At 35.9% G+C, this 288358-nt stretch overlaps 1 protein-coding gene across 3 annotated transcripts; it reads right to left on the reverse strand.

Annotated features, from left to right (window-relative positions):
- Positions 1-43803: 43803 nt before the first annotated feature.
- Positions 43804-225588, reverse strand: LOC131040678 (MADS-box transcription factor 23). Of its 3 annotated transcripts, none has more exons than XM_059213623.1 (8): positions 225448-225583; positions 225170-225362; positions 140550-140622; positions 67343-67404; positions 67147-67246; positions 44743-44784; positions 44482-44651; positions 43804-44387 (listed from the first exon to the last, which is right to left on the reverse strand). In XM_059213623.1, the coding sequence occupies exons 2-8, from the start codon at positions 225340-225342 to the stop codon at positions 44375-44377; spliced, it is 633 nt and encodes a 210-aa protein (XP_059069606.1). In that variant the 5' UTR covers positions 225343-225362; positions 225448-225583; the 3' UTR covers positions 43804-44374. The 3 variants fall into 3 exon arrangements, with proteins under 3 accessions (XP_059069606.1, XP_059069605.1, XP_057829612.2); XM_059213622.1 differs by having other exon boundaries at positions 43805-44387; positions 225441-225588; XM_057973629.2 differs by lacking the exon at positions 225448-225583 and having other exon boundaries at positions 43806-44387; positions 225170-225434.
- Positions 225589-288358: the final 62770 nt, after the last annotated feature.

Consider the following 288358-nt stretch of genomic DNA (forward strand, 5'->3'; position numbering starts at 1 on the left):
GGGTACCTCAGAGTATTATTTGTGTTAGCATGGTAATTCAATTGGAGACGTGATTTCCCTTGATATTCATGGTTATGTGGATTTAGATTAGGTAGGTGATATTGATAGCGGAAGATCCACTAATGCTTATGTGTTTACTTTATTTGGTGGTGCAATTAGCTGGATGAGTAAGCGGTAGGCTGTGGTTGTTTTGTCCACTACTAAAGCAGAGTATATGGCAGCTATTCATGCTTGTAAAGAGGCCATTTGGCTTAAGAGATTGTGTTCAAACATTGGAATAAAACAAGGAGTCGTGACAATTTGTTGTGATAGTTAGAGTGCAATCTGCCTAGCTAAGAACCCAAAATTTCATGCCCGGACCAAGCACATTAATGTTCAGTATCATTTTGTCAGAGATATGGTCGAAGCTGGCAGGGTGAATCTAGTTAAGGTAGAAACTTTGATGTATGTTGCAGATTCTTTAACTAAGGTTATGAGCACAGAGAAGTTTAGATGGTGCTCGGAGTCTATGGGCCTCATGGCCCCTAGCAATTGATTTATTGTGTTGATACTCCCTTTTCTCTTTCAAGGTGTTCGACAAGTGGGAGATTTATTGGGAAAATGGTGTCTCAACCTTGCATTTACATGAGGTTACTATTTATAGTAAATTTTCATTTGAGCATGAAATGATGTGAAATTCTCCCTGAAGCTTTTGGTTGGCTAGATAAGAATTATGGTAAAGTTATGTCGCAAGATCACAACTAGTTTTGAAAATATTAAATTTTTCGTTTCGAGGGGTCTGATGAAATGTTGAAATTTGATTTTGAGGACTTTAGAGGCCCCAAAACACCCTAAAAAGTGGGTGTAAAGGGCATAGATATTTTTGAGGTAATAGAGAACTTCGCAAGCTTTCTGACGCTTCAAATGGTTCGTCAATAGGACACACGGTTCTCAAGTTATGGCCTCTGAAAGTTTGTACTCCTGAAATAGAAAATATAAAATACATCAGATACATAAATGAGCTGTAAAAACAGAGGGACACGTCATAGGGCATCTAGAATGGAGACAAGGTTGGCTACACCTTATTGGGTGGTTTTAGCCCATGGTTTTATAATATCGTTTGACGATTTCTTGTAATGTATCTCCTATATATGAGGTGCGTGAGATAGAGGTTGTGTGTAAGAGTCTTATAGCTATTGAGTTACCTTTGAATCTCTGATTAGTGGTACTCCTACGAAGAGCTTGCTCTACAAGTATATTGTAATCCGTTTTTATTGGGGAATAATATATTGGGCGGTTTTTGGAGTGTAGGTTTTTTCTCCCGAAATGGTTTTCCCCATGTCAATCACTGTGTTATGGTTTGAATGTTATCATATCTATTTCTATTTTCTGTAACTGTTGTGATGATCTGTAAAAGTTTTTGCATTACCTACCTCTCAAGGTTAGTGTAGGAAGTTGTTCTGCTACTTAACTTCCTTACATTTAATATAGGTATCGGGATCAGTTTGGATTAAGTCTCCTCCCATCTTAGTTGGAGAAAACCGAGAGACAGGAGCCAAGGTAGTTCTAGAGAAACCAAGATATAAAAAATCCTTTTCAGAAGCGATAAAAGAAAAATTACTTTCCTTACCATTAATAATATTTGTTCATCTTGAGATATGATAGAAGTACACCATGGAGAGGAAACCAAACAAAAAGGAGATTTTCAAATCCTTAGGCTCCATAGATTTAGTTGTCCTCATTTAACATGGCATGTATTTTGTTAAGAAAATCGTGTAGATCCATTCATACTTTAATGCCCTCAGAGAAGGGGCCCCGGTTGGCAAGCTTGTCAACAATCCTATTACCTTCTCTAAAATTGTTTTGAGACACTACGTGGTCAAGTGTGGAGGTGACATATAGACAATTTGAAGTGATATTCACCCCCTGCCACTTAGATATGGCTATGCCTTGTAACATCATGATTACATTCTTTGAGTCCCTTTCTATGATTAACCTTTTGCTTTTATTCCTGGTAATGAAAATTCCAATAAGATCGCCATCATCTGGGCCATGCTGGAAGTTTGAGTACCTAGATTTTCCTCATAGGCACCACCAATTTACTCTCTCATCCAATTCGGGTTCCCCTTTGATGATCCATCAAAATTTAAACTTTAAACATCCCGGGTCACAGGGGGACCATTTGATACTATTCTTAAACCCAACTGGTGGGTAGGAAATTTTTGAAAGGATGTCCATCCCAATTCTTCGCCACCATACATTCAAAATGCGAGGGGGGATGTGAGTGTCTTGATTTGATGAAGGCTTTCATATTCTCCTTGACTTTATTGATAATAACATTAGTTAGGACTTGCCAAGGTGACTTTTGATCCCTGAAGATTTTGTTATTATGTTCCTTCCATAAACACCATCCTATATGAAGGAAGGTCTACCACCGGAGCTCTCGAGTAAGGGGATGGGAAGAGGGAGGAGACCAAGCCAAAGAGGCCACTCTAGGGCACCTGTGCCACACCCAGGAGGTAAGAAATGAGATGGAAATCTTTTGTCTAACCTTCCATGCATATATACAATGGAATATAAGGTGTTCAATACTTCCTCAACTTCTTCACATAATGCACATCTATTCACCTCATAGAACCCTCTCTTTTAAATATTATCAAGAGTTAAATTTTTTTTATGGCAAACTATCTACCAAAAGAAGCAAATCTTTGGAATAGTTTTGGAGCTCCATAGCAATGACTAGTTAAAAGACGGCCTAGGGATAGGAGATAAGAGCTCGAAATCGAATTTGAAAGAAGAATTCCTATCCATAGAAGGAACTCAGACAATGTTATCAACAACCTCAAGATTGAGGAATCTCAACAATTTGAGACTCCTAAGTAGTTCAATAGGAGCATCTCTTAAGGGGGGAGCAAACTCCTTTGCAGTGAATCTCCAAGTTGGAGGAAAGGAACCAAGAACCCAATAGTCAACCAAGAAAACACCTAGTTTATTCACCAGAGCTAGCTTCAAAGATGAGTAAACAAGGTGGCACCTCAGAGGGGAAGTCAAAATCCAAGGGTTTATCCAAAACCTAATGTTTTTTCCATCACCAACTTACCATAACAAACCTTTCTAAATCAGAGTTTTTGATTTAACCACATTGTTCTAGATATGAGAACCTCTCGGGAGATCATCACAATAAAGGAATAAAAAACAATTGCCACCATTAAGATATTTGCTTGAAATCACCTTAGTCCAGTTCAAGACACCTTTGGCAATTTTCCAATCAATCTTAGCCATTACACTAAGATTAAGGGATTTAGAATCTTTGATACCAAGGCCACCATTCAACTTACTAGAGAAAATAGTGTTCCAATCCATTAAGGAGATTTTGCTTTTGAGTTACAGTCCCGACCATAGAAATTTACATTGTATTTGATGTAGCTTTTTTGCCTAGGCCACTGGGATATGAAACAAAGACAAGAGGTACATTGCAAATCTTTGAAGAGAGGCCTTAAGAAGTTGAAGCTTGTGAGAATTACTAAGAAATGCCTCCTTCCAACCAGCTAGCTTTTTCTGGATTTTTTCAAGAAGGTTTGAAAAAATAGATTTCTCCGCTTTACCAAAAGTGAGGGGTAAAACCAAAGTATTTATCAAGATGGGAGGCAATTTAACAATCCAAAACAAAGGCTATACTATTCTGAATTGGAGGGGGAATATTCATAAAGAAAAGGGCACTCTTACCAAGGTCAATAACTTGCCCTAAAGTAGACGCAGTCTGAAAGAATAGAGGACCAGACTTTGGCCTCGACTACTAAAGCATTTCTGAGCAAAAGGGTGTCATCAATGATCTGTTGATGAGAAATGAATAGTGGGGAGGAGGATGGCTTAATGCCTTTAAGTGACCCCTAGAAATTTCCTTATCAAAGTTTCTACCTAGCACATCCGTCATGAGGATGAAGAGATAGGGGGATAAAGGGTCCCCCTATCTCAAACCACCTGAGGAAGCAAAGTAGCCCTAAGGGGAACCATTAACTAGAATAGAGAACATAGGGTGGTGAAGTAGGTCTTGATCAATTTTAGAATCTTAACTTCAAAATAAAATTCGTTAAGAACTTTCACAAGGGCGGGCCAAGACACCTTATCATATGCTTTGGAAATGTGTAATTTTAGGGGCATACAATCCATTTTACTATTCTCCATAGAGTGAAGGGCTTCATGAACCAAGAGAACAAAACCAAAAGTTTAGTGGCTGGGAACAAAATAATTTTGATAGTTATGAATCAGTTTATCTAGTAGGGGCTTCAATCTATTCACCATTTTTTTTGAGAAAATCTTATAGAGTATTACAAATGCTAATAGGTCTAAATTCAGACAAAGAATTAGCACCCACTTTCTTCGCGATTAGCACAATTTGTGTTTGATTAATCTCTGAGAATACATGCAAAAGAGAAGAATTCACGAGTCGCCAAAGTGACATCCTTTCCCACAATATCCCAAAATTCTTGAAAGAAGAAAGGGGGAAGCCATCAGGTCTCAAAGATTTTAACAAACCCAAAAAGGAAAACCACCACCCTGACTTCCTGCTTAGAAACCTTATGTTCCAAAGACAACATGTCCTCATTGGTAATAAGTATAGGGATGACCCTCAGAAGTCTTTCTGCAATATCATCTTCATGATAGGCTTGACAATGAGGGTTAAGTAAGGTGGAGAAGTAAGACACTGCCTTGCTATGAATATCTTCCTCCTTTGAAATACATGCACCATTTGATCTTACTAACATTTCGACACAAGGGCTTCACTGGCTAGTCAATATTATACCATGTGCATTCATATTGGGGGTTTTAATATCTCAAAAATGAGGGTACAATATATTGTCTATCTGTGAAAATAGGGGAGTTTTAATTCGAGCTATGAAAAAATACAATATCTGGTGAAAACAAGGGGGTTTTTAATTCAAGCTATGTACTGGGAGGGGGTGAAAAAAAAGGAGTTTAGGGCAATATTTTTTGAAAAATAGGGGAATTCTTTAGTATGCCATGAACACACGTGATATAACCTAGGTTCACTAAGTAAATCCCCGTGCATTTTGATTTTGTTTCTACTCAGATGTCAAGAAGAAGATTGATGGAAGAACTTGGTATTTATATCACCCTCCTTAATCCATTGGATGGAAGATCTCTACTTCCAATACAACTCTTCTTTTTAAACAAGGTTGTGAAGGTGAAGGTCCACCAACAAAGACTTCTCCTCACATGCTCTATCATGCAAAGCACCCAGATGTTTTATTTCTAGCTAAAGAGATTGAAGTTTAGCTTTTAGCTCCTTCTTTTGAGATAATATTACCAGAGGAGGACTTACTCCAGCTCCTAAGGTTCATTCTCAATAATTTATGTTTACTATGTATCCGGAACATAGTAGTGCCCATGTCCTTAAGATTCAGGTCACGAATCCATATATATTAAAAACGAAAAGGAAAGAACCTGAAGGGCTTAAAGGAATCCCATTTGAGAATGATAGGATAATGATTAGATCCTAACCGAATTTCAGAAGAGAGGTAGCAGCAGCTAGAAATGTCCCGCAAGGTAGAGAGAAAACATTTGTCTAGTCTGACTTAGATTAATCCCACACTAGAATGGAGGTTAGACCAAGTAAACTTACATCCTAACATCTCCAAGTCAGCCAAACCCCCATCTGATAGGAAGACATGGAGATCCAACATCTATCAGAAAATTCTGAAGAATCCCCTGATTTTTTGGAGGGAAAAAAGGGGAGTTAAAGTCTCCCATCAGCAACCAACGATCCTTATCGAGGGATCTGAAACTCGTAAGAAGGGAAGACTAGAAAATCCTCCTAGAGACCAAATTATTAGGCGCATAGATGTTGGATAAGATCCAATCGACTTTAGCAGTGTCTTCAGAAAAGGAGATAATATGTGAGTTTTTATCTTGGCTCTTAAGGATCTCAATAAGATTGTTTGGTTCCTACATAGTTGCTAGACCACCTGAAGCTCCATCAACGCTCATAGCAATAGAGTTGGGAAAGGATCAAATGAAATTACTAATATTTAAAAAAGCATCAGAATTCTTTTTTGTCTCTTGAAGCAACAAGATACTCGGCTTTAGCTCTTTCACCAAAATTTTCACCAAAATCTGTTTGTGGGAATCATTTAGTCCTCAAATATTCCAGAATTTTTTTTTCCGGGTTTAGGAGTAGATCTTCTCCAAGGTACTTTGGCTTCCATTAGCCACACCTCTAGCCACTTTAAGCTGCCTCACATCTCTAGCAGAATTTTTGCCCACCTTCGAATCTTTTCCCACATCTGCTGATTTCCTTGGAGTCTTAGAAAGAGAGTCAAACCAGGAACCAACCACTAAGGGGGTACATGGCGAGACAACCAACTTATCCGCCACAGGCGTAGAGAAGTAAAAATGAGCACAATCTCTCAAAGGAGTAATCGATTTGGGAGTGACCAAAGGGGCATCCAACAATGATGTAAGCCCTTTGAGAAAGTTTGGTTTCACATAAGGAACAATTTTGAGAATCAGGGAGGACAATTCTGAAGCCAAGGGCCCATAAGAGGGCGGAGGGCCAACGTCCACTAGAGAATCCTATAAAGAGAGCACTGCCTCCAACGAAAATTCAGGAGGAGTGTTCATAACCCTAGGCAAGCAGTCATGAATCTTCCTGTGAACCAAAGGGAGAGAGGAACCACCATCCTTCTGAGGCGCAGAAACCACAGAACGGTTTGCCACATTTTTCCACGAACAACTAGGAGCTCCAAAGCTAGAACCAACACCATCCCTCGAGGAAGGGTGTACTGGGTATTGACCTTTTTCCTTCGATTTATCCCCTTTGTGTTCCACCTTCTGGCAATGGATACTGAGATGCATTGCAGAAGAACATAACTGGAAAAAGGGGGTAGAGTTCTCATACTCAATCGGATGTAGCCAAGAGCCCAGACGTGACTTCAACTTGATAGACACCGGAAGAGGCGATCCCGAGACAAGACTAACACAAAATCGAGAAAACACCAACCTGGAACGAAGCTTAGTGACAGAATCTAGGGAATTAAATTGGCCAAAAAAAATGTTACCTAGTAATGATGTATGTGATTTTATGCATGTTAATTTGTTACTTTTCTTCGATTAGGAACTCTTAATGATAGACTAATGCTTGAAATTGAGTGTGCGGGTACCCATGGTCAATAGGAATAGTGAGACAATATGGTGACCTATTTTGTTAATCCAATTAAGATGACTTGGCCTATTTGGAGAGGCTAAGGTCTTCTATTTCATATCTATATTTTTTTGATGTAACAAGTTATATGTAATGTAAAATAGTCTTTTGATGTTAAGTATGAAGTTGTGTTGTAAAGTATGCTAATGTGATTTATTAGGTGAGACAAATAGTAAAAATTAACATTAAGGGTTTTGTGCAAAACTAATATTTATCTCAAAGTTCAAATGAGTTTTTCGAGTCGTTTTCAATTTTTATGTGTTTCCTAGTACCGTAGGTCGTGGGGCTATGAGTTAGGACTTATTTGGAGGCCTTAGAGTTAGTCATATGTGAGTTTTGACTCTTTTTCTATTGCGATATTCATATATAAGTTTTAACCATATAGGCAAGATAGAAGTAAAGCATGAAGGAGTGGGTCACATGAATGCATCTTGTGAAAGGAATCCTCTCCACTACCCATGCTCACACATCTAAGAAAATTAACTTGTTAAAGTGTGGTCTCATGGATGAATTGCTCACACATATGTGAGGAAAGTGGTTAGTATTCCTAAATGATCAAGTGTGATAGCGACAAGTGGCACTTTCAGAATGAGAAATGAAAAGATGAGGTTTCTACATAGTTTAAAAAACATTTTAGAGGCATAGCATTATTCAGTGGTAAGAATTGTTGAGTTCCTTGGTCTTGTGGTTCATGCTTGAGGGTTGTGAAAAAGAAAGGAGAGGAGGCAAAACAAAATTGGGTGTAAAGAGTTGGGAGAAGAGTGTATGTTGAACTGCACAAATTTTCTTCAAATAAACTCTTATTCTATCCCCTCATATGTTTTGTAGATGTTAATGCATTTATTATTGTTTTGAATTTGATGTAGTGGTTATGGAATTGTTGATGCAATATTTTCTTGTGAATTGATGTTATTTTTTAGGTTGGAAAATAGTTAGAATAGATCTCCCTTAATAAGGAGAGAAGTCCATGTGTTGGGGTTTGAGTGAGTTTGAGACATTGTGGGAGAAATTTTTGTTGGGTATGAGTACCCTTCTGTCTATTTCGGAGGAATTTTCTGCAAGGTGTGCGTACTGTTATGTCTACTTGGGAGTAAAATGTGTGACTTTGGTTGGGAGAGTTGCAAATTTAGGTAATTTAGGTGTTATAATTATGATGGTGGAAATGGTGAATTATGGAGTTATTGTTACTTTGTTTTCAGTTGTATAAGAGTTTTGTTTGCACTCCAACAAGTGTGTTCCTCACTTCCCCTCTTGTGATTCGAGTAAGAACCTTTGTATGAGATTTCCCTTCGGTTAATTGTGGTTGTATAGATGAATTTTGTGCTGTCCCTTCTTGTATTGTATGGTAGAAACTTGTTCTTATGTTGTTCTTCAATCACTTTGTTACCATGGTTAACTCTGTAAGCTTGGGTGAGTTTTAATTGCAATCCTAAGGTTGGGAGGAAAAGTCCCCTTAACTTTGAAAGATGTTTTTCTCAATATTTTTTTTTTTTCTGCCGGAATCGATACGTTAAGGAAGAAAATAACAGTGAAGATTATTTCTAACACTCCAAGTTGAGGGGAACTAAGCTAAGACAACCACTCCTTGATGGAGATTTTCACTACCACAATACTGGTTTAAAGGGCAATCGAACCCTTGACATGTTTTATGTAAACTATTTCTGCTTTGGATTATGGTGTCGTGAAATGACGTAGTTATGTCAGCAAAAGCTTGTCATAACCTTGCTATTATCAAGTAGTAGCCTTAGTCCAGATATAAGTTTACATGAATGGGATTTGGTTGGACAACTTGCATGACTGTATATCTTATTCTCCTACTTGTAGTTTGATATTATGAGTAATTTGGTATTCAAGAATTTATGTTTTGCATGGTGGCTACTAAATGTACATTAACAAGTAAATAGAAGCATTAAAAGAATGGATTTCTGCATTCTTTTGTATGATATCCTTTCTGTTGTTTTCTTATGTGCTATGAAAGTAAAGGAACGGAACGGAACGGAACTATAGAAAAGAATAATAATAGTTCCTTTTTTTCTTTTCGTAGGTACAAATGTAAAGATATCTTAGCCATAAATTTATGACTGCGAAAATTGCTGCAAGTTCTATTTATTCATACCTATTATTTTTGTATAGTAGAACCTTAGGAAATTAGCTTGAAGAAACATTTAAAGGGTAAATACGTGCATTATGGACCTGTTGTCAACTCATTGAGAACAATAAAGTGTTGCATCTCTCGATATCCTTTACGTGCATTTGAGGAATATCATTGACCTCTCTCACTTCACATACGGCCTCTTTTCGAGAAACTAAGTTCTAGATGCATTACTTTGAGATACCTCACCCTAGATACCTAACCCTATACTAGACCAAACATTATATCAAGGTGTGCATAATAAGTTGCGATGGCAGGACAAATATCAGTAACAGAGCCGATTCAGGCTATTGCATTTGGTCTGCGCTATAAAAATAGACCTCTAGCTGATTATAGGAGTTATATCTCATCTTGAGAATTGTATATAATTGTATTGTAATTGACATAGCATAACATAGAATAGATATGGATATCTCGAAGATGTAGTTAAGAGAATAGATAATATAGGATGATATAATAATGTTGGCAGTACTAAGGATTGGCAAGAGAGCTGATTCAGGGTGCCGCATTTAGTCTGCCTTATAGAAATAGACCTCTAATTGACTAAGTTAGATCCCATCTTAGGTATTGTATATTAATGCCAGAGAATCTGGTTTGACTAGTGATCTGTATCAAAAATAAAAATAAAAAATTTGTTGTGTTTTTTGGATTGTCAATTTTGGTTTTTGTTTTTCACTCTCAAGTTTTGTTGATGTAGCGTCCTAAAATTGCACCCTTTGCAATTTTTGATCACATGTGGGTTTTTGCATTAGTGTTTGTGCCCCTCAGCCTGATCAGAGCCCTGATTATGCTCACATATTTCAAAAACACCATTCAGCTTAAAGGTGCACCACATTGCCACCTTGATCTTGCCCCAAAATAGGGTAGGACCATGGTTTGGCGCCCTGGTCCTCACCAGGACTAGGGCGTGGCACCATGGTCCTCCCTAAAGGGGACCAAAATTGGACCCCTTGACCCATATCAAATTTGAGCGGGAAACACCCCTATATGTCGCATTATGTCGAAAAATTAATTAATTCATCCTACTGGCAAGTATATAAGAGGGATTTCCCCTCTCATTTGAGAGAAAAAAAGAAGAGAAAAATTCGAGAGGTACCTTCAAGCATTCAAGAGATCAAACATTTAAGCATTCAAGAGCAACTGAGCATTTTCAGTCTTCCTCAAGCTTTGGAGCAGCAATAGAATCAAGATATCAAACATTGAAGAGGGAGATCATCATTCTAATTCATGAAGTCATAATTCCATGTGGACGCAAGCAAAACTTCACAATAAGGTATAAGCATTTCATTTTCAGTCAATTCAACATCCCCTCAAAGAGAAGGATTTCTACTTTTAGTCATTTCAATTACATTATTTCAACCACTTGGTTAATTCCAAAACTGGGATAGGCAAACCCCTATTCCCAACACATTTACCTCTCCTTTTATATATAGGAAGCAGGTGCGTAGATGCACCTCTGGAATTAAGCTTTATTTGCAGAGATGGAAGAACCCTTTTCGACGTGCAAAAAGTTCGAAGGACCAAGAGGGTGGTGGTCCTGGTCTGGACACACGGTCCCTACTATTTTTAGCAAATTTAGCAAAGCAACTCCAAATCATCTCAAACTTCTTAGATCCAAGTGCATGACAAAATCCCGAATTTGTATCTCACTGTTGTCTCATATTTGTCTTCATTTCTAGTACTTAGTTTTAATTCAACTAGTCAACTTACAAAAGAGGGTCAAACATTCCATTTCAATCAAACTACTTAGTATTCAGTCCTAATCTAATTAGTGACTTGATCTAGTGGATTTACCCCCTCTTTTGAATGTAAAGGCATTATCCCCCCCAAGCGAAAATAGGTGATTTGGTGATTTGTCCTTCATTGTTGCAAATTGCCAAGTCACCTAATTTTCCCCTTTATAGTTGATATTTCTACTATCAAGAACAATGAATCAATTTTTTTTTAAATGTTCATGCATTCAAAGTAAAATATATTCACAAGGTACGCAGTTGGATTGAAAGGAGAGAAAAGAGATAGGAAAAAAATCAATTTATTAACCTTGGATTGCTTAGTTGAAGTTGAAAAGGCTCAGGGGAGAGGTGAAAACAAAACATCAAGGAAGATAGAAGGGATGCCGACAGCTGCATAGGGATTAGGAAGAGAAAGAGGGTGTGACAAATCAATGGGGGGTGCCAATATCAAATAAATAAGTTTGTTGCTGTGAAATGGGTTACTGCGCAAGGGGAGGTGGTGAGAACATAGCATGGGAGAACAAAGGTAAAATAAAAATAGAGACTTGGGTTTGGCTGTGTAGGAAAGATTGAAACAGTGTAATTGGTGGAGAGGATGAAAGTTGCGTAGGGAAGATAAGGAGGAGATAAGCAATGCAAATAATATATACAAATTGGAAATTGAACATAGTAGTGTGTGTGAGAATCTGCAAATAGATATTTGCAATTCATTTGAAACAGAGACAGAAGATGAGAAATAAGTAGTTGTATAGGAACGAAGGTAGAAAATGAGTTTGGAATTAAACAATGACATTTTCAAGTAGAAGTAATAGAGGGAAAGAGAATTAGGGTACAAAGCTACAAATAAATTTTTGAATTGTAAAGTCCTCCTAGCAAAGTGGTTCAATAACTGATTCTATTTTTTTGGTTCAATCTGAATTTCCAATTGTAAGTGTAACTATATAAATTGAAATTGGAGTTTTGTTGCATTGTTCCTAGTCTAGTTAGACTTTGGAATTCTACCCTACATAATATATATTTATATTGTAGTTGATATAGCATAACATTGAGTAGAGATTGATATTCCAAAGATATAGTTGAGAGCATAGATGGTATATGATGATATAGATGAGATACTTATTGTGAATTGTAAAGAAAAGATTGAGACGAAGATCGGTGATCTAATATAATGATGTTGTTGTTGGTCCACTTGTGCATGTTATGATTATTTCTTTATGAATGTTGATAGTTGAATGTTTATTATTTTTTAACATTACTTTAGCATCTGTTGAATTCCTTTACCTTGTCCTTTGGGGTATAAAGACTACAATAAGATATCTTTATGGTACACATATTTGAACTGTAGTTTCCCCATTCCCCTTGATAACAAGTTGCTTGTGTGATGCTAGGTATTGTATGTTGATGTTGATGTAAGTAATACCACCTAATAACCACCTTAGTCACCAACTAAATCATGGATGTATCTCAAGATGTTACTATTGGAAGTATGCATTGTTGTGTTGCTATGGTTGTCATTGATGTCAAACTTGTTGTTCTGAATTGGTCTGAAATATCTGTAGTACAGAGTTATCTTGTTGTGTTGATGTTGTAGTTGTTCTATTGGTGGTTCTGGAAGTGTTTGGGTTCAAAATCTGTTGTTGATGTTGAGCGTTATTGTAATTTTCATTGGATATATTTTTTATATTATAGATATGATGGTTCTGTGGTTCAGAAACATCTTTGTGTTCTTCGGGTGTTGTGGCATTTATCGTTGTTGGTTGAGATATTTTATACATTAGACCTATCCTTTGGTCTAGATATGATTTATGGAAGCGTGTTTTATATGTTATGGGTCTCACTGTAGCGTGTGGAGATTTGGATTTGAGTTATTTGTATTGGAGAGTATGTCTTGACCGTTAATTGTTTATATGAATGCGTCACATGGATATGTTGTTGGTTATGTTTCGGTGATTACGGATTGGTAAATTGATCTTTGGAAGTTGCCTTTTGGTCCTCTTTTTCTCCTGGAGTGTATTAGTGTGTGTCTTTTTTGTTTAGAAACTGTATTTTGATTCATGCCAACTTGTGTCAAGCTTTGGTGATCTATCTTGTATATAAGGATGTGTATGATTGACTTGTGAAGAGGCAAGGAAGGAAAGTGTGATAAATATAGATGTGAGGATAATCAGTGAGGTTCGGTGAAGAGAAGAAAAAGAGTTGTGTTCGAATGATATGCAAGTTGTGCTGAGATTGTGATAGAGGTTTGCAATAGAGTGTTGGTAGTTGAGGTCAGAGTTGTGTGTTGATGTTGGTTGCTTGATGCAGAGTTCAAGGACAACTTCATAATCAAAAGATCTTTCTTTTCATATCATTTTTGTATCTTTCCCCGAGTACAATTAGCTTTGCAAGTCCTCTTTTTATCTCACCCCATGAGCACTTAGCCTTGGTGTGCAAGTCTGGAGTAGTGAGCTCTTTTCTTTGTAATATGATATACATAGTGGATATGTATTTTGTGGGCAAGTGCTCACCATGGTTTTTCCCTGTTTGGGTTTTCTATGTAGAAAATTTTGGCATTCATGTGTTGGATGTGTGTTGTTAATTAATTATTTATGTGCTACATTTAATTTTTTTTTGGATTGATTCACCCCCTTGTCTCAGTCCTACCTTGGGTTCAACAGTTATATTTTATAGAAATGGTTTTTGAATTGTTAACATATTGAAAGTTTAGGGCATTACAAAGCAAAGCATGAGAATGTAAGTGCAAGATAATTATTGTAGAAGTCCAATCAATACCCTTCGGTTAATTGCAATAACTTAGTGCTTTCAATATAGGTTGCACATTGACCCATTATGATTGATGCAATAAGTCTTTACATTGCTACAAAAAATCTAGTTCAAGAAGATAAATGGTAGAAGTCCTTCAAGTGGATGTTCAAGTCCATCTTCTACCACATAGAAGTCCTACTTCTCTAACCTAATAAAGAATTCCCATAGGTGTCGATGAAAAATTATGCCATTAGTTCAGAGGAAAGCCAGGTCATCATGGCATTAATAGTAATAAACAAAGCCATCAACTAGTTAATGGATATATGATATTTATGATCCATGAGGTCTTTTCTAATTCATAACCAACTTCAAATGGTTCTATCAAGCACATGAGACATAGAATGTTAACATGAATGGAATAGGAGCTCATTATGGCCCTTGTTTTTATTAAGGTTAAAAAAGGTTTTGAAGGCATTAAGCCAAAAAGAGACCACAAAAGACCATTCTGGCCCATAAGATATACAATAAGACTCAAAATAGAGAGGGGGCAAACAAAAAGACAGACCAAAACAACAAAAACTAGAACACAACAGAGAAAACCAGACAACAAAAACGCCAGCAACAATAGACCTAACGAAGAGGCAGCAGAGCACCAACACTAGTCCAGCAGATTCATTGACTATGCCATCTCCTTTTCAATATCAATTATTGTATTGGTGATCTTCTTTAACTTCTGGAAATCAGGAGGAGGGCTCACTGCCTTTCCCTTCAAGGTGACTCTCATTCTTTTGTTGGGGCCCAAGGAGACGTCCTAATCATTGTTGGTGTCCACATTCACAATATCTTTCAACTGGAACTGGTATTCAAGACTGCTAATCACATTCTTAAAGCCATCAATCGTGGCACCAATCACACCATGACTAGCATTGACAACAACTCTAATAGAGTCCTTTATTTTAGAAATTTGTTCTTCTTGGATCGCCATCCTAGCTTCCTAGTGTTTTTAAATTTTTTAAAAGGCCTCCATAGTAGTCTTTGGGCAATTGATAACAAAATCCTTCTCTTTCTCAAACCAAGGTTTGTTCTCATCAGAAACATGCACATTATTCATATTCTTAACTTTTTCTTTAATTACCTCCAAATTACTGTTAGCGGCTCTCTATTTTAGTTGGATATCTTTGATCTCGTGGAATACCCACTTGAATATTTTGAAAGTGTCCACTGGCCCATGTCTGGCTAAGGCAAGGACATCAGATATAGACTCTTTCTTAGCACTGAGCAAAGGTGAAGTAGGGTCAAGATTTTTTGGAAAATGTGGTTGACTCTCGGTGTTATGTTGGTGCAGGGGCACTAGGACATGTGTCTACATTTTAATTCATGTTTATGTTAGGAATAAAATGTGCAATGTGTGTGTTTGAAGGCCTATTGATTAGGTCTAGACAGTGTAATAAGCTCTGAGGCTCCCAGGTGTGTCAACTTGGTCAAAGGCCTTGTATGGGCATTTTATATGTATTTTTTGATGTTTAGGGGTCTGCAATATGTGGTATGTTCATTCTTCACCTTTGGTGTGAAGGCAAGACCAAATTGTAGAAAATTGTCAAAAGTTGCAAAGTTGCATTGTTGTCTTAAGCAACTTTTCTTGCAAGATTTTGAAATATGGTTATCCCAACGGTTAGTTGGTTGATTGTATGCGTTGGAGGTAGTTGGAGGAGTTTGTTGGCATTATATAAGCCTCGAGGAACACTGCCTATTGGTTGGAGATGATTTTGAATAAATTTCTTGTCTTCAAAGTAAACAGTTATTGTGAATTTCCTGCATTCTTCTTGAGTTTTCTGTTCTTGCATAATTCCTTGTGAATGGTGAGCATGAATTAAACATTTGGAAAGTTGTAATAGAGGTTCGTCGTCCATTTGGAGTTGATCTGAGGTCTTGAGGCCTTCGGGGTTGGGAGAAATTGAATTTTCTATCTCACTGGCCTGACAAAACCCTCAAAACCAGGGTTTGGATGCAAACAGTGGCACAAATCAACATCTCTCTATGGGATTGATCTGAAGCCTGGGAGGATGTTGATTTGTCATGTATACTAGATATTCTTGGTGGTTTTGGAGACATGAAGTTTCATTTGTCTTTCCTAAGATGATACCATAGACTTGACATCGCTTATGTGGCAAGCCTGTGCAGTAGGAAAAGAGGGCGGAAACCTTGAACAACAGATTGAAGGATGGTCAAAATTGACATGAGAAGGACCCTTGAACAAGTACAGACCCTTGGCAAGTGTTATCCTTTCATTCCTTTGTGACTGGTGGAGCTTTTGAGAGCTTACACCCCACTAGGTCGGCTAGAAGAGGCTAAATAGGGTCAGTAGGGTTTGACCATCCGAACTCAAAACCTAGATGCAAAAGTTTGGAATCTTGTAGAATGCCCAAAAGGGTGTTCGAATATCAAGTTTATTCAGGGGGTTGTTTAGGTAGGTTGTGAGACAAATCAAGAAAAGTTCAAATGGAGGGCTAATTGCTTGTAGCCCTATTTCCTAGGTCCAAAAGGGGAAAAGATACAAAGGGCTAGTAAACTCCCATCTAAGGGGTCAAGATCAGTGCAAAAGCCATATAACACATGTGTAAACATTCACATAGGTTAGTTTCCACTTTTGTGTATAGATCCCGTTGCTTGGGGTTTGGGGTTGTTAGGCGTCCTTGGTTGAAGGGTTGCAACCTTAGGGGTAGGAGACTCCTTGTCAATTGTGAGTTGTCCTGAGTAAAGAGATCCTTGGGAAGGATCTAGGGCAAGTTCTAGAAACCCTGAGAAGGTTAAAGACATTGGTCCATTAGGTGATACCAAGTCGAGACCGTTTTTTGGTAAAAACCGAGAAAGTGATATAATGTTCCAAACCCTTTGCATCATATTGGTATCAGAGATATACCAAGGGTGGAATAGTGTATGTCAGACTCAGAATATGGAGTAGAGGCTGCTACAATGCCTCCTAAGGCAAAGAACCCAAAGGCCATCAAGAATATGGTAGAGGAATTGCTTGAAGAGAAACTCAAAGAGACCGGGCAATCCAAGGGAAATGACAGAACTTGTGATGATAAATCAGAAGAGGAGAATGAGGACTAGGAGGCCATCCCTCAGAATATGGCACCTAATCAAAAGATGTTCTTGGACTCCCTAAAATCAGTAAACAGGGATAATGTGGAAATTCTACCTATGTATAGCGGTAGCCTGAATGGAGAAGAGGTGCTTGAATGGATAGAAGCACTCAATAACCACTTTGAGTACAAAGAGGTCCCAAAGGAGAAAAGAGTGAGTTTGGTAGAGTCTAGACTCAAGGGGTCTACCTTGTTGTGGTGGACAGTGCTGCAGGAAGAAAGGGTGAACATAGGGAAGAAGAAGATATCCTCTTGGGAGAGGATGAAGAACAAAATCAAAGGCCAATTCCTACCAGTAGACTATGAGGTTCAGATGTATAAGAAGATGCAAAATCTTAGACAGAGGGAGTTCGATGTGAATGCATATACGAAAGAATTTCACAAGCTAAGTCTTAGGTCCAAGAAGCATGAAGAAGAGGTGGAGAAGGTGACTAGGTACTTGAATGGATTAAGGCAAAATATCCTAGATGAGATCAGAATCATGGCTCCAGACACTATGCACAAATGCTTCCAATTGGCATTGAGGGTGGAAGATAAGATAAAGAGGAGAGGACAACAAAATAATAGAGGAAGAGGTGGCAAAAATTTGAGAGGTAGAGGTGGCTTTGGAGGAAGGAATCCTTCTTTTAAAAATGGCGATTCTAACCAGCAAGAGTCGAATGGAGAGTTCAATAATAAGAATGGAGGCTTTAGAGGAGGAAGATGACCTTTTGGTAGGGGTGGGCAAGGAAACCAAGGCAGAGGACCTAGTGTTTTCACTAGTAAATATTACAGTTGCAACCAAGTGGGTCACACTATGAGTAGATGCCCGGAGAAAGCTTCTAGCTTACATGGACTGGAAAGAAGGACTCAACTTGTGCAAGAAGATGATGGAAAAAGTGTCAATTCACCCATGGGAAGTGAAGGTCCTACCTTGGATGGAGAAATCCTTATGCTAAGGATAACATTGCTGAAGGTAACCCAATGCAAAGAGCCCCCACAAAGAAAGTCACTTTTCAAAACTACTTGTAAGTCTCATGGTAAGGTTTGCAAAGTGATTGTTGATTCTGGATCCACAAAGAATATTGTTGCTTTAGAAATGGTAGAGAAGTTAAAATTGAAAAGGTTACCACATGTGAGTCCTTATAGAGTATCCTGTCTTAACAAGGGGCAACATGTAGTAGTAGATGAACAAACAGGTAGATTTTGAAATGGGGGACTATAAGGATAGGATCTTGTGTGATATCCTTCCTATGGATGCTTGTCACCTATTGTTAGGTCGCCGTTGGGAGTATGATGTCAAAGCACAACATGATGGTGAGAAAAATGTGTATGTCATTGCCAAGAATGGTAGACAATTTAAGATGGATCCTTTATCGGATCAAGGGGAAGAGAAGATTGTTAGTCCACAATTCATGTTGCTTAGTGGAAAGGAGTTTTTGGAAGTTCTCAAACAAGAAGAGACCCAAGGCTATGCTTTAGTTTTACACCCAAAAGATGAGTCCAAGCAAGGAAATGGTGAGAAAGGAGAGATTCCTAGGGAAGTGCAAGCTATGTTGGATAGATATAAGGGAGTTGTGACTAAAGACATGCCTGATAACTTGCCTCCCATTAGAGAAATCAGTCATCATGTAATGCCCTGCCAGGAAACCCCGAAGGGATAAAGCTAAAACACACAATTGGAGTGCAATAATTTTTTTTTTTTTTTAAAGATAAACACAACATTAAGATACAACAAGATATAAAAGATTCAGATTACATAGCGGAAGACATCAACTAACACCTAAAGAGTTTCCCAATGTGATTACTTAATTACACATTTCACTTAACACACTAGTAAACCCAATAAGCTGATTATCTTAAAAACGAGATCATTCTTAAACAAGGATAATTTCTTTTAGAAGATGGAAATATAAATCACAAGACAAGATTCATCCATTAAGATCTATTCATAATCCTCATTCAAGCTTTTCATTAAAATATAAGCCATGCATTTAATATTCTAACACACTAGAATTTCATCATAAACATATGAGATCTTCCATACACACTTAATTTCCTTAATAATGATTGAATATAATCCATTATCCTAAGCTACATTCTTTCATATTTCAATTTACTGTATTCAAGAAAGGACTGCATATAAGCATTTAAAGTTAATTCCATCTTATCCGCTTATACATTCTAACATAAGCTATTCATACATGATAAAGTCGAATAAGGGAAACATAAGAGAATAACATCACATAACACCATAATGATCTTGGAGTTCACCCCTAAAGGGCTACATCTTCGGGTCTGCTCAACTGCAAGACCCCTCTGATAATTAATAAAGTTAAGAATACATGAGGTTCTCATAATTTACAATCCTGCCATCAAGGCGAAACATAAACAATATACAAGCGACCGCATCGGTCAATAAATATATAAATGATCCTTGAAAAGGAAAGGATCCAGCTGATCAACAATCGAAGCTAATACCAAGGTCCATTAGAGCATCCACAAAATTGAGTCATCACCACCCAAGGTCTAACATGCAACTAGGTACTCACAAGGGGATAAGCAACAGGACGACTCCACAAAAGTGCTCCTATCAAGACCATACATCAACACACATTAGCGAACATAGGGACAAGTGTCATCACACAACCTGGTATGGCTACCCTGGTAGGTCTTCATAGGTTCCGGGTCCATACACTGGGTTACCCTGGCAACCTAATCCGAGCCTCCGGCCCATCCAAGCCTCATGTGGACCCACACATCCTTTCGTGAAGACAAGGAGGATGGTTTACCATTTCAGGCCTTCTCACAGCATGTCGAGTCTGTGTTAGCACTCGTCCCATGTGTGAGGCATAATTATCTTACTTAAAGATTAACATTCTAATCTACTGTTAGGTTATCACTTATTAGACTCACTTTTGATGGGTTACCCAGCAGCCACTTTGGGCGCAGCCCCCAATTGAAAGCCATTTTCCCATATGACACTAGACTATACTCAAATGAACTCAAAACCAAGACATACACATGGTCAGACGAACGAAATTCAAAATGGAGGGAACAACCATTTGGTCAAACATGACTCAAATGAGGTTCACTTACTGACGGTACTTTAACCAGAGACCTGACCAACTATGGTCAACCACGAATCATCATTCGACACCCCAAAAAGGATATGACCAGTACAACACCACAACAAAGTAACAGTCAACTCAAAACCGAGGACAAAAACAGGTACCCAAATCAACCATGCGACAGGGTCCAATCAAACAAGTCAAAGCTTGCCATTACATAAGCAAAAGCGAATATAGAAATTAAACAATCTTTTCTGAAATGATTTAAACATTAAAAGTCGATCAAGTTTTCTAAATGATCTAAGTCGGATTGCAGTTATCTACCTCATCTAGGTACAGGTTGTCCTTGGTTTTCTAACTCACTGATGTTCATTTGCATCGAACATACATAATTACGCCACTAAGAGTTATTAATCCAGTTCCACATGAATATCATTAAACAACCATTTAACCAACTAAATATGATATTTAATCTTCAATTAAAACATCATTGACATACTGGTTCAAAATAAATCCTACAATTTTGTCTTTTCAGAACCAAGTTAAGCTATACGAATCAAGGAAATATATATTTATCTATGGAAACCAAATATAGAAAATTCCATCCTCAAATTAATAGATTATCTCCTTGTGCATATAGAAAAATACCAAATTAACTATTAATTAATATATGTATTTATTAATCCATGATTAATAAAACATATATACAATTTAATAACAACAAAATACAAATTAAGTATCTAATTAAAAAAAATATGCATTATTAATAAAATATCATTTGAAAATTAATTAACGTATATTACCATGTATACAATTAATTAATTGCAAATAATCATAGTTCATTAATTAAATGCCATATTTAAGTTTAATTAAAAAAATTAATTTAAAATATACATTTAATAATATTAAAATATCATTATATATAAAAAAAAATATTAAAAAAAAAAAACATTATTGCACTCCAATTGTGTGTTTTAGCTTTATCCCTTCGGGGTTTCTTGGCAGGGCATAAGAAAACTCATTTTTCTTGTAAGGATTCAAGCAATAAGCCATTATCAACTAATTTCCACAATGATTCATAATCTTGAGGGCAATCAATGGAGAAATTAAAACCAAATAGCATGAAAAACATCCAATGCCCACTTTTTTAAAATTTAAACATAACTAATTAATAACCAGAATTCCTACCTCAATAAGCATTCCTGGAAAGGATCTGATGAAGAGCCCCAACCTGCAGCTCAAGAAATCCTTCTCCTTCCAAAATCCCTAAATCTTTCATCCAAAATATTTTCCAAAAATATCTTTTTTTCTCCAAAAAATTCAATCCCCAATATTTTTCAAAAGTCTAGCTTATATGGAAAAGTTTGACCAAAAATCTCATTTTTGGATTTAGAATTTTTATTTAAAATAATTCACAAAAATAATTCTTTTAAACTATATCAACAAATTAAACTTGCCTTTCAAATTTAAAATTGATTTTTCCAAATAACTGAATTTAACGTTTCTATTTCCAAAATGCCATGAAGATAAAAATTAATTCTATTTCAATTAAATTTAAATCTTTCTTTTCATAGGCATAAACATAATACATTTAATATTAAAATTAACCATCTAATTGAACTCCCAATTTAAAATCGAGCAATTCAAATTAACGACAATCGCATAAAGAAACCATGTTTAATCTAGTCCATTAATCTTTAATGCACAAACACATATTTAATCAAATTAAATACTAGGGACTAAATTACTCAATTTAACCATACACACCAAACCCACAAATCAAGAAGGTCAACCAGACAGACGATTCGCAAACCCAACCAAAGGGAATACCGACGACGACTGACGATGCTCACTTGAGCACGACTATGGTCAACTAGGGTCTTACGACCACCTAATCCAACTCTAAGGATTAAAGAGGTACACTCAAACCTGCAAATCCAGGTGAAGACGAACCTCGCACTCATGTGGCGTGGTACCTGAAATCTCCTGCAACCAAGAGTTATACATGCATACATATATAAACTTAATGAAAGCGTTAGCCTGAGATAATAACACGAAATAGGAACACTAAACAACTTGCATACAACTGGTGCGAAAACCACATTAACAGATATGCACTAAATCAACACATCTGACTATAATCATTATATTATGATAAACTAACCAAGATTAAACCGAGATTAGAAATTGATTAGGGCAGGGGTACTACACATCAAATTGATCTAATCCCTGGAGTGACCTTGCCTAATAAAGTTGCCTACAAGATGAATCCTAGTCAGAATGAGGAGATAGCAAGACAAGTGCAAGACCTTTTGGATAAGGGGTTGATTAGGAAGAGTTTGAGCCCATGTGTTGTACCCACTGTGTTGGCACCAAAAAAAGGATGGAACATGGAGGATGTGCACTCATTCTAGAGCCATCAAAAAGATCACAATTAGGTACCGGTTTCCTATGCCTAGGATTGAAGACCTAATGGACTATCTTGGAGGGTCATGCTACTTTTCAAAGATTGATTTGAAGTCAGCTTATCATCAGATCAGAGTCATACCTAGTGATGAGTGGAAGACAACTTTTAAAACCAATGAGGGCTTATATGAGTGGATGGTGATGCCATTTGGCCTCACAAATACACCTAGTACCTTTATGCGCCTCATGAATGAGGGATTAGTAGAATTTATTGGAAAATTTGTTATTGTTTATCTTGATGACATCTTGATGTTTAGCAAGTCCAAGGATGAGCATTTGGATCAGGTTTTGAGGAAGCTTCATGAGAAGAAATTGGTAATCAGTCTAGAGAAGTGTGAATTCATGAAAACTGAGTTGGTGTATCTAGGATTTGTAGTTTCAAATGTTTGAAAATGGATCTCTCTAAGGTTGATTCTATTGTAAATTGGCCTACACCTAGGACAGTAGGTGATGTTAGGAGCTTTCATGGATTGGATACTTTTTATAGAAAGTTCATCAAGGGCTTTAGTCATATTTCTGCTCCCATCCTTAACACTATAAAAGGAGGAATCAAATGCAGGTTTGAGTGGACAGAGCAAGCAACTCAAAGCTTTGAGATTTTGAAGAGGAAGGTAGCAGAAATTCCCACCTTGAGACTCCCTAGTTTTGATCAACTTTTTACAATTGAATGTGATGCAAGCAAGCAGGCAATTGGTGCAGTCCTTAGTCAATGAGGACATCCGGTGGCATTCTTTTCAGAGAAGTTGAATGAGGATAAACAGAGGTATTCAACCTATAATTTGGAGCTTTATGCCAAGGTGCAAGCACTCAAAAAGTGGTGCCATTACCTTCTTCCAAAGGAGTTTATTGTTTATACTGATAACCATGCATTGAGTTTTCTTAATGGGCAAGATAAGTTGAACCAAAGGCACATCAAGTGGGTTGAACAACTCCAACCTTACACCTTTACTATCAAGCACAAGAAGGGTGTTACTAATAAGGTTACAAATGCTTTGAGCAGGAGAACCCTCACTGTTCAAGAAATTCAGTTGCAAAGTGTTGGTGTTGATTCTCTCAAGGCCATGTACAAGGAGGATCATGATTTCAAGGATGCATATGATGTATGTACTAAGTTTGCTGACTCTTTTCATGTTGAGTTTTATGATTTTATGTTGCAGGATGGATTTCTCTTCAAGGGGCATCAATTATATATTCCCCAATGTTCTATGAGGGAGAATATCAGTAGAGAGAAACACAATGGTAGTCTTGGAGGTCATTTTGGTTTGGGCAAAACCTTAGAGCAGGTATCAAGGTTTTATTTTTGGCCCAAAATGCAGGCAGAGGTAAGAATATTTGTGGAGCATTGTCCTATTTGTCAGAGGGCAAAAGGTGTTTCAACCAATGCTGGTTTGTATCAGCCTTTACCGATTCCTACTAGGCCTTGGGAAAGCCTTAGTATGGATTTTGTACTTGGATTGCCCAAATCTCCTAGGGGGTTTGATAGTGTCTTTGTAATTATTGATAGGTTCAACAAGATGGCTCATTTTGTGCCATGTAAATGCACAAATGATGCATCTCATATTGCAGGTATGTTTTTTCAAAGAAGTTGTAAGGATACATGGATTATCTCTCAATATTGTCACTGATAGAGAATCCAATCTGTCATTTTCGTCAGCATACCACCCTCAGATTGATGGACAAACAGAGGTGGTTAATAGATCCCTTGGCAATCTCCTTAGATGCCTTACCAAGCAGAATGGACAAAGTTGGGATTTAGTGATTGGACAAGTTGAATATGCATACAATGATTCAGTCAATAGGAGCACATGGAGAAGTCCATTTGAGGTTGTGTATGGCCTACATCTTAGAGGGATACTTGAACATTGAGATCTTGGAGGCATGGATAAAAGGAGTTCCCAAGGAGAAGACTTTGTTGTCACCATGAAGGAGATTCATGAACAAGTTAAGGCTTCACTTCAACAAAGTACTGATAAATATAAACTCAGAGCAGATATTAAGAGGAGAGATGTTCAGTTCAAAGTAGGGGATTTGGTGATGGCTTACCTAAGGAAAGAAAGGTTACGTAAAGGCCAACCCTCTAAAATGCTCATGAAGAAGATAGGTCCCCTTCGGGTGGTTCATAAGTTTGGCAACAATGCATATGAAGTTGAACTTCCAGCAAACCTGGGCATATCTCCCATCTTCAATGTATGTGATTTGACTACCTTCAAAGGATCCTTGATAGATGCAACACCTGATTCATCTCTTGAGGAAGAGGATGTAGAATGGATGAAGAATCTACCGCCTAAAAAGCCATTGGAATTGGAGTGCATTATTGATTCCAAGGTGATCAAACAAACAAGGAAAGGTGTGTAAAAAGACTATTTGGTCAAATGGAAGGGGCTTCCTGAGTCTGAAGCTACTTGGATGAGTGAAAGTGATATCCTCAAGCATGGAACTACAATCAACTAGTTGGCAACTCAAGGGACTTGAGTTTTTTTTGTCCAAGGGAGTATGGTGTAGGGGCACTAGGACATGTGTCTACATCATTTTAATTCATGGTTATGTTAGGAATAGAATGTGCAATGCGTGTGTTTGAAGGCCTATTGATTAGGTCTAGACAGTGTAATAAGCCCTGAGGCTCCCAGGTGTGTCAACTTGGTCAAAGGCCTTGTATGGGAATTTTATATGTATTTTTTTATGTTTAGGGGTCTTCAATGTGTTGTATGTTCATTCTTGACCTTTGGTGTGAAGGCAGGACCGAATTGTAGAAAGTTGTCAAAAGTTGCAAAGTTGCATTGTTGTCTTAAGCAACTTTTCTTGGAAGATTTTGAAATATAGTTATCCCAACAGTTAGCTGGTTGGTTGTATGCGTTGGAGGTAGTTGGAGTAGTTCCTTGGCGTTATATAATCCTAGAGGAATGATGCCTACTGTTTGTAGGTGATTTTGAATGAATTTCTTGTCTTCAAAGTAAATGGTTATTGTGATTTCTTGCATTCTTCTTGAGTTTTCTGTTCTTGCATAATTCCCTGTGAATGGTGGGAATGAATTAAAAATTTGGCAAGTTGTAATAGAGGTTCACCATCCATTTGGAGTTGATCTGAGGTCTTGAAGCCTTGGGGGTTGGGAGAAACTGAATTTTCTATCCCATTGGCCTGACAACACCCTCAAAACCAGGGTTTGGATGCAAATAGTTGCACAAATCAACATCTCTCTATGGGATCGATCTGAAGCCTAGGAGGATGTTGATTTTTCATGTATACTAGATGTTCTTGGTGGTTTTGGAGACATTAAGTGTCATTTGTCTTTCCTAAGATGATACCCTAGGCTTGACATCGCTCATGTGGCAAGCCTGTGCAGTAGGAAAAGAGGGTGGAAACCTTGAACAACAGATTGAAGGATGCTCAAAATTGGCATAAGAAGGACCCTTGAAAAAGTGCAGACCCTTGGCAAGTGTTATCCTTTCATTCCTTTGTGACTGGTGAAGCTTTTGAGAGATTAAACCTCAATACCGGCTAGAAGAGGCTAAATAGGGTCAGTAGGGTTTGACCATCCGTTCTCAAAACCCAGATGCAGAAGTTTGGAATATTGAAGAATGCCCAAAAGGGTGTTCAAATATCAAATTTATTTAGGGGCTTGTTCAGGTAGGTTGTGAGACAAATCAAGAAAATTCCAAATGGAGGGCTAATTGCTTGTAGCCCTATTTCCTAGGTCCGAAAGGGGAAAAGATACAAAGGGCTAGTAAACTCCCATCAGAGGGGTAAAGATCAGTGCAAAATCCATATAACACATGTGTAAACACTTACATAGGTTAGTTTCCACTTTTGTGTAAAGATCCTGTTGCTTGGGGTTTGGGGTTGTTAGGTGTCCTTGCTTGAAGGGTTGCAACCTTAGGGGTAGGAGACTCCTTGTCAATTGTGAGTTGTGTTGAGTGAAGAGATGCTTGGGAAGGATCTAGGGCAAGCTCTAGAAACCTTGAGAATGTTAAACACATTGGTCCATTGGGTGATACCAAGTGGAGACCCTTTTTGAGTAGAAACCAAGAAAGTGATATAACATCCCTATCCCTCTGCATCATATGGTCAGGAAGAGACTCAAAGAAAATTGAAGGAGAGAGATGCTATCCCTATCCCAAGGGTGTATCAACCAAAACACCAACAATCTTAGACTCCAAGTGAAGTTTTCGGACGGGGGGAGGGGAGTTGGAACCACAAGGGTTTTTGGATTTGGGGCATTTCACGGTAAGGGCTTTACCCTTGATCTTAGGGAGGGAAGCTCTGGGGGGAGAAATCATCATCATCAATATTAGTATGGTAGTCATCCCTCAAAGACTGAGTATCATTCGAATCAAGATCAACCTCAGTAGGGGAGGAAGACATGGGTTGTAAAGATTTAACATGTTAACAAATTAGAAGAATTAAACCCTTACGTAGAACAAGGTTTTTAACTAGATCTTTCTTGTGTTCAACAATGTTGGCATTCAACGAGGACACAAGGAAGAAGGGGAAAAAGATCCTAAACTTACGTCGAAAGTGATTGAGGAGTGCAAAATGGTAACCAAAAGCTCTAGTGAACCGCCCATCAAGGGTAATGTACTCCATGAGCACTTTCAAGACATCACCCCAGATAGTCTTTATCTTTGTTGTGTTGTAGTTTGTAGTCCCATCTCTTACCAAATCTTTCATCTCCTTCTCCTCTTTTGGGAAGAGCTTGACCGCCTTTTCAGAAAATTATTTATCTTTATAAAACTTCGCCCCATCATTGGAAAGACTAGTAACTTCTGCAGTAGGGTCCTAATTAATAGAAATTTCCCTTCCAAAAAGGGTAACCGACCCCTTCTTGTAGTTTTTGACAAACTATTTCAGGGAAAACTTTAAGAAACCCCTCCCTTGGACAAGATGTAAAAACTTGGCGAAAGTTGTATATTTCCAAAGAAAATTTTAATTTTACTCGCAAATTTTTGCGGTTTACGGAGAAAAATAATAATCTCCATTCGCGAATTAGCCGTGATCGCTCAAATTTTGTGAAAAATCCTGGTGAATTGTACTATTTTTAAAACCCAAAAAATAATTGCATGGGTGAATTGTAATGTTTTTAAAACTAGAAAAATATTTGCATTGGCGATTTCAACCTATTTTCAAACCATTAAAAAAAAATATTAATGATTTCAAGCTATTTTCAAACCATAAAATTAAAATATTAGCGATTTCAAGCTATTGTCAAACCATAAAAAAATTATTGGCAATTTCAAGATATTAACTTTAAGTAATTAAAACACGTGGCACACAGTCAACTCTCTGCCTGGAAAACTACCCATTAGAAAATCTCGCGACCTAGCGACAAGCCCTTACGACTCTCTCTATCTCCAACTCGCGAGCTGAAAATGCTAAGCCTTCGTAACCTCAAGATTTAGCGACTGAGGGAAACTGAACTGGCACTCACCAATTCTCGACCACAAATGTTAAGTCCTCGTCACTGCAGCGACTTGGAGATAGTGGTAACTTTAACTCTTGTCGCGTACTCGCCAACATAAAACTATTTATCTCTTAACCGCTAGCACTTCACTCGCAAGCTCGCGGCTTGATTAGGTCTTCAGACATTCAACTTCGCGAGCTTGCGATAACCATTAAACCTAACCACAAACTGTCTAGTCGGTATCTTGTGACCTAAAAATGCTAACATTAAACAAACATGAGAGCTAGCGACAACTGTATGAAATGAGTTACTCGCTAACTCTCGTGGCTATAATGTATGGCATAAGACCAACTCGAGACCTCGCGACCAAAGCAATTTCACTAGCAATCTCCATCTCGGTAACATAAAATGCTAACACCCAAAAAGCTAGAGACCTTGCGATGTAAACCGAAACCAACTTGTCGCCAGCTTGCGGCTTGATCACGTCTTCAAACATTTTACCTCGCGAGCTGGCGATAACCATAAAACTTAACCACAAACTATCTGGTTGCTAACTCGCAACTTAAAATTTTTAAGGCTTGGATGCTGACTCGTTCCTGAGGGACTAGTTTGGAGGTTTCTCTTGAGTCGAAGTTGATTAGACAAGCGAGGACAACGATTTCAGAGGCATAAAAGGATTTGATAGCTTTTGAGTTAGAGATGGGAGATCACGAATTTCTCTGAGAAATAAGAGCTCAGGTTGCTTTTTGTCAGAGATTCTGAAGCAGAATTTGTCCAATCAAGGAGGAATAAAATCAGAACAAAATCGTTCACAATAGATGAGCCTTAGCAGGATGCAGTGGATTTGATAGGCGTGACTTCTAGAGTCTACAGTCATGTTGAAAAACACCAAAATGATGATTTTTCACGTGAATGAGCATCACCAAATGAAGTGTGAAAATGTTATAAATACAATGGAGTGGTGACTTAATTAGTAGAAGAGAAACTCAGAAAAGAAACCTTTTTCATTTTCTGAGAGTGGTTTTTTCCTCAGAAAGGAAGATGATGTTTGAGCAGGATCGTGCATGGAGTAGTTGTGTGTTCTGTGATACCGGATGGGTGTTTTTTTGTTTTCTTCTGTGTGAGTTTGTTTATTATCAGAGGGGTTGTGAAAGTGAGAAGGATTGCCAGAGGGGGTGTGAAAGCCTTTTCTTGTCAAGAAAGGCCAAGCATGGCACATCCTCTACTTCTACTCTGCCATAGGGTGGCCAGGGGTTTGAAGAAGGAGCCCGCAGAGGAATGAAAGAAGGATTTGTTTCGGTGGGGAGTGGTAGCCAGTCATCTTTGTGATGACATGGAAGCTGCAACCCCTCTCCAACATATTACATTTACCCTAAAGCTCCTGTTTCCACTTTCTCTGATCGTGGGCATGAAGGCTCGAGCTCCTCTTTCCATTGTCTCTATTTCTGGGCATGAAGACTTCCTCGTCTATTTGGAAACGATCTGTTGGACAGAATGTAACATCTCACATTCCATCTGAAGGCATCAGGGTGATAATGGCATGGCTCAAGTAGTTTTGCAAGTTGTATAGTCATTGGGGTTCCTTTTCTGGTTCCAGTAGTGATTCTAGACTCTAGGTGAAGGGAGCAAGTTGTATACTGTATAGTCATTTATAGAGTAAATGAAAAGCATTTAGTGTCAAGCTTTGTGCAGGTTCTTGAAGGAGTTATATATAAATTTATTTTGTGTATAATTCTATCTCTTTCAAATGATCAGAATCATGAGATTTAACTTTTTTCATTTGTTGCATTGTTATGGTGTATGTAATTTTTCATTTAATGCTTCCTAATCCTATTATGCCTAGGAATGCAAAATTTCTGTTAGTCTGGAATCATATTAAGGATTCACCTCATTGTAATTGGTGGGCGGATTATAGACATAGTCATAGAACACCTCCATATATATTACATAAACATCCATAGCATATAAAATCATAAGAGTATTAAGAATGAAAGTATTAAACACCACAATAGATAGGAATACAACATAATTAGTAAAACATCAAGACAACAGACCAGTGCCTTATCTTAGGGCATAGAGTCACTTACAATTCAAAGACAACTTGATAATAAACTTCAATAAGATTCATTTGCAGATAAATAGGAATGAAATTATGAATAATGCCATTACATACACAACCTAGATTCATATGTAAACTGAAAAACCCTTGACCATTCAATTCACAGTGAAAACATAAATTCAACACAGACAATTATGTGAAGATCTCAAACTGCAAATGATATTGATATTATATTCATAATGATATCAGAAAGTAAATTCACAATGCGATTCAACTATGCACTTATCAAATTCTTGAACAGTTGAGCTATTATAACTATATAAGAGTTTTCAAGTTCAACATCAATAAAAGTGGCCAACTGGCCATCCCTCTCTACCGATCAAAAAGAAAAAGTGGCCATCCCTCTCAAATTAATCTTGGAATCCTTTTATAAGATGAGGATTCAACAAGCTTAGGATTACTGTGAGGAATCTTGGGTAGCAACCTCAACCTGAGATTTCTTCTTTGGCTTTAGCATGGCTTGCCACTTGTCCACCTCTTTGTCTGTTGGCCAACTGAATGCCTTTACCTCTTCCAACTTTGCAACTGAATCTGTCCATCTGGCATCTGTAACTGCCCTAGACTCAACAATAAACTTTGCATGGTCAACCTCAACCTTGAACAATGAATCAAGCATACCGTTAAGGAAATCAACATCAACCTGTTCATTTACATGCTTGATTATTTCTTCTTGCTCTAGAATCAAATCAAATTCGCTGGTCCAATCAGAAACTGATTTCAAGTCTCCATTACTACCATAAATTGAAGGCACCAATTTACTATAACCTTCCCCAAATGTCTGCAATTTTTCATTTATAAGCACACCCTTCCCTGTGAAAAATGCATAAGCTGCATTCAATACCTCCACCATGTTTTTAGTGTCACTGATCTTGGGAGGGAACTCGTCACTATACATCATTGCAGTATCTAGCTTATCGATTAATCTGCTTCTTCCTGACCAAACATTGAACAAAGGTCCAAGAAAAGCGACAACCTCAGAGGATGTTTTACTTGCCTCTTTCAAAGAAATGTGCAAATCATGCACTACCATCAATTTTCCTTTCAATACATTAATCCTGTGTTTCATAATTCCTAACACAACAGAGATAGCCTTGACATTTTGTTCCTTTTCAAGCTTTTCAATTTTCCCTGTGTATTCCTCCATTTTTGCTGTCACATCAGTTGGTATTTCTTGTACTTGTTCTGTAATTTGTATTGGAGGGGGCTCATTTGCAATTTTTTCTTTGAACTCCACTAACTCTTCCTCCAGAGCGCCCTTCTTCATCAATGTCTCTTCATATTTTTTAGACAACGCAATCAATTGGGTATATGTTTCTGTGTATCTTCTTGACAAATCCTTTGTTTTTGATAAATTCATGAAAGAAACTTGAGTAAAAAATGAGGCAATCTCTGTGTTAGTTGTGTTCTGCAAGTTCCAGATCATTCTGTCAGCTTTCTTTTCTACTTGGATATTTAGATGGGTCTTTTGAGTGGAAGGGGCCAAAGACCAAGCAACAAGTGTCTTTGACTTAGGATTAAATCCTGATCTTCTTATTACATCTCCAATTTCAAATTCAGTTTTAAACATTGGGTCCTCTTGCTTCCTAATCTGATCAATAATAAAAGTAGACTGGATATCCTAGTCAGGCATCATAATCATACCAGTACTCTTAATCAATTATCTTGCCTGTTCCACAGATGTTTGCTCCCTGTCAGGATAATATTCCTGCAGTGTGTTGATGATCTCATGTTTCTTTTCTTCATTTGCTTCCTCTATGATCAGATTTTGTCTTAATTGTTCTTGTTTCAACCTTGTCAAAAAACTTTTAAATTCATCTGACTTAATAAAGTCACCATCTTTCATGAATTCATCTGACAACATCACATGCTCATCAAAGCCTTGAGCAAGGGCTTCGTTTGTTTCTCCCCGTTCTTCATTTTGCCCTGCTTCTTTGAGATGTGTCCTTATTTGATGAAAGTATTGTCCTTGTTCTGTAAAAATTGCTCTAGCAAGGTCTCTCCTCACAATTGTACTGACCTCATTGGTTTTTGGTTTCTTTGCAGCTGGCACTCGGGTAGATTGAACTTCATCCCTACTCTCTACATCTTCAGCATACACACTAAGTGGCCTCTTGCCATGTGAAGAATGTCCATCTTGGGGGTCTTGCTGCTAAGCAACCACTTCTGGAATTTGAGGCATTTGTTCCATCAGAGTTTCATATAAACTCAACATTTTGTTAATCCTCTCCAGGTACGGGCTATCAGGGCAAAAACCTGAGAAACTAGGGTCAGCAGCCTTCAATTCTGCTTCAACTCTCATCAAATTTTTCCATTTTCTTCTCCTTTCTTGTACTTCATCTTTTCTCAACAAATTTCTAACCACATCTTCATCATCGAATGGTTCATGGTCCTTTATTGTGGCCCAAGGTGTCATTTTTGGCAATGCAACTTTAATAAATTGTTCAGGATCATTAAATCTAGACACAACATTAACCAACCTATACTGTTTAAGGAAATTGTTTACTTCATCGAAGGAACTCCTACCAATGGTAAAATTTGATGCAACCCAAAGCCTAGGAAGAAGAGAACCCTTCCTGTGTTTTTCAAGGTATTCTTTTTCAACTAGGGTCAATTGCCAGATAAACTCCATAAAAGCAATCCTAATTGGAACAAAATTTGGTAAAATATGGGGAGGCTGAGGACATCCATAGACTCTAATCACAGTAAAGTTATCAAAAAAATAAAAGTCCCCCCAGTTATGTGAAATAGACCAGTTTGGAACATACTGGTAAGGTCTCAAAAATCTCCTAACATTAATTGACAATCGTTCCCTATTTATTCCTAGCATTTTCATAATTGGCGAAACAATCCAATTTTCAAAGAAAAGGAAAGAAGAATGGGGAGAACTACTGTCGCAAACCTGGGTCCATCTTTGTATTGGCATTAAGACACCCAATTCTTCTTTGAAAAGCTCCAATTCTTTATCCATGAACTCAACATTATAGAACAAGATTAAATGCATCAACAATGAATAATGCTTGAATGTAGGGCTAGGTGCACCACTCTGAATTTCAACTAGAGCATTATGAATGGGTTCAACCACATAGCCCACATAATCATAATCTTTGTTAACATCTGGGTGTTGAATGTTCATAGCCATCGTCAATAATTCAGCTGACACTGTTGAATCTCCATCAAAACCCAACACTCTGCATAATCCATAGATTGTATAATGCATATAATGGTGGAAAGGTGCGATGTCAAATGGTGGTTCGATACTCTCTGGAATTATAACCAGCTTCCTATTCACCCTAGGCATGTATTTGGGCATTGCATGCTTCTTGATAACACCTTTGTATTTGTCATAATCCTTTGCAATTCGCTCCAAATCTATATCTATACATGCAACACCAGTAATCTGGAAAGCTTCAACAAAGCTAGCTCTGTTAATTGAAACTAGGGCAGACTGGTTCTTTCTTCTTATTACCCTAGATACTGGGCAATAGCGTTTCCAACTCTTTGATCAAATCCACATCAACATACACATCTGGCACAATTAACTTTGTCATATTTAAATCCCAATGGTTTGACATCGGGACAGCCTTAACCCTATTATTCCAAAAATAACGAAACCAAGCAGAACCAGTCATATTAAGCATGGTAGGGTTTCTGCATTGGCTCCATAAATCTCTCCATGCCAAATCATTTATATTCAAAGCAATGGAAGTCCCTGGCATCAAATCTACAAATTCTTCTTTGTATTTCTTAACCATCTTTTCCTTAGTGGCACTGGCCTTGGAAACTCTAGGTCCTCCTGCTGCACTTGTCGTGGCTTTGGGCTTGGGCTTGGGCTTGGGAGCTCCAGTTCCACTCGTCGCCTGGCTCATTTTAGCTGCAGGAGAAAAACTTAACCAATTTTCTGAAATTTTCCCACACCCAACATTCCGAATTCTCCAACGTTGTTGCAGAGCTCAATTCACTGGATTACCTCGAAGATAGAATGCATTAATGCTATTATACAAAATCTCGGCTCGATCATGCAATTTATGGTATTTGGGCGCCGTCACTTCTCTCAAGTCTCAAGTCTCATTAATTGCCACACTTGCATGAACTAGCTACTGTGGCATTAATTCAAATTTCAAACTTCAAAGCTAAAGTACAAGCGAAATTTGAATTCATGCCCTTCTATTTGATTGGCGATTGCCATTCAAAACTTTTACAGAACCCAGCAAACAAGTCCACGTGTTAGCGAGTTAGCGACAATGCTACCAAATCCTCTTATTCGCAAGCTCGCAACCCCTTTTACAAATCCTCAAAGAATCTCGCGAGTGAGCAACAATCGTTGATCTTCATCAAGCTCTTCAGTCGCAACCTCGCAACAACATTTGTAATATTCTTTCTTTACCTGCGAGTTGGCGACCACTACAAATCTAACAAAACAACTTATTTCATTGCAAGTTAGCAACTATAAACTTAGCTTGACTTAAACCCTTGCGATCCCGCGACAACAAGACACTTAACCACCGTCGCATGCTCACAACACTTTTTGACTTAAGACTTGCAAACCCGCGAGCATGCGATGACCACAAAATCAGACCAAAACTTACCTGTCGCCAGATCGCAACTTAAAATGCTATACAACTTCAAAACTTGCGAGTAAGCGATGAAACCAACTAAGCTATGAAACCAACCACATTGCATGATCGCAAATTAAATTGACTTAACTGCGAACACCTCGCGACCTTGCGATAACATAAAATCACACCCAGTCGCAACCTCGCAACATAAAATGGTATTTGGGCGCCATCAGTGTCACTTCTCTCAAGTCTCATTAATTGCCATTTGCCACACTTGCATGAACTAGCTAGTGTGGCATTAATGTAATTATACAAATGCCAAAATCTCGGCTCGATCATGCAATTTATGGTATTTGGGCACCATCACTTCTCTCAAGTCTCATTAATATTAATTGCCACACTTGCATGAACTAGCAGTAGCTACTATGGCATTTGATTGGCGATTGCCATTCAAAACTTTTACATAACCTGGCAAACAAGTCCACGTGTCAATCCCCATCTTTAATCGCACACTCGCAACTATTTATAACAATTTGGAAAGGAACCGACGACTTAACGACAATGCTACCAAATCCTCTTCATCGCAAGCTCACAACACCTTTTATAAATCCTCAAAGAAGCTCGCGAATGAGCGACAACTGTTAATCTTCATCAAACCCTTTAGTCGCAACCTTGCAACAACATTTGTAATATTTTTTCTTTACCTGCGAGCTGGCGACCACTGCAAATCTAAAAAAATAACTTATTTCATCACAAGCTCGCAACTAGAAACTTAACTTGACTTAAACCCTTGCGATCCCACAACAACAAGGCACTTAACCGCCATCGCATGCTCGCAACACTTTTTGACTTAAGACTTACAAACCTGCGAGCATGCGATGACCACAAAATTAGACCAAAACTTACCTGTCGCCAGATCACAACTTAAAATGCTAAAAAACTTCAAAACCTGCAAGCAAGCGATGAAACCAACTAAGCTGCGATACCAACCACATCGCATGATCGCAAATTAAAATGACTTAACCACGAACACCTCATGACCTTGCGACAACATAAAATCACACCCAGTCGCAACCTCGCAACATAAAATGGTCAAGTGCAAAACATCTTGCGAGGTAGCGACAACTAAAATCTCCCAGACCTCACAATCTCGCGACTTAAACTGACTTGATGATAAAGGACCTGCGAGCTAGCGATAACCATAAAATCTCAAAACTTTTTATCTCTTGACCGCAGCGACCCAGCAAGTACCAACAAAAATCGATGTTTTATGTTAATTTACCGTCATAAACAAGAGCGAGCAGTGGCACACAAATCATTAATGACTTAGTACTTACTTGCTAACTCTCACGGCTATAATGCATGGTATCAAACCAATTCGAGACCTCGTGACCAAAGGAATTTCATTAACAATCTCCAGCTCGCTAACATAAAATGCTAACACTCAAAAAACTAGAGACCTCGCGATTTAAACCCAAACCAACACTGGCTAAGTCACCACTTAAATTGTTAAACATGAAATTTATCTGCGAGTTAGAGATGAAACATTAAACATGTCTGACCAACCATTTGACCACACTTGATGTTGACATGGACAAATAAAGAGAGGACAACTTAGATTTTTAATGCACGACAACTTCGGTTTACTAGCCAACTAAGACAAAAAGCATTTAATATAGAACAGTAGAAAGGTTCTAGCACTAACAGTTATGCAATATGAATAATTTTATGGATCTTGTGACACAAATTGTTGCATTTCATGTTCAACGTAATGTGGAAACTGGAACCAAATACCAATTTACTAATAATTCAATTGTTTACTAATAATTCAAATTCACAATTAAAAATATGAAATAAGTATCCGTTCTGATTGAAATACAATATAAAAAATCATCAATGACAACTATAGTATTGCAATTTTGCAAATTGAAATTGTAATATGACTCAACAACTGTAGTATAATTATAAATACCTATAAATTGACCGCTAATTCACTTCGGTGACTCCGAGGCTTCTATATCCCAAATGGACTCAAGATCCGGAAATTGACTAGTACTAACAGGTTCATCTTCATTTCGAGTCGGGTATTCAAAAATGTGTTCATCTTCATGTTGACTGCGAGTCTGCGATCCATCATATTCATTTGTCCTAGCACTAGCACTAGCAGTAGCACCACCAACTTTTAAAGAGTTACACAGCCTTCGTCTTTCACGCATGGAATTCCAGATTGCTAGTGCCCTATCATATGGAAAATCTCTAACATTATACTGGGTTACAAACAATCTCAAGCAAGTTTCCAAATTCTTGTCTAATTTGTTTCTGATCTTTGATTTCAAAAGCCCTAATGCACTGAAAACTCTCTCATCTTCCACCGACCCCTATATCATTGTTTGACATAAATCGACAAGTTTCAAATATTCTGGTATTGCAATACGCAATGCTTCACTTTGATCTATCTTTTTTCAAAGCCTTGTGATTGATCCAGGTTCAAATAGATTCTCCAAGTTAACCAACTGTTGTTTCATAACCAATGCAAACTGTTTACATTGTTTTGTAAGATGATCTGAATTTAAAATTCCTTCTATTGGCTGTCCATTGTAATATGCATCTTTTGAAAATGTCAATATCAATTCCAATTGAATGCCAAAATTGAGGATACACACAACCCATGGCTTCAAGTATTTCTTCTTGAGGGAATCTTTCACGAATCTCAGTTGAAAGTTCATATGCAATAGACTTTAAATTATCACTAACAGATTTAACAATGCTGTCAAAATCTTCCTTTTTAACTGGTAGTGCTCTGATTCGCTTGCCCGTCTTAGATTGGTGCATTGGTATCTGAAATCCTTTTACAAAGACACATAACTCATTTTTTGTATTGAAATGTAAAAAATTTCAACATGATTCAAATCTGTAATTATCTGCCACCTAAAAAAATTTGGTCTTCGCCCTATTAGATCTGAATATAGACCATCCAGGCTCAAGCATGTCATTTTACGTAGAGTGCTCTACTCATTGATATATATAGTTCTGTCTTGGGCTTTCTTAACAAGTTTGCTCATTGAATCCAGCATGGGGAGAAGACTAGCTAAAGTTAACAGAGTCTCAATATCACTTAACTTATGTAAGAGATCAAGAGCTTTGTCTACTATGAGGCGTTGGTCCGATCAAGGATTGATATTTTGTTACAACTCATTCCACTGGTCTATGCAAGGAGATCCATCTGGTCTCAACATCTTTGAGAAGCTTGCTTCCTCCTGTTACTCCCTCAGCAAAAATCTGAAATTCTGCAAAACGTTTAGGACTTTGGCAGAAGTATGAGTGGAGCTCGTGGACTAGATCTTCAACTTTTGACACTGGAGGGAAATTTCTTACAGTTCTATATGCTAAATTCATTCGATGGGCCATGCAGTGAATGCCAACCATGTATGGTGCAATACTAGTTTGTAATCCTGCGCAAAGACCGGTCCTTTGACCTTGCATTACTGCAGCTCCATCAGTTCCAACACACACCAACTTCTTGGCAATTGTCAAGTCATCCATACCAGCAATTTCATTCAAAGCTTTCTTAACTTCCAAATATAAATTTTCTGATGTTGAATTGCCCCTCATTTTATGAACACAGAGTAGATGAGCTCGGTGGACGTGTTCTTTTACGGTATACACATGCATACAAACCCAAGTAGTGTTATCTACCGCAGTAACTTCATCTATGGATAATGAAATGAAATTTGACTCTTTTACACTCTCTTGTAAATTTTGCTTTTCCACCTCAGCGAGACAGTTTGCCATTTCCAATCTAGCGTTTATTGACCAATGTGACATAAGATAGTGAAGAACATTCAAAAAAGATAATAAATTACTAAATTCTGGGAAATCTTTCATAAGACGCCCTCTCAACATAATATGAAAAATAACACTCATCTAAACAGTCTTTGTCAGGTTTGCATCTTTCCCTGCATGTTCAAGCCCAACCTTGATTGTATTTCCAAATCCACTATTACCAATCAGTGTTGTTTTGTGGTTATGCTCTTCATATTCCGCAACATACTTAACATGAAGACATTCTTCCTTTGATTTCCATCTTACTACTCGTGTTTCCTTTTCGTCTATGATCTATTTTTCGTAAACCTTACCAATATGCTTTTCTATGGTGTCAAGCTTTAGCTGCATCTTCTTCTCTCTTTTAGTTTTCCAACTACAAATCTCACACTTGCATTCTATTGGTTGTTCATCATTGTTTGGGACTGGTTCAATGAATGGGTACTTTTCTACCCAATCAATCTTAAAACTCCTTGTCATCTCCCACTCTCGCCCCAATTTTACTTTCCTTCTTCTTTTCTTCCTACCAACATCATCTTCAGTACTAGCATTTGCATCCGAGTGAATTATCTCATTGTGTGTATCCCTTACAACATCTTCTTTCGTGTCGGTATTGTCATCCTCATTTGATGCATTTAACTCAATGACAATCCCACCTTGTGGTGGTGGTGAGCTACTGTGAATGGCTTATGCAACTGCAGAAGTTGATGGACCAGAAACTTTGCCAATTCCAAAGAAAGACTTTCTGGTAGTATCTTTAAGTTTAAGTTTTGGGCGTTTTGATTGCCTCTCAATCCCTTCAGTTTCATCGCCCTAAGGAGTCTTAACCTTGTTTGACATCCCAATCCCTTCACCACCCTGAGGAGTCTCAGTCTCACCCTTGTGTGACATCTCAATCCCTTCACCACCCTAAGGAGTCTCACCCATGTCTGATTGTGACATCTTGAGTCTTGACGTCTCACTACAAATTAAAAGTTAAAACTAATACTATCAAGTATGAAGAAATGATTACTCACCTTTATGCCTTCTAAATTCTCTGAATCAGGAATCAGGAATGCGTGGGCCTGTGTTGTAGGATTGTAACTCTGGCCCTCTGCCCTACAATGTGAATGAACTTCAACTTTCTAACTCAATCTGCAGAATGCGAATCGAGACTCGAGAGCTCCCAATTTACTAATCAGACACGAACAAATTATAAGAAAGAGTGTAAGAAAGAGTGTATTTATAGCAATCGATGATTGCATTTTTGGTGAATTGCGCAATGCCCGGGCATCGCAATTGCCAATAAACATTTAATTTAATTTAATTTAATTTTTGGCGAATTGCGCGGGCGTGCAATGAACATTTAATTTAAGCGAGGCGAAATGGGTCCTCTAATGCTTATAATGTTTTAATTGATATTGGCGAATTTGGCCAGTGCGTGCAATGAACATGTAATTTACCATTTGCGAATTAGGTCTTGGGTACGTGGTCGTTTTACTATTGCTGACGAATAACAGAGGTGATCTAATATCGACGTCCGAGTGATTCCAGGTGAATATTACGGGCATGCATGTTGACGGTGTGTGGTCAATGGCGAAGCCAAATTCTATAGTGCACGTTAACCCCAAAATTTTGGGCAAATTGACCATGATTTTGCCCCCGACTATTTGCACGGAATTCGCCAATTGGCAAAGATTCGCCACTAAAAAATTCTCTGAACTATTTCATCACCTTGGCTTTGATGCCATGCAATTTTTCAATATAGATGGTAAAACCACCCTTCTCCAAAATGCACCAGATGGTTTTGTTGTTTTTCAACTTAGTGCAGTCAATTGGCTCCACATGTTTCAATTCCCCGCCCATTTTGTGATAATCACTGTGCTCAGAGAGGGAAAATTCTGTAATTGATAGAAACTTTGGAATTCGTCGAACCTAAAACAACCCCAAACTGGAAGAGAGCACAAATGAACTCCAAGCGCACATAGAATATGTGCGAAGAGAAGCCTCTCGAATGAAAATAAATGTGGGGTGTCCGTGACATGTCCATAACACAACAAGCCCCAAAAACACTCATGGCAAAATCAATCACATTGGCAAAATAACTTCCCTACTGGTTAGGCTATGCAACCTTAATAACCCCCTCACTTCATCATCCAAACGGTCCCCTTTTCACCATATAATTTTATCATAAGCTTGAACTCCGAAGTTGGCGAAGTAGTTTGCAACTTTATTACTTTCCCTATATATGTGGGACATGTGACAACTTTGAAGAGAGTCAGTTATATTATGGGATAAGCCAATCCAGCTAGCAATATTCCATGAGGGATTAACTTCTTTTTTGAGACACTAAGTAATGTATTTAGAATCCCCTTCAATCCACACCTTAGTACAAGTTTCCTGTTTAGCAAGCAAGAGACCCTGGTAGGCGCCAATGGCTTCGGCAACGTGGCTTGATTGGCTACCCAAGGGGAGCGCCACTGCCAAAATACAAGTGCCATTATAATCCCTAATCACTCACCCACACCCATCATTATGGCCCTTGTTATTTGTGATTATGTCAATTAGTTTATAAGTGTAATGGAGGAAATGTGACTCTGCCAAAAGGAAAACTATGTTCCTTTGAGAGCCAATTTTACCACATACACTTAGATAGGATTAGTTGACTAAAGTGCTTAAATAAAAACAAATTTTTGAATGTATACGAAGACAAATAAATAAAATAAACCTTATGACTACATGAATGAGAACTAAAGACAATAGGGTGTCTTCAATTCAAATTTGAACATCTCATCAAAGGACACCAAAGTGACACATATGCATCTATGTGTAGTGTTGTTCTATAATACAATCAAGAAAAGGGAAAGTCTAGAAAAGAATGAAAAACCAACCTCTATGATTTCACCAACCTACATAAATCGTAAGTGAGAAATGCAATAACAAATGATAGATAATATAAATATAAAGGAATTAAACTAAATAAGATATAAATTATTAAATTAAAGAAATGTACAATAAATAGGCACGAGAAAACCTTCATATGGTTGAATGTCTTGAAGATACCCACACACAGAAATAAGAGGAAAATATTTGTTGGTTGTTTGGGAACTTGCCCTAGTCAAGTGCCTGTTTGGTGTTTCTACCTCCATAGCAATCAGATATATAGATAAAAGATAAATAGATTGATAAAAAGATAAATGATTTGATAGATAAGGGATGCAATAAATCACAAGACAAGTTCAAAGATATAAGATAAATAGGATATTACCGGATAGGCTTAAGAAAGGTAGGAGAGCAAGATAGATATGTGAGATTTTGTGAGAGTGTTGTGGCAAGATGTAGAGAGAGCTATGAATGAGCAAGAGAGAGCAAGATATCCCAAAGAGCTAAGAGATATTTCTAGATTGAAATATTATGTTTAAAAATGTGAAGATGAAAAAAAAGAAAATATGGATGAGCTGGTACAAGTCATTTTGAGTCATTACCACTAATCTAATCAAGTGGCAAGTGGTCAAATATTTAGAAACATCTTTTGAATGATAAATTATCATGACATTGACATTATATGTACAAATATCTCCACAAGACATTAGTGCCTTGACAAACATGCTGAAAAATGATGGGAGACGAAATAAACATAAGGTTAATACAAAATGATGCAAAAAGGTAGTTGAGAAGGGGAATTTTGAGCATCTCGAAAGGGGAAAGGGCTCATTCAAGAGTCAAAATGAGCCTACACAAATTCTAAGGGAATGTGCACTAAATTGAATAAAAAATAAGTAAAATTGGAAGGGTATGCAATTTTCAACACTGCATTAGGCCATTCAAAAAAAAGCGTATAATATTAGTTTCACAAAAAATATCAAAAATTTAGATTCAATTTGGCTTTTTCCCAAATATATGTTTTCTTACATCTAAAGTCTCACTACTAGCTAGAAACTATAGGTAGCATGAAGTAGAGGTCACATAAATATCATTTATATCTAATAAATTAAAAGACACTTACTTAAATTTTATCGAGCATCTTGAAATAAATTATCAATGATAGTATAAATTAGTTAAGGCGTGAAAGTATGAGTTCTCTCATTAATTAAATATAACTCCCAATTAAAAATTATTGGCTTTGGCAGTCAATTAGTTAACAACTAACTCTATCCCTTAATAATTATATGCCATCTAAAGACTTCATGTAGGATTTTATACAAGTATCTTATGAAATGACACTCATTCTTTTTAGAATAATACCTTATGTAGCCTTATAAACTTTATAAACTCAAAATTTTAAGATAGTTTGCTAACAACTTCCTTGATCTTTATCAAGAATATGAAGACCATCCATCCTCCTTCCTAGGACTCACAATTTTTCTTTCCTTAAAGAAAAATGGGATAGTCTCAAGTTTTCCTTCAAAATTAATCCTACATACTCAAAATTAAATACATTTAAGCATTGGATTAATATCAGAGATTTACCTTTTCTTACAATTATATCTGCAAGAAAGGGATCAAAATAACAAATATCTATCACTAAAATACAACCTTCTTGAACTAAGGTACTAACCCAAATACGAAGCTTTGATTTCTACCTAGCTGCCCTTATAACAAGGGTATTCATGTTTATAGGGGCATTGGTGAGGTTCATGGTAGATAGCAATTTTCGCAACCTATCTAATAATGAAGCTTCCTTTTTATACCCTCACAAATCATAGTGACCTCTACTATACTATTTCAAGATCCATCCTCACTAAATGTAACCATCACATATTCAGGCATACATGCAAATATATATATATATATATATATATATATATAGATTATAATCATGACTTAATCTAGGAAGGCTAGATAGCCACTTTGAAATGGGCCTAAGCACAAACGAACAAGGAAACATGTCTATAACAAGACAACACCTCACTATGGAAAGGAACCACTATCCAATTTTTAACTGAGATAACCATCATCCTTGAAATACCTTGATAATCAAGGTAACACATCATTATCACAAGACAATACCATTTATCTTTTAATAAAGATAGCTATGATCCTATCTCTTCACATATGACTATCATCTAGCTTCTAGATTGAACAAGACAACTATTGTCTAACTCACACATAATAACAAGTTCATATATTATTATATTTACATTCCAATCCAGAAATAATTTCATACAATTCAACACAAGACTTGGGCTCAAATACATATCTTAACAATCATTACCCAAATTTCTTATAAAACAATATTCTCCTTCTCACCTACCCACAACCCTCCCTCTACTATATCAATAGTTCAGATCTTTAGACATGGAATATAAAATCAGATATATGAAAACCCTTGTCAACGAAATACATGTCATGAAATCAGAATTAAGATCGCAGCTTTCAAGTCGAAGCCAACTACTTGAATCCATGATTTTATTCTAATCTTAATATTCGTGACATATAAAATTACCGTTCTCTGTCAAAAACTATTTAATATCATGATCATTACATAAAACGGTCCTTATCATAATTCAGGTCATAAGGCCCTTAAAATGCACTCCGATTGCTAAGCTTTCTACAAAAGTCGCGAACCACTGATTATTACTATTGAGAACAATTAAAAGATGCATAGGGAATATTTATTAACTAATTTTATAATTATAGTTTATATGATTCAATAGTTGATGGTTTCAGAAAATCACGTTGTTTGAAAGGTTGATTTAGCATGATTCTCAATTTGAACGTAAGCTTGTTTAAAATTAGAAATAATACGAATTAATAAAATCTCTTCAAGATTCTAACTGTGTTGGTACAAGCTAGGAATCTATCATCATTTTCCAGCCAAGAATATGAGTTGAATCACATGCCTCCGTCTTCTAAGGAATCTACCAATTATTAATCAGCAAAGGATATGATTGAATCAGAAGCGTTGATATACTCTTCTATAATGAATACATGTTTTTGATGAAAAGATAATAAGTTGAAACTTTCAAATACTCTCAATTTTCTTTCGTGACTGGATACTAAACAGGTATCAAATCGACAACCTGAAACAGCAAACGGATTCTTATAGTTATCTTATCAATCAACGAATAATGCCCAATAAATCCAATCAAGTAGAATAAAAACTGAGTAGCCTACCCCAAATGTAGGTTAGTGTCTGAAAGCTCGTTGTCTTGAATGCTTTCTTTGTGTTGGCTCATTGGTAGGTGAGAATCATGTATAACTTCAGATGATTGAGGATGATCACTAGTTTCCAAGGGCTCTATCAACACGAATTCTTTTGTAGTATTATTCTTAAATTTGGAAATCTGTTTCAACACGCAGACAAACCTTTGTTTAATCAATCAGAAGAAATACAGTGAAAAGAAACATAAATGTCAATTTGAGAAAAATAGGTACCTCTAGGTGAAGTCTGGTATTCTCCTCTTCAATTTGGTTTCCCTGCTTACAACGCAAATGAGCCAAGGAAACATTCAATGTATGTATCAGTAAATTAAATAATTTTATTTGAGTAAAAAGAACCTCTTTCATATCTTTATCTATAAGATTCAACTGGCAATATTCTATATCGATCAAATAAATCACCATTGAAGGAAAATGTGTTAAAACAATATTCTTTTGTCTATTTTAATTTTCAAACGATTTTTCGTATTACTTGTGTTTAATGTGTAGATTAACGTTGAAAATAGCATTTAACCTCCATTCTCTATATCTAGGGTCAATTGATAGGTCTGGTGGAATACAATTTTGGCTTAGTTTCATTGCAATAGATATCTAGCTTGGGTTAAAATTTCTGTATCAAAATCACAAAAGATTAAAAGTGTCCTCTTCTTATGGCTAAAACATAATGGAGATCTCAGCGCAGATTTCTCGAAGCTAAAACATATTAGAAATCTATGGTATGTTTAATTACAATTAAGAAGTAACATTATCGATATGTTGAATTTTTTTAATAAAATTGTATGATAAATGTCTCTTTTTTGAATAAGAAAGGTAGAGATATATGCAATTTAAGTTTAATGATATTAGATATCCTAGAATTTATTTAAAGAAAATGTTTAAATTTAATTGTAAATCACCATGAAATTTTATTTTGAAAGAGATGTATTTGTAAGTAATAGTTCCTTGGAATTAGATAAACATCTAGAGAAGATAACGTAAAATTAAAGTTTAAAAAATATGTGCATAATATTTTTTTAAGTTGACATTAAATCAATAGATAATTATAATATTTATATATGCTAATAATTATAATTATATAGTTCTCACTTATATCTGCAAGTTGTTAAAGGTATTACTAATCCAAAGCTAAAATAAGAGAAGAAAGAGATTCACCTTTAAAGTTCACAACCCCTAGATTTGATGATGTTGTTCAAGTCAGCCTTCATGCATAAGGTCTTAAGGCTTGGAGATATATTTTTTGAGTACTTACAAGTTGTTTCATATTTTGTTCAGTTGACTTTTTAATTAAATATTTAGTAGTAAATGTGACTTTTTATTAGTTTTTAATTGTTATAACATATAATTTGAAATCTTATGTGTTAAAACTATTTTGCTATTATTTAATGGTAAATGTTTTTTCATATCCTTGTAAATATATCTTTCTTTCTTCTCTATACAATTTTTTGACAATTTTTTTTTACAGATATCAGTTTCTTAAATTATATGATAAAAAATAAAAGTTAGAAAACAATTAATTCTAAAATAAATGCTTCTAAAATTAAAGAAATAACTGCTGAAAGGTAGCCAAGCAACAGTTCTATTACTTAACTCCTAGAGGCTAGAACTATTGGTAGTCTCTAATGAATTAAATAAATATACTGATTCAATTTTAAGACATTAAATAATAGTAATATACAAGTTTGTGTATTTCACATAAAATTTCAAATGACCATATCTTAATTGCCACAAATTATTTACCATCCCAAGTATATAGATCCAACTCTGCATCTAGTAATTTGTCATCCTACTTCAGATCCACATATGTGGAATTTACCCATACCATTTCCTAGGTACAAAATAAGGCCCTTTTCATGCATTCAGACCTAAGACTTAGAATTTTGAATTTAATTTACTTAAAAGAAACACATGTTTGATATTATGTTTCATATTTTTACTGCTTCTTATGAGCTGACTTAAGCACAAATTATTTCAAATTGCATTCTAGATTATTTTTCCTATTCACTATTACCAGAGATGAAATACCAATGAAATTCAAATTAGAATATCATAGAAGGGTTAGACCATCATAGTAGGATCAAATGGTATCTTACTTATATCATCATCCTAGGATATTATCTAGGAACATCCAAGTAGACAAGCTGTTCGCATCAACAGAAAATAATAATTTATTTTCTTCTTATTTGTATGAATAGTTTTGATTTTTATTTTCATGTGAACCATTATCAACTCATTTTTAAAATTTGAATTGAGTATCGTAATACATTTGATCTATAAGTAGAAGACTATGAAAAAGTTAAGAGGTACATGAAATTAAATCATTTAAATGATATGAGGCTGCTCAACTAATTGAGAAAGTAAGACAAGTGAATGGAATCTGGGAAGTAGCGCTAAGTAGAAGATGGAGAATTGTAAAAGAGTGGAACGAATAGACCAAAAATAAAAATTAAAAATCTTGTTGCTGTAGTGTCAAAAAAAGAAGAAGAGTTAAGGTGCGTTAAAAACATAGAGCATATTTTAAGCAAGAAAAGGTTATAATCTTGCTGTTAATCTAACACAAGGGAAGAAGATAGCGTTGGAAGAACAAGGAAACAGGGTGCCAGTATAGACATGAGTTGGCAGCTTTAACAAAGGTTGTTGCGCAGGAAGGGATGATTGAGAGTTTCGCATAAGAGATAGGTTGAAAGATTTGAAAATAGACAGAGTGATTCAGTCAGAAACCAAGAGAAAACCAGATGAGGAAAGACATTGGCTGCACAATAAGAGGAAATGTATGTGAAGAAATTTGAAGGGCACTGTGAACAAAGAAATATGTAATGTTATGATTCCTGGCAAAAATTTAAATTGAAATAAGTTGAATTTATTTCTATTGAAATTTGAAATAAGAGTTCTGCAGCAGCAAATTTACTTAGTTTGATAAGACTTGCGTCAATTGGTATCAAAGCAGGTTTGTTTGTGTTAAGAAGATCTATAGGTAGCCAATATGGCGTACATAGGGCAGGACTCAGAGGCGTGAAGCCTGAACTTGCAGAGGCAATTAGGGTTCTGGTAGCTCAAATAGATGCAATGGAGATGGCCTAGAGAAGAGGGGCTATATAGAGGATATCAGTGAAGATGAGGAAGAGCAGACATTGGGTTAGGTTCAAAGCTATGAAAAGAGATAGAGCAGTTCAGTAAGAAAACAAGAGAACCAGATAAGGAATGACATTGGTTGCACAATAAAAGAAAATGTAAGTGAAGAAATTTCAAGGGCACCGTGAACAAAGAAATATGTAATGTTATGATTCCTTGAAAACTTTTAAATTGAAATGACTTGAACTGTATATTGAACTGTGTAAATTTGAAATTTGAAGCAAGAGTTCTGCAGCTGCAAATTTACTCAGTCTGATAAGACTCAGTAATTTGTCTTGCATCAACATATTGCATGCTTGCGTACTCTACTTCTATCACTTCTTTTGTGCATTAGCATCTACTTTCATGAAATATTTTTATCATTGCCATATTGAGGCTAAGACCAACTATTATAAGCAAGAGCATTAAAATCAGGAAAGCGTTTCCAAACTTCTTAGAAAATTTGATTATCATATCTCTCAATACTTCGTATGTCTATGGGCAATAGCACATCTAGTGTTTTTGATTAAGATAAACAGGTTTTACAGGAACTCCAAATCCATCCAAAAAATAAACACAGTAATCAAAGTCTAATCAACCATTAAACAACAGAAGAAATAAGGGACTAACCCCAAAGCAGAAAACCACAAAAAAACAGACTTAAACAAGACGCACGAGCAAAACAAACTAAGAAAGAGCTTTCATAAGCTCAGCATTCTTCTGGATCGCTTTATTATTAATCTCCTGGAATTCCTCCATAGCACACCTAATGTTATAGCATGTAGTTGAATTTTAAATTATAATTTAACTAAAATCCAAGTTATGATTCAATTAATGACTATTATTTCCTCCAATCATTCATTGTATCCTAACATTCCTTCTGAATGCAAGGATAGCATAATTTAGTATCTCCACCTTCTTTCTACGCAAGAATTGCAGAAAGTACTACTATAAGTCATTAAAGTAAAAATTAAAGATCTAAAGCACATTAAATTATAGGTAAAATCATCATCCTTCATTGTAGTCTTCTTCCTTTTGGTTAGGTCTTGGTTTATTTCCCTGTTTTCTCATTCTTTAAATCTAAATAATCTTAAATTCCTTTTCTAATTATCTAAAATTGTTACTATAAAATCTACCTCAAATCTAAAAATTTGTTTCATATACCCCTTGTTTACATCCCTTTCGTGATCCTTATCATATCATATTTGACTTGTTCTCTATGTTTTACTATTTTTTAATCCATTTGAAACCAATTTCCTCTCCTACAACCCTCATAAAATTGCATACACTTTCCATTATTATTATTGGCATGAAAACAATGTCTTACTTAGCTAGTTCGTTACCTATGTCCTATTCACACTTATTACATAATTTTACTCAGGGTACACACAGGATAGTTATCACTTTATGTCTCAAGTCATAAGATTAAGACACATCATAATCTTATGTAGTTAAATGCTCACCTTGGCCCATTTGAGCAAGGGGTTCCTTTGCTAATCATGATCCATTGTAAACTTCATTTGCATCCTTTGGTAAAATAACATTTTTCTCTCATAGCTGATCTCTTTCGTGCTTTTATAGAAATTTGTATCTTGTTAGTAGCAACCAAGAAGGAAGATTGAGGGGTGGGGGGGGAATCAGTCTTCACTGGATCAACAAATTTAACTACAAAAATAGATTTGATAAATTGCAGTAATAAGACAGATAAGCAAATTGAAAGCATAACACATAACACCAAGATTTTTGACATGGAAAACCTGGTTAAGGGAAAAACCACGGTGGGAACCTACCCACAGTAAGATGATAATGTGCAGTAGTATGTGAAAATATTACAATGGGGAATGCACAGGTATTTAGGCACGCTGCCTAGAGCTCACTACTCGAATATAATGGCCCAGAAGGCTACAACCCTCAGGGAAGTCTCACTGACTTACAACAATATTTAGACTACAATCCGAAAGAAAAGAACTGAAAGAATAACATCTCCAAATGTTTGATTACAGTCCTGGTTAAGCATAGTTGTCTGCCCTGGAACACCAATCTCTCTACAATCTCAACACCAAAGGATAAATCTCTTATTTGCACATACACCACTCTCTGATAATGTAGACACAACATCGACACCTAAATTACATGAATATACCACCTATATATACAATCCATCAACCTTAATAGCAAGGTCAACTAAACCCTCAACCCTCAATTACAAAATTACATCACACATACAACGATCGACCACCGGACCAATATAATGATTTACATAACATAACATGGACCTAATTCAAATTTCCAAATGCACAACTCCACCAGAAATCATGCCAAGATCAACCAGAACATGCTACACCACCAGGAAAACTGTGTAACATGAAAATCGTCACTGGTTCATAGAAACCACCAAATAATCGCACAACGATCAATACGGATCGACAAAGCAAATAGGAAACGACTAGGAAACACCAACATGCATGTTAGAATCATAAGTAATAGCTGCACCAATATCACTTATCAAATCTTCATTTGTCAACATCTAAAAGCTTAAGAACATAGCCAATTAGCAACTATCACGAAGAAAGATAACTTGCAGAGCACCAAATCATGATGCATCTGAAATGAAGATACACAAGACCATCCCAAGCAATATCCAAAAATCTCAGCATAAGATTTGATCACACCAGAATATACCGGAAAAAATACCGAACTCTGCAAAATAGTGATCAGCAAAGCAACACTGCAAACCGGATCAATACACATGAATATGTTGATATCAATAACAACATATTATCCTAGCAACAACAATGACCAACAATATCCAACAATCTCCCCCTTTGGCATTGATGACAACATATGAATGTGAAAAACAATCAATGCAAAGCAAGAAGATATCTCCAACAAACTCCCCTTAAGATCGGGACATATAAAGTAATTTTTCACACGATCTCTCTCTCCCTTTGACAACAATGCCAAACATCTCAAAGCAAATAATCAAACTTACTCTCTCCTAAAATACATAACCAAACTACTCCACTTGAGGAGTAATACCAACTCATCAATCTGGAAAAAAGGATAAGACTGTGAAGTCGACTGAATTGATGCAACTCAATGCATATAATTCTCAATAGGAGAGGTGTATACCTCTTACTTATCTCTCAAATAGACAAATGTATCTGCAGGCAAAGGCTTAGTGAAAATATCAACTATTTTTTCCTTTGTAGATACATACTCCAGCTTCACTTTCTCTTCACTGACTTTCTCTCTCAAGTAATGATATTTGATTGACACATGCTTAGTCTTTGAATGTTGCACCAGATTCTTTGATATGTTAATAACACTAGAATTATCACAGTATATAAGAGTAGGTTCATCATAAATAACTCTAATATCCTTCAACATTTGCTTCATCCAAACTACCCGTGTGCAGTTACTAGCAGCAACAATGTACTCAACTTCAACAATAGATAAGGACACTGAATCTTGTTTCTTACTAGCCCATGAAACCAATTTTTTACCCAAAAAGAATGCTCCACCGGTAGTGGTCTTCTGGTCATTAACATCACTAGCCCAATCTGCATCAGTGTAAGCACATAGAATGAAATCATCATTCCTTGGATACCACAAACCATAATCCACAGTTCCCTTCAAGTATGTGGATATCCTCTTCACAAGAGTGACGTGACTTTCTTTCGGATCAACTTGATATCTAGTAGCCATGCACACATCATGCATAATGTTTGACCTAGTCTGAGTAAGATGTAGCAGTCCACAAACCATAGATCTGTACAAACTCTGATTATCTTTAAGAGATTCATCATTCTTAGACAATTTACAACTAGTCACCATAGGAGTTCCAACCGGTTTGGAGTCATCTAAGCCAAACTTTTTTAGCAATTCCTTCACATACTTAGTTTGAGATATGAATATACCTTTTTCAGTCTGTGAAATCTGCAAACCTAAGAAAAATTTCATCTCACTAATCATAAACATCTCAAATTCTTTCTGCATATCACCGACAAACTTCATACTCGAGTCATCATCACCTCCAAAGATAATATCATCAACAAAGACTTAAACAATCAGGATGTTATCATTTTCTATCTTAAAGTACAAATTATTGTCAACAACACCTTTACTAAATCCCAATTTCAATAAATACTTATCTAATATAGCATACCAGGCTCTAGGGGCTTGCTTTAATCCATAAAGATCTTTTTTCAGTTTACATACCATGTTTCCATCATCTAATAATCCATTAGGTTGCTCAATGTAGACTTCTTCCTCTAGCTCACCATTCAAAAAGGTAGATTTGACATCCATCTGATATACCTTGAAATCTTTATAAGCAACATAAGCAAGCAACAATATAACAACTTCAAGTCTGGCCACTAGATAAAAAGCCTCCTCATAATCAATTTCTTCTTTCTGAGAATATCCTTTCCAAACCAGTTTAGCTTTATTTCTGACAACTTCACCGGCTTCATTCAATTTGTTTTTGAATACCCATTTAGTACCAACAAAATTTTTATCCTTAGGTCTAGGGACAAGTTCCCATGTGTTATTTTTTTCAATCTGATCTAATTCTTCTTCTATAGCTCTCATCCAACTTTCATTTTTACAAGCTTCAACAACATCTTTAGGTTCAACTTTAGAAATCAAACATACGTCTTCAACAACTAATCTTTTTCTAGTCATCACACCTTTATTCTTATCACCAATAATTTGATTTTCAGAATGGTTCAGTCTTACATACCTCAGAGTCTTCTGATTGTTCTAATTATCAAGTTTTTGCACCTCTTCACCAGTAGCAGCAACATCCGGGCTAATTGTCTCTACTAGATTATTCTGCTTAGGTTCATCAATCTGAATAGGAGCTAAAACATTATGTTGTCCATCATCATAACCACATACTCTGATACCAATTGTTAGGAGCAACCAAGAAGGAAGACTGAGAGGGGGGGGGGAGGGGGTGGAATCATTAGAAGGGGGGGGGGAATCAATCTTCACTGGATCAACAAATTTAACTACAAAAACAAATTTGATAAACTGCAGTAATAAAATAGATAAGCAAATTGAAAGCACAACACACAACACCAAGATTTTTGACGTGGAAAACCCGGTTAAGGGAAAAACCATGGTGGGAACCTACCCACAGTAAGATGATACTTTGCAATAGGATGTAAAAATATTACAATGGGGAATGCACAAGCATTCAGGCACACTGCCTAGAGCTCACTGCTCAAATATAATGGCCCAGAAGGCAACAACCCTCAGGGAAGTCTCACTGACTTACAACAAGATTCAGACTACAATCTGGAAGAAATGAACTGAAAGAATAACATTTACAAATGCCTAATTATATTTCCGATTAAGAACAATTGTCTGCCTTGCAACACCAATCTCTCTACAATCTCAAAACCGGAGGATAAATCTCTTGTTCGCACATACACCACTCTTTGATAATGCAGACAACATCGACACCTAAATTACATGAATAAATTATCTATATATACAATCCATCAACCCTGATAACAAGGTCGACTAAACCCTCAACCCTCAATTACAAAATTACATCACATGATACAAAGATCGACCATTGGACCAATATAATTATTTACATGACATAACATGGACCTAATTCAAATTCCCAAACCCACAACTCCACCAAAAATAACGCCAAGATCAACTGCAACACGCTACACCAGGAAAATCGCATAACACAAAAAATCGTCACCGGTTCATAGAAACCACCAAAAAATCACACAACGATCAATACAGATCAACAAAGAAAATAGAACACGACTAGGAAACACCAGCAAGCACGTTAGAATAATCAGTAACATTTGTACCAACACCACTTATCAAATCTTCATCTGTTAATGTCTTAAAGTTTAAGAACATAACCAATCAGCAACTGTCACGAAGAAAGATAACTTGCAAAGCACCAAATCACGATCCATCTGAAATGAAGATACACAAGACCATCCCAAGCAATATCCAAAAATATCAGCACAAGATCTGATCACACCGGAATATACCAGAGGAAATACCGAACTCTGCAAAATAGTGATCAACAAAACAACACTGCAATCCGAATCAATACACATGAATATATTGACATCAATGACAACAACATATCCTAGCAGGAGCAATGACCAACAATATCCAACAGATCCTAGGTGGCTACAATATTCATCCAAATCTTGCATGGTATATAGAATCGTATACCAACTTTTTCATGGTATGAATGTTTGTGGGGTTGTTTTTTGATAGTTTAAATTGAGAGATCAAGGTTGCAAATTATGGTAGATCTTGAAAAGTTGTGTATGGTCTTCTACTGCATCGACTAATGATTTGGAGAATAAAAAAGGCTTGATAAAAATACTAGATCTCGGGGAGGGGGTTAATTCTCTTTGTAGCTTTGTATTCTAGGTGAAAATTAGAGCTTCCTGGCATAGATCTAAACTCAACATTATGTTCATGGAGGAAAGTGATTTTTTTTTTTTGGTCTAAACCCGATATTTAAGGCCAAACCTATGATGATTTGAAGATAGGAGTTAGTTGCTAGATCCAAGAGGTAACTAAAATTCTGGAGAATTTTGGGGAAACATTGACTTTTTCGTCACTTCCAAAAGGCCAAACAACACTAACATTAATTATCAATTGGTCAAATTCGAAGCACTTGATCCAAGCCCTCTAAAAAAAATTCTCATCTTTGGTTGTCTATACAACTATACATTATCATTATTGTGCTTATGCAGCATTGGTGCAAGCACAATATGATTGGTTAAAAAATAAAAGAAAATTTTATTTTATTTTTAGAATAATAAAAGAATTGAATATTTCTATGTAACCCATGGATACACATTGAAAGAAAGAAAGAACGAAAGATTCTTTTTAGTCTATGATGTTGACCGGTTTGTATATGGGTCTACAAATGGCTTGTAGCAATAGGTCCTATACTCCTTGCGGGAGGCACCTGACTATGCTACAAATGTGGCATACGTATCTTATTCCTTGTTGGATTTGAACTTTAGATCACTCTTTCAAGAGTGCAAATTGTCCACCATTAGGCCAAGTTAGGCTGTATAGGAAGTAGCAAACCGTAGTCACCCAACTTGCGTCATGTGACATGCCTTGATAGGTGATGGTAACCCCAAAATGACCCACAGTATTGCCATACCACTAGTAGAGAGAAAAAATATTCTAGCACACCTTTAAAATTTTATTGTTGATGTAAGCAAGATTACTAGAATATTTTAAAAAGATTCCATCGCAAAGGGACTACTATGTTCGACTAATAAAATTTTGTTTTACGACATATTTCAACAACATATTTTATTCTAATTAATATTCTATTAGTACGAAAGTACTTTATCGACTATGATTGTTGATGTTAATGCTATGTTAGTGGGGCGAAAAAATTTGGTTGCCTCCTCTCATTTGCATTTTTATTTTGGAATTGAAACTTCAAATAGTCATAACTTAGTCATCTGGCCTTTTTAAGTATTATTATTTTTTATTTGGGGTAGAATTGTGTGCTCTTCATAGAGGTACAATTGATTTTGGTTCCTATTTTTAAAAAATTACATATTCTCACAAGTTTTCCTAAATGGTTGTTCTCATTTTTTAAACTTTTGAGGCTTCAATTTTACTCCAATAATATTTTTTTTGGTGTTATTTTCTTAAGTGCATTATTTTTCTTATACTTTCTGATGATATGATCAGATTGATCTCATTTTGTACATAAAATATATACTTTACGCTTGTGGCCAAATTTCGTAATGTATGACCTAGGATCAAGTTTAGTTTGTTGTTTTTTACAACAAGCACTTGTAATCACAGTGAGCATAAAGTGTCAAATCAAACTTTTTGGGGTATTGTTGATTTAGTAGATTAGGCGTTAATCTTGTGGTGGTTGATTGTATTCTTTTGCTTGTTGTGTGTTCATACCATGAGGAAATATCTAATTGAACTCCTCACTCAAAATAATTATACTTTATGGAGAAAATTGGTATAAAATTATCTCAAGGAAAAGGGTTACCTTGACTATCTAAAAATAATAATTTTTCAACCTATTAATCTAAAGAATTGACAATATGGAAGATGAAAATGCATATGTTCATTTGTCTCATCTAATTTATAATTTTATACGGAATCATGTAAAACACCTAAAAAGACTCAAGGGACTTTTGAAAAATTGGATGTTAAAATTGATAAGATTAGGAGATATCATATTGACAATGATTTGATGAATCTTGATCCAAAATGTTTAGATCGCATACAACACTATGACCCCAAAATTAAGCATCTAAGAACACAACTAAAATATTACGTTATTGTTAAATAAGATTTACAATTGATTCCTAACATGTACTCAAAGCTTAATCTTGAGTATTCAATGTTTATTTCTTAGCTTTCATACCCATTGAATTTCTAAAGGAGCACCATATGTTAATCCTAAGTTTGATGATTTTGTGAATCTTCTAATCCAAGTGGAAGAAAAATTAATTAAAATGGGTCCAACCAAATATTATATACCACAAGAAGTGGTGGCAGGTGATTAAATTGTACAAAAGGAATAGAAGAATCTTAAAACAAAAAAGAAAAAGAAGAAAAAGAAGAAAAAGAAGAAAAAGAAGAAGCTACATAAAGAATCTAATTCCTCTCCCTCTCAAGAGGAATCCTCTAAGAAGGAGAATCCTAAGTGTGCATATTGTAAGAAAACAAGACATGATGAACATCAATATTATTTAGAATGGATTGATATGTTAGAGCATTTTCTTATGAATAATCAAATCAATTTGTCTTCAACAATGTTAGTTTCTTCTTCTTCATCATCATCAAAGTTAGAGAGACATAATTGGTAAGCAAATGTTTGAGTTGGAGATTTTAATTGAGAGAGGTGGATACTTGATTTTGGAGCTTCTCATCATATAAATTCATCACAAAGTATGTTCGCTTCATTTGATTCTTGTTCATCAATACACATCGAGATGACTCACAACACATATATGCATGTTTATGGAAAGGGATCTATTGACATGGATGTTAAATAATTTAATGTGCTTTGTGTTCCTTCATTATCAACCAATATCAATTCTATCTATTATCTATCACACATTGTGGAGTAGGAAAGAGTATTGAGTACGTACAAGATTTTGATTGTTTGATATTTCCATAACAAATATATAATTGTAGTTGGTGAGGGAGATCATGAATCTTAAGTCTACAACACCTCACATTTTTCTCCTATTATTCCTTCTACTCATATACACACTATGACATCTAGTGTGCATACCATTGAGGAGGTTCAACATGCTTATTTATTCCTTGGAGTTCTTTCATCTTCACAGGTTCTAGAGACATGAATTGATATTTCATCTCCAATTAGTATTGTATTTGTTGATGCTTGTGCTACTATAGGTTTGGCTACTTATAGTTGGACATTTTATCTTTCACAGATGGCTACATGGAATTATCATTGACATACATTGTAGGTTTATATGTGGAGTTTGACATTTTATACTAAGGAGACACCATTGATTGCATTCGTCTTCCCTTTGATGAAGATATGCCTTCTTTAGTTGTTGTAAGGGAAGAATCTATCCCTCTTGTTTATTCTAGATACATTATCATTCCTCATAGATTTACATGAGTGTGGATAATTTTAAGTAGTATTTGGAGGTATCTTTATCTTTAGAGGAGATATTTTTGTCTTTGGATTGTTCCTACAATTTCTAGACTATTCTAGATTGTCACATTCATCAGTGAACTATAGAACACCCGATTTGATGGTGTCATCTTTTGGGATTCATATGGAGACACTAGAGAAATATTCAAAGAAATCACACTTTGTCCTTCTTACCTCATATTTCTTTCAAGGATGAGGAGATATTTAGCACACAATATTGGTTTTATTTCTTCCTTAGGGAAATAATATTGTTTGCCAGTATTGGATCATCTTAAGTAATTTAGTATTGAGCATTTAACATTATTGTACACGACTCTACATTGACAGTGGGAGTGGAGGGTCTGCATGCTCTCTCTTCTTCTCTCTTATGGGGGAAGATTTTCCTTGCATGGGGTTTTGTCCATCTCATTCTTCATTAAGATTATTTTATTTTTATATCTTTTGGAGAGGTGGTTTATCCCACTAGGTTTTCTCCCTTTCTCTATTTTTGAGACTTTTCATTGTATTTGTACATGGGTACTTAATATGGACTTATAGTTGGGACCCATTTTTGCATCATTTTCATCAATGTAAAACATTCTCCCTAAGTTGCACTTAAGGGGTTCTTAGTGTGAAATGGATGTTTACTTAGGTAGTTTATTCTTTTGGTTTTATTCACACTTGTTACGTAAGTTTGTTATAGGTACACACGCAAGGTAGTTATCACTTTTACGTATCAAGTCATGTAAGGTTAAGCCAAATGTCATAATCCTATGCAATTCTATGTTCACCTTGGCTTATATGACCAAGGGGTTCCTTTTTTAATTTTAATCCATTGTCATCTATCGTTTTCGTCCTTTGATAGTGTTAGTGTAAATAGTGCCATTACCTAACTAGTTAGTTGTTAACACTTTCTAGATTGACCTATTCATACATAACTTAAATGTGCTTAGGAATTTTAGTCTTTTGTCTCGCTTCATCTAGTTGAGACATGTGTACTCACTTAGCAAGATACCTATTGCATGTACATTAGCCAATTGCTCACACACTTGTCAAGTGTGCTTACAAGTGTCCCATCTTTGAGGGCGAGTCAGTTGTTGTATCCATCTTGTCTACCTCATCTAGCTTGTCTAAATATGCAAACCTCTATTTTCTTTTTTACTTAAATCTTTGATATTATTCATTTGATTTTTGGTGCTTATGAGTTGTGGTTTGGTCTTTACTTTCTAATTCTAGCTAATCCCTACATTTTACTAGAGCCATCCTAGCAAAACCGTTGCCAAATTTTTACACCAAGTTTCGTAAGATTTCCTCACAAAGTTATTTTGCAGTTTCCCTTTGTATGCATGATTTATTCTCTTTTGCATGAGCTATTGTTTTATGTTGCATGTGGTGAAGCAACTGAAAAGGTGAATTCATATTCCTACGCGGCTTCACCTATTTGGCTTCAAGGCATCAAGAGAAAAAATCAACATTGTTGGTTCACATTATTTGCTACACCTTATTTGGGCGTTTTGTTATTGCATTTTTAGAGAAAAGGCTTTGTTAAGCTAGTGCCCATGCTTTTTTGCAGTGTCATCGTAGCTTGAACCCATTGATGCTTCTTGTATGGCAAGGATGTATTGAGCTGGAGTTAAGGTTCTTGCATGCATCAGTATTTGAATATGTCAACACGCTTCCATAGCGCCACATTGATCACCTCAGGTGCCTCCTTAATTTCTCTTTTCGACATGCCAGTTTCCTTCACTGGTTGGTCAAAGCTTTTGGGAAATTGGAAGGAGCATTAATGCAAGGAATTCTTAATCTTAGTAGAGAGAGAGAAGAATTAAACAGAAAACAGATGGTTGAATGCTACAACATACAGAGAAACAATTAATATTTATTATTATTGAACATATTACATTGCCTCTATTTATTGAGGACTTTACATTTTCCAGACTAGGAGACAAAACAAAACTGACTCTCTAAGTTACAAAGTTTTCATACACGGACCACAGATAAGGAAACTGGAGAAACAGTCAACCATATTATCAGCCACCGTGGGAAACATAAACTTAACTACTAGCCTATTTAAAGGAAATGTGTCATAACATCAAACAATCAAGAGAATATGCGCACTTCAGATTTAACTGACTGCACACATGGAGGGAAGAAATTACTACTCTAACATTCCTCCTTAAGCTCTTCTACTTACAACTTCAGTATCAATTACACCTAGATTTTGTTTTAGATGCAAAATTCTTCGTAGGTAATGGCTTTGTAAAAATGTCTCCTAACTGATCTTCACATCTGCAAAATTTAAGATAGATTTCTTCCTTGCTAACTAATTCTTTTATGAAGTGGTATCTTGTATCAATATGCTTGCCCTGTTTGTGCAAAACATGATTTTTTATCAGTGCAATTGCTGATTTGTTGTCACAAAAGACTGATGTTGGCTCCTTTTGTGCTTACAATAGGTCAGTCAATATCCTTCTTAGCCATACTACTTGGCATGTTGCTGATGTTGGCTGCTACATACTCAGCTTAGCCATACTACTTGGCATGTTGTTGATGTTGGGTGCTACATACTCAGCTTCAATTGATGAGAGTGTCACTATGGCTTGCTCAGCTTCAATTGATGAGAGTGTCACTATGGCTTGCTTCTTTGATGCCCATGAGATTGGGCTTGTGAATATAACCAATCAAATCAAATTCATTAGATTTGAAATATAGAATTCCAAATTCTCTTACTCCTACAACATATCTTAGTATTCTTTTCCCAACTTGTCAATATCCTTCTTAGCCATATTACTTGGCATGTTGCTGATGTTGGCTGCTACATACTCAGCTTAGCCATATTACTTGGCATGTTGCTGATGTTGGGTGCTACATACTCAGCTTCAATTGATGTTGAGAGTGTCACTATGGCCTTCTTAGCCATATTACTTGGCATACTCAGCTTCAATTGATGTTGAGAGTGTCACTATGGCCTTCTTAGCCATATTACTTGGCATGTTGCTGATGTTGGGTGCGGGTGCTACATACTCAGCCACTATGGCCTTCTTAGCCATATTACTTGGCATGTTGCTGATGTTGGGTGCGGGTGCTACATACTCAGCTTCAATTGATGAGTGTCACTATGGCTTGCTTTTTTGATGTATTTCCAAATTCTCTTATTCCTACAACATATCTTAGTATTCTTTTCCCAACTTACCAGTGATAATCTTGAGGTGAATCCATAAAACTTGAAATTAAGCTAACACCATACATGATGTCTAACCTTGTAGAAGTAAGATACATTAGACTTCTCTTGAACAATGTGGGATCAAATTTTGACCCCTTAAACTCTTTTCTTAGTTTTGTTCCTATTACAACTGAAGTTGGTGCTGGTTTTGTACAACTATTGCTAAAATTGTTTAACTGTATCAAGTCTAGCAACTATCTCAGCAACTTGCTACACCAACGATTCTTCTTTGCTGTAGCAACTCCTTGCAGCGACTCCCCAGTAACTTCTTTTCTTCTCACAGTATGCTAACTTCAGTATGATGGTTTAAGCCTCAAATCTGCATAAATACCAAACTCTTGCTCAAATTTAAATTTCTCTAGCAGCCGGTTCTCTCCATGCTTGTCTACAGACTGCAAACTCATTATTACTCAACAATCTGATTGGCACTGACTAATAGTTTCTGAAGAATGCAAACTCATTATTACTCAACAATATTCTTTCGAAAGAAGAAATCTTTTGGAAGCAAAAATCAAGAGAGAACTGGCTCAGAATGGGGGACAAAAACACTAAGTTTTTCCATAATGTAACAAAAATCAGAAGAAGCAAGAATTGGATATCCAAATTACAAATAAAAAATAACCAAATCTCAGAGGATCCGGAGGTAATAAAGGAAGAGATTATTTCCTTCTATTCCAATCTCCTAAACAACAAAGAAGGATCTCACCTACTGGACCAAAAAAAGCTGTTGTCTGGGATCCCCAAAATTATATCAAGAGGAACAAAATTAGATGTTAAATGGGAAAATAAAAATGGAAGAATTATTCCAAGCTCTAAACTAGCTCCCTTCTGGTAAGGCACCAGGGCCGGATGGCTTCCCTGCCGATTTCTATAAGAAATGTTGGCATATCTTTGGTCAGGAACTCTCAGAAGCTCTAGAGTGCTCAAGAAGATCAGGGAAAATTCTTAAGAGGTAAATAATACCTTCTTAGCTCTCATTCCAAAGAAGGAGAAGGCAGAAAATCTTGGAGATTATAGGCCTATCTCCCTATGCAACACAGTCTATAAAATCCTCTCAAAAGTGATGACTAATAGATTGAAGCCTCTCATGAGTAGCATCATCTCAGAAGAACAGACAGGGTTTGTACCAGGCCGTTCAATTCTTGATGGAGTGATCATAGCGCAAGAAGCAATCCACACCCTCCAAAGCACAAATAGGCCAGGTATGATAATAAAGTTAGACATCACAAAAGCTTATGATAGTGTAGATTGGCGTTTTCTTTGTAAAACCATGCAATCTTTTGGCTTTGATAATCAATGGATAAATTGGGTATTTGAGTGCATCTCAACGCCCAAATTCTCAATACTGGTTAATGGAAAACCAACAGGTTTCTTTTCATCCTCAAGGGGCATTAGGCAAGGGGACCCCCTTTCTCCTTTCCTGTACATAATAATGGGGGAGGCTCTTGGACGGGCCATCAAAGCTAGCCATGCCAACCATAAGTTAGAGGGAATCAAAATAACTAAAGATTTTGTAGTTACCCATCAACAGTTCGCAGATGACAATCTTCTCTTGGGGACATCAAATGTAAAGGAAGCCACTCATCTCAATCAGATTTTAGAGATGTATGGCAGGGCTTCAGGCCAATTAAGAAATAAGGAAGACTAAAGCCTTCTTCTTCACAACTCCAATCTCATTACAGACCAGAATTCTCAGAATTCTAAATTGCAAAGAAGGATGTCTTCCATGCACTTATTTGGGCATTCCAATAGATAGAGGCCTAAGGAACTCTAAATTCTGGGACCCCTTAAAACTCAAAGTTGAAAGAAGTGCAAACTCCTGGAAGGGCAAATGGTTACCTTGGGCGGGAAGACTAGTGATGATCCAAGCAGTGATCTCGACCCTTCCAATTTACCTATTATCTATATTATCCTTAACATCTAGTGCCAATTCCTTCATAATCAAGAAGATGAGAAATTTCTTTTGGCAAAACACCGAAGAGAAGCATAAGATTGCTCTAATAGCTTGGGACAAAATTATTAAGCCCAGACCAATGGGCGGTCTAGGCATCAAGGACTTTAAATTGCAAAATTTAGCCTTAGGGGCTAAACAAGTCTAGAAATTCATCAAAAACCCTAGTGCTTCTTGGGTCAGAATGTTGGCAACAAAGTATCTCCCAGATCAGAATCATCTTAACATCCTCAGATCAGGCAATTTCCCTAAGGGGTCCAGAACATGGAACTTCATCATATCGTGTAGAAATCTGGTCTCAAATTCGATTTCTTGGGATATTCATGAGGGCTTATCTAGCCTATTTTGGGAGGACTCTTGGGGCGGTTATCCACCTCTGAAAAATCTAATCCATATCCCTGCTACAGAACACTGGTTCAAACAGAATTGGGTCTCCAGAGTTAGAGACTATCTGAAGATGGCTGACATGTCGAATCCACAAAGTTGGAAATGGAAATCAATGGAGGGCTTGCCAATTCCAAGGGATGATCTAGAAGAACTCTTAGGTCACCTAGAAGCAAGAAACATCAGCCCCAGAAGAGGAGAAGACTCTCTTATTTGGGCACTTTCCAAAACAGGACAGTATAACTCAAAAGATGGATACAAAATGCTTGTCAGCCCTGTAGAGCAGAGCAATCACAAAATCCCTCTGAAAATGTTTTGGAGTTCCAAAGTCATATCGAAAGCGGGCATCTTTGCATGGTTGGCAATCCGGAAAAAAATTCTAATTGCAAATAAGTTCACAAGAATGGGCTATGAAGGTCCTTCAAGATGCATTTTGTGTAAAGCTCAATCAGAGTCAGTGGACCATCTCCTCTTGAATTGCCCCTTTGCTTCCAATTGCTGGAGATGGCTCTATGCTAAATTGGAGCTGATCGAGCTGACCATAGCCTTGCCGAATGAAATCAACTCTCTATTCCAAAGTTGGCCCCTTCACACAAAGGAGAGCTCTTTGAGCCAAATTATGGAAGTGGCTCCATCATGCTTAATTTGGGAAATATGGAAAGAAAGGAACCGCAGGCTATTTGAAGGTAAAGCTAGGAGACATAAATCAATTCTGAAGTCAATTGAATCGGCAATAGTGGACTCAGTTAACAACAGAACAACCTTCTCTTTGGACCAGCCCAAAGTTTTTTCTTCATGGGATGAGAATATCAGTCTAAACTTACAAGGCATTATTATCCCCCCATCTTCTTGCCAAAAAATCAATGAAAGAAAAGATACAATCTGGTCCCCCCCAAAGCCGGATTGGGTAAAATTGAATTTTTATGGGGCCTCCAGAGGCAATCTTGGCCCTTCTGGAATAGGCTATGTTATCAGAGATCAAACAGGAGCAATTATTGGGAAAATGGCAAAGCCAATCCCTCTAGACACCAATAACATCGCAGAGTTCATTGCCCTGCTACTTGGCCTAAAGGACTGCATCAACCATGGCCTAAAAAATGTTTTAGTGGAAGGAGACTCGAAGATAGCAATAAATGCTATAAGGAAAAAGAAAACCCCCAACTGGAGGCTCCAGGCTTTATTGGAAAGAATCCTAGAAAATTTGAACAGTCTTGAACACTTTGAGGCAAAACATATCTATAGAGAAGCAAATGAGGTGGCGGATGCCTTATCAAAAATAGCAGCTCAAGGCACTTTCATTCACTGGTGGTCTCAGGGCATTTAACCTACTGGTAAAGCAGAACGGGCAAGTTAATAAGTTTTGCTCATACAAGGTTTGGGGCTGCTGTTTGCCAGCAAACTGGTGGTTCGTAGAATTTAAATTTGAACGCTTATTACCCGCCCTCCTTCTTGGCGGTTGATCGCAACGGCTATTTCCTTTCTCCAAATTTAAGCGTTCAGTTAAACTCGGGGCTCATGGTGGGCCTGGGCTAACTTAGCTAGCAAATTGCTAAATCAAAATTTGCCTCCACAAAAACGGGATTCTTGAAGCTCCAGCTGGAGAGCACCGTCATTCAGTCCTTTGCATGCGCTGTCCGTAGGTTAATACTTTCATCTGCACTTGAGTAGATTTGGCTCACTCTGGGCATTTACTCTTTGCCACCTTCGCGTGAGCCTTTATTGCCCCTCCAATCCTCATTATGACTAGTTGAGATGTGCGCCCGTTTTTCTAGCCGAAGCATCCTCTTCTCGCTTCCTTCTTTCCTTCCTGCATTCTCTGGTTTTCTCTCTAGTTACCCTTCTCGATAGTTTTTCCCTCGGCCACCATGTCCTTTGAGCCTCCGTTTGGTTTTATCATGAGCATTTATCTGAGGCCTACCTCTTGCTTCGGCACAGACACTCCTATATCACTCAATGCATCTACTCGTCAGGTCTCTTTCAGAAGGATAACGGATTTGAGACTTAAACGTCTCCTTATCCATGCGGACCCTTCAGTTTTACTCGCAGTCAAATTGATTCTGGGTAGTGCTCATTTGAGTAGGGATGAATATCCACGAGACAACACCAGTATCTCCTCTAGATTTGTGGCTTCCTTGCTGGACCAGAAGCTACCCAAGCAATCAGTTTGGAATATCACCAGGGAGCTCTTCCCAGTGGAAATTCTTCAAGAATTCCAAGAAGTCTTGAATAAGGCCCTCCATGACTCTGGTGCACCCCGACCAAGCGACCAGATTCTCTTCAATGCCCACAGAGAGCTCATTAAATACTACCCATTCCTACTTGACCTGAAGGGTAAAGAACTGGATAGACACAGAGTCTTTGCCAGCATAGGTCTGAGCTACCTCAAGTGGAGATTCCTAGGAGATGACCCACAGGCTCAAGGAAAAGAGGAGGATCTCTTCCGGTTTGCAAGGTTGAATGGAATCCTGCCTATGAATGTTGCAGAAGCAGAAACAAAACCAGAACAGAACTGTGGAGGTGGCTCGAGCAGAGGCCGAAGGAGCACGGGTCATGGCCGGGGTATCTCAGTAGGCAGAGGTCGTGGTCGTCCAAGAATGCAGCTGCCGCAACCCGACTTCCCCACTTCAAGCTAGGCCCTTTTCTGTTAATACTTCATTTTGCCTACTGGATACTTAATTATATTTGTATATGTTAATTTAGCTTTAAACTTTTATGCTTGAATACTCTGGTTCTAGGCAGTTGGAAATCTGCCATTATTGTTAATAGTCCTTTTTTTTTTCTAGACTATTAAATTTTCGAAGGCTCTGATAAAATGGCTAAACCATAAGCCTAAAAGTTTCCAACCCTAGGAGGGAACTATGTTTTGTTGAGCTCTCTGAGAACAGAGGTTTTTAGAATGGTATAGAACTCAGAGAATAATCTATGTATTTAACCAAAATTAATATAAATTTGACTCTGCCTTTACCGATCAAAAAAACAATATTCTTGAGACTGACTAATAGTTTCTGATATTTTAATATGCACTGGCTTCGATACCATTTTGAGAGAGAGAAAAGAATTAAACAGAAAACAGATGGCTGAATGCTACAGCATACAGAGAAACAATTATTATTTATTACTATTGAACAGATTACATTGCCTCTATTTATTGGGGACTTTACGTTTTCCAGACTAGGATACAAAAAAAAAAAAAGAACTGGCTCTCTAAGTTAACAAACTCTTCTTGTGTCCAGCAGATAAGGGAACGGGAGAAACAGTCAACCATATTATCAACCAACGTGGGAAACATAATCTTAATATTTAAAGAAAATGTGACATAGCATGAACCAATCCAGAGAATATGTGCAGTTCACATTTAACTGACTGCACACGTGGAGGGAAGAAATTACTACTCTTACACTAGTGCACCATCCAAGCAGGTATTCAACCTCAAATAAGTGGAAAATCTGCAGATGTACAGAAATTCTTCCTGTTTTGTATTTAGCATTATTTGAAGGTAATCCACGGGATTTTATCTCCAGCAGCATGCCACACCATCATCAATAGAAACCAATTCAGTGACCAACATCAGAAAATACCCTCAAGCTAGCGCTAAATTCTTCCCAAGGTAAAACTGTAGTCAGAGAGGGGTAGGAAATAGTTAAAGACCGGCAGATATCCTCCAGCGCACTCCTATTCACAATACAATTAGGAATCTATTCCAGTTGTTTAGATCTGTGCGCACTCAGTACCAAGGCGTCTTAATCACCAGGAAGTTTGGGATATACGTGGAGAATAGGCCAATCATAGCACCTTCACACAATAGCTTTGGCTTGGCCAACACTACAGCAATGCATGCACAAAATCAAGTGGCAAAGTTTACATCCACACAAAAGGTTTCAATCCATAGAGGAGGTCAATTTTATAGCCATAAAGGTGAATCATAGCAACATACATAAATTAGCTAAATATTATTATTTTCTTACTTTTTTAAATTCTAAATGTTCTTTTTTATAATATAATTAATCTTCATTTGTTTGTATTGTCTTAGTATGACAGTTAAGTTGTGATTTTGATCTTCTCATCAAGAAATGTTATTGTTGAATTTTTATATTCTAGATGAAGCCAGTTTGTAATCCCATTGCTTCATAACTTTAGATCAAAAAAGTATACTCATTTATAAATAAAAAGTAAACTTCAACTTTTTATCTATTATTTGTAACATCTTATTTACACTTAAGATTATATATGATACTATCATGCCTTTGTTGTTTGATACTATCATATCTTTGTTGTTTAATACTATCATACCTTTGTTGTTTGAATTCTACGTAATCCAACTTCTAACATTCGTTCAAGTTTTTGTAATTCATTTATTGTTATCCCTTTAAGATCATCTCCATGCATATACCTACAAAAAAATAAAGAACAAATCCTTAGTTAAAAACCTATTTGGTCATATATAATATAGCTTCCTATTTTTAAATAACATTGACTTATTGTTTACCTCAAAGTATTGTTGATGTTTTCCATTTCTTCTTGTATCTTTCTCAAATCTTGATTTTCAGGCTGAAAAGTATGTTAAAAAAATGTTAGCAAAACATTTAAAGTTAATATTCATTTGATTTTTTATAAAATGTTATTTTTTACAATATATTATTATAAAAAACATTTAACTTAAAGTCAAATTGATAAATACATAATAATATAAATTTAAATTATGGATTAAAAACAGTAGTCAAAAAATTATTTTTTTAATAAAAATAATTACATTGAAATTGATAATTAAAATAAACTATTATTTTTGCTATAAATTATTATAATGTGTGTTGAGTATTTTTTATTGATCTTATTATAATGATTCATAAAAATATGGCACTATATAAAGAAAAATGACAGCTCAAAATACATATAGTAAGATACATGTGTATTATTAATTTTAGCAAATCTTGTTATTGGTAGAGATAGAACTTAGTTACAAAAGTTCTTATTTAGCAATTTTTTTTCTAGTTCAATAATGTTGGGAAGCGAGAGGTTTATGTTGTGTCTCATGATCCAGAGTCTGTAAGGTTTTTTACAAGTAAGGATAAGACAGTAGCTCACCAAAATATTGTTGTTTCGGGGGGCAACAATGTAGATGATCTACTTCCAAATCTCACTACCTCGAATTCCTTGGATAAGTCACTAAATGATGGTGGTGGGAATCTTGTCTGTCCTGTGAAGTTAAAAGAATACTTAGAAAGTTGATTTTTGCGAAGAATGATGGGGTTGTTTCAGAGTCTAATGTTGGGGTTTCTTCTCTGGGGTGTCTTGATGATGCTATCCTTGCCCAACAAGTCAAAGAATTGGTGTCTAATTCTTTGCAGCATGTTGATGTGGATGTGGATAATAACGCCACCTTAGGAAATAATATTCAGTTGGGGGACATTCCTGTTATTGTGCCAGATGAAAATTTGGTTCACCAAGTAAATGATCTTTTTAAAGATCATGAGCATCAGATGGATGAGGACATTACGAATAGGGTTATCTGTTCCATTGAGAATGACTTGGGGGGAATTAAATCGATCCTTCCTATTTCTGCATCTGCTAACCCTTTTGAGATTTTGGCCTCATTAGAAGTGGGCACCATAGATAATTTAGCCATGACTTCTCCTAAGTCAAGTAAGAGTTTACCAATTGTTCAAACTACTCTAATTAGGGCTTCATCTGTGGTTTCTCCTGGTAGGGGTAGGCCTCCAAAGAATCGGAAGACTCAATTGGAAATTGATGTTGGGATTCAGCACACTTTGTCTCTTTCTCCTGGTGTTGGGAAAGGGAAGCATTCGGTTTCTCTTGGTGATGCTATGAAAGGAAGTGGTACTCCTAAGGGCAAGAGGAGTAAGAGGTCTATTATCAGTCCTCCTGTGACTAGGTCGGGGGTTGTAAAGCGTAATCTTCAAAGTAGTTTTGGAGAAGGAAAGTCTTCTCCGTCTAAAGGAAAGAGGGGGGCCTCGGTCTCCCCTCGAGAGCAATGAGAATTATATCTTGGAATATTAGGGGCTTAAATGCCTCTAACAAGAGGCGCTTAATTAAGTCCCAGATGGACTTAGTTAAGTGTGATATTTTAATGTTGCAAGAGACAAAATTGTCAAAGGAGTTTGCTGATTTGGTTTTTTCTTCTTGGAGAAAGTGGGAATTCCTCTCCTCTCCAGCTTGTGGTGCATCAGGGGGTTTGACATTGCTTTGGAATAACTATAACATTGAGGTTGAGTTAGTTGCTTCTACTGTAAACTGGATGTTGGCCTTAGTTAAAAGCAAGCTTTCGAAGGTTAAGTTTTGGCTTTTTAATATTTATGCTCCTTCTGGTATTCAAAGGAAGACTAAATTATGGGGAGAACTTAAGAGGATGTCCTCCCCTTTAAGGCATGGTCCCTTACTAATCTTTGGGGGGGATTTTAATGCTATCACTGACTTGGGAGAAAAGAAAGGAGGTATTCTTCCTAATAAAAAAATTATGGAAGACTTTGGGATGTTCATTAAGGACATGCGTCTTTTTGATTGTCAGTTTCAGAATGGGATTTTCACATGGACAAATATGCAAAGAGATTTTTCTCAGAATGCGGAAAGGTTAGACTGGTTTTTGTTATCAGATGTTTGGATTGATTCAAAGTTTGAATTTTTTTCCTCTATTCTTCCAGTTTCGGGGTCAGATCATTTTCCAATTTCTCTATCAATTCTGGAAGATAAAGCTCCTTTTAAGTCACCTTTTAAATTTGAACCTATGTGGTTTAGAGATTCTTCCTTTTTGCCTTTGCTCAAAAAATGGTGGATTTTTGCTCCTTATTGCTCTTGATCCCGAATGTTTCAGATTGCTAAGAAGTTGAGATTTTTGAAATTTAATATTTGAGAATGGAATATATTGCATTTTAAGAACATCTTCCAGGAAAAATAGAGGATTCAAGATATGATTGAATGTCTTAATTCACATGTGATTCAACATGGTATGGTGCCTCTTGTTTTTGATGAACTAAAATTGCTAAAAGCAAAGCTTGAAGAAGTTTTGTCCAGAGAAGAAATCTATTGGAGACAGAAATCGAGGGAGATCTGGCTTTCAGATGGTGATAGAAATACAAAATTTTTTCACTCTTCAACAAAAATTAAGAGAAGTAGAAATAGGATATCTTGTATTGAGTGTCCAAATGGCAGACTTTTAACAGAATAGGAGGATATTGCTTCAGAGGCAATTACGTTTTTTAAGTCACTATTGTCTTCGGAGCATGGAGATCTTCATAATAATATTTCTTCTAATATTCCTTCTTTGGTATCTTTGGAAGATAATAAAATTTTGATGTCTCCTTTTTCTTTGGATGAAGTTAAGAATGTTGTTTTTGCAATGAACCCTGATAAGGCTCCGGGACCGGATGGATTTACTCCTTTATTTTTTCAGAAATGCTGGGATTTTGTGGGGAATGATGTTTTATTGGCCCTTGAGGAAGCTAGAAGGAATAGGTCCATTTTGAAAGAGCTTAATACTACAATGATTGCAATTATTCCTAAAAAAGAGGTTACCAAGACATTTGCTGATTTTCGCCCTATTGCTTTATGTAATACTTTGTACAAGATTTTTACCAAGGCTATTTCTTTAAGGTTGGCTAAAATTCTGCCTAGGATTATTTCTTTAGAACAAGGTGGTTTTGTTCCAGGAAGGGAGACGACAGAGGGAGCTATAGTGGCGCATGAGGTTCTGCATTCTATTTCTACTCAGAGAATCTCGACCATGATCCTCAAATTAGATATGATGAAAGCATATGATAGAGTAGAATGGGGGGAGTTGTGTATTGTTCTACTTAAATTGGGCTTTTCCAAGGCATGGGTGAAATGGATTCGTGCTTGTATTTCTTTTGCAAGGTTCTCGGTTCTAATTAATGGCTCCCCTTGTGGTTTTTTCTCCTCTTCTAGGGGTTTGAGGCAGGGTGATCACCTGTCTCCTTTCTTCTTCATTCTTTTAGCTGAAGCGTTCAGTTGGGCTATTAGAGCTGCTAAGCTGGGAGGGCTTTGGAAGGGAATTTGGATTCATAATGTTCCACAAAGCATTTCGCATTGCTTGTTTGTAGATGATACCTTGTTATTTGGTCAGGCTTCTTTAGGTGAGGCAAGAGTGATAAAGGGGATAATATAGAATTATGCATCCTTTTCTGGTCAGAGAGTCAATGTTGATAAGTCAAAGATTTTTTTCCTTCATGCTTCACAATTCGTTCAGGATAGATTGAAGATTTTTTGGGGATTTGCATCTGGAAATTTTCCTTGTTCTTATCTTGGTATACCTTTCTTCATTAAGAAGGATACAGTTGAGTTTTGGGATAAGATCATTTCAGTTATCTCTAGAAGGATCCTATCCTGGAATCATAGATGGTTATCTTTGGCTGGTAAGATTGTTCTTATTAAGTCTGTCCTAAATGTTGTTCCTATTTATCTCATGTCTGTTTTGCAGTCTCCGAAAGCGGTTCTTGTTAGTTTGCAAGATACTCTTAGGTCCTTCCTTTGGAGTAATAATAAAGAACGTACGAAGAAACTCCCTCTGGTAGCATGGGATAAAGTTTGTTTGCCTAAAAGCTTTGGGGGCACAGGCATTAGGAGTCTGGAAAGTCAAAATTTAGCCTTAGGTGCTAATTTGGTTTGGAAATTGTATGAGAGACCATTCTCCTTTTGGGCACAAATTATGTTTGCTAAATATTTAAATAACGGACCAAGAGAGTATGTTTTTCAAGTTTCTAATTTACCATCTGGTTCAGCTATTTGAAATTTTCTATGTAAATGTAGATCAGTGATTTTGCCTCATCTCTCATGGATTGTTCATAATGGTAGAAAGGTTAGGTTTTGGGAGGAAGTTTGGAATGGACATCCCCTTTTGGTGAACTCGAGGGATTGGTCTGCTTTAATTTCCACTCTTTCTTCCCTTTGGGGTGTCTTTGTGGCTGATTATTTTGAAATTGAGTATAGTGGGAATCTTAAGGTGGCAAAATGGAAATCAATCGAGTTTTTAGATATTGATCAAAATGTGAAATTGGAATATGAAAAGATGTTGGGGGAGAGAGTAATAATTTTTTCTGATGCCGACGATGGGCTTATCTGGACAAGGAATATCTCTGGTAAGTACACAATTAAGGATGGCTATAATTCTCTCTTGGTTGCTAAAGATTTATCTACTTGGCCATACAAGCTATTTTGGCATATGGCTTGCCTCCTAAAGGTTGGTGCTTTTGCTTGGTTAGCAGTGCAGGACAGGGTCCTTACAGGAATGAGGTTGGACAGGTTGGGTATTACTACAGTATTTTCTTGTGTCTTTTGTAATAAAAATTTAGAATCCTCTGCACACTTGTTTCTTCACTGTGATTTTGCCTATGCTTGCTGGCAGTGGTTGTTTGAAAAGCTAAATCTATCATTTGTTATTGGTAAGGATCTCCTTTCCCACTTTAGATCTTGGCCTCTCCTGTTTGCCTCATCTTTCTATGCATGTCTTTGGATTATTTCTCCATCTATTGTGATTTGGAATATTTGGTTAGAGCGTAATAATAGGATTTTTAAACAAACAAGTTCTTCCTTGGATGAGGTTTTATTGAGGATTGAATCTTCCATCTCTGAAGTTGCTTTGTCTTTTATCTATAAGAATTTGGAAACCCTTACCTCTTTTTCTCATTGGGATGGTAGGGTAACTCGAGTTTGGAGAATGTTATCAGTCTTAACTTCTCATGGATCTATTTTAAATAAGACTAATGCTATAAGTAAAAGAAATTTTGCTTGCTGGAAACCTCCTCCACAAGGGCACTTTAAATTGAATTTTGATGGTGCTTCTCGTGGGAACCCTGGCCTGGCAGGGGCAGGTATGGTAATTTATGATCATAAGTTAAGATTTGTTCAGGCTCGTTGTCATACGATTGGTTTCAAGTCTAACAATTGTGCATAATTCTTTGCTTTGTCCTTTGGTTTGGATATGGCTATATCTTTGGGAATTAAGGATTTGATAATTGAGGGTGATTCTATAGTTATTATTCAAAGTGTCATGAAAAAGAAGTCGAATTGTTGGCAATTACAATATATACTTGATCATATTTTGCAAAAATTAGATTTTTTTGATTCCTTTTTGATTTCCCACTGTTATAGGGAAGTGAATAAGATTGCAGATTTCTTGGCTAACTTAGCCATTGACAGTGAAGCTAATATGCGGGAGGTAAGTGTGGATGAGATCCGTTCCTCGGTTTTGGAATATTTGAAGTAAAGAAGGGCATAGTTGTATTCTTCATCAACCTCCTTATTTGGTGTGGTTTTTCTTTGGTGTGGGTTCTGCTATGCTTGGTCACAATGTTTATTTTGATAGGGTCTCTGATTATGGTTTCATTTCTGCTATGTGGTATCATTCTAACCAGTGGTTTGGAGAATTGTGTTTCATAGACAGGGGTGGTTCAGACTGATGTTTTTTGGCAGCAATGGATATGCATCCTTTGGTGATCATACTTTAATCTTCCTTCTGTATGCTTCTGTTGGCGGCTTCCTTTATATCTAATGCGGCTTATGTAATTGGGATGGGTTTTTTGATGTACTATGCCAATGGGCATTTGGTATTGGGTAGAATAGGCTTGTGTTACTTAAGCAATACTAAAGGGTTTTCTTACTGGTTCTTTCCCTTCAGTGCTTTTTGAACCAGACACTATTTTTAAAATTTAATATAGTTCAATGGTTCTATCCACTTTTATCAAAAAAATAAAATAAATATTTATCTAGTTATATTATCTAAAAAACTTTTTATAGTAGTCTTCTTTAATAATTTGGTACACAAATTTTTCTTAATCTTGTAGCATACATTCTAAAATTACTTTTTTCTATCTAAAATCTAAATCTACTTCAATTCCCATTATTTTGACCACTTTAGATGTCATTACATTTGCACTAATGTCTCCTAAATATGACTATGCATGATAATGTCTACAATATTCAGAATCTCATTTTTTCCATTTTAATACTCTTTCTATGTATTTCTATCCTTTCCCTCATCCAAATCACCATAAACCGTGATTAAACCACTTATTGAAAAAGAAATTTTGTATGGATGCACACAACAGTATACAATAATAGAACGTTCATAAAGAAATAAGAATACACAAAATAGGAACCGTTAGTAAAACCACATAACAAATATCATTTTATCATTTCCTTAACTATACATAAACTCACTCTTAGCATTTTCAATTTTGCATAATTTCTAAGGACTCAATATCCACAGAGGACATGGTCGCAACTATCATTTAGACAATACTAGACCAAATCAAACAACACTATAGATAGACTCAGTTCCCGAACATAGAGACCAAAAAATAAATGCACCATAGAACCAAAACAAGAAAGTGGCATCAACAATTAAAAAAAAGTGTTGGATTCTCTAGTCTTCTTCAATAATTGGATTCTATGTTTTCTACTTTGGAATTCACAATATTTAAATTCTACAGAAGAATCCTCCTTTCGGGCAAGCTCCTTTTTCCTCCACATATTGTGATTTTTCTTTCTGCTGCAATAAGAAGCAGACGTATGTCCCACTTTGTCACAAAGGATTGGAGAATCTTTGTCCCGCTTTGTCACAAAGAATTTGCTCCATATTTAGAGGATGAAGAAATCTGAGTAAATAGCACTTGATTTTTTTTCACACACAAATTATAGCTTATAGCAAAAAATTATAGCTTATAGCAGCCCAATTCTTAGATTTAGTCATCTTAATTATGACACCATAATGCCCAAATAAGTTGGCTATAATCATAATCGTAAGATTCTTTTCACTCCAAAATTCTAAAGATAGTCCAAACAGACAAACCCACCCAAACTAAAAAATTGAAATTAAGAAAGACGCAAACCATTCTGTCCCATAAACCAAGGCACAGCTGATATTGTCAGTTTGCCAGTTTTTCATTTCTACGAGGACGGCCATTTGTTGCACGCTAACATATTGCCATTACTGAGTGTACCTCTATAAAAAATTGTTCGAAAACTCGTAAGGCAAATGCAATTGGCATGTGTGAAGCCAGACGTCACAATATTTGTCCACATAATTGTACTCTATGGCGAAATTGAACCAACTTTGTTTGTGTTTTGGTATAGGTATCAATTGTTCTCAATTGAAATATAAATATTTACCCAAAAAGGAATTTAAAACAGTTCCTGAGTGTTCTTAGTTTTGACTATGGTGTGATGTATGTCCACACCCTATTCCAAAGCCCCACACATACCAAAGATTAAAACATGCTCCATAAAACTATGGAGATTGACTTAGACTCTTGCCAATTGCAATTGGCCGAATGTGATCAAATTTGTACAGGACAGACATTAGTAGAAAGGCTAACACATTGCTCTTGCTGAATGTAAAGGCTATCGAATCAGTAGTCAACCTATTGCTGAGTGTAAAGGCTTTCGAATCAATAGTCTATCTCTGTACTTTTGTATTGATGAATGCAACTACTACCACAAAGAATGGTAGTAACAAGACCCAAAAGATTTTATCCAAACACATTGCATGCGACTTTTCAGTTTTCCTGTTACTAGTGAAAAAATACCACTTTCAACAAAATAAACATCACAAATGGTGAAATGAAATCTAACACCGGAACATAAAATAGATGAAATAAGATAACCAAAAAGGAACCACTTATCGCAACTTTTAAAATCAACTTTTGCAATGAATTGTGAGACAGTTTTCCTCTTAAACTAAAAAAATACTATAATCATGATACAGTACCATTTTGCATGTCTGGTTTCTTGAGCCTTTCTGCTTTTCATGATTATCAAATGTAGAGTTCAGCATCCTTCCAGTAGTCAATACAAAGATACATGGGAGACTGTGGAACTACTTAGAATTTTGAGAGAATTCTTCACAAGTAGAAAAATAAATTATGAATTATTTTTTGTTTACTTTAGTGGCCAGTGGAGAGTGGAGTGGACCTAGCTCACTTGAACTGAGATATTACTAAGATGTCTTGATTGGTGCTTTTGAATACCGATATTATGTTCCAATCTGAAAAAGTTACTTTTACCTTAGCTTAAATATATTAAAGATACACAACTCTGCAAAAAATTTCCCTAATCTGTTAGAAACTATGCAGATTATTTTGTGAATACTTCTCTATTTTAATATTTATTTTCAGCATTTCATAGCAAGAGATGTTATCCTGTTAGAAACTTATATATCATGATTATAATAGTTTTGTAAGTACAACGTATGATTCCAACAATTGTGAAAAGCAGTGGCAATATCTTGGATGAACGGAGTAAACTGAGCAGAGGCAATAGGTTGGACGAAAAGAGAAAACTAAGCAACTCACGGGTGTATGCAAAATGCAGAGGAATGGAGATGTTTTTCAGATACTTATAGTTGGAAATGCTTTGGTAGACATGTATGCAAAATGTGGTAGCATAGAAAAAGCAGTGAGCCGTTTGATAAAATGACTCAAAGAAATGTGGTCTCATGGAATGCCATGACAAGCAAATGAAATTGGCAGCTGTTGAAAACATGCATCTACAGGAAGACATGCACCTACATATAGTGATGGCTTCACAACGGTGGCATGGCTATTTTTTAAGAGTTTCATAGTTTTTGGAATCTTGCGGCAGAACTAGTAGTTTCGTTTTTATTTTTCGCTTTTAGCTGTTTTAGCATGCAATAAAACTACAGTGCCACCTCAAAGTATACAGCACAACTATTTTTAGTTTAGTTTAGTTTAGTTTTTTAAGCTTTTTATCGTGCTTGTAAATCTGCATGCATGCAGAACTCCATTCATAGCTTTTTTTACTTTTTAGAATAGTTTTGTAATGAGCATTCCATGCATTCGAAATTCGAATGCATTCAGATACTCATCTAAGTTTAGAACATTTTTTTGCATCGGTGAAGACTGATTAAACTCCTATATATGTATGCTATTTACGCAGTTGTTTTAAATAAAAATTGAGATTACTTTATTTTCTTTCTCTGAGTTTTATCTTCAGTATAGTGTAAAAGCTCTTTGTTCTTAAAAATCTTCAATTGGTATCAAAGCTTGGGTTGCAGATTTTTTATTTATCCAGATAATAGTTTGTGTTGAAAAGTTTTCAATGGCAAATAGCAGCAGCATATCCTTGTAACTCCGCAGTTTATCGGAAAAAATTATGAATCTTGGAGCATAAGGTGTTGGATATTGCTGCCGTTAGGATATGTTGTTGTCATTGATGTCAACATATTTCTGTGTTTTGATGTTGCAGAAAATTGTTTTGGTGATCTAGTGGTTGCAGTGAATTGATCTGGTTTGTTTATCTGTTTGGGATGCTGAATCAACTAGAGATACTTCTTTCTTTATTGATTCCATGATGCTATGTGATAATTTGGTCGAGTTGTGGATTCTGGTATGAAGACCGCTTTCTTGTGTTCAGTGTTGCAGTGTTGTGATGTTTGATTCGTTGTGCTCCGGTATGATCATATCTTGTGTTGCGGATTTGGGAGAGTGTTTGGGATGTTTGTGTGTATCTTCATTTCATATGGTTCATGATTTGATGCTTCACAATCTATCTTTCTTGTCCGAGTTGCTGTTGTTAAATGTTTTTGTGTGTTAGCGTGTTGATCGATGAGATTTGAATAAGTGTTGTTGGTGCAACTATTGCGGATGATTCTAATGTGCTTGTTGGTGTTTCCTAATTATGTCCTATTTGTTTTGATGGTCCGTATTGATCATTGTGCATGTTCTTAATGATCCTATTGGTCTGGTGATATTTTTCGTGTTATACGGTATTTTGGTGGTGTAAAGTGTTGCGATTGATCTTGACGAGATTTCCGGTGGTGGTGCGTGTTTGAGCAGTTGATTTAGGTCCATGCTATGTTGTCTATGACATTGTATTGGTCATGTGGTTGATTTATGTATCGTGTGATGTAATCTTGTAATTAGGTGTTATGGGTTTGGCCGACCTTGTAGTCAACGTTGATGATCTGTATAAATGGGTGCAATATTCATGTAATTTGGTGGTTGTTGTTGAGTCTGCATTATCAGAGAGTGGTGTATGTGTGATCAAGTGAATTTAGCTTTCGGTTTGGTGTGCTGAGCTGAGATTGGTGAAGGGCAGACATTTGAGCTTAACCAAAACTATCATCAGACATTAGGAGATGCTATTTTTGCAGTTCATTCTTTCCGGATTGTAGTTCGATCATCTTTGTAAGGTAGTGACCCTTCCCCGAGGGTTGTAGCATTCTGGGTCACTGTAATTGAGCAGTGAAATCTAGGTAGTGTGCCTGAATGCATGTGTATTTCCCATTGTAATATTTACACATACTATTGGAGAGTATCATCTCATTGTGGGTAGGTTTCCATCGTGGTTTTTCTTTTAACTAGGGTTTTCATGTCAAAATATCAGTGTTATGTGTGTTGTTGTTATTGCTGTTATCTTTCTTTTTGCTACAGTTGATCAAATCTAAGATTGTGTTTAATTTGTTTGATCTGGTGAAAACTGATTCACCCCCCCTCTCTGTTTTCCTTCCTTGTTGCCAACATAAGGATAAAGACTCTTCTAAAGTCTCAAGATCTTTGGGAAATAGTAAAAGTTGTACACATGGAGCCTATAGATCAGACTACTTATAATGCATTGAATCAAAATCAGCGTAATCAGCTAAGAGAAGATAGGAAGAAGGACAATCGTGCTCTCTTCAACATCCATTCTGCATTGGATATTTCAATTTTTCCTCGAATTGCAGGCATGACGAAGTCAAAAGAAGCATGGGAGGCTTTACAAACTGCATACCAAGGATTTGATAAAGTAAGATTGGTAAGGCTCCAAATCTTTCGAAGGGATTTTGAGAATCTCACGATGAAAGAAGTTGAGTCTATTCAAGAATACATTACCAGGATTCAATATTTTGTTAATCAACTTAGAACTCCAGGAGAAACTATCACAAAACAGAAAATTGTAGAGAAAATTTTAAGATCTCTTCTACCAAAGTTTGATCCAGTTGTGATTGTTATAGAAGAATGTAAAGATCTAACTACCTTTCAAGTTACAGAATTGGTTGGTTCATTGCAGTCACATGAAGAGCGTATGAAACGTTCTACAGAGAGTCTTACACAAGCTTTCTAGTCTACTGTAAGAATCAAAGAAAAGTCTTTGAATCCTCCCTCTCACTCCAATAAATTTCAAGGAGAGTCTTCTTCAAATAGAGGACGTGGTAGAGGAAGAGGAAGAGGCAACAACAAAGGAAGAGGAAGAGGTTATGTGGATTGTGGAAACATCCAATGTTGGTATTATGACCGATATGGGCACTATGAATTTGAATGCAAGAAGAAGAAATCTGATTTGAAAAAATCAAGAGCCAAGTATGTGGAAGAGTCCTTTGAAGAAGCCAAACACTCCACATTCTTTGCATGCAACTTTTCTAAGCAACCTCAATTAGATGTATGGTTCTTAGATAGTGGTTGCTCCAATCATCTGACAGATAAATTTGATCTTTTTGTCAAGTTGGATGACTCTGTGAAAAGTCAAGTTAAATTTGGCGATGATCAAGAGGTTGTTGTGATGGGAAGAGGTACCCTAGTATTAACAACTAAGAAAGGTGATACTACTTTAATTCATGATGCTTTGCATGTGCCAAAGTTAGAGCATAATCTCTTAAGTATTGGGCAGCTCCTAGAAAATGATTATAAGGTTATTCTTGAAGATAAGTGCTACAAAATATTTGATAAATTTGTTAACCATCATCTTGTAGAAAAGGCTTATATGACAGAGAATAGGATTTTTCCTCTCACATTGGGTTCATGGTTATGGCACCAAAGATATGGACATCTAAATTTTCAAGGACTTAGGTTGGCTTTAGAAGAAGAATATGGTGAGAGGGCTTCCTGCAATTCAGGCAAAAGAAGAAGTATGCTCAGGGTGTGCACTTGGCAAGCAGCATCGAAATAGCTTCCCGATGAACAAAACATGGCGGGCACAAACTCCACTAGAGCCTGTGCATGCTGACATTTGTGGTGACATGCAAGAGGAATCTTTTTGTAAGAATCTCTATTTTTTGACATTTATTGATGATTTCTCACGCTACACCTGGGTTTATTTTATCAAGCAAAAATCAGAGGCTTTTGCATGATTGAAGGACTTTAAGGCTTTGGCGGAGAAATAAAGTGGGTATTCTTTGAAAATACTCAGAATTGATAGAGGGGGAGAATTTAATTCTAAAGAATTTTCTGAGTTTTGTAGCTCTAATGGGATTAAAAGACAACTTACCATAGCCTATACCCCCCAACAAAATGGAGTTGCCGAAAGGAAGAATCGTACCATAATGGAGATGGTGTGAAGCATATTATAGTCCAAAAATATTCCTAATCGCTATTGGGGAGTAGCAGTAGCCACCACAATATATATCTTGAATAGAAGGCCTACAAAGTTGGTTAAGAATATGACTCCAAAGGAAGCTTGGAGTGGTCACAAACCTTCAGTAGCTCACTTTCGTGTATTTGGTTGTCCAACCTATGTTCATGTCCCAAATCAGACATGGAAGAAGTTGGATGCAAAATTTTAGCTTTGCATATTTATGGGTTATTTTGATGTCACAAGAGGGTACAAATTCTACAATCATGATACAAAGAAATGGATCATCAACTGAGATGTGATTTTTGATGAAGGGGAAGTTTGGCAATGGAAGAAAGGTGATCAACAAGCCACACCACTCATCATTGGTTTTGAAGATGATCGTGCTCCTCCTCTCCCCAAAAGTTCAAGTGAAAGTGATAGCTCAAGCATGAGCCCTCGAATTTTAGTCCACCGGATTCTCTAGATAGTTCATCCTTAATTAATAGCTCAAGTTCAGAATCCAATCCAAGCCCTTTTTGAAAGGTACAAAGTTTGAATGAAATTTATATTTTAGGAGCTCTAATACTGATATCACTGTCAATTTTTCTTTGTTTAGTTAAATTCAGGTTGAGCCTTCTGTGTATGAAGAAGTAATTAAAGAAAAAGTTTGGATTGATGCAATGAATGAAGAGATCCATGCAATTGAAAAAAATAATACATGGGAGTTAGTGCTATTTCCTAAGGCAAAAAAGCCATTGGTGTGAAATGGATCTACAAGGTTAAGTATGATGCAGATGGTTCTGTGAAATGACATAAGGCAAGATTGGTTGCACAAGGATTTCCCGAAACACCTGGAGAAGATTATTCAGAAACCTTTGCTCCTGCAGCAATATTTGATACAATCAAGATTATCTTGGCTATAGTTGCACAACACAAGTGGCCAGTTTATCAGATGGATTTGAAATCAACCTTCTTGAATGTTTACATTGATGAGGACGTCTGTGTGGACCAACCTATTGGCTATGAAATTTCAGGTAAAGAAAAGTTGGTTTACAAGTTCAAGAAAGCACTTTATGGATTGAAGCAAGCTCCAAGTGCATGGTATGCAAGGATTGACAGTTATTTCTTGAAAAAAGGCTTCCATTGCAGCTCCTTTGAGCCAACCCTCTATATCCAACAGTTGGGTGGTGAAATTCTCATTATTTGTCTTTATGTGGATGATCTTATTTATACAAGTAACACCGCATCTTTCATGGAGAAATTTCAAGTTGAAATGAAGAAGGAATTTGAGATGTCAGATTTGGGACTCATACATTACTTTCTTGGTGTGGAGGTGCAACGAAATTCTGAAGGTATATCAATCTCTCAATCCAAATATGTAGCTGACTTATTGAAGAAATTTAGAATGCAATAATACACTTCAGTTGCCACTCTTGTAGCCAAATATGTAGCTGACTTATTGAAGTAGTTTCATAATGTCAAATACTAACTCTTTACCAATCTTAGAATTCAATGGTAGTGATTATGATTATTGGTGTATAAAAATGATGACATTTATGATTGGAAAAGAGTTATGGAAAATTGTAGAAGTAGGGTATGAAGAGCTAGTTGATTGGAATGCATTTGCAGCCAATGATAAGATGGCTAAGAAGGAGGCGAAGAAGAAGAATGCACAGGTGTTGTTTCACATTTAGATTGCTCTCAAAAAAAGCTTGTTTCCTAGAATTGTTGATGCAAAGACAACAAAGAATGCCTTGAAGACTCTAAAGGAAGCTTACCAAGGCAATGATTAGATCAAGGTTGTCAAGCTACAAACCTTGAAAAGGGAGTTGAAAATTTAAAGATGAAGGAAACATAGAATGTGAGTGATTATTGAGTAAGGATCAAAGATGTGGTCAATAAAATACCCACTTTGGGTGAAGTTATGAGCAAAGAAGTTGTGATTAAAAAAGTGTTGAGGTCTCTAACATCGAGATGGAATAATGTTGCCATCATCATTGAAGAGAGAAACTTTTTGTCCACTCTTGAGTATGATCACCTTGTTGGATCTCTTATGTTTGTCATAGCTCCAAGAAACCATGTTAATACTTTTGCATGACCCTAGCCCCGATGTAATTTGGACTAGGAATGGAGGTTTGGATTTTGTTAAATGGACAATATGTGTATGTGTGTGTGTGTGCTAGTTGTGAACCTTGATGCTAATATTATCGAATATAATTATTGTCTTTATTATGTTATTTTTAATCTAATCCATTTATTTTGTTTAGACTAAATCAAACTTATAAATGATTGTAGGCACCACGGTGCAATATGAAGCGGATTTTGAGGTTCTATTGGTAAGAGACAAGTAGTTCATGCCATCCTTGTGTCAAGACCTTCCGTTAGCTCTTAGCATAGTTAGCCGAGTCTACATAGATGGGTTCAAATATTCACACGTAAACCTAAGAATTTGAACACCTCATGTCTTATCTCTATAAGATATTGATAAAATTTTAATTTAGTAAAATACTCAACATTGAATAATAAAAATGACAGTAGAATCATTAAGAATTGATATATAAATATAAATCAATAATAACTAAAATAAATAAAATATATGAATTGTACATGAATACAATTCGATAGAAAAATAATTGACAAAAATAAAATAAAATATATTCTAAAAACAATATGAGAATTATTGTATACTTAATAAACTAAACTATGTCCATTCCCCATTAAAATTAAATAAATAAAAGAAAACAAAATCAAAAGTAGTGAATGCATGATAAGTAAAAAAAGAAATCAAGCAAACTATAGACTAGTAAAAAGAAAAATTCAGGAGAAAGCATCTATGAGAGAGGGAGGGCTAGATGGAAAGGACAAGAGAGACCGGGAAAATTAATGGGAATGGTTGTTGGAGGAAGGCCATGCCTCACCATGCCTTGTCGTAGTTTCTTGCAAAATGTTGGATGCCCTTGCATTACTCTCCATGATGATTTTGGTTGAGAAAGGAGAAGATAAATGGGGGTTTCGTGGGTAAAATGAAGAAAAAAAAATCTGGAGCTAAGGCAGTGGGCATAAGGAGGTAAATTTGGGGTTTTCAAGTGTTGTAATACTCTCAAATTTCACTTTTCTAGGTTCTTATTGTCTTAGGGCATGTTTTCAAATATTTTAACTTATTAATAGTATTAATACTAATTTGTGCACTTAAAATTTGAAAAACAAAATAGAAATAAAATCTTCAAAAAAGACGGAGATCAAATTGTGGAGCCACATGGCACTTTTGTTAATAAGCAGTCACTACTTATTTCGAGCCCCCCCTTTTCTTTCATGGCTTATTTTTAATTCCTAAACAATAGCTGCTCCACCAAAATAGGGAAAGATTCTAAATTATCCTTTTTTTTTCACAATTTTAAAGTTGCATGGGAACACTTAATTGCGTAAATTTAAGCAGAAAATAGAGTTAAGCAGGCACATGACAACATAAGGTTACAGTAGTTTGTTGTGATGCCCTATTCCTTTAAGAATAAAAAAAAACTTAGATGAAGTAAGGTTGAAATAAGGTTAAATACTCATGCTAGCCATTCTATAATCTTGTAAATGTTTTCTTTGTGTATCTAGGAGCTTGCTATTAGAAATTGCTTGCTAAAACTTGTATTCATTGATGTCTCTAAAATGGAATTGTTGTTGTAGTATATGTTGGTTGCTAACACTTGTTATAATTAAACTATGTAGGCTTGAAATCCTCTATCCATCAAGGCTGCAACTTTCTAAATAATATTGATGCTCTCCTTAATGATTTCAGCCTTCACAAAAGAAACCATTCAATATAAATCTCTTAGTTTCCTCTCCTATTAAAACTTTGGTTAGGTGAGTTAAAAGACAAACTAGCACTCAAACTAAGTCATATTGGTTTGTGTGGATGTTGGAGGTAGTAATTTTAGAGTCAATTCATATTTTAACTCCAAGTAGTCAAACTCCACTACAACTACAAACATAGGGTAATACAAACAAAAAAAAAATGAAAATATACGAACACTAACAGCAACACCAATGCATCATGCCTTGCCTAAATTACTAGATTCCTAGTAAAGTATTTTTTTAACTATACAAACTTTACTAATTAACTAAATGGAGGATCTTCCCATGTTAGTGTTTAAATTTTTACTAATCGAACTTTGTATAATTAAAGAGAATAAGAGCACATATGGAAGTAAGAAAATAATGAGATTGAAGTCCTTTGGAATGGAATTGTACCTTAAGGTTAAGTGAGTAGCTAGTTGCTAAAGCAACCATGATTAGTTAAAATGATATTTTAATCATGAAATGGCTAATTTATTATATTTATGAAATTGTTGTGAGCTTACTACATTATAAGTTTGAAAAGTAAGTAATTTGTCAATAAAATCTAAAATTGGAGGATACAATTATTATTACCATCAATCGAGGGTCTATAGGCAAGAACATCCTTTCTTCAAACACATTTTGGAGCTCGTTCGTGGCTGTAATATAAACCTAGAACAACTACAATACCTTTAAGCTGGGAAGCAGTAGTAGCAACCATCATAGTTATGATGCAGGTTGGCTACCTTATTGGCTTTGTCAAAAGTGAAGGGTTATGTTCTCCTAGTTTAATAACAACCAAACAACTAGGGATTTACCAAATTATGAAACCCTCATGTTAGACAACACCAAAAAGGGTGGTTAAACCTTAGAGATGGCTGGGTTGGAACTTATTCTAATTTAGGAATCGGTCTTCGAAGGAGTGCCAAGAAAGGTATAGTTACTATCTTGTACATCTACGAGTGGAGTAAGGACCCTATAAGGGCATAGGCAGAGTTTTAATACCTCAATGTATAGCCTACTATTCTCCATCTAAGGTGATCACCGATGGAAATCCTCTGACTGATATAGTGATAAGCTTGTCCATGCTCAAGATTGACAATAGGCAAGGAGCATATGATGCTGGAAGATTGCTATCCTTACCGCATAGATAGAATGAAAGATTTTGCCAAGTGCATGTGGGCCCTGGGGAAAATAGAATGCCAGTGATGGATGTCTGTAGATGCTTAGTCGTCTAATGGATTGCATGAAGAAAAATTTCTAATGAAGCATAAGTGGGTAACATACCAAGCTTCACTATGAAGTAGAGGTATGGAGTTGTTACCTTATTTTACTAATGGTAAGAACACCTTGTCTAGCTGGTCTTTAGGAGGTTACCCTCCTTTGCTCTATGTTATCTGTGTCTTGTTTTATTCCTTTATCTTTTGTATTTAGATTTGCATATAATTGTTAGTTCATATTTGTTTCGGATCTGCTTGAAACCCTAACAGAATCTACATGACTAGATAAGAAATTACAATATGTTTCATGTTACTTTTGTTAGGATTCCCACAGACACTGAGAGGGGGGGGGGGTGAATCAATATCTAACTAGTAATTAGAAATTCTCAACTTAAAACATGTAGAGCATAATATAACTATGTACTGGTATGCAAGAAATAATGCAATAAACAGAAATGAAAACAACCACATGAAAATCACACCATAACACAATGATTTAACAAGGAAACCCGGTGTCGGAAAAACCTCGGTGGGATTTGTGACCCACAATATTTTCTTACTGGCCAATAAGAGAATATTACTTACAATAGGGGGCCTGCACATGCAGGAAGGCCAAGTGCCTAGAGCTCACTACTCAATGGAAGTCTCATTGACTTACAATGTGGATCATACAAATCCAATAACTTGTACTGCTTTACAATAGCATCTTCAACGCTAGATTCAGTACCGGTTGCTACTCTGTTCTTTACATATACCCCTTAACTTATATTTCGCATAATAGGTCTGCCTAATAATATACCATACCATACATCTTCTTACAAAATGTCCTACAATGACTTCTTATATATACAAGTCATTTTGCAATGATATCAAGTTGGCTTACAAGGTTTTTCAATAATAAACAAAATATATTATATCAAAAAATCCTGTCGGCCTCTGTGCCGGTATACTTGTTTTCTTTGTGCCGGTGCCGGTGTTCTGAGTGCCGGTGTAGAGTGTGTTCTGTTGATGCCGGTGAAGTGCCTTGCCGGTGCTATAGGATTGTAAGGTTGCCATCAATGACAAAACCTTCAATCACCTTCAATGTCTCATTGAGTGTTCATATGCCAACAATCTCCCCCTTTGGCATTGATGGCAACACTCATGAGAAATTTCAAAAGTGTTTATTCAAAAAAAATGGAGTCCAAAAATGTGTGCTCCCCTTGAGCATGTGATCCCTATGATATTTGAATTTTCTCCTTCCTCTACTCCCCCTTTGGCATCAATGACAAAGGTTGTCAAGATGTTAGTAGAGTTTTGTAGTTTCAACCTTGTAACTGGGAAGTTACAATTTGAAATAGATCTCCCAAAATTAAGTTTATGCTCTCCATAAACTTTTTATTATCTCTGATAGCTTCTCTATCCTCTGGACTGTACCGGTGAGTTGCTGCAAGTGTTCTGCCGGTGTCCTCTGACCCTGTACAAGTGCCTCAGATATCTCCTTCTGCATAAATATTAGATAGTCCAATCTTGGACTTAATCTTAGCCTTAAACTTTTTGCTTTATACACTATTCTCTCTTTTTCTCTTCCCAACTTTAGTATCTCATCCTCAAAATTTGTTATCTGCTTTTCAAAAACTGATAGTGTATCAGGTGAGTTCACAAAACTGTCTGCAAGTCTATTTATTTGGTCCTGTGCCTTGCTTATCTATTTATCTATATCAGCTGTTGGTAGATTTGTCTTACATACTTCACTATACAAGGTTTTGAACCCTTTTAGTAGATTACATAATTCAGGTAGAAGTGTGTCAAATTTACTTGTACACTTCTTTATTTGATCTTCAAAGAATTTTTGTCTTTGAATTTCTATTTTATCCTTTAATGCCTCTTCCTCAACTGTCACTATGTTTTCATTGATATACTTCGACAAAATTTCAATTTGACTTAGTGAATCCTTATTGTCTATATTACAATTAGGAGCTAATCTCTTCAAAATTGGAATAGTATCATCTATAGTCTTATAGGCTTGAGAGCTGCAGTATGTTATCCTCTTGATTGAATCTAAAAGTACTTCAGTCACATTAGTTGCTTTAAAACCTGCTGATGAGGATCCAACATTCTGAATACCGCCGGTGGTGGAGGTAACCAAGCTTGTATTGACCTCTGGTAGGTCTGTTTGTGTTTGCATTTCCTTAAGCAATGGTTTATCTACTTCTCCAATTGCCAGTTTCTTTGTTTCCACATGACTCTCTTCCTGTTTCTTTTCGAAGCCTATTGCTTAGTTTGTGTCTTTGATGGTGTTCCAGTTTGTTGCTCTATCCCTGTTTGAGTTTCTACTGGTTCCCCTGTGTTATCATCTGTCGGTTTCTTTTGAGTGTTCTCAGTCTGCTCTGCTACCGGTGGCTCACTAGCCATTTCAGTCTTACTAGTTGAATCTTGGTCTACCACAATGTTGATCTTTTGTGTATCAACATTTACTGTATATAAAACTTCAGTATTAGGATTGACATCCTCTATATCCATACTTTCAGCTGTCGGTTGATCTTCTGTAGTTGTTGTGGTTGTTGTTATTTGCGGTGGAGTAATAAAAGGAGGTGGGGGTAAGTTGTCTTTCACTTTGATACTAGGTGGTCCACCAACTTTACCTTTACCCTTGTCTCTTTCCTTCTGATATACTTTTATAGGTTTGGGGCTGATGTATTCTTCCTGTTTTTTCTTTTTCCACTAGGAAGATATCCCATCCATTCTTTGTTTCCTCAGTCACCTCATTGACTCTTCCAACCATTAATGCAATGTGCCGGTGTCTACTGGAAAAGACTGACCCGTTGGCTTCAACAATTAAATCATCAATTTCCTTGGGTGAGTTCACTAGGTATATAGCAAGTAGCTTTTCTACCTTGATTTTCTTGTCAAGTTCCACTACTGCTTATCTCCTTTCTTCTAACCTGTTAAATAATTTTTCAGGTAGTTCATCTACCACTTCCAACAAAAATTTCTTATACATATCCATATGCAAAATAACAATGTTTTCTATTTGTTCCTTTTCATCTGCAGTAAAGGTTTCATACATTTTCTTTACATTCTTTAGTTTGCCTTCCTCTATGATTTCATTTAGTAGTTTGTCTAGAGGGGCCATGTCCTGATTTGTTTTCTTCTTCTTCTTAGGTGTTAAATTTTTCTTTCCTGTAGTTTTCTTTACCGGAGATCTTACTGCTTGTTGCTTCTGTCTTGTCCTCCTAGGTGAGGGTGTGGTTGTCGGTGAGGGGTCTCTTTTCCTTACAACTCTCTTGAAGGTTACAGGCATGTCATTCTCTGAAGATGTGCCTACCGGTGATAGGTGAGTTTCAGGTTCAAGTGTTTCTAACTCAGCCTCAGTGATGCCGGTTTTCTTAAGTACATCTTCTTTTATTGCCCTTGCTTTTCTACAACCTCTACTCACAATAGCTTCAACCTTTTTGACATTTTTCTTAGATTGAATTTGACTCTCTATGCTCTCAGCATTACCGAAGACTTTTTCTTCAGGTTCTCTGTGTGCTTCCAGAAGTGCTTTAGCATATGTTTCAATGATTAGGTCATCTGTCTCATAACCCATTTCTGTTACCCAAACTGTTCAAGGGATGACTACTTCCATCCAGATCTCATCTTTCTTAATTACAAAACAAATTTCTTTCTTGTATTTGTCAACAATCTTTTGTGACAATCTGATTCTTTTCTTCATTTTGGCCTTAAGTGCTTGGAAATAGTCTTGGATATTCTGATCCTTATCTTCTCCCATATTGTTGAATAGTTCAGTTAGCTGTTTACCTATCGATATATCATATCCAAGTTCCTTGTAGCCTATACTGGGAACCTGTTTGGTTATATGTAGCATCAGACATACTAGCAGATTTCCAAACCTAAAAGTTCCTTTCTTGTCCTTCTTAATCTTGCCTAAGTTGTCAATTAATTTGTCCTTCAACCACTCACATATATCAATCTTTGCATTATCAGTGATCATGTCATAAGCACTTTTAATGCACAAACTTGAAACTGAGTTGAGTCTGTTTGCATGAGTTGCCTTATAACCTAATATCATGCTGACAAACCTTACATTTGTGTCGGTTACATCATTTACTCTTAAGGACCTCTTATCAGATGTAGCACTAGTTAAACTAATAACTAAGTCATTTGAGACCTTCTTGGTTTTGTTTGGCCTTTTACTGGTTGAGGGTAAGCCTGTTACTGCTTTGACAACTTCTTTGGTAGTTTTGTGGATTGCATCTAACCAGAAAAATTCTCGATGAACCCTGCTTAAGACTATCCTAAACACATCCTTGGGAAATTCAGGAATGCTAAGGATCTCTGTAAATCCTATGGTTTCAACAATTTTGTGTTCATCTTTTACATTACCAGAAGCATCACATATGTCAGTTTTAAACATGGTTTTAATCTCTTCATCACCTAATTCCTCTATGTTGCAATGGATGTAGATTCGGGGGTCTTCAACATAAACAACTCCTTTAGGGATTTTGGAAAAAGCACCTGCAGTATCATCCTTCTTTGCTATTTCGGGAACTAGTTGAAAAACGGGCCTAGGGCGTTTTATAACCTCAACCACAATAGGGTTTGCTATGTATTCAAGTGCAAAAGTGGATGCCATGATGATAAATACCTCTTTCTGCCTTAGGGTGGATGAGTGCTTGAAATCCTTTACTTTTTCGCTGTGAAATGCCTTTGCTCTGGAGATTTCGCGCTCTTCGGGTGTTTGAATTTGCAGTGAAGTGAAATGGAGCTAAAACCTTATATTTATAATGTTGTTTCACCATCTACCACATTTAATGTATGCCGGTTAAGTAGTCACTTAACATTGTCTGCCGGTATAGAAGTAATTTTAACTTCTCACTTTGATCGAGGGAAAAATAGCACGTGTCATTAGATTGCTAAACCCTTTGAGAAACTTTCTTCAATTTGATGAAGAGCTTCTTCTCGGTGGAGTACTGCTTTGTCCTGCCAATGAAGCATCACTCTGTCCTACCGGTGGGGTGTTGATTGGTTCTACCAGTGGAGGAGTATTCCCAACATTTAGATCTGCTTTCCTAATCCATTGTTTAGAGAATTCTTGCTTGACTTCATCAACCTTTTCTTTCCCTTTCAGGCTAGCACTTTTATTGTTTGCCAGTGATCCTTTGCTTCTACAAAATTTTGCAATATGCCCAATGTTGTTACATGCATAACAAGTTACATTATTCTTCTGAATAGCTTTTCCATAGCCTATGCCAGTTTGAGTTCTGCATTGATTAGATAGATGTCCAAATCTTCCACAATATAACATCTTACATTCATTCTGCAATTTTCAGAGTCATGACCAACTTTGTTGCATTTTGAACATTGATCGGTGGGTGTGTTGCTATTCTGATAATTCCTAGATCTACATTGATTTGTTTTATGACCATACTTGTTACAATTAAAGCATTAGGTTGACTTACTGGTTTGCCGTGATCCTGAGTGTTTGCAACACCGGAGCTTTCACCAACTTCAAAGCCAAGTCCATTTGTGTCACCATTAGGTTTCTGATTTTTCAATAAGTCACCAAGTTCTTCTGAGCTTTTTTTGAATTTGTCTTTATGTTGATTTGCAGTTGCCAGTTCTCTTTCCAAGATTTCTTTCTGTCTCATGAGTTTATTTGAATCATTCTGTGTATGTAGCAAATCTGTCTTCAATAAGTCATTTTCATAGCTAAGTCTTGTGTTCTCATTTGCTGCATCACTTAGTCTTTTGGTCAATTCTTCTCCATTCTTTTTTCCTATCTTCAGTTTCTTTGTAGAATCTCATGGTCATATCTTGCATCTCATTCTTCATTGTTATGTTTTCCAGTTTCAGTTTGCTTATCTCATCATTAAGTGATTCCTTTTCATCATTCTCATTTTGCAATTTTTCACATAATTCTCTTCTCTTGTTTCTTGCAATGGTGAGATTCTCTTGAAGTGCTTGGATTATATCCTGAGCTGCTTTTAGATCATCTTCAAGTTTTATGTTTTTTAATTTTTCTGAATCATAGTCTGAGAGAGCTGCTTCAAGTTGCTTCATCAGATTTTCCATCTCTACCGGTGTCAAGATCTTCCTCAAGTTGTTAGGCTTCTGAAAATAGAGGACCAGGCTCTGATACCAATTGTTAGGATTCCCACAGATATGGAGAGGGGGGGGTGAATCAGTATCTAACTGGTAATTAGAAATTCTCAACTTAAAACATGTAGAGAATAATATAGCTGTGTACCGGTATGCAAGAAATAATGCAATAAACAGAAATGAAAACAACCACATGAAAATCACACCATAACACAATGATTTAACGAGGAAACCTGGTGTGGGAAAAACCTCGGTGGGATTTGTGACCCACAATATTTTCTTACTGGCCAATAAGAGAATATTACTTACAATAGGGGGCCTGCACATGCAGGAAGGCCAAGTGCCTAGAGCTCACTGCTCTATGGAAGTCTCACTGACTTACAATGTGGATTATACAAATGCAATAACTTGTATTGCTTTACAATAGCATCTTCAATGCCAGATTCAGTACCCGTTGCTGCTTTGTTCTTTACATATACCCCTTAACCTATATTTCGCATAATAGGTCTGCCTAATAATATACCATACCATACATCTTCTTACAAAATGTCTTATATATACAAGTCATTTTACAATGATATCAAGTCGGTTTACAAAGTTTTTCAATAATAAACAAAATATATTATATCAAAAAATCCTGTCGGCCTCTGTGCCGGTATACTTGTTTTCTTTGTGCCGGTGTTGGTGTTTTGAGTGCCCGTGTAGAGTGTGTTCTGCTGATGCCGGTGAAGTGCCTTGCCAGTGCCATAGGATTGTAAGGTTGCCATCAATGACAAAACCTTCAATCACCTTTAATGTCTCATTGAGTGTTCATATGCCAACAAGTTCAATTGTTAGCCTACCATTGATATTATGATGTAGTCAATATGAAAACTATTGATTAAACATGGTGCATAAATAGCTTATAATCTAGAAGAATTGCATTGCTAAAAAAAATATTAAGTATTGATGCCATTGAAATTACTTACACTTTTGTTCTCATGTGCTTTAAAAATAAAATGTACAGATTTTCGATCCTATTTAGGTTTGTTATTACTTAGGTATCAAAGCATAGATATCAACCTTAGGACCTAGGTTCTCTCACCTTTGTGCTAATATGGCTTCTTGGTGTTGGCAGCCATAGGATGCAAAAGGAAAGTAAACAAGAAAGTTGCGAGAATACCAAACCCTCAGCAAATGGACCTAGAAGGATCCAAGGTAGTTGTTACCGCATTGTAAAAAATGGAAAAGTAGCAACGTCTGACACTGATCCGTTAGTTGAAGCCACAAAACAACTCAAAATCAAGAAGGGAAAGAACTTTGCCCAACCTTTCCGGAGTCTAGAGCCACAAACAAGAAAATTCATATTGAAACTTGAAGATAAAAGCTTCAGCAATTAGAGACTTTCCTTTTGGTTGTAGATGCAATGTTCCTATCCTTTCCAAGGAAGCAATTTAAAAGTTGGAAATAAAATGTTGACTTAATGAATTTGGCTGCAAATTTATAATTGATAATTAACAAGATTTAAGTAATTGAAAAAAGAATTAAAAAAAATAAATTATCACAATAATTTTAATAATATGTCTCCTTATCTCACGGAATTAATTCATCATAATGAAGAAAACCTTAAGGAGGGGAGCTAAACCTGGCCTTGCTAAAGTCCTATGAGCAAGTAAGGGTGAAACATTAGTGCTTCTTACTATACCAGAAGAGTTGCGGGCAGTGTTAAATGCCCTTTAGTAAAGGATAGCTTCTCAAGACCAATGAATTGAAGATTTGACAAGACAAAGCAAGGTACCAACCATAACACGAGCATTGGTACTAAAGAGTTAGATAGCTCGGTTCTAATGAGTAGACAGATCCAGATTATTAAATTAGCTCTACAATTCCAGCTTATAGTCACTCTCTTACTGGGCAACCTAGAGGCATGAGAAAGGACCCATTGATTTGAGAGCTAAAGAAAATGCAAGTGTGTAAGTTTGACGATACAGGGGGTGGGGATGTTGCTGAAGCGTGCCTAATTGGGATGAATAAATATTTTGGGTTGCTAGATTTTAACTCTAATACTAAGGCTAGAATCACTATCTACCAACTAGAATGTGAAATCTCATTGTGGTACGATCACTTGGCAATAATAAAAAGTTATGATATAAGTCAATTAAATTTGGACAAGTTCACCAAACTATTTTTAAAGGAGTATCTTTCTACCCATAATCGAGATCAAAAGATGACATAATTCCACTCACTTCGCTAAGGAGGAATGTTAGTGGCAGAATATAGGGCCAAGTTCATGAACCTACTCCATCATGTGCACTATAAGAGCGAGGAATAGAATTGGATGAACAAGTTTTCTTTGGGACTAAATATAAGTGTTTTGTATGCAACCAAGCTCACTTGACCTAAAAATTTGAACCAAGTTGTGGAGGTGGCCCTGGTTGCTAAAGAGAAACAAAAAAGCAAGAAAGAATGTCAATAAAAGGGCCATTCCTCCCACCACTCATATAATAATAGGAAATATTTTCATGAAGCTAAGTTTAAGGGAAAGGATTCACAACAATTTAGAGGATTCTAAACTATATAGAGAATTGTGGGTCAAACTATCAGATGGATAAGGAAGAGAAAAGACAGAAAATATCCAAGCAAGGGTCACACTTCAATTCCACAAGAGACAAGGAAGCCAAAATATGACCAATGGGTGGATGTTGGACATGTGGAGGTTACCATTATATGAGCAATTGTACCAAGAATCCAAACAAAACCTCCAATCCTACTACCTATATTTATGGAGCTGTAGATAATCGTCAAGTAGACCAATAGGCTTCAATTATAGAAGTTCAAGGTACACTTTTTGGCCAACCTATTTCTATTTTTGTAGATTTAGGAGCCATAGACAGTTTTATATCTCCTAATGTAATACCAAAATATAAAATTGATCCTAAAAGTTTGAGTTGAGAGGAGATGGAGGTTGAGTTTGGGCCAGGTAAGATACAAAAGATTAAGTTCTACCTACAGAGAGTCGATATTGACTTGGGAAATATTAAAAATCAATGTAAACCTATGGGTCAACCAATTAGGATCGTATGACCTAATCGTTGGAATGGATTGGTTCCAAGAGCACCAAGCTACATTAGATTGCTACAATAAGAATATTGAATAAATGGATGACGAAGGAAGATTAGTGGTTGCTAGTGGTGAGGATGATTTTAGCCATGCAAATTAAGAGGGCATCGAGAAAAGGGAGAAAAATCTATCTTGTGAAGGTAGAGGAGGGCAATGAGGATCCAAATCGTAGTATTGAAGATCATGAAATTATCCATAAATACTAAGATGTCTTTCCCAAAGAGTTTCCAGGATTGTCTCCTAACTAGTGGATGGATTTGACCATAGACCTATTCTAGGGGTTGAGTCTATCTCAAAAGTCTCATATAGAGTGAACACTGCTGAATTACAAAATCTTAAAATACAATTGAAAGATCTAATGGATAAAGGATTATTTTCCCTAGTGTGTCCCCTTGGGGAGCTCTAGTGATATTTTTTAAGAAGGATGGAACTTTAAAGTTCTGCATATATTATTAGATGCTAAACAAGGTGACCATTAGAAATAGGTATCCCCTACCTAGAAATGATGACTTGTTTGATTAAATGACGGGACTTGCAATCTTTTCCAAAATAGATTTAAGGTCAGGTTATCACCAGTTAAGGATTAAGGAAGAGGATATTCGCAAAACAACTTTCCAAACCAGGCACAACCATTATGAGTTCCTAGTTGTAACTTTTGGATTAATAAATTCTCCCTACAGTTTTATGAGCCTCATGAAACATGTATTTAATGACTACTTGGACAAATTTGTGTTAGTATTTCTAGATGACACTTTGATCTACTCCAAAAATATTAAAGAGCACGAGGAGAATTTGAGAATTTTTCTTCAAAGATTGAGAGACCATAAATTGTATGGTAAACTATCCAAGTGTTCCTTTTTCTAACCCAAGGTACATTTTCTTGGGCATATTATATGAACCTAGGGAATTGCAGTGGATCCAACCAAGATACAAGCAATCATGGAGTGGCCGATTCCTAAGAATGTGGCCAAAGTAAGAATCTTTATGGGATTGGCAGGGTATTATAAAAAATTTGTAGAGAACTTCTCCAAGGTAGCTTACCCCGCAACCTCTCTTCAATGAAAAGGGAATAAGTTTGAATGGATGGATAAATACCAAATTACCTTCCAATAGTTAAAGGAAGCTCTTACCTTAGCACCCTTCTTGCAAATTCTTGCACAGAAAAATAATTTGTAGTTTAGATGGATACTTGTTTGGATGGACCGGGAGGAGTTTTGACGCAAAACAGGCATGTGATTACCTTCAAGTCTAGAAAGTTTAAGGATCGTGAAATTAATTACCCCACCCATGACTTAGAGATAGTTGCAATCGTGCATACCTTGAAGGTATAGAAACACTATTTTGTAGGGAGACCCTTCAAGTTGAACATCGACCATAAAGGACTCCAATATCTATTCACACAACCTTATTTGAATGCACGACAGAGGAGGTGATTAGTGTTGGTATTTTGGACATGTTGATATGGGTTTGTCATTGATGTCAACACCTGTCATCACTTGTCAACACTTATCAACACTTGGAGATTTTGGTTATGTTCACCGGCAAGTTAGAGACTTATGCACAGTCACCGGTATTTGGTTCATTGACAAATTATATTGTTCACAGACACTTGGAATGACTTGGAGACTACTTGGTTATGTCGAAGACATTATTCGATCACTTGGATTTGGCGATTTGGTTATTTGTTTATCCAAGTTTGCATATTTGCTATTACCGACAAATAGGTCCAGGATATGCACCGATAGGCATATCTATTTCAGATCAGCACGACATGTTATGGAGATGATTTATTATTATTATAAATGCATTTGAGCCAACATCATGTATCGGATATTGATTTATTTATAATTGATTTTATTGTAATATCTTTTAGTGAGCCGACCTATTCAATTGGTCTTAGGTTATGCTATAAATGTAAGATCTCATTTGTGAGATTAATATGTGATTAGGAAAAGGAATTATAATAAGGTATATGCGAAAATAAGTAGAGCTATACACGCATACATCATTTGAAGGTTGAAGGAAGGTTTTGTGAAGGCAATTAGAACTAAATCGGTATTGAATCCAACATATGAAGATGTTATTTTATGCAGTACATTATCATTGGATTTAACCATCCAATTGTAGTCAGTGTGACTCTCATTTTGTAATTGAGCGATGAGCTCTAGGTAGCTAAACTTTCTGCATGTGCAGAATCCATATTGTACACACATACTATCTACAGTAGTATCATTTGATTGTGGGTAAGGCTTCCCATCGTGGGTTTTCCCCTTACATGGTTTCTACGTATAAATATTTGTGTTGTGTTGTGGATGTTGCTGTCTTTCTGTTTCATGTATTAATCTTTAGTGATACTGCAATTAACTGATAAAATTATCTACCGACAAAAAGTTTGGTTTACCGGTCTTAAGCATTAAGTTTTGGTTAAGTTAATTTTTATTGAATTTATTGGACAACTGATTCACCCCCCCCCTCTTAGTTGTCTCCGGGACCTAACAGTTAGAATTCTTAAGAAACTATGAAATAAATATTTCTTATGTTAAGGGAGAGGAAAATCGAGTCGATGATGCCTTAAGTCAAAGGGCTAAATTAGTTGCAATCACACAATTAAGGGTTGAATTTCCAGAAAAGACCAAGAAAAATGCAGGCTCCGAATCCCTTTTGTCAAAAAAAAATGTTGGAAATGTAGCATGGGATTAATCTTGTCAGGCTCCATGTGGGGAATGATGATATCCTTTGTTTGTTGGAAGTATGTGTTGTTGTGGTTCTCATTGATGTCAAACTTCTTGTTTCAAATAGTTGTTGGTCTAGAATGTCTGTGGTGCAGAGATATCTTGTTGTGTTGGTGTTGCAGTTGTTCTATTGGTTGTTCAGGAAGTGTCGGGGTCCAGAAAGTGTTGCTCGCATTGTTTGATGTTATTAGCTTCTTTGGTTATGATTTAGATATCATGTATATGTTGGTTTTGTGGTTTGGAAATACCTTTGTGTTCTCATGAAGTTATGGTATATTTCATAGCAAGTTGTGATATTCTATGATAGACCTATCTTTGTGTCTGGATATGATTTATGGAAGGTAATTTGATATGTTATGGGTCTCACCATATTATGTGGAGATCCGAATTATAGCTATTTGCATTAGAGGATATATTTTGATCATTAATTTTTCATATGGATGTGTAGCGTGTTGTTGGTTATGTTTTAGTGATTGCAAATTAGTGAAGTAAACTTTCGAAGATGTGTTTTGATCCCCTCTTTCTCCTGGAGTGGATTAGTGTGTGTGTTTTTCGTCCTGAAGGTATAATTTGGTTGAGGTTGACTTAGTTGAAGCTTTGATGATCTATTTTGTATATAAAGAATGAATGTAATTGAATTATGTAAGCCATGAGGTGTTGAGTATAGAGAGAGTGGGAAGAACAATGTAGAGAATGTGAAAGAAAGTGTGCAACATTTAGTGAAGAGCAGAGAGAAATAGTTGTGTTTGAATGATATGCAAATTGTTTTGAGACTGGCAGATGTATAAGATAGAGTGTTGATAGTTGAGGTTTGAGCTCTATATGTTGGTGTTGGTCACTTGATGCAGAGTTCAAGGATAGCTTCACGATTAGAAGATCCTTATTTTCAAATTATTTTTGAATCTTGCCCTGTTGCAGTTAACTTCAAGTTTCGCAAACCTTGTTTACATCTTGCCCCAAGAGTAGTTAGTGTTGTGTGTGTGAAGTAGGGTATCTGCAGCTACAACACAAACACTCAATAGATCATTACAAGCATGGTTAGAAAATTATAATCAAATGAAAGGTAAACTATGACAAAGCGACCTATCGCCTCCTAATAGATACGAGTGTGGATTTTCTCTCAGATTTGGATAAGAAATCCCAATGACTTGACTACACCTAGATGGAGGATTTAAAATGATATGATATGCAAGCTAGATGAGATTGGTTATGCTATATTTGATCCAAGAGGCTAATTAACCTAATGATATGCATGATTAATCTATGATGATGATGCAATTAAGCTAGAATAGAGATTGATTAAGCTACATGATTCAACAATTATTCTAGAAAATGATCAAATTAAGCTAGATCTAAGATGCAATTGCCTATAATAACAATGCTCAAATGATATGCTAGAATGGATATGCCTATAGTAACAATGCCTAAATTGATATGAGGTAGGATCTTTTGTGCTAAAAAATGGGGGATATTTATAGGAATTCCAAAGCTTGAGGTGAGGTGGCAGGAATCAACAGTCAAGATTGAGTCTGAAGATATCAAGGGTGAAATTGAAGGTTGGAAAAGAGGTTGGAGGGAGGGACACTTGCCATCTCTATGGTGACAAGTGTCAAGGAATCTTGCTCACAAGAGGGCAAGTGTCCAAGGGAGGAGATATGTGGCATAAGTGCCATGTGTCTCAAGGGGAGGATATCCAACCCATAGGAAGTTAGGATATGGAGGTTAGGATGTGCAAGATAGGATAGGGTTAGTTAAACCCAGGATTAGATGGAATGGGTTAGGTTAGGGGGTGGTTAGGTTAGGTGGTTATAAGTTAGGATGCATGTGCTCATTTGAATTTAGAAATTCAAATAATAAGAAAAGGCTAATTAACTTTCAACAACAAATAAATTGATTTGTTTTAATTAATTAGGGGATTAGAAGAAATGAATTAAATGGGGGGGAGGATTAATTAATTTGGATTAATTAATCAAAGGGGACTATTGAGATGAACCTATTAAATAAATCCTTAGATTTATTAATAAGTAGATGAAATGGATTTAATCAAATTGCTAATGAATTCAATTAAATTAGGAAGGGGGATTAATTAAATAACTGCTTATTTAATTAATTATCTTCAGACCATTTTTAGGTGTATACAGTTAACCTTGGTTTGCAAGTCTGGAGTAGTAATCTCTTTTCATTGTAATCTGATATACATAGTGGATATATTTTGTGGTCAGTTGCCCTCCATGGTTTTGCCTTGTTTGGGTTTTCTACGTAGAAAGTCTTGGTATTCATGTGTTGTATATGTGTTATTGATTAATTGTTTGTGTTGCATTAAATTTCTATTTGGATTGATTCAACCCACTCTCATTCCTTCCTTGGGTTCAACATCGTTATCTATGCCAAATTTATGTACTCAAATAAGGAGGTTTAAGATTGAAAATTCTTGCAGAAGGTCATAATGTGCCCTATCAAGCACATTACATGGTGACTAAAATGTATGTAAATTTAAAAACACATTACTTTTTGCCAAAAATGAAGAAGGAAATAGCTAGTTATCTTGCTAAATGTCATGAATGTCAGTGAGTTAAAGAAAAACATTGTCATCCTGGAGAAACTCTCTATCCTCACAATTTTCCTTGGCACAAATGGTCAATAATTTTCATGGATTTCTGGTAGGTTTGCCCAAAACTTAGAACCAACATAATAGTATTCTGGTAGTGGTTGATAAACTAACCAAGGTAGCATATTTTATACCATGCAATGTGAAGGATGATGCCCCAATTTTGGCTAGAAGGTTCATAAAGGAAGATGTTAGACTACATGGAATGCCTAAGGTGATTATTTTTTATAGAGGTAAGTTGTATACTTCCAAATTATAGACCTCTCTTATGACCACCTTGGATAGTAAACTTAAATTTAGCATGAATTACCACTCTGAAATAAATTGTTAAATAGAAAGAGAATCAAATTATGGAAGATATGCTTAGGATGTATGCCACAAATCTGTTAGAATTGTGTGAGTATTATTGTCCTTGATGTCAAACCAGTTATTCGATTTGGACTAGACAACATATGCAGTTTATTGTTGTCAATCTTGTTATCTGGTTTGGTTTTAGATGTTGTATGAAGTCGTATGTGCAATTTTTGTTATGAGTAGGTGTTGTGCCTTCTGGTATTGCTGTGAGATGTGATGCAATAAGATGGAGTTGATATAATGGAGTGACTTCCAGAAGATCACTATCTTTGGAATTTTGAGTTGTGCCTACATTAGTCTCAGTAATAGTTACACGTCCCAATATCATCTATTTTAGTGTATCTCTTCATGTCTTGTGGATTGGTATCTTTGGTACATGTGGAGGCTTTATTTTGGAGTTTTGGAGAAGTCATGTTTGTGTTTTCTGATAATGGGTTAGTATCTATGGGTCTGGATGACCCTGTCCCCTTTTGGTAATTATAGTATATGCATCAATAAAATAATTATGGAAAAGGAAGTGTGTAAAGATCTTGTGGAGGCCGACTTAGTTGTCATGTTTGTGTTTAAGGATTTCTTGAGTAATGTGTTGTGCTAGGCCAATACATTATCCCAATGCACGAGTCCTCCAATATATATATATAGAGAGAAGCATGTGGTGTGTGTTGGATTATGTTGGTGTGTGTATGAAAAATGTATGTGTGTGTGAGTGGGTAGCATTGAATATTGCAGATAAGCAAGTGTGAAGTGTGAGTTGTGGATAACGAAGACAATTGGTGCAAAGTCAAAGTGCAGATTGTATTGCGGTATTGTGGCAGTCCTTTACCAGACTTGCTACAAGTACTTAAGGGAATTAGTATAGAGTTCTTTAACCGTATTTGTGATAAGGTTTGTGTATTATGATTTGAGCTTAATCTTGGACCTAATCTCATGCATTCAGAGATGCAATCCTTTTCAATTCATTCTTACTTGTTGTAGTGAGCATTTTGACAGTAAGTCGATTTTATATTTTTGCTGTGAGCATTTCGGCAGTGAGTCGTTCTTGTAATCTGGCAATGAGCCACCCGGTAGTGAGCCACCCGTTTGTATAAAATTATATAGCTAGTTATATTCTCTTAAGAGTTAACACTCTCCGTGGTTTTTCCCATTTGAGTTTTCTACGTATAAATTCCAGTGTTTCTCTTGTGGTTGTGTTTTTATGTTTATTCTATATTTGTTATTTCATGTCTGTCAGGTTGTTGGATATTGTTGGTCATTGCTACTGCTAGGATATGTTGTTATCATTGATGTCAACATATTGTCGTGATTTGATATAGTGTGATTTGGAAGATCTTATGATTTAGTTTGTAGTGTTGGTTTGTTGATCATTATTTCATGGAGATTGATATATCCTCTGGTATATTTCGGTGTGATCAGAATGTGTACTGAGCTTTTGGGATATTTCTTGGGATGGTCTTGTGTATCTTCATTTTAGATGGATCGTGATTTGGTTCTCTGCATCATGACAGTTGTTGATTGGTTGTGTTCTTCAGCTTTCAGATGTTGACCAATGAAGATTTTAAAAGTGTTGGTGCAATTGTTCTTGATGATTATAACGTGCTTGCTCATTTTTCTTAGTCACGTCCTATTTGTTTTGGTGATCTGCATTGACCATTGTGCAAGTTTTTGCTGGTTTCTATCAACCGGTGATGATTTTCGTGTTATGCGGTTTTCCTGGTGGTGTAACATGTTGCGGTTGATCTTGGTGTAATTTATGGCGGAGTTGTGCGTTTCTGAATTTTTGAATTTGATTTAGGACCATGTTATGCTATATCAATAATTATATTGGTCCAGTGGTCAATATTTCTATTGTGTGATGTAATTTTGTAATTGAGGGTTGAGGGTTTAGCCGACCTTGTTACCAAGGTTGAAATTTTTATATAGGTGATATAGTCATGTAATTTGGGTGTCGATGGTGTGTCTGTATTATCAGAGAGGTTTGTGTGAGAACAAGTGATTTATCCTTTGGTGTTGAGTTTGAGGTGAGATTAGTGTTGCAGGGCAAACATCTGTACTTAACCAGAGCTGTAATTAGGCATTTAGAGATGCTACTCTTTTAGTTCACTTGTTTCAGATTGCAGTTCAAATCTTATTGTAAGTCAGTGAGACTTTCTTGAGGGTTGTAGCCTTTTGGGACATTATATTTGAGCAGTGAGCTCTAGGCAGTGTGCTCGAATACATGTACATTCCCCATTGTAATACTTTCACATACTACTGTAGAGTATCATCTTACTGGTGGGTAGGTTCCCGCTGTGGTTTTCCCTTAATTGGGTTTTCTACATCAAAATCTTAGTGTTGTGTGTTGTGCTATTAATTTGCTTATCTGTCTTATTGCTGCAGTTTATCAAATCTGTGTTTTTTTTATATTTCAGTGAAGACAAATTCACCCCCCCTGCGCCGTCTCAGTCTTCCTTCTTGGTTGTTGCTATCAAATGGTATCAAAGCTAGATCCTCCGGTAGAAGCTTAACCGTTTGAGGAGATCCGAGATGGCAGGTCATAGTGTTATCTTTAAGAAGGATAGTCCAAATTTGATGGAAGTAACTATGCTATATGGAAGGACCGGATGGAAGTGCACTCGAAATATCTTGGTGAAGATTATTGGAAGATTACAAAGAATGTATTGTCTACTCCTGATGAGATCAGGGAAGCAAAACATAATATTAGAGCAAAAGAAGCATTTCTTAGTGCTCTGCCTGATTCAGAGATGACAAATGTAATGGGACTTCAGACTGCATATGAGATCTAGGTGAAACTTGAGGTTATGTATGAAGGTGATAAACAAGTGAAGGTTTCTAAGTTGTAGAGCTTATAAGGAAAGTATGAGACACTGAAGATGGGAGATGATGAGAACATACACTCTTTTATGGCTAAGGTGAATGACCTTGTCCTATATATCAGATGTGCCAGTGGAACCATTGAGGAAGATGAAATTGTGACTACTATGACAAGAGATATACTAGTTTGAAAGCTTGTTGCATTTGAGATGAGCAAATTTGGAGAATCACATGGAAAGTCTGAGCTTGCATTTAGAGCATCTGCTTCTGTATTCGGTAAGCAAAAATATGATCTTGATAAGTTTAGAATATCTAGATATGAAAGAGAGAGAAGAGAGATACAAGAGCAAGAAAGGGAGCTGGATGAACTTGAAGCACTAATTTCCCGGAGATTGCCTAAAGGTGTTGGTAAGTATGATGGAAAGTTGCCTTTGAAATGTTTCTCTTGTAACAAGATAAGACATTTTGCTTCTAGATGCTCGGAGAGAATGGCTAACTATGAAAAACATGGTAAGTTTAATTAGCATGATAGGAATGATAGATATGATTAGCATGAGAAGTATGATAAGCTTTGCAAGCCTAAATGGAAGTATAGGAATCAAAAGAACTGTTACTATGTTGCTGATGAAGATATTACAGATGAAGAATCAGAGGTTGATGAAGTTGTATTCCTTGCCATTAAGTGTTGATTCCACTAGTTGTACTATTGAGGAGAAAACTTTAGCTGCTAAAGTTGAAGAGAAAAGATAAAGGGGTGATTGACAATGGTTATTCACATCATATGACCGATGATAAAAACAAATTTGTGAGTATGAAAAGGTATGATGGTGGAATAGTTAGATTTGGAGATGACAAAGCCTATGTGATTCGTGGGAGAGGTTCTATATCTTTTGATGGTAAGTATAACACTGATGATGTCTTGCATGTTGATTGAAACATAATATTTTGAGTGTTGGATAGATGGTTGATAAAGGTTATGATCTACAATTCAAGGATGGTAAATGCAAGATCTTAAATGCCTCAGGTATAGAGATTGCATCTGGAACTAAGACTGAAGGTAACATTTTTCATTTGAATGCTGGTGAGAAAAGTTGTTTGATTGCTTAGATTGATGAGAGTTGGTTATGGCATAGGAGAATGTGTCATGTAAATGATGATATAATCTTTGGTGGTGATGATTACTTGAGCATGAAGTTTGCTGATGATATGTAGAAGGAATTTGAGATGTGTATGATTGGTGAGATGAAATTTTTCCTAGGTTTGTAGATTGCACAAACTGGAAAAGGTATATTCATATCTCAAGCTAAGTATGTGAAGGAATTATTGAAGAAGTTTTGATTAGATGACTCCAAACTGGTTGGAACTACTATGATGACTGGTTGTAAGCTGTCTAAAAATGATAAATCTCCTAAATCTAATAAGAGTTTGTACATATCTATGGCTGGTGGACTGTTATATCTTACTTATACTAGGCCAGACATTATGCATGTTTTGTGCATGGCTGCTAAAGAGAGTCATGTCACTGTTGTGAAGAGGATATTCAGATACTTGAAGGGAACCCTGGACTATGAATTATGGTATCTGAGGAATGATGATTTCATGCTATGTGCCTACACTGATGCTTATTGGGATGGTGATGTTGATGATCGAATGAGCACTACCGGTGGATCATTCCTTTTAGGTAAGAAGTTTGTTTCATTGGATAGCAAGAAACAAGATTCGATGTCCTTATCTACTGTTGAAGTTGAGTACATTGTTGCTGCTAGTAATTGCACTTGGGTAGTTTGGATGAAGCAAATGCTGAAGGATATCAGAGTTATTTATGATGAGCCTACTGTTATATATTGTAATAATTCTAGTGCTATGTGTTGGGCCTATATAAAAATTTCCATTCCATATGTGTCCTTGTTTGAAGTAATGCCCATCTAATCCGTTGGTCAAGTCATTTGCTTAACCTTCCTCATGTAACCCGACCATTGTTATATCGTTTAAGTTTCACTGTGTTGAATTTGAACCTTTTTGGTTGAAGGTTCAAAGTTCAATGGGCGTTGTTTTGAATGTTTTTCCTTCCGCGCGGTTTTAAGTCTTCACTAGTCCTTGTCGACGTTTTACATTCTTTGAACCTTGAACTTGAACCTTTTTGGTTCAAGGTTCAAAGTTCAAGATTTGTCATGTTAATATTGTGTCACGATTGTTTCGCAAGGTTCAGAGTTCAATGTATAGGCTTCTTGGAGGACATGTGACTTGGCGCAAGGTGATGGCGTGGATTTTAAGATATGATTAACGACCGCAGAGGAGAGGAATATTCTTTCTTCAATGATGTGAAATCTGTCATTTATAGCAAGTATGTGTGAGGATCCGTAGTGTCAGAAGTGAAGTGACTTAGCATTTAAGGCATGCTCCAGTACAATCATTTCAGAGTAAGGTCACACGAACGAAGAGTAATGGAGACAGTTTATGGTAATAATGGGTAAGATTTTCTCGGCTTGAAAACTGAGTAGTTGTCACGTCAAGATTATCATTTTCTTTTGAAAGTTTTGAGAAGGTGTTTTTGGAGCGGGATAAATAGATTGCGATAGGGGTTTGCAGATGGCAGAGGAAGGTATGTCCAACAACTTTCTAAATTGTTGCAATTTGTTTTAAAAGATCTGGGTATTTTGTTAGTTGTTTGTTTCTGTTTTCCTTTTCCTTCTTTTCCTGCGTTAATTGGAGAAAATCACGTGCTAAACATGAGGCCTACTTTGCCTAAATTAATGAACTCGTCTTCACTTATAAACTCTTTACCGGAACTAGGTGATACAACATTAGTCCAATTGGATTTAGATGATTTTCTAGAAAGAGTATGAAACCCAGCCGCAGATCCTATGATGAGAGATATTGCATAGAGCGGATTATTAGAAGTGGTCGAATTTCCCACAGCTGCTCCTTGCCCTAAATTAGTTTTAGAATGTATGAATCACTATGACAAGGGTAATAGATGCATAAGGAAAAACAATGGTGAGGTTTTGTTATCCATCGATAAACAGACAATAATGGCAGCCATGGGTATCCCACACCGGGAACCCTATGAAGATTGGACGATTACAAAATCTTATGGAATTTTCTCTGAGAAAAAGCAGTATTACAGAACTGTTATTGCACAAAATTGGCTTCTAAGATTCCAAAAAGGAGGCTCAAGGCTGCCGAGGTCTCTAACTTGTGAGCATTTAATTCCCGCAATCTGAGACTTGGTAATATTGTCGAGCAGAGTAAAGGGTAATTCCCACTCCTATTGGGAGGACTGGATGTATTTCTTCATCCAGGTCACTCTAGATAAAAATCGGTTCATTGATTGGGGAACTGTTATCGTGGAAAGGTTACACGAAGGTTTGAGTAATTACCCTGGGATGTCAAACTTTCATATGTCTTCGTACCTGTTATATATGCTTGCTTGTGTGAGAGAATGGTCTGGATTGTCTCATGCAAAATGGGTTCAAGGCATAAAACTTTATGAGTATCATCCCAATTTGACTTTAAAAGGGCATGTTGATGATTATCTCCGTTGGAATGATAATTTTGCTGGGAGGTTGACCTTTGAATTACAAAGTAACTTGCATAGGAGGATGTCTGTAGAAGTCGTTGAACTTGTTAACATCTATGGCAGTTTCTTTACACATTTTAGTCACTTCACTTACCTAAGGGTTGGAGGATTTAAAGGTGAACCCTTTAGGCTACCCAAGTATGTTTCAGACTCCTGTGTTTTGATTGAAGTTTCTAGGCAGCTTGCCTATGTCGCAAAGGATTATGGTGAGGACTCCGACATAAGTGGGATTTTCCCCATTGACTTAGGCCATTACAGCTATAGGTCTGTCTCTTATGCGCTGAATCTACTTTCCAGGATTTAGGGATGCTTGATATCCAGTCTCATGTAGACAGTGCCACACTGCCACCCTCAGTAGGATCTCCACCCATGCCATCTAAGGAACTGACTCTAGCACCCAAGTGCTTAAGTGATTCAATTACCAGGAAAAGGAACGTGGTCCCTATTTCAGTATCAATGGAGGATGTTGTGAGTAAATGTCTGGGAAAGTCCATGAAGCCCAAAAGGCTAAAAATGGAGGCTATGATTGGTTTCAACGAAAGCACGAAGCATTGGACTGCAGACATTACCAAACCCATGTCCGACAAAGATGCTATTACTGCTTCAGAAACAAACTATGATATTGAACGAGTTGATTTGGGGATCGGAACCAGAGTTGTAGATGTGAAACATCTGGAGACTTCAACCAAACGAATTATCTCTGATACTTGGAAAGACGAAAGAGACAAGGCCGAGTTAAAGCAAAATTTAACGCAAATGGCTTAGTATATTCATGCTCTGCACCGTTGTCTCAAAGTTCAGGGCCATTTAGCCCAAAATCACCTAGTAATAAAAAATTATTTGATGAGGTTCAACAAAACAAGATGATTGCTGAGGTTTTCTCAGAATGGCTCACCTCGATCATGCATCAAGGGACCAATTACATAACAGATTTAGTCCAGATTTTCAAAGATGCTAATGAAGTCACCAAAGAATCGGATTCCGACATAATCTCATGGCAGAAAGAGAAGACTAAATGGGCAGTAATTTCAAAACAAATGCGCGATATTCAGCGTTATGGCCCGATGAATTTTCTTGCTGAAAGGCAAGTGCCAGGATTAAATGAAGAAGTAATGTTTATTTACAAAGAGAGCATTGAGGTGCACAACCAGATTATTGAACAGGGCCATAGTGAATCAACCAGTCTGCGTGGCGAATTAACAACCTTAAGGACGACCATGCAAAAGGATTTGCACCACGTGGATGTCCAATTGCTTAAAGAAGATAGCGAAACTCTGGAAGATACTACAGAGATGATTAACCAATTTAGTAGCCACATTAAACAAATCAAGGTGGAGAAATCCTTGGCTGTGGGAGATTTTACGAGGATTTCCAATGTAGAATTGATGCTCACAGTTTTTCTTGATCACCTGGACTCACACAGGGACAAAGTGCAGATGGTGAAGAGAAAGGAGGAGCTCTGGAAGCAGAGAGTAATTCACATCAGTTTGCCACATGTAACTGCAATTAATGAATTTTCGAAGGTGCATCGAGAGTGGAGTACGGCAAAGGCGGTGATGGTGTCTGTCCAAAACACCAACCCGAGCGATCACACCGAGACCGAGCAGATGACATGACTAGCACTGCTGGCAGTTGTTTGCCAGCGAGTCTAGTCATTTTTAATTTCGGTTATACAGTTAGGGTAGTTTTCTATTAACTCTTACGAGTTAATTTTACTTTGGTTAAAAACTATTGGTTTGGCGACCTATTTATATGTTTTGCAATGACTTTATAAGGGTTGACTGAGTTTTTGGAAAAACTATGTTTAAAATTGGCTAAAAACTTTGAGTATGTAGAAGATGGATGATCATCAATGAATGAAAATCTCATTAACAGTGAAAATCTGTTTCAAAGGAGTCGTTATACTTTCTTTGTGTGCAAAAAATTATTAGCAAATTTCATCTTTAAAGGCTTTTCATTTTGTTTTAGTGTACGTGTGAAGTCTGTCGGCTTTATGTAAAGAGTTATATATGAATCAGTGCTTACATTCATTTCGTATTGACACGTGAATGCAATTACCTTTTGGTGCTTTCTAGTGAAAAGCATTCAATTGATTGTGTGTAATTTGGAGCTGATTGAATATTTATTAAAGGGAGTTGTACCTTAATTCAGAGGCTAATCAATATAATGATTTTCCAACTGATTGGTAGGAAATTTATCTTTCTTTCCTCGAGCCATAATGTACAAAGATTAAATAAATAAAGGGAGACAAATCTGTTTACCAACACTATGAACATGTCAAAGAATCTGGTGCAACATTCAAAGACTAAGAATGTGTCAATCAAATATCATTACTTGAGAGAGAAAGTCAGTGAAGAGAAGGTGAAGCTCGAGTATGTATCTACAAAGGAACAAATAGCTGATATTTTTACTAAACCTTTGCATGTAGATACATTTGTCTACTTTAGAGACAAATTAGGGGTATCTACCCCTTCTAATGAGAACTAAATGCATTAAGTTTCATCAATCCGGTGGATTTTAGAGCCTTATCTTTTTATCCATATTGGTGAGTTGGTGTTGCTCCTCTTGTGGAGTAGTTTGTTGATTTGATTATGTATTTCTGGGGGAGAGAGAGTTTGGTTATTTATTTTAGACCTTTGGCACTGTTGTCAAAGGGGGAGAGAGGTCATGTGAAAAACTTCTTTATCTATCTTGATCTTAGGGGGAGTTTGTTGGAGATAACTTCTTTTCTTCTTTTCTTTGCATTGATTGTTTTTCACATTCATATGTTGCCATCAATGCCAAAGGGGGAGATTGTTGGATATTGTTGGTCATTGTTGCTGGTAGGATATGTTATTGTCATTGATGTCAACATATTCCTGTGATTTGATTCGGTGTGATTGGGAAGATCTTATGATCCGGTTTCTAGTGTTGGTTTGTTGATCACTGTTTCGTAGAGTTAGGTATATACTTCGGTATATTCTGGTGTGATCAGAACGTGTGCTGAGATTTTGGGATATTGCTTGAGATGGTCTTGTGTATCTTCATTTCAGATGGATCATGATTTATTGCTCCACAAGTTATCTTTCTTCGTGACAGTTGCTGATTGGTTGTGTTCTTGAGCTTTTAAACGTTGACCAATGAAGATTTGAAAAGTGGGTTGGGGCAGTTGTTCTCGATGATTCTAATGTGCTTCCTGATGTTTCTTAGTCATGTCCTATTTGTTTTGGCAATCCGCATTGATCGTTGCGCAAGTTTTTGGTGGTTTCTATCAACAGGTGATGATTTTTGTGTTATACGGTTTTCTTGGTGGTGTAGCATGTTGCGGTTGATCTTGGCGTAATTTTTGGTCGAGTTGTGTGTTTTGAAATTTAATTTAGGACCATGTTATGCTATGTAAGCCGATATATTGGTCTAGTGGTTGATCTTTCTATCGTGTCATGTAATTTTGTAATTAATGGTTGAGGGTTTAGCTGACCTTGTTATCAAGGTTGATGAATTGTATATATAGGTGATATAGTCATGTACTTTGGGTGTCGATGGTGTGTCTACATTATCAAAGTGAGGTTTGTATGTGAACAAGTGATTTATCCTTCAATGTTAAGTTTGAGGTGAGATTAGTGTTGTAGGGAAGACATCTGTGCTTGACTAGAATTATAATCAAGCATTTGAAGATACTACTCTTTCAGTTCACTTAATCCGGATTGCAGTCTGAATCTTATTGTAAGTCAATGAGACTTCCCTGAGGGTTGTATCCTTCTGGGCCATTATATTTGAGTAGTAAGCTCTTGGTACTGTGCCTGAATTCATGTGCATTCCCCATTGTAACATTTTCACATACTACTGCAAAGTATCATCTTACTGTGGGTAGGTTCCCACCGTGGTTTTTCCCTTAAATGGGTTTTCCACATCAAAATCTTGGTGTTGTGTGTTGTGCTGTTAATTTGCTTATCTGTCTTATTGTTGTAGTTTATCAAATCTGTGTTTTGTTTATATTCTGGTGAAGATTGATTCACCCCCTTGTCTTAGTCTTCCTTCTTGGCTGCTACTATCACATGTATAATTGATGAGTTTGATATTTTAGAAAAAGGTTTAAGTTTGGAGAAAGTTTCAGAATCTGTGGGAATACCAATTCACCCTTCCCCTCTCAGTATTCTAGTTCCTTCAACCAATTCAACAATTGGTATCAGAGCATTGGTTCCTTATCTGAAAGCTTAACCGCTTGAGGGAGACCCATATTGGTTGAATCATGGAACCTATGTGGATTACCGAAGAATTTCATTTAGATGAAGACTTGAAGACAACTCTTGAAGATTTGGAAAGTGTTGAATCAAAGAATGAGGAATTGAAAGAGAATGTGAAGGTAGAAAATGAATGTGTGCAAAAGTTGAGAGAGAAAATCCAAAAATTCAAACTAAGGCATAAAGAGTTTAACAATCATCCGAAGCCAGCAAATAAGACTGTTAAAGATCTGATGTTGAAGATTGAGAAGGATAAGCTAAATGAGACCCTAAAACAAATAATCAAGCTAAAGTCTAAGGAATGTGAGAAGTTAGAGCAAGAAGTGAAGAAGCTGAAGATAGAGAATAAGGTTCTTGACAGTGGCAAACTTTAGAAGACCTAATCAGCATGCAAAAAACTCATTTAGACAAGACTTGACCTGGTTTTCAACCTAGTGAGTGTTTGGATCATAAGGATAAGGACAAAAGAAAAGAGGTTAAAGTTGAGAAGAAATAGTAAGATGCAGGAATGACCCGAAACTAGATTACTAGTGCAAGAAGGTCACTGGTTCATCAACCTAATGCGCAAAGGTAGACATGTTTTCATGGTTATTGTTTTCAATGCAATAAATTTGGACATAAGGCTGCAAGCTGTAGAAGCATTTAGTGTTATAGTTGAAAGAGGTTTGGTCATAAAAACCATGTTGTGAGTCAAAAATCATAATTTAGTTCAAGTAAACAAGATGAATTACAAATGTCATGGATATTGTTATACTTGTAATGGCTATGGTCACAAAGCTAATCAATGTAGATATAGATCTCTTCTGGTAAATACTGCAAGGAAAGTTATCAATTATTTCAAGTGTAAGAAGTCCAAACATTATGCTAATCAATGTGGAAATGGATATATGGAGAAATGTGCTAAGAAGAGTGTGATGAAGAATGATGAATCAAAGAAGAAAGAAAAATTGGTCTGGAGAAAGAAGGAAGTGAACAAAGGAAGTGAGCCTGACATACCGAAATCCGATGTAGGAACCTTTTCCTCCAGTAACTGAGTATAATGCATTGGGTCAAGGGGAGTTCTCTTTTGAAGGAATATTTTATCCTCTTCTATCTGAGTAGATCATTTCATTGATCCAACATGACTATCTTTAGAAGCTATCCGACAATCAAAGGTATTTTGCTGACATCATTGATAAGATAGTTCTTGGCAGCAAAACCCTAAAAGAGGATTTTTGGTAGGATAAGTATTGGCTTTTTGAGTTTCTTCTTTCATTGTCAATGATTTGTGTTTGAGAATATTGTGAATAGTAGAAGGATAGCAGAGAAAGAAGAGCACACAATCATGGAAGGATAAATGATCATTGGAGAATCTAGCAGCGCAAAATTTCATGTTTTGGAAAAGGTATTCTTTGATGAATTCAACCTAGAGAAAATAAAAAAATGTTCAATGATGTAGAGGTTATCAGGATGATCCTTAGCCATGTGTAGGATGACAACATCGTGTTAGATAAACCCTATCTAATCACAAAGGAGGTTATCTTAGAGATCACTGGTTTATGTGACAATGGAGATATTCCAGCTAAGAAGTCAATTAAGAACCGAGAAGTGGAAACCCTAACCGGCATAAAGGGTGATCAACGAGCATTGATAATTGACAAGATCGTTAACCCTGTGGTGAGGTATGTTTCCTATGACATTTCTTATAAGATATATTTCAGGAATAGGGAAGGTTCCACTTCAACAATTATAGTGTATGTGACACATATAACTGTAATGGAAAACAAATCATTCAACTTGTGTGAGTTGTTGAGAGAATTATTATAGCAAAATATCAAGATGTCAAAAGTGTAGAATTATCCTTTTCAGTTTGGTTCATTGCTCGTATGTTTGATCATGTATCATTTGGGATCCCTTTCGATAAAATAGAATGTTATATGGGAATTTGGTGCTCGAATTGCAAGGTAGATATTCAATTTTTTGAACAGTCTAGATAGTAAAGAGGAAGCTTGTAATGCATATTTCAAATACTTTCTAGACATGTGGCATGTTGGCCTAGTATCCCATATTTCTGGTTTTGAAGGTCCTTCCTATAGAAAGAGGAAAAGAAGACAATTTGTTTCTATGAGTATTTTGGAGCCAAAGAAAAGCAAGAAGGATTTGCATATTGTTGTAATTGAGGATCCAGAGTCTCTTGTAGCTGAAGGTGAGTTAGTTGTGGAAGCTAAAGAATCAGATGATAAATCAAATTTGCTAGATTCATTGGTAGCTTTGATGGAATCATGAAAATTAGCAAGATGTGGTTGACCTCGGTTGACTCAGATAGAATTAAAGATATTTTGTTGAAACACTTGATCTGAAACAACATGAGCATTGAGGATATCAAGAATTTGATTCTATAATCTCTTAATGTAATTCTCAAGGAGAAGTTATTTGAGCAATTTGTTGACACCAGAGTACCTAAGGAAAAAGAAATTGATGTGCAAAATCTGTTGAATTAATGTGTTTAAGCATATAAATCCCTATCAATGTGTACTAAGGAATTGAGAGACTGTATTTGAAGTGCCAGTAGAGTCTAGAGGTATTGTACCTCTTCGCTGACAGTTGTAGTGAAGTGCAAAGCTAGAATTGATGCTATTGAAGATGAGTTGAGTGCTTTAGGCAAATCTTTTGATTTTCTAGAAGTTAAAGATAGTGAGCAAAGGAAAAGAATAAAATATCTTCAAGATGCACTCTTATTCTTGCAGAGGCAGAGAGAAGACTTTGTATATATGTTTTGGAAAGTGAAAGAGATTGTAGAAGAAAAGATGGAGCATTTTTCAACATTGCTTGGCAGTTTTGTTGAGTATGTGCAAAACCCATCTGCTTCGGACAATTTCTCCCATGCTATTGATCAGTTGGTGGAATGTAGAAGCCTTTCAATTAGCATTAAACCGACAATAAATTCTTGGAAAGTTCTTTCGGAATTGAAGGAGGAATACAAGCTTATCTTTCCAAAGAAGAGCAATTGGAGGTTCTATTTGGTTTGGTATTTAGTTTTCGACATTGTGTATATTCTTTGTTTTTATTTCTTTTCCTTTTCATCAAAGTTATCCTTTGTCCTTGATGTCAAAAGGGGTAGAAAGGAATGTGGATTTTCGATATGTGAATTAAGGAGATGTATGAGTTAGAGGGAGCTGAGTTATATGCAGATATGTTTTGGATATGTTTTGCCATCAATGACAAAGGGGGATATTATTAGATTTGTGTTCAAATATTGTTGTCATTGATGTCAAACCAGTTATTCGATTTGGACCAAATAGTATATCTAGTTCATTGTTGTCAATCCTATTATCCCATTTGGTCTAGATGTTGTATGAAGTTGTATGCACAGTTTTTGTTATGAGCAGGTATTGTGTATTCTAGTATTGTTGTGAGATGTGATGCAGTAAGATGGAGTTGATATAATGGAGTGATTTCTAAAAAATCTTTATCTATAGAATTTTGAATTGTGATTACATTAGTGTCGGTAACAGTTACACATCCCAATATCAGTTATTTTGGTGCATCTCTTCATGTCTCATGGTTCGGTATCCTTGGTATGTGTGGAGTGTGGAGTTTGTATTCTGGAGAAGTCATATTTGTGTTTTGTGATAACGGGTCAGTATTTATGGGTTCGGATGACCCTGTCCTATTATGATAATTAAGGTATATGCATCGGTAAAAAAATTATGCAAAAAGAAGTGTGTAAAGATCTTGTAGAGGTCGACTTAGTTGTCATGTTTGTGTTCAAGGTATTATTAGCTAACATGTTGTGCTATTCCGATACATTATCCTGGTGTATGAGGCCAACAACATATATATATATATATATATAGAGAGAGAGAGAGAGAGAGAGAGAGAGAGAGAGAGAGAGAGAGAGAGAGAGGTATGTGGTGTGTGTATGAAAAATGTATGTTTGTGTGTGAGTGGGTGGCAGTGAAGATTGCAGAGAAGCAAGTGTGAAGTGTGAGTTGCAGATAATGAAGGTAGTTGGTGCATAGTTAGAGTGAAGATTGTATTGTGGTATTGTAGTAGTTCTTTACCGGACTTGCTGCAAGTACTTAAGGGAAGTAGTAAAAAGGTCTTTCACCAAATCTGCTATAAGGTTTGTGTATTGTGATCTGAGCTTAATCTTGGAACTGATCTCATTCATTTGGAGATGCAATCCTTTTCAGTTCATTCTTGGTTGTTGTAATGACCATTCTAGCACTAAACCAATTTTTTATTTTTGTAGTGAGCATTATGACAGTGAGTCATTCTTGTAATCTGGCAGTGAGCCACTCGACAGTGAGCCACCCCTTTGTAAAACATCATATAACTAGTTATATTCTCTTGAGAGTTCACACTCTGTGGTTTTTCCCATTTGGGTTTTCCATGTATCAATTCTGGTGTTTCTCTTGTCACGGTGTTTTTATGATTATTCTACATTTGTTGTTTTATATGTGTTGAGTATAATTGATGAGTTTGATATTTTGGTAAAAGGTTCAAGTTTGGAGAAAGTTTAAAAATCTATGGGAATACTAATTCACCCCCACCTCTTAGTATTCTAGTTCTTTCAACCAATTTAACAAGATCAGACCACTAAGTTGGAGGAGTATTTGTCTTTAGTTGAGTTCTCTTATAACCTCATACCATTCTTCCATTCAAATTGCATCGTTTGAAGCATTGTATGGAAGTAAGTTTAGAACACCTATAGGATGAGATGGTTTAGAAAATTGGGTAACAATTGGGCCAAACCTACTCCAAGAATATGAAAATCAAGTGAAAATTATTAGGGGAAGAGTAAAGGAAGCTTTAGATAGATAAAAGAATTATGCAGATGCCAAGAAAACTTTGAGGGAGTTTCCAATTGGTGAAAAGGTGTTTCTTTGTGTGAGACCTCATAAAAGCTTAATAAAGCTTGGCAAGGCTGCCAAAATTGCTTCATGAAATATGAGAAAAGATTAGCTATGTGGCTTATCAATTAGCTCTTCCATCATCTCTTTCTCACATTCATAACGTATTCCATGTATCATTGATTAAGAAATATATCATTGACCCCACACATGTGATTGATTGGCAAACACTACAGGTAGAAGAGGTCAAGGATATCCATCTCGAACCAGCCATAATCATAGACAAGTGTATCCTACAATTCCACAACCAAACCATCGGGAGCTAATTGGGAAGATGAAAATATAATTAAATTAGAAATTAAGGCAAGCAAGATTAACCCCAAGGGGAGAAGTGTGCCAAAGGCCCTAGAAACCATGTTAATACTTTTGCATGACCCTAGCCTCTATGTAATTTGGACTAGGGGTGGAGGTTTGGATTTTGTTAGATGGAAAATATGTGTGGGTGTCTTTTGTGAACCTTGAAGCTAATACTATTGAATATGATTATTTTCTTTAATATGTTATATGTAATTTAATGCATTTATTTAGTTTGTACAATCTTAGAATAATAATCTATGTTTGGATTTGTATGGGATTTGTTGTTTTTGCAAGAACTAGAGTGCAATATGAAGCAGACTTTGTGGTTCTATTGGTAAGAGACAAGTAGTTCATGCCATCCTTGCGTCAAGACCTTTCATTAATCCTTGCTCAAACTTAGACTCTTATGATTTAATCAAATTTCACATTACAAAAAATATAATATAATAATAAAAATTATTTTCTTTGCATAGTTAGATGAGTCTACCTAGATGGGTTCAAATATTCACACCTAAACCTAGGAATTTCACCACCTCATCTTATCTCTAGAAGATATTGATAAAAATGTAATTTAATCAAATTGTTGGTATTGAATAATAAAAATGATAGTAGAATCATTAAGACTAGATACATAAATATAATTCAATAATTTAACTAAAATAAATAAAATATATGAATTGTAAATGAATACCATTCAATAAAAAAATAAAAAAATAAAAAAACTATAAACATAATATGATAATTACCGGGTACTTAAATAAACTAAAGTATGTCCATTTCGTATGTAAAAATAAATAAATAAAAGAAAACATAACTAAAAGTAGTGAATGCACGATGAGGAAAACATAAATCACACAAATTATGGACTAGTTAAAAAAATTCACGAGAAGGTGTGAACAATAGAGGGAGGGTGATGGAAAGGACAAGAGAGAAATTAAAGGCAAAGGAAACCCGTTCCGAACAGGGAGAAAAGGAAAATTAATGGGAATGGTGGTTGGAGGAAGGCCATTCCTCATCATGCCTTGCCGGAGTTGCTTGCAAAATGTTGGACACGCTTGCTTTTACTCTACAAGGTGATTTTGGTTGAGAATGGAGAAGATAAATGGGGCTTTCGTGGGTAAAATGGAAAAAAAATTGGAGCTAAGGGGGTGGGCATAAGAAGGAGGTAAATTTGCAATTTTTGAAGTGTTGGAACACCCTCAAATTCTATTTTTCTAGGATCTTACTTTCTTACTTTCTTCCAGTAGCTTACTCCGATGCCCTATTCCTTTAAGTTTGTTTAAAAAAAAATAGATGGAGCATTTTGCAATATTCTAAATGTTTTCTTACTTTACACATTGTATCTAGGAGCTTGCTAATAGAAATGGCCTACGTGTTAACATTGATGTCTCCAAATGGAATTGTTGAGAGTTAATGTTGCTTGTTCTTTCATCTTCTAGTATATGTTGGTTGCTAATACTTGTTATAATTAAACTATGTAGGTTTGAGACAAAATAAATAAATAAAAGCTTCTCTCCATCAAACTATGTAGGTTCGAGACAAAATAAATAAATAAAAGCCTCTCTCCATCAAGGCTACAACTTTCTAAATAATATTGATGCTCTCCTTAACACTTTCAGCCTTTACAAAAGAGAGCATTTCAATTTAAATCTCTAAGTTTCCTCTCTTATTAAGACTTTGGTTATGTGAATTAAAAGACTAGCTAAAAGACTAGCTAGCATACTATTTATTTATTTATTTATTTATTTTGATGTTGGAGGTAGTAATTTTAGAGTTCGTTCATCTTTTAAATCCAAGTAATCAAACTCTAGTAGAGCTACAAATGTAGGGTAATACAAATAAGAAAAGAAAAGAAAATATAGTAAAACTAGCGGTAGCAAATTCTAGTACCAATGCATCCTACCTTACCTACATTGCTAGATTCCTAGTGAATTATTTTCGTAAGTATAAAAACTTTATTAATTAACTAAATGGAGGATCTTCCCATGTTAATGTTAACACCAATTGAACCTTGTATAACTAACAAGAACAAGAGCATATATGGAAGCAAGAAAATAATGAGATTGAAGTCCTCTGGAAGGAAATTGTAAATTAAGGTTAAGTGAGCAGCCAACTGCTCAAGTAGCTATTATGATTAGTTAAAATTATATTTTTACCATGAAATAATTCATTTACTGTATTTATGAAATTTTTGTCAGATTGCCACATCATAAGTTGGAAAATTAAGTGATTTGTTCATAAAATCTGAAAATGAAGGATACAATTATTATTAACCATCAATTGAGGGTCCTTATGCAAACATGTCCTTTCTTCAAACAGATTTTGGAGCCCATTCATGGCTATAATATCAACCTAGAACAATTAAATACCTTTAAGCTAAGAACGATAGTAGCAACCGTCATAGTTGTGATGTAGGTTGACCACCTTATTGGTTTTGTCAGAAGTGAAGGGCTATGTTCTTCTAGTTTAATAGCAACCAAACAACTAGGGATTGAATGGATTATGAAACCCTCATGTTAGATAACACCAAAATGGGTAGTTAAACCTTAGAGGTGGCTAGGTTGAAACTTATTCTAATTTAGGAATCTCTCTTCCAAGTAGTGCTAAGTAAGGTACATGTGCTAGCTTTTACAGTTGCGGGTGGAGTTATGGCCCTACAAGAGCATAGGTAGAGGTTTAATTCCTTAATGTGTAGGCTACTCTTTGCACTTTGAGGTGATCATTGATGGAAATCCTATGACCCATATAACAATAAGCTTATTCATGCTCGAGATTAACAGTAGTCAAGGAGCATATTATGCTAGAAGACTATTAGTTGTACTGCATATATAGAAGTACGAATTCCACCAAGAGCTTGTGGCCCTTAGGGCCAACAACATGCCGAACAATGGATGTCCTTGGATGCTTAGCCATCTGATGGATTGCAAGAAGAAGAATTTCTATTGAAGCATAAGTAGGTAACATACCAAGCCTCACTATGTAGTAGATATATGGAGTTGTTACCTTATTTTACTAATGGTAGGAACACCCTGTCTAGCTGGTCTTTAGGAGGTTACCCCTCTTTGCTAAGTAAGATGGTATGAACATCCATTGTCTCATTGTGGGCCACAAAATCTGATCAGTGGGATGGATAGGGATTATATCCATATTGGAGGATTTGTATTACATCCTTGAGGAAAATAATAGAGGATTTAAAGGAAGAACCTACATGACTAGGCAAGCAATTATCGTACATGTTTTCTTGTAACATTAACTGTTAGCCTACCATTGATATTATGTTGTAGTCAATATGTAAATTGTAGATTATACATGGTGCATAAATAGCTTATGATCAAGAAGAATTGCATTCCTTAAAAAAATATTGTATTGTTGTCATTGAAATTACCTACTCTTTGATTCCATGCTCTTTTAAAAAAAATGTGTATAGATTTTCGGTCCTGTTCGGGGTTGTCATTTGTATGTCATATTGAGGAAAGATTGAGAGATTCATCTAGAGATGTCAATGAGAAAGCCTTTTCATCTTAAGTGCATATTTTAAAGAATGAAGATGTAATTAGTACCTCCAAGAGCAATCAAGGCCAAGGTAGAAGCTAAAATCAAAATTATTCAAGAGGAAATAGAGGAAGAAGAGGTGGTCAAGAAGGAAAAGGCGAAGGCAGCTTTGATAAGAGAAATATCCAATGTTGTTAGTGTAACATATATGACCATTTTAAAAAAGCTTGTAGATTTAAATCAAGTAATAACAATAAAAATTCTAATTATTCTCAAAAGAGTGAAGAGGCTTCCTCAAGTAATTTATTTTTATCTTATGGTAAAGTTGAACATGATGTGAAAGATGTTTTGTATTTAGACTTAGGGTGCTCTAGCCACATGTCTAGTAATAAAGAGCTATTTTCTAACATGGATGAAAATTTTAAATCCAAGATTATGCTTGGTAATCACAACACTTCAGAGGTTGCATCAAAAGGAGATATGGATGTGTTGGTTCCAAAATCAATAGATCCTTAAACCCTAAGGATTTAGCCACTTTCCTATCAACAAGTCCAAGACTAGAATTGGCCAACGAACAAGATTCAGCTACTAAGACTGCAATCTTCTGCACTTTTAGCTCTGTAGGACTAGGGCAGGTAAACCTTAACAGTGCCTACTAATTTTCAGACTTACTTATTGGTTATTACTATTATACAAAGTAGATATCTCAATGAAAATATACCAAAGAAAGGAAGATAAACTTTCAGCTTTGGTTGCAACCTCAATTTATACTTTATGTGTTTGCATTGAGATTGACTATCTAAAGCTAAAACAAATCCTATTGCAGAAATATGAAAGGTGAGATAAGAATATAAAAGGTGAAATATGAATGGATCTTAAAATTTAAATTTGATTAGTGCCTACCTAGGGCAAAAAGAGTCCAACCTACAGAATATCAGCTCTTGCTATGAAACACACCTTATGCACATTTGAACATATTATAACTTGCATAATCTATTCAGAAAACCGTAACAGAAAAACTAATACTTCCAATCAAAACACATATTGTAGTAGTTTAGAAAATAGATTTTAACTCTTTTCTTGAGAGAGACTTGCATTCCTATTGGAGGAAAACAAACTCATATCATTAATACAGAAGGTCATACAACATGTGGACAAAATGTATAAGGCAATCAAGAAACAATCTTCATTTCATTAATCATCATAAAAAATATAAGTTTACATTTCAAGGGAGCATCACTAGAAAGGAAATGTTCGACAATCTTTGTATTTCTATTGGCCTATTACATAAAATCTAGCAAAATTTCAAGAATCCAATCTTGTCACTATGGCCTTGAATTCCCTTTTATAGCACTAAGGGAGTAAAACAAGTTTCAGACCGATCGCGACACTTGTCAAAATCCCAAGTACTAGGTTTTACAAAATGCTATCAAATAGCTCAAAACCTTTCTTGCATGTAAATAATCAAAGCTCATCACTATATCCATCTACCAGGATATCAAGTGGAGCCTGGAGCCACACCTTTGATGAAATTTGTTAGATGATATACTCTGCACTTGCACTGATCATACTAATGATTAGGATGAAATCTAATGTCTATAAAAACATTGTGATGAGCAATTTTGATATGCAAGATACAAGTGATGTTATGAGTTAGAGTTGATGTGATTTATTGAAGGAGTTGCAGAGTATGTCGGTGATGCAGTATTGAGTGAGTAGAAGAGGATCTATATAAGCCACATGTGTTATTTCTAGATCATACCACCTGTTGTTTTCTAATCACTACAATAGTTAAATCCCCTAACTGGGTAATCTCTAACAAGCTTCATTGTACAAATCCTCGAGCCAGGTGATCCATTAGTTTGTATTTGAAATCTTCTACTGAGGTTACTTCTAATAGGGTATTACCTTTAACCACGTATAGCTCCTAACAGGGATTTGGGATCTTTAACAAGATTCGCTCCTAACAGAGCACTTTGTAGACCTTAACCGGTTAGTTACCTATTTCTGCTGATAGTTAACTTGTGAGTCCCATCTCCCCGTGGTTTTTCCCAGTTGGGTTTTCCATGTATAAGCACTTGTGTTATGGTGAATGTTTTACTTGTTGTGAATGTTGTTATAACACTTTGGATTGTATGCAAAGTCTTAAGTAAACTGGTTAATTGTTTTTACCGATATGGGTTTAAAGTGTTATTATTTTTGCTATCACTGATTCACCCCCCCTCTCAGTGCTTTATAAGTCTATCAATTGGTATCAAAGCCTAACTTCCTTAAGACTTAATCGCTTGGAAGGAAACTCTAAAGCCATTATGGGGGATATGAGTTATAGAGAGATAGCTAGAGTGGTTGATGGAACCAGGGAAGATCTTGAAACCCTGAGAGGTAGATTCAAAGCTTCACAAGTTAAGAGGACGGAGTTGACTGAGAAATTATTGGAGATCTCTGATAACAACTCTTCAGATGAGGCCAACATTGATGCACTAGCTAAAGAAGTGGAGAAACTGAATGTTGAAAACCTAAACCCGAGGAGAGAACTTGAAGTCCTAACAATTCGTATGAGTCAAGGACTTGAAGCAAGGAGGGCAGCTGAAGACCTGATCAAAGAGAGAGATCATGAGATTTCTAAGATCAAGCAGAAGAATGCAGATTTGCATGAACATTGGCATGAGGAGAAGGAAGAGAAGGAAACATTACAGTTAGATCTTGAGATGGCAATGTCTCTTAAAGGACTCTTACAAAGCATAATGAAGATCTTACTAAAGAGCTTACTGAGGCTAATGGGAAACTTGAAAAATTTAACAAGAGATCCTCTATGCTGGATGAACAGATCCAATCTCAGAGGATGAAAGGTGACACATTTGGATTAGGATTTAATACACCTGAGAAAGGAGAATCCTCTGGTACCAAGAGCAATATGCATAAAAGTAAAACTGCTGCTAAGGCTAAGAAGCCTACTGGTAAGAAAACTTACAAACCTATTTGCTTTATTTGTCACAAACCTAGACATACTGCTAATGTGTGTACACTGTAGAAACAAATCTAATGAGAACACAGGCTATAATGCTAATACTAGAGATGTGTCTAGAAGATTTGAAGATCATTGTTACACATGCAATATGTATGGACATAGATCAACTGAATGCAGATATGGAGCAAACAATCCGGTACCTCACATGAATCCAAGACCTATCGGTAACTGGAGAAGGACTTATCACAACTGGAGAAGCATGAACTGGCAAAATCCCTATGTCAACCAGTTCAGTCCCTATGAGATGGAGAAGGTAACAAATGTGATTTGCACAATTTGCAATAACTATGGACATGTGGCTATGAACTATAGAAGAATAACTGGAAGAGGTAATGTAGGACCTTTGAGAGCATCTAGGATGGCGTGCTATCATTGTCACAAACCAGGACACATGGCTAAGTTCTGTAGATCTAGGAAGAACCAACCGGTAAACCACTTTGAAGATCATAAAGGAAAGCAGAAGGTTGATGTTGAAGAAAACAAAGTGAAGATGAATAAAATTTGGAAGAAGAAAAGTAAGGACAAGCTAGCAGAAGAATCAAACTCTTCACCTAGTGCGGAGAATCCTGCACCGATGAACTGAGCTTTTCAACAAGCCTAAGGGGAGAATATCGGTAAATCTACTTCCGGACCCCTTGGAGAGTGTATGGTAAGACAGTTTTGCATTTTGAGCTGTAATATGAGATTTTTTATATTATTACCTATCGGTTTTTTAAGGATTACAAATCGATTATATACCTATCGGTATAGGCGAGTTTGTTAAGCGGTAATTAGGGTTTATTACCCTATCGGTAGTGTAATTAATGCAGTGGGTAATTTTATAAAAGGAAGTTTTACTAAGTTATTTTTAACCTAATTGCATTCGAAGAAGCATTTGTGAGCACTTGTAGAGCAAAACAGAGCATTGTTAGCTGATTGTGAACGAATTTATGTTATGGATCAAAAGTTGAATCGGATTTGAAGATAAGGAAAGGCAAATCAGGTGTGCATACGAGAGAGCAACCAGAAACCCTACCAAAACGAAGAGAATAAGGTACTTTTGTTAATCTCTCTCTCGAATCAAGATTATTTAGAATGACATCGTCGTCTACACTAACAGAGAGTCTTATGATTACTACTGAAGCTATGGAATTAATGAAAACAAATAAGATAGTCTTATAATGCATTGTCTCAAGTTCCACAAGGTGTTTTGATCAAAGGTGATTTGACGATTTACATAGATTGCAAAATTGAGGATCTAGGGTCATTGGCAATCTACTCTCAACTTAAATCTCCATGCAATAAGAGCGGGAAAATCAAACCCAAATATATTAGGGTTTATGAAAAGGGTTTTCATAATGCAGCCTATTTTCTTGAAGATTTTGAGGAAGAACATGTCAGGGTTATCCTTAGTCGTGTACATGGTTGGAACATGTATCTTGATAGATCTCACACCATTACAAAGGAGGCTATTCATGTAGTAATTGGTTTCTACCAAACCGGTGAAGTACCAAAATTGAGGACAATCTCAAAGGAGACTGTTATTGCATTGACAAAGACCATTGCTGACGGTCGTGCTATAACGGTCAATATTATTGCAAATCCAGGAGTCAGATTTGCAATAATGGTTATTGGCTATCGGATATTCCTTTCCAGTAAGATGAACAGTGTACCATCTGTTGTAGTGCATGCCACCTACAAGATGATGATAGAGGATGCAGATTATGATTTGTGCGAGGAAATGAGAAGTCAATTGATGTTGAACTTAGAATCAATTAAAAAGGACAACAGTCAAAAGTTTAAACATGGTTAACTGTTGATTGGTTTATTCTTCTACTTTCAGAATTTCATTCCAAGAATTGGTGATATTTAATGGTCCAAGGACATACTGGTTACAACCCAGATCAAGAATATCATTAAGGCTATGAAGAACACATTTCCTATTACCATGAACAAATATTTTAATGAGTTTCAAAAGAAGATGAGCATGAGATTAAGGTTATCTGATGAAGAGGTGAAACACTTTGAAAAAGACATTTGTTTCACTGTAACCACTGACTTTTGCCTTATAGAGGCCGTTGAACCCAGAGAAGAAGATATGGAAGACATGAGCTATGAAGTCAGCTATGACTTACCAATTGGTTATGCCAACAACCTTTTGTCGTCTCCTAAAGATAAAAAGAAGAAAAGACTGGGAACTTACCAGGAAAGGATTACACTTGTTCAACCCAGTAGTGCCGAGGAGAAAAAGAAGAAAGTTGATCAACCTACTTCTGTAACCATAGGTACAAGGGTAACTAGAAGTATTCAAATAAAAAAGGAACCGGTATCCAAAGTATATGCAAAGAAGCAAACTACAACAAAGAAGAGAGGTAGACATCTCATTCTTCAAGCATAATATGAAGATACTGATACTGAAAAAGAACCAAAGAAGATGAAATTGTCTGGTAAGAAATCCAAACGAGTAGGAGACATTTCCAAGCAAAGTACTCCTATTAATGTTACATCATTCAAACCAATGAGTGATTTTGAGAGGACATTAAAAACATTAGGGAGGAAAGGGTTTGATAATGTAAAAGAATATTTTGATTTATTTGATGAAGGTCAGAAAGAAGAAATTGGTCCAGAGGTAATTAATCACCCGTGTCAATATAATCGGTTGCCTCAAGATATTAAAAAGGACATTTCTGATTCTTTATATTCTATTCGGTTTGATAATGTAAAAGAATATTTTGATTTATTTGATGAAGGTCAGAAACAAGAAATTGGTCAAGAGGTAATTAATCACCCGTGTCAATATAATCGGTTGCCTCAAGATATTAAAAAGGACATTTCTGATTCGTTATATTCTATTCTTGAAAATAAATGGAAAATGGTTGTAGACCAGGATCAAAAAATTATTGATAGAGTTTTTATTCAATATTTTCCTGAGTTGTCTCGAGATGAATTATTAGCATTTCTTGCTAAGTTCAAAGGACAGTTTCATTCTAAAATAAGGAGACTGAGGTTATTGGATGGAAAGATTCAACCTGTTGAAGATGATACTCATTGTATAGCTCAATATATTCAAAGGATGAATGAGCAATTGAAGCGACATAAAAATAAACCTGATCAGACTGAGACTGGAGCTCCATCGGAGCTAGATGTTGAAGAGTTTATTACACCGGATGTTGTCTATCCTATCAAAAATAAGGATGACACAAGTTCTCCACCGGTTATATTCTTTGTGGATGATACTGAAGAAATCCAGGACAGTGTTGACACAACTAGTAATGTCATTGAACCAGTTAAGGAAACTGAACAACAACCGAACATTACTGATACACAAGAAGCAACTGAAGTACCGATCAATGAACCAAGTGTGGATATCCATCCACCACTGGAAAGTGGACACCAAGTTGGAAGTCAACTGCCACTAGTCACTACAGCTACATAGGAGGAACAAACAGAGGCAGAGAAAGAGAAACCGAAGAAACAAGATGAAGAGAAGAAGATTGAAGTGAAAAAGGATGAAGAGGAGAAAGCAATAAAGAAGGAGAAAACAAGTGCTGATGATGATGACTCAATTAGCATAACAGGCCCTATAGATGTAGATAAATTGAGCGCATTTGAATTGATGGAGATTGCTACTGTTATGCAATCCCAGGATCAAAAGAAAAGGTTGAAAGAGTAGAGAAAAGAAGCAAAGACTATACAAACTGCTGTTGAAATTCTATTAAGTCTCCTACCAGAGAATGACACTGGTAATTTGTCTACCCCTATTGGAAAGCTTGGCCAGTTGGTTGCTGATGCTACTGACCAACTGAAATCACTTGAAGAGGAAATACATGTCTTAGCTGAGAAAGGTTATAGGACGAAAAGGGGAGAGCAACTAATGTATGGTATTGATAAAGGCAAGATTACTTTATCTGTGAATACAGATCTTTTGAGAACTGCTGTTGAAATTGGAGGTAAACTTTTGGCCAATACATCTAAAGTTTCAATTTTATATTTTAATTTGAAGAAGAGGCGAGCAGATACAAAAAAGGAATTGGAAAGGATAAGTAATGCTTATATACCAGTACAGGATTCGGCTTTAGATTTTGGCAAATTGGTTGATTCTTTCCAACATCTGTTAGATGTTTATGATTTTGAATAGGCTAAGCGAATCGGATACTTGAAAGAACTGAAGAACCAGTTCATTCCAAAAGTTGAAATCCTACAGAGGGCATACAAGGATTTTGAAGCTGTTTTGGCTACCTCGAAGAAGAGCACAGTGGATGCAATGGAAGAATTTGTTGCACAAATTATGACAACTATTGAGATCATTGAAACATTGTTAGAAACATGGGATAATGATTTTGCATAGATGAAGATTACTTTTAGTGACATTTTCTTAAGAATTGCAGTGCACACACCTTGAAAAACTCTTATATTTATGTATATGCAGTTTTTGATGTAATATATATGTATTTTACTTTTCAATTTGACATTGTTGTCAAAGGGGGAGTAGAAATATGTATGCGATGTGAAAATTTTGTATGTACTATTAAGGGGGAGTTTGTACATTTTTCTAAGCACACTTAGTTGTAAAGTTGTAAAATTTGTCGAAGTGTTGCCATCAATGCCAAACAGGGAGATTGTTGGCTTGATGATGATTTTTGTAATGGATGACTTTGTGTTGTCATTGATGGCACATATACACACACACATATGTTCATATTTTCATGGTCATCTTAGTTAAGACAAACCGATACTAATCCTAAGTCTCTGTATTGCGAATCGATATCATTTGTATAGACAAGTCTAACGAGTATGAATGTGTCTAAACCGATATATAGACAATCGGTATATGAAGTATTGACAATTGATTTTGGTCAATTCAACTGACATCAGTTTCGAGATACAACGAAGAGTGGCAAGGAGGCGAATGAAGGACAATTGGTATATGAGTTGGAAATGGTTAACACTCAACCGGTTTCACCGATTGTGTGATGAGTTATCACTGGTCATGATGAGTTATCACTAATCAACATTTTTGGCGGTGATCTGTGATGTGTTATGGAAGATTGTCTAGATTCACTGAACCTAGGAAATTGTGATGAGGTTCTTGAACCGACATGAAATCTAATGTCTATAAAAAGACATTGTGATGAGCTATTTCGATATGCAAGATACAAGTGATGTTATGAGTTAGAGTTGATGCGATTTATTGAAGGAGTTGCAGAGTATGTCGGTGATGCAGTATTGAGTGAGCAGAAGAGGATCTATACAAGCAAGATGTGCTATTTCTAGATCATACCACCTATTGTTTTGTAATCACTACATCATTTAAATCCCCTAACCGGGTAAGCTCTAACAAGATTCATTGTACAAATCCTCTAACCAGGTGATCCATTAGTTTCGATTTCAAATCCTCTACCGAGGTTACTCCTAACAGGGTATTACGTTTAACCAGGTATAGCTCCTAAAAGGGCTTTGGGATCTTTAACAGGATTCGCTCCTAACAAGGCACTTTGCAGACCTTAAGCGGCGAGTTACCTATTTCTGCAGATAGTTAACTTGTGAGTCCCATCTCACCGTGGTTTTTCCCAGTTGGGTTTTCCACGTATAAACACTTGTATTATGGTGAATGTTTTACTTGTTGTGAATGTTATTATAACACTTTGGATTACATGCAAAGTATTAAGTAAACTGGCTAATTGTTTTTACCTGTCTGGGTTTAAAGTGTTATTATTTTTTTTATCACTAATTCACCCCCCTCTTAGTGCTTTATAAGTCTATCACACATACTATCACCAAGGAGACCATTCATGTTGTGACAGATTTCAGCCAAACCGACGAAGTTCCCAAATTGAGGAAAATTTTGAAGGATATTGTTATTGAACTGACAAAGACCACTTGTGATGGTTGTGCTATATTTGTCAATAACATTGAAGATGGAGGAGTCAAAAATGCTACAATGGTTATCGGTTACATGATATTTCACTCTAGCCAAATGAATAGTGTGCCATCGGCTGCCATACATGCTGCCTACCGGATGATGAAGGAAAATGCAGATTATGATCTGTGTGAGACAATACGGAGTCAGTTAATGTAGAATCTGGAATCAATCAAGAAGGACAACAATCAAAAGTTCAAGTATGGGCAACTTTTGATCGGTTTTTTTTCTATTTTCAAAACTTTATTCCTTGTATTGGAGATATACAATGGTCAAAAGATACCCATGTTTCAGCCCAAATTAAGAATAGTATAAAGATTGTTAAGAACACATTTCCAATTGCTATGAATCGGTATTTCAATGAATTTTAGAAGCAAATGAGTATGAGACTAAGGTTATCGGACGAAGTGGTCAAGCATTTTGAGAATGACATTTGTTTCACAATGACCATCGATTTCTGCCTAATGGAGGCTATAGAACCGAAAGAAGAAGAAATGGAACAAATGAGATACGAAGTCAACTATGAATTATTGATCGGTTATACCAACAAGCTTTTGGCATCACCTAAGGATACCAAGAAGAAGAAACTAGGTATATATTAGGAAAGAATTGCACAAGCATAGAGTAGAGATGTGAAGGAGAAAAATAAGAAAGATGATCAAGCAGTTTCTGTGTCAGGCGGTACTAGAGTAACAAGAAGCGTTCAAACCAAGAAGGAACCAGAACCAAAGGTGTATGCAAAGAAGCCAATTGCCACTAGGAAAAGAGGCAGACATCTTATCTTACAAGAAGAACCCGAGGAAATAGAGTTTGAGGAAGAAACAAAGAAGTTGAAGGAAACTTGTAAGATATCTAAACCAGTAGGGGAAATCCCCAAACAAAATATTCCTATTGATATTGCATCTTTCAATCCAATGAGTCATTTTGAGAGGACTCTGAAAATATTAAAAAGAAAGCAATTTGATGATGTAAAGGATTATTTTGATTCTTTTGATGATATTCAGAAACAAGAAGTGGTACAAGAGGTAATTAACTACCTATGTCAATATAACCGGTTACAACATAAAATTTGAAAGGAAATTTCTGATTCTTTAAATTTAATTCTGGAAAATAAATGGAAGCTAATCATAGATCAAGAACAAGAAATTATAGATAGAATTTTTGTTCAATACTTTCCTGAATTGTCTCATGAAGAATTATTACAAATGCTTTCTAAAAACAAAGGACAATTTCATACAAGAACAAAGAGACAGACTATTGGAAGGAAAAATTCATGTAGTAGAAGATGATACTCATGGAGTTGCTAAAGATATTCAGAAAATGAATGAACGATTAAAGAATTATCACAATAAACCTAATCAAATTGAAACTGGAGCTCCACCAAAACTAGAAACTGAAGAAATAGTTGTACCAGATGAAATCTACACTGACAAGGATAAGGGTGACACTATTTCACCATATGTCATATTCTTTGTTGATGAAATTGAAGATACTGAGGATACTGTTAATACAACCGGTACCAATAATGAACTGGTTAAGGAAGAAGAACAGGAACCGGATATGGTGGAGGAACAAAATGCAGAGGAAGCAACAACTACTGAACAAAGTGTGGACTTGCAACCACCATCGGTAAAGGAACATAATGTTGAAAGTCACATACCACCGGTCATTACACCAACACAGAAGGAACATACAGAGATAGGGAAAGAGAAACAAAGATGAAGTCTGAACTGCTTTTCATGCATTTAAATCACCAACCAGCAAGCAAGATTGGAAAAAATTGTGTGCAAAGGAATTGGATGATATGAAAAGAGAAGATGAATAATTTGAGAAACTTGAAGCCCTATTTTCTAGAAGAGTACCTAAAGGACCGGTAGGAAGTAAGTATGAAGGAAACACACATTTTAAATGATTTGCATGTAATAAGATAGGTGATTTTGCATCTAGATGTCCTGAAAGGAACTCAAGATTTGAAGAAAGAGCTAGAAGATCTTTTAAGTCTAACCCTGGATATCAGAACAAGTATAAGTATAGGAAAAACAAAGATAAATCATGCTACATTGCAGATGAGGAAGGTGCGAATGATTCTTATGATGAACCAACACAAGACTTTGCTAGTGGTTCTAGCAATGGAAAAAAATGGGTGTTCCTGGCTATCAAGGAAGATGTTCTGGCACTGGAAGAGAATGTACCTGAAGAGAAGGCACTTGCTACTAAAATTGAAGATAAGGATGAATGGGTAATTGACATTGGATGTTCACATCACATGACTAAAGATAGGAGGAAGTTTCTATCTTTGCAAGAATTTGATGGCTGTCTAGTTATATTTGTAGATGACAAAGCATGTATGATCAAAGGAAAATGAACTATATCATTAGATGGTAAGCACAATACTGATAATTTTTATTATGTTGAAGGTTTAAGGCATAATCTTTTGAGTGTAGGACAATTGGTGGATAAAAGATTTCAATTACAATTCAAGGATGGAAAATGCAAAATCATTAATAGATCTGGATTGGATATTGTAACCAGTACTCAGACAAAAGGTAATATATTTCATTTGAATTCTGGTCAGAAGACATGTTTGATTGCACATATTGATGAGAGTTGGCTATGGCATAAAAAGCTATGTCATGTGAATTTTGATTGCATGGTAAAGATCAGTTCAACTAAGGCAGTTATAGATATACCTAAAATTGTAAAGCCCTATAATCCAGTATGTAAAGAATGTCAAATGAGAAAATAGGTAAGAACCTCTTTTAAGAGTATACAAGACAAATCTAATGATGTTCTTGATCTTATTCATACTGATTTGTTTGACCTTGCCAAAATTAAAAGTTTTTAAGGTGATAGATATTTTATGCTAATCATTGATGATTATTCTAGAATGGTGTGGGTTGCTTTTCTAAGGGAGAAATCTGAGGTTTTTGAAAAGTTTGAAATCTTTAAAGCTAAAGTTAAAACTAAGTCAGGATTGAAGATTAAGTGTTTAAGGTCAGATCATGATGGAGAATTCACATCCGGTGAGTTTACTAACTTTTGTGAGAAGCATGGCATAAGGAGACAATTTTCTACTCCCCGGACACCTCAACAGAATGGAGTTGTGGAAAGAAAGAACAAAACTATCTTGGATGCTTCTAGAACCATGATGATGGAAGCTAATCTACCTCATATCTACTGGAGAGAAGCAGTGAGCACAACAATTTATACATTCAACAAAATTCACATCAAAGGAAAAAATGGTAAGACACCTTATGAATTATGGTTTGGCAATACACCTATAGTTAAGTATTTCAAAATCTTTGGTAGTAAATGTTATACTAGGAGAGATGATTTCATTGGCAAATTTGATCCTAGATGTGATGAAGGAATATTTCTTGGTTACTCTAATGAAAGAAAAACATATAGATATTATAACAAAAGATTGTAGAGAATTGTGGAGAGTGCTAATGTCAAGGTGGACGAGTTGAATAAAAGTCAAATAAGAGTTTATGAGAAAGAACCGATAGTGGAAATGATCATAACTGAACCAGTAACACCTTTACCAGAACAAAATCTTGAATCAGTTACTCCGACAATATAATAAAATTTAATAGTAACTGAAGAATAGGAAAGAGGAACAAAAAATCAGAAGACTCCTAGGTATGTGAGATTGAATCATTTAGAAGATCAGATCATTGGGGATAAGAAACAATGGAGTGATGATAAGAAGGAGATTGACAACTAATGAGGTATGTTTAATTTTTCAAGTTGAACCAGTAAGTAATAGAAGCATGTAAAGATGAATGTTGGATGAAAGCTATGGAAGAAGAATTAGATCAGATAGAGAAGAATAACATGTGGACTTTAGTTCCCCGGCCTAAAAATAAGAATGTTATTGGAACTAAATGGGTTTTTAGGAATAAATTAAATGAAGATGGACAAGTTGTGAGGAATAAAGCTAGATTGGTTTGTAAAGGATATTCTTAGAAGGAATTGATTATGGTGAAACTTTTGCACCTATAGCTAGGATTCGAGCTATAAGATTATTTCTTGCCTATTTTGCACATAAAAACTACAAGGTTTATCAGATGGATGTTAAGTGTCTTTCTGAATGAGGATCTTGATGAGGAAGTTTATATTGAGCAACCTGATAGTTTTTCACTTTCAGATGATAAAAACATGGTTTTCAGGTTAAAGGCAGCCTTATATGGATTGAAACAGGCACCTAGAGCTTGGTATGCAAGGTTAGATAAATATAATTTGAAGCTTGGTTTCACTAAAGGTAATGTTGACAGTAATCTATATTATAAAGTCATTGATGATGATATATTGATTATTAAGGTATTTGTTGATGACATTATTTTTGGAGGTGAAGATAAGTTGTGCATGGAATTTTCTAACAAAATGGAGAAAGAATTTTGAAATGTCTATGATTGGGGAAATGAAATTTTTCTTAGGTTTGAAGATTACTCATACTGATAAATGTATTTTCATCTATCAAACTAAGTATGCTAGGGAATTGTTGAAGAAATTTGGTATGGAAGATTCTAAACCGGTAAGTACTGCTATGGTTACAAGTGAGAAATAAACAAGGAAAGATGAATCTACACTGGTAAATCCTACAAGATACAAGTCTATGATTGGAGGTTTGTTATATTTGACATGGACTAGGCTTGATATAATGAATGTTGTTTTAATTGAATTAAGATATCAAAGTGATCCTAGAGAAAATCATGAGAGTGTGGTGAAATTTTTTTTTAGATAATTGCAAGGTACATTTGAATATGGTTTGTGGTACCCTAAGGATGATGACTTTACTTTATGTGCATATATAGATGCAGATTGGGCGGGTGATGTTGATGACCGAAAAAGTATTTCCGGTGTAGCTTTCTTTCTTGAAAATAAACTTATTTCATGGATCAGTAAGAAACAATCATGTACTTCCTTATCTACTACTAAAGTTGAGTATGTTGCTGCTGCTACTAACTGTACACAAGTTCTATGGATGAAGCAAATGTTGAAGGACATAAAAGTGCATTGCATTGGACCGGTAGTTATTCACTGTGATAACTATGCTGCTATTGACATATCAAAGAATCCAATATTTCATCATTGTATTCCACAAATCATCTATCTCTCTCACTATATCCTGGGTATGTATATATACCAATCCGAAACAAAAACTTCACCAAGTTAGTCAAAGGAAATATTGTAACGTACAAGCATATCTCTGACCCAAAATAACCAGCTGGACCAAAATATGAAACACACATAACAGAATCCAAACTAAAACCAAACCAAACTTGCAACACCAAAGCAAGAGAAGAATTCACACACCATCACTAGATCTAAAATATGTTACATCTAACTATGATAGTATAGCCCAAACACGTAGCAATCATTTCACCATTGCAAAAATTTGGAACAAACAAGCAACATCCGAACCAATTGTTCTCATCATCAACAACACTTGAACATGCTAATATTAATTGGATCAACTGCTAATGCAAATTGTCCATGACCAAATTACCAATCTATAGCAACCTTCAGTCCAATTGCAAACATTTCAACATTGTAGCTAACTTTGCTGATGTCCAGACCAAAACCCATCTAGACCACAATGTTTGACATCAATGACAATAAAGCCAACAAAGCATATATTTGTAACAATCTCCCCCTTTGTCATTGATGACAAACAACCAAAAATGTTTTCACTCTCAGTAAAACCTTACTAAGAACTCCCCCCAACTATAGCAATCCTTCTATTCAACTTAAGAACATTTCATTATTCTCTTCCCAAAGCAAATATAAAACTTTTTTCAATACTCTTCTCCCCGTTTGCCATCAAAGACAAATGATAAATTACAAAGCATAACACATAAATTATTCAAAATTACTTGGCCATATATCTTTGAACTATTTCTTCATCTTAATTGCTAAGGCATTCTAGTCATGAGTAGTAGCGGCTAGAATCCTACTCTGACATTCACAGTCAATACACTTCTTAACTGCATCATCAAAATAATCTATAATTTTAGCATTTTTCTCAAAATTTTCTACATCAACCAACAATCTTGTGTATGAAGAAAGTTTTAAATCCATACCATCTTGTAGCTCTCCAAACAACCTTATGTAATCATCTCTTTGACATCTTCTTAGGGATAATTGATCATACAAATCCCAAGCCTTATCTTTTTCTTTACAAAAAACATCTTCATTGACTTTAAAATTCTTAGTCATTTCCACTAATTGATACTCAATACAATCAATTTCATCCTTGAATTTTTGTGTGGTAGCAGGAAACCTCAAATGGAATTTGTACAACATTTCAATAACCTCTATTGATTTCTTGAAATTCATTAAATTAAGGATTGGCACTTGATGTGCTCTTTTACATTTTCCTATCATCTTTTTTTGCAAGTTTGTTTCTATAAATCCTTCCATAGCATAATTGTCATCTTCTTTAGCCATTCTTTCTACAAGTATCTCGGCAAGCTCCTATGCAATAAGATCAACAATATCAGTAGCAACTAAATTACTCTAAACTAAGTACTTCGCAAATTCATTTTCAATAACATCTTTCTCATAAGAAACATTCAATTGTGCTATAAATTACCAATAGACTGCACTCCGTCAGGCTTTCTGACCATTTCAAGCACTTTGTCTTCAGTAAGTTCATCATCATTAGAATTTCTCTTCTCCTTTTTTGCTTCCTCAAATTAAGTGACTTTCTATTCTGTCTTCTCCTCTTCTTCATCATCACTGACAATTGTTATCAGTTCAATGTCCTTCTCTAGAACCATCTTTCCACTCTTTTGAATTTTAGAATTAGAGACAAAAACCTCTGTAGATAGCTTCCTTGATTTCTTTACTCTTTTATCTAGTTTCATCATTCTGGACCTTCCTAGAATCTCCTATTTTGTCCCAAACCTTTCTGCATTTAGATTCATCGACATATTCAATAACTTTTTTGCTAAACTCATATATTCCTTTTCAAATACCTCATAGGGAAATGATTTACCAAAGAAACTCTCGAAACCACAACTTTCAAAAAGAAATTATCTTTATCTATCAAAAATACAATATCATTTCCATAACAATCTATAACCTTAGGAGGAATTTGATTCCTCAAAATCAAATCACTTATGAGCTTTACAAAGAAATTTCTATATATTTTCGAACTATCATCCAACCCATCTAAATAGCCCTTAATTTGTGACCCAACAGTCATGTTGTTTCACCATGCAACATTTTTAGCACTGGGTAGAGCATTCAGAATATAGAAAACTTAACAGAAAATTAGAGAACCATACCAGAATGGATACATCTCTCTTTGACATTTTGATGTTATCTAGCAATTGTCTCCATAGAATATTTCTTAAATCAAATTTTATATTTTCTTTGACCATCTGACACGCCACATACACACTGGTGGATGCACAAGAACCTTCTTTATTTCTATAGTAAACTTTGTTTAAGATATTCCCTTTGTTTCATACCTGACATCCACATCCCTGGTAGTGTCAATTTTTAATGCTCTTCCATCTAAAATTACTTTGGTTAAATGATTAACCTCAACATTCTTCATAGATTTCAGCATGGGTATTTCTTCGGTTGTGCATAGTCCAAATTTTTTCTATTCTTCCAAACTACTACTCTGCAATCTTTTCTCACCCTGTCACTTGATCTCTCTCTTTCTCTCTCCTTTGTTTCTCAAATTTCAAGTGCACAAATGATTGAAATTGCAAAAATAAATGCTCCCAATTTAGGTTTCCAAAAAGCCGATACACTATTTGTTGAACCACCAAGAATCACATCTGGACCACAAGATATACTCAGAACATCCAGAAAATCATCACACATATGCCATGATAAGATGGAACTCAAAATCAAACCAAGAGGGGTCTATAGATGTCTATATTAAAGCTCCCCCTCAAACCCTATTGTTTGAGTCAATTATTGGTGCAGTCACCGGTTAGGAGGGACCTCAAAGAGATCAGTCTGGACCGGTCAGCAAGAGTAAACATAACGGAAACACAAGGATGTGATGGAGGCAATGCAGAACTGAATAAATTATATCATGAAAACTGTTTACAATCAACCGATAACAACCGGGTTGCATAAACCAGCTCACTGGCCTACTAAAACATGCTTAATTATAAAAGAGGTCACAACCGGGACCCCAAATCTTAGGATCTATCTTCTATGCTCTATATCTTAACTTATCTACATTCTAATACTCAATTACAATGATTTATATGATCCAAGGGGATCCGGTCAGCCCAAAAAGGGATCAAATGTCGAAGAACAAGACCTAACGTGTAAAACAACAAGGTCGGCCTCCGCCAAAGAAATTCCTCTGAAAAATCCAAAGGATGAAGTGTATATCAAAGGGAAGGTGGGCCACATGCCAAAGAACATCGGAATCAATGCTCAGGGCTCCGCAAACTACGAAAGGGATCCGATAGATCCCGGTAGATTACAACCAGGCAACTGATACCAAAAAAACTGTCTCGAAAATCAGTAGCTATAACTTGCCGAAAAATGATCCAAATGCTCTGCGGTTTAGGAATAAGGTAGATGATCAACTCCTCAAGAAAAATCCAACTCCTCAAGATTCGGTGAGCCAATGTCAGGAAATGCAAAATGAAATGTTGAAATTGCAAAACAAAAAGCAAAACAGAATGAAAATATTTTTGGTTGATGCAAGATTGCCAAGAACCGGGGATGCTCCTGCATCAATTATCGGAAGACGGAACTGCATCCATAGCAGATACCAAACCACCTTCAATATTTCCTTCAGTCTTTTCTACTAATTTCTTCACCCAGAGTAAGTTTCCTTTAGAGTCCACTATATTCTCGGAACCAATAGTTTTTCCTTTACTTGTTTTACAAAATTATATAATATACAATGTTGTAATTCTATCATACTGAACCATTATACATCATACTCCCATTCACACCTCTCCTGAAATTTTTATTCATCTTGCATTGAATAGCTTTGTGCTCATATCCATTGCAAACATAACAATATCTATTGAAAGATTTAACATATTTGTTTGCATTCATTCTAATTCTACATTCACTAGCCTTGTATCCAAATTTGTTGCAATAATAACAATTTCCATTAAAATAATAACCCCTTATCTAATTAATACACTCATTTGCTTTGTGTCCTATTGCATTACATGGAAAATAGTTTCCTTTGAAAGATAAATACCTAGAAGAAATAGGAGGTCTCTGCCCCATCACAAACTTTCTGAAATTATGGGTAGGGATGAAATTCTTCTTATCTTCAGTAGCATTCTTCATTTCATTACCCTTTTATTCATTTCTCTTTGAACATTCACCAAACTCTTCATTATTCTAAAACTGCAAGACAAATTCTCGTATCTCCATTCCACCTTTCAGACTTAAGCCATTACTAATTTGATCTTTAGCATCTTTGAGTTCCTTTTTTAAATTCATCACTTCTTCTAATTTTGAATATTTTTTAGTTTTCTCATCAACTTTTATTTCATATTAAAAAATAGCCTTCTTTCCTTTGCCCAGTAAGCTCTCTAAATGAGTAATCTTCTCAACTACCTTCTTGTATTTGTCTCTACACTCATCCAAATTAGCCAAGGTAGATCTTAGTTCCCCTTACATATCAAAAAGAACCTTCAATATCATCCCAATCACCTTGTTCTATAGCATCCATATCATTAAGCTCTTCTTCAAGCATAGTGCTCAAAATTCTAGATCTACCTCAAGTGGTTAAGCTTACTTTAAAGGAAACTCATCCTAATACCAATTGTTGAACACACGCCAAATGCTAAGAGGGGGGTGAATCAACACAAACTAAAATTTCAAACTCCAATCTTGCATTAACAAAGTTATTCCAAGCACTCACATCAAATAGTATTAAATGATAACATCATAAATTCATTCACACTAGTCACACATGAAAACCAATATTTTATACATGGAAAACCCAAACTGGGAAAAACCACGGTGATAACTTTAAGAAACATCCTCTCCAAAAATTGTATAAAATATTGATGAATATTTCATTTAAAAAAAAAATAATAATTATTTCAATTTGTGAATCTTTCCTTTTTTTAAAGAAAAATATTAATTTTATTGGTGAATTTTAAATTATATCAAATTTTTTAGTAGAAAATATTGACGAATCTTGGAAAATAATAAGAGTATGCATTAATTATTATTGCAAATCCTTCCATTTAAAAAAATAGTTTTTTATAGATAAAAATAAAGCCCTGAAGGTGGAAATCATTAATGAGTTTAAGGGGTAGAATCTACTTTATTTAGTTTATACCATTAACTTAAAATAATCTAATAGCCCTCTTTGTATTTTCTGAGATAAAATATATGAACAATTTTTTATAATCATGGGGCCAAAAATTGCTTTTAGACGATTGATTTTCATTGAGGCCATTGCAATTTGTATCCATAATTTACCTCATAGAATACAATGAAGATCATTAGATTATATTTAAAATCAATGGTGGCAACTAAATATAGTTGATATAGCCCTAAAGTAACAAATAATTATGATATATTATTGACAAATTAATTTTGATTTCTACAATAAATTATAAAATGTTGGTGAACATGATCCAATCATTTATCGAATATTGTGACGAATCTTTCAGCTAAAAAAAAAAATTCTCTGGCGGTTTAAATAACACTAAAATAAAATTTTGTAAAAATGTAGCGATTCGGGTCACCTCAAAAGCTGAATTTATTAGCCAAATCTTGATTCCCAAATTTCAAAAAATAACCAATTGGCGAATATTAGCCACTAAAATTTTCACTAGCGCTAACTCACAAAAATGACCCAATATATAGAAATATTTTACAAAAAGGAAACTAATTGCTTTGGACTTGCAGACCAAGGCTGATTGTACTTGGGGTAAGATACAAAAATGACTTGCAAACCTAATGCTAACTACAATAGGGTAAGATATAGTATTATAACTTATAGAAAAGGAACTATATGAATAAGAGCATCTCAAAATATTTATTAGTCTCTATTATAGCACAAAATATGACCTCGCTAAAATATTTGGACCTCCAAGTCTCTGAATCACTGCTTTTATACGAACTATCACCTTTGTACTACAATACCTTCTAATGAAGCAACTTCATTTGCAGCATCATCCTTACATCAAGTTGCACATGCAAATCATCACTGCATTCCACACAGCATCTATATCTCTTACTATATTTTGGGTATGTATAAAAATACCAATCTAGAACAAAAACATATTCACCAAGTTGGACAAAGGAAAGATTATAATGTGTAAGCATATCTCTAACCCAAAATAACCAACTAGTTCAAAATATGAAACCCACAGAACATAATTCGGACCAAAACCAAACCAAATATGCAAAACTGGACTTAAAGAATACTTCGCATGCCATCACCGGATAAAAAAATATATGTTACATCTAACTCTGATAGCATAGCCCAAACACATATACCAATAATTTCATCATTACGAAAATTCGAACCAAACAAGCAACATTTGGACAAACTGTCCTAATCATCAACAACTCTCAAACATGCTAATATCAATTGGATCAACTGTCAATGCAAACTACTCATGACCAAACGAAGGTACTGATCTATAGCAACCTCTAGTCCAAATGGAAACATTCAACACTATAGCTAACTCTGCTGATGTCTGGACCACAATCCATCTGGACTACACTGTTTCACATCAATGGCAATAAAGCCAATAAATAATATATTTGTAACAAAGGTATTTTGCACAAAGACATTGTGTTTATAAATAAATGAAGCTCAAATTAATTAGGGTCCAATTTATAGTTTATTTGAGTTCCTTTTTATACTTAATTGTATAATCGAGATTTTAAATGCCCATCACTTTATAAAAAAATGTGAAAAAAAAAACATCTACCTAAATTTTTTAGTTGTTTAACTTATAGTAATAAACCAATGGAATAGCTCTTTCTTTTGATTTCATAAACATAAATAACTTTATTTTTTTTCAAATGTAGAAACAAAACTACTTAATACTCAAAAAAACACATTGGTATCTATGTAATGGATTTTTCATATATATTAAATTAATTAGTTTATATTTTTATATTTAATGAATGAAAATCAATAAAATAAATTCTATTAAAAGGTTAATGATATTTTAAAAAATAGTTTAATAAATAAAAAAAGGAAAAAAATACATTCACTAATAAAAGATATAATTTCTTGTATATACATAACAAATTTGTCAATTAAAACATACCTCAATATTTAATTTCTCATTATTTAAAAATCCACTATGGCTCTCAGAATACTTCTTCAAAATCATCTTCATGCTTCACAAAATAAAGGATTCAAATTAATATAAAAAATTTAAATTATATATTATAGAACAATGTTTATAAAAAAAAAGTCTAAAATCAATGTAATTATTAAAAATTAGAGTATTTTATTTATAAAATATTTAATAATGATAAATATGAAATTGAGTTAATTATAAAATAAACAATATACAAAAACTTAATACCAAATGCACTCATTAACCTATAAGAATTTCTACTACGTGAAAGAATATTTATAAATAGTTTAAATGAATATATCATAATTTTAAAAATATTAAATAATATGAAGGCTACACTTCGTTATAAAAATTAATGAACAAGGTTACAGGTGTCAAAATTAATGTTTATTTAATCTCATGAATTAAGGGCCAATAATATTTGACATTCATAACCTTGTGCATAACTCTTCATTGGAAATCTACCTATCAATTATTAGCACCACATTCATATGCTCCATTTCAAACCTAGTTTCAAACATGTTTAGGCCACATATGAGAAATGATCTTGTAATGATAGTGATATATTAATATTGTAGTGCCCCTCCCTGACTCATCTTTCTTTTTATGCATTGGTGGACTATATGGATATAGCTTAGATTGTCTTATGATGCTTTTGACCTAGATGTTACCGGTTGTTTATGATCAGTTTTCATGATCTAATTCATTCAGTTCTGCATTTCCTCCATCATCTTGTCTTGCTTTCATTGTGTTTACTCTTTCTGCACGGTCTAGATAGATCTCTTTGAGGTCCCTCCTAACCGTGACTGCACCACAATACCTCATGATAATTAACTATGGATCATGTTAGGACATCATATCTTATTAGTAATAATATAGGTAGATCTAAAAATATTATAATTATCATACAAATACCATTCTTAAAAAACATTTGATGTCAAGAGTTTTCTAGGACATACTCGATACTAAAAATGTTTCATATATTTTTTTAGTAAAATAACAATGTGAGTGTTTTCTCTTTTGATAAAAGATAGTAATACTTTATGGACAAAAAAATATTGATAGTCCTTTAAAATTATGAAAGAAAAACTAGTGATGATAGTGGTCTTAAGCGGACCTAGTTAGTACCTTCTACTTTACATACAAAGAGATTCCTCCAACAATGTCATAGTAATCATCTTAGGATAAAATACAGAATGTGTACAAGTTGATTGTGAACTCTCCTCAACCCAGGATCACATGTAATAAAAATTTATCCTTTCACAAGAGAAAATGTCAATAAAATACTGCTTGATTGTGGATGTGAAATTCATTGGATTGGAATGGATATGAAATCAAAAATTATACATATGATGCCTTTCTTAAATGATGTACAACATCCATGGTGGATGAGAGATTTGAATTTGAATTTGACATATTCTTCCTCAAATTTATAATGTTCCTTTTTAGGTGTGGAAAAAAAGGAGTTAGAATTTGTGCCAACTCACAAACTAACACCTAAAATATAGTTTTTTAAATGGGTGCCCAAGAATGAATTATTGGGTAATTTCTATTTTGGGGTACTATTGAGTGGAATTAACAAAATATTAAAAGCTTTGAAGGCAACTTCTAAGTTGGGAAAATGTCTTTCTCTTATTTGGCTGTGACGTTCAAGAAGCTCACAAAATAGGAGTTTTGGTGACTATAGTGGTTAAAAGACAAGTTTCAACATTCACTTTAGGATTCCAATTTTCAAATATTTGGGAAGTTTGAGGGGAAGAATAATTTTTCCTTTGAATAGATGACATATCTGAAGATGGAGATGTTGGCAACAACAATGAAGGACAACTGAGAGGGGGGGGGAGTGAATCAGTTTTTATTGGAATAAACAATTGAAGCACAAGTTCAAATCTGATCAACCGTAGCAAGAATAAAAGATAAACACAACAATAACAACAACAAAAAAAACACACATAACACAGAGATTTTGACGTGGAAAACCCAGTTAAGGGAAAAACTATGGTTCGAACCTACCCACAATAAGATGATACTCTGCAGTAGTATGTGAAAATATTAAAACATGGAATGCACATACTTTCAGGCACATTGCCTAGAGATCACTGCTCAAATACAAGAAGTGCTACAACACTAAGGAAGGCTCCCTACCTTACAAAGATCGAACAACAATTTAGTTTACATGAACTTAAACAATAGCATCTCCAAATGCCTGATGACAATTCCAGTTAAGCACATTTGTCTGCTTTGCAACACACTCTGCTCTACACTTCACACCAAAAGATGAATTTGCATGTTCATACATACACCACTATCTGATAATGGAGACACAACACCTATATCCCAATTACATGAATATGGCACGTATTTATACAAATCATCAACCTTGACTACAAGGTTGGCTCAACCCTTAAGACCTAATTACAAAATTACATCACACGATACATAAATCAACCATCAGACTAATACAATAACATGATAACATAGCATGGACCCAAATCAAATCATCGAACATGCAACACCACTAGAAATCTTGCCAAGATCATTTGCAACACACTACACCGAAAATGTCACATAACACAAAGAACATCACCAAACCCATAAGATCTTCAATAACACGCACAATGATCAATGCAAACCAACAAAAAAAATAGGACACGATTAGGAAACACCAACAAGCACATTATAACCATCCGTAATAGCTACACCAACACCACTTAATCAAATCTCCATCAATCAACACGTTGATATTCAAGAACACTCAACAACACCAACTGGAACTACAAAGATAACTTGCGGAGCACCAAAGCATGAACCATCTAAATTGAAGATACAAATGAACATCCCAAACATTCTTCGAAGTCCGCAACTGAAGATATAATCATTCTGGAGCACAATGGATCAAATACTAGAACATTGCAACACTGAACACTGAAAAACCAATCCTCATACTCGAATCCATAACCCAATTAAATCACCACATATCATCATGAAATCAACACTGAATCAACTAGAGATACTTCTTCCTCACCGAGTTTCTCCCTCAAGAAATGATACTTGATTGATATATGCTTTATTTTAGAATCTTGTGCCAGATTCTTTAAAATATTAATAACACTTGAATTATCACAATATATAATAGTAGGCTCATTATAAACTACTCTAATGTCTTTCAGCATGTGGGTCATCCAAACTCCCTGAGTATAGTTGCTAGCAGCAACAACGTATTCAGCTTCTGTAGTAGATAGAGAAATAGCATCTTGCTTCTTACTTGCCAAGGAAACCAACTTCTTCCCTAAAAAGAAAGTACCACCGAATATACTCTTCTAACCATCAACATCACCTGCCCAAGCAGCATCAGTATAAGCACATAACATAAAATTATCATTCTTCAGGTACCACAAACCACAGTCAACTTTCCCTTTCAAGTATCTGAAAAGTCCTCTTCACATCAGTAACATGACTTTCTTTAGGATCATCTTGAAATCTTGTACAAACACAAATAACATGCATAATATCTGGTCTAGTCTGATTCAAGTATAACAGTCCACCGACCATAGATCTATATAAGCTTTGATTAACTTTCGGAGATTCGTCTTGCTTAGTCAACTTGCATCCAGACACCATAGGAGTTCCAACAGGTTTGGAGTCATCTAACCCAAACTTCTTCAACAATTCCTTCATATACTTATATTGAGAAATGAAAATGCCTTTAACAGTCTGTGTAATCTGCAATCCTAAGAAGAATTTCATCTCACCTATCATAGACATCTCAAACTCTTTTTGCATATCATCAACAAATCTCATACTCAAATCTTCATCTCCTCCAAAGATAATGCCATCAACAAAAACTTCAACAATCAAAATGTTATCATTATTAACCTTAAAGTATAAATTACTGTCAGTATACCTTTACAAAATCCCAACTTCATCAAATACTTGTCAAATCTAGCATACCAGGATCTACGAGCTTGTTTAAGTCCATATAGTGCTTTCTTCAGTCTGATACCATGTCTCCTTCATCTGATAATGAAAACTTATCCGATTGCTCAATGTAGACTTCCTCTTCCAAATCACCATTCAAAAAGGATGACTTCACATCCATCTAATATACCTTGAAATCCTTATAAGAAACATATGCAAGAAGTAATCTAATAGCTTCAATTCTAGCTACTCGCGCAAAAGTCTCCTTATAATCAATTCCTTCCATCTGTGAGAATCCTTTACATACCAATCTTGCTTTGTTTCTAACCACTTCATAGATTTCATTCAATTTATTTTTGAATGCCCATTTTGTACCAATCACATTCTTGTCTTTTGGCCTCGGAACAAGTTCCCATGTGTTGTTCTTCTCAATTTGATTCAACTCTTCTTCCATAGTTTTTATCCAATTCTCATCTTTACAAGCTTCAACAACATCTTTAGGTTCAATCTTAGAAATCAAACATATTTCTTCAACAACAATCCTTCTCCTAATCATTACACCTTTATTTTTATCACCAATAATCTGATTTTCTAAATTATTTAATCTCACATACCTCAGAGTCTTCTGATTATTCTGATTCTCCAGTTCTTGAACTTCTTTACCGGCAATAGTGTCACAAGGTGTGCACCCTTGGTCTCCTTGTATTGTGTAGCGCAACACTTGGGTTTGTGACATGGCTTAACCACCTCTTCTGCATTCTATTTAAGTCTAGTGGTTGTATCGGGCATTAACAGGTCGATCTTTTGGTGCAAGGGAAGCTACACTTGTAACAAGTGGTATCAGAGCTTGGTCACAGGTTCAAATCCCTCACTTGCACTAGTGGGATTGTTGCAAGGTGTGCACCCTTGGTCTCCTTGTGTTGTGCAACACAACGCTTGGGTTTGTGACATGGCTTAACTGCCTCCTATGCATTCTATAAATCTAGTCATTGTATCGAGCATTAACAGGTCAATATTTTTGTGCAACGACAACCACACTTATAACAAGCAGCAATATTTGTATTAACTATCTCTATCAGACCATTCTACTTATCAGTATGCACTTTCTTTGAAATAATATCTTGATCATCAAACTCATATCTGCATGCTCTGATCTTCTTTCCATGACATTCATCAAACTTCACATTTGCACTTTCCACTATCTTTTTCAACCTCTTATTGTAACAACGATAGACCTTTCTCTTAGTAGAATAACCCGAGAAGATTCTTTCATCACATATTACATCAAGCTTTCCTATATCCTCATCTCTTTTAATACAATATTTGATTCCAAAAACTCCGAAGTATCTCACTGTAGGAACATGACCAAACCATAACTCATAAGGAGTCTTATCGGAATCACCTTTTATATGTACCCAGTCAAATGTGTATACAACAGTGCTAACAACTTCTCTCCAAAAGGTCTTCACAATATCCCCTTCAATCAATATAGTCCTAGCAGCATCGAAACTAATTATATTCTTCCTTTAAACAACTCCATTATGCTGAGGGGTTGTAGGAGCAAATAACCGTCTACTAATTCCATGCTTCTCACAAAATGAATCAAAATCACCGGATGTGAATTTTCTTCCTCCGTTAGTTGCCGATGCAATCTCTATACCGAAGGCATTTAGAATTTTGCATTTACCATTCTTGAATTACAAATCATATCCCTTATTCACAAATTTTCTTTTATCACCTGTCATATGATATGAACAACCAATGTCAATTACTCATTCATCTTTCTCTTCAATCTTAGCAGCTAAAGCCTTTTCCTCAACAATGCGGCTTGTAGAATTCACTGGTACTAGATCATCTTCCTTCATAGCAATAAATACAAATTCATCTTCCGCATTCACTGACTCTTCATTTGTCACACCTTCATCAACAACATAATAACATTTATTCTGATATTTGTACTTCTAGTTAGACTTATAGGGCTTATCATACTTATCATGCCTCTCATATCTATCATTCTTATCAAATTTATCATGCTTATCATACCTTGACATTCTTTCAGGACACCTAGAAGCAAAATGTCTTATCTTATTACAAGATAAACATTTCAAAGGTAACTTCCCATCATACTTACCTACTCCCTTAGGCAATCTCCGAGCAATAAGTGCTTCAAGATATGCCAACTCTCTTTCTTGTGTTTCCATCTCTCTCATTTCTTTTTAATATATGGAAACCCTAGATGAACTTTCTCCCAGATCATACTTTTGCTTCCTGGATATAGAGGCTTTAAATGCAATCTTAGATTTACCATGTGATTCTCCAAATTCACACAACTCAAAAGAAGCAAGTTTACCAACCAACACATCTCTTGTCATAGTAGTCACAGTTCGGATCTCATCAATAGCAACAACTTTAGATTTATAAGCAGGAGGCAAGGATCTCAGCACTTAAGCAACAATCTCATCTTCTTCAAGAGTTCCACCAACACATCTAATGTTCATGACAAGTTCATTCACTTTAGCCATAAAGGATGATATGTTCTCATCTTCTCACATCTTCAACATCTCATACTTTCCTTTCAAACTCTATAGTTTAACAGCTTTGACATGTTTATCTCCTTCATACATGGTCTCTAACTTTTCCTAGATCTCATATGTAGTCTGGAGTCCTATCATATTAGTCATGTCGGAATTGGTCAAGGCACTCAATAATGCTTCTTTAGTTCTTATGTTATGTTCAACATCCTTGATCTCATTTACAATAACTGGACCATTCTAAGGAACATTGTAGGTATTCTTTGTAATCTTCTAATAATATTCTCCGAGACACTTCACATGACACTCCATCCGGTCCTTCTATACAATATAATTGCTTCCATCAAATCTCAGACTCTCTTTCTTGAAAACATAGGTTGCCATCTGAGATCTCCTCAAGCGGTTATGCTTCTTTCGAAGGATCTAGCTCTGATACCAATTGTTGGTGACAACAATGAAGGAAAACTGAGAGGAGGGGGGTGAATCAGTTTTCATTAGAATAAACAATTTAAGCACAACTTCAAATCTAATCAATTGCAACAAGAATAAAGATAAACACAACAACAACAACACACATAACACCAATATTTTGACATGGAAAACCTGGTTAAGGAAAAAATCACGGTGGGAACCTATCCACAATAAGATGATACTCTGCAGTAGCATGTGAAAATATTACAATGGGGAATGCACATGCATTCAGGCACACTACCTTTATCTCACTGCTCAAATACAAGAAGGACTACAACCCTGAGGAAGGCTCACTGCCTTACAAAGATCAGACAACAATCCAATTTAGATGAACTGAAAGAATAGCATCTCCAAATGCCTGATGACAGTTTCAGTTAAGCACATTTGTTTTCTCTTCAACACACTCTGCTCTATACTTCACACCGGAAGATGAATTTGCTTGTTTGTACATACACCACTCTCTGATAATGTAGACACAACACCTATGTCCCAATTACATTAATATGACAGCTATTTATACAAATCATCAACCTTGATTACAAGGTCGGCTCAACCCTTGAGACCTAATTACAAAATTTCATCACATGATACATAATTCAACCATCGGACCAATACAATTCCATGATGACATAGCATTGACCCAAATCAAATCACTGAACATGCAACGCCACTAGAAATCTTGCGAAGATCATCTGCAACACGCTATACCATTGAAAATGTTGCATAACACGAAGAACATCACCAGACCCATAAGATCTTCAATAATGCACATAATGATCAACGCAGACCAACAAAACAAATAGGACACGATTAGGAAACACCAACAAGCATGTTAGAATCATCTACAATAGCTGCACCAACACCACTTAATCAAATCTTGATCAATCAACATATTGATACTCAAGAACACTCAATAGCAGCAACTGGGACTAGAAAGATAACTTGTGGAGCACCAAATCATGAACCATCTGAATTGAAGATACACATGAACATACCAAACATTCTCCCAAATCCGTAACTCAAGATATAATCATTCAAGAGCACAACAGATCAAATACCAGAACACTGCAACACTGAACACTGAAAAACCAATCCTCGTACCAGAATCTATAACCCGATCAAATCACCACATATCATGATGAAACCAACATTGAATCAACTAGAGATATTTCATTACGGAAATCACAAATCTGCACTAGCACATTTGCAACATACCAACTGAAACAACCAAACTAACTCTTTGCAATACCGTAGCACAGGAATATGTTGACATCAATGACAACAACATATCCTAGCAGTAGCAATATCCAACAGGAGAAATATGATTATCGGTAGATCTCAAGCTTAAGATTTGCAGCCATGTTGAATCTTGTTGTAGGTTGAAGGTTAAGAAGCCACTTTTGCAATGGGATGCATGAGGCAAAAAATAAATTATATAGAATGTAGATATGGTAAAAAATAGAATAAATGTACCTCACTAAATATTGACAAAGTGCATAGATGGCTTGAAAGAGCTATTGAATACCTTTCACACAACGTAATAATCATAAATAGAAAAATTGTAGCAAAATGTTGTGAGCTTGAGAGTCCAGAAAATATCTAATTCAATTAGTAATTAATTGCACCTATAAAAAACTTAAAAAAGGTATCCTACACTACCATGAAGTACTTAGAACGAACTTACTATCAATATCTTATTTGCAAAAAACGGACTTTGGTGATATGTTATGCCAATTTAAAGAAGGTCTCAATTAGGGCATATGAAAAATATTAGGTATTGAGTTCTGACCCCTCAATCACTAATATGATTGCTTGTAGCAAAGGGATTTTATAAAAATGGCATGCTACCTCAAGCAATGAGTGCTCATAGTGCATGTAGCATTGGTTGGGTGGTGGGTCCTCGTTCCAACAAGCATTTACTTCCTCCACTATAATAGAACAAATGACTAGAGGCTAACCAAATTAAAGGGTGAAATTCAAAAATATTTTTAATTAAAAAATGAGTAAAATTATACTTGAAACAACATTCTTATGCCATAATAGTATGGTATTGACATAGGAGCTCACACAAACTTCAAAATAAATCAGATTATTTCAAATATGCCCTCAAAGATGGAAAGTATATTTCACCGACCCAAATATACCTACAACCCACATGTGACCTATATGACTAGTATAAATTTGTACTATATAGATATAATGTTATAAATTACATGATACCCTTAAATTTTACATCATAAAAACCTCCCCTTTACATCAATAAAAGATAATTATGTAATTTACACATTGAATTAATTAAACATGCATATATCTTATAAAGTAAGGATGGTGCCTATTGATGATGAAGATGAAGAGTATGAAGAGAAAAAAAGTGATACTATAGTATGAAAGGAGCCTAGCAATCAGACCTAGAGAGTTATAGATGTGGATAGACAATTAAATAGATTGTTGCAAAACACAACTACACAATTCTCTAGACAACTCTATACTGTTGCACAAATAGCTATTATAGAGAACAAACAAAACCATAGACATTCTTCATAGTAACTTGGTAATAGTAATAGTGAGATTTCAAACCTAACTCTCACCTTCCTAGTACTAAGAAAGACAAAGAGTCTAAGGTAGATCTACCAATATGAAAGGCATGATGAAGGTTTTGATGAAAATTTAGATTTCACATACTTTTCTCATAGTGATCGAATTTATTTTGAGGATGTTATGAAAGAGGAGAATTTATTTTGATACCATGTGATCTCTTTGTATTGATATCTCAATATATAAATTACATTCTTTATATCTCCTTTATACTATCTATCTTCTCCCTATCTATTCTTTAACTCTCCCTCATGGGTATGTGTAGGATCATGGTGGGCCAAACATGCCCTTAAGTAGCAATGAAAATCATAAAAACAAAGTTAGGAAACTTGATTGTAAAATTTGAATAAGTTACTAACATTATTTCAAAAATATGTAAGAATAAAATATGTAGCAAATTGAATGCAGTTTCTAAGCTACTAGTAGTTTTCTAAAAAAAAAAAAATCTATTTGACAAAAAATTGAAATTTCAATGTACTAGTACAAAAATTTTAGGAAAAAGATAAGAAGTAGGTGTCTATCTAATAACCCAAACCACAATAAAATAATAATATTTTTTTAAAATATTTTAGATATAAGTAGAAGACTCATGTCCTGATGTGACACATTTTTTTATATTTAAAAAAAACATAATTAATTATGATTTTTTTACTACTTTTTAAAAATATAAAAACTTGTGTGTCTGACCACCATAACTTGGTCAAAACTTTATGAAATTCAATCTTTTTTTTAATCCTATAGTATATGAAGCATAGAATGTGACACATGTTTCAAATTCAAAAAATGTGACACCGTTTGAAAGTTATAGATATTTTTTAATACTCCTATCAATTAGGACTTTACTTAGAATATCACCACTTTTTGGCCCCTCACGATCTTGCACATACTCTCATCTATCCTACTTCTTGGTAACTATCTACTATATCTCCTATTCGGGATACAACCCTTAGATAATGTACTTAAAGATTGGTTCATTGCCTAAGTTACTTTATTCTAGAACCTTGTTACAAGATTACACCCTTATCTCTCTAAATCAAGTCTATATCCCATTTTATGGTCAACATCATCCCCTCGACAAAACCTTGACTGGTCGTCTAGTCAACTAGTCTTCTTCTATAGTACAATATATCAATATATAACCTGCATTATTTAAAATTGATTATTTCATTGCTTCTTCACCATTTCAGCTACTTGATGTGAATATGAAGGTGCAACAACTCTTTCTCTACTTTTGACAAGGATTTCGGTAAAAGAAATATTGACAAAGATATACAAAAGTGAATAATATACAATAAGATATACTAGGGTTCTTCCTATTCAATCAATACAACTTACATGTATATAAGAGAGTCTACTCCCATACTCAAGGAGAGATTATCTCCACAAATCCTTATTCTATCGTGATTGTTACTCATGTAACAATACACAACTCAAATCATATGAGTTGTTAAAACAAATCTAAACCATGATATATATTATTGTTAATAAAACAATAATATTACTAAGTACTAACATTTGTGAGATAATAATTACTCACATAATTATTATTTACCCACATACATGGAGCACTAACCCATATTTCCTAACATTCCCCCCCTTAGTGCGAACATGGTAGAAAAGCATTCACACACTTCTCTATAGTATGCTGACCCTTGTGGCATGCCCAATCTTGTGGCTCATGATATTGATACAAAAGAAAGTCTCTCCTTACGATTCTAAATAGGCTTACCACAAACTTTGACATGCCCCTCCCCCCCCCTTACCCCCCACAATATGAAATTTCCACTTATTCACACAAGCAAGAACACTGAAAAGCAAACCATATCATGTTGCATACTATCGTTCGAAGCTTTCTATCTAGATCTTGTTGCACATGATCACCATTGCTAATGAACATATTCATTGAATGATCATCTTCCAAAAAAGTATGACAATTAGAGGATCACCACAGTCAGAGGACCTTTGCAGTCATCTGGTCTCCAGTACACATTTTCAGCATTCACACACCATGCTAAAAAAAGGAAGAAAAAAACACACTGCATATTGTACATTTGTCACAATATCATGCATATGGCCTCGTCGTTGATGACTGATGAGAAGTCATTGAATTTCCTCCAACCTCTGGTGCCTCCATCCTCATATGAAATTGCTACATACTTAGCACATTTATCTTTTAAGGCTCATTTCATTAGTTATGAGAAAATAAAATATCTCCTCCAATTGATGTGAACTCCTTAAAAGGAGTGTTGAGTACCACAGATCATGCACTCCAATTGACACAATTTTTTTTTGTTTTTACAAATTTAACAAATAGACTATATTTTTAAAGAAAATAATACAACATAACTCATTGGATCATATCCACTATTAAATCTTAAATTTAAATCTATTACCTAACTTGGCCTTTACCACATTTCCTAGCACATCATCTTCCCCAAACCATCTAAGATATTCTTCAAATTCCCTATCAAGTGCCTAGTGGTGAACATGAAAGGATTTTCATAACTCCATTTCGAAATGGATCTCTCAGAAAAGACACTATTCCCAAAGACGTGTTGCATCCATGGATTCCTATCTACTTATCAAATGACAAGCTAGGCAACCCCACTAACATCGTATTGTAAATGAGAATACAAAGAGCACAAAAGGCTCGAGACTTCACTCTAAACTTCTCAAAAATAATGTGATGACTAGAGAGAATGCACCACATAACAACATTATTTGGTGCCATTGTCCTTTATTGCTTGGGCGACTGCTCACCGAAGCTTGAATTCAATCAAGAAGGCGTTCGTGAATATTGAAGGTGAACTTGATCATGGCCTCAAGTGATGGGATTTCTCCAATATTCACATGCTACATACATGACTTCAGCTGAATAGCTTCAAAATTCAATCTTGCCAATTCTGTCGCTCTTTGATTATCCACTTTAGTCACTAACTCTTCCAATCACATTGTGGCATGGCTTGCCCCTCTCTTAATTACCTCAACTCCGTCACTTCGGAGTAGTTGATGACTTTAATGCTGAAATGTGCAAAGATCCAAGAGCATAGGAATCACCACCTTTTTTATCAACAACAAACTTTACCAAATCTATCACTATACAGCACAAGATCTCCAATATAACACCTCGATAACCTTGTATATTCCTTGTTCCCTATCCGCCAATGTCATGCCAAAACTTTATAGGGTTTTGTGCTATAATTTGGTTTGGTGTTCCCCTGTCTATTCTTTGACTAAAATTGACTTTCTTTTGTTGTAAAATATTATTTTAAGGTGTTTCTTAGTAGTCACCCAAAATTTCCATGATCCAGTGTATTAAGGCCTAACAAGTTTACATTTGTATTTTAGTGTAATTTTGCTTTGAACAGTTTATTCTATGTATTAATACTAGTCTATTATGGATAAAAAATACTCTTTGAGAGCCATAGACTCTTCACAATATAATCTTAGGTTCACCTTGCATTCATGCCTCCAATACTTCATCACTTCTCATACTACTGATTTCATTTTTAAGTTTCGATTCTACTTCAGTGTTTAAATTTTCTTCTTCTCATCCATTGAGAATGTTAGAGATGGTATATAGATTCTTCACATCTTCCCCAATTCATTCTTGTGCAATCTCTTCAACATTGGTCATATATTTTGGGCCAACCAAGGGAATTCTAACATTTCTAGTATCACTGGCAAAGGATATTTCTTCTTTCTAGGATCTACAATACCATTTGCATTCACAAACCATCTAATACCAAGTCGAGCCTAAAATGTACTAAAAGGTGCTTTCATTTAGACCACTTCAAACTCAACACATTGTTTTATGCCTTTAAATTACATTTACTTCTACATTATTCTAGGCTCCTAATGAATTCATTCCAAAACCATCTACCAGACATATGTTCATAGGTATTTTGACTAGTTTAGGTTTGCCAAGTTTCTTCCATTTAGTAAAAGATATTATATTTAAGCTTGCACCAAGATCAACCATCGAGTATTTAAATTTATGACCATTAAGTTGTACATCAATAAGCAAAGGACCATTTTCCATTTATTATCTTTTGAGAGATGGTTCACTTTTGGCTTCGTGTTTCAATGTTTTCCCAATTGTTTCAATTTAACAACTGCCATTATTTCTCACCTTGGTTATTTATTCCTTTAGTGTTCTGACATTCTAATATGTGAAGCATGCTACCTCCTCTTGTGGTTGTTTCTTAATTCATTTATTAGCTTCTTCCACTACTTTTCATGTTGACTTTTATCTGACCTAAATAGTATAGATTCCTCTTCTTCTTCCTCCTTTTGACTGTAATATTCCTCAAACTTGTCTTCAACCAAATATTTCTTCTTTCCTTTCCCGGTGTCTGTACCTTGTCTATTCAACACATTTTATTTCTTTTTGTTTATATTTTTCTTTTTCTTTTTCTCCACTATTAGATCTTCCTTGGAATTGTCCTCTTCTATGGTGTCTAAGGTCCACACATCTATTCTATGTCAGCTTCTAATCCCTTGTGGTGGTACTCTTCAGATCACTCTAGTTCCTCTTTAGAACTTGTCACTCCAAGAGGGTTTGTCAATATCTCTATAAAAATATTTTGTCTATTCACATGTAAACATATTGTAGTCTTATCCTCTACAAAATGTATACTTGAGCTTCTTCTCATCCTAATAGTCAGAAGCATAGTGGCCTATTTTACCACAATTAAAGAAAGTGGTATCAATTATTCTTCTATTTCCTTGACCTCTATCTCAGCCTCCTATGTAATTAGAGTTCTTGTTTTCATCCCAATACCATTTGTTATTTTGTACTGCAGAGTCATTCCAGTTATCATGCCAAGTAGGGATCTGGTATCTTTCATTATCCCCTTCTTCCTAAGTATAATTATGATTTTAACATGTGTTTTCTCCACTTTAGACTAGATGTCTATGTTTAGGGAAATCCTTAGTGGGGTGATCTTCAGTGAGGTGAAGGTCCTAATCTTGATAGTAAGCACAATAGATTGAGTTGGGTATGACTACGCTAGTGGTAGCTAGTGTTTTCTCAGCTCAATTCTTTAGGATAGTCATTCTAGATGTGACCTTGTTATAGTAGATACACCATATACACTTAGGCTCAAATTATCTTATTTCTTATTGCATAGCTAATGTCTTTACTTGTTCTTGTAAACACTCCAATAATTCAGTATTTATATCCTTCTCTAGCTTTCTCCATGTATGGGCTCCAAATCAGTAAGCTATTTGGATAAGATATACATACTTCTGAAAGTCTCTTCCATCTAATCTACTCTCAATGTCCTAATTCAATCCATAATTAAACCATTCTATATTGTGTTTCTCTATCAAAGGTTCTTCTAGTTTTCAGCATACCTCTTTGAGTTTTTTCTCATATTCTTTGATAGAGGTTGTTCTTGGCGTTATATTTCTCATTATTATAACACTCTATGGGAACTATTGGTGTCCCAAAATTCAACAAAAAATTAGTTTTCACTTCATTCTATATTGAATGTTATATATAGTTTTTAACATACCACTCTAATTCTTCATCTCTCACTAAGCCTACAAAATCAAGTAGTTTCTCCTTATCAAGAAATTTTCCAATTTTCTCACAAATGGATTCTAAAATAAAATAGATGACTCTATCCATATTGATAGAATTCACTTTGGAATTGCTTGACAATTATAGTTTGACTGCCAGTTTCTTTATCAATTTTTGTTGTGTTTTTCTCTTTTCTTTCTTCTAGTTACTCAAGGGCTTGTTACCCTTGTCCCTCTCTAATTTAATGTCAAAATACTCTTCTCCTAATATCTCACTCCATGGTATTTATTGTTCACTGCTTGTTTTTGTTTGATCTTTCTCTTATTGTTTCTTTTTTTCCTTCTTCTGTCTTTGTTGTGGTATCATTTCTATCTCAATTCTTCTACTTTTGTATTCTTCTAGGGATGGGACTTGGTTCAGGGGTTGTGTTACTTCAAAACATCTTTTCACTCCTTGGTTTGTTCAAGACATCTCATTTAACCACACCTCTTCATTAATCTTCTAATTATCCTCTTCTTCAGATTTCTATTACTTTCTTATCCTTACACTTAAGTTAACTAAATCTTCTAAATATTCATCAATCCCAAATGAGGTTCTATCAAAATTTTGTAAGAGCACATTGAACTTGTGATCCAATTTGATTATAAAATTGTTGAAATATTTTGAGGAATATATTAGGGAAGGAGCCATATTGGTACTACTTAACCCTGTCAATAACTTTCGTTTATCATAGCCTTCAATGTTGATTAGATTTTGGTTACCATTCTTTATAATTTTTCAAATTTCATGTTAATGCTCTCTGGGGTACCCTCCTTAGGTCTACTTCTCTTTTGTCTCTTTCTAGAAGCACCCACATTGGCATGCTCATCAATACCCTTATCAGCATACTCATTTCTTCTTCTTTTTTTCTTTTTACTCTCTCCATTATTTGTCTCAGTATCATTTTTATGACATTAGGGATGACCATTATGTATACTTCTCGCATCTTAGTTTTCTCCTTGATCTCTCTTGAATTCTTATTGTCACCTTTGGCCATTAGTGCTAATGATTTGTTGTTGCATTACTCCTATATTTCATCCCATGGTGATTATTTGTTCATTTTTCTCAATAGTTACATCGATTCATAGTTTTTCGTACTCTTCCCCCCTTTCCATTGCCTATACCCTTGGAATTTGACCCCCTCTCATAGGATAGAAATCAAGAAGGAAGTGATTTTGTTAGTTTTGTTGTTTTATTTTATTTTATTTTTATGATCTAATAGTGGTAAGAATTTGAAAATTTTGTCCTGTTAAAAACCCCAACAAAAGTTAACCACGGTCTTGGCAATGAGAACACTATTAGCAAGAAATATGAAAGAGTCTCGATGGACATTTATTCCTTAAGGTTTTTCGCTAGTTATAGTCTATCATCACATACAGAGTACTATTAAGATAGCAAGTAAATGTAATCAAAATCTAATCTAGCTGCCTAAACAAAGAGAAAACATCATACAGAGTCTGAGCCTTGATAACATGAGGGCTTCACTTAGTGAACTTGGGTTATATCACATGCATTCATGGTATACTAAAGAGTCCCCCCTAGTTTCAAAAAATATTGCCCAAAATTCCTTATTTGTCAGCCCCTCTCAATACAAAACCCTTATTAAAAACCCCCCTATTTTAACTACATACTGTATTTTTTCATAGCCCGAATTAAAACCCCCCTATTTTCACCTAATAGGAAATCTATTGTTGTTGATTTTTAGGATATTAAACCCCCCAATCTGAACAAACGTGATATAATATTGCCTATCTAGTGAGCCTCTGTGCTTGATAATCAAGGTTCTTTGTATTGATCTCAATATGTAAAATACATTCCTCGTTTTTACTTTATACTATCTATCTTCTATTTATCTATTCTCTAACTATTCCCCATCTATCATACTTCTTGGTAGCTATCTACTTATATCTCCTATTAGGGATGCAACCCTAAGATAATTTCCTTCTAGACTAGTTTATTCCTTAAGATAATTATTCTAGTACTTTGTTACTAAATTACACCCTTCTCTCTAGACTAGTGTCTGTATCTCATTTTTTGGTTAACACCATGGAGGAGGAAATGGATGCAATAGAGAGGAATAGAATATGGAAGCTAACTAATTTGTCTCTGGTGCAAGATCACCTAAAGGGCTCATGAAGATCCATTGTTTTTTGGTTTTTGTGTTTTCATATTTTAATAACATAATAAGGTCACTTGGACAACTTCATATTGATTTGCTTATGATGTAAGGCCTTGGTGCCACTTTTGTTCTTTGTAACCTATCAGGACCTAGTTGGTCAACTATGGTCAAAGATCACCCAAATGTGGGAAAATGGAGATATCATTGGGAATCATTTTTTGAGGAATATATGGCCTCTATGTAATGGTTGTAGGGTGTTTTGAGGGTTTTTAATTATGTATGTCAAAGTTGGAAAATGTTGCAAAAAGTTGCATGAGCAACTTTTCAACTTTTGTTGTCAAAGTTGACCATATTTGCCAAAAATGGTTCCCAATGGCCAACTAATTCAAAAATCAGTTGGGCCAGTTGGAGGAAGGTATGTAATGACCTATAAGACCCTTGGGGTCGAATTTGTAATGTTGGTTGTTGGAGAAATACAAAAACATCACTACTTTCTCTTATATTTTCCTGCAAAACACGTGTAACAGTCCTTTGATTCTCTGTTGTATGGATTGGAACATACCTGAGATGTACTTGGCATGAAATTGGATTGAGTTGGCTTCCTCCTGAAGGTGGTTTGAAGTGTATTGGTGAAATTTAAAGTGAGCACCAATCTATTCTTTCCCATCGGGTCTGCAAACCCTCTTAACCTAGGGTTTTGCACAAATGTTGCCATAACTTGACATTCCCCAGCCTAGAAATCACACAAGATGGGGGGGAATGTCAGATTTAACAATTTACTATAAGATTTTGAATGTTGCAGAGATGGTCGTGAAGGGTGGAGAGAGATCCAAGCGAATTTAACATGGCATACTCATGTGACAGGTTATGAATTTGACTGAGTTTTATGAACTGGGCAGAATTGGAAGCATTTGGACCCCAAATGGTGGTGTATTTGGTGGTTTGAAGGTTGTTAGAAGGTTTTCCAAGTGGTGGTGAGATTGTTTGGTCAATATAAAGGGTAGTTGCTTTGTAAAATTGACCTAATTGGGGCTCTAGGGCTAGTAGGATAACATTGGATTCCAAGGACATTCCAAGGCATCAATACCTAAGTTTGTGATATGTCTTAGAACCTATTAAAACACTCCATTTCATGTAGACAAGTTGTGTCTACCCCTTTTTTGATTAAGTGTATTGGGACAGTCCACTGTGGTAGGGGTATTAGGCCTAATTTGGTGTCTATGTTGTGATAACCCTTAGGAAGTGTTAGGCCCAATATGGAAAGCTAATGTACTGAGAGGGGAGGGGTGAATTAGTACTCCAAAACATTTCTTGAATAATAACTTTACTGTTATGCATAAATAGAATAGTGCAATAACATAAAATAAAGTTAAAACAAATAGATAACAATCATACATGATTCACTCCATAACACATATATTTTGGTTACGTAGAAACTCTTGGTTAGCGAGAAAAACTGTGGTGGGGATGGCACCCACAACTTCACTACTGCAATAATAAAGAGTGCTCGGTTAGAGCTACATTTCAACTATTTCTGATAGCTTACCTTGTTAGGAGTAACAAGATCTGTTAGATCTACCTTGCTAAAGGATTTTACAACATTTATTCTGAATGCTGCACCTGGTTAGAGGCTTTACAATTTATAGACTTGGTTAGAGTCTTTTACCCAGTTAAAGGTTTCTCTTTCAACTTCACAATATTACAATAAAATCATTACAAATATCTACAACTTTACATCTGAAATGTTATAGCAGATTCTATGTGCTCAGAATAGATTACCTTGCTTATAGCATACCTCGGTAACCCATATAGTAACTCGGTAAACCCTTTTGTTTACTCTGTTCTTCGACTGTTCTCTAAAAACCTTCTCGATGACCTCTGTGTCTCTGTAACAGTCTTCTTACACACATACCTGTATATACACCCTTAACTAATGCTATATAAATAGATCTCTTAAGACGGTGATCCAATTCATTGCTTCGATCTTACAAACAAGATTCCTCGAATGAATAACTATACAAAATATTTCATTGGTTAGATTGATCTCAAAATCATACACAATCTTCTGGTGCAATTTCCAATGTAATAACGGTTAGATGTGCCTTGATCTTGTAACACGTTTTCATATGCATGTCCAGGTTCAATGTATCTGGTAACACGTTTCACTCGGTGTATATCAACTCAGTGTGTCATCTTTGTTGCTTGGTAGTCATAAAAAGATACTCGGTAGACAGCTCGGTGTATACTCCGTTCTGTGACTACTTTCCTCTGTCACCGACTAGACTGTGCATCCCGACTTCTCTATGTGTACCGACTGCATGATTCGGTAGTGTTAACCGACTAGAGTATATAGTATGACTTTGAATATAAAAACTAATGGCAATTTGATGAGTAGTAACAATCTCCCCTTTTGACATCAGTTGAGATGTTTGACAAAAACTACTTTCAAAGTCATAACTCAAAAATCTATATACTTTGCAAAATGACTATAATTAACAGTATATACAATAGTTAATGAAATAGTATATTCAAATATACTCCCCTTATCATTATACTGTACATAACTTTGATTTTTGCATGCTCGATTCTATGTTTGTGTGCTCTACTTACTGTCCTTGGATACTCTGCATACTCTGCTTAGCATACTCCCCCTGTATACAATACTCCGAATACTATATCAAAATTGTATCACAAAAACTGTATCAAAACTGTATCACTCAATATATTGTATTACTCCCCCTTTTTGACAAACATCAAAAACTTAATTTCCATCCGAGGGTGGTAATTGATCAAAAATAGATTTATACTTCTTCTGGGCATCGATGAGTGCGACAGAGAGTGCATCTTTGACACTTTCCATTAAAGAATTTTGTGCTTGAATATCAGCCAATAGTGATATTAAGCCATCAAGAGTGCTTCCCTCTTGTGTAGTAGATAGGCCTGTGGCTCGATTAATCTGTTCTTGAACTGATGAAAGATGAGGAAGGAATAATGTCTGGAGTGTCATTATATCCATCCGGATCTTATGTTCTTCATTTCTGAGTTCCATTTGTTGAGCCATGAGCTGTTGAAGCTTGGTATAAAATTTTTGAACTGAATTGGGCTTAGGAGTCAACTTATTTGAGAGATCGGTGATCTCTTTCTCAATCTCATTAGTTTTATTCTTGATATCTTTAATGAATTTAGAAAATGTGCAAAGTTTCTGAAATAAATAAAGAATATGCTTGAGTTGAGTGGACAACTCAGTAATGAATTTGAGAAGTTTGACTTTGCCAATAGCTAGAGCTTTTTGTACCTCTTCTATCATTTTTGTAGTAAGCTCCTTGTCTTTGAGCTTGCTCAAGTACTCAGATGCATCTACTCCGGATGTTTCTATTTGGTTTAGGAGTTCATCTAGTTGAATGTGGATGGCTGCATCGGTTGACACTGTAGCTGTAGGTAGCATATTGGATAGCAGTGTCTTCACCTTCTGAAGTACTTTATTCTTCTTTTGAATGGCCATTTGTTTTTCTTGTTTGGCCTTTGCTTTGCATAGTTCACCAAAATCAATGAGTGCTTGCCCCTTTAATTTTGATATATCCACATTAGGCAACACTATTGGTTTAGATAAATCAACTTTGAAACTATGCTTTTTCACCTTCTTCTCTTTACCTTTTGTCGGTTGAACTAAGACAATAGCATGAGAGGCTTGCTGACTCTCGGTAGGTTGCTCGGTAGATGCAACACTTTGGTCGGTTCCTGTAGTTGATGTGGTGTCTTTTGGTGTCTCGGTACTGGGTGTCTCAGCTGCTACATTTTCGGTGCTCGAGGGTGCTTGAGAGATCTGGTCTTTTGTTGTACCTTCTGCTGCTTCAGACTGGTGACCTTCAGTGCCTTGTGCTGTATCCTGAGGAGCTTCGGTAGAGACAGGTTGAGTGATCGGTGGATAAGGCTGAACTTGTACTAACACGAATTCACTAGATACAAGTTTTGCATATGTAGTGCCTTCAATCATCTCTTGCTCTTGTTCCTCTGTATCCATGACATCTTCATCAATTTGAATAGTGTTAGCCGGGTCTTTCTCAGTAGCAGTAGGACCGTGCTCGGTGACATCAACGATTGCAACTTTAGATTGTTCACCGACATCTTTTATTTTGAGGATTTCCTGCCATTTTGCTTTTGTCTCATTTTCTACATCAATATATAGCCCATTCATCAGTTTTAAGGCTCTTTGTTTGACAAGAAATTTGGAATTGTAGGTGGTCAAATGTTCCTTTATTTCTACTACAGACATATGAAGAAATAGATGGACTAGACTTCTTTCTCTGATTTGTTTCTCTGAGTCCATTGCATATTTCCACCTGTTATCAATATGCAAGTAAAGTTCATTCGGAAGTGACTTTACTAGTTCCAATGGAGCTAGCCGAAACTTTAGACGTGTACAGATGACAACTTCTTCAATTTGTCTCTTCTCATCATTATTTCTTGTTTCATACTTGACATATCTAAAAGAACCAAATCCACCATATTCTTTTAGATTGGCACAAGTTTTCAACACTATGTATATTTACTTTCTTGCTTTTGACAACCTGGAATTTGTTGGCATCCTCAGATTCTGTATCACTAGACTCTTTTCCCAAAATGAGTCTCCGAGTAGATTTCTTGTAGGTCTTGGTTACCTTGGGAGTAGTAACAGTCTTTTGTTTCTTACTCGGTGATGCAGCTGATGCTCTTGTGTTAGGTCTCTTTGTTGGAGTAGTCGGTAGGGCCTTTGAAATGTCCTGTTTCTTTCTTTTCAATACTATACCCTTAGGCAATTCGGTGCTCAATGTTATTGCTGCCTCTTGAGCTTCTGATTCCTCTTCGGTGATGGCAAGATTGCCTTTGATAGGTGTGGAGGAGGATTCTTCTCCGAATTACTCCGTTAAAACCTTTAATCTTTGTTGCTTTCCTTGTAGCTTTGGGTACTACAATGCTCATTTTTACTTTTCCCTTCACCTCTTCATAGGTTCCATACCTCAGTTCGGTAGCATGCCTTGGTAATGAAAGATAGGTATCAATTTGTTGTTGTGTGATATCAAAGTCAATCTCGTAACCCATAGGTGGCAAAGATTGAGTCCTTGGTTCCACAGCATTCAGATAACAATAATCAGTGTCTACCTCAAAGCATATGTCATCTTTATATTTCTCCACTAGCTGGGGTAGAATCCAGTACCTGTTGTGTATCTTCTCTTGAAATTTGCTGAAATAATCATCCATTATATCATTAAAATTATCACCTAGCATCTTGATAAAGTCGTTAATCTGATGGGTGATTGGTTGGTGTAGCTCCCAAACTACTTCACCAACTGATGGAAAGAATTTTTCAAAGTAGAAAAACATGCATACAAGAAGTGAACCAAATTTTAGTGTATTTGCCGAGTTGTTCTTCTTCGGCTTCCTTATTGTGTTCAGGTTCTTAAACAGGTTCTTCAGTAATACTTCACATAAATCAATCTTCATTCCCTTTTTCACAATTTTATAAGCTATGTCAACTGTGGCACAGGGTACACTGTTTTCCCTTGCAAATTGGAAGAAACAGTAACCAATTACTCTAATTGCAAACTTAAGTTCTGCATCAGTGACATTGTTCAGTTTTAATCCTCTGTAATCGGATTCAACTCCAGTTAAACTGATTAATTCCTGTAGCGTCCTAAAATTGCGACACTTGCAATTTCGACTGCATTTGGGTCTTCACGATGGCGGCGCAACGTTGAACCTGAATGGATACCCCGAAACCTGTTTGCGACATCAAAAATTGCATTTTTCTGCACCTTGGCCTGATCCTCCTTGCACCCTGCTGTCCCGAGAGGTGGGACCATGGCGCCTAGCGCCCTGGTCCCTCTGGACCATGGCGCCCAGCGCCCTGGTCCCTGGCCCTATTTTGGGCCTGGTCTCTTGTTGGGCATCGGGTCTTTAAGTTTGCAAATTGGAAAATAATGTTCCTAGGTCGGCCTAAGGTCGGAAAAATCAGTCTCTCAACCCTAATTGACAAGTATATAGACTACTTTTCCTCTCCTAGAAAGGGAGGAAGAAAAAAAGGAAAAACATATGTGTGCAAAAGGCGGAAGCGATATTCAAACATTCAAACATTCAAGCATTCCTTCAAGCAATGGAAGCATTCTAAGTCTCCATTCAAGGCTAGGTGTTGCATTCAAGACAAGGATTCAACCATTGAAGAGGAGATCACCTACAACATACAAAATACAACATCATTACACCTTTGCATGTAAGAATACAAACATTCTTACAACAAGGTATCAGTACTTGTTTACATTACAAACATTTACATTTACAACATTCTCATTTCTTGGTTAATTCCAAAACCGGGGTTTGACCTAAAGGCAAACCCCTAATCCCTAACCCCCCAATCGTCCTCTCTTTTCTGTGTAGGTTGCAGGTACGCGACTGTAATTGAAGATCTGGAATCCTTGTGCAGAGACGAACAGATCCCCCTTCGTTTCGCGGATTTTTCGGAGGACCGTGTGCACTCCGGGCGCCATCGTCCCGTCAACTTTCGCTCAAATTTGCAGAACAACATCGTCTCGACATTTTACTGCTAATTCCAGGTCCGTAGCTTCATCTCGTATCCCTATCTCTGTTTATAAGCGAATCTTTCTTACTTTACATGCATTCCTAGTTCAATCATTCTATCTACATTCTTTACAAAAGAGGGTATCCTTGATGTCTTTACCCTTGAAACTCATTTAGAATCCAATCTGGCATTGTGTGGGATTGGATCTTGTGGGTTTCAACCCCTCTTTTGAATGTAAAGTCTCTCCTAAGTGAAAACCGTCAACCCTAGTAACCTCCCTTCTCTCTCCTTGGAGTTGGGGAGGGGGAACACCTAGGGTTCGATTTTTCCACTTTACAATTCCTTCTGTGATATCATCTTCTATGCTCGTGCATGATCATAGATAGGATATCCGATGATCACATGAATGATTTCCTTGGTGATTTTGAATGGTTGCTCTTCTAGACACATGAAATCATCATGAACTTTGCTAAAAAAAAACTTGACCCATTGGGGTTTGAACACACGAGGGTAGGTTAGGGCTTCAGTCAGTCCTTTGATATTGATGTGTTCATACTTGCTATTCAATTTACCATTTGTGCACAATTCATCATAGGTATCTCTTATCTCAGCATGACCGAGTTCTTCAACACGGCATTTGGTGAAGAATCTAACATCTTCAACTAACAAGACTCGATCCGGGATGAGTGAAAAGGCGGTTTTGTCATCCAGTTTAGAGGCGACTTTAGGAGTCAAAGTGTATTTCAGTGAGGGCTTCTCTACATTCTTGACAACTATGGGATCTTGGATCTTGGGCGCCATTGTAGATTTCAGGTAAAACTTAGCAAACTATCCTTAGGGTTTGACGGTTTACAAACGACAGATACTTCACACTCAGCAGATAAAAGCAATTTGATAAGATCGGTAAACCAGCTTAACAAAGCGATGAGATTTGATGTAAATACCTTGGATTCGCTCTGAATGAGGTTTGATCGCCTTGATTCGCTCTGCTTTGCTCTTTCGAAAACTTGGTAAGTATAAATGACCGCGAAAATGCTTTTAAGTACACAAAATACCTTATCGGGCTCCGTGCGGGTTAGGTCAAAACATTAAATGCACTCGGTTCACCTTTAACCGATTTACTCTCTTTTTCTGTTTTAACCGAGTAACCAAATTTCCTTCATTTACTGACTTGATAGGCTTCATGTATTCACCGACTTGACAAGTTTCCTATAAAGTACTTTTAATAGAATTTCAAACTTACTAATGCATCTTAACTATGCAGATTTTGAATTTAGTACATAATAGAATAGGAACTATTATGATTTTCACCTTCAGAGAATGCAGTCCCTTCATACCTTTGCTGATTAATTTGGAATAGGTGCACCTAACTCGGTAGGTAAGGTGCTTTCTTCATTTGACACAATTTCCTTCTTTTTCCAAATCATCTTTAATTTTTATTTTATTTCTTCAGTGTCTCCTCTAGGTTGATCTCTGCAATCTCCAGCTAAATGTCCAACATTGTGACAATGAAAACATGCCATACCAGGATTTCTCCATGATCTTTGGTTGTTCATTCCAAACCTTATAAAATAGTTGGCACTTATATGTCCATATCTTCCAGAACATTCACAACATATCCTTGTATTGTAATCCCATGGTACTACTGCATATTGTCGGTAAGGATCTGTGTGAGTTCGGTAACCTCTAGTGTTTGCTCGGTGTGCAGACCACATGTAGTTCTTTTGCTTAAGCCAACACTTCTCTGAACTATGTTCATATCTATTGCAGTTTCTACAAAACCGTTTGAATTTTGCCTTCTGATTGTTGTTAACAGACTTTGTCCTACATTGATTAGATGTGTGACCATATTTATTACAATTGTAACAATAATCATTGGACTTAGTGATATTTGGTTGCTTACCTTTTCTGATTTGGCATATGTTGGTAGTGTGACCTTGATTTCCATAGTAGTAGCAAATAGGCTTCTTTCTTTTGATGTTATTCCTTTTTCCATCTTGCTTTGATGATTCTCCTCTCTCGGTAGTATGAATTCCTTTCAGAATTGCTTCATGGTGTGCATAACCTAGTTGATTTGTCATATTTTGTTGAATGCCAGTCAATCTTATGATTTCATCATTTTTATCAGATACTAAGACTTCAAGTTCTTGTTTCTCTCTTTGTAGATCTCTTGCTTTATCCTCAGCTGTCCTTGATGGATCTAGATTTTCAGTCATTTGTGTGCTAAAATGTTCATGTTCTCTTTTCATTTCTTTTAGTTGATCAGCCAGTGCTTTGTTCTTTTCTTTTAATACTCCAATCATTTCTTCAGTTTCTTCAGATATACTGTTCTCAGATGATGTCTCAATTTGTTCCACTAACTCTTGAGAATCCTAGAAATCATCAGATAATCTTCTTCCTACTTTCAGAGATTTTTGCATTTGCCTTTGCATGTCTGCAATCAATTGATTAGCATGATCCAACTCTTCTTGTAGATATACAATCCTCCGAGATTGTTTATAGCCTTCCATTGATAAGATCTTTCTCTTTAGGCAGTTAAACCCTTTTCCAAGATTGAAGCTCTGATACCAATAGTTAGGCCCAATATGGAAAGATAATGTACTGAGAGGGGAGGGGTGAATCAGTACTCCAGAACATTTTTTGAATAATAACTTTACTATTATGCATAAACAGAATAGTGCAGTAACATAAAATAAAGTTAAAACAAATAGATAATAATCATATATGATTCACTCCATAACACATATATTTTGGTTACGCAGAAACTCTTGGTTAGAGAAAAAAACTGCGGTGGGGATGGCACCCACAACTTCACTACTGCAATAATAAAGAGTGCTTGGTTAGAGCTACATTTCAACTATTTTTGATAGCTTACCCTGTTAGGAGTAACAAGATCTGTTAGATCTACCTTGCTAAAGGATTTTACAACATTTATTCTAAATGCTGCACCTGGTTAAAGGCTTTACAATTTATAGACTTCGTTAGAGTCTTTTACCCTGTTAAAGGTTTCTCTTTCAACTTCACAATATTACAATAAAATCATTACAAATATCTGCAACTTTACATCTGAAATGTTATAGCAGATTCTGTGTGCTCAGAATAGATTACCTTGCTTATAGCATACCTCGGTAACCCATATAGTAACTCGGTAAACCCTTTTGTTTACTCTGTTCTTCGATTGTTCTCTGAAAACCTTCTCGGTGACCTCTGTGTCTCTGTAACAGTCTTCCTACACACATACCTGTATATACACCCTTAACTAATGCTATATAAATAGATCTCTTAAGATGGTGATACAATTCATTGCTTCGATCTTACAAACAAGATTCCTCGAATGAATAACTATACAAAATATGTCATTGGTTAGATTGATCTCAAAATCATACACAATCTTCTGGTGCAATTTCCAATGTAATAACGATTAGATATGCCTTGATCTTGTAACACGTTTTCATATGCATGTTCAGGTTCAAGGTATCTGGTAACACGTTTCACTCGGTGTATATCAACTCGGTGTGTCATCTTTGCTGCTTGGTAGTCGTAAAAAGATACTCTGTAGACAGCTCGGTGTATACTGTGTTCTGTGATTACTTTCCTCTGTAACCGACTAGACTGTGCATACCGACTTCTCTTTGTGTACCGACTGCATGATTCGGTAGTGTTAACCGACTAGAATATATAGTATGACTTTAAATATAAAAACTAATGACGATTTGATAAGTAGTAACAATCTCCCCTTTTGACATTAGTTGAGATGTCTGACAAAAACTACTTTCAAAGTCATAACTCAAAAATCTATATACTTTGCAAAATGACTATACTTAACAGTATATGCAATAGTTAATGAAATAATATATTCAGATATACTCCCCTTATCATTATACTGTACATAACTCTAATTTTTGCATGCTCAGTTCTATGTTTGTGTGCTCTGCTTACTGTCCTTGGATATTCTGCATACTCTGCTTAGTATACTCCCCCTGTATACAATACTCTGAATACTGTATCAAAACTGTATCACAAAAACTATATCAAAACTGTATCACTCAATATATTGTATTACTCCGCCTTTTTGACAAACATCAAAAACTTAATTTCCATCTGGGGGTGGTAACTGATCAAAAATAGATTTATACTTCTTCTGGGCGTCGATGAGTGTGACAGAGAGTGCATCTTTGATACTTTACATTAAGAAATTTTGTGCTTGAATATCAGCCAATAGTATTAAGCCATCAAGAGTGCTTCCCTCTTGTGTAGTAGATAGGCGTGTGGCTCGGTTAATCTGTTCTTGAACTGATGAAAGATGAGGAAGGAATAATGTCTGGAGTGTCATTATATCCATCCAGATCTTATGTTCTTCATTTCTGAGTTCCAGTTGTTGATCCATGAGCTGTTGAAGCTTGGTATAAAATTTTTGAACTGAATTGGGCTCAGGAGTCAACTTATTTGAGAGATCGGTGATCTCTTTCTCAATTGCATCAATTTTATTCTTGATATCTTTAATGAATATAGAAAATGTGCAAAGTTTCTGAAATAAATAAATAATATGCTTGAGTTGAGTGGACAACTCAGCAATGAATTTGACAAGTTTGACTTTGCCAATAGCTAGAGCTTTTTGTACCTCTTCTATGATTTTTGAAGTAAGCTCCTTGTCTTTGAGCTTGCTCAAGTACTCAGATGCATCTACTCCGGATGTTTCTATTTGGTTTAGGAGTTCATCCAGTTGAATGTGGATGGCTGCATCGGTTGACACTATAGCTATAGTTAGCATATCGGATAATAGTGTCTTCACCTTCTGAAGTACTTTATTCTTCTTTTGAATGGCCATTTGTTTTTCTTGTTTGGCCTTTGCTTTGCATAGTTCACCAAAATCAATGAGTGCTTGCCCCTTTAATTTTGATATATCCACATTAGGCAACACTATTGGTTTAGATAAATCAACTTTGAAACTATGCTTTTTCACCTTCTTCTCTTTACCTTTTGTTGGTTGAACTAAGACAATAGCATGAGAGGCTTGCTAACTCTCGGTAGGTTGCTCGGTAGAGGCAACACTTTGGTCGGTTCCTGTCGTTGATGTGGTGTCTTTTGGTGTCTCGGTACTGGGTGTCTCAGCTGCTACATTTTCGGTGCTCAAGGGTGCTTGAGAGATCTGGTCTTTTGTTGTACCTTCTGCTGCTTCAGACTGGTGACCTTCAGTGCCTTGTGTTGTATCCTGAGGAGCTTCGGTAGAGACAGGTTGAGTGATCGGTGGATAAGGCTGAACTTGTACTAACACGGATTCACTAGATACAAGTTTTGCATATGTACTACCTTCGATCATCTCTTGCTCCTGTTCCTCTGTATCCATGACATCTTCATGAATTTGAATAGTGCTAGCCGGGTCTTGCTCGGTAGCATCAGGACCGTGCTCAGTGACATCAGGATCTTGCTCGGTGACATCAACGATTGCAACTTTAGATTGTTCACCGACATCTTTTATTTTGAAGATTTCTTGCCATTTTGCTTTTGTCTCATTTTCTACATCAATATATAGCCCATTCATCAGTTTTAAGGCTTTCTGTTTGACAAGAAATTTGGAAATGTAGGTGGTCAAATGTTCCTTTGTTTCTGCTACAGACATATCAGGAAATAGATGGACTAGACTTCTTTCTCTGAGTCCATTGCATATTTCCACCTATTATCAATATGCAAGTAAAGTTCATTCCGAAGTGACTTTACTAGTTCCAATGGAGCTAGCCGAAACTTTAGAAGTGTACAGATGACAGCTTCTTCAATTTGTCTCTTCTCATCATTATTTCTTGTTTCATACTTGACATATCTAAAAGAACCAAATCCACCATATTCTTTTAGATTGGCACAGAAGTTTTCAACACTATGTATATTTACCTTCTTGCTTTTGACAACTTGGAATTTGTTGGCATCCTCAGATTCTGTATCACTAGACTCTTTTGCCAAAATGAGTCTCCGAGTAGATTTCTTGTAGGTCTTGGTTACCTTGGGAGCAGTAACACTCTTTTGCTTCTTACTTGGTGATGCAGCTGATGCTCTTGTGTTAGGTCACTTTGTTGGAGGAGTCGGTAGGGCCTTTGAAATGTCCTGTTTCTTTCTTTTCAATACTTTACCCTTAGGCAATTCAGTGCTCTATGTTATTGCTGCCTCTTGAGCTTCTGATTCCTCCTCCGTGATGGCAAGAGTGCCTTTGACAGGTGTGGAAGAGGATTCTTCTCCGAATTTCTCCATTAAAACCTTTATCATCTTTGTTGCTTTCCTTGTAGCTTTGGGTACTACAATGCTCATTTTTACTTTTCCCTTCACCTCTTCATAGGTTCCTTACCTCAGTTCAGTAGCATGCCTTGGTAATGAAAGATACTCATCAATTTGCTGTTGTATGATATCAAAGTCAATCTCGTAACCCATAGGTGGCAAAGATTGAGTCCTTGGTTCCACAACATTCACATAATAGTAATCAATGTCTACCTCAAAGCATATGTCATCTTTACATTTCTCCACTAGCTATGGTGGAATCCGGTACCTGTTGTGCATCTTCTCTTGAAATTTGCTGAAATAATCATCCATTATATCATTGAAATTATCACCTAGCATCTTGATAAAGTCGTTAATCTGATGGGTGATTGGTCGGTGTAGCTCCCAAACTACTTTACCGACTAATGGAAAGAATTTTTCAAAGTAGAAAAACATGCATACAAGAAGTGAACCAAACTTTAGTGTATTTGCCGAGTTGCTTTTCTTTGGCTTGCTTATTGTGTTCAGGTTCTCAAACAGGTTCTTCAGTAATACTTCACATAAATCAATCTTCATTCCCTTTTTCACAATTTTATAAGCTATGTCAGCTGCGGCACAGGGTACACTGTTTTCCCTTGCAAATTGGAAGAAACAGTAACCAATTACTCTAATTGTAAACTTAAGTTCTGCATCAATGACATTGTTCAGTTTTAATCCTCTGTAATCAGATTCAACTCCAGTTAAATTGATTAATTCCTTCTGTGATATCATATTCTGTGCTCGTGCATGATCATAGATAGGATATCCGGTGATCACATGAATGATTTCCTTGGTGATTTTGAATGGTTGCTCTTCTAGCCACATGAAATCATCATGAACTCTGCTCAAAACAAACTTGACCCATTGGGGTTTGAACACATGAGGGTAGGTTAGGGCTTCAGTCAGTCCTTTGATCTTGATGTGTTCATACTTGTTATTCAATTTACCATCTGTGCACAATTCATCATAGGTGTCTATTATCTCAACATGACGGAGTTCTTCAACACGACATTTGGTGAAGAATCTAACATCTTCAACTAACAAGACTCGATCTGGGATGAGTGAAAAGGCGGTTTTGTCATCCGGTTCAGAGGCGACTTTAGGAGTCAAAGTGTATTTCAATGAGGGCTTCTCTACATTCTTGACAACTATGGGATCTTCAATCTTGGGCGCCATTGTAGATTTCAGGTAAAACTTAGTAAACTATCCTTAGGTTTTGACGGTTTACAAACGGCAAATACTTCACACTCAGCAGATAAAAACAATTTGATAAGATTGGTAAACTAGCTTAACAATGCGATGAGATTTGATGTAAATACCTTGGATTCGCTCTGAATGAGGTTTGATCGCCTTGATTCGCTCTGCTCTGCTCTCTCGAAAACTTGGTAAGTGTAAATGACTGTGAAAATGCTTTTAAGTACACAAAATACCTTATCGGGCTCCGTGCGGGTTAGGTCAAAACATTAAATGCACTCGGTTCACCTTTAGCTGATTTACTCTCTTTTTTCGTTTTAACCGAGTAACCAAATTTTCTTCATTTACCAACTTGACAAGCTTCATGTATTCACCGACTTGACAAGTTTCCTGTAAAGTATTTTTAATAGAATTTTAAACTTACTAATGCATCTTAACTATGCAGATTTTGAATTTAGTACATAATAGAATAGGAATTGTTATGATTTTAACCTTCAGAGAATGCAGTCCCTTCATACCTTTGCTGATTAATTTGGAATAGGTGCACCTAATTCGGTAGGTAAGGTGCTTTCTTCATTTGACACAATTTCCTTCTTTTCCCAAATCATCTTTAATTTTTATTTTATTTCTTCAGTGTCTCCTCTAGGTTGATTTCTGCAATCTCCAGCTAAATGTCCAACTTTGTGACAATGAAAACATGCCATACCAGGATTTCTCCATGATCTTTAGTTGTTCATTCCAAACCTTATAAAACAGTTGGCACTTATATGTCCATATCTTCCACAACATTCACACCATATCCTTGTATTGTAATCCCATGGTACTGCTGCATATTGTCGGTAAGGATCTGTGTGAGTTCGGTAACCTCTAGTGTTTGCTCGGTGTGTAGACCACATGTAGTTCTTTTGCTTAAGCCAGCACTTCTCTGTACTATGTCCATATCTATTGCAGTTTCTACAAAACCCTTTGAATTTTGTCTTCTGATTGTTGTTAAAAGACTTTGTCCTACATTGATTAGATGTGTGACCATATTTATTGCAATTGTAACAATAATCATTGGACTTAGTGATATTCGGTTGCTTACCTTTTCCGATTTGGCATATGTTGGCAGTGTGACCTTGATTTCTACAGTAGTAGCAAATAGGCTTCTTTCTTTTGATGTTATTCCTTTTTCCATCTTGCTTTGATGATTCTCCTCTCTCGGTAGTATGAATTCCTTTCTCGGTAGAGTCTTTTCCTTTGTAACTGAGTCCTACATCTCTGTTGGGTCTTCTTGTATTCAGTTGTTCATCCAACATCTTTGATGCTTCATAACTCTTCTTTAGTGTTTCTTTGGATTTCTTCTCTGTTTCAATTTCATCGGTCAACCTTGATACTTCAAGTTTCAGTGCTTGATTTTCATCATTCTTCAGAATTGCTTCATGATGTGCATAACGTAGTTGATTTGTCATATTTTGTTGAATCCCAGTCAATCTTATGATTTCATCATTTTTATCAGATACTAAGACTTCAAGTTGTTGTTTCTCTCTTTGTAGATCTCTTGCTTTATCCTCAGCTGTCCTTAATGCATCTAGATTTTCAGTCATTTGTGCGCTGAAATGTTCATGTTCTGTTTTCATTGCTTTTAGTTGATCAACCAGTGCTTTGTTCTTTTCTTTTAATATTCCAATCATTTAAAAATTCTCTAATTACAGGCACGTAAATGATTTCAGAAGATCATATTTGTGCTTTCATTCATGGAGATTTGAATTTTCAGGTCCATGTCTCAGGTGTGGCCATCCCAGGCCTATCCCGGGCCTAATCTCGAGCCAAGTGGCAGGTTGTGGAATCAACTCCCGTAGAATGGGCCCCCGTTTTCAAACAAGGGCGGCTTGTGGAAAAAAAAGAAAAAATACAATTTAGAAACGGGGGCCCGCTTTTTAGAAACGGGCCCTCGTTTTTAAAAGCGGGGGCTCGTTTCTAAAAAACGGGCTCCCATTTTGTTTAAAAGCGGGTCCCCGTTTTATAACAAAACAGGGGCCCATTTATTTTTGCTTCGGGCCCCCGTTACTTTTCGACTCGGGAGCCTAAAGCATAAACGGGCCCCCGTTTATAAGAGTGCATTTTCCAATGCGTGGACTTCCGTGAATTTGTGACTCATTACCTTGCACTTGCCCCTCAATATTGTACCAGTTGCCACTGATCCACCAACATAGCCAGAAACACCATCCGGCGAGCCTGCAAGTTCTAAGCCTAAAGAACCAGTAAAGAAAAAGAAGTAATCGGCTAGATAGTACATGACTGTTTCTTTAGAGGAAACAAAATCGGAAGAAGAAATCCGGCAAGCTCCAAAGAAGAAAGGTATTTTTGCTAGAGTTGTGAGAGAAAAGAAGGAACTTGTGAAGGAGCCTCCCCAGAAGACTCCTAGAATCACAATTGTACATAAAAGGAAGCCTAAGTCTGATAAGCAGTCTAAACCGGAAGCAAAAAGGGGACCCAGTAAGTAAAAAAAATTAGATGCTCAGGAAATCATTGATCGAATTATTAATGATGGTAATTTGGATAACATTTCTACATTCTATGATGATTTTGATGATAAAGACAAAAAGAAGCTAGAGGAAGAAATTGTTTTATATCTTAATTCTTTTAGTAGGACTTTGATTGAGTTAGAGAAAATTTTGCCTAAGGAGTTGTATGATAAGCTAGAGGTCAGGAAATTACATGCAAAGAACTTGGATTGGCAAATAAAAGAAACATAATTGGTTAATCTTTGTCCATCAATAACTCCACCTGAGATTACAGATTTGATTAATAAGCCTAGTTCAACAAAATTTAATCCCAAACACCGGATTAATAAGTTGATGCTAGAAAAATATGAGGAGATTCAGAAGGAGACAATTGATATATGGGTCAGAATTCTTTTATGTCTTGGTTACGAGTTAAGTCCCAGTTTTTGTTCAATCACAGAACATTTAATTACCTAAGGACAAGGGACTGGAAAAGACTGATGAGCAGAATGTGGATACCAATCCACCGGTTAGCACTCCACCGGGTACTACTCAACGGCTAATGAGTCCAATTTTGAAGCTAAGGATAAAGGTTCAGATGATAAATTTTCTGATGAGGCACCTAAACAGAATGAGGCACCAAGTGGCAAAGCCACCGACGCACAGGAGGTACAGACTTCTGAGGATAAGATACCGATAGACTTAGGCAAAAAGACAGAGTTGGTCTTCCCTTTTAGTTTGGCAATTGACACATCATCTTTAGCCAAAGGGAAATTACTGGAATTTACTATTAGTTTTGACAAGCCTTATCATTTGATGTCTCCGATAGAGAAATTTTTGACCACTGCAGCTCTTCAGGCACAAGCAACTTAGAAATTGGCACAAGAGGAGTCTAAAGATAGAGAGTTGACTCGGAATAATTTTGAAGTTTCGAACCGGCTTGTACTGGAATTCCAGGCAAAGGAGAGCGCAAACTCATTCGGTAAATTGCAGGAGATAATTGAATATATACCTAGACAATATAATTCTTTGGTTAAGCTTTCTATAACTGAGGCTAAGGATAAATTTGTTGAAGCAAGGAAGTAGACATTTTGTAAATGATTGTATCTGAGAAGGCTAAACTTCAAACATGTTTACAGTCCATTGAAGCAGCATTAGACGAAGGAGGAAAGGTATATAAGACTTGTCTAGATTTTTCAAAGCTTACTACTTCTATAGACAAGCAAATTTTGGACTGCAAGGGCTAGCTGCTATAGATTTCAAATTCTCAGGAAATAAATTTAACAAGTTGTTTAGAAGGTCTAGTTTTGGCAGTCATGGATCAAATTTTGAGGTTAGAAAAGGAAAGGGACAACACAATAAGGTGAGCTACAGAGCTCCGGAATTTCAATGGTCCCCGACTAGGTAACCTGCTATGTCATAAAACAGATTATATATCTAATATGCAACAGGAAGATCCCAATGAATCTCAGGCTATAGAATATTATGCTAGTCTCTTGAATGGATTCACCTTCATTCTTCATTCTCTTAAGCAAGGTTGGGACTCTTACTTTTCATTTTTGAAGACTTTATATGCTGACATTTTGAAACATGTATAGGAACTGTTATGTATATATATATGTGTACAACATTTTTGGTGGGCACCCCGCTTTGTCATTGATGTCAAAGGGGGAGGAGTACAGTGAAAAATGAATGTATATCACAGGGGAAGTGTACCGATGTATATAGCTACATGGATGTACAGGTTAGGGGGAGCACTCAGAGGTAATATTATTTTTCACATGAGTGTTGCCATCGGTGCTAAAGGGGGAGATTGTTGGCAATTGACACTCATCTAGTAGTCACCTTCTGAGGTAAATTGCATTTTGGGTTGTCATTGATGGCAACTCATCTTCAGTGTTGGCATTGTGTTGTCATTGATGTCAACCAGTATAGGACGACTACCGGTATAAGAGATATATGTGCAACACTGTCATGGATGAATACATGGTGAGATATCTTTGATATCATCTTGTGTTGTAGAACACTGGCAAGGTAAGGGAGAGAATGTCATTCAGAGGAATGATCACTGAGGCCACTGGTACACAAGTTAGTGTCTGACTTATGTGGATGAAAAAGGAAAGGATGTCAACTTGTAAGTGTTGTGTTGACAGTGTGTAGTTGCCAACCGGCAAGCTCATGACCAGTGTACAAGTAGGATGGGTAAGGTGCTTGAGATGTTGTTTGTGATGAAGAGGCAGAATGTTACTTAAATCACATCAATACGGAAGGAGAAGAATGAACAGGTCACCGATATGCTGTGTGGATGCAGAATGACAGGACTCCCACCAGATAGAGATGCAGTCACCATGTGAAGAGATGATTGACAGTGAATGTGCCCACACCGGATCACATGTGCCTGTTTGAAGATATGTTGCACAAACAGGGAAGCCACATGAGTGCATTGCAGGATGCAGATGACAAGGAATCACTGCCACCGGTGAGTGGAACTTATCTCCTATTATGTAAAGTGTGCATCATAGTTTTGTGAGATAAGGAAGAAGAGGTAAAGGCAGGTGTTTCAAGGCTCACACCGGATCTATTGGTGAATCCAAGGAATGCCTCAAGTGCATTAAAATCAGGGATATGCACAGGACCGACAAAGAAGGCTTGTTGAGTTGCTGGTACAGATGAAGAGTGAGGGGTTTGTCACTTTGAAAAACGAGTTGAGATATGGTCCGAGCTGATCAGGAAGAAGGCAAGGTTGAGCAGACACAGATAGAAGAAAATGGTTGGATTGAAGATGGAGTCTATTGAAGGTTGATGACATGGTGTTATCAAGAGTGTTTGTCGCTATGTAAGTCCATCAATAATATGGACAAGGTGCAGATGCAGAAGACTTCACATCTGATGAAGATGTGCATAAGGTAGGTTAGCAAGAGTGCTGACCAGTTGAGTGTTCCACCGGAAGAGAAGCAGAGTGCAAGGTTGATGACAGAGCAGTTTGAGGGTTTAACCGACAGGGTTAGTAAGCTAGTAGATGAACCCAGTAATGGAGTTGGTCGGTGATCCCATTCACACCGACATAAATGACCTAGCAGAGGTGGATTCCGACACAGTTGCCACGTGGAGATGAAGTGGCACACATGCAAAGATTGGTGAAATGTCGTGTAGGGATAGGTGTTCCTATAGATGTGCATTTGATATGGATCCCATGATTTGTGGATCAGATCAGAAGAGTGTGTCTCGAGGAAGAGTGAACGATGGAGAAAGATCAAGGAGTTGGTGGCACCTGAATCGAAGCAAGAAAATCAGATTGTGGGAAGACCTCGAGAAGGAAACAAAAAGATATATTAAAGGCGTTTTGACAAATGCATGTCGAGATACAAGGTCGTGGTTGCTAAGTTTAGAAAACGTGCATTGGAAGGCACGTTAATGAGGGCGATGTGCAGATAGTTGTCTAGGAGATCTGATTGGATTTGGTTTGCCTCAAGGTTGATGAAGAAACCCTAATCGCTTGAGATTTGAATTGGCTTTTGGCGAGAAAACCAGGTTATAAATAACTAAGCCAAATTTATTGAAGGATGTTGTTGAAAAGGGAGAGTGTTGCTGCATGTAAAGAAAATCAGTCAAGTGCTCATCAAGGAGATATAAAAGAGACTGAGTGTGAGGGAGAACCAGGTTGAAGTGTTCAACCGGTAGTAGTGAGAAAATCGGCAGTGATCATACCGATAGAGAAGAAGTGCAGAAGACTGCAGAGCAGGTAGATTATAGAACTGGCAGAGTGTAGTACCAGTGCAGAGCAACAATGTTGTTGAGAGGAGAGTAAACCGACAGAGATAAGAACCAGCAAAGAGTAGAACCAATTGAGAGAGAGAGAACTGGCAGTGAACTAGACAAGAGATCCAACAGAGAGATTTGAGGAAGAGTTACAAAATCCATTTGTAACAAGGCTATTAACTTGCAAATGATTATGTTTTGTATTCACTAAGTTGGATCTTGGTGTAGGGGTTGTAGCTCCTTAGGTTGGTGCCCTAAAATCAGGGGTTGGTGTTCCTTGGGTTGGTGCCCTAAATATTGTAATCAGAGATTCATTGTGAGGCTAGATTGGAGCAGTAGTCTCCAACAACATTTCTCACCGAGGTTTTTCCCATCTTGGGTTTTCCTTGTATATGCTGGTGTTATGTGATGTCCCTCTTGTGTGAATGCATTTGTGTTTAGTCTCCCCACTAACCGGTAAGTCTACATTTAGTTAGATCTATTAATCAATATACTCACATAAGGATAGTTAAAGGGAAAAGTTTGAGAACCACTGATTCACCCCCCTCTCAGTGGTGCATAATGTCTAACATTCAGGTGTTGGTATTTCTCATCCGGAATCATTGTCTTATCTTTTTGTCTTGATTGGGCCAACCGGTATACACACTTTTATTTACTCTTGTTAACCGATTAGTCTTAGTACGGGTAACGTACATTTGGGACCCGGTTAAGATATTATTGGCCTCGGTAAAATCATTTGTGAGATTGGAGATAGTGTGTAGGTCGACATCAGATATGATCATCGGGATAATGTATAACATACTTCGTGATTCGGAAGCCGACAAGTTTATTTTTCATCTTGAGGCTGACATGATAAACAAGTTACAAGGGTATTTAAGGGAGATCATCTTAGCGATGGATTTCATGTATGTGGATATACGATTTGAGATGCGAATCAGTCTGAGATTGATGGTATACGAAATGGTGTGTGAGTGATTGCATTTGTGCGCAGTTACACGCGCACAATCCTAACCGGTAGAGCATAACAGAGCATAACAATATATCAGAATAACCGGTTCAGAGGAGTTTGTCAGAGCTTAAACCGGAACTTATCCAGCATGGTCAAATGCACTATATAATTCATTTTTGTATGAAATCATTGTGTGATGTTGTGTAAGTCAGTGAGACTTTTGTTTGAGCAGTGAGCTCTAGGCGGTAAGCTTGATTGTATATGCAATCCCCTTTATGTAATATTTGTATACCTTGATCAAGTATATAGATATTGTGGGTATCAGCCCCACCGTGGTTTTTCCCTTTACATTACAGGGTTTTCCACGTAACAATATTGCTGTTATGGTATTGTTTCTTTATGTGTCGATTTGTTTATGCACTTTAATTTTATATTATGTTAACTGGTTGATCAACAATAAGTTCAGAAATTCATTTACCGGTAGAACACTGATTCACCCCCCCCCCCCCCCCTCTTGGTGTTCTTGGATTCCAACAAAAGCAACATTCTTATCATACTTCAATCTACAAAATATTCTAGTAGCTAATTTCTCTTGGTCTTTAATGCGATTAGGTTTTTGTCTCTTGGGATGTAGGAAAAGGTTTGTTAGAAGAAGATGGATTGTCATCTATAATTTTAATAGTTCCATTATCAACTAGTTCTTGCATACTTTTTTGAAAATTTGGACAATCATTATCATGATGGTCATGAGTTTGATGATATGAATAAAAAGGATTGTTTAAGGAAGAAGCATCTTTAGATAGATGATAGGTTCTATGTCTTGCAAGATAGTCCTTAAAATTTTGCATTCTAAGGAGATCATCCATAGGTGAATGATGAGAATGACCTAGACCTTCAATATTAGTTTGTGTAGGAGGGTTTATAGGGACTTGGATTCCTTGTTCAAATTGGCCAAGTCCTTTCTCTCTAAAACTTTATTTTAATATTATGTTGTAGTTACTCCTATAAGAATGTTTTAATTGAGAAGAAGGATTATTATAATGGATTTATTTAAATTTTGTAGTGTAAGTATATTTAAGAGAAAAGGGGGAAGTAGATGAAGAATGAATATCCTTTGTAGAAAGATTCTCCTTTTTATCATCATGCATATCCTCTTTGATAGGTTGAGAATGAAGATCCTTATCATCTAAGGCCTCATCTTGACTTAATGTTATGTGGGGAGATAGATCATGAATGAAATGCATAACATCACATTCTCTACAAATGTTTTGATGGTTAAGATAAGCTCTAGGAGAATAAGGGGGATCTAGAGAGATTGAAACAACAATATTTTAACCTTTCCCACCTTGCACTAGGGTATGTGTATCAAAGAAGATGGTGTCATGTTTCTCTTCAATGATTTCTCTCCATTACAGAGATCATTGATAGGAGTATTAGCTATTTTTTCATTCACATTAGATATCCTATGAGAGTTACAAGTATCAAGTTTTTCATTAGTATCTCTATGATTGTGATCTATAAAACCTTTTATGTGATATACGTATGTAATGCATTTTCCTAAAAATATCACCATAAAATAACATGCATCATGGATAAAAACTTTGACATTTAATTGATTAATAGGAAGCATTTTGGAAATTCTAAAAATGCAATATACCAAAGTACTATAAATGAAAAGAAGCAAAGTGAAGTGAAGGAAACCATTATCCAACACATGACTATGATAAATATAAGTGAAAAGTAATGTAATCATATGTGAAATGGAAAATACATCAAATCAATTAAGTGCCATTATGAATGCCTAATATCATATTTGAAAATAAAAGTTACAAATTATGCAACCCACAAAACAAATTAACTGAAATAAATTAGGGTTATTATGAGTTTAACCTCTAAATTTATGTAATTTGATGAAAAATATAATCTAAGTGCAAATTTAAAAATTTAAATTCTCTCAAATCATATGTGAGAATACAAATAAGAAATAAGGGTGCAAGGAGTTGGATTCACCAAAATGTAATGGTGAAAATTAGGTATTCACCAATTAAGGTAACAAAACCACTAATTTTACTTAGTTGACCATTACATTGAAAGAGGGATGGACCTAAAAGATCTAGGTTTAATCCCTCTTAGGAAAAAAGCTCTGAAATACTAATTAGGTTCCACCTCTGTTAGGGTTTTTTATTCCCTCTTTCTAAGTTGAATTGTGAAAATGTTGAAATTAGGGTAAATGGATGAATATTGAAGAGATCGGGCATAAATAGTGAGCTACAAAGATTGTATGGAGACACCAACCTGGATTTGAGTAGAAGAGGATAATTCAAATCCATTCCCAAAAGTTCAGCCTAATTTTTCAGGACCATGTTGTTCGTTGCCTTGGTCCTCCAAATTTCTCACCATCAAAAGGTGAACCTATTTGTCTTTGTGAATCTTTTCAATCCTCCCAAATGTAGCTTTGTACTTGTTTCTTGCACACAAAAAGAAAGGGGAAATTTTGGGGAATAGGGGTTTACCTATGTCAAACCCTGGTTTAGGAATTAATGTTGAATGAAATAATGCAAATACTAAAATAAATACTGAAAAGATGTACCTCAGATCTGATATTGTTGATGGTGATGCTTTGTTGTACAAAATGGCATGAACATGAAAAAACCCCTAATCACATGCACATGCTTGCATAGAAGTGATGTGATATTTCTCCATAATGGTTGAATGATGAATATTTAACCTTGAAGATCTCTAAAATATGCTTGATTATGAATGCTTCACGGATGCAAGAGTGCAAGGATATGTCAACTTATGATTATTAGATTAGATAGTATTGGTAGATGAAATTAGGTTGATAAAATGTCTTTATATAGGGGTGTCTAGGTAAATTAACAATTAGGCCAACCTCCAACGATCATGCAGAACCATGGAGATCAATTCCCGCAGGGAAAATACAACACCAACCATAATTTAGATTTGGCCCCATTGAGAGGGACAATGGAAATGGGTTCCATGGTCCAGAGCAAGGTGTGGGGCGCCATGGTCCAGACCAGGGTGTTGGGTGTTATGGTCTTACATACAGGACCAGGATAAGGCTTAGGGGAGAGGGGTACGTCACCATGGGATACACCAATGGGTGTGCATGGCCTCAAATCTAGAGAAAGGCACAAAACAGACCTAAACATGTGATAAGGATACGACATGCTAAAGTAGGGGCACAAACATGAGGTCTAAATTGGCCTGGTGACAATTTACTATGCTACACCATCAATGGGCTCTAACTCAAGTTGGTGTCCAAGTATAAAATTCTACCTAGGAAAATGTTCTACATATTGACTTTAGAAGCAGGTATCATGATTCCTAAATGTAACATCTTTTAAAAATTAATGATCTTCAAGCAACAAAAAAATCTAACAATCCTCATAAAATTGTACATTGTTGAAGTCCTTTCCTTACTTGGGTTGAATCAAACATTAGATTGATCTAATCCAAGTGTACCCACACCCTTCACATGTTATCAAAATTTTTGAGACTCAAGGACCATTATGACTATGATGCAAAAGCATCCTTGGTTATGAAGCAATCTTGCATCAACCAAAAACATTTCCTTTTGCTTGCATTTCAGATTCTAGCTATCTTAGCACTTTCCATGCATTCAACCGTATATTTCTCTTCATTCCTTGTGGATCTAGATTTACACTTTGAACATGGTCATCCATATCATGTCCAATATTTTTTTGATTTGCATTAAGTTATTGTATCCGTAAGTTCATTCATTTGCTATAACATTTTGTGTTTGTGGTGATAGTTCACTTACAGACTCTTCCCATGGCATGGCAATGTAATTGGAACATCATTCGAGACATTTGGGACCTAGGAGAATCATCCTTCATATTATATCATCTCCTTTGTTGATGTTGACTCCCATCTTTCATCATTCTTCGAGTTTTGAGATCTTGGGGTTTACGCAAATCTTTTTTAGAACTTGTGAAGTATATATAATAACATATGCAATTATTCTTAGGTAGTTATAATAGAAATAGTTAGATATTTTCCACTAGCCCATGGGACTGTGATTAGGCCAATTTTCCCTATGTAAACTTGTAATGCCTTGCGACAAGCTTGTGAGCCCATTGTTATTCTAGATGCCAATGCATATAATGTAATCAATGTTGTTGATGATGAATTTAATGATCTTCTGGCTGAGCATTTTGTAGTGTTATTTCCACTATGTTGACTATATGTTGCACGACTGGACAAATCGGTGATGTAAAAGGCAATCTAGAAGTGTTGTCATCTGATCACCAACTATGAGGCAATTGAAACGTTATAGCCAGATAACCAAATTGAGGTTGTTGCATCAATGTTGAGGAAGAGATATCATTGAGGAGAATACCCGCTATAGGAAATGTTGCTAAGAAAATGGATACAATGTTGGAAATGATGAGATCAATGAGAGTCTAATTGGATGTTGTGGAAGATTATAGAAAGAGGGGCCTAGACCTTAGATTGGAAGGTGAAAGTGATGTTGAATTAGACCAAAACCTGGTTGTAGACAATTCCATGGAAAAAGAATAATTAGATCAGTTAAAGATGATGAAATCTATTTCAAAGATCAGCAAGAGACCTATTATTGAAATTCAAAATTACACAGGAAAGCTAAACCCTAAGGAATTGATTGACTAGCTAAATGATATGGAGGAATGCTTTAAATATGATGAAGTTGAAGATCCAAAAAGAATGAGATTTGCAAAATCTAAGTTGAAAGGTCATGTTGCTTTATGGTGGAAAGAAGTTCAATTGTATAGGAATAGGAAAAGAAAAGAGAAAATTACAAAATGGGATAGGATGGTGACAAAATTGAAGAACCAATTCATACCTGCTAATTATCAACTTGAATTGTTGAAAAGATTGTAAAAATTATGGAAAAAAGATAAATCTATAAAGGAGTTTATTGAAGAATTCTACAATGTGATCATTAGGGCTAGACATAATGAAGCGAGTGAGGAAAAGGTTGTGTGCTATATTAATGAAATGAGAACAAACATTCAAAAAGAATTGGGTCTAGTAAGGATAAACATAGTTGAGGAGGTATACCAGTTTGTGTTGGAGGTAGAAGAGAAGCTAAATGAGAAGTTTGAAAAGAGACATAGGTCTAGAAGAGGTAGATTTCAATGAGGTAGAATACAATCTGAAGAAGGAAGATCCTACATTAAGTAAAATAATAAAGAAAGATCCATGTTGAACGATTGGAACGAAGATAATTCATACTGCTGAGGAAAAGATGATAGAAATACCTACTGTAGTGACAGAGGAGGCTACAATTCATTCCATAGTGATGGATACTAGAGAGAGGGAAGTAGATATGAGAGAAGACCATTTAGAGGAACTTGTTTCAAGTGTGGAGGTGAAGGACATTGAGCATTTGAGTTCCTTCAAAGAAGTATTGGTAAGAGAACAAAGAACAATGCTAGAGAAGCCTATGTAGAAGAGGAATTTTTTGGATCACCTTACCCAATTGAAAAGCCATTAAAAGACAAATCACTATGATGAGAGGAAATTTATTGTAAGAAGAGATTACTGAGGAGCCACCACAAAGCAAGAGTTTTTTCAAAACCAAATGCAAGTTTGGAGATAAATAGGGAAAAGTCATTGTTGATAGTGGTACCACAGACTGCTTAGTTTTAGAGGAGATGGTTACTAAACTAAATTTCAAGAGATTGAAACATCTGAGACCCTACAAGATAGCATAGATTCAATATGTGTATAAAGTACTAGAAAGTGAGAAATATTTGGTAAAATTTTATATTAGATGATATCATAGTGAAGTGTTGTGTGATATTATGCCAATGGATGTATACCATATATTTTTGGGAAGAGCATGGAAATATGATAGAAAATTAATTCATGATGGAAGAAGGAACACTTATACTATGACATCTAATGGAAATAGACATATATTGATACCTTTGGAGGAAGAAGAAGAGAAAAAGAAGTGTGCGACAACACCAAAATCTGTTTGGTCAATGGTCAAAAGCTCTTAGAAGGTCTAAGACATGAAAACATTTATTTTGCATTAATACTGAAGAAGTTCAGAGGTTTGGAAGTAGATAATCCTACTAGAAAGATGAATGAACTATTTCAGAGAGAAATAATAGAGTTGCTGATGGAATATTAGAACATTATATCAAAGAACATGCTAGATAGATTACCACTGGTTCAGAGTATTAGTCATCATATAGATCTCATACTTGTACAACTATTTTTCTAAAAAAAGTGGCACATCAAATGAAACCAATTAAAAATGTAGAGTTAAATACATAAGTGTGAGAGTCGCAAAAGAAAGGATTGATTAGAGAAAGTTTAATCCCATCTGTGGTGCTTTTTGCACTAGCACCAGAGAAAGATAGAGAATGGAGGATGTGCACCAACTCAAAAGAAATCAATAACATCACTATGAAGTATAGGGTCCCATTGCTAAGGATGGATGACATTATGGACTATTTAAGTGAGGCAAAGTATTTCACCAAGATTGACCTGAAGAGTGGATACCATCAGATCATAATTAAAGAAGGAGATGAATTGAAGATTGCATTTAAGACAAATGAGGGATTATATGAATGGTTGTTGGTTCCTTTTGGGTTAACTAATGGACAAAGTACTTTTATGAGTCTAATGAATGACGTATTGAAGCAATTCTTGGGTAAGTTTTTTAATTGTTTTCTTGGATGACATTCTAACTTTTATTAAGACTAGAGAAAAGAATTTATGGCATATTTGACAAGTATTTCAAAGGTTGAGAGAAGAGAAGTTGTTGATAAATATCCAAAAGTGTAGTTTCATGAAGACAAAGTTGGTATAATTGGGATTTATCATTTCTATAGAAGGATTGAAGATATCTATAGAGAAGCTTAGAGATATTGTTGAATGGCCTACACTAGTAAATGTTGGGGAGGTAAGATCTTTTCATGGATTGGCTACTTTCTATAGGAAGTCCATTAGAAATTTTAGTAGCATTTGCACATCTATGACTGAGACAATGAGGAGACATAGGAAAGGCTTCAAGTGCACATCTGGAGCACAAACGAGCTTTGAACTATTGAAACAAAAAGTTATAGAACAACCGGTGTTAGCTTTGCTTGATTTTAACAAGTATTTAAAGGTGATAGTGATACTAGTGGAAATGCAATAGGATTAGTGTTGAGTCAAGAAGGAAGACCTATAGAATATTTCAATTAGAATTTGAATGACGTATGGAAATGATATTTAATCTATGATCATGAATTCTATGCCATGATTCAAGCTTTAAAGTAGTGGGGAGTGTTATTGTGAGGATCTAGATATTACTGAGAGGGGGGGGGGGGTGAATCAGTAATAACAATAAACTGAAATCTTTTATTAATCTAAAAATACTTCTCAAAAATAGTTCATAACCAGTACCGGTACCTACTCAATCAATCACTTAAAGAAGATTTACCAAACTACTCATTCATGTGTTCATCAACAAGTAAGCAATGTAAAGATATCAAATCCATACATAAACAATTCAACCACCATATGAACACTGAGATTTTTCACATGGAAACCCAAATGGGAAACACCACGGTGGGAATTGGTACCCACAAAATTTGCACTCTTTCTGAATGTGCCTTGTTAAAGGCCTAGCTCGGTTAGGAGCTTTACAATAATGCCCGATTAAGAGCACACCCTGTTAGGAGTCACCTGGTGAAGGTATTTTAATCTCATCCCTGTTAGGAGCTCTACCCTGTTAGGAGTAACCTTGCTAAAGGATTTAAACTCAACTTAATGAGCCACCCAGTGAAGGGATTTACAAGATCGGGCCTATTAGGACATACCATGTTAGATTCTAATCACAACACTCTCTTCTTGCTAGTACAGATCTATTTAAGCTCCAATACGCTTCGCACATGCAGACATCTCAATTTGGTTCGCCACACTCTCCTTCTCTGATCACCGACACAATAAACCTTCTCAAACTTGACCTAAATATATTTTTCAACTCAGTCGGTTACATAACCCTAACTTACAATGAATTTACATCATAGATCATATCAGATCATTACAAAGCATTACAGATCATCATTATAGACCATTACAACAAATTTCAAGGCAATTACAGTCGTTGAATGATCATAACACATCACTGCACATTGATATGATAAGTTGTCAAACCCTTATCACATTTTGCTAAGCACTTCGTTGTTTCCCAATAAATTCGCTTCTTGATCATGCTCAAACAACATCTTATCACTCCACACGGATTCTGACATGTCACCACTAAGATAAGATCATAAAACGATTCACTGCCAAACCATTAAACATCATCGGTTAAAGATCTTATTGCCGGTTCTCAAACCCTACACTGAATATACAACAGTCAATTACAAACATGACTTCCAGTTCTCTAAACATGATTTGGTTCCTGTCATAGACTCATTATAGTGTCATAAGCATAAATTCCAAACCGCAACACCTAAATCAACATGGATCTCTAACGCAAACATCTCCTTCTCTGTTTCTTCTTACCGGTTGACTGCAACTTAGCAGTTTTGTTATCCAACTCAATCCATTACCGGTTAGGCTATACTTAGATAACTTAGATGATATACCAACCATAAACAAACATGGTTGCCACCAATGACAACACAAATAACTGATCATAAAGCATCATATCACAATTATATCAACACCAACAGTTAACCATCAATATCCTCATATCAACATCATCCTTTACCACATCATAATCTCCATCAGTTATGCCAACATGCCAACATTTTTCCCCCTTGGCATTGATGGCAACACTAAAAGAATGCAACACCAAAACAATCAACTGATGACAAATACCAGGAACTCGTCATGTCATGTTGTACGTATTTGTGCTTCACTTGATCTTCTCCTCCTTTGCATTACTTCTCCCTGTCATTGTTCTTACTAACAGTTAACCATCAATATCCTCATATCAACATCATCCTTTACCACATCATAATCTCCATCAGTTATGCCAACATGCCAACATTTTTCCCCCTTGGCATTGATGGCAACACTAAAAGAATGCAACACCAAAACAATCAACTGATGACAAATACCAGGAACTCATCATGTCATGTTGTACGTATTTGTGCTTCACTTGATCTTCTCCTCCTTTGCATTACTTCTCCCTGTCATTGTTCTTCTCCTTGTCATTGTTCTTATCCCCCTTTGATAGCAATGTCAAAGGTGCAAAGGTATCTTCTATCTTCATTTCTGCTGCTACTATCTCTATCATCTTTGTGTTCCTCATCTTAGTTGGTCCCCCTGAGGAGTAGCCCACTTCTTATCAATCCATAGTGAAATATATTCAATGTCTCCACTGGATTGATGCTTCTAAATCTTCTTAGTTGACCTTAGGTAGGGGTATAACCCCTAACTTACCTTTGAGATATTCAAAGGTAGCCTTAGGTAATGGCTTAGTAAATATGTCAGCCAACTGCTCCTTACTTGACACATGTTCCATCCTAACTTGCTTTTACTGCATCCTTTCTCTCAGAAAATGATACTTCAATTCAATATGTATAGTCCTAGCATGCAATATCGAATTCTTAGAAATATTTATAGCATTAGTGTTATCACAATGTATGACTACCGATTTTGTCATATCCTCCTTGAATCCTTCCAAGATATGTCTCATCTATATTGCTTGTGTACAATTCATGGATGCAGCTACATACTTTGCTTCTATTGTAGACTGAGATATACAACTTTGTTTCTTATTGGTCCAAGATACTGGTCTACCACCTAGAAAGAATGCTCCACCTATTGTGCTTTTCCGGTCATCCACATTTCCTGCCCAATCTGCATCTGTGAATACCTTCAAAGAGAAATTCCCTTTGTATGGATACCACAATCCATAATCAACTGTCCCTCTGAGATATCTAAATATCCTCTTCACTATTGTCAGATGTGTCTCCTTAGGGCTCTTCTGAAATCTTGCTACTAAACCAACTGCATGGGCAATATTCGGTCTACTATGAACAACATAATGAAGTTTCCCAATCATAGATTTGCATTCCTTCTCATCCATTGAGGGTTAATCATCTTCTTTTGATAATCTGCAACCTGTAGCAATAGGTGTTCCAACCGGTTTACAGTCTTCCATTCCAAAGGTCTTTAACACTTCCTTCACATACTTAGACTGACTGATAAAAATTCCACCTTCCAGTTGTTGGACCTGCAAACCAATGAAATTTTTTATCTCACCTATCAGAGACATCTCAAACTCTTCCTTCATCTCATCTGCAAAAGTCATACACATATCATCATTTACTCCAAATATGATGTCATCAACAACTACTTCTGCAATCAACATCTTGTCTCCTTCAGTCTTCAAATAAATATTGTTGTCCTCACTAATTCTCTGAAATCCTATCTTTATCATATGTGCATGAAGTCTTTCATACCATGCCCTTGGTGCTTTCTTTAATCCATATAATGCTTTATGCAGTTTACATACCATATCCTTATCTTCTGACAATGCAAACCCATATGGTTGTTCAATATACACCTCTTCTTCAAGAATACCATTCAGAAATGCTAACTTTACATCCATTTGGTAAACTTTGAAGCCTTTAAATGCTGCAAATGCAAGTAGCATCCTAACTCCTTCAAGCCTAGCAACTGGTGCAAAGGTCTCTTCATAATCTTCACCTTCTTCTTGTGCATACCTTTTGCAAACTAGTCTTACCTTGTTTCTAACAACTTCTCCTTCTTCATTCAACTTGTTTCTAAATACCCACTTTGTACCAATCACATTTTTATCATCAGGTCTTTGAACAAGTGACCAAGTGTTGTTTTTATCAATCTGATCAAGCTCTTCATTCATTGTCTTTAACCAATCATCATCCTTGAGAGATTCTCTCACTGTCTTCGGTTCAACTGTGGAAATCAGACAAGAGCTTTCTCTGATTTTTCTTCTAGTCTGCACTCCAGCATTCTTGTCACCTATTATATGGTCTTCATAATGATTTAACTTTACATACCTAGGTATAACCTGTTCCAGTGTAGTAACCTCTTCTTGTTATTCATCTTCTTGATCTTCTATCGGTTGAGCATCTTCCTCTGTATTGTTCTACTCAACATCTTTTTGCACTTTCGGTTCAATAATCACAAGTTTTTGTTCATCATCTATTGGATTAGATTTGTTGGTATCATCAAGTTTATCAGAGAACTCATCAACATTTACATTCACACTCTCCACAATCTTCTTTGTCCTTTTGTTAAAATACTTGAAATCTTTTCTCTTAGTAGAGTAGCCAAGGAATGTTCATCACTTTTAGGATCAAATTTACCAATATATTCATCTCTTTTTATAAAACACCTATTGCCAAAGAATTTGAAATAACTAACATTAAGAGTTTTACCATACCATAACTCATAGGGTGTCTTGTCATTACCTTTCTCCACTAATACCCGGTTCAATGTGTATACTGCAATGCTGACTACTTCTCTCCAAAACATCTTAGGTACTTCTCCCTATATCAACATAGTCCTTGTTGTTTCAACAATGGTTATGTTTCTCCTTTCTGCAATTTCATTCTGACGTGGTGTCCTTGGAGCAGATAACTGCTTCTTTATTCCATTTTCATCACAACATCTCACAAACTCATTTGATGTAAACTCTCCACCCCGGTCAGATCTCAGGCATTTAAGATTCTTACCAGTTTCCTTTTCTACTAAGGCCTTGAATGCCTTGAACTTGCTGAAAGCTTCTGACTTTTCCTTCAGAAAAGTAACCCACATCATCCTTGAGAAATCATAAGTAAAAAACAAGAAATACTTGTCACCATAAAAACTTCTAGTCCTCATAGGACCACATAAGTCAGTGTGCACCAAATCTAGAATATGCTCAAAAGAAAAAGATTTACTCTTAAAAGAAGTAGTCATTTTATCGAACTGACATTCTTTACACATCACATTGTCTGTTTTAACAAGTTATGGCATACCTCTCACCATACTAGACTTGTTGACCTTAACCAAATTATCAAAGTTCACATGACAAAACCTTTTATGCCATAACCAACTATCTTCAACCTTAGCAGACAAACAATTGTTTACACCAGCAATCAGATGGAATAAGTTACCTTTAGTTTGTTTACCAGTAGCAATTAATTCTCCTTTGCATCCTAAGATCCTACACACTCCATTCCTAAACTCAAGATGATAACCTTTATTATTCAACAGACCAACACTCAACAAAAGTTATGTTTCAAACCTTCAACCCAATATACATCATTAACATTAATTTTATCATTCAAAGAGATAGAACCTTTACCTTTTACCATACAAGGTGAATTGTTCCCAAATCTCACTACACCACCATCAAATTCTTCAAAAGAAATAAACTTGTTCTTATTACTGGTCATGTGGTGTGAGCAACCACTGTCAATAATTCATTTATCACTGTTGTCAATGTGAGATACTAAAGTCTTCTTATCAGACAGATCTTCCTTAACAACAACAAAAATTGTAGTACCCCTATTTGTTTGAACTCATTAGACTCACATTTATTATTGGTTGTTTTCAGTGGATACATTACCATGATATATTATTCAGATTTTTATGACATTATGCTTTATCTGGAGATGAGATGTAGAATTTATTTGCAGTATTTCAGTACTTGTGATTTATGGCATTTTATGGATTATTGCTATGTACTGACATTTTACTTTATCTATGCAATGTGTAATTATATATTGTGTGTTTGCGAGTGTATTGGATGCAAGGGGACGATTTTCCTTCACTCATTCCGGTGAGACAGGGAACGTCGTGATTCTCCTTCATCGGTGTGTATGTTGTGTTTTCTATATTGTATATATATGCATGTGTGGTTCAGTGATGCAGGTTATTGCAAGTATAAGTACCAGGTAGGTACGGGGTATCGTCTCCACCTGGCTTCACAGGTCTAAGCGTGCCTTATATTTTTCGATGGAAGTGGAGGAGATAGTACTTGACCCTTTTTTACTCAGTTACACTCATATGAGTGTCGTCAGTTGGTCGTCTTGTCAGTTAGTTCGGTCTTCGTATTTTGTAATTTTATTTTTTATGGGTAATTGTTTGAGAGTTGTTTAATTTGAGTGTTTTAGTGGATTTAATTAAGTAATTAAGTTTATAGAATTATCTCATAGTTGAATTGTTTATACATTGAGATTATAAATTTAGTTAATTAAAAGAAATTATTAAATTAAATTGCAAGCTGCATGATATTAGAAATATATTTTTATTTAATTTTTTGTTGAAAAATAAATTAAATTAATTGCATTTATTATTTTCTAGAATTTTAAATAAATAAAAGAATAAAAGAATAAATAATTAAAAGAATAAATAAATAAATAAATAAAAGAATAAATAAATAAATAAATAAAATAATAAATAAATAAAAGAATTAATTAGAATTAAAGTATTGCTTTAATTCTTTATTTAGAAAATTAATTAATTTGTATGAGAAAAGAAAAGAAAGAATAATGATTTTTAATTATTGCATGTTAGCTTATCTTTTGTTATAAAATTAGAAAATTAAATAAAATTGTTTTTATTCTTAATTTAGGTTTTTGAGAAAAAACTATTCAACCTAGAATTTTAGTTTAAATAGGGGAATAGGTCTTTATTTTAGATACATAGGAAACAAGTCAGGAAATTTAGGTGAAGAAATTTATTGGAAGCTTGTTAAAAAGATTAAGGCTCTTCTACAGATTTCTTCCAGGAAAGCTATACCAGGTTGGGTGGCTTCTTTTGATTGTTGTTTTAAGAAAATATTTTATTTCTTTCTTCTTCTGAATGATGTGTGTGTTAAGATGTTTGTCAAATCTAAAATCCTATCTAATTATTTCTTGTTCTTGGCTAAAGTCTATTCCTGAAGTTAATTTCTAGTTTGTAGAAAGAAGTTATTACCTTGGTGTTTGTAGATTAAATTTTGAGAAAATTGGGAAAAATTATTTTGACAAATTTTGCCAAGATTTTTATTGTGCATGGAACTTTGTGATATTATTAGTTATTATAGAAATAAATTTAATTATAAATTAAATTTATTGTATTATTAAAAGTTAAGAGAAATTATTTTATTATATTGTTTTGGAGATATTATGTATTAATTAATTTCCTTGTAAATAAATTTGATTGGAAATAAATTTTGGGTGAAAAGAGAATTTACTTGTTTTAGATTATTGTAAAAAAAAAAAAAACATTAATTTAAAAAAAATATTTAATTAAAAAAAAAAAAAATATTATTATCTATATATATGTATATAGTATTTTCTGTGGTTTTAATTATGTTATTTTGGAAATGAAAGATATTTGAAAATTAAACCTTCTTTTTATTATATATTTTAATGTGATAAAATTATATAATATTACATTCGTAGAATATATATATTTATGTAATTATATTATATTATTATATATAATTTTTAATTTAGAATTTAATTTAGATTATTTATAAAATCTAATCGGGTTTATTTGTAAATTAATTATGAACATATATTTAGGGGGTTAATTTTTATGTGATTTTATTTAACTTTATTGGACAAATGACAACATTGGTTTTCCTTTTGTAATATAGTTGTATTTTCTTAATTTCTGGAAAATTCCTTATTTGTAAGTTATTTATGCTTTTGGTTGTTTTAAGAAAAGATTGTCTGTATTAGGATATTATGTAAATGGTGTTTTCGATCAAGCTTAATTTCGTTGCAATTCTGATTAAGTTGTCATTGTGTCCTATGTTATTATTTCTCCTTGGTCAGGTGTTGTTGTATAACCTTATTGATGTGAGCCATTGTGTGTGTTTGTCCAAATGGTCAATCTTGGGTTAGTGATTGTGTATCCTTCACCTGTGATTTGTCAGAGTTGGTTATGGCTGTTTGTTTCGCCATAGAGTTCTCATAGAGAGACATTTCTTGTTAGTGTCCTATGAGAGAGAGTGGCTTCCGAGCGGGGGTCGTGCCCAAAGTGGACGACAGGATAACCCGTCGAAAGTTGGTTAAAAAGTGATAACATAATAATATATTGGGAGGGAGTGAGATAAATATTAATTAAGATAAGTGTACCTCGTGCATAGGTGAGTGCTTGTACAAGGCTCATAATGTTACAAGAATGCTTGGAATGACAAACTTACCACCTTGTCTTCACGAAAGGATTGGTAGGGTCTGCATGAGACTTAGTTGGAACCAGAGGCTCAGGAGAGGTTACCAGGAGAAACCCAAGGATGGGGGCCGGGACCTATGGAGGCTGTACCATGGTAACCATCAAGCTATGCGATGACACTCTTCTTATAGTCATTTGTGTTTTGTGAGTTGAGTCACATGGATGTTTGCAAAGTCTTGTAGTCCTTTCGTACTTGTATTACTTTGCTTGCTTGAGGGTTTTCTACTATCTCCTAGCACAGTGGGGTGGTTCCATTTCGGGATCACATGGTTGGGTGGTAGTGCCACTTCCCATCGGATGTTCTGGATTGTATCTTCAGGCGAGGAAAGGCTTCCCTGGTGTTTCTTGGTTCGTGGTTTATGTACCAGCTCTTGTTCGAGATCATTGTTCAGTTGAGACCTTGTGGTCATTATATTAGATTTTTATGTAACCTTGATATTGTATCTTTGTAACCAGTGGTATTATTGGAAGCCATGTATTTATGGATATTGTAATATTATTATGTCACTGAAATAAATGTTATTGTTTTGATCTTATGTTTAAACGATTTATGGAAATTGGATACATTGGAATACTTTTATAGCTTTGTTTCGGATGTATGTGCAGTTTTAAACTTAAGTTTTTAATTTATCTAATTGAATGGATTAACTATGGTGTTAATATAATCTATGAAATTATCTTCGTTGGTTACCCTTAGGAAAACATATGATAGACTTCGGCTATGTTGATAAACGTGCAATGGTTTTAGTTAGTCCACTTAGTCTTTAACAAAAAAAAAAATTATTTCACCCTTTAGTTGCTTAGTTGTGTTGTTTTCCTTTAGGGTTCCTGGCAGGGCACTATATTTGGTATCAGAGCCCAAGTTTCAACACTGGGTACTCTGGGTTTGTAGTGAGCCTATCCAGTTTGACCTTTTTGCTTAGGTCTTTATGTTTGTGTTTCCCTTGTTTTATCCTTGCCGTAGGTCTGAACCGTTTTCTCTATACAGTGCTAGGTCATGGCTAGGAAAGCTAGGGGAGGATGCAACAAAGATGAGAGAGTTGTATTCTTATTTGTTTTAGGCTTCCAGGAGTAAGCCTAGTTTTGGGGGGGAGAATGTAGTACCCCTATTTGTTTGAACTCATTAGACTCACATTTTATTATTGGTTGTTTTCAGTGGATACATTATCATGATATATTATTCAGATTTTTATGACATTATGTTTTATCTGGAGATGAGATGTATAATTTATTTGCAGTATTTCAGTACTTGTGATTTATGACATTTTATGGATTATTGCTATGTACTGACATTTTACTTTATCTATGCAGTGTGTAATTAAATGTTGTGTGTTTGCGAGTGTATTGGATGCAAGGGGACGATTTTCCTTCACTCATTCCGGTGAGACAGGGAATGTCGTGATTCTCCTTCATCGGTGTGTATGTCGTGTTTTCTATATTGTATATATATGCATGTGTGGTTCGGTGATGCAGGTTATTGCAGGTACAAGTACCAGGTAGGTATGGGGTATCGTCTCCACTTGGCTTCACAGGTCTGAACGTGCCTTATATTTTTCGATGGAAGTGGAGGAGATAGTAGTTGACCCTTTTTTACTCAGTTACACTCGTATGAGTGTCGTCAGTTGGTCGTCTTGTCAGTTAGTTCGGTCTTCGTATTTTGTCATTTTATCTTTTATGTGTAATTGCTTGAGAGTTGTTTAATTTGATTGTTTTAGTGGATTTAATTAAGTAATTAAGTTTATGGAATTATCTCATAGTTGAATTATTTATGCATTGAGATTATAAATTTAGTTAATTAAAAGAAATTATTAAATTAAATTGCAAGCTGCATGATATTAGAAATATATTTTTATTTAATTTTTTGTGGAAAAATGAATTAAATTAATTGCATTTATTATTTTCTAGAATTTTAAAAGAATAAAAGAATAAATAAATAAAAGAATAAATAAATAAAAGAATTTTAAATAAATGAATAAAAGAATTAATTAGAATTAAAGTATTGCTTTAATTCTTTATTTAGAAAATTAATTAATTTGCATGAGAAAAGAAAAGAAAGAATAATGATTTTTAATTATTGCATGTTAGCTTATCTTTTGTTATATAATTAGAAAAGAAAATAAAATTGTTTTTATTCTTAATTTAGGTTTTTGAGAAAAAACTATTCAACCTAGAATTTTAGTTTAAATAGGGGAATAGATCTTTATTTTAGATACATAGGAAACAGGTCAGGAAATTTAGGTGAAGAAATTTATTGGAAGCTTGTTGAAAAAATTAAGGCTCTTCTACAGATTTCTTCCAGGAAAGCTATACCAGGTTGGGTGGCTTCTTTTGATTGTTGTTTTAAGAAAACATTTTATTTCTTTCTTCTTCTGAATCATGTGTGTGTTAAGATGTTTGTCAAATCTAAAATCATGTTTGATTATTTCTTGTTCTTTGCTAAAGTCTATTCCTGAAGTTAATTTCTAGTTTGTGGAAAGAAGTTATTACCTTGGTGTTTGTAGATTAAATTTTGAAAAAATTGGGAAAAGTTATTTTGACAAATTTTGCCAAAATTTTTATTGTGCATGGAACTCTGTGATATTATTAGTTATTATAAAAATAAATTATTGTATTATTAAAAGTTAAGGGAAATTATTTTATTATATTGTTTTGGAGATATTATGTATTAATTAATTTCCTTGTAAATAAATTTGATTGGAAATAAATTTTGGGTGAAAAGAGAATTTACTTGTTTTAGATTATTGTAAAAAAAACAAAAACATTAATTAAAAAAATAATTATTAATTAAAAAAATAATTATTAATTAAAAAAAATAATAATATATATATGTGTGTGTGTGTGTGTGTGTGTGTGTGTGGTATTTTCTGTGGTTTTAATTATATTATTTTGGAAATGAAAGATATTTGAAAATTAAACCTTCTTTTTATTATATATTTTAATGTGATAAAATTATATAATATTACATTCGTAGAATATATATATTTATGTAATTATATTATATTATTATATATAATTTTTAATTTAGAATTTAATTTAGATTATTTATAAAATCTAATCGGGTTTATTTGTAAATTAATTATGAACATATATTTAGGGGGTTAATTTTTATGTGATTTTATTTAACTTTATTGGACAAATGACAACATTGGTTTTTCTTTTGTAATATAGTTGTATTTTCTTAATTTCTGGAAAATTCCTTATTTGCAAGTTATTTATGTTTTTGGTTGTTTTAAGAAAAGATTGCCTGTATTAGGATCTTGTATAAATGGTGTTTTTAGTCAAACTTAATTTCGTTGCAATTTTGATTGAGTTGTCGTTGTGTCCTATGTTATTATTTCTCCTTGGTCAGGTGTTATTGTATAACCTTATTGATGTGAGCCATTGTGTGTGTTTGTCCAAATGGTCAATCTTGGGTTAGTGATTGTGTATCCTTCACCTGTGCTTTGTCAGAGTTGGTTATGGCTGTTTGTTTCGTCATAGAGTTCTCGTACAGAGACATTTCCTGTTAGTGTCCTATGAGAGAGAGTGGTTTTCGAGCGGGGGTCGTGCCCAAAGTGGATGACATGATAACCCGTCGAAAGTTGGTTAAAAAGTGATAACATAATAATATATTGGGGGGGAGTGAGATAAATATTAATTAAGATAAGTGTACCTCGTGCATAGGTGAGTGCTTGTACAGGGCTCATAATGTTACGAGAATGCCTGGAATGACAGACTTACCACCTTGTCTTCACGAAAGGATTGGTAGGGTCCGCATGGGACTTAGTTGGAACCGAAGGCTCGGGAGAGGTTACCAGGAGAAACCCAAGAATGGGGGCCGGGACCTATGGAGGTTGTACCATGGTAACCATCAAGCTATGCGATGACACTCTCTTCTTATAATCACTTTTGTTTTGTGAGTTGAGTCACATGGATGTTTGCAGAGTCTTGTAGTCCTTTCGTACTTGTCTTACTTTGCTTGCTTGAGGGTTTTCTACTATCTCCTAGCACAGTGTGGTGGTTCCATTTCAGGATCACATGGTTGGGTGGTAGTGCTACTTCCCATCAGATGTTCTGGATTGTATCTTTAGGCGAGGAAAGGCTTCGCTGGTGTTTCTTGGTTCATGGTTTATGTACCAGCTCTTGTTCGAGATCATTGTTCAGTTGAGACCTTGTGGTCATTGTATTAGACTTTTATGTAACCTTGATATTGTATCTTTGTAACCAGTGGTATTATTGGAAGCCATGTATTTATGGATATTGTAATATTATTATATCAGTGAAATAAATGTTATTGTTTTGATCTTATGTTTAAATGATTTATGAAAATTGGATACATTGGAAAACTTTTATAGCTTTGTTTTGGATGTATGTGTAGTTTTAAACTTAAGTTGTCCATTTATCTAATTGAATGGATTAACTGTGGTGTTAATATAATCTATGAAATTATCTTCATTGGTTACCCTTAAGAAAACATATGATAGACTTTCGTTGTGTTGATAAACGTGCAATGGTTTTAGTTAGTGCACATAATCTTTAACAAAAAGAAAAATTATTTCACCCTTTAGTTGCCTAGTTGTATTGTTTTCCTTTAGGGTTCCTGGCGGGGCACTACATTTGGTATCAAACCCCAAGTTTCAACACTGGGTACTCTGGGTTTGTAGTACGCCTATCCAATTTGACCTTTTTGCTTAGGTCTTTATGTTTGTGTTTCCCTTGTTTTATAATTGCCGTAGGTCTGAACCGTTTTCTCTATACAGTGCTAGGTCATGGCTAGGAAAGCTAGGGGAGGATGCAACGAAGATGAGAGAGTTGTATTCTTATTTGTTTTAGACTTCCAGGAGTAAGCCTAGTTTTGGGGGGAAGAATGTAGTGCCCCTATTTGTTTGAAATCATTAGACTCACATTTTATTATTGGTTGTTTTCAGTGGATACATTACCATGATATATTATTCAAATTTTTATGACATTATGCTTTATCTGGAGATGAGATGTATAATTTATTTTTTGTATTTCAGTACTTGTGATTTATGGCATTTTATGGATTATTATTATGTACTGACATTTTACTTTATCTATGCAATGTGTAATTATATGTTGTGTGTTTGCGAGTGTATTGGATGCAAGGGGACGATTTTTCTTCACTCATTCCGGTGAGACAGGGAACGTCGTGATTCTCCTTCATCGGTGTGTATATCATTTTTTCTATATTGTATATATATGCATGTGTGGTTCGGTGATGCAGGTTATTGCAGGTACAAGTACTGGGTAGGTACGGGGTATCGTCTCCACCTGGCTTCACAGGTCTGAGCGTGCCTTATATTTTTCGATGGAAGTGGAGGAGATAGTAGTTGACTTTTTTTTATTCAGTTACACTCGTATGAGTGTCGTCAGTTGGTCATCTTGTCAGTTAGTTCGATCTTCGTATTTTGTCATTTTATCTTTTATGGGCAATTGCTTGAGAGTTGTTTAATTTGAGTGTTTTAGTGGATTTAATTAAGTAATTAAGTTTATGGAATTATCTCATAGTTGAATTGTTTATGCATTGAGATTATAAATTTAGTTAATTAAAAGAAATTATTAACTTAAATTGCAAGATGCATGATATTAAAAATATATTTTTATTTAAATTTTTGTGGAAAAATAAATTAAATTAATTGTATTTATTATTTTCTAGAATTTTAAATAAATAAAAGAATAAAAAAATAAATAATTAAAAGAATAAATAAATAAAAGAATAAAAGAATAAATAAATAAAAGAATAAATAAATAAATATATAAATAAATAAAAGAATAAAAGAATAAATAAATAAATAAATAAAAGAATTAATTAGAATTAAAGTATTGCTTTAATTATTTATTTAGAAAATTAATTAATTTGCATGAGAAAATAAAAGAAAGAATAATGATTTTTAATTATTGCATGTTAGCTTATCTTTTGTTATAAAATTAGAAAAGAAAATAAAATTGTTTTTATTCTTAATTTAGGTTTTTGAGAAAAAACTATTCAACCTAGAATTTTAGTTTAAATAGGGGAATAGGTCTTTATTTTAGATACATAGGAAACAGGTCAGGAAATTTAGATGAAGAAATTTATTGGAAGCTTTTTGAAAAGATTAAGGCTCTTCTACATATTTATTCCAGGAAAGCTATACCAGGTTGGGTGGCTTCTTTTGATTGTTGTTTCAAGAAAATATTTTATTTCTTTCTTCTTCTGAATGATGTGTGTGTTAAGATGTTTGTCAAATCTAAAATCCTGTCTGATTATTTCTTGTTTTTGGTTAAAGTCTATTCCTGAAGTTAATTTTTAGTTTATGGAAAGAAGTTATTACCTTGGTGTTTGTAGATTAAATTTTGAGAAAATTGGGAAAAGTTATTTTGACAAATTTTGCCAAGATTTTTATTGTGCATGGAACTCTATGATATTATTAGTTATTATAGAAATAAATTTAATTATAAATTAAATTTATTGTATTATTAAAAGTTAAGGGAAATTATTTTATTATATTGTTTTGGAGATATTATGTATTAATTAATTTCCTTGTAAATAAATTTGATTGGAAATAAATTTTGGGTGAAAAAAGAATTTACTTGTTTTAAATTATTATTAAAAAAAAAAAGACATTAAAAAAAAAAACATTAACTAAAAAAAAATAATTATTTAATTTTAAAAAAAAATAATAATATTATATATATGTATATAGTATTTTCTATGGTTTTAATTATGTTATTTTGGAAATGAAAGATATTTGAAACTTAAACCTTCTTTTTATTATATATTTTAATGTGATAAAATTATATAATATTATATTCGTAGAATATATATATTTATGTAATTATATTATATTATTATATATAATTTTTAATTTGGAATTTAATTTAGATTATTTATAAAATCTAATCAGGCTTATTTGTAAATTAATTATGAACATATATTTAGGGGGTTAATTTTTATGTGATTTTATTTAACTTTATTGGACAAATGACAACATTGGTTTTCCTTTTGTAATATAGTTGTATTTTCTTAATTTCTGGAAAATTCCTTATTTGCAAGTTATTTATGCTTTTGGTTGTTTTAAGAAAAGATTGCCGATATTAGGATTTTGTGTAAATGGTGTTTTCAGTCAAGCTTAATTTCGTTGCAATTCTGATTGAGTTGTCATTGTGTCCTATGTTATTATTTCTCCTTGGTCAGGTGTTGTTGTATAACCTTATTGATGTGGGCCATTGTCTGTGTTTGTCCAAATGGTCAATCTTGGGTTAGTGATTGTGTATCCTTCACTTTTGCTTTGTCAGAGTTGGTTATGGTTGTTTGTTTCGCCATAGAGTTCTCGTAGAGAGACATTTCCTGTTAGTGTCCTATGAGAGAGAGTGGCTTCCGAGCGGGGGTCGTGCTCAAAATGGATGACAGGATAACCCGTCGAAAGTTGGTTAAAAAGTGATAACATAATAATATATTGGGGGGAGTGAGATAAATATTAATTAAGATAAGTGTACCTCGTGCATAGGTGAGTGCTTGTACAGGGCTCATAATGTTACGAGAAGGCTTGGAATGGCAAACTTACCAACTTGTCTTCACGAAAGGATTGGTAGGGTCCGCATGAGACTTAGTTGGAACCGGAGGCTCAGAAGAGGTTACCAGGAGAAACCCAAGGATGGGGGTCGGGACCTATGGAGGTTGTACCATGGTAACCATCAAGCTATGCGATGACACTCTCTTCTTATAGTCACTTGTGTTTTGTGAGTTGAGTCACATGGATGTTTGTAGAGTCTTGTAGTCCTTTTGTACTTGTCTTACTTTGCTTGCTTGAGGGTTTTCTACTATCTCCTAGCACGGTGGGGTGGTTCCATTTTGGGATCACATGGTCGGGTGGTAGTGCCACTTCGCATCGGATGTTCTGGATTGTATCTTCAGGCGAGGAAAGGCTTCACTGGTGTTTCTTGGTTCATGGTTTATGTACCAGCTCTTGTTCGAGATCGTTGTTCAGTTGAGACCTTGTGGTCATTGTATCAGACTTTTATGTAACCTTGATATTGTATCTTTGTAACCAGTGGTATTATTGGAAGCCATGTATATATGGATATTGTAATATTATTATGTCAGTGAAATAAATGTTATTGTTTTGATCTTATGTTTAAATGATTTATGGAAATTGGATACATTGGAATACTTTTATAGCTTTGTTTTGGATGTATGTGTAGTTTTAAACTCTAGTTTTCAATTTATCTAATTGAATGGATTAACTGTGGTGTTAATATAATCTATGAAATTATCTTCGTTGGTTACCCTTAGGAAAACATATGATAGACTTCCGTTGTGTTGATAAACGTGCAATGGTTTTAGTTAGTGCACTTAGTCTTTAACAAAAAAAAAATTATTTCACCCTTTAGTTGCCTAGTTGTGTTGTTTTCCTTTAGGGTTCCTGGCGAGGCACTACATTTGGTATCAGAGCCCAAGTTTCAACACTGGGTACTCTAGGTTTGTAGTAAGCCTATCCAGTTTGACCTTTTTGCTTAGGTCTTTATGTTTGTGTTTCCCTTGTTTTATAATTGCCGTAGGTCTGAACCGTTTTCTCTATACATTGCTAGGTCATGGCTAGGAAAGCCAGGGGAGGATGCAACGAAGATGAGAGAGTTGTATTCTTATTTGTTTTAGGCTTCCAGGAGTAAGCCTAGTTTTGGGGGGGAGAATGTAGTGCCCCTATTTGTTTGAACTCATTAGACTCACATTTTATTATTGGTTGTTTTCAATGGATACATTACCATGATATATTATTCAAATTTTTATGACATTATGCTTTATCTGGAGATGAGATGTATAATTTATTTGCAGTATTTCAGTACTTGTGATTTATGACATTTTATGGATTATTGCTATGTACTGACATTTTACTTTATCTATGCAATGTGTAATTATATGTTGTGTGTTTGCGAGTGTATTGGATGCAAGGGGACGATTTTCCTTCACTCATTCCGGTGAGACAGGGAATGTCGTGATTCTCCTTCATCAGTGTGTATGTCATGTTTTCTATATTGTATATATATGCATGTGTGGTTCGGTGATGCAGGTTATTGTAGGTACAAGTACCGGGTAGGTACGGGGTATCGTCTCCACCTGGCTTCACAAGTCTGAGCGTGCCTTATATTTTTCGATGGAAGTGGAGGAGATAGTAGTTGACCCTTTTTTACTCAGTTACACTCGTATGAGTGTTGTCAGTTGGTCGTCTTGTCAGTTAGTTCGGTCTTCGTATTTTGTCATTTTATCTTTTATGGGTAATTTCTTGAGAGTTGTTTAATTTGAGTGTTTTAGTAGATTTAATTAAGTAATTAAGTTGATGGAATTATCTCATAGTTGAATTGTTTATACATTGAGATTATAAATTTAGTTAATTAAAAGAAATTATTAAATTAAATTGCAAGCTGCATGATATTAGAAATATATTTTTATTTAAATTTTTGTGGAAAAATAAATTAAATTAAATTAATTGTATTTATTATTTTCTAGAATTTTAAATAAATAAAAGAATAAATAATTAAAAGAATAAAAGAATAAATAAATAAAAGAATCAAATAATAAATAAATAAAAGAATATTACAAGAGACTAGAGAGAGAGGGGTGCGAAGAGAGGGAGAGAGGGAGAGAGTGAGAGAGAGATAATAAGAAAGGGAGAGAGTGAGGGAGAGGGGAGAGGGAGAGAATGAGAGAGACACACCTGAGAGAAGGAGAGAGTGAGATAGAGAGAACGAGGATGAGAGGGAGAGACTTCAGAGAGAGAGAGAGAGAGAGAGAGAGAGAGAGAGAGAGAGAGAGACTTTATAAAAGAGGAGAGAGAGAGAGATAGATAAAGGTTGATAGCCAGAGATGTGATAGAGAGAAGGAGAGAGACTTGAGAGAAAGAGAAATGGAGCGAGAGGGGGAGAGATAAAGAGAGTTAGAGGGAAAGAAATACTTGACAAAGGAAGAGAAAGGGAGAGCGAGGGGGAGGGAGAGGGAGAGAATGAGAGAGAAAGACACTTAAGAGATGGGGAGAGAGTGAGAGATAGAGATATTTGAGAGAGGGGGAGAAAGAGAGGGATATATGAAAGAGAGAAAGAGGGTGAGGGAGATGAGAAAGAGACAAAGAGATACCGAGAGATGGAAGAAAGTAGAGAGGGAGATGCCTAAGAGACAAAAAGGTAGGGGTTAATGAAGAGAGAGGGGGAATGTAGGGAAGAGATGAGAGACATAATGTTGAAATGAGCATGTTGATTACTGAAATTTGACTAAGTCTGAAATTTATAAGAATACTCAAAAAACTAGAATCTGCATTATAACTCTTAGATATCTGGAACCACTCTCAAACATCCTGACAATATATACATAAAATATAACTTAAAGTATAAGTGAGATAAATGTCACTTATACTTAAATGTTATATTTTATGTATATATCCTACTGAAAAACCTAATGGAATGTAAGTGAATTGCATTTTATTGACAGACATAACCGCGTACGCAGTTTTAGTTTTTAAACTGCGTACGTGGTTAGTGTGCTTTAAACCGCATACACGGTTAGTATTCTTTAAACCACATACGTGGTTAGTATGTTTTAAACCGCGCACGTGGTTTAGCTTTGGTTAGGCTCGGCAAAACGAGCCTAAACGCGTACAGGGTTTTTTAAATTTGAAATACCCCATGTGCGTTTTGGTGTTTTTCATGTTTTTTTTTTTGTGTGTCCACTTTTCTGACCACCATCTTTGTGCACTTACCCGGACCTGGTGTTTTAATATTTTCACCTATGTCAACGATATTGTAATATAATCTTCATATGCTTGTTTTTTACTAATACAAGGGGACTTTTCACCTTTGTAGTTTAAACAAGTTACCTATGCAATGAGCTCCTCTCAAACCTCAATTTTTATGCTACCAACTTTGACTCTACCATCCCTCCAACTATGTAAAAATTTAGACGAAAATTCCTCATCCTTTCCTTTCATTACCCTGAAGAAAGGGGTAATCCCTTGCCTCACAAAAAAATCCAAGACCTTGGTTTCTTCTTAAAAGAAACAAAATAAGTGTGCTCAACTCTCAACCTTTATCCTCCCATGTTAGCTTTCTTATTATTTATAGACACAATAACTAGAAGAAATATGACACCTAGAAAAGAAAGATAACAAAAATTACTTTTAGCTATTATTTTCCAAAAGACTTTATGATAGACCAAAACCTAAACTTTCTTTACACTTATACATTTGATCATTTCCATTTTTCTACTATCGATATGCAATTGTCATATCAACAAGGGGTTCATACTTTGCCAGGTTTGAAGATTAATAATCCCCACATGGGAAAGATAGACCAAAACCTAATATATCTTTACACTTATACATTTAATCATTTCTATTTTTTGCTATCAATATGCAACTGTTATATCAACAAGAGCTTCATACTTTTGCTAGGTTTGTAGATTAATAAATCCCCATTGAAATATGAGGCAATCAAAATTATTTTTACATTTATGATTATTCTTACCTTCATATCTTCTCATGTGCTTTCTGGCAGTTTTCATCCTTTATGTCCAACATAGCCAAGTGATTGTGACTTCATATAAATTAATTGACCTTTTATACATCATCATTGCCAAAATAACAAAGGCACTCTTTAAGATATTAAAAAAAAAATTACCTACATGATTAATTAAAACCACTTACCTATCATCAACCAGAATAGTCTTGATCAAGTATATTCCAATTATTCTTAGAATAATTTCATTCAAAAAATTTAAGGTCTTCATTAGCCAGGTTATCAGATAACTTATTTCCTTCCAGGCTATAAGTATGTTTATCTCTCCAATGTGGTAAGAGGGTGAGGAGTCATATTCTGTCCTCAAAGAAATCTATTATTTTTCATGGAGGGAGTAGAAGAATTTAGAATATCAACCACCAAATTAGAATCACCTACATTTATAACTTTCTAGAAGCCATGCATAATGATCTACTTTGGAACCCCATCACAAAGACACTGCCTCAACCTTATTTTTCTTCATCTCATTTTTTTTGCATAACCCTATATCATTTGTTCCCTAACATCTCATATTATACCTCCTATTGTTGTCATTCTAAGATTACCTTTACTATTGGTGTATCCTAAATTGTACTCCCTTGCAATTTTGTCTGCATTTGAGTCATCACCTTGGCGTTCGTGCTTCGAGGCTTGAATAGGACCTTATTATGCTCTTGCTATGCAAATCTATCATCATTTTCACTTTGCACCTCATCATGTGTCTCAAATTTGGTCTTTGATTGGGCAAGACCAAGGTGTTTCACCTTGGTCCCCTTAGGACCAGAGTGCCCATCACCCTAGTCCTCCCAATTAGGACCCAAATTTGGGCCTCTTAATGGTCATGTGACTTGAGCGGGAATTCCAGCTTTGTGTCAATTCATGTTGGAAAAGTAATTAGTTTTTCAATAGGAAAATATAAAAAGAGGTCTACTCCTCTCATTTGATAATCCACACACATGAAATTCATTTCGACATCAAGCAACCAAATATTCAAGTTCAAGCCAGCAAGCAATCAGTCTTCATTCAAGTATTGGAGCAAAGATAAAATCAAGATTTAAACATTGGAGTTGACTTTCATGTTCTATGTTATTGAAGACTTCATGAAACCCTAATTCCATATGAAGACAAACAAAACTTCACAAGGAGTTATATGATTTGTGTTTCAGTCATTATTCAACATCTTCCTCAAAAAGAGAACATTTCTATTACTGCAATTCAATCAACTTTCATTTCTATTTTAGGGTTAATTCCAAAACTAGGGTGTGACTTAAGCCAAACCCCTACTCCCAACCTATTTCCCTTCTCTAGTGTGTGCAGGAACAAGTATGGAGTTGCAATCTTCAAGATAAGCTTTATTTACAGAGACGAATCAATCCCCCATTGGACTGCGAAAAGTTCAGAGGACTAGAGCAATCGTCATAATGGTTTTGACAAATCAGGAGCTCCTTCTAGGAAGAGGTCTAAATCCTCTTGTAATCCTTAGTTCCGGGGTCATGGCTCGATCTGACAACTATAGCTTTTTGTTTATGCATTTTTACATCAATTCCAGCACATTTACCCTAATTTCAACAAATTCAACAATTCAATTCAACTAAAGGGAAAGAAGAGGCACATTCCAAACCCCCTAGAATTAGATCAACATTCAGACCTATTAGGTTTAGATCTATCTAATTCCTATCTTTCCCTAATGTAATGGTCCCCAAGCCATAAATTAGCGGTTTCTTCCTTCTATGACCTGGAAACCCTAATTTTTCACCACCACATTTTGGTGAACTCGATTCCTTACACCTGTAATTTTGATTCATGTTCTCAGATCTGAGTCTTTATAATTTCAAATTCAAATTTACATTTGCAAGTTTAAATTTTCATTGAATTTTAAAAATTTAGAGGTTAAATTCATAAAAATTGTAATTTGTAATTCTAAAATTAAGCTTGTGGGTTCTCTAAATTGGATTTATCATTTTAGATCTCATTATTTATTTAATTTAAAATTCAAAATTTCCCCTCCTAGATCTCATTTTCAAATTGAATTACATAAATTTAGTGGTTAAATTTTTAAAAACCCTAATTTATAATTCTAAAATTTACCATGAGGGTTTCAAAAAAATTCAATTTAATTTTCAAATCTAATCTTTATGAATGTTATGCTATGATCTAGATGATTTTATCTTTCAAATTCACAAATCAAATTGCTTAATTAATTGGTTAATCAATCATTTTCACAAAATTTTGTATTTCTTAATCATATTTTTCAAATTCAAATTCATATTTCCCTCCTTTGTGCATGATTTTTACTACTATTAGTCCTACCTATAATATTCCTACGAGAAGAAATTGTAGAATTAAGGCTTCCCAAGGTTTAATTACTAACCTGATATGGAGCCAAATTTAGATAACTTGTTTCATGAGAATGTGGGTGGTTCTTTTATTCCAACAATTGATGTTGTTTATCCCCATTCTTTACATAATTCTCATGATGAGGGTGAATCACTAACTAGGGTTTTCATTGACCAATTGGAGAATATTGACAATGAATTTGAAAATTTGAAAATCTTCAACAATGGATGAGTCAACAATACGCAGAAAGTGAGGCTATCTCATTGATTGAATGACTTAAAAGAATGGTTCAAAGTGATAAAATTGGTGTTGATTTGTTGTGTGGCCTTGCTCATATTGTTGACACTAATATAATGCTTTTGAATTTATTTTTTGAAGTCCTTGGTTACACTCAACCTCCCAGTGAAGTTAATCATTCTATTTGTATGACTACTTCTATGTTTGGTGTGTTGTTCACGAGCCTTAGCACAATGTCTCCATCGACATTTCATCGCACAACGGTTTCTTTTAGTTTTAGTTGAAGGTTGTGAAGGTTTAGAATCAATAGGCATAGGCTTATTCTCTTCCTTTAAAGAAGGATGCATGGGATAATGTTTTTTAGGTTGAAATATAGGAGATGTCAAGCGTTTTCCTTTGTAAGACGTAGGAGGTGGAACCACAACATATAAAGGAGTAGACGATGTAGGAAGATGAACGAGTCCATTATGAGGAGTATTAGGTCTATCATGAAGAAGAGAAATGAGTTTAGGATCTCTAGGTTTACTTAAGGATAAGATCATCTCATTCTTCCACCTTTGATAAGAATGAAAAAGAGCATCACTTCGAAACTTAAGGGGTTCAACTTGTTTAGACCCAAAATAATCAATATTAACATCTCCATGCCTCATCATGGGTTGGTACATGCTAAAATTAATTGTTATGATTTTTCCATTAAGAGAAAATTTCAAACACTTATGAATAGTAGAAGGGATCTATTTCATGGAAGAGAGCCAAGGATGTCCCAAATTAACACGAAATTGATCCAATGTAGGAATGATAGCAAAAATGATATCCAAGTGCCTTAGTGCCAACCTCAACAGGAAGAGTAATAGAGACAATAGAGGGACAAGAGAAACCATCAAACATCTTAATCACCAAATTAGATTTTATGATATGTCTCATATTCTCACTAAAGTGGGGGCTAAATGTAGCATCCTAAATTGTACTTACTTACAATTTTGTTTGTATTTGAGTCCTCACCTTGGCATTCATGCCTTGAGGCCTGAATAAGACATGGTTATGCTCTTGTTATGCAAATCTATCATCGTTTTCAATTTGCACCTCATCCTACCCCTCAAATTTGGTCTCTAATTGGGCAAGACTAGGGCATGGTGCCCTAGTCCCCTCGGGACTGGAGCACCCAGCACCCTGGTCCTCCCAATTAGGACCCAAATTTGGCCTCTTAATAGTCATGTGATTTGAGTGGGAATTCCATCTTTGTGTTGTCTCATGGTGGAAAGTTAATTAGTTTTTTGACGGGCAAGTATAAAAAGAGGTCTAACCCTCTCATTTGATCATCCATACACATGAAATTTAATTCGACATCAAGCAATAAAGCATTCAAGTTTAATCAATCAAGCAATTAGTCTTAATTTAAGCATTGGAGAAGAGATAACTTAGTCAAGATTCAAACATTCGAGTTGACATTTGTGTTCGATGTTATTGAAGGCTTCATGAAACCCTAATTCTGTGTGGAGACAAACAAAACTTCACAATGAGGTATACTATTTGTATTTCGATCATTATTAAACATCTCCTCAAAGGGAGATCATTTCCATTACTACAATTCAATCAGATTTCATTTCTATTTCATGGTTAATTCGAAAACTGGGGTTTGACTTAGGGCAAACCCCTATTCCAAACCTATTTTCCTTCTACAGTGTGTGCAAGAACAGATACAGAGCTACGAACCTCAAGATAAGATTTATTTACAAAGACGAATCAATTACCCATTGGAGTGCAAAAAGTTCGGAAGACTAGAGTGATCATCGCACTGATCCCGACAAATCGGGAGCTCATTCTGGGAACAGGTTTCAATCCTCTTACAATCCTCAAATCCAGCTTCGTGGATCAATCCAATGACTGTAACTTACTATTTAGGCATTTTTACATAAATTCTAGAACATTTACCCTAATTTCAACAAAATCAACAATTCAATTCAAATAAACCTGGAAAGTGTTACTATTTACTAAGTTGTCATTAGTTTTATGTCCAAAGTCATTCTATATACCCTAGTCGGTTATTACTACCGAAATATTCAATCGATAAGCACAGAGCAGTCGGTTACAGAAGTTACAAGTCACAAAGTTTAGTATACACCGAGTTGTCTACCAAGTAATGTTCTATGACTACTAAGCAACAAAGATGGTATACCGAGTTAATACACACCGAGTAAAACATGTTACCAGATTCATTGAACCTAGACACATGTGGAAACGTGTTACAAAGATCGAGGAACAAGAAATCGTTAACACATTCGAAATTGCACTTTTAGATTTTATATGATTTTGAGGACATCTATCCAATGAAATAATTTTGTATGGTTATTCATTCGATGAATCATGTTTGTAAGATCGAAGCATGAACAAGATCACCGTTACAAGAGATCTATTTATACAGCATGAATTGCGGATCAAATATGTGTGTGTGAAGCAAGACATATGTGAAAAGAAAAATCATGGGAAAGCACTGAGTGTTATGACTGTTACGATTGACAGAGATACACAGAGATCACCAAGAAGGATTTCAGAGAACAGTCAAGGAACAGAGTAAACAGAAAGGTTTACCGAGTTAATTTATGATTTACCAAAGTCTGCTATAAGCAAGGTAATTTCATTTTGAGCACATAGAATCTGCTATAACATTTCAGATGTGAAGTTGCAGATATTTTATAAGATTTTGATTGTAATATTTTAAGTTGTAAGAGAAACCTTTAACTAGGTAAAAGAGTCTAACAAAGTCTATAAATTGTAAAGCCTTTAACCAGGTGCAACATTTAGAATAAGTGTTGTAAAATCCTTTAGCAAGGTAGATCTAAAGATCTTGATACTCCTAACAGGGTAAGCTATCAGAAATAGCTAAATACGTAGCTCTAACCGAGCAACCTTTATTATTGCAGTAGTGAAGTTGTGGGTGTCATCCCCACCGCAGTTTTTCTCTCTAACCAAGAGTTTCTGCATAACCAAAATATATGTGTTATGGAGTGAATCATGTATGATTGTTATTTATTTGTTTTAGCATTATATTATGTTACAGCAGTTTTCGGTTTATGCTTAACAGTGAAGTTATTGTTGAAGAAAAGATTTGAAGTACTGATTCACCCCTCCCCTTTCAGTACATTAGCTTTCCATATTGGGCCTAACAATTGGTATCAGAGCTTTAATCTTGGAAAAGGGTTTAACTGCCTAAAGAGAAAGATCTTATCAATGGAAGGCTACAAACAATCTCAGAGAATTGTGAATCTTCAAAATGAATTGGATCATGCTAATCAAGTGATTGCAGACATGCAGAAACAAATGCAAAGATCACTGAAAGTTAGAAGAAGATCGTCTGATGATTTGCAAGACTCTCAAGAGCTAGTGGAACAAATTGAGACATCATTTGAGAATAGTATATCTGAAGAGACTGAAGAAATGATTGGAGCATTGAAAGAAAAGAACAAAGCACTGACTGATCAGCTAAAAGCAATAAAAAGAGAACATGAACATTTCAGAACACAGATGACTGAAAATCTTGATGCATTGAGGACAACCAAGGATAACATAAGAGATACAGAAAGAGAAAAACAATAGCTTGAAGCATTAGTGTCTAAAAATAATGATGAAATCACAAGGATGACTGGAATTCAACAAAATCTATCTGATCAATTGGGTTATGCACATCATGAAGCAAATCTGAAAGAAAATGAGAATCAAGTATTGAAACTTGAAATATCAAGATTAACCGATGAACTTGAAACAGAGAAGAAATCCAAAGAAACACTGAAGAAAAGTTATGAAGCATCAAGGATGTTGGATGAGCAACTAACTACAAGAAGACCCAACAAAGATGCAGGACTCAATTACAAAGGAAAAGACTCTACCGAGAAGGGAATCCACACTACCGAGAGAGGAGAATCATCAAAGCAAGCTATAAACAAGAAGAACATCAAAGGAAAGAAGCCTATTTGCAACTACTGTGGAAAACAAGGACATATTGCCAACATGTGCCAAATCAGAAAAGGTAAGCAACCGAATGTCACTAGGTCCAATGGTTATTGTTACAATTGCAATAAATATGGTCACACATCTAACCAATGTAGGACAAAGTCTGCTAACAATTATCAAAAGGCAAAATTCAAAGGGTTTTGTAAAAACTGCAATAGATATGGACATAGTACCGAGAATTGGTTTAAGCAGTTTAACTATATGTGGTCTGCACACCGAGCAAATACTAGAGGCTACCGAACTCACACACATCTTAACCGACGGTATACTGTAGTACCATGGGATTATAATACAAGGATATGGTGTGAATGCTATGGAAGATATGGACATATAAGTGCCAACTGCTTTATAAGGTTTGGAGTGAACAACCAAAGATCATGGAGAAATCCTGGTATGGCATGTTTTCATTGTCACAAAGTTGGACACTTAGCTAGAGATTGCAGAGATCAACTTAGAGGAGATATTGAAGAAATAAAAAACAAATTCCAGATGATTTGGAAAAAGAAGGAAATTGTGTCAAATGAAGAAAGCACATTACCTACTGAGTTAGGTGCATCTATTCCAAATTAATCGGTAAAGGTATGAAGGGACTGCATTCTCTCAAGGTTAAATCTTAACAGTTCCTATTTTATCATGTACTTAATTCAAAATTTGCATAGCTAAGATGCATTAGCAAGTTTGAAATTTTATCAAGTCTTTTGGAGCACTAGTCAAGTTGGTAAATGCAGGAAGCCTGTCAAGTCGGTAAATGCAGGAAGTCTGGCTACTCGATAAAAGCAAAAAGAAGGTAAATCGGTTTAGTGGAACCGAGTGCATTTAATATTTTCTGACCTAACTGCACGGAGCTCGATAAGGTAAAATGTCTACTTAAAGCTTTTGCGTGGTCATTTTACACTTACCAAGTTTTCAAAAAGTAGAGCGAAGCGATTCAAAGGCGATCAAATCTCTTCCGAAGCAAAATTCAAGGTATTTATATCAATCACAACGCATTGTCAAGCAAGTTAACCGATCATATCAGTTGTGAATATCTGTTTTATATTTACTAAGTGGAAAGCGTCTGCTGGTTAAAAGTTTTCAAACCCTAAGGCTCTTTTATTAGTGATTATCCAAAGTTTGAAATGGCTCCTAAGATTCAGAAACCCGTTGTTGTTGAGAACATTGAGAAGCCCTCACTGAAATACTCACTACCTCCCAAAGTAGCATCTGAACCGGATGATAAAACTGCATTTTCACTCATTCCGGATAGGGTTTTATTAGTTGAGGATGTCAAATTCTTCACTAAGTGTCATGCCGAGGAACTAGGTCACACAAAGATCAAGGACACGTATGATGAATTGTGTACCGATGGAAAACTGGATAGCAAGTTTGAACATATTAAAGTCAAGGGATTGACCGAAGCCCTAACCTACCCGTGATTCTTCAAGCCCCAATGGGTTAAATTTGTTTTGAGCAGAGTTCATGATGACTTTATGTGGTTAGAGGAGCAACCATTCAAGATCACCAAGGAAATCATCCACTTGATCACCGGTTACCCTATTTTTGACCATGCTCGAGCTCAGAAAATGATTTCACAGAAGGAATTGATCACTTTAACCGTGGTTGAATCTGATTGCAGAGGTCTGAAACTGAACAATGTCATAGATGTAGAGCTGAAGTTTGCAATTAGAGTCATAGGTTATTGTTTGTTTCAATCGGCAAGGGAAAACAGTGTACCTTGTGCTGCTGTTGATTTAGCCTATAAAATTGTGAAGAAAGGTATGAAGATTGATCTATGCGAAGTGTTGTTGAAAAATTTGTTTGAAAATCTCAACACCATAAGCCGAAGAAGAACAACTTGGCAAACACACTAAAGTTTGGATCACTTTTGGTATGCATGTTTTTCTATTTTGAGAAATTCTTTCCATCAGTCGGTAATGTAGTTTGGGAGCTACACCGACCAATCACCCATCAAATCAATGACTTCATCAAACAACTGGGTGATAAATTCAATGAGATTATGGATGATTATTTTATCAATTTTCAAGAAAAGATGCATAACAGGTACAGGATACCACCCTAGTTAGTGGAAAAATATAAGGACAATATATGTTTTGAAGTGGACACCGACTACTGCTATGTCAATGCGGTAGATCTGAGAACTCAATCTTTGCCGCCTATGGGTTATGAGATTTATTTTGACATTACACAACAACAGATAGATGCCTTTCTTGCACTGCTAAGGCATGCTACCGAGATTAGATACGGTACATATGAAGAAGTTAAAGAAAAAGTCAAAATGAGCATTGTAGTACCAAAGGCTACAAGGAAAGAAACAAAAATGATTAAAGCATTAACAGAGAAATTTAGAGAAGGTTCTTCCTCCACTCCTGTTAAGAGCAATCAAGTCATCACTGAGGAGTAATCTGAAGCCCAAGAAGCAGCAATTACATTGAGCACCAAGTTGCCAAAAGGCAAAATTTTGAAACAGAAGAAACAGGATACATCACAGGTATCACCTACTCCTCCAGTGAAGCGCCCCAATACTAGATCATCTGTAGCATCATCGAGTAAGAAGTAGAAAAATGTTGCAATGCCTAAGGTAACAAAAACTTATAAGAAGTCTACTTGGAGACTCATTTTAAATAAAGAGTCAAGTGACACCGAATCTGAAGACAAAACTAAATTTCAGATTGTCAAAAGAAAAAAGGAAGATGTACATAGTGTTGATAATTTTTGTGCCAATTTGAAACAATATGGTGGATTTGGGTCATTTAGGTATGTTAAATATGACTCTCGGACAGAAGAAGAAAAGAGGCAAATAGAAGAGTCAGTTGTATGTACACTTCTTAAATTCCGATTAGTCCCATTAGAAGTAACTAATTCTCTTCCAAAAGCATTGTACTTACACATTGATAACAGGTGGAAATATGCTATGGACTCAGAAAAGAAGATGAGAGAAAGAAGTCCGGTACATCTCTTTCCAGACATGTCGGTAGATGAGATAAGTGAATATCTGAAAAACTACCAGACTAACTTCCTAGTCAAGCAAAGAGCCTTGAAACTGATGAATGGCCTTTATCTTGAAGTAGAGAAAGAGACCAAAAAAAAATGGCAAGAAATTTTTCGAATCAAGAGTGCCGATGAGCAAGGTGAAGTTGAAATAGTGGATATCACCGAGCAAGATCCCACTAAAACTATACAAGCTGATGAGGATGTCATGGATACCGAGGTATAGGAACAGGAAATGATAGAAGGGAATGCTTATGCCAAACTGGTATCAAGTGAATCAGTTTTGGAACAAGTAAAGTCCTATCCTTCGGTAAGTCAACATGTTTCAACCGAGACACCTCAGGATACTGAACAAGGCAAAGAGGGTCAATAGTCTACCAAAGGAGAAGCTACTTCTCAGACCACCGGGGAACAGACTTCTCAAGCCCCTTCAAGTACTGACAATGTTACAACTGAGACCCCGAGAAAGGATTCACTGAAGGCTACATTTGAGGCTAAAGAAATTGACAAAAGTGTTGCCTCTACCGAGCAACCTACCGAGGGTGAACAAGCCTCCCAAGCCATTGTATTAGTTCAATCTGTGAAAGCCTCCTCCTCTAAAGAAAAGAAAATGAAAAAGCATAGTTTCAAGTTAGATTTGTCAAAACCAATTGTGTTGCCAAATGTAGACATATCCAAATTAAAAGGGCAAGCACTTGTTGAATTCAGTGAACTATGCAAAGCCAAAGCCGAACAAGAGAAACAAATAGCTATACAAAATAAAAACAAAGTACTTCAGAAGGTCAAAGCACTATTAACAGAAATGCTACCTGAAGCTACAGTGACAAAAGATGCAGCCATCCATATTCAACTGGATGAACTCCTCAATAAGATCGAAACATTTGGAGTAGATGCATTTGAATACCTGAGCAAATTGAAGGACAAAGAGCTCACTGCAAAAATGATTGAAGAGGTACAGAAAGCCATTGCTATCGGTAAAGTAAAACTTGTCAAATTTATTGCTGAGTTGTCCCCTCAACTCAAGCACATTCTTTATTTATTTCAGAAACTCTGTACATTTTCTTTATTTATTAAAGATATCAAGAATAAAACAGAAGTGATTGAGAAAGAGATCACTAATCTCTCCAATAAATTGACCACTGAGCCAAATTCTATTCAAAATTTCTATACCAAGTTACAAACGCTCATGGCTCAACAATTGGAACTTAAGAATGAAGAGCACAAAATAAGGATGGACATTATGACTCTTCAAACCTTATTCATTCCACACTTGTCCTCCGTCCAAGAACAGATCAACAAGGCTACCTCCTTATCCACTCAGCCAGAGGGGAGCACTTTAGATGGTTTGATTTCACTATTAGCTGATATTACAGCTCAGAATTCACTCATGGATAGTGTCAAGGATGCACTCTCTGCCACTCTCACTGATGCAAGAACAAAGTATAAATCCATTTTTGACCAGTTGCCTCCACCGAATGGTAACTAGTTTTGATGTTTGTCAAAAAGGGGGAGTATAGTGTATACAAGAGGAGTATACCGAGCAAATCAGCATATTCGAGTATACAGATAATTTTGACAGGGGGAGCAGTGAACCGAGCAATGAATACAGAATATTGATCACAGCGCATGCATAATCAGAGTTATGTACAGTATATTGATAAGGGGAGTATATCTGAGTATACTATTTTATTGACAATTGTATATACTGTCAGTTTAGTCAAATTTTGTAAGTATATAGAATTTTTGAGTTATGACTTTGAAAGAAGTTTTGTCAAACATTTCAAAACTAATGTCAAAAGGGGAGATTGTTACTATTTACTAAGTTGTCATTAGTTTTATGTCCAAAGTCATTCTATATACCCTACTCGGTTATTTTTACCATTCAGTCGATAAGCACAGAGCAGCCGGTTACAGAAGTTACAAGTCACAAAGTTTAGTATACATCGAGTTGTCTACCGAGTAACGTTCTATGACTACCGAGCAGCAAAGATGGTATACCGAGTTAATACACACCGAGTAAAACGTGTTACCAGATTCATTGAACATGGACACATGTGGAAATGTGTTACAAAGATCAAGGAACAAGAAACCGTTAACACATTGGAAATTGTACTTATAGATTTAATATGATTTTGAGGACATCTATCCAATGAAATAATTTTGTATGGTTATTCATTCGATGAATCATGTTTGTAAGATCGAAGCATGAACAAGATCACCGTTACAAGAGATCTATTTATACAACATGAATTGAGGATCAAATGTGTGTGTGTGAAGCAAGACATATGTGAAAAGAAAAATCATGGGAAAGCACTGAGTGTTATGACTGTTACGATTGACAGAGATACACAGAGATCACCAAGAAGGATTTCAGAGAACAGTCAAGGAACAGAGTAAACAGAAAGGTTTACCGAGTTAATTTATGATTTACCCAAGTATGCTATAAGCAAGGTAATTTCATTTTGAGCACATAGAATCTGCTATAACATTTCAGATGTGAAGTTGCGGATATTTTGTAAGATTTTGATTGTAATATTTTGAGTTGTAAGAGAAACCTTTAACTGGGTAAAAGACTCTAACAGAGTCTATAAATTGTAAAGCCTTTAACCAGGTGCAACATTTAGAATAAGTGTTGTAAAATCCTTTAGCAAGGTAGATCTAAAGATCTTGATACTCCTAACAGGGTAAGCTATCAGAAATAGCAAAACATGTAGTTCTAATCGAGCAACCTTTATTATTGTAGTAGTGAAGTTGTGGGTGTCATCCCCACCACAATTTTTCTCTCTAACCAAGAGTTTTTGCGTAACCAAAATATATGTGTTATGGAGTGAATCATGTATGATTGTTATTTATTTGTTTTAGCATTATATTATGTTACAACAATTTTCGGTTTATGCTTAACAGTGAAGTTATTGTTGAAGAAAAGATTTGAAGTACTGATTCACCCCTCCCCTCTCAGTACATTAGCTTTCCATATTGGGCCTAACAGAAAGAAGAGGCACATTCCAAACCCCTTGGAATTAGATCAGTATTCAAGCCTCTTAGGTTTAGATCTATCTAATTCATATCTTTCCCTAATGTAATGGTCCTTCGGTCATAAATTAGTAGTTTTTTCCTTCGATGGTGGAAACCCTAATTTTTTACCATTATAATTATATACATTAAAGTTCAATTTCACCCCTTCCCTTTTTAGGTTTTCTCCATTTGATGTGATGTCTTCTAGAATTTTGAGTGATTTTTATTTCTTCCATGCAAAATTCAATTCCCCATTTCAATTTAAAAGATAATTCAAAGCTCGTATTACATTGAAAATATTTTTGATATTTCATGTGTCTAATATTTTCTCTTATCCCATTTTTTATCATTTGCAAAACCTCTTTACTATTCTTCACATCCTTTCTAAATATCTTCATTTTCCTTTCGTTAGAAATTTACCAAGCAAGAAAAGATGGGTTTGTAAGGAAGTTAAGTACTGGAACAACTTCATACACTAACCTTCAGAGGAAGATAATGCAAAAACTTGTACAAATCATTACAACAATTACATACACTAGAAATAAATAAACATAAATAGCATGCATACCATAACACAACAATTTACATTAGAAAAACCATTTCAAGAGAAAAAAAACCATACTCCAAAAGCCACCCAATATATATTGTTAAAAAATCAACAACAAATCACAATATACTTGTAGAGCAAGCTTCTTATAGGAGTACCACAAATGAGATCTCGAGGCAGCTCAATAGTTATCAGACTCTGATAACACATCACAATACGATAGTGGCAATAGAATCCCCTCTTAAAATATCTAGCAAGGGGGTGACCCCTTGCAACTCCCATGTCAAGGGCTATACCATCGAACCCCCATGGTTGGGAGTGCTGCCCCGAACCCCCATTGTCATGTACCAATGGTACTCTTTTATCATTGCAACATTGAGACACCATTTTCCTTACAAGGTTCCATACTTATTTCATAACAAAGTGTTTGAAAGGGGTATTAATCCTCCAAATTTAAATAAAAATTCTTGTGGTAATGGGACCAACCCAATTAATAAGTAGGCAATATATTCCATAGAAAGTCAAATTATGATATTGCTATCAGGATTCAACTGCAATGAGTTTGACTCAAAAACTACACAGTTGAATCCTAATAGTAATATCATGACTAACCCAATTATCCTGAAGGGAAGATAGCACCTCATCCAAGACTTCTTTGGTGAAACTATAGTGTAAGATTAAATTGTCCACTAACTCCTCTTGTTTACAATATAGAATGCACATATTGACTAAATTTAAGGTCCCTTTTACTACATTATTCAGTTAGAATTTTGTTGTGATTTATTGTCGACTAAAAATAGGTTATTTTAGGGGTAACGTTTTTGTTCCAAATTAAGTTCCATCCAGAGCAAGGTCTTCCTAGTTTTGCTCAATTGTATAGTAGGCCAAAGAGACAAAAAAGATACCTAAGTAATTGGATCTCTAGAAACCTTCATCTATATTTTTTATATTGAAGAAACAATAGTTCCCTAAATATTGCAGAAATTAACCTCTAGCCTCCTCACTCAAAAAGAGTTGAAGAGGAAAAAACTTCCATTTAGGTTGTTTCCCACTCTAATCAATATAACCAAATAATCTGATACCAAAGTGTCTTGATAGAGGACCTTTACAAGCCATAAGCATGGTTATGAACTCATGACTAGCATTGCCAATCTAGATGTCTTACCAGAAATTGATCCTTGTTCCATTTCCTACTTGCCATTTGATTCCTTGATTATAATGTTATCTTGTGGATATGCTTTGTTATTCTTTTGCATTGTAAATTATAAATTCTAAAAACGTAGTTTGTATTTGTTTCTCACATGAGAATAATCAGGGATTGGAATACTTTTATTGTAATATCCCTTTAATTATCTCATTTAATTAGAAAAGTTATTTTATTTACTATAATTAATTTATTACGTTACAAAAGTTATTTTAATTTAGAGTTCTCTCAATATTTAATTTTTATTCACATTGTTTTCTTTTATTTTTTCATTTGAAGTTATGTATGTGTATGTATGTATGTATGTATGTACTCTCTCTCTCTCTCTCTCTCTCTCTCTCTCTCTCTCTCTCTCTCTCTCTCTCTCTCTCTCTCTCTCTCTCTCTCTCTCTCTCTCTCTCTCTCTCTCTCTCTCTCTCTCTCTCTCTCTCTCTCTCTCTCTCTCTCTCTCTCTCTCTCTACAGCTTGTCCACAACTTCCACTAAGAAATCATTTCCCTGATACCACTTGGTGTAGTTCTGAGTTTAGGGAAATTATGGTCGAACTGTTGAACTAGGAAACTCTTCAAACTCACAAAGTGTTTATGGAATCTCTTTATTAACATGCAAACATATTTAGTACAAGGTGTTTAATGTTCCATGGGCACATGTCTTGGTGTTGAACCTTACAAAGATGCAAGTATTGGTACCAATATTCATTCCCAAATTCCTCTTACCAAATTCTCTAGCTCCTAAATCTTGATAAAAAAAGATTGCTCCTTTCTCTCGTGCAATGACACCCTGAATTAATTTATCTTGCAGAAGGTGTTACTCTCTATAAACTCATACATGTGTAGTCGTTATTCTAAAATAATTCTATGAAAAATTGGAAGCATCATGCAATTAGCAAATCTACTCATGTCGTAACATGTCCAAACACATTTTGCACTTGATTGGCACTTGTGATTTTACAACTTAGTCATTATAAATGCCTCTAACACCTTCTAACAATTAGCACGCTACATACTCTTTTGTTTGTGATTGGGATTCACTAGGGACTCATAATAGATGCAATGTTGAGGGTTCCTAAGATACAAGGAACCCACGGAACCCTACAATGCACACTTGCCACCCCTTTTTTGGTGGTACCTAAGGTCTCAAGAACCTTTGAACTCCCAAAATTTTTTACAATATCCCCTTTCTAATGATTTTGTGTTTCAATCAACTTGGGAACCATCAAACATTTTCAAACAGTTTTTTCAAAAAATCTACCAATTCATGAACTTGGAAAAGTGTCAAACATACAATTTTCCTTCCTTGTTGGAGCTTTAGTTGGGAATAGGAACTTTCCACTAGTTTTAGTGGTTCTTGGAACTTCCCAAAGGCTCAACTTCCCTAGAAAAGCTAAGTCTTAAAATTTATTAATGAAATGAGAAATAACTAGAATTGGTCAAAGGTTTTGATGGCTCTCAAAACACCCTTAATCTTTGACTATACATGTAAAAAAAAATCCTTGAAGACATATCTACAATTCCACTCGAAATAGGAATACATGGTGGTACTAATAAGAACTAAAAATGTCACCAATTCTAAAGGTTCCTAGAACTACTAAAAGTTCTGACTCAATTCTTGAGTAGCCCATAACATCTTATTGCCCTTTATTTAGTTAATTGAACTCTAATTTCCACCAAATTTGAAATCCATGTACCCAATAAGCCCCTCTTCAAGATGAAATAATCACTTCACCTTGCATCAACTGAAACTCTCCAGGATTTAATCATCAACCCCTACAAGAAAAAATAAGGAAGAAACAAACAACTAAAAGGAAAAATATTTTTGTGGACCTAAATGCTCTTCCATCAAGATTCCATGATAGTTTTATTGTGATTCCTATGTATTTGCAAGTATCCATGACCTATCAAGAAGATCATAAAATAATATTTTTTAAAAGAGATTTTTTTTTTTCATTTTTTGCTATATTTTTATTTTAGACAGACATTAAACAAACTATTTTTCTTTAGTTTTCTTTCATTCTTCTACAATACTTAAAATTTTAAAAGAGTAAGGTTTTTATTAAGTCTATTTATTTATTTTTAGTTATTTGTTTTCAATGTCTTATTTATAATTTATCAACTTTCTTACCATAGAAATTTTAATAGCATCTTGTTCTAGTCCACAGTTGACCTAAACTCAAAATACATTTTAGTTATTTTTTGTAGTATATTAATATGATGAAATTGATTCTAGGTGGTGAGGTTTATATTTAATTAACAAGAGTACGATGTTAGGTATTCAAGTTCATATATTCAAGTGAAAGCCCATGTGTGGAATTCTTAGACCCATCAAATCTTACCTTGGAATGAATCATATATTTGTGTCATTGGAGTGGGTAATAGCATATATTAATGAGAAAGAGCAACTACATGAGCTAAAAATTCATAGAGTGAATCATCTTTTAGTAAAAAGAAGATGAAAGGCAATTAATCCCTCTATTCCCTCATCTAATCCCAATTTTGTGGTAGAGATCCGCCAATTTTTGGCCACTTTTAAAGACTAACCCACTATAAATAAGAGTCCAAAATGACCTCCACAAGTGGTATTTTAAAATGTGACTTAAGATATTGACAATCAAAATATAGCAAGACACATTTATGAAAATATGTTAGATTTCAATATTTTGGTTCATCATTTTAATAATAAATGAGGTTCAAAAAGAGTACAAGGCCACTTAGGTCATGACAAGTAAGATAATAATAGACATATAGGTAGGGATTGTAAAAGGTTTATTGAAGTCCATATGAGATTAATGAGCTAAGATAGGGATGTCCATTAGTTGTAATAAGTGGAAAGATGCTAAAAACAGATCATTGATCAATGTCATAGTTGTGTCCCTTAAAAAGGAAGTATTTTTTACAACCATTGCTTGTGAGGAGGAGAATAAATATGGCCAATTTATTATTAATATACTCATCATAAGCATTGAGGGAATGGGACACATTGTAAAGTTCATTTTCTAGATTACCTTGTAATTTGCCCTAAATTCATAAATCCAAATGAATCAAGGAACATAATATAGTTAGAGATATAATCCTTACTCATGAATAAGACGAGATAAGTCTACCTTGGAAACCTACAACTAAGTTAGATAATGATGTAGAAATAATTCATAAAATACTTTCATTTCTAGGGCTAAGGAATAGATATACTAATATCACCTAGCAAATCTAAATGATTACATGGGGTTTGAACCTTAATGAGCGTAGAGTTAGGAGAAATAATAAGGTGCCCCAAATATCCCCTATTCTAGGCCCAAGGGTAGAAAGTTTGCCCCCCTTGGCCTCATGTGGTCCTCAACCATTCTCATGAGGTGTTGTACCTAGTGAGTTTTGTACATTGTTTCCCTATAACTTGCCATTCTTCTCTCCTCTTATAATTGAGGGTCCCTTCTAGCTTATGTCAACAATTGATTAAAATGGGATTTGTAGGGAAGACATGGAATAGAGTGCCCCTAAATTGACCCTTGACCTAAGTCCAAGGACAAAAACTCGATCCCTCGTGGTCTCCAGTTCTCATGAGGTAGGATGTCTAGTGAGGTATTCCTTTCCATTCACCCTCCTTGCATTCCCTTCCTTTCCCACAACATGATCAATTATTGCAAATAGAAATTCACATTATTAAATGAAAATATATTTATGTGTTAAATTGAGACATTCAGATCTACATATATCAAATATATATAATTATAACACACAACAAGTCCATATTTTTTATTAGAGCAAGGCCACAAAATTATTAAAGAAAGTTAAAACACAATGACCACTGCACTACATCTTGCCTTTGCATTGAGTCCAAATTACCATATGGATGAGATTCTTTATGTATCAATAAGGATTTCCTTCTATAGATATTATGAATTTGTTGAAGGGTATAAGGCGGTATTTAATAAACTCTTCCCTTGTCTTGATTTCCTAGTTATAGTTATGAGTGATTTTGTTGATTTTGTACGTGCTCCAAGGGTAAACGTATTGAAACTTTTCGTGATAATTTTGAAAATGATCAAATTTAATAGTACTTTCATGGCCAACAATTCTAACACCTACAACCCCTCATAGTATGAATATTATCATACTTCAGTTTAAAAAATTTATTATTTAAAATTTTATTCATATTTTTATAATGTATACTTATATATGTACTTTAACTTCATAGATGACTAGCTCATTTAAGCACATAGTCTTTTATACACTCTAAGTATAATTGATCACACTAAAAGGATAAATTATTCTTCTTCTTTTTTTTCTTAATTAAATGCCTTCTTAGTTTGAATTATGAAAGAAGAGGTTGATGTTTTTCTTACTAAAAATGTTTTCAAAAAAATTCTAGAGTATTGGGCATTATTTCCTTTGCTTTTCCAAATATGTTATGGGTATTTTTTTAACTTCGAATTTTCTTATGTTACAAAAAGTTGCAACAAAATTTTAGAGGAATGGGTACAATTTCTTCTATCTTTCTTTATATTGTGGGTATTTATTTCTTTGATTTTCTTATAATACAAATGTTTTCAATAAATTTTAACATAATGACTCTAGTTTCTTCTACCTTGCTTTATACTATGGATATTTCTAACAAAAGTTCAACAATTTCAAAGTACCAAAACTCTAGACTGACATTAAAAAATGATAATAATATAAGGGAAGTTGTCATATCATCAAAAGATGAGTACAACTTCTATTTAAGTATTCTTATAAGATAAGCTAGGTTTCAGAAAAGCATTTCAGATAGTATGAAGCTAAAGTTATCACTTTCAAATATTGCTACTTTAAGTTAAAGAAGTGAATACTAACAAAAATTTGCACAATTTCAACAAGGATAATAAGATTTTAAGTTTACATGAACAATAAAAAACCAATATTTGCATACAAATAATTTAAACAAAGATACAAGCTCTTAAATAAAAAATATAAATAAAATAATAATTCAAAGAATAGTGTAAACATTTAAAAGTAATTAAAGAGGTTTATAATAACCAACTTTTGCTCATTTTAATGTCTCGGAGAGTACATACGAACTTTTAGGTCTAATCTGAAAACGTCAGAAACTCGTTTTTTTTTCCTTAAATAAATGAAGTCAGGGAGGAGGAAGAGTACCTGGTATTGGAGTACTCGGAGAGCTTCTCTGTTGCAGAAAAAATGACAAGCCCGACATCTGCGTCGCAGAGAATTGAAAGCTCCTTTGCCTTTTTTATCAACCCCTTCCTCCGCTTGGCAAAAGTCACACGCCTGGCCTCCTTTTTCTCTATTTTCTTCACCTCTCTCCCCATTTGAAACTCTTAAACTTAACCTGCAACGAAGCTTCGAAATTACACAGAGATTTACACCCTAATGAAACCCTCAGTAAAATACAGAAAAATATCAGTACCTCGAACCTCTAAAATGCAGCCTTAAAAGGATAAGATACGAAAAGTATATGAGATTTTTTTAGGTCGGGTCGGTTTTATCCGTTTCGCAGGGTAAGCATTGGCTAGATGTAATTTCAGATTTGTCCAAACGCCCCCAAATTTGCTTTCAGAGATGGACGCGCAATCCGAGGTCTACAGGAAGCTCTGGGGATTGAATCTGCACCTTCCACGTGTACAGATGTGGACTGGACGTTTCATTTATGGCCCAGAAAATGACAATATGCTAGGGAGGTTTTATCTATTAAATATCCCAAGCAATATGATAGGGATGCTTTATCTCTTAATGAGTGAGAAGAAGACGAGACAATATGATAGGAAGGCTTTATCTGTTAATGAGTGAGAAGATTGATTTGTACACACTTTTAAGACCTCACGCTAGCTATATAATTATTACGTTTCTTTTTCTGCTGCGTAGACTCCTTACGTCCTTAACAAATTTCTTTTCATTTCATTTCGTTTGCACGGAGTTTCGGTAATTGTACATGAAAATCACGGAGGCTCCAAAAACTTTTTCTAGGGGATAATTTTCTGTTATGGATGTTATAGTGCATCGTGATGGCTCGCTGATAGCCGTTATCCATATTATAACACAAGACCCGAAAAAAAGTATTACTAGTCGTGATCCTCCCAAATTGTATATGTTTTTGAAAGGAACGCAATCAAAATTAAAGGAAAATAACATGGAAAAATATTTTAAAATAAATCTATATAGAATACGTGGCAAATGGAAGGATTTTTAAATCAAATCTTGTGAATGTAAACATGTCTATGTTTTGTTTACTATTGACTTCATATTTTTCTTCAACGAATGTGTTGAGCTCTTATAGTGATCCAATTGTAGGTTATGTGTATGGACATAATTATGGAGAAGGTAAGAACAACAATATTTGGATTTTGATTTGTTGCTAATTATTTTAGTTACACAACTTTTTTGTTTTTTAATGAGTATGGTAATATAAAATATGTTTTTTCAAAATTTATATAAAATTTGCAATCATAATCCCATCTATAATTGTAATTATAGTTATGGTACTAACTTTAACCCTAATCGTAACCTCAATCTTAATTGCATGTGAACCTTAACTTTAATTAAACTCTAATCTTAATAAGGTTATAATTAAATATATGTATATAATATTATTCAATATAATATTTAATATAATATTATTCAATATTATTATTATATTATATTAGTTGTAATAAAATCCTAACTCTAACCCTAATTAAAACCTAACTCTTATATTTTGTTCAGGATGTGAGTAGATACAATTTGTTCTTTGATTTTGATTGGTAAAGGCTACACCCTAGATTTATAATTTTATACAACATATACATGTCAAGGTTCATACATCATGGATTGATTTGATGGAGGAAAAGATTGAGTTTTTAAATACTTGGTTAAGGATGTGATAAGTTACGATTTGATCTTGGATTAGTTGTGGAGATTGATTGAGATGGGTGAAATTTTTTGATAGGATAAAATTATAAAAAAAAGTTATGACGACTACTTAGCCATCTCTAAACTCGCCAAGGATAATTAATTACTTTTATTTATCTATTTTGACTACTTAATTCTGTACAAACAAAAAATAGGAAGGAATTTAGGGGAAGTTATGATGAAATATGAGTGGATAATTTGTCTTTTATTATTTGTGGAGAATGAATAAAAAGGGTGTGTGCACCAAGATGGTGTGCAAAAAAGTGGACACACCCCCCCAAAAGTTGGAAAAACATAAAATGCGCACGGGTTATTTCAATTTTTAAAAACCCTGTATACATTTAGGCTTGTTTTGCCGAGCCTAAACGAAGCAAAACCATGTACAGGGTTTTGAAGTTTAGATTTCAAAACCCCGTACGCGTTTTACTGTCAATAAAAATGTTTTTACTACGGCCGACTGGGTCATTTTCACCTGCAGCCGCAAGAAAAGAATTTTGAGGGTTTTAAACAACAAAATACGCGAACGGGGTTCTCAAAATCAAACATAGAAACAATGGAAAGAGGTATGAGATTAAATTTTTTCATCTGTTTTATGCATTTGATAAATTATATTCGCAATTACAATGTCAATTCATTGTTTTTGATTATTTTTAAATTTTTTTGTTATGAATGCATATCAGATTCTGAAAATACTGCCCCCCAGCAAGACACACCTCCTGAAAACTTAGGGCAAAACCCACAACCAAACCCTCAAGATATGAACCCTCTAGCTCTGCTAGTAGACCATTCACAAGCTACACATGAGGATTTGATAAACTAGTTAACACAAAACACTTCCAAAATAACTAGATTGGTGAATAGACATAAGGCATTCGAGCATGAGAATCATGCATCCCTTACCACAACCCTAGAATCATTGGCTAGTAGTGCTAATGAAGTTTCCAATCAAATTACAAAATGGGGAAGCTATAAGGATCGATGTCATTCTTTTTATGCTAGTGGGTTGTCATATAATGAAGTGAAAAAAAAAACATATGTAAAGCACAAATATGTGCTCTTTTTATTGATCCCAAAATGGGTGAGACCTTACCTCTTAATTCAAAGAGGTTTCCTATACACTGGTGTAGCCATTTGGCAATGAAAACTGCTTTTTGGGATAGGTAGTGGATGGTCTTTGACCAACCACCTTGTAATATTTTTGAGGTTTCATTATACTTTTTGAGGAAACTATATTGTGAGTTTATCCTCAATGAGAAACCGAACTATTTTGATATGAGAGAGTTCCAAGGTAGAGGTGGAGGCTCTGTCCAAGATAGACCTGGAGCTTAGAGGGTACTAAACCCCCAAAGTCACATCCCCTAGCACCAAAATCTGTGGTCCATGTCACGATCCCAATAGCCCTAAAAGAGTCGATGGAGCTACAAACTCTTCAAGAGGCCACTACATTGACCAATGTCATCATTCAGCATGGCACATGGTTATCACACCCTCTTGGCCCAGACGATGATGCAGTAGTTGAGTCATCTGGCCTTGGTGAGCCCATTCAGAATTTGTGTCCCAGTTGTTCAGGTATATGCTTTGGGATGGATGTTGAGGCTAGTGCAGATGGTTCCACATCCCATCTGTGTACAATTTGCAGGAGTAGATGTTAGACCACCACTACAGAGGATGTGGTGTTGACGAATGATTTGATGGATATGGTGTTTGGTGGTCACATGCAAACACAAGTGTGTTGATTTGAATTGATAACATTTTATTTATCAATCACTTAAAACTTGTAAATATAAATGAATTTTCATTTATAAATCGATTTAAATTGATACAAACAATATGCATTTCAGGATGCAACAACGGGTGTTAATACACCATCTGATATTCCTCCCACAATTGTTGCAACTGCAACTTTGACGCCTGAGGTATAAATTTTGTAACATGTTAAAATAGAATAGTACCTTGAATTCAAAAAAAAATTATAAGATATACTAACTCTCTTTAATGTATATTTATTTTGTGTTTATAGGCGTTGTTAGGGGATCAAATGTCCCATATTGATAATTTCACGCTCCCGGTCATCAATTTTGGCCTAGAAAGCTATGCGGTATCATATTTTGCACACCTCTTTTTATGTATTTTTTTTATTGACTATGCAAGTCATTTAAATTTAGATTTGTTAAATTATATTTAATATTATCTATTGATATCTCTTGTGTTAATTTTGTTTCTTTTAGGGTACCCCATGCATGTCTAGGACACCTCCTCGGCAAAAGAAATCCTCGAGGACGCCTAAACGTCAAAAGGTAATTGAACACATTTTTAATTGACACAATTGTTTGAAAAGATTGAAATTGTCTTAATTGGAACTTGTAGATTGATTAGTCTTTTTTGTCTCTTTTATATAGAGCAGCAATTGGGGGTTGTAGAATTGATGAATGCACTTGATACGCTAAAGGATCAAGAGAGGGAAGAGGTATGTATCTCTACTTTATTTTCTTGATTTGATGATTATATGCGCATGTACATGTGAACTTTAGATAAATTATAATCTTATCATTTTTTATACAGGAAATAGCCATAGCTACTTCATCAATGGCGAGCCCTCCTAAGTCTATTGGAGAAGCATCTCAGGCTCCGGTACACTTTTGTTCTATATATTGTAGATTTTGTGTTTTTGATCTATGTATGTTATTACCTTGTATTAATTGTATTTAACCTACAATACTTATCATTGTATTAATTGTATTTAATATTATCATTTTTCATATAGGAAATAGCCATAGTTGCTTCATCAATGGCGAGCCCTCCTAAGTCTATTGGAGAAGCATCTCAGGGTCCGATACACTTTTGTTCTATATATTGTAGATTTTTAGTGTTTTTTATCTATATATGTTATTACCTTGTATTAATTGTATTTAACCTACAATAGGCCCCTTCACGGTTTAGCCATAACGTGGACCTTCTCAAGTTCCATTTCAAGAGTACTCCTAAGTCTGACAAGGCAACGAGAGAAAAGATGGTAGATCGCAAATCAACAAATGAGGTTGTTATCATTGTTTAAGAAATGGGTTTTCTTTTCCCATGATTAGCTAAGTTTTGAAAATTTTGAGTCAGGTATGCTATTAGTTGCTTCAAATCTGTTCTAGGTCTTTAAGGGTTAAGGGTTTAGTTTTTAATCGCTCAAATGTCTGATAAAAAACCCTCTGGCTTCTATTTCTGCATTACTTTATTCACTTAAGTAATGGGTCTTTAAGTTGTGTAAAGTGTCCCCCCCTTGTTACCTGCTTAGGCGGTCGTTAAATAATGTAAAAATTCACGCCTATCTCTTATGCCTTTTCCTAAATGTTGTCGGGTCCCATAAGTATCGTGCAACTCTCAGATAAATCTACGACTTTCTTTGTTTCGTTAGGCGAAGTTGCTGGTGTGTTAAGATATGTGAAATAGCGAAAGGCAAAAGCAGGCTTGACCGCATGCATTGGCGGCCAACTTAACGAGACTCCATCTCATTTTGAATCCAACGGCTCGCGTTGATTCGCAGCCGAAATGAGCAAGTAAGTTACCTTTTGCAAAATGGCGAAAAGGTTTGGCGGGACCCAGCGGTGAAGACTTCTCCTTTGTCTAAAAGGTGGTCAGTTTTGAAAAGGATCAACGGCCCGCATTGATTCGCGGTCGGGAGATGCTCACGGTTTATTCATCACAAAATAGCAAAAAGGCCGGTGGGCCCAAAGAGCAGGCAAGGCACGCAGATAAAAGACGATCAACTCTGTTTTGATCCAATGGTTCTCATTGTTTCGTGGCTGCAAACCAACTGGAGATTAGTGTTCGCGAAGTAGTGAAAGACAGATGGAAGTCACATGAGGGCATGACATGGCATGACAGTTGCTGCTTTTTGTGGGGCTCAATGGTGATGTGTCGGATGACACGTGGTTTTAAAAAGTGATTAAGGACCCGCTTAGGTGTAACCAGCGTTTATGTGGGAATATCGAAGTAAGACACGTGGTTGACTCAGAACTGAACCCAAAGGAGCTTCTAGGGCTAATGGCCGAGTGCCACGTGGCATTTGTTAACCGGTGAACAAGTGGGGTAAGTAATACTTGGATAAAGGGCCCACTTAAAAGGCATTCATCTCAAGACTGATCCAACGCTTCTTGTTGTTTCATGACCCAAAGATGAATGCGGATTAACCTTTGCGAAATAGCGAAAACTATTAGCCATTAAGATGAGGCACAGTTAGTTAAAAAGGTTGACGATCTCGATCGGAGTTAAAGGCCGAGTGATTAGAGTTCCATCTAACGCTTGGCATGACTTCGTGAAAGGAAAATGCTCAAGGGTTAAGGCCCGCGAAGTGGCGAAAAGAAGGTAGGGCCCGACATTAAGGTAAAGAGGTTTAAAAAGGAGATAAAGACCGATCAAGTTCCACCCGATCGGGCGGCTAGCGTAGTTTCGCTAGATGAACATGCTAGGGTGTTATGCTCTGCGAAATGGTGAAAGAGTGAAAAGAAAATACAGAGGTGTGTTATGACCCGTTGGAGCCAATTTTTGAATTCTTCCATGAATTTAATTCTGAAGGGATGGCCGAAGCATGCGTTATTAATGTTGCAGTTAAGAGCCCGATTGTCGTATATGGTCTCACATCAATTGAATGTAGGCATCATTTCGAAGAGCTGTTGCGAAGAAGCGGGTGCAGAGCAGATTTCTTCAAGCCAAGAATAGGTTCTCTCATGCTTTTGCTTAGCAATTACTTGACAGTTTGTTTGAATTGGGGTTTGTTCTGTTTGGAATCACTGTGGTTAGTAGTTCAGTTACTTGAATAGCATTATTGAGATGGCACCTAAAAGGGAGTTCTCAGGGAAAATTAATTACCAAGAGAGGGCAATCTGTGATGATTTCCTGGAGCAATTAACCATGTCAACTAATGTGGCAGCTAAGGTTAAAGAGCTAGTGCCAAAGCTTCCTCATTTAAGAATAGGAGATGGATTGTATGACAAAGGCAATTGGCTGAGAGACCTGTAGATAGGGTTGTCTGGGTTGGGTTTGTTTAAAGTTGGATTTGGTATGAGACACTCCTCAGCCCCAATGAACAACATTTGGGAGTTGGATGTAGGCAAATTGGTAGTTCCTGGAGTGTTCATGGATGTGGACCTTCTAACTCAGGTTGCACATAATTATGACCCAATTACAAAGAGTATTAGGGACATAAATGGAAAAACCCTCATTGAGATTAATGATGAGGAGTTCAGAAATGCATTCGGGCTTAGTGAGGTGTCCAACTATTTGGAACCCATCAATTTCAAGTCATTGGCTCAGGTTTACAATGCACAGAGGAATCACCTTAGGAATGGGCCTCTTAAAGAATTCTTTGTTAAAATAGGTGGATTATCTATTGTAGGACCCAATACTATGGAGCCTTTCTCCTTAAATCTATTCACTCTGAGAGCCAAGGGATTATACTTGTCACTCTGCCAAATTTTTGGAGAGGATGCTAAAGCAAACATGCCAACTCATTACATGCTAATGATTGCTCAAATTTTGATATCACTGATGCCATCCATGAAGGTTTGATAGGGATAAAAAATGGAAAAGTGGACAGGCCTTTTGGATGGTACTCCCTCCTCATGCACCTATTTTTATTTAAGGGTGGAGATTACTTTGCAAATGGAATGGATCTAGTAAAAGAAAAGGATGGAGAGAAGATGCTAGTTCAGTTGTGGAGCACAATGTTGTCATGGGACAGAGAAGATGCTAGCTACTTAAGGTTTGATAAGTGCTTTGCATCCAAGATCAAGACTCTTTTATGCTAAGAAAATCCAAGAGTCCCTAAAGCTCTTTTAGAATTCCTTAGGCCAAAGGAATTTGCTGAGGATATAAAAGTTGTCCATAATTGGGGTGATATGTACTTGTACCCTGTTTCCACAGTTTTTAGAGTGTATGGTTTCAGAGGTACTCCATTTTTGTTGCCCTACCAGGTCCCATTAAAAATAGGAATTGCAGAAGTCCTCAAGCAGATTGGAAGTGTGCAAGAGGCAGAGCTAACAGGTAGAGGTAAAGGGACCATTTTCCCTACAATAACTATAGCATATCAGTTTGTGATAACTAAAGGGGGTTGGATGTGTTTTGAAGATCTCCTTCAACCCTATCATTTATCAACTGTAGTATCAAGGTGTGCCGACCCTGAAGATTTCTTCAACAACATGTTCTAGAAAAGGGCAGTATGCAGAGGCAGACCTCATCAATTTCAATTCCTTGAGGACCTAATCAGGAATGAGTTCGATTTGGATGAGAAAGAGTTGAGGAAAGAGAAATGGGTGGCCTACAAGAAGGCCTTAGATTTTGTGCATCAATTTGACACTAGCTATGATCCTTTGTCCAGTTTCCACCCCTTTGAAGAAAAGGCAAAATTCTTAATTCTTTGTTTTGAAGATGTGATGCAGACATTGAAATAAAAAAGGGAGGTTGTGATTAAAAATAATCTTGAGAAGGCAAAACTAGTTTTAACTAGGTCTACATCTGGCAAAACAATCCCTCCAGGTCATTATGTGTTACATAAAAGGTCCAAATACAGTGTGTTAGTACCAACCACAGCGGAGCCCTCAACTTCAAAAGGTAAGAGAAAAATACAAGAAATCATTGATATTCAGGAGAGCCCAAAGAAGCAAAGGGTGGGAAAGGAAGTGCAATCTGATGATCCCTTGTATTCACCATCTCAATCCCCTATTCATATAGGAGATGAACAAGCAACAGCTGAACAATTGCTACAATTAGGCAGCCTTGGGGAGATAGCCTACACCTATGATGAAGTAGAAGAGGGAATGCCAGAAGAGCCCCTTAATGCTGAAATGAATATAACTATTGATGAGTTCAAAGGCCAGGAGTTGGATCCTGATGTTAAACAAGTCAGTGAATATTTCTTAGCTGATAGCAACTTTGACACATCAGGAGCTTTCATGCAATTCATGTGGAAGCAGAATATTGATCATTTCAATGCTAGATGTGAGAAGAGGAAGAGTGAGCAGCCCCATAAGGATCCGACTGTGGTGGAGGAAGAAATAAAGCAAGAGATGATTACTGAGTTCAAGACCATCACTTCTGAGAAAGGAAGAGATATGGTAGCAAAGGCTAGTGTACTTATTCTCCCTGAATGGGACATAGCAGATGCCTTGGTTTTAGAGGTAGTAAGGAAAGAGACTAAGCCCATGGAAGGAGTCACCTTCAACAAGGATGATGCTGCTTTGGTCATGTGGTCCCTGAAAAGAGGTGAGAATAAAAAGAAAAGGGATACTCCAGGGTCAAGTTACCTTGGAGGTATGATAGTGAAAAGAGTACAAAGCACTGGGGTGGTGGAAGCTGCTAGCACTATTCTAGAGACTGCAAAGTTTAGTGTTGCAGTAGTAGAAAGAGAGGCAAAGGAAAAGCAGATCTCCAAGCTAAGTTGGAGACAGTTTTAAAAGCTTATAACAGTACCAAGGAGGAGGTAAGGGGTAAAGATAGCATCATTGCCAAGCTACAAAGCCAGTTGGCAGGACAATACCATCAAGGTGAGTCCTCAACATTGATGATCTCTTCTTCTCCTGCAAGGCCTCCACCTACCAGCCCCATTATTGAATTCCCACCATCTCTAGCACCTTCTAATTCCCAGTTGATTGAGATCACTCCCCATGAATTGGAGAAGCTAAAACAGGCTCAGGCCTTGTATGCAAAGAAATATGAAGAGAGAGTAAGGGCTACAATTTTGAGTTTTGCTAACACCATAGGGTCCTCACTAATGTACAACAACATGAGTAAGATTTTGGACATGTGGAATGAGCTAAATGGAGACAAGGCTATTCTAATACCCATTTTTGACAAGTGGAAACCCAAAGAGCAGGATATAGAACTTATTTATGTATCCTATGATGAGGCAAGGGTTGACCCCATTATTAAATCTACTTATGATATGACAAAGGATTTAGTAAAGTTAGCAGAAGGAGTAGATAATGAAGATAGAAAGATCAAATTGTACAAGAAAGAGTACACTGATCAAGTTTTTGAATTACTCCCAGGGGGTTTTGCCAGTCCAACTCAATTAAAGGACAAACAAATATGGCTTAAGGAATTAGAAGCCAAATTGTCATTAAGAATAAAAGGAATTATTAATTCAAAGGATGCCTCCATATTTATCAAAACAATTGAGGAGATTGAGAAAATCAAATCTCATTATGGTTTTCTAAATTTAGAGGTTAACAAAATAAGGAATTCTTGGAAAAGATTAGCCAAGACAAAGGGAAAAGTGATTAACTTCTCGTGGCCTGCTGATGATGTATACCAGGAGTGGACAAGAAAATATGTAGTACTAGATGTAGAGCAGTTAGAAGAGGTTGCAACAGAACAACAAGTAGAAGAAGCCGCGGATGTTGAAAAGGACTTGTAACCGCATTTGGAAAAGGTTTTGTAACTACTTCTTGAGAGAAGTAATGATTGTAACAATTTCCCTAGGGAAGTCCGAAGCTATGTATGCATCCATGTTATTATAAATGGATACCAGGACTAGTAAAAAAAAGGATCGCAAGGAATTGTAAGAAAACACTGCAGAAATTTATCTGATCTTTTTTCTAAGTCTTAATGGAGAACATTCAAATGTTTTTGTAATACTTTTTGAAATAATATCAATACACAGACCATCGGTTTTGAGCTTAGACTTTGTGTTGTCTTCAAGTATGTTTGCAAATATTTACTATTTCATTCTGAGTAATCTAGGGTTATTCCTTTTGAATATGGGTTGTAAGGCAACTTTAAGTAGATGTAATTCTTAGCTTTTCTCTTTAGGAGGGGAATTAAATATGCAGGTATCATTTCTATTAGTAAATTCTTTGTGGGATACTTTGAATTTGATAAATGCAGTTTAGTTTGGTATGAGTAAAATTCTTACATATGTCAGGCATATGTGGGGATCTATAGAAGCTGAGTTGATAGGATGTGTGGAGATTTTGATTGTGGGAGTATTGTTTAAACTTAGATGACTTTGTGGCCTAGATAAGGCACTGGTATCTATTGCGGTTGTCTTTTTACACATCTTGTAGGTCAATACTGAACATCAGTACAAGTTTTATTTCTTTGTTTCAGTTGGTTTTAAGGTGATAAGATCCACTGGTTTTCGGACTGGTTTACTGTGGATTTGTCTTTTAAAAGTGTGAACTCAGTTCACAAAAGGTATACCCACCTGAAGTTTGGACAAGTTCGAAGTGTAGAAGGTTAATCAAACCTTGTCATATGTTGTTCTAGAATTTCCTTCTCCTTGTCTTCTCTCTCACACACAGAGTTATTCTTTTATTATAAGAAGTTTGAAGAAGAATCATATTTTGAGAACAACAGAGGTAATCTACAATTAAATTGCAAAGAAATTATAGTTGAATGTATAGTTATGTTGATAATTGTGAACTGTTTTATACAAAAGGATTCTAACTTGGCTTTTGAATTGTGGTTGTGCAGCCATCTACAGAGTGGCCTATTGCATCAAAGAGGCTTGATTTTGATGATCCACCACAACTATAGGATAATATAGTGTTAGTTGTGGTCATTGAAGGACCAATACATCTAGATATATTCTACATTTTTATTGTATATCGATCTGGGCATGACATATGCCATATTTTTGTAAAACTTTGATTGACTTGGCATATATGCCATTTTTTGTATACATACACAATTATTGTGCATTTTGATATCTATAAATGTTGATATTCAATCCAATAAATGTGCATTGTGTTTATTATTGTGCATTTTGTTGATATTGATATTGATGTTCGGTACATACAGAATTTGTTCATTGTGTTCATTATTGTGCATTTTGATATATATAAATGTTGATTTATAATTTTTATAGTTATTTTTTTCTCAAACAAAGACATACAATTCATTATGTGAGCAATTTATCCAAAGCGCTCAATGAAATAAGTCTGAATGACAACAAACAAGCGTACAAAATTGTAATAAAAGAGCCTCCAACACACAATCATTAAAATTTATCTCTACCTAAAATAGTAGTTGCAAGCTAGGTATTGCCAAAACCAATGGCTTGCTAATCAATTACTTCAACTAAACAAATGTATTTTGTTGAATTTTACCCCATATAAAAGACTTAACAATTGCCATCACGGAATATGAAGCATTGCAACTGTGGAATATGATTTGATAAGCTTTCTCGGATATTGAACTACCCCTAGAAACTCCATCTCTCAATCACAATGAAAGTCTTGGATCACTTCAAAATAGCTTCCAATTTTACTAAATTCCTAACAATAGTTGGATCCTTATCTGATAATTTTTTATCTCAGCTACTCCATAGACTTGGCTAATCTTTAATCTTAGACTTAGACAACTATTCGATGTATTTGGTGACGACCCTTTTATAAAGTTAAATGAATATTTGCCTATGTAATCATAAATATGAATATAAAAAACAAAAATCTATTTTCTATAATCATGGGTTAAACTCTATTCTATTTACTCTATATATCTCTATGATTTTTTCCCCAAATAATTTTTGTTGCTATGATATAAACCATTGTAATTACGGAATATGATTTGATAATCTTTCTAAAATATTGAATTAACCCTACAAAACTCCTTGCCTCAATCACAATGAAATTCAATGGTAATGATCACATTTGATCCATGGCAATGATCATTGGATGTTTTTTATTCCTTTCCTTTATATTTGTCAATGTGAGTGGTGTGGGAGCACCCTCATGCTCGTAATGGTCAAATTTGGGTTTTTGTCTTGTTTTATGTTGTTTCATCTAAATAAGATCATTTGGGACTATTAATGATCATTTGGAGTCATTTGTGAAAGTCTGGGGTCATTTGGATAAAAGATGTAAAAGTTGCTCAGTTGTTGTCAAAGTTGTCAAAGTTTGGTGTTGTATGATGGAAACCACTTGTGTGGTCATAAATAGGCATTTTCAACACGACCCAAGGGTTGATAAACTTTGTATTAAAGTTTTGAATAAAGTAGGATAGGTGAAAACCGTCAGATGCATGCAATGCAAGGTTGCAAGATAAGATAAATTTGATTTCATTCGTTGTGGGCACAAACCTGTAGCACGAGCATGTCCAAGTGGGAAGGTTTACGGTAGGCATGCTCCTTTTGTGCCTCCCAGCTTGCTGGAACATCTAGAGTCATACCCTATCGACATGATCTCTCAAGTACCCTAAGTCCAAAAAATTGTCAAACTTTGACGGACTGTTTCTCACAATCCAGGATGCATAAGATTGATCTGTTTGAACCTATAGGGTCATGTGAGGCCCATATACAATGACCTATCTTGGGTTTTGAAGACTCAGAGCCATTTTCACATGGTAGCTTTTTTTCAGTTGGTATGAAAATCATCAGATGCATGCAATGCAAGGTTGCAAGATAGGCTAAATTTGATTTCGTTTGTGTTGGTAAATAGATTTGTTGCTTTAAGTATTCTTTTTGAAAAACCCTGTTTCGCCCTGTGATTAGCAACAAAGTGTTCACAACAGTTGAAGAATTGCAAAATGATACCAATTCCTCTCCGCGTTTGAGAGGGGAATTTCCCTCGTATGATGGGGGTATATAAATTTTCTAAGATTTAAAGAACAATAAGAACACTCAAAACTGATTGAGAAATAAGATATAAAATTATCAATTTTTAAATTCCACACATTCAAGTTAAGATACCAAAACTTAAAATGATAATCTTCATCACATGCAATGTTAAAGGAAAGCAAATGATTATCATTGATAGGACATAAGAACATTAATAATGACACTCAAGATGAATTGAACACACATCCAAAACATTTCTCTTTTGCTTTCTTGCTTGAATAGTACTATTCAAGTCCTTCATACAATACTTGCGAAAAAGTGGAATCCCTTTTATTGAATTACAATGAGGTATATATAGGTGAGGTTAGTAACCACTTAGGGTAACTACCTTAACCACCTTTATAACTACCTAAATTATCCAACTCACTTTAAGTGTAGCAACTTGAAATAACTAACTCATTTGGAATATTAGTTACTTAGAGTAACTACCTGAGTGGAGCACTTAAAATAACTACCTCAAAAGAAAGAGTTGGGGTAAACCTAACTTTACAAAAAGAGATGAAGATAAGACTCGAATAAGGAAAACTCGATCATGAAACTTATTTACAAAGAAAAGCCAAAACATGATTCGAGTAACACACACACACAACAAAAATGAAAACTATACAATATGCATCACTGCATTTATTCTATGCCAGCTAAGGGTGTTGCTGATGAAGTTGCTAATTCTGAAAACAGGTTTTGTTGACCAGATTCTTTATCCTTAAATATTCTGAAAAGTTTGATGGCTGGAGTTATCGATTTCCCTTTAGGAATAAGGATGTTGGATATCCTTTGTTGGCATTTTTGATGATTATGTTGTGATTGTCATTGATGGACACACACTTGCTATGAGATCACTTTTTGAATGCATGAATTATGCTCAACCGGTATTTATTCCAAATTGGTATTATGTTATAGTCTTTAGACTATCGGTGTTTTGCAGAAAGTTTTTACCGATCTCAAGTGGCATGAAGATCTCAAGTGGCATTTAGACCTCAAGTGGTTTGAGGATATCAAGCGAAACGAAGCAAAGGAACTAGGAGCGGCAGTTATCATTTTCCCAATCTTCATTTTTGTCAAACCGGTAATCTATTTAATAGTTAAACCAGTATTACTCTGAGTTACCAACCAGTAATTGGTAAAGTTGTATAAACCAGTAATACTCTGTGATGAGTTACCAACCAGTATATTTTTGTGATAAGTTACCATCCACCAACACTTTGATAGTGATTTTGTGTCGTGTTACCAAATGTGTCTAGATACAATGAACCTAGGAAATTGCAATGTAATCCTATTGAACTGACATGAAATCAGATTCCTTTTAAGGACATCATGTGTAGGGTTTTAGTGTGTGTAGCTGTTAGGGTTTCTGGTGGTTGATGAGTTCTTGTATGTGCGATCTTAATAGAGAAGATCAAGTCTGTGTGCTATAACAGAGTGTGGATTTACTGAAGACTGAAGTAATCTTGAAACACATTAGCAACGAGCTACCATGGATCTTATCAAGCAGACTGTGCCATTTTCTAGATCATTCACTTGTTGATTACTCACATCTTTGACAAGTCAGAAACCCTTAATTGGGTAGGCCCAGAAAAGCCTTTATAAACCCTCTAACAAGGCGATTCACATCTGTGGATCTAAAATCCTCTCACAAGGTAGTCTTTAATCGGACTAATCTCCTAACAGAGATTGAGATTCCTAACAGGATCTGTTCTGGTAAAGAACATTGTATGACCTTAACCGGTCTGGTTACTATTCTGTAGATAGTTACTTGTGAGTTTCATCTCACCGTGGTTTTTCCCATTTGGGTTTCCACATCAAAATCTCTTGTGTTATGGTGATTGTGCTTTTGTGGGTGATTGCCTTACTTGTTGTTTGGTTTGTATTTGTGTTAACTAGTTTGTTAGTTAAATTGTTATACCGGTTTGCTGCTAGACTGATAAAGTGTTTGAGTTGAGTATTTTTTGGTATACTAATTCACCCCCCCCCCTCTTAGTATTCATCAATCCTCATCTTCCAAGTCTTCAAGTTTTTGTAGATTCCACTCAACTCTTCCACCATATTAGGTATTTGAGAAATATAAATCTTCAAAAACGTGTAGGTGTCAATCAACTTATCCATTGTGTTTTCATTCAAGACTTCTTTGTTAAAAAGTTGTTGATAAACCATGCTCTGGAAACCATTTTGTAATGCTTCTGAGTCTTCCATCAATGATGTACTTGGAAGGAGGACAGTGAGCTGACTTTGAAGCTTTGCACATACTTGATCGCAAGAAAGCATAAGCCTTTCTTGCTCTGTTGAAACTTGATCAATGATCACTAATTTCCAGTTTATACTTTATGTCCATATCTCCAAGTAGTTCTCTTCAGTATTAGGTAGAATCTTCTCAGCTACAAGGATGTCCATTTTGATCTCCATCATTTGTCTGAAATCATTCATGATTTCCTTCCACGCTACTTCTTCTTTATTGACATTCTTCAGGTCCTTTTCAATGGTTTCTTTCTTGATTAAGTCTTCATTGTGAATAGCTTTGGCCTTAACAATGAAATCAATTGAAAGAGATTTGACTTTCATCACCCATTTTTTGGTCACTTTCCTGTAAACTTCAAACTTTTGAAGACCTTCAATAACATCTCTTTCAACCTCTCCTTCTGGACTTAAAATAACTGATTGGTGAACCACATTGAGTGGCGTGGTAGAAGTGTCAACTTTGGACTTCAAGTAAGAGGACAAAGTTTGCACCTGTTGGTTCAGTTGATCCTTTGATTGCTTTTGTTTTTCAGTTCTTTCCACTAGCTTTGTAGGTACCCCATTGAAATTTTGTATGTCAGCTTCATGAGTAGATGGACCCATATCAATTTTTGTCATAACAAAATCTCCAGGAGTGGCTTCACTCACATCTTTTTCAGCGATGGGTCGAGCTATCTCTAGGCACATATTTCCTGAATTCAAATCAGTCTTTATTCTGGAAGTCACTTTGATTTTCTTTTGCTTCTCAAGTCTTCTGAAAAGATCTGATATTGTGTTGAGTTCAGGAACCACTAACTCCTCCAATCTTCTCTTTTTCAATAGGCTTTGTTCTAGCCATGGGAGAGAAATACTTTCTGAGGGCTCTTGCATATTACTTTGTTGAAGATTTTGCTGCTTAGGTACGTGTAAAGTTTCTTCCTCTCGAACCTCTTCTATTTGATCAACTGGATTCCTTAGGAAAGAGGGCTCCATAGTTGAAGTAGGGTCTTGTACTTCATGATGAGGAGATTCAATGAGGATTGAAGGCAACATAGTTTGCATACCTTCATCAAGCCTTGGATCATCCTAGACCTCTACAGGATCTTGATCTTTTTCTTCTCTAGAAGTAGATTCTTCTTCTTTGTCCTTTGATCATGATTTCTTCTTCCTTTGTTTGGGCTCATCTCTGCATGTATTTTGAAGATTATTTCTTCTTGGAGGATCTTCATCTCCACCACTTCCTTGAGTTTTCTGGTGAGAAATAATATCTACAATTGGTGTATGAGAAGGAACTAATGATGTAGAACTATCTTGATGGTTGCTTCTCCTTGGTGTCTCCTTCCAACTTGTTAGCTTTGTAGCAATTATTTTTGCTATCCTTTTTCTGACCCAAGCTTCTGACTTTTTAATCACAAAAATGGTTCTTTCTTTGATGTCTCTAACTTCTGGATCTGCCCAATTAATAGCAGGAAGAGGTTGATCCTGGATCTTCTCAAAATAAAAGGGATCAATTAGATCCGATTCATCATCTTCAATGCCTTCAATAATCCATTCCATCTTGAAATTACAAATTTGTTTTAAGGTGAATCTTGTCCAATCTCTTTTTCTAACTTCAAATTCATCTTCACAATCTTCCTAGAAGTCTTCAATATTTGGGAAATGGAGGTATCTAGGACCAAGTCTCAAATTATTCTTGATGTATCCTATGCTATCAAAGGGAAATCTCATATGGTAGGTGTACAAATTGATTTTGGACAGAGCCCTTTCTGCATCTTCAGCTTTTGAGCTAGACTCACATTTATAATGACCAAGGAAAATTGGGAATATAACTCCTTTGTTCTTCCTATTTCTGCATTTCTTCTGGACCAACATCGACTATCTACAAAGCTTGATCAAGAATAGCTTATCATCCACATACCTTGGTAACCTATAAGGGTAACCATCGAATCCCCCTACTCGGAGGTAGGTGAATTTTGGAAATTGAATGAAGAAACTTCCATACTCCTTTATCAATGTTATTGCTTCTTTTGATATCCTCGTAGCTGTATTTCCTTGAAGTAGCCTCATTGATAGCATTTTAAAGGCATCATTCACTCGTCTAAAATGTATGAATCTCTCCTCCAACTGCAGCTGCTTGTAGTAGTCGTAAAATTGTGTTTCTAGATCCAGAATACCAATTGTACTAAAACCTAGCCATGATCTTAAATTAGCAATTACATATATCAAATAAGAAAGCATGTGAAAGTGTCGACTTGTCTTAAAATGGATCAACTGATTGTGTATGCAATCACTAATAAGACGACCCCAATCAATGAATTGTTTTCCTGCAGATATGACTATGATGAAAAGGTACATCCACATTTCAAATTCAGTAGAATCAGGGTTGCCTGTTACTCTATAAAGTAGGACTATTAGATGAAAGATCTCATTAATAAAAAGAGACCGGTGAAGTGTCTTAGGAAGTTGAGATTGTCCTCCTCATGATGTCACCATCCATTCTTTGGCTAAGTTATTCAATCATTTGCTTCTGTTGTCACTGAAATATTTGCAAGCCTTCTGCTTATCGATGCAAGTGAACTTCTCCTTGTATGATGATCGAAGAACAATGGCAATAGAAATTCCATCTAGCTTAGCCATCAAATGTCCATCAACAATCCTTATTTATCTGGCATCAGGGTTATATCCTCTTGCACATTCTACCACTAGTTGTGAACATTGCACTGCTATGGGAAAACAAGTTGCATCCACCAACCCATTGTCAACTATCCTGCGGGACAATTTTGATCTGTCTCCTTTTGTTAGTGATTTGCGGATGTCCCATGGGTTGATATGCCCTATTTTGGTCTCAAGAACTTTTGGAAGCATAGTGTCAATCATAGGAGCATAATCATAATCCTGAGCTTTATACTTCATGACGATATTTTTGCAAACTCTTACACTGATTTAGCTGGAACTTTGACTTTGATATGTTATTCTAAAAATTATTCTCCACGACTTATAGAGGCATGACAATCACCTTAAAATTCTGATAATTGTGTTTTCTTTGGAGGTTTATCCATCCACATGCACCAAGTGAGCAAATTGTCATATATACTTTTACCAACCAATTGTTATTTATTGGAAAGTTTCTAAAACCTCTCCAATAAATCCATTTTGTTCACAGACTGCATTCATTTTACTACCTTCCTGAAAATAATATCTTCTTGGAGCCTTTGATCATATAACTCAAGTGCACTGTTGGTGATTCTATATTTTCTTTTCCTTGCATGTATATCTGTCATGACATACCAGCTATAATATCTGACTGAATCTCCAAAATCTATTCATAAGCTTCCCTACATTCATGGCAGAGAGAATGCGAGTAATGGTTTTGGGTCTTGGCTTTACACTTGCCTATTTGTATCTACTTCAAGTTTCGAAAACCTCCTTCCAAGCAAAGGTTGTGTATGTATTCATGTGATTATTTTTTCCACTTCTTTGAGATGACATCTCTTTGAGACATTCAAACAAACATATTTGCCTGTTATTAGACCACATTACTTTGAGTTATATTTCCAAACTTATGGGCAAGGAAGATATCAACATGGTTGTAGAAAATGGTTGATCACCTGCTAATTACATTTGCTTCAAATTTTCTATAATACCTTCAAAAAATCCATTTCGCACTGAATATGCCATGAGACGTTATTTGGGAAGAATGACTACACAACTTAGCTTCAAAGTTGAATAGTTACATCGATACATTCACCTTCAGAATATCTCTCCATGTCCGTGGAGGAGAGGGTTGACAAAGGACTTTAGCTCCTTTTGCATGCACAACAATGATTCAGGTAATTGTGAACTGCAACTTCATCTGCACTTGATATCATTTGTTTGAGAATTATGTCGAATCTTTCATGTACATTTGAGGTGACTATACTTTCTGCATGTTCGTGGAGGAGAGGATGGACATGAATCTTCAGCTTCCTTGCATGTATCTGTCGAGCCTATTCTTTTCAATACTTGCTGGTGGCCAATGTACTTCTTCAGAAATCTGCAGAGTGCATGTTGGGCTCTTTACTCCATCTCGAAGTTGTGTAATTTACTTTTTCCATTCACTTGTAACTGGAGTTACATTAAAGAATGAAACGCGTGGCATGCTAAACAAATTGCTTCGAGTTCTTAGAGGTAGTTATCTGAAACTGATTTGAATTATGACATGCCTATCGTGGAGCACATGCCAAGTAGCCTTTGCCAGCTAGGAGCTATCCTCTTAACTTACGTGTGTCAGCTTGTTTATTCATTTCACCAACATATCAATGCATTTAACCAAGCTGCCAATATATATGATGGAGTAAATCATGTTGCATATCGACAACTTTTGAAAGAGCATAAGCTGCAGTTTACGACTTGGTCAACTTACCGATAAGATGATTATATTTTCCAACTAGCCTTTCTCATATCGATCCACCAAAATAGTTGCCGGTTAAAGTGGATAATGGGATAATTGGAGTGTTTGAAACTAATATCAATTTCATCGGTGAATTAAGGGAAAGGCACAAGTTGCCAATAACTACCATTTCAAACTATGAGCTTCAAACATGTTGCTTTTAGTCGACTCAAGTTTGAAGTTGATTGGTCATATTTGTATTCGGCCTATTTATCATTTTGGCCAACTTCACTGTTATCATCTCGAACATTGGTAAGTTTGTTGCAACTATCGGTTTGAGTGGAGAGAGCTTTGAGTTGAATGCAACTTGGATACTATCCATACGTATCGGCCAATGTTCAACACTTTGCAAATTTGATAAGGCGCTAAGTGATAAAAAAGACATAACACCACTTTCTTGCAACTTCATATCACCCCCCCCCCCCTTTTTCCATCTTGTCAACTTTGGGATTGATGAACACTCACACTTTGAATATATCCAGAAAGAGCCTATCCCTGGTTCATCAGCCTTTACTTTATTCAAAACTACTGTCAAACATTTATGAAGAATCAAATAACTGGTATATTTGAACAAAACATCTCGACTACTTTCCCTTCATCAATCATGATATAAAATTGATACTTATGCAGGGTTTATAACCTCACATAGACTTAAAATGTCAATTGTTGAACTCATGGGGCGAACAATTTAATATTGGATAACATTTGAAGAAATTCGTACGCAGGAGGCTTTTAGTAGGAAAAACACAAAACTTAAATTTCTCACATTTTTTCTATTGAGGTCAACAGTTTGTCATGGGCACGAACTAGTAGAATGAGCGCATCCGGGTGGGTAGGTTTATGGTAGGCATGCTCTTGTTGTGCCTCCCATCTCGCCAGAACGTCTAGAGCCATACCCTACCAACACGATCTCTCAAGTGCCCTAAGTCCAAAAAACTATCAAACTTTGACGAACTGTTTCTTGCAATCCAAGATGCATACGATTGATCTATTTGAACCTATAGGGTCATGTGAGGCCTATCTACAATGACTCATAATGGCTAAAAAGAAGCATATGGCCACCTAAGTGCTCCTACACTACATACTCATGTACGGTAGGCATACTCATGTATGGTAGGCATATGTATGTACTCATAAATAGTCATAAATTAGGTCATCTACTCATAAATAGTCATACAAAATTTTAAGTATAATCAAAAATACAAAATGCACCACAAAATTCCATTTCTTCACAAATTTGCATATACAAAAATTTGCATATACAAAAATTTACATATACAAAAATTTACATATATTAAAAAATTTGCCTCTAAATATGGACAAATCAGCTCTTGGTTATTTAAATACACAAAAAAATTATTTACAAATGAGCTCATGGGAATTTATATATAATTTGGCATTTAAATATGCAAAATCCAACTTATGATCGTCTAAATATACAAAATTTGGCATTTAAATATGTACAAATCATCTCATGGTCATTTAAATATACAAAATTTTGCCTCTAAATATGCACAAATTAGCTCATGGGCATTTATATATACAAAAAATAAATATAGAACAATTCACCGATGATATATACAAAATTCTCAAAATCATTCTACCCCGAATTGTAGAATCATTGTAATGCTCCAACAATTGAACACTTGTAGATGACCCAAAATCAATCAAGTGAGCCTTTTGGATTGGCTCTAACCCGTATTGTGTGAAGTATTGCCTCATGGTCAGATTCACGATCTTTTCATAAATTTTTGTTATGAGGTCTACCATGATACTTAATTGAATATTTGTTGCAACAACAAGGTTGGAGAAATGAAGAATATGTCTATGTGTTTCAAAGTCCTCGAACAACCAAACATCAAAATTCTTGATAGGGTATCTCCTAAGCCATGTGCCTGCCACGACAACAGACCCTATTGGGTACTCAATACCCTCTCTGTCAATGATTGTGGTTGTCAATTTTCTTTTAGGCTCAATACAATGACACAAAAAGTAATTTTCTTCTTCTTCATTGTTCTCTTCTGCAACAACTGCATACACATGACCTGCATTTTATATAATGATAATTAATACAAAAAATAATGTGTGATGTAACAAAATGAGCCAGAAAAAATCCTACAAAAAATTAACCAAAAAAATCACTTGGTTCCACTAGGTCGGATACATGGTCAAAATCCATTGATGCTTCCATCTGGTTCAATTGTAGTGCTTGATATGTATCAATGGGAACCAATGGTCTACAAGACCATTTGTCAACCCACTCTTGTGAATCACATTCTTCCCACAAAAAATACATACATGAAGAGCAGAACATACAATCTGTCTAATATAAATTACTAGTGAACTTGCATTTGAACTTCTAAATGAGTGCATGTCACTCGATCTTGCAACTGTGCAACAATATTGATAGTTTTCAATGTTAGATTAACTGATCAACAAAAAATATTTATGAACCATTGACGTACCTGCATTACCTGGCCCCATTGTAGAGTTACACCATCGCACAATTGTTGTTGCATCTATCAACTCGACACCACATTTGTACTTCAATTCTTCTCTAGCTAGGGCTCTTTTTATGCATGCTAGAACATCCTTGCATTCTTGAATTGTGAGGTGCAATTATTTGACCATATCATGTTTTGGTTGTATCATATGTTTCTTTCCCTTAAAAATTCATAGAAAACTTTAAAGCATCCTTGCACAAACTCTGACGAATGAGTAGGATCATCACTTATGTAGAAGTGATACTCTCTTACAACATTTCTATCCTCCTTTGTGCTATTATTTGCATGCATAAAAACTATGGGTACAAAAATAGAAACTTGTATAGAATGGTAATACATAGATTGCACTTCATTTTGAGGTTGTAGAGTATAATTTTCAGCAAAATCAATGATAGAGACAATGGTACCAAGAGGAAATGTGTCCTTACATAACTTGAATCTCTTGTCTAACCATCAAGCTCTATGTGTATGCATTGTGTACTCATAAACTAGTTTCTCTTGAAATATTTTCATAAATTCAGTTACACATATATCATTTTTCACTAACTAACATCTCTTCAATTCTTTTCCATCTTTAACCCCATATGTGTTTGTCTTGTATTTTCCAAAAGAAACTAGTTTCTTATCGATTCCATGTGTTCTCTCCAAATGTAAACATCTTGGAAAATATTGCAAACAAACACATATAGCACAAGAATCTTTCAAACACATTATCTTATAATAAATCTAGCCATCATCTCTTTTACATAGCACACTTGAAATAAATTTTCTTGGTGACTTAGGAGGTTCTTGTATATTGCATTCCTAGAAAACATCATTAGTGTGCAAAGTACAACATATATGATGATAAATATCATAGTGCATGGAAAATTCAATATGCATCCTACAACAACACGTGGTACGTACATGATTAATCTTTACATAAAAATGTTTTTCCATTTCAAAAAATCTTTGACTAATTCTTATTTGAGGAAACTTTTGAAGGAATCTTTCATAAAATTTTGTTTGAGTCATATCCAAATAGTGTTTGGCATGTGGCTCATGATTTTTAGATCCAATTCACCTTCTAACAACATCTCTTTGGTTGGGTGAAACCCTTGTGTTGTCATGCCAAAAAATTTCAATTAATGTTCTTAGGGCATCAACAACCTTGTCTTTGCATGGTAGTTACTCGAGAGCGCCCAAAGAGAATTATTGTTAGGGTCCTCTATTTTCTCCCCCCTCTCTAATGCTTTACGTAATGTTGTTCTGCTTATGTTTAATGTCTTACTTGTTTTGCTTATCAAATGATCTTTTTTTAATTTCTTACTCATTGTGGTTGATGTAATAACATCTCGAGTAACATTAGAATCTTTAGTACGTGATTTTGAACCAATAGCTTGATATGCATCAAATAGATTTCTCACAATAGTTGTTTCACTATTACTTTCGAATGATCTTAGGCCTAGAATTTTCATTGTCTCTCTAAAATTCAAATTTTTAATCATTTCAACAATTAATTGGCATCTTATAGTTTGATTTAAGTTTTCAAAATAGTGTTGCCATATTCTTGTAACTGTTCTTCTACAAGTTCATTCATTTATTTTATCGAGCATTGGCTTCAAAATATTCTCATTGATGTCAATTAGATACTTTAGTTTCCTACGAATAATTCTAGGAGTTGTTAACATTGGTGCATTATGTGCATTGGGTACATTCATCACATCAAATTGAGTTGGTGTATGATCATCATTTGATTGATTATTCATTGTGGTCTCTTCTTCAATTGCATTAGGTTCATTCGGAAAATCAAATTTTCTTAGTGCATCCATTATTTGTTTGATTATTGATTATGATTTCTTCTTCAATTGCATTAGGTTCATTCGGTACATCTAATTGAGATGTTGTGGATGACATACCTTCTTGTCCCATTGTTTTTAGTTCACATAATTTCTTCAATCATTGCCTTTGTTTTTCCTTTTCAGCCCCTCGTTGTTCAGATGTTCCTCACTTGTTCTTTCCCATCGTTCATAATAGTTGTCCTAAATAGAATCATTCTGCACATATATGTTACAAAAACTTATACAATCAAATGACCATAAAAATACGTATTATCATTATTTTTAATATCAAAACTATTAAACAATTACAATAACATTGACCAAACTAATTAGAACAACAATTCAATCATTTGAAATCATGCAAGATAAAATTTTTACTTACTTTCACATATAAAACTATCAAAAAATCGTAGTATCATTTACAATGGGGCCTTCAATTACTTCAAAAACTACTTTTGAGGTCATTGAGGCCATTGACCAGCTAAGAATATGTGCAAGAAATGCATATGGGTTATGTTTAGTTAACTCGTATGCATAATTAGTCCCTAAAAATACCCCAATAGGCCAACGTTAATAATTCCCATAACGTGTAGGCACTTCTTATGTTAAAAACCAGTACGCGTTACTTATAGTAAAGAAAGGGTGAAGGAAAAGGGAGGGAGAGAGAGAGAGAGAGAGAGAGAGAGAGAGAGAGAGAGAGAGAGAGAGAGAGAGAGAGAGAGAGAGAGAGAGAGAGAGAGGCAGAGGAAAATAGAGTTGGGGAGGGAGGGAGAGGGAGAGGGAGAGGATGGGAAAGGAAGGGAGAGAGAGAGAGAGAGAGAGAGAGAGAGAGAGAGAGAGAGAAAGAGAGAGAGAGAGAGAGAGAGAGAGAGAGAGAGAGAGAGAGAGAGAGAGAGAGAGAGAGATGGTAAGGGTGATAACTCAATGATGAACAATGAGTACCAAACTGGTACTGAGAGGGGGGGTGAATCAATACAGACACAAAAACTTTTCCCTGAACCGGTTGACTGCAAACAGTGCACTAGACAGACAATCACTAATACCGGTCTAAACCAGATTACTATCGGTTAAACATAATGAGATGGTGAAAGACATAAATCGGCAACACTTAGCTTTCCATACAACCTACTTCCTCATTTCCACTTTATCCTTATGCATAAACAAATATTCTATCATTCTGAGATACAATAATTTGCTAGATCAACATGATTCACCACTAAACAGGAAATAACAAAACATCACATGAAAGAGGCATCACACATGACACACATAATTTTCACGTGGAAACCCAACTGGGAAAAACCACGGTGGGGATGAATAGCCACAAGCTATTTTTGAACTCTTTAGAAGTCCGCTCTGTTAGGAGCCTAGTCTGGTTAAAGACTGTTACAACATGTTCTGTTAGGAACCGATCCTGTTAGGAATCACCTGGTTGGGGGATGGCTAGAATACCTAGTTAAGGGTTAAACCTTGTTAGAGGATTTTATGAACTCAATGGCTTTGAGTCACCCTGTTAAAGGATTTACAACAAGCTGGTTAAAGCTACCTTGTTAAGGGATTTTCCAACTATTGAAGTGATTAGAGATCAACAGGTATTACAATGATCTGGTAATAGCACTCAATACCAATGCAGATCGAGTTTAGTTCCTTCCTTCTGCACACACTTTGCAGGTATCAATTCTCTTATTTGGTCTCAAAAGAATCACGTATCTCTACACTTAGATACACACACAACATTTGCCAACAAACACAACATGTAACACAACATCGAACTTATAGGAAACAGATAGGTCGGTAGCATAAACCATAAACCCTAAACATTTAGGTTGAACAATTTAGTCAGTTGAATCTTGACCATTGAACACTTTGCATTTGAATACAACGGTCTTTAACAGATCTCAAGACATTCTCCATCATTCGTTCTTCACTGCTTCTTGGAGGCGATAACCCATCACGCTTTCATCACCGTTTGCAGGGACTTCGCACATTCTCGAGGTAGATAGGATCAATCCCCTTCATGCACACGAGGCTGACGTGGCAGCATAATATGATCTCCATAACAATGCTACCTCATCACACAATGCCATCGGTTGAATCACACAGGCTCAAAACATTTCAACCGAAAACCCTAAGGTTGGGACTACCAACCGGTAGTCATACCATATTAAACCTCATTCCATATACTGGTTCACTTGGACAAATGTACCGCTTCACCTTTTACACATATACCAGTTCACAACATTATATTGGCTCACTTTGCCAGTTGCTTAACTTTAATAAACCAGTTCATCTTCAACATATTACCGATTCACTCTTCAGCATATTACTGGTTCACTCTTCAGCATATTGACATCAATGACAACACAATATCATAATGTCAACATACTCTGCACATATGCCAACAATCTCCCCCTTTGGCATTGATGGCAATATACAAAGATATCTCTCTTTTTGCATCACATCTTCTCCTTAATACTGCAGATATCTTGTTCGCTTCACATCTTCTCCCCCTTTGACAACAATTCCAAAGTGGAGGCACAAGCTTCCCTGTTCCACTATGCTGCTCCCCCTGAGGAGTAGCATCCTTCAACACATCAATCCTGAAAAGATATAGCAAAGTAAGATCTGACTGATGTGGAGCACAAACCTTTTAGTTTACCCCTTGAAGGGGCAGCACCCCTAATTCACCTCGTAGATAGGTAAAAGTAGCCTTCAATAGAGGCTTGGTGAATATGTCTGCTAATTGCTCCTTACTAGAAACATGTTCCAATATCACCTCTTTGTTTTGAACCTTTTCCCTCAAGAAATGATACTTGATTTCAAAGTGCTTGGTTCTAGCATGTAAAACTAGATTCTTGGAGATGTTAATTGCACTTGTATTGTCACAAAATATACTTACCAGTTTAGATACAAGAACTTTGAAGCCATTCAATACATGCTTCATCCAAATAGTCTGGGTGGAGTTCATAAAAGCTGAAACATACTACACTTCTATTGTAGACTAAGAGATAAAACTCTGCTTTTTACTCATCCATGAGACCAGTCTACCACCAAGAAAGAATGCACCATCGGTTGTGCTCTTTCGGTCATCCACATTACTAGCCCAATCAGCATCTGTGAACACTTTTAGGTTGAAATCATCATTGTATGGATACCATAATCCATAGTCAATAGTTCCCTTCAGATATCTAAGAATCTGTTTGACTGCTACCAAGTGGGATTCTCTTGGGCTTTTCTGAAACCGAGCGGTAATACCCACTACATGTGCAATGTCTAGTCTGCTATGCACTACATAATGCAACTTACAATCATTGATCAGTATTCCTTCTCATTTACCAATGCTGATTCATCCTCTTTTGATAGTTTACAACCAGTCACCATTGGTGTACCAACCGGTTTGCTGTCTTCCATGCCAAAGGTCTTCAACACCTCTTTGACATACTTCGATTGAGTAATAAAGATTCCATCTTTCATTTGTTGAATCTACAGTCTAATGAAGAACTTAATCTCCCCTATGAGTGACATCTCAAATTCCTTCTTCATCTCATCTGCAAAGTCATGACTCATCTTGTTATCTCCACCAAAGATTATGTCATCAACAAATACTTCACAGATTAGAATCTGATCTCCTTCTGATTTCAAGTAGATATTGCTATCTTCACTTGTTCTTTCGAATCCAATCTTCACAAGATGGGAGTGCAAGTGTTCATATCATGCTCTAGGTGCCTTCTTCAGTCCATACAAGGTTTTATGTAGCCTACACACCATGTCACTATCTTCTGATAGGGAAAACCCATCTGGTTGCTCTATATACACCTCCTCTTCAGGTATTCCATTTAGAAATGCAGATTTTACATCCATTTGGTATACCTTGAATCCTTTAAAAGCTGCATATGCAAGAAGAATACGTACTCCTTCCAATCTTTCTACTAGAGCAAAGGTTTCTCCATAGTCTTCTCCTTCTTCTTGGGCATATCCTTTACATACTAGTCTGGCTTTGTTCCTTACCATTGTGCCATCCTCATTCAGTTTATTTCTGAAGATCCATTTGGTTCCAATGACATTTTTATGCTCTGGTCTGGGTACCAAAGACCATGTACCATTCTTTTCTATCTGATCAAGTTCCTCTTCCATTGCCTTGATCCAGTCTTCATCTTTATGTGCCTCTTTGAATGATTTAGGCCTAAATTCAGAGATCATACATGAGTTGTCTCTGACCTTTCTTCTTGTAAGAATACCCGCATCTTTGTCTCCTATGATCTGCTTTGGATCATGATTGAGTTTTACATACCTAGGTATATTCTTAACAGATTCCTCTTTCTTTTCTTCTTCATCCTCATCTTCATCAGCATCAGCATCCACCGGTGTAGGAGCACAATTACTGGTACTGGGCTGATTTGCAACTGGTTCCCAGAAGGTTACTACTAGTTCATCTCCTACATGCTCTCTGCTAGTTTCCTTAGGTTTCTCAAGGTTTTCATCAATCCTAACATTGATGCTTTCAACAATTCTCTAAGTCCTATTGTTGAAACATTTGAGAGCTTTACTCTTGGTGGAATATCCTAAGAATATTCCCTCATCACATTTTGCATCGAATTTGCTATGATGTTCACTCCTCTTGATATAACATTTGCTACCAAACACTTTGAAGTAGCTTACTACTGGTGTCTTACCAGTCTAGTACGCATAAGGAGTCTTATCCTTTCCTTTCTTGATGAGTACCCGGTTCATTGTGTAGACTGCAATGCTCACCACTTCTCTCCAAAAGATGTGAGCAACCTTTCCTTGGATCAACATAGTTCTAGCCACTTCAACCACAGTCTGGTTGTTTCTTTCTGCTAGGCCATTCTATTGTGGAGTCCGAGGGGCAGACAGTTGCCTTTTGATGCCATTCTCTTCACAATATTTGTTGAATTCACCGAAAGTGAATTCTCCTCCTTGATCACTTCTAAGGCATTTGATTCTTCTACCGCTTTCCTTTTCTACCAGTGCTCTGAAAGCTTTGAACTTTCCAAAGGCTTCAAACTTGTCCTTCAGGAATGTGACCCACATCATTCTTGAGCAATCATCTATAAGAATCATAAAATACCTATCTCCCTACACACTCCTAGTTTTCATAGGACCACTTAAATCAATATGCATAAGATCAATTAAATTGTCTGTAGTGAAAGATTTACCTTTGAAAGTTGAGGAAGACATTTTTCCCAGTTGACATTCTCTGCACAAATGATTTTCCAGTTTGCTCAACATAGGCAATCGTCTAACTGCCTTGATCTTACTGGCCTTCACAATATTGTCAAAGTTTACATGGCAAAGTCTCCTATGCCATATCCAGCTGTCCTCAAACTTAGCCATAAGACATGTACTAACATTAGCATTTAGCTGAAATAGGTTACCTTTGGTCTACATACCGGTAGCCATCAGTTCACCACTCTTTCCTTTGATTTTGCACACTCCATTTTTGAATTCCAAAGTGAGTCCATTATTATTCAGTTGAGCAACACTCAAAAGGTTGTGCCTTAGACCTTCTACCCAATACACATTGTTAGCACTGCTTCTTCCATTCAGAGAGATGGACCCTCTTCCTTTTACCATACATGGTGCATCATTACCAAAATGAACCACACCACCATCATACTCTTCTAGGGATAGAAACTTGCTCTGGTCACCAGTCATATAGTGGGAATAGCCACTATCAATATTCCACTCATTGGAATTATCAAAGCGGGAGACAAGAGCCTTCTTGTTTGACACATCTTCCTTGATTGCTACAAACACAATATCTTCATTTTCTTCATCTTCTGATTCCTCATCAGTGACACCTTCATCAACTGCTATAAAATAGTTTCTTCGGTTTCCTCCTTTGAACTTCTTGAACTTTTCCAGTTTGTCCTTGCTATCACCATTAGGACAGTTTACAACAATGTTTCCTATCCGGTTACAAGAAAAACATTTCAAAGGGAGCTTACCTCTATATTTACCGGTTCCCTTAGGAAGTCTCTTGGCAAGAAGAGCCTCAAATTCCATCAGATCTCCTCATCATCCATTTCTCTGTCTGTCTTGGTTCACCACTGGTACTAGCTTTTTTTGCCTTTTCTGGATGGTGCAGCAGATGCTCTGAAGGCTGATTCAGTCTTTTGAATACTTCCATCATAATTATTTAGCTCATAAGATGTTAGATTTGTAATGATGGAGTCCAGGGATACCTTTGTCTTATCTACAGACCTCAACTCCTGAATAGCTGCAACCCTTATTGCATAGACCGATAATAAGGATCTCAAAACTTTGCTAACAATAGTGGAATCTTCCATTTTACCACCTGCACTCTTGATATCTCCAACAACAGTTTTGATTCTTATTCCATATTGTTGAATGGTCTCTCCTTCAACCATCCGCATGTCTTCAAACTTTCCCCTAAGGCTTTCTTCCTTAGCTTGTTTCACATGCTCATCACCTCCATAGATATTCTCAAGGGCATACCATACTTCTTTAGGATTCTCTTTGTCCTGAACATCAATAAACTCAATGTCAGATAAACTACTAATTAGGGCTTCCATGACTTGCCCATTCTCCTGAATCTCTCTCTTTCTGGTCATCAGTGAGAGTACCGTTAGGGATAACATAAGCATTCTCAACATAGCTTCAATGTTGAGCACCCATGCTTCTGATGTATATCTTCATTCTATCCTTCAATATCTTAAAGTTATCTCTATTGAACTTTGGACCTTCCCTCTTCATCATTACAATAGGATCTTTCCCTCAAGCGGTTAAGCTTTCAACATAGAGGACTTGGAGGACGCTCTGATACTAATTGATAACTCAATGATGAATAGTGAGTACCAAACTCGTACTCAGAGGGGGGGGTGAATTAGTACAGACACAAAAAAATTTCCCTGAACCGGTTTGACTGCAAACAGTGCACTAGAGAGACAATCACTAATACCGGTCTAAACTAGATTACTACCAGTTAAACATAATGAGACGATAGACGATGAAAGACATAAACTGACAAAACTTAGCTTTCCATACAACCTACTTCCTCATTTCCACTTTATCCTTGTACATAAACAGATATTCTATCATTCTGAGATACAATAATTTACTAGATCAGCATGATTCACCACTAAACAAGAAATAAAAAAACATCACATGAAAGAGGCATCACACATGACACACATAATTTTCACATGGAAACCTAACTGGGAAAAACCACGGTGGGGATGAATACCCACAAGCTATTTTTGAACTCTTTATAAGTTCGCCCTGTTAGGAGCCTAGTCCGGTTAAAGACTGTTACAATAGGTTCTGTTAGGAACCGATCTTGTTAGGAATCACCCAGTTAGGGGATGGCTAGAATACCCGGTTAAGGGTTAAACCCTGTTAAAGGTTACCTTGTTAGAGGATTTTATAAACTCAATGGCTTTGAGTCACCCTGTTAAAGGATTTACAGCAAGCTGGTTAAAGCTACCCTGTTAAGGGATTTTCCAACTGTTGAAGTGATTAGAGATCAACAGGTATTACAATGATCTGGTAATAGCACTCAATGCCAATGCAGATCCGGTTTAGTTCCTTCCTTCTACACACACACTTTGCAGGTATCAATTCTCTTATTTGGTCTGGCAAGAATCACGTATCTCTGCACTTAGATACACACACAACATTTGCCAACAAACTCAACATGTAACACAACATCGACCTTATAGGAAATAGATAGGTCGGTAGCATAAACCCTAAACCCTAAACATTTAGGTTGATAAATTCAGTCGGTTCAATCTCGACCATTGAACACTTTGCATTTGAATACAATGGTCTTGAACAGATCTCAAGACATTCTCCATCGTTCGTTCTTCACCACTTCTTGGAGGTGATAACCCATCATGTGTTCATCACTATTTCAGGGACTTCACACATTCCCGAGGTAGATAGGATCAATCCCCTTCATGCAAGATACTTCATGCGCATGAGGCTAACGTGGCAACACAATCTGATCTCCATAACAATGCTACCTCATCACACAATGCCATCAGTTGAATCACACAGGCTCGAAACACTTCAACCAAAAACCTTGAGGTTGGGACTAGCAATTGGTAGTCATACCACATTAAACCTCATTCCATATACCGGTTCACTTGGACAAACATACCGCTTCACTTTTTGCACATATACTGGTTCACAACATTATATTGGTTCATCTTCAACATATTACGGGTTCACTCTTTAGCATATTACCGGTTCACTCTTTAGCATATTGACATCAATGAGAACACAATATCATCATGTCAACATACTCTGCACATATGCCAACAAAGGGAGGGAGGGAGAGGTAGAAAGGGAGGATAGGAAAGGAAGGGAGATAGAGGAGAGAGAGAGGGAAAGAGAGAGAGAGGAGAGAGAGAGAGAGAGAGAGAGAGAGAGAGATGAGAGAGAGAGAGAGAGAGAGAGAGAGAGAGAGAGAGAGAGAGAGAGATGTCAGGAGAGGGAGGGAAAGATACAAAGAGAGGATGGGAAAGGAAGGGAGATAGAGGATGTCAATTAGATACTTTGGTTTCCTATGAAAAATTCTAGGAGGTGTTAACATTGGTGCATTACGTGCATTAGGTACATTCATCGCATCAACCTAAGCTGGTGTATGTTCATCATTTGATTGATTATTCATTGTGGTCTCTTCTTCAATTACATTAGGTTCATTTGGTAAATCAAATGTTGTTGGTGCATCTTCATCATTTGTTTGATTATTGATTGTGATTTCTTCTTCAATTGCATTAGGTTCATTTGGTACATCTAATTGAGATGTTGTGGATGACATACCTTCTTGTCCCATTGTTCTTAGTTCATGTAATTTCTTCATACACAGCCTTTGTCTTTCCTTTTTCAGCCTCTCGTTGTTCGGTTGTTCCTTGTTTGTTCTTTCCCATCGTTCATAACAGTTGTCCTAAATAGAATCATTTTGCACATATATGTTATATAAAAATATATAATTAAATGACCATAAAAATGAGTATTATCATAATTATTTGTAATCATCTAAACTACTAAACAATCACAATAACATTGACCAAACTAATTAGAACAACAATTCAATCATTTGAAATCATGCAAAATAAATTTTTCACTTACTTTCACATATAAAACTGTCACAGATCACAATATTAGTTACAGTGGGGCCTTCAATGACTTCAAAAACTCTTTTTGAGGTCGTTGACCAACTAAAAATATGTGCAAGAAACACGTACGGGTTATGTTTAGTTAACCCATACGCGTAATTAGTCCCTAAAAATACCCCTACAGAGACAACGCTCATAATTCCCATAACCTGTACGCACTTCTTATGTTAAAAACCTATATGCGTTACTTATAGTAAAGAAAGGTTGAAGGAAAAGGGGGGGGAGAGAGAGAGAGAGAGAGAGAGAGAGAGAGAGAGAGAGAGAGAGAGAGAGAGAGAGAGAGAGAGAGAGAGAGAGGGAGAGAGGGAGGGAGAGGGAGAGGGAGAGAGAGGGGGAGAGAGATGAGAAAGAGAGGGGAGAGGGAGAGAGATGGGGGAGAGAGAGTGGGGGAGGGAGGGAGGGAAAGGGGGGAGAGGGAGAGAGAAAGAGTGGGGGAGAGAGAGAGAGAGCGAGAGAGAGAGAGATGAGAGGAGAGGAGAGAGAGAGCGAGAGAGAGAGAGAGAGAGAGAGAGAGAGAGAGAGAGAGAGAGAGAGAGAGAGAGAGGAAGGAAGGGAGGGAGAGGGGGAGAGGGAGAGAGAAAGGGTGGGGGGAGGAGAGAGATAGAGGGGGGAGGGAGGTGTTAGCACCTAAAAGGAAAATGAAATGATCTTCCCTATGTAAGCCTATCACCCAAGCTTAGACTCCCATTATTATGCATTTTTGTCCTATAGACCTCAGTAATATTGCCTAGATACATCTAAATTATCAAAATACAAGTAGTCTACCTAATGAATAAAGCCCAACATTCAATTTATCAAAACACCTCCAAACAAGTAAATCGACAAGACCTCACAGAGTCGTACGGATTAGACTACTACTCTTCAAACTGGCATCACAAGCACCTTTTGGGAAGACATCATCGTGTTACACCGATAGGAGATCCTATTGTGAAAAAAGAACTTGCATTGTCATTGGAAAGAGACATACCGATAAATAGATAAACAAACTGTATCGCATGATAACCCTCATTGGAGTAAGCATAGAGCATTCAACCCGATTTCATATGTCATTCTGATACACATCCATAGGTGGAAGACTATCGAGAAGAGTCTGGCCGATGAGTTGACATCGACAAAAGTTATAAAGCTAGGGTGAGATCCCAAAAGTCAGCCTGATAGTGAAAGTCATCTCGAGTGGAACTACATGAAGGCATATCGAGTTGATTCACCCCGATGCGAATAATGAGATGAACCAAGTAAATCAGTGAGACCAATACTATTAGGATGAAACCATGAAATACATGTTGACTAGATAAGTCACCCCGACACAAGAAGATGTCCAATGCATCGGTTGGAGATCCATTCGTCACCCAGAAAAGGTAAAATGAAAGATTGTCTTCGTCAACTAGACTTGCTCAAATCGGGAAGAAATATTTAAAGTCAACCCGACTCCAAGAGTCATATCGATAAGGAAAAATAATGAAAGACTCTATGTCCGAGATGATGTTCATATTGGCAAGATAACAGCCTTTGGCTAGAGGTTTCTTTTGTGACTCCGACAGCTATTGTCCCATCGATGATGTTTTATCACTGTAACTCTTAGTGATAACCATAAGGGAAGGAAATCCAAGAGATAGAAGGGATCAGAGAAAGTTTCCTCGATGATAAAAATATACCAAATTGAAAGGTCACCAAGTGAATCGGCAAGATTGCTAATTGTCAACCCGAATAATTCCCATAACCCATACGTGCTTCTTATGTTAAAAACCCATATGCGTCATAGTAAAGAAAGGGTGAAGGAAAAGGGAGAGAGAGAGAGAGAGAGAGAGAGAGAGAGAGAGAGAGAGAGAGAGAGAGAGAGAGAGATGGTAAGGGAGGGAGGGAGATGTAGAGAGATAGGCTGGGAAAGGAAGGGAGATAGAGGGAGGAGGGAAAGAGAAAGAGTGGGGAGGGGGAAAGAGAGAGAGAGGGAGAGGAAGAGGGAGTGAGAGGGAGATGGAGAGGATGGGAAAGGAAGAGAGAGAGAGAGGGGGGGGGAAGGGAGGGGAAAGGGAGGGAGGGAGAGGGGGGGAGACCGTAGGACACCATACCCCTTAGGACACCATGTGATGCCTTAGGATATCATATGGTCCTACTTGGGGTTGTATAGTGTGCTAAGGGATCTTATGGTGTCATTAGGGGTTATGTGGGGTCCTAAGGGGTCATATGGTGTGCTAAGGGCCCAAGTGATTTGAACTTATTTTTATAAGTAGTATTGGCAATGCTTTTTATGTTGTAATAATGGCTCATATTTCCCCCTTAGGACACCATATGACCTCTCATGATACCATATGACTCCTTAGGATACCATACGATGCCTTAGGACATCGTATGGTCCTAAGGGGTCACGTGGGGTCTTATAGCATTGTTAGGGGCCATGTGGGGTCCCAGTGGTGCCACACATGTATTTCAACACCATATAACCCATTAGGACACCATATGACCCCTTAGGACATCATATGCTCCTAAAGGGTGATGCAGTGTGCTAAGAGGTCACATGATGTCATTAGGGGTCATGTGGGGTCCTAATTGAGCCACACATGTGTTACAACACCATATCAGCCCTTAAGACGCCATATGACCCCTTAGGATATCATACATGGTCCTAAGAGGTCATAAGGTGTCATTGTGGGTCTTGTGGGGTCCTAATGGGGCTGCACATTTGTTAGAACATCATATGACCCGTTAGGACATCATATGATCCCTTAAGCTATCATATGGTCCTAAGGGGTCATGTTGTGTGCTAAGGGGTCGTATGGTGTTGTTAAGGGTCTTTGGGGTCCTAATGGGGCCACACATGTGTTAGAACACCATATGACCCCTTAGGACATCATACGACCCCTTAAGACATCATATGGTCCTAAGGGGTCATGTGGTGTGCTAAGGGGTTATATGGTGTCATTAGGGGTCTTGTGGGGTCCTAATGGGTCTGCACATGTGTTAGAACACCATATGACCCCACAAGACCCCTAACAACACCATATGACCCCTTAGGACACCATACGACCCCTTAGGACACCATATAGTCCTAAGGGGTCATGTGGTGTGCTAAGGGGTCATATGGTGTTGTTAGGGGTCTTGTGGAGTCTTAATGATGCCACACATGTGTTACAACACCACATCCATTGGGACACCATATGACCCCTTAGGACATCATATGCTCCTAAGGGGTCATGTGGCACATGCTAAGGTGTCACGCGGGGTCCTAATTGGGCCATGCATGTGTTACAACACCATATGACCCCTTAGGACTGTTGGCATATGCTAGATTTGGTTAAGTGTTGTCATTGATCTCAACACTCTATCCCGATATCAGATTTGTCTAATAATTGGTATCAGAGCAAGGTCCTCTCTACAAAAGATTTACCCCTTGAGGAGATCTGAGGGCAATTGCGTCTAGTTCTACATTCAACCCCTATCGAAAGGAGAGTCCTAGATTTGATGGTACAAATTATAAAATATGGAAGGAGCGAGTGAAGATTCATTTGAGATGTATTGGAGTTGAAGTTTGGGAGATAGTGGAGAAAGGGTATATACCTCATGGTCCTAATTCTGGAATACTAGCACCTGTTGATCAGCAGAAGAGAGCTGAAAATGATGTTAGAGAAAAAGAAGCATTGTTGAGTGCCCTATCTGATGAAAATATATTGAATGTCATAGAGTTGGAGAATGCAAAACAGATCTAGACAAAGCTTGAAATTATTTATGAAGGCAACCAAGCAGTAAATATTGCAAAACTTTAAGGTTTCCGGGTAAGATATGAAACTTTGAAGATGGAAGAAGATGAGAAGATTAGTTATTTCATGGATAGAGTAAATGAAATTGTTATGAGAATCAAATGTTGTGGCAATTCAGTTAGTGAGGATGAGATTGTGTCAAAAATTCTGTGAGTTATACCTTCGGCTTATAAGATGAAGGCTACTACAATTAATGAACTCCAGACAATGTTAAGTACCCCTGTTACTAGAGATACATTAATTGGGAAATTGATTTCTTTTTAACTTGAAGAACTTGGAGTTCAGAGTGCTACTAAAACTGAAACTATGTTTAAAGCATCTACCTCCAGTAACCAGAAGATAGATTGGAAGGAATTGTATGTTAAATATTTGGAGGACTTTGAAAGGGAAGACAAAGAACTTGAAGAGTTGGAAGCCCTGATTGCTAGAAGAATTCCTAAAGGACCAGTTGGAAGTAAGTATGAAGGAAAAGTGCCTTTTAAATGTTTTTCATGCAATAAGATTGGTCATTTTGTTTCTAGATGCCTTGAAAGAGCTTCTAGGAATCATGAAAGATTTGTGAAGAGTTATAAGCCTAATCCAGAATATCAGAACAAACCTAGATTTAGAAGGAATAAGGATATATCATTCTATTATGCTGGTGATGATTATATTGGTATTACTGATGATGATGATGAACCTGTAAGTGGAACCGGCAATGGAAGCTCTGGTAAAGATTGGGTCTTTATTTCTATCAAGGATGATTCTCTGGAACTTGTCATTGAAGCAACTCATAATGAGGAGAAGGCTTTAGTTGCTAAAATTGAAGAAAATGATGAATGGGTTATAGACAGTGGATGCTCCCATCACATGACCAGTGACAAGAGAAAATTTCTAACACTACAAGGATTTGATGGTGGACTAGTCAGATTTGGAGACAATAAGGCATATAGGATCAAAGGCAAAGGAACAATATCATTGGATGATAAGACTAATACTGATAATGGTTTTTATGTTGAAGGCTTGAAGCATAATCTTTTAAGTGTAGGTCAGATGGTGGATAGAGGATTTAATTTTTAATTCAAGGATGGAAAATGCAGGATCATCAATAGATCTGGATTGGAAATTGCTTCTAGAACCTAGACTAGAGGAAACATTTTTTATTTGAACTCTGGTGATAAAGCTTGTTTGATTGCTTAGATTGATGAAAGTTGGTTATGGCATAAGAGGACGTGTCATGTAAATTTTGATTTCATAGTAAAGATTAGTTCAACATAGGATGTCAAAGATTTACCCAAGATTGTCAAACCTCATAATCCAGTATGTAGAGAATGTCAAATGGGTAAGCAAGTCAGAAATTGTTTCAGAAGAATACATGATAAATCTAATGAAATTCTTGATCTTATTCATACTGATTTGTGTGGACCAACAAGGACTAAAATTTTTCAAGGTAATAGATATTTTATGTTACTTATTGATGACTACTCTAGAATGATGTGGGTTGCATTTTTAAAAGAAAAATCAAAAGCTCTTGAGAAATTTAGAATCCTCAAAGTTGTGGTTGAGACTGAGACAGGACTAAAGATAAAATGCTTAAGATCAGATCAAGGTGGTGAGTTTACATCCAATGAGTTCAACAAATTTTGTGAGAAGAATGGATTTTCTTTATTAGAAGACAAGGACATGGTCTGTAGATTGAAGAAAACTTTATATGGATTAAAACAGGCCCCTAGAGCATGGTATGCTAGATTGGATAGATATCTTTCTAAGCTCGCTTTTAACAAAGGTAATGCTGACAGTAACCTATATTATAAAATTGAGCATGATGACATATTGATTATTGAAGTCTTTGTGGATGATATCATTTTTAGAGGAGAAGAAAGCCTATGCATAAAATATGCTGATGATATGAAGAATGACTTTAAAATGTCTATGATTGGTGAGTTGAATTTTTTTTTTAGGTTTGCAGATTACACAGACTGATAAAGGTAATTTCATTTGTCAAACTAAGTATGTGAAGGAATTTCTTAATAAAATTGGACTTGAGAATCTAAACCCGTTGGTACTCCTATGATAACTAGTTGCAAATTTTCAAAGGATGATGGATATCCTAAAGTGAATCCAAGTAGATACAAATCAATGATTGGTGGATTGTTGTACTTAACTTAGACTAGACTTGATATAATGAATGCTATTTATATTACTTCAAGATTTTAGTAATATCCTAGAGGAACTCATGATATTTTTGTCAAGAGGATATTCAGATATTTGGCAAGTACAACAAACCTTGGGTTATGGTATCCAAAGATGATGATTTCAGACTATCTGCCTATACAAATTCTGATTGGGCAGGAGATGTGGATGACCAGAAGAGCACCACTAGTAGTGCATTCTTTCTTGGAAATAAATTGGTTTCATGTCTTAGTAAGAAAGAATCATGTACTTCATTATCAATTGGTGAAGCAGAATATGTAGATGTTGCAACCAACTGTACTCAGATTTTATGGATGGAACCGATGTTGAAAGATATAAGGATAAGTTATGATGAGCCTATTTTTATTCACTGTGATAATACTGTTGCTATTGATATGTCAAAAAATACAGTATTTCTTTCCAAATCAAAACACATTTCTAATAAGTATAATTTCTTGAAAAAAAGGTTGAAGCAAAGGAAGTTAGATTGGTTTATGTGCCTACTAAGGAGAAGACTGTAGATATTCTAACAAAACTATTGCCTAAAGATACTTTTGAATATCTTAGAGATCAGTTGGGTGATACCAACCCTTTAGAAGAGACTTAGAGATGCAGGAATGAATCAATCCGGTAAGCTTATCGAATATTTTCTTTGATCCGGATTGATGAGATGATGCTACTACTCAGGGGGAGTAGTCAGCTGTTTGGTTCAATATTTTTGGTTTGGTATCCATCCTTTGTCATTGATGTCAAAGGAGGAGAGATGGTATTCATGTGAAAAATAGTCAAATCTTTGGGGAAGATGTTGCTCATATGATAATCAATCAATCTTTGGGGAAATACATTTCAGATCAACTTTTGGGAGATTGTTGGCATTCCTTGTCACTTGGATGTTTTTCACATTCAGTGTTACCATCAATGCCAAAGGGGGAGATTGTTGGCATATGCTGGATTTGGTTAAGTGTTGTCATTGATGTCAACACTGTATCCCGGTTGGATATGGTTTTGCTATCTCGGTTGGACCTATCCTGGTTAGACTTGGTGTTTATCTTGGTTTTGGCTTAGATTCTGATCTGGTATGATCAGATCCTTGGATGTGGTTTTGGATGCTTATTTAGGATGGTTATATGCTTGCCATATTCTATTGGTTCATATTTTGGTGCTTCGGTAACTATCGCTTATGTTCCCAATTGATATTTCTTGGTACCACTTAGCTTTACCGATTAGCGATATTTGATGTTTTGATTAGATGATTTTGGTCCGGCTTATGGAATCGGTTTCTATCATGCTTTGATACCAATTGTTAGACAATTTTGATTTCTAATAGTAAACTGATTCACCCTCCTCTTAGTTTAATCCTGGTATCAAATCTATCTAACAAGGACACCATATGACTCCTTAGGATATCATACATGGTCCTAAGGGGTCATATGGTGTCATTAGGGGTCATGTAGGCTCCTAATGGGGCCGCACGTGTGTTATAACATCATATGCTCTTAAGGGGTCATATGGTGTGCTAAGGGACCTTATATGATGTCATTAGGGTTTATGTGGGGTTGTAAGGGGGAGAGAGGGGGAGAGAGAGATTTAAAGAGGGTAGGAATACAATGTAATAAGATATTGAGAGACAATATATATGCATATATTTTGCATACATATATGTATACATACACATACACATTTTATATATATACATACATATTATATATAAATATATACATATTATACATGTACATATTATATACATATACATACATTAATTATATATATACATATACATATATGTATACATACACATACACATATTACAAACATACATATGTATTTTTATATATTAGAATGTATTTATGTTAACATAACACGTACGAGTTTTGTTTACCTAAAATGCGTACGTGCTTTTGTCTCTACAAACCCTATACGTGCTATTACTTTAAAGAAACCCATACATGTTTAGTGTGTTTAGGCTTGTGAATAGGCTTGGATGTCAAGGTTGAGGGTTGAAAGTTTGATTTCCCTCCATTTCCCTCCTTTTTGACATGTTTTGTTTTATCAAGTTGGTTTCTCGACTTTGTCAACATCAGGTTTACACCTCATCAACTGGGTATTTCAAAAATTGCCACCATATTTTCACCCATCTTATGAGCTTTCTAACCATATATATTTTTTTAAATATGAACAACAATAACATATCATTCTTGAATTTCTTTTACCAGTGTCTCCATAGTTCTCAGAGACATATGTGTACCATTTTTTTAATAACTTTCGATATAATTATCCAAATTTAATTTTTTTTATATATTATTGTAGTGCACTTGATTCTTTACACTTTAAAAAAAAAAATCATTTTCGATTATTTTGGTGAAAGTTATCCTTCACGCACGAATAGGTACCTGATTTTTCAGGATGTGCCCGATTCAAAAAATTATTAAAAAAATAATTAATCAACAAAAAAATATAAAAAAATACACAACTTCTAGTGCTCACTCTTAACTATCTTTCTACCAAAGGATTTGTCAAAATACTAAATCTAACTATGACTTTTTTTATGCGCACATCAGATACTATGTTATGTTTTTTAGAAAAAAATAGGATCTGTCTTTCGTGCGCGAAGGATTTGACCCCCTTAATCTTATCCAATTTTGAAAAAAACTAGTAGTTTGGAAACTAGATTCAAAGTAACACAATATTTGTTATTTGAGTATCTTCATATTTTGAGTGGATGACTCTCAAATTTCTCCTCCAAGTTCAGGTTTAGCTGATTTCAGAGAAAAAGTGTCCACTTATACCCCCCTTTTTGCACACCATCTTGGTGCACTCACCCAAAAGGACTATTTGGTATTCCAACCAAAAAATAGAGATTATTTTTTCATCATCATCATCATCTATAATTTTCTAAAAATATCTTCATCGTCCAAAACTTTGGACTATAGTACTCTTTTTGTGTACTAATTACAAGGTGCCACTTAGCGGTTTCCCATGGATCTAATCCTCTTAAGATATCTCCTTAATCAACCTCTCTAAGTAATCTTAGGCCTTGATCCTACCTCTCTTAAGTCTATAAATAGCCCATCATATTAGCTATTTTAATAACACTTCATGAATTTAATGTTATGATACTCGTTTGAGCACCAACATCTAATATCTCATAACAAATAATCTTGAGCATCATCCATACTATGTGTGAAACAAGATGCTTTTGGTGAGAGACATGTTATAATTTTTTATTTCCTATGTTTTATCTCTTAGCTCAATCAAAGGTGTCAATTTTTCATGGAATAAAGGTCAAATTTTAATGACAGATTGTGTGCTTAATGAGAGATTCTATTATGTTAGTAAGCTATCACCATAGATTTTCATGGTGTATAATGTTTGATTCTCACTCCAGGGTATGGCTAGAGCCCACAAGGCTACATGACGCCATTATGAATGGGAGGAGAGAAAGCATTTGTTATTTTTCATCATTTTACTTCTCCTAACGACATTCATTTCATATGAAAAATTGAGTTTGAAAATTATTGATGTATTAGAAAGTATGATGGAGAGAAAGTTGCCTCCTATTGGCATGTCATCCATTATCACTTACTAATAATATTGTACAGTATTGAAGATCTCTAATGTATGTCCTAAAAATACTTTATCATATTTATGTGAAGCAAAAATACTAGTCATATCCTTTGCATTATTGCATAAGAAAAATGTATGTCATTCCAATTAATTGCTCAAAGAGTAACACTTCATTTAAAAGAAATGGAATAAGTCAATCTTTTATATTTGTTATTTGGTTTAAATATATAAAGGTTCATGGAAGTGTGAATAATGCTATTTATTAGAAAGATATGTTCCCTAAGATTGAGATATTAATACATAGTCAATAGATATAGATAAGAGGTTTTTGTTTGTACGTTGGAAGCATTTGTTTGTTTGTCTTGACAATGAAAGGTTTAATAGTTTTGAAGATGTAATAATATAGAAAAAGAGTTTTTTTGTATTGATCAAGGGAGCAATAAATAGAATAAAAATAAATTGCAGTTCAATAGGACTATGCAAGAAAGAAGGAAACACAAATATAGCTTAAGCACATCAACAAGAGTTGCTATAAAGAGTTACATGTAGCTGAACTAACATAGTTTATGATAAATAATGTGACATGATTATCTCTAATTTGGACATGACTCATTTTGCAATGAGTATTATTTTTGAGTGTTGTGCGAGAGACAAATCACAGGCATTCTGCATTTATTACTATTCTAGAGCCTTCTCCTCGCACATTTTCTAGGCGTGATTGTATTATTATTGCATTCATTCTCAGTTTGGGGCCATTTCTTGTTTGAAAAACTCCTATGCTTCATCCAGTTGTAGAATTTTTTTTTGGTACAGTGGTGGTATTCAAGTGGGTGAGGATCTGAAATGAGTGGAGCTTATGGACTGTACCGTGCTGAAAAACAATAAAACTATATGGAGAATCCAGGAGAAAGGTGGTTTCACCACTTACATTGAAAAATTGCATGGGGTTTAAGCCAAGGTTACGAGAGGGTTTATCTAAAATTATAATAAGGAGTCGGTTACCCTTCTTGGAAGGGAAATTGTAGTGAATGAGGACCTCATTGTAGTTGTCACTGGTCTCTCAACCGACGGGGCAAAGTTTTACAAAGACAAAAAAATCTCTGAAAAGGTGGTTAATCTTTTCTCGAAAGAGGAGAAGGAGAAGAAATACCTAGTAAGAGACGAGACAACTAGCTATAATATTGCAAAGATTAAGACCATTTGGGGTGATGTCCTGAAGGTGCTTATGGAGTATGTTACTCTCAATGGGTAGTATACTAGAGATTTTTCTTAGCATTTTGCGCTCCTATACCACTTTCGACATAAGGTGAGAATTTATTTTCCCTCCTTTCTCACGTCCTCACTGAATGCTAGTATCATTGAACTAAAGAAGGATTCTGTCAAAAACCCTATCTTGCATGAAGGTTTGATCTTTCTTATTTTTTAATATGTTAAATCTTTGTCGCCTGTGTCTTCCTCCCCCTTGATGTCTGTGTCTTCCCCCCTGAGGTTAATGTTGACTCAAATGATTCTCAGTCCTTGAAGGACAATTACCACATCGACACTGAATGATGATGACTTTTGTCCCACTACATCTCCCCCTAAAACTAAAAGGAAATTTATTGCTACCAAAATCCCTAAATCTAAAAAACATTGTAGTTCCAGCTCCCCTTCCCCTATCAGGAATATTCAATTGGGTGCTAAGAATGTTGGCGTTTTGGTTGATAACCCTCAGAGCCAGGGTGATCTTCCCTCCCCTTAGGATTCTAGTGAATCTTGTCTTGACCAAAACATGGAGAGTCATCAACCCTTTCTGAGTACCCTTGATCCCTCCTCAAATTTGCTCAATTATGAGGAGACTGTGACTGATATCCTTGCCCTAGCCAGAGATGGGGCGGTTGATACCTTTAAGATCTTTGAGTGGATTTTCCATGAGATAAAGGATATTGAAGTGAAACAAAGAGAGGACATCAGCAACCTGGAGATAGTTAAAGATAAGTTTAAGAAAATGGATAATGCATAGGTTTCCACTAAGAATAGCCCCTGGTTTGACAAGGAGAAGGCCTCTGTCATCAATTTCCTTAAGACCATAATGGAAGCTTTTGATACTTCAAAAAAGACTATGAAGTTAGGATGGCTACTCAGAAAGAGAAAATTACAAAAATTAAGGAGTCCATCAAAGCTGTTGTTAAGACCAGTCGTGTTGTGAATGGTGCCACAGTGGAAAGCTTCAAGAACATGATTTGTAGCCTTAAAGAGCAGTTTCAACTGAAAGATGTGGTGGATGTGGAAACCAATAATGAATAGGACATATCCACAAGCCCCAGTAAAAGGGAAGGAGGCAATTTGAAGAGAAAGGTAGCGGGACCTCCTCCTGACTTTTAGAAGCTTATGAAGCTCACCAACACTATGATTGAGATCAAAAAAGAGATGGAACAGTCTATGAAGCAACTAGAGTAGAGATGGTTTTTTGTTGTCCCCGTGTTCAAATTGTTTCTATTGGTGTTTCTGTGTCTGGTTTTATTTGTTGGTGTATGCAGGAAAAGCAGGTTGATAGAAGTGGAAATGTGAAAAATGGAGTTCTATGGAGCCTTGCTCACACACCCACAGGACTTCTTGGTGCAAGCTACGGAGTCATGAAATATGGCTCAGCTTCCCAACGATGGTTCCATGGTTCTCTATCTTGCACGGTCCCTCAAACCAACATTTTTTCTCTTAGATCATTGAGCAAAATGGTTTAGGGGTGACAAATGCAAGAACAAGGGATGCTTTTGTTGATTTTAATATGAGATGCATCCTAAGCTATGCATGATGCTACAAATGCAATAAACTAGCTATAAGATGACAAGGTTAGTAAACTAGACTATCCTAGCATACTATATTAGTTCATGATTTAATCTAAATGATAAGGAACATACTCTAAATTAGCATATTTAGATTAATTCCTGTTTTAAAAGAGAAGCTAAATGATGAGCATATAAAATATGAAAGCTTAAATGGATTTGAGTATAAGTGTGATGCTAAAGACTTGGATGATCAAAATGGAGGAAATGAGAGCTCTATTTATAGCAAAAATAGGGCAATGGATGGTTAGGATTGAAAGAGTTAATCAAGGGCCAAGTTTGAAAGTTGGGAATCCATGTTTGCAATTGGCACCAATGAAATGGTGACAATTGTCAACATAAGGTTGGTTGAGAGGAGGTGTAAGAAGCATTAAATGCTTGAGAAGACCTCATGGTTACCCTAGGGGTTAAGGGTTAAGGTTAAGTTAGGGTTATCCATTGGATAAAGCTTTTACCCAAAGGATAAACTCTTGTGCAAAGGTTTAAGGATAACCATGGTCAAAGCAATAAATGCTTGATGAGACCCTTGGGTTAGATGGAGGTTGAGTTTAAGGAAATTCTTTAACCATGTAAGAGGTTTGAGTTAATCATTAATGGTTATGAAGACTTTGGGGATAACTTTGTAAGAGTCCTTCCAAATTTGGGGGCATTCAACAAGTTATCTTGTTGAATGGAATAAGGCTTTAATGCAATTTGAGGACTTTACTCCAAATTTGAGAACTGACCTCCTCAAATTTAGGGAAAAGGGATAATGGATGAGTTTGGGTTAATTAATCAGGTTTAGAAGAATCTAGAAGAAGTTAGAAATAGGGTTAGGATGCAAGTGGGAGGTGTAGGATTTTGCAAGTGGGTGGGGGAAAATAGGTTTTAATTGAATTAAATTCAATTTGGTTGCAATTAAATAAATTAGATTTATTTAATTTAGGATAACTATTTTAATTAAATTTGAATTTAATTAAAAAGTGGACAGGGGCTTTAATTGAATAAAATGAATTTATCCTATTAAATGGTATAGTGAATTTAATTGAGTAATTTACTTAATTAAATAGAGGAATACAGGTGATTAAATTAAATTGGATTTAATTAAATATGGAAATGAACATAAAATATTCATTTAGGAATATGGTCATTTTTATATGTCTACATTTTGCCCCTCTTTGAAGTGACGTGTGTGCACATGTTATTTCAAAGAAAATGATGTGTCGTCATGATTTTATGATCGATGTCGTTTTGTTTTTTTTTATGATTTTTATGTTATGCCCCAGATTTTATGTGTGATGCCCCAGATTTGATAAACGATGGTGATAATGCCCCCTCGGGAGATGAATCAATATTTTGAAAAATTTGATTTGATTTGATAAGTTGCGTTTGGCGTGCAAGATTTTGGCTAGGTGAAACATTGAAATTGATTCATCTCCCGATAATTGATGTGTTTTAGGGTATGAGGGAAACCATGAGCAAATTACAAGCTCATTTCCCTAACCCTAATTTCATTTTTCTCCTATAAAAGGGAAAAAGTGCTTTGTTTTGTCTCATTTGTGCTTGTTGACTTTGGAGAAAGAGATTTTTAGAGAGAAGACAAAATGCCTATTCCTTATTCCTCGCATCGATTCGAGCGCGTTCGGAGGCATCAGAGACCTGCCGCATACGGACCACCAGTAAGTCAACGCTTTTGACCCCTTTTTGATTTTGAATTTGATCATTTTTTGTCCATTTTTTATTTTTGAAATTCGGTTTTAACGGTTTAGCGCATATAAGTCATAGTTTAGCGCATACGATAAATTAGGTAGCACATAGTGTAGCTTTTTAGGGTAGTGTCCGAAAATGAATAGGTTAGCGCATGAAAGTTTTAGGTTAGTGCATGGTCTCAGGTTAGTGCATGATGAACATAGGGTAGTGTGTTAGGTTAGAAGGGTAGCGCATAGGGTCCACAGGGGGTCGCATGGGTAGGGGGATTTAGCGCGTAGGTTAGACCTAGCGCATAGGGTCAAATAGGTAGCGCAAGCATGGGATAGGTTAACGCATAAGTTGGTTTTAGTGATTAGGGTAGGTTGGGTGGCGCATGGAGAAAAAAGGACAGCGCATAGAGGTAGTCTAGCGCATAGGGTAGATACAATAGCCCATGGAGAAAACAGGGTAGCGCATGGGTGTATTTTAGCACATAGCCAAGTTAAATTAGCACATGGAATGGATTTTTCAATAGTTAGTAATTTTTAAATGTGAAAAATTACATAGGAAAATGTCAGTTTTGCCTGGGGAGGTAGATTTTTGTTATTTGCTGTGTCTTTGATCATGTTTTTGAAAATGTGTCCAATATGAGTGTTGATATAACTTGATTTAATTTGTGATTTGTTTCAAGTTATTGATGTAGATATGAATGTGTTGTTTTGATCAAACCATGATTTATTTTTGCACTGTTTCAAGTTCAATGTGTGGAGCCTGATTTGTGTTACAAGCTGATATGGGTTGGAAACTTGAGTTGTTTTACAAGCTGATATGGGTGGGAAACTTGATTTATTTTACAAGTTTATGTGATGTGGAGACTTGAGTTGTTTTACAAGTTTTGATATGGTTTTTGAAAACTTGAGTTGTGTTACAAGTTGATATGATATGATGTGGAACTTGATTAGATGAGCAAATTGTTTCATGCTTTTGATATGATTTTCATTTTGATATCTTTGTTTTGATATGGACACTGATATTGAACTTGTTTTGTGTTTTGATAGGAGCGATTGGGAGTGGTGCAGTCGCAGGAGTGGTTTCCCAGACCTTGGGCATTGATACCTCGGTTGGCACAGGCTGACCTAGATGTGATCGAGAGATGTGGTTTATCATCTTTGCTAGACATGCCTCGGTTCACTGTGAATCGGGGTCTACTTACAACGCTCACTGAGAGGTGGCATAGTGATATGAACACCTTTCAATTTGCTACCGGTGAGATGACAGTCACTCTAGAGAACTGTTATAGGATCTTACGGATTCTAGTAGCAGGTGCTTTATTGCCATATGAGCAGACAGAGGAGGGTGGTACTGAGGCACTACGGCGCATTTTTCATGATGAGACAGTATGCGGGTATGAGATCCCATGGCAGGAGTTCCTGGATTTAGATTATGCGCCCCTCCTGTCAGTACTAGCAGGGTTCATCGGTGGATTCCTTTGTCTTGATCGCAGGTCAAAGGGATTCTCTGTGTGTTGGGGATTGGTTCTTGAGGAGATGGTGACCCAGGGCCATAGGTTTGCTTGGGGATTAGCCATGTTAGCCTACTTGTACAGGGACCCGCATGAGGTTGTGTATCTGGGTTACAACAGTTTGTCAGCTAGCGTGACACTTTTATAGGTATGGTGTTGGGAGCACATTCCAGCAGTGAGACCACTGGTAGACAGAGATAGGCCTACGGGGCGGGCATATGCTTATGGTTGCAAGGGTCTAGTTGTCCAATGTAAGCTGAGCAAACTGGAGCACTGGAGGAGGGTCTTGGATGATATAGATACGATCATCTGGCGACCTTATACAGATTGTGAGGTCTAGGTAGAGGATGGGCTAGAGATTCCCTATGTGTTTATGAGTCAATTTTTGATAGGGCGGACGCCCTTTGTGATAGAGAGATTTCAGGTGGGCAGGGTGTTGAGGCAGTATGGTCAGCAATAGGGTATACCACAGGGGACCTACTTGTATGCGCGTCGAAGACAAGACGTACTTGATTGGGGTCCTACCATTGACATCAGAGTAGCCATAGAGGATTTCTCCAACTTAGTGGGGCAGATATAGGACTATGCTCCTGAGATATTAGACACAGGGATGACCCATGAGTTTGCGGGTTTGTTTGCAGCTCGTGCTATTGCCAGGATATCAGATCCTGAGGAGATGCGACCGACCTTTGATGATGATGAGGAAGATGTTGGGGGAGACGAAGATGATGGAGATGATGGAGGTAGAGGCAGACGATGGGGGAGAGGATATCGAGGGAGGAGAGGAGACAGAGGTAGAGATGGGGGAGGCCAGGTGGAGAGAGCAGTTTAGTGAGCTATGATGGACAGGGGGAGAGGAGGGTTGGCGATAGGAGCAGGGGAGGAGGGGAGAGTGGGAGAGGTGATGGCAGCAGTGGGAGGGATGGATGAGTGGAGGTGGCCGACACAGAGGAGGAGGACTGATGAGTTACTGCCACCAGCACCTAGGACAGGAAGAGGGATAGGGGGTACCCCTTCATAGGTGCCCCTACGGGTTTGAGGCCCGACACATGTGGAGGATGCACAAATCAGGACCCTGCAGTTGATAGTTCAGCAGCTGTAGGCATAGCTATTGGTGCAACAATGTCAGATTACTCAGCCGACTCTAAAGAGAGATACAGAGATACAGCGATGCAGTCGGGCGGAGGAGTTGGTAGTGAGCATTCAAAGAGCGGCAATAGGGGGCTAGATGAGAGATATCATGAGAGAGCTATCCTCGAGAGTGAGGGAGGTGGAGTATTATAGACACCATTATGAGGATGTCATGCCTAGGGAGCGCATAGTACAGAGCTTCACGTAGGCGAGATCGAGTCGATCTCGAGAGACTAGGACACAATCAGAGAGCAGAGGTGTGATGGGGCCCTCAAGAAAGGACCCTCCTGGAGATCTAGGAGCTGGGACATTAGCTGCGAGACCATCCCCCTCAGGAGATAGTCATACTTGAGAGACGATGTCTCTATTGTATTTTTAGATCATTGTTTTGTTTGTATTGGGCACAAACATGAAAATTTTTGTACATTTGGACCATTTTTTATATATATGTAGAGATGACACCATTTTCTTTGATCATGTGATGTGTTATATGGATGCATGTTCTATATGTTCTTTCGTTACTTGATGATGATGCAATGCTTAGATAGATGATATGCTGCATGATGTAAATGTATGATGTATGCTTTGATATGTTGTGAGATGTATCTTGAAAATGAGATGTATGATAATGATGTGAGACATATCTTGAAAATGAGATGTATGATAATGATGTGAGATGTATCTTGAAAATGAGATGTATGATAATGATGTGAGATGTATTTTGAAAATGAGATGTATGATAATGATGTGAGATGTATTTTGAAAATGAGATGTATGATTTGATATGCAAAATGATATGCAACTTCTTTTAAAATGATAAGCAACTAATTTAAAATGATATGCAACTATTTTAAAATGATATGCAACTATTTTAAAATGATATGCAACTATTTGTTTTTGGAGCATCCTCATTCTGCATTTGTCATCCTAATAAAACCATATGTTATTTGCTTTCGATATAGGTATCATCATTGAGTATTGATTTGTTCGGGATATGTTGAAAATTTATACAAGCATAATGGTATAATTGAACCATAATGACCTGAGAAAAATTTACATGATGTTTGATTTTGCAAGATAGCACAAGCATCAAGGTATAATTGAACCAGGACGACCAGAGTGCGGATTGCGTATTAACAGACAAGATTAGACCATTTGTATGTGTACAGTGGAATCATGTCTTCAGCGATATTCGATGTATCACGCCTCGAGACAAGTATTTACACAGTACAAATGATCGCCTCATAGACAAAAGACTAAGAAAATATTGGAGTTTCCCCATGATCTCTAGCTTTAAAACATTTAGGGAGAAAATGCAGAGAATCCAATAATTTTAAAAAGTTCAAATGCAAAAATAGTCAAGACTTTATGTGATAATGCAACATTTAGTACTTCAGAAAATCATCCATCCTTGGTATTTTTGATTTTTGTTTTAGTGATCCAATGTTTTTCTCTGTGATAGAGTGAAGTTTTTGGTTGTTGGATGTGATGTTTCTAAGTTTTGCAAATAGTCTTGATGTCTTGAATGTGTTGCAAGTTTTGACAATTTATTGCCCCTAGTTGAGTGCACCTCTTGATGTGAATACGTTCAGTGATTTCCAAGCCATGGTGAAATGTGGTAAAAGGATATATGGATAGACTAGGATAGTGACTACGCTAAGTATGTCCTGAATGGATATTTGCTAAGTGTTGGGCGATGGCCGATAGTACTTTACTACAAGTGTATAGATGAAGGAGCTGTTCTTTCACAATGGCACTTGTTACTAGGTTTTCACCAGTTGCTTTTATTGTACCTTTTTATTTGCTTTTTCTTGATTTTTTTATTTTTTTGCTTTTTCCGTGCATTAGACTATTCAAGTGTAGTATTTCTTTAGATGAATGTTGTTAGTTGGTTCTTCGAGCACATCTCCTTCTGAGGTTGTGAGCTGATAGGCACCTGATCCATAGACTGATATGATGACATAGGGACCCAACTAGTTAGGTTCAAATTTCCCTTTCTTTTCTCGATCTTGTTGATTTCTTGGATTTTCTTTGAGGACTAGGTCACCAACTTTGAAATTGTGAGGAATGACCTTGTGATTGTAGCTTCTGCACATGAGTTGCTGAAATACTTTGAGATGAGTGTAAGCATGCTGATGCCTTTCATCTAATAATTCCAGTTCTTGCAGTCGGTTGACCTGATACTCTTCATCTAGAATTAAGCCTTTTAGAGAGACTTTGAGAGACGAAATTTCTACCTCCAGTGGTAAAATAGCTTCTGATCCATAGACCAATGAGAAAGGTGTTGCTCCTATAGGTGTACGGATGTTGGTTCTGTATGCCCAAAGTGCTGGATTGAGTTTTATATGCCAATCTTTGCCTGCATCATTTACTGTTTTCTTGAGAATTTTCAGTATTGTTTTGTTGGATGCTTCTGCTTGACCATTCCCTTGGGGGTAGTATGGTGTAGAGAACTGATGTTGTATTTTGAATTGTGCACATAGTTCTCGGACATCTTGGTTTTTAAATGGTCGTCCATTATCGGTGATGATGGAACTTGGAATACCATATCTGCAGATTAGATAGTTCAGGATAAAAGACGCAATTTGCTTTCTAGTTACTATGGTCATTGGGACTGCTTCTATCCACTTGGTAAAGTATTCTATTGCATTTATAATGAACTTGTGTCCATTTGAAGATGAAGGATGAATTTTGCCGACCAAGTCTAGTCCCCACTGACAAAAGGGCCAGGATGTCGTAAATGGCTACAGTTTCTATGCTGGTGCATGTATTAGATTGCCATGGATTTGGAATTTAGGACACTTCTTGGTGAAGTGGTAAGAATCTTTCTCCATTGTAGGCCAGTAGTATCCCATCCTTAGAAGCTTTTTAGCAAGAGTAGTCCCACTTGAATGTGTTCCACAAATACCTTCGTGAAGCTTGTGTAAAGCGGAATTAGAATCATTACGATCAAGGCAATGAAGAAGAGTACCATTTAGACCTCGACGGTATAAAGTATCAGCAGTAAGGGTATAACGGGTGGCTTGTCGGATAAAATTACATTTTTGGTTACGGGATAAGTCAATGGGTCGGATATTGTTCTTTAGATAATCATATATTGGTCCATATAAAGGCAAATCCGAACCGGTTAGGGTATAGACAACATGGGATTCAGAGTGGTCATAGGCTGGGGAGAACAGTTGCTCTACCAGGAACTCGTAACGACTCTATTTCTCTGGAATTTGTAGTAATGAAGCGATAGTAGCCATGGCATCAGCTGCTTTGTTGTTCAACCTTGGTATTTTCTCGAAGGTGATGTGTATAAAATATTATTTGAAGTCATCCACCATTCGCTTGTAGGGGAGTAGCTTGTCATCCTTTGTCTGATAGTCATTGTTGATTTGATTGATGACTAGTTGTGAATCTCCATAGACCATTAACTTTGTGATTTTCCATTCTATGACCATTTTAATGCCTATAACCAATGCCTCATATTTAGCCACATTATTTATGCATGGGAACATAAGTTTATATGATCTTGGTATAGTGTGTCCTTTAGGAGTGATGAATAGAATGCCAACACCTGAACCATGTTGGGTGTAGGATCCATCAAAGTATAGGGTCCATTGTGTGGTAGAAATAGCAAGAATGTCCTTGTCTAGAAATTCAATCTCCATAGTTTGTTTTCCTGGTAGCGGTGCTTCAGCTAGTTGATCTGCAATTGCTTGTCCTTTGATAGCTCTTTGTTCTGTGTATTGGATGTCAAATTCACTGAGAATCATGACCCATTTAGCCAACAAGCCGGTAAGAGCTGCTTTGTTGAGTAGATATTTGAGAGGATCAATTTTTGCTACTAGCTTAACTGTGTGTGCCAACATATAATGTTGGAACTTTTGAGATGTGAAGACTACTGTTAGACAAGCCTTCTCGATGAATGTATAGTTGAGTTCATAGCCATTCAATGTCATGCTGATGTAGTAGATGACTCGTTCCTTTCCTTGTTGACTTCTTGTGGTAATAGTGCCCCCAGTGATATATCTATTGTTGAAATGTATAGAATAAGGGGCTTTCCTGCAACTAGTGGTACTAGAACTGGTGGGTTCATCAGATACTATTTGATTTGATAAAAAGATTCTGCACACTTGGTCTCCCATCTGAAAGGTACATTCTTATGGAGAAAATGATTGAATGGTAGACTTTTATCATCTAGTTGAGCAATGAATCGCCTGATTGATTGGAGTCGTTGTTGTAGAGATCTGAGCTGATTGATATTCTTTGGTGGTGGCATCTCCATAATGGCTTGTACCTTTGCTGGATCCACTTCAATACCTTTAGCTAAGACAATGTAGCCCAGTAATTTGCCTGATGTAACCCTGAAGACACACTTCTTAGGGTTGAGCCTGACTTGGAATTTCTCCAATTAGTCAAAGATCTTTGTTAGGATGCCGAGATGTTCTGCTGTGGTGAATGATTTAGCTAGTAGATCGTCCACATAGTATTCCATGAATGTGTGCATCATGTCATGAAAGATTGTTGTCATTGCTCGTTGATAAGTAGCTCCTACATTCTTTAAGCCAAAAGGCATAACATTCCAATAGTACATTCCCCAAGGATAGGTGAACGTTGTTTTATCTTGATCTTTTGGGGCTATTTTTATCTGATTATAGCCTGAGAAACTGTCCATTAGTGAGAGCATTGCATGCCCTGCTGTGAGGTCTACAGTTATGTCGATATTGGGTAAAGAAAAGTCATCTTTTGGACAGGCTTTGTTGACATCTCTGAAATCAGTGCAGATTCTGATACTGCCATCTAGTTTTGATACTGGCACTATGTTGGAGATCCATTCTGCATAGTTGATGGGTCGGATGAATCTGACATCCAATAGTTTCTTTAGTTCAGCTTTGACCATGAGTGCTACTTGTGGATTCCTCTTTCGTAGTTTTTGCTTGACTGGCTTAACTCTTGGAGAGATGGACAAGTGATGCATTATTAAGTTTGGATCAATTCTGGGCATATCTGCATATGACCAAGCAAAGTTAATTTGCTTTTCTTTAAAAATATGATAAATGTCGATCTTTCCTCCTCTGTCAAAGATTCTACTAGGTGTATGTTTTTGACTGCCTCTGTGGTACCAATGTTGATTGATTGAGTGGGCTCAATCAATATGGGTGATCTCTCATGAAAGTGTTCTGGAAGAGTGCCAAGTTTCCCATCCTTAGGTTCCTTAAAAAGGTTTTCACCCTCAGATGCGTCCTTTATTTTTACTTTTTTGTGATCTAGAGCTGCCATTGACTGGTTTTCAACATCAAATCTTTTATTTGGTTCATTTTTGCGACTGAGAGACGTGGCACTCTCTGGTTTGCAGACATCGTGACTTTGTTCATTGGTAGAGCCTGTTTTCGGGTTAACGGTATATAGATAATGGATAATAGATTCATCGTCTGGGAAAATTGGTATATCATGTATTTCAGGTTCATCCCAGTCAATGAGGTCAGGAAAGACAAGCGGTAAGGAATCATTCGGTGGATCAAGTTCTACTACTATAAGTGTCAAGACAGAGGTTTCATCATGATTGGTTTTGGTAAAGAAGTCAATGATTTCATCGAGGTCTTCGATGGTATCATCTTCTGTATAGATTTGTTCATAATGTTTCTGTTCGCTTTCCTTGGCGTCGTAGATATTCTGTGGTCCAAATTCAAGAGGTCTATCTTTTGCGTTATGTTCTTCTTGAGAAAGGGATATGGTACCAGTATTGTCAGTGATATCTGCAGTAGTATTTGAGTAGCTACCCCATTCATATTCATTGGAATCAGTTTCTGAGGCATTATCCCAGATTCTATCAGTGTTGTAAACAAGTATGTTGTAGGGTGAAAATAGATCTTTGATGATGGATACCAGTTTGATAGTTTTTGTTGATTCAGTGTTAGATCCTACTTCTACTTTCTATATTTGTTCATAGACTGTGCCTCCTTGGGGAGTAATAATGGTATCAGGAGATGATACTATCAGTTCTTGAGATATTGGCGTTGAAATATGAGCTACTGCTACAGATATGGCCTTCTTGTGACTTAGAAGCTTTTCCTGATGTTGCTTCTCTTCTTGACATTCACATGCCTTGCAGATTTTTTCTGCTGACTCAAATAGTGCTTCCTGCCAGGATTCTTCTTTGTACTTCTTCTTTGCTTTCCATTGAGGTTTTGGAGTTATGCGTGGTGTCCTTCTTAATAGGAAAGTGAGTTTACAACCCAATCCTATTTTGTCTCTATTGGGCTATGAAGGAAGGTCTATGGGCTCAGTGACTCCTTCTTTGCATTTTCCAATAGGTCCTTTACCGTTATATCCCATTTGCTACATGATTAAGTATCCCTTTCCATATAGGTGTGTTGGTAGAACTATGTCCAGAGCAGCTGCTCTGTTATCTTCTTCCTCATCTTTGTATAACCAGCTAAGAATGTCTTTATCTTTTGATTCATGTGCTAGAGTGCCTAGTTGGATGAAGGTACCATCAAATTTGGTGATGGGCTGAGTTACCTGATGTGTTGATGGAGTGGACAATCCATGAGATTTGGGTGATGTTGGTAATTTGGCCAAACACATGGGTTCCAAAGAGTATTCTCCCATACCTTGTTCTTTGATCTGCATTTTCTGCTTGAAATCTCTAGGTAATGATTTAGGCTTTGCCTTCTATAGATCTGATGTTGAGGATCTCTGTTTTTCCCTATTATGAGGAACCAAATTGTCTTGGGCTGCCCCCATTGCATTACAATGTTGAAATGGATTGTGATCAGCAGATATAGAGACCTCTTGTCTGTTATAAGGAAATTTGACACACTGGTGATACGTAGAAGGCACTGCTTGCATTTCATGTATCTAGGGTCGACCTAATAAAATATTGTAGGTGAGGTCTATGTCTAAGACCTGACACATAGTATCCTTTTGCACTGGTCCAACTTGAATGGGTAACATCATGGTTCCTTTAGATGACCTTTCCTCATCATCATATGCCTTTATGGTAATCTTTTTATGGGGATCAATAGACTCCTCTGAGAAGCCTAATGCACGGATAAGCTTTAAAGTACATATATTAAGTCCAGCTCCTCCATCTATTAAGACTCTTTTTACTCAGTGTTTATAAATGATGACTTCAATATGGAGAGGAGTGTTATGTGGATGACTCAAGGAAGTATTATCATGCTCTGAGAAGGTGAGATTATGAGGCCCTGTCATGTGAGCAACCATGGCTTGAAATCTGTTTGTATCCAGATCTTGAGGTACATTTGTTTCCAATAGCACTTGCTCCAATATGTTTTTGTGTTTTGGTGACAGTTTTAGTACTTCTAGTATAGATATCTGAGCCGGAGTTTTATGTAGTTGGCTGACTAAATCATATTGGATTTTTGGTGTAGTGATTGTAGGCACGGTATGTCCCTTCAAGACATATTTCTGAGCTCTGGTTGTGACATTGATAGATTCATGATTATGTTGGTCTCGGATGGTGATGACATTCACATGATGGTCTTCAACTGATATGTGATTATGGTGTTATTGTAGATATGGTTGATATGAGCTCCTCGTGTATCGTTTGAGGTTGAAGCTCCATCTTTGTTGTAGTTTGGAAGAGGATTTTTAAAGGCTCTGTGGTCACCATTTGTTTTGAGACCATCTACTGTTAAATCACCTTGATCAATCATATCCTGAACAATGTTTTTCAATCTCATGCAATTGTTTGTTCGATGACCTTTGTTATGATGAAAATCACAATAGTGTGAATCATTCTACCAAGGTGGTTTGATTTGGGGTTCATAGTTGCTGATTGCAGGCAAAGAGAGAATCTTGTTCACTAGGAGCTCTCTGAATGTTGATTCTAGTGATTGTCCCGGTGGTGTGAAGACACGCTTCTGGAAATTGTTAGTGTCGTCACGTGAATTGTTATTATGTCCTTGATTCGTGGTTTTTTTTTGAGTATCGTTGGTGTTGTTTGTGTTGGGTTGACCTTGATTGGTATTTGGTGCATATGTGTTAGCATTTAGATTAGCACCTTTAGGATTTTTCATAGCTTGAGGATTTCTGGATAATGCGAGCACTGGTTGCTTGGATTTTGGATCATGCGATTCATTATTGCCTTCATTTTTGTTTCGAGTCCAGAATCGAGACTTGTCTAAGTTGCTGTTGTTTTGGTTATTGTAGTTTGATGAATTTGTTCCTTCTTTGAAGAATTTGAGCGTTCCCTTTTTGACACATGCTTCCTCTACTTGAATGTTGTTTTCAATCAATTTAGCGAAAGACGGTATGCATTGGAGTTTGAGCTTGTAACTCATCTCACCATTCAATTTGTCGATGAAGATTTCCATTTTCTCCTTTTTAGGAATATCTTGAGGATATCTTGACACCATACGTCGCCAGCATTGAAGGAATATCATGACTGTTTCATTGTTCTTTTGTTTGGTGTTGCAGACGTCTAGCATGGTTATAGCATGTTTAATGTTATAGGAGTATTGTGTTATGAATTTGTTAACGAATTCATCAAATGATCTGACAGGTGGTGTAATTTGGATAACCATTCCATTGTTTGTCCTCCCAAGCTTCTTGGGAATAACCTCATCAGATAGGTGTCATCATGAGCAAATTCAAGACTCATGGTACAGAATTCTCTGACATGATCACGGGGATCACTTTTTCCATCGTATTTGTCAAATTTAGGTACGTCTGAGTTTGGAGGAAAAGGGATCATGTGCAATCTTCTGTCAAAAGGATAAGGACAGATTTCGTTTAATGAGTACCACACTGTTGTCCCTTGTTCCATGTCTTGCATTTGTCTTTGTAACATTTGCATTTGTTGAGTAAGGGCAACCAAAGGCGCATTGTTTTGCTGAGGGAAAAGTTCTCCCCTTGTATTGATCCTGGGTTGAAACGGTGTATGGAATGGTATGTTTTGCTTGGGAATGTATTGTCTTGGTGTATGTTGCTCTGGTACGTTTTGGTCCGGGATGTTTTGTCTGGGTGTATGTTGTTCCGGTATGTTTTGATTAGGGATATCTTGTTCAGGGTCGCGTGCTTCTCCTTCCCATTGTCGTTCTTGATATTCATAATGTTGAGGTCTCATTCTAAACACATCTGCGTCAAAGTTTTCAGGGAGTTTGACTCCTTTGCTTGTGAGCATGAGCAAGTATTTTTCTTTGTCATTTTCCATGAGTCTTTCTACAAGCTTTTGGAATGGAGCATTTTCTTGACATTCCTAAAGAAGTTCTGCATAAATTTTAGTATCCTCTAGATGTGGACCTTCAAAAGGATTTGATAACCTTCGATTCATACTAGATTCTACTTGTGCCTCGCTTTGTTGTTTTTGTTGAGAGCGAGTAACAGGCATTTTAGTAGAAACTTTCAGTGACGAAGGGGACAAAATCCTCTTCGATATGTTGCTCGGGGGTTGGTGGTTTAGGTCGGGGTGTGTTATAAGTGATACACTCATCGGGTAGGAATGCCAAATTGATCCTTCCTCCATGGTTTATGATTTGATTAAAAGCGGATTTTTGACAATACGCCCTAGCCTTAAAAGGCTCTTTGTCAAATTCGTTATTTGTTTTGAATATAACGTTTGACATGATGAAGGAATACTCGATGAGATTTGAAGAGTTGACGATTGATGTATAAAAACTTGTTTCTCTTGATAAATTTGGAAAAACTTGGTTGTTGTTTCCTTAACGGGATGTTACGATAAAGATTTTTTCTTCTCAGAATATGGGGATTAGTCATGCATAAGTGATCAATGGTTTCCTTTGATTGGTTTTGGATATAATTGATCTTGTTTTGAAAATTCAAGTTTTACTCTATCAAAGTGAATGTTTAGATGCCCCTTCATGACAAAGCGTGTCAAATGATATGGATAAAGTCTCCCAATATGGAAACTTGATCTGACAACCTGAGGTTTTTAAACAAGTGTTTTTGAGATGAAATCTGTGAAATGATAAAGGACCCCTTTGTTACTTGTGATGACGTTTCCGGATTTTGATAGGATAGATATGTACCATGCAATCAGTTTTGGATTTTTACAACGTTTGTTTGACACAAACTTTGAGCAAGAAATGGTTTTTACAGCTTTGTTTTCGCTACTCTGCTTTGATGAAAAATGATGCTGATGAAAAGAGGCTTCTAAAAATGTTTTCTAAATTTTCAAAATTCGTCATTGTTTTGCCCCCTGTTTTTCTGTTTTTGGTCACATGCTAAAACAGAGACAAGATGCGCTATCAAATTTACCTCACGCACTAAAAGAATGACCACATGCACTAGGCTACCCCCTGCCACGCGCTAAAGTTTTCGACTGTTTAAAATTGGTTTTCTATCTGGTTTAAAAGTTTATGCACTAGTATGGGTCTGTGGCGCGCTAACTATTAAACCCTATGCACTAAAGTGTGACTCCTACATGCTAAGATGATGCTTCAACGCGCTAGGCTGTTTTCCAGATGCGCTAACTTTTTAACACTATTTTGAAATTTTGTATAAAACGCTACTGTTTTGACTAGACATGCTAACTTTACGTTTTGATGCACTAACAAATGTACCCTACGCACTAAGAAGTTGTTCTCACGCGCTAAATTGCCCTGGTATTTTCTTTTGCTTGGTTTTCATAATTTTTGGTTTTTTGTTGTGAATTTTTCAGTTTTGATGGATGATTTTCTGAAGTAGTAAATGCAAGCACAACACAAACAAGATAACCATTTTGCCTAATCTAACAAAAAGTGTATGTTCTGTGAGGATGTGTTCAAATCCCCAATGTTTTAACAGGTTTAGATACGAATAATACACTTCAAGAAGACTCTTTATTCAAAGGTCATAAATAACATCATAGCCCACTAGTCTCGATACTCCGTCAGCTCAAATAGCTGTGTCACCCCCTAGAGGGCACCCATTTTTTTGCCTTTTGCTAGAAATTAACTCAAAGTGAATTGCTTCACAATTGAGTAGTTATCTTGGGAGATATATGGTGAGTGATCTTGGGGGCAGATTCTTCCCCACCCTTGCACTATGATGTTATAAATGTTTGGTCACTAACTCGGCTCAAGGTTTCTATTTCTATGGTCCGTAATCAGGCTTCCTGTTTGACCGTCAGTGATAAAATCCCTTAGGAGGCTTCCCAACCTTTAGAACAAAGGCTTTACGTATCTCAAGGATACTAGGGGAAGGCTAATCGCTACGCACAACCGTTGAAAAGGACTTTCGTCACTTTCCACTTTTGATTAGTGTGGGTTGGAATACTTGGCGTCAAAGTTGTTTCCCACTTAGGTTGTTCCCTTCACACCGGCCATAAATGGCTTTAAGAGTTGATTTCAACTCCTTGGGAAGGCAGACCTACTAAAGGATTTATTGCTTGAAGTAAAGAAAGCTTTAAGAGTGGTCTGGATTTTTGATCACCCAGTTAAGGGGAGAGCATATTCCTTCCACTTTCGAGACAAGGCAAACAAGTTTTCTTTTTATCCTTTCAAGATAAATGATTTGCTAACTTCTATTGGGAGATGTTGCTCCAAAAAAGCATGGTGTTAATTTTATTTCCCCAAATCAGTGATTATTTAATCTAGGAAAATAATTGGGTCAACAAAGCAAAAGTTTGATTTTGGATAACAAAAGAAAAATTGGTAAACAAAAGGGGAACAACTTCCCTCTTTGATTGCAACAAAAAATTTTAGATGAGGTTCTTTCCTTTGCAAAATTTTGAAATGAATCCTTTTATACACCAAAGGATGGTGAGGTTCTTTTTATAGCTATTTTGCAAAAAGGAAGGTTTGTATGGTTCTTTTTAAAGCCCAAAATAAATTTTCTCCAATGAAAGCAAGAAATGTTCTGATTTGTGATTCTTTTTATGGCCCAAAAAAGTGAGTTCAATTTTAAGAACAAAAGAAGCTCAAATTTCTTTTAAACTAAATTAACTAAGTTAGTGAAAATCCTAACTATCCTAATATTTTAAAACTAAGCTCCCATCTACAACAAATTTGTTAGAATCCTGCAAGGAAACAAGAGGAAAACGTTAGATGATTGGTGGACTTCAACAAGTCTAGTTTTTATCCTTGGTTACAGATTTTAAAATTTTGATTTCTGTCTATCAATGATGTGCTACAGAACAAACTATATGCACTACAAAATAACAGTGATGAGCTAAAAGAAATTGGTGATGCGCTACACTATTTTCGGGATGCGCTACTCTGTGTTTCGGAAGCGCTGCTCTATTTTTCTCCCGCGTCGAGACCTACAGGAAAAGTTTAGTATTCTGATGCGCTAATAAACAGACTTGACACGCTAGATGATGGACCCAACATGCTGAACAATAAACTAGATGCGCTAGGCTGTTGACTAGATGCGCTAGGGAATGCTTCCCACGCGCTGATTTTCATTTCCCGCGGACCTGCAAAAGTGGTTAAATTTAAAAACTGATTTGATATATGGGGTAATGCCCCATGGTGGGCACCATAAATGTATGCGGGAAAAGCGGGTTGATAGAACTAGAAATGTGAAAAATGAAGTTCTATGGAGCCTTGCTCACACACCCACAGGACTTCTTGGTGCAAGCTACGAAGTCATGAAGTATGGCTCAGCTTCCCAAGGATGGTTCCATGGTTCTCTATCTTGTACGGTCCCTCAAACCAACGTTTTTGCTCTCAGATCACTGAGAAAAATGGTTTAGGGATGACAAATGCAAGAACGAGGGATGCTTTTGTTGATTTTAATATGAGATGCATCCTAAGCTATGCATGATGCTACAAATGCAATAAACTAGCTATAATATGACAAGGTTAGTAAACTAGACTATCCTAGCATACTATATTAGTTCATGATTTAATCTAAATGATAAGGAACATACTCTAAATTAGCATATTTAGATTAATCCATGTTTTAAAAGAGAAGCTAAATGATGAGCATATAAAATATGAAAGGTTAAATGGATTTGAGTATAAGTGTGATGCTAAAGACTTGGATGATCAAAATGGAGGAAATGAGAGCTCTATTTATAGCAAAAATAGGGCAATGGATGGTCAGGATTGAAAGAGTTAATCAAGGGCCAAGTTTGAAAGTTGGGAATCCATGTTTTCAATTGGCACCAATGAAAT

The sequence above is a fragment of the Cryptomeria japonica genome, chromosome 10 (assembly GCF_030272615.1).
Source record: "Cryptomeria japonica chromosome 10, Sugi_1.0, whole genome shotgun sequence".
NCBI classification, from domain to species: domain Eukaryota; kingdom Viridiplantae; phylum Streptophyta; class Pinopsida; order Cupressales; family Cupressaceae; genus Cryptomeria; species Cryptomeria japonica.

Coding starts and splice junctions, on each gene's coding strand:
- LOC131040678 (XM_059213623.1), bottom strand. CDS start 225,342: ATGGGGAGAGAGGTGAAGAAAATAGAGAAAAAGGAGGCCAGGCGTGTG. Junction 67,405..140,549: donor ATGAGAAATTAAATATTGAG/GTATGTTTTAAT, acceptor CATACTTTTCAG/CCTGAAAATCAAGATTTGAG. Junction 44,785..67,146: donor GTAGAATTCAAACAACAAAG/GTATGATAGTAT, acceptor CGTTGTAAGCAG/GGAAACCAAATTGAAGAGGA.